The sequence below is a fragment of the Python bivittatus genome, unplaced genomic scaffold (genome assembly GCF_059951505.1).
Source record: "Python bivittatus isolate LINGU-HERP-01145 unplaced genomic scaffold, Pbiv_v1 ctg000330_np1212, whole genome shotgun sequence".
NCBI classification, from domain to species: domain Eukaryota; kingdom Metazoa; phylum Chordata; class Lepidosauria; order Squamata; family Pythonidae; genus Python; species Python bivittatus.
The window spans coordinates 19,431,348-19,712,480 of NW_028277058.1; the positions used below are offsets into that span (position 1 = coordinate 19,431,348).

Genomic DNA, 281,133 nt, shown 5'->3' on the forward strand with positions numbered 1-281,133 from the left:
GGCTTTCACTAACCACGTGGGGCAGAAATCCATGCTACACAAGATGGAACTAACCTCACTATCAACTTCTTCAGGATCTACAGGCTCAGAACAATCCCAGATAACTATACCAGACATTGCCTCTGTCATCTCAGCTGGCTTTCTTCAGCTAGCATCCAATTCTAAGTAAATGTGAATGGTTTTGTCCCCCAGACGCTAAGCAAATTCATCACAATGGCCCATCAGCTAATCTTCTGCTCCAACACTCAACAGGGCCCAGGTAACTTTAAACAGTGTTGCTAAGTAGCAGTCCATGTATATGTGAAGTAATGCTTCTTCACCACTCTTATTACCACTATGTAGATTTAATAGGTGGGGGGTGGGGGAGAGGTGGCATAGCAGAAAAGGTGGTAACAACTTCTCTATCACTTGCTTCCTCTTTCCTTCTACCACTGTAAGGGCTGAAGTAGGTAGGTGGGAGCCCTTAGTTATCAGGCTAGACAGAACCATTATGAGCAGATGTTTCCCAGTCTTAAGACTGGGAAGAGAACAGACATGTTTCTGTAGGCCTAAGTAGTAGGGAGGAAAAGGCCCAGAATTTAAACCATAGAGCAGATATATACTGTGTATATGTGGTTTGCACGTTCTCTACAGAAAAACAACTTTTCTAGTTTCATTGTGTCTGTGAGATTCTGCCATAAGCAATTCCTAAGTACAGGGTTAAGTGTCTGGAAAAAACTTTTTACCATGCCTAGAGCAAAGTCAGTCAGTGCTGCTCCTTCACTATATCTTCTGTTGGGGCCTTGTGCAATCAGGTTTGTTGAAGGCACAGGGGGCTAAAGGGAGCCCATGGAACCCTGTGCCTTTGGGCCCCAAGATGGCCACTCCCCCCTCCTTCACCATGTGTACACTGGAACTGGAAAAGAAGAAGAATTTAAGAAATTTTTTATGCTAACTTACAAACTCATAAACTGGGTAAAATTCAGTCAATCACATGAGTTTCCTGTGTTTTTCATGAGTGAAAAGTGGCACTCAGAGTTTTGGCAATCAGCTCTTTATATAGTAGCTACTTCACTGCCTTGAACTCAATTTTTTTCTTGAGGACACTTTTCCCCCCCAGGAACAAAAGACAAAGATATATACAGTATAAAAAAACAATTATATAACAAGTGCTTAAAAATAAGTGGAAAAAATACAACAGAAAAAAAATAATAAAAAAGAAAATATAAAGTATAATATGCCATTACAACAATAAATAGTTACAGTTCTATATATATTTATCAAATGCAAATAATATGCAAGTATGCGTATGTATATATATGTGTGTGTGTATGTATGTATGTATTAAAATTATATAACTATCGTGCTTTTCCCTAACCTATGTATTTTGTATAAATGAGTCCCATATTTCATTGTACTTGTCCATACAAAGTCTAGGTCTATAGACAATCTGCTCATAAGTGAATTTTAGTGTTTGTTGCACAGTTACATTTATATGGTCTTACTACTTTCTCCCAAAACTTAGTAAGTATAGGACATTGTAAAAACATGTTTTAAAGAAGCATTATCCTTGTTACATCTCCAATAAATGCTGTCTTAGACAGTCCTTTTCTATGCAAATGTTATGGAGTCCAATACATTCTAAATATTTTTTGTCGTATAAGTCATAGTTTAAGGTCCATTGACACTCTTGCTCTAGAAGTTAAGACCCTCTCCCATTGTCTAGGTAATATAGAAACCTCTAGTTCTTTATTCCACTCATTTCTTAACATCTGCATGTCAAATTGATTTATTGAAAACAAATACCTTTAAAACTAAAAATAGTAAGTTTTTTAGTTTTAAAGAATTTAACAAGTTGTTCTTAGTATCTCAGGTGTCTCCGAAGCTGAAAACGCTGCTGGTCCAAACAATGTTAACAAATGTTGTAGCTGTAAATATTGCCATTGGGTTACATCTGGTAGATTATATTTGTCTCTTAACAGAGCATGTTAAAAATTCATCTTCATCATCTGTCAATTGATCCAAAGTCAATATCCCTGCTTCCATCCAATTTTTCCATATCACCATCTTTTCCCCAATTTTTAATGTTTCTTGTGGACACTTGATTTCCATAGCAAAGAGGCCTCCTTTACTTTTGATTTATATTAAGCCATTTCTCTTGTCTATCTCCCACGAACAAATAATCCAAGCTCACTATTTTTGTTTTGTTTTGTTTAATCTGTTCCTAAAGCTCTGCTTATTTGAATTCTTCAGAGCTAATTGGTACTGATCATTAAATGCAATACAAATAAATGCTATTCCTACTTAATACCAAGGCATTTGTTATGAAAGTTAATTTGGCTGGACTAAAGTGTTTTTCTGTGCTTGGGGTATTTGTTATTTTCCCATTCATGGGACTGTGGCAGTGGTGCCTGGCTTTTACAAGACAGACAAATCTTATAAGTAGCCAGAAAGTTGGAACTGAATCATTGATCTCGATGAGGGAAGTGAATAATTCCTGAGGTAAATGTGGCATTCATCCCTTATTCTATACAGCAAACAAGATTACCATATTATCAGTGTAAATAAAGCTTCTCCTGTCATTGCTAGCTGAGGATATTTTTCTTGCCCCTCCTTTTATTTGAATTTAGCAAGCTGTTGTTAAGAAAGGCTAAGGATGCTTGCCAGCAGCCAATTTTCCTCTCTTCTCTTCTCCATGGCTGATTTAGCAAAACATTCCATAGCATAAATCTTACCATTCCCGCCTTCTCCTGTTGGGCCTGTTGCTGCCCAAAGCTGAGTTCAGCTGTCAACTTCAGCCCTGACTAGATCAGACCACCCACGTTACCAGCCAGTGCTTTGAGCTTCTCAGGCCTGAAACTTGACAGTTGATTTGGTGCAAAGGGTGATATCATTATTAGGAGGCGGGAGGTGTTTCATAGCATGCTAATGCTGCCTGAGTGGGGAAGGGGTAGAAGCAGTTTAGGATGCCAGTTTCAGATTACGTTTTATAAGAAGTGGTCTTCAAAACTACTGGTATTATAAACTTTCTTATTTCTACTGCAAGAAATGTAAGGCTTGCACAAAACAATATTTCAAAGGAAGGGAAGGATTTTTAAAGGCTGTCTTTTCCTGAATCTAGTCATTGTTTCAACCCATTTAGTACACTCTGCTTTGATTGGCAGCAGCCGCTGTGCTTCTGTTTGAGGATGTTTAAGTGAAGACATGAGTATTTGAACCTGCAACCAGGCTTCATCCCTGAGTTATGGCTCAACGACTCCTTGTTTGCTCCTGAATAAGCAATAAGACTGTGTAGTCTTTTTGCTTTTGGGGCTGTTGACAATGTGTTGGCATATACACTTCTATCAAATGCTTTTTATTTTTTATTATGCAACCTTTTATTTAAAAAAAATAGAAATGAATGCAACAGAATTGATGGATCAACACAATCACAAAATGAATAAGCATGTAAGAGGATGAAGATTTTTCAGGTCAAAAAGAGGTACAGAAATTGGCAAAAGCAGCAATTCTTTGTAAGGAAGAAAGTCAAATAAAAGGATAAGCCAAAGGGGCAACCAGAAGCAAAAGACAGAAGATATTCTGAACCAATCAGTTTTCAGGACCTCACCTAAGAAACGGATGCTGAGTCTGCAAGGAAGAAAAAGTGACACTGGAGATCATAAGGCAGCAGGTGGATTCCTGAATAGCAGAGGGATTATAGCACTTACAAGAAGACAAAGAGAAAAGTTGTGGTAATTGGTGACTCAGTACTACAAGAAACCAAAATGAATCTGTTCTAACCAGGCTTTGTCTTGTGCAGCCTACCAGGAACACAGATGAGAATAACTTTCCAGACATCTTAAGTCCAGTGAAAATTATCCCTTGGTGTCAACCTACAGTATATCAGGACCTGGTGGCTGGATTATTAGTGCACCTGTCCTTGGACTGTGGCTGTTGAATGCCAGGTCTGTCTGTGATAAGTCCATCTCCATTCATGATTTAGTGATGAATGCATGTATTATTTAAAATGGCTGGACAAGAGTGGTGATATTCCTCTCTTAAGAAATACTGCACTACACAATGTCATTAAAATTGTACATGCTAATTTATGTGCAGAGATGGAAATGTAGAAATAATTACTGCAACTGAAAGCAAAATGTAATGCCTATTGTTATACCAGATAAAATTATAACAAGGAGACTGGTGTAACTGCAGAGTTTGCTATCCAGATGCTCATCACAAGTGGAAAGCTTCCTGGGAGCTTTTCCACCTGTGTCTTATGATTCTTTATCACTGAGCAGATTTGAACTAGACAACCTTCAGGCACAAGATAAAACTTTAGGATAAGAATTTAAAATTACATTTTTAAAGGGAACAAATCAAAACCAAAAGAAAAGATATACGGCCTTAAGAAGTTTAAACCTCCACATTCAGTATTTCTACCAGAATATTAGTGCAGACAAAAGTAGTAATCTATTAGGCAAAAATGTTTTAATATGGTTAAGAAATGTATCCTTAATTGTAGGATTTTTTCATTCAGTATGTTACATGTTCAGTTATACTTTTAAATACTGAAATATGTTTTTAGACTTTCAGTGTTTTTTTTTTAAATAATAGCTGACAATGGGAATTGAATCAATTTCTTATATTATATGTATTTACATGCTTTAAAAAATATAGACAGTAAATTAACAGCAGGATTGTTGGATGATAGTCCTATTTAATTAAAATATTTATTGGGCATTGCAACCAAAGATAGTAGCATCTACCTCTTTGCTTACCACACACCATCAACACCATCCAGAAAGCTTACAATTACATCATGTAATTTTGGAAAAGCAGAGCACCGCTTACTCTATGCCTTAGTACAGCGTTTCTCTGACAAGGAAGTAAATTTTTATTGCGTAAATTACAGCTAGCTGTTGGGTTTAATCTTTTGCATTTTCAGGTTTACCATTCATTGTTTATCCAAGCTTTGTTATTTGCCTGGAATAAGGAATTTCATGGTTTAGCTCCTCTTTGGGTTCAGTTTGAGAATTATTATTGGATCCCATTGAAATACTGGCAAATGTTGGAATCCCTGTTTGTGTAGAGATCAGTTTCAACCTGCACTTAATACTGTAGGACGTGTTTGGAGAATACAGGGCTGCAGATATAACTTACCCATGACAAGCTTACATTGAGGGATAATCCCAGTTTTAGAATAGTGTCCCTGTTTTGGGGTAGACTGGGCCTCTCAGAACATTATTACTTTGGATTAATTTAGCTCTGAGGAAGTGCTTTTTAAAACTTATATAGAAATAAACAAGTTTGATTTACCTTAGAGTACTTCTTGGGAGTTTATTATTGCTATCTGTTTTATTTGATCTAGACATCATTGCTACTCTTGAAGCTTCACAGACATTCTAAAGAGCTATCTGTCACTCATAAGCCAGTAACCCTTCTTTTTAGGGAGTTGAGGAAAGTTGATGAACTTGATATTATTTTTGTGACCTTTAGAATGATGAGCTCAAATGTTCAAATGATAGTTGTCCAATACCTCTGGATCTAGGAAAGGCCCTTCAAGGCCTTGGATGGCATTCTTTATCACAATGGGATGTTAACAATGTCCCTGATCCATGACATTAGCTAGCTCCTAGGTGCCTGAAGGAACCAAGAGGAGCAGGGGTCCAGCCTACAGGTAGCAGAGGACACCTTCAAGAGCACCCTGTCCACTTCACCAGAGGTCACAGATCAAAAGGAATCCCAGGAAACTAAGCAAGGTTTAGTGACTGTTTATTCTCTTGTTCAGTAAAAGAATAAATGGTTATAGAAGTCAATAGTATCTACTTTTCCACAGGATTCCAAAGTGAACATTTTGTACTCTCTGAAAGGAATGCAGAGAATTTCCAAAAATACAAAATAAATGTTGTAAAAACATAAATATTGTAGAGGTGGCCCATTTGTAAGCCTGTTCTAAAATACTACTACAGTATATGTTTTGTTTGTGTGGTAAATGGAAACAACTGCTATTAGTTTTACTATCAGTTTATCAAATAGTCCTTCCTTCCTTCCAACTCTGCAAGTTTGACTGGAACTGTATTTTATCGATATAGCCTATGGTAATAGAATCTCGAAAGCCTGATTGTGTTTTCCCTTCCCTCCCTCTTATCCTTGAAGAAGTTAGGATAAAACCAGTCTGAGTTGCTATTTAATGTTTTCTTTGTTTTCTGGGCTTAAAGCATGCTTTTATACATGTTTTGGTAACCATCTCTACACACTTTCTCTAAGGTCATCTCTGTGGCTTTTTATATTCTTACTTTAAGATTGCATCTCTTATTGAACTTATATTACTTCTAAATTTGTGTCAGCATGTGTATATGCCCACAATAGTTACTCATATCCTTATCACCACATGGCTGGACTACTGCAATTACTGTTAAGGACCACAGGAAGCTTCAATTAATCCACAGTGCAGTAACCTGTTTACTGTCTGGTACTTGCCACCATGAAGATATTACACCTGTGGCTTGCACTGGCTTCCTGTTAGCTTCCAAGAGCAATTCAAGGTGCTGGTATTACCTATAAAGCCCACCATGGCTTGGCACCAAAGTATCTTCAGGATCATTTTTTCCAACCAGAATTTATCTGCTTGACTTGTTTGTCCCAGAAGAACTGCAGATAGTTCCCCATTTCTGTGAAGTACATACCACTGAGTTTTGTAGGTACTGCTTTTCTATGGCTGTGTCTATATTTTGGAATAGCCTGTTGTTTGAATCAAGACTGGACCATACAGTTTTGTTCTTCTGGAAACGTGAAAACAGAACTGTTCCAGGGGGCCTATGGTGATGTCTGATGCCTGGGAGGGATGAATATTCACTCTTTGGATTCTATGTTTTTCTGATTATGTAATTTTATTTCTGGGTTTTATTACTGTGAACAGCTAAAAGTCTTACGATTGTGGTAGATGATAAATTTAATAAATAAGTAAATGTATATATTGCATACTAGTTGGCCCTTTTTGCAATCTCTTTTGGTGATATGTTAATACCCATCTTAATTTAAGCTAACCTGAGGCCCCCTGGTCACATGTAGTCTCTGTGAATCATGTATGCAACTCACTGGGCCTCTCCAAAGGCAAAATAGTAATTTTCAAAGTTTTAAGAAGGTGAATTACTACATACATAGATAATATTCTAAGTTAAAAGAAGGAATCACTAATTACACTGCAATTAAATTCAAATTAAATCAACTTTTATCATGTTCTGGCCCTTGTTTTGTTCTGGTACTATTTTTTTCAGGCCAAGTGTGAATTTTGCAGAAAAAAAAGGTTGTGTATCCCTGTCTTCACAGATTTCTTGGGGAGGGGGCTCAAGTTAAAATGGTAGATGCAACCATATAGTCAAAGCCCCATCCCTTTTTTACATGTATCAAACAGTCAACAACAGCTGCTTTCCTACCTCCCCAACACCACCACCATGAATGCCCTGCCTGACTTAGAGCCAGGTTTTTTTGTTTGTGAACAAAATAGGGATGTAAAGATAACAGTTGAATTTCTGGAAAAAATTTTGGTATATGCAGGGTGGCAAGAGGAGATTCCCAGTAATATTTCTGTGAATCCTTCTTTTCCCCTCTCCCCCCCAATAGTTTAGATAAGAAGCAGCTCCCCCAATATGGTATATTTCAAATAAGATGGGACTAAAACTGCCAGAAATCTGAACTGTTATGAAAGATTGGACTTCTGGGAAGTGTAATGTTGCTATACAGGTAGTCTTCAGTTTACAGTGGCAATTGGGACCGGAATTACCATCACTAAGTGATGCGGTTATAAAGTGAGACGTCACGTGACTGCGATGGCAGTTCTGGTTGCGGTCATTAAGCGAAGACTGCACGGGTCATTAAATGAGGACCTCATGTGACCATGACTTCTGACTTCCTGCTGGCTTCCCCTGATTTTGCTTGTGGGAAGCTGGCAGGGAATGTTGGAAATCATAATCACATAACTACAGGGACTCTGTGACGGCTAGAACCCCAAGGTCCGGTCATAACTACCATTCATTCAATGTCGTCGTAAATTTGAATGGTTGCTTAATGAGTGGTTTTTAAACGAGGACCACCTGTATCTGGATGGCCTCAATTTGGGAATGACCACCATAGTGGATGGGATTCTGTATATGAATAAATTGTATAACACCTGGTTGGAACTGAGCTGAAGGTATAGCTTGTGAGAATTACTAGGTGGGGATCAAGTAAAAAGTTGGGCCTGTATCTTAAGCACTAGTCTCCCATTTTCATATGTAGTTGATAATGCTACTATATCCACAAAACCATTTGGCTTTGGAGATTAGCAAGTCTTCACTAGAACATTGTTGACTTTGATAACATGCTTGCAAGTTTTAAATCAAGTCACATAGACTTTTATAAAAAATAAACAAAAGGCTTTACTTTTCACTATTTCCCCAGGTTCCCTTATTTTTGTGCTGGAAATAACTATAAAACCCCAGGCTAGATTATATTAAAATAATGAAGAGTGAGGATTTCACTGTGTTCCCATTTACTAATCACCTTACAACTTTACTCAGCAATATCTGACCTTAGGATATCCTCTTCCCTGATTACTTTAAGAATAATTAAAAGGAAGCAGGAAAGTCCAAAAATGATATGATTTCCTCAGAAGATCAGTGGCTATCAGACTAATGAATTCTAAATTTAAATAGTGCAGCAGCTGAAGTAAAATCCTTAGCTAGATGTAGCCAGGGTTCAAGGTTCAATTTAGCATTTTCTTGTTAATTAGAATTGCTTAAATAATGAGGAATCTCTTTTTGCATTATATTAATACAATGCTGCCTCATGCTTTGTCAGGAGCTATATATAGGTTCTCTCTAGAGTTAGAACAAACAAAGTCCATTAAGTGGAGAGTGTACATTAAAAATAGAAAGAGAAAGCTGGACAGTGTGTTTGAAAACTCTACTTGACTCTTTAGCATTTACATCGTGGTTCAAAGTCCAGACGTGAAATTAACTGCTGAAGTCATTAAGATGACCATATATGGCAAGTTTCTGGATGTCATTTGTGTGGCAAGAAGTTCAACATTATTGAATGAAATGTGTGGCGGAAAAGGGTGGGTAGAAAAGACAGGGGGAAAGAGACAGATCAGCCAGGCAGTTGTAATATGAAAATTGTAACATTTCCGAGGGCAGCAGGAAAAGAATCATAATGGGTAAAAATAGGAGATGAATTATTAAATAGAATCCTTTCATCAAACAGCCTGATGTTTAAACTGACATATTAAGGGTCAGGGAAGTTAGTGAGAGGGGAAAAAATTACAATCATTATGTACTTTATTCAGGATCAAACCTACTGAGAAATCTAGAGTATTGCTTTAAAGCAGTTCCAAATGTTAGAATTATATTGTTCTCTATAGAATGTTCACTTTTAAGTTCACATGCATAAAATCATTCTCATATGTGCACTTGTTTCAGTGTGGATGAGGACACACTTTGTAGAAAAGGTGAGAAAAAAGAGGGTTTCCTCCTCAGTGTTTGACTTCAGATGAAAAACATACAACGTGTAATCCAACCAAAGTTAAACATTTTTAAGATCCACTGATTTTAATGGAGAAGTTAAACTTGTTCTTCAAGGGACATAAATGACTTTATCATTGATTGGACCATGCCTATAATTCAGCTCTGTTTTTCAAAAACAAATCATCCCATGATGGATTATGTGGTTAGCGTGCTGTGTTTTCTGCCTGTTATTGCAGTCTTAGCAGGGCATGTTAGGAGGCATAGGATAAATCACAGATTCCACTCTAAGTTGGAGAAAGTAGATCTCCTCCCTTCCCCCCTCCCTGGAGAAAGTTCTGTGGCTAATCCTTTTTGATATTAGAACTCTAGAATGGAATGGGGAGGTGACATAGTTGGACTCTGGAAGGACTCTGAATCTATAGAATTTAAAACTGTCTCAACCTTCAGTCATGCTCCCAGGGTTGAGGCTGGTTTAAAAGAATTCTATACAATTGCTCTCAACTGGGGGGGAAAAACTTTAAAAAAAGAAACAGAAAGGACAGTGAATTACTGTCTTTCCTCCTCATTCTGATCTTTTGGAAATAGGATTTTGAATTTTTGCTCTAGTGCCAACTTAAGTTTTTCTTAAGTAAGCTGGTGTGCCACATTAAATTTGTGACATAGACAGTTGCCTTGACAAATAACAGTTTGATTTATTGCAATAATGTTTGGATTTTAGCCTGTTAGACTTTTTTCAATATTATCATTGGTTTGCCAGCTCACCCTTGGACAATTCACACTGCAACTAAAGTAAAGAGAAAATGTATTTGTTTTGTTGGAGGGTAGAAAAAGAGACAGTAACTTTCCAGACACATACACTCTATTCTCCTCTAAATTATAGAGATATTTGTTACGGTGCTTTTAATTCTATGTTTATTTCTAATATATACAATGCCCTTAGCTTAGCAAACTATGAGGCATTTCTTTTCACAGTTTCTTAACATCTCCCTTCCTCCCTCCCGATTCACACAGGTGTTCCTTATCACAACTTTGATATGCTGATTCTGTTAGACAGCTGCAGTACTTTCACTTCTCAAGCTTGCTTTTAGCATAAAGAGAGGAATGGAAAGAAGGAAAAATAACTCTTTCCTGAGTTTCCTGGATTTCCAGCACCTTTGTCAAGCTGCCCTCGCCAACGTCTGGTCTGTCCCAAATGATGCAGTCTTTTTTATCAGCCAATCTTCTCCCCAGATCTCCCTTTCAGACCCTGCTGGGTCCTCAACTGCAGATTCTTTCTCCAGCTGTGCCTGGATTTACACAGCATATCCAGCCCACATAGTACATATACCACATCAGCAATGACCAACAACCTCCTTAACTGTCTAACACTTCTGCCCTTTTAAATATTTCCCTTGAAAGCAGATATGCCTTGGACTTTTGGGTGGAGAAAATGGCAGACTAACACGTCTCCAAATAGCAGAGACACTGCTGAGACAGTGATTGGATCCCAGGCAATGAACCTGGTCCAGCGGAGCCTCTCCAGATAAGGAGAAGCCAGGAGATTGCCCACCTGTGCTTCTAAAGGCAGCTCCTTGCAAGGAAACCAGCAGGATCTGGAGGGACCTGCAGGTGACTCATGAGTAGAGCACTGGGAACCGCAGAAGAAAAATCATACTCACAGCCTCAAGCGGAGCCTGCTAAAGGACACTAGGTTCTCCCAAACTCCATTTTCTAGTGCACATTGGAACAGAAAAATGGTAAATGTTACAGAGATCTTCTAAGCAGCACAGCATCTAAACCACCCAGTGAGTGTTCCTTCATTGTGAGCTGGATTAAAGTAAAAAGTAAAGAAATAATTACATGGACTTTAAAAAGAATTTAAAGCAAAAAGCTTGCCAAGAGTTTGAACTGTGAAAGTTTAAAATGGAATAAGGGGACAGTTGAATTTGGAATATTGTTTATCTTAAAGGACTTTGGAATTAAATAAATAATACATACCTCTGTGGGAATGAGGACTGTTTTAACTTGCTAGGAAGGATGATTGGCTGATTTAGTTAAACAAAGAGACAAGGGAAATTTGTGAAAGATCATGTGACTATAGAACTATGGAGTGCTGAATGGGACTAAAGAGTTAAGGATATGGGGGTGGGGGGGAAGCCTCTCCTTTATTTCTTACTTCTCCTTTCTGGATTACAAATTAAAAAGAGAAATGGCTATGACTAGGAAAGTAGTGAAAATCAGAGAAGGAAGGAGAGAATCATTAACTGAGCAAATAACAGAAAAAGGGATTATGCCAGAGATTTTACAAAGGATGTTGGAAGAACTGGGGGAAAATGTCACAGCATCAGTGACTGAATCTATAACTGCATCTGTGACTGCATCAGTTAATGGCCTACACCTGAAGGGAGAATGGAGGAAAGATTTGCAAATATTGAGAAAAGATGAATAAAAAATTTAAAGAATCTGTAATGCAGATGAGTGGAGAGGTTAAACAAATTAAAGAAAAAGAATAGAAATTTTGGAAAATAAGACAGAAATAATAAACCGAATTAAAAGAGAGAGATTGAGAGCAGTTCCAAAGAAACCTGGCAAAGATATTAGAGAGAGAGTTGTTAAATTCTTAACAAAATTTTTGGGATGAGATGAAGAAGATATGGATGCAGAAGTGGACAAGGTATACAGAATACAACATATACAAAGTTAAGAAAAGTACCAAGAGATACACTTGTGCACTTTGTCAGAAAGAAGATAATGGACCAGGTCCTATAGTAATATTTCAATACTAAGCTAAGGATTAATAATACAGAAGTAATTCTGCTCAAAGAAATACCTATTAGAATATTGCAAAAGGACAGAGATGGGAGGGAGATAGATGGGTGGCGGGAGCTGAAGTGCCCCTGTGGTTGTAAGTGTGGGCAGGCTGCCAAGAGCCTGAATTTCGATCACGTGACCACAGGGGTGCTGCAACAGCCGTAACTTCAGGGACTGATTATAAGTCACTTTTCTCAGCACTGTCGTAATTTCAAACAGTCGCTGAACGAATGGTCATAAGTCGAGGACTACTTGTATACAGCAAATATAACAAGAGTCTGAGGAAGAGACTATTACATTGGGTGCTACAGGTATAGGCTTTTCTAAGTTTACAAAGTAAATATGGATTTTAAATGCCTAATGTGAAATATAAATGGGACAAACACTCTGTAAAAAAGAAAAAAGGTATTTCATTATTTGAAAAAACTAAAACAAGGCATAATTTGTTTACAGGAAACACATGTAAGAAAAAAAAACAAAAAAATTGATTTATAAAAATTTGGGATAAGAATTTATTTCACCAGGGACAAATAAGAAAATTGGAGTTGTTTTTTATATAAACCCATATTTACAACCAAAACTGATATTAACTGATGACCATGGCAGATACATGGGGGTTGAAATTAATTTGAATGAAACCAAGATTATGATATAGGGAATATGTGCCCCAAATGATAACAAAGCTATATTTTTCAAAGGACTTATGGAAAAATTAATAGACTTGCCATATGAAAACTGGTGCCTCTTGGGAGATTGGAATGGAATGGTTTGCCCACAGAAAGATAGAACTTCTGTGAAAGGAATTAAAACAACACAAGGCAAATTGCCAAAAATATTTTTTGAAATGATGGACAACTTTGAGCTTATAGATATATGGTGAGATAAAAATGATGACTCTAAAGAATATATCTATTTCTCTGCAAGACAGATCTTTTTCAAGAATGGATATGTTTTGGATTTCTCAAAATCATGTTACAGTAAAAAATGGAGATATTGCCAAAGACTTTTTCAGATCATAACCCAGTGATTTTAACATATAAGAGGAGAATTAGAACTTATAGATGGAGGCTAAATGGAATTTTGCTACAAAAGGAATCAATAATAGAGGACTATAAAAAGAAATTGAAAGAGTTTTTTGAGAGCAATCTTAATAAAGTCACTGATATAAGGCCAGTCTGGGATGACAGTAAAGCCTTTATGAGAGGGCAATTTATATAGCAAATAGTAAATTGAAAAGACAAAGACATGAGAAGATGCAAAAATTTTGATGGAGTAAAGATGAAAGAGAAGTAATTAAGGACATCTTCAGGAAGGAAAAATGTATCACAGCAAATTAAACTTTTACAACATCAACTTTCCATGTTAAAAATAAGAGAAATGGAAATAAAAACAAACTTTGCAAAACAGAAGAATTTTGAATTAGCAAATAAGCTAGGGAAATGGTTAGCATATAAACTGAAAAAAAAGAGAGAAGAAAATGATATTAAAAGTACAAAATGGGAAAATGATGGTATCAGAAAAGGCAAATATACAAAGAATATTCCATCAGTATTATACAAAATTATATAAAGAGAAGAGATTTCCCTGGCAAAAGTGGATGAATATTTAAAGAAACAAAATTTGCCAAAGATAACATATACAAAAGCAGCTGGAAAATGGACCTATATCAATAAGGGAAGTCTGTAAAGCTATAAAAATGACCAAAATAGGGAAAGTTCCTGGCCCAGATAGATTGCCAGCCTCCTATTATAAACATTTTCAAGATGAGCTGTTACAATCTCTTCAAAAAATGATGAATTCCATTTTAGATAATGGAAGGATACCAGATAGTTGGACAGGAGCAAACATAGCATTAATTCCTAAAGAAGGTAAAGACTAAATAAGGTCAAAAAATTATCAACCAGTATCTTTACTGAACAATGATTATAAAATATTTGCGATGATTTTAATTGAAAGGATGAAAAATGTCTTGCAAGATTTTATCCATGAAGATCAATGTGGCTTTTTACCTAAAAGACAATTAAGAGACACCATTAGAAATATTCCTAGTATATTAGAATATTTGGAGCACTATAATAAAAAAACAAGCTATGTTGATATTCCTTAACGTGGAGAAAGCATTTGATCATTTGAACTGGACTTTTCTGTTTAAAATTTTGGAACATATGGATTTTGGAGAAAATTTTATTAAATGGGTGAAATCAATATATAATTCACAAATGGCACAAATTATAGTTAATGGTGAATTGTCAAAACCCTCTGAAATATAGACAGGAACAAGGCAATGATATCTACTTTCACCACTGCTATTAATTCTGGCCCTTGAAGTTTTGAATAGAGATATAAGACATGATGAGAGAATAGCCAGGATGAAGATTTAAAAAAAAGTATACAAACTAAGGGTATTTGTGGATTATTTGATCTTAATTTTGGAAAATCCTAGTGAAGGAATGGAAATATTACTGGAAAAATTAAAGGAATTTGGTGCATTAGCTGGATTTAAAATCAATAATGAGAAAATGAAGATGTTAACAAAAATATGAAAATGGAAGATCAAAAAGAATTGATTGGAAAAATGGGTTTTCAGACTGAGAAAAAAGTAAAATACCTTGGCATAACTATGATTAATTTGAATCATATGTTATTTCAAGATAATTATGTCAAGGTATGAACTGAAATTAAGAAAGATTTACTAAGATAGGAAAAGTTACAATTATCATTGTTTGAAAGAATTTCTGTGTTAAAAATGAATGTGTTACCTAGAATGATGTTTTTATTTCAAATACTTGTCTTGAAAAATGATGTACCTTTTAAGCAAGGCAAAGACATACATATTCAGATTTATATGGCAGAGGAAGAAAGCAAGGGTTAAATATAAAATTCTTCAAGATGCAAAGGAAAGAGGAAGATTAGGATTGCCTGATTTTAAATTGTATTTTGCAGCCTGCTGTTTGGTTTGAATGAAAGAGTGGGTGCTGTTGAGAAATAAGAGACCAATATTCAGATGAAACCAGAATTAGAAGAACACAACCTGGGATTTGGATGGCATGGCTTTCTACAGTACAACAAAGTTAAAGTTAATGTAGATTTTAAAAATCACTATGTTAGGAGTGCCATAGTGATTTTTAAAATCTACATTAACTTTACTTTATGTAAGAAAAAATGGAATAGATATAAATTCAGGCTGTGCCTGAAAATACCTTTACTGGTTTCAGCACAAGAAGCATTTTATAGAAAAGAAACAGTGAGCAAAGAGAAATGGTTAACACATCAAGATTTGTTAGTACAGGAAAATGGAGAACTTAAGATGAAGTCAAGAGAACAATTGCCTGCGGAGGGATTTAGTTTTCAATGGTTTTCATGTGCACAATTAAGAGAGAGATTTAATATAGATAAAAAGGTAACTGGGACTGAACAATATAAGACAGAGTCTGAAACTGAACTGTGTATAAATGATGAACATGTGATTGCTAAAATGGATAATCTTTTGTTGAGATTTGAAATGGAAGAAGAACAAGTTAAAGAGTGCATGATAAATGGGCTAAGAAATTGGGTATAATATACAAATGGACCAATGGGAGAAATTGTGCTATAATTTAAGAAGGAACTTTTATAAAATGATGTACCGTTGTGTATGACACCAGAGAAATTATCTAAGCTATATAAAGGTACTTGTAGTCAATGTTGGAAATGTGAAAAACGTGAAGGAACATTGTGAAAAACATGAAGGGACATGCATGGTGGACTTGTGAAAAAGCAAAAAAATATTGGATACAAATGCATACAATACAAAGAATGTTAAAGCTCAATATTCAGATGAAACCAGAGCTTTTTTTATTAGAACTTATGGATAACCAATTAGAAAAGACTTATGGAAGACTGGTTTTGCATATGGTAACTGCAGCAAGACTATTACTGAAATACTGAAATACCCACAACGGAGGAATGGATTGTGAATTGGCGGAATTTGCAGAAATGGCAAAATTGACCTGTTTGATCAGGGATAAAACAATAAATACTCAAAGACAGGAAACCTTTTCTGGACTTTTTGCTGAAAATGGGGGAAAAATGAAATGGTGATTTTTGGATTTGCTGATTAAAAAGGGTTGAATATGGGAAGAAGAGAACCATGTAATGTAATCTTAAAGAGGGAGGAGAAATAATAAGTATGTTTGTAATTGCTGCAAAGAAGATCAGAAGTCACTTCTTCAGATATCCTTTTTCTTTTTCTGTCTGTACTGTTTCCTGCAGTTTTTCTCTTTTCTTTTATCTTTTTCTTAACTTTCCTTCATATATTTTCATGTTTATCTTTCACTTATGTAAAACTCTCTAATAAAATTATATCTATAAAAAAAAGCAGATGTGCCTCGTTTTAATTAGACCAGTGTTGTCCAAACTTGGCCACTTTAAGATGAGTGGACTTCAACTCCCAAAATTCCCCAGCCAGCCATGGGGACTTCTGGGAGTTGAAGTCCACTCATCTTAAAGTGGCCAAGTTTGGACAACACTGAATTAGACGAAAGCTTCTAAGTGTCGACAGCTTTGCCTTGTTCTGGCATACAGAAAGCAAATAAAAGCAAACAAAATCCCACCCTTTAACCTTGACCAAATTGCACCATTCCGTGTCCATCAGAGCAACTCACCCTGACACAGTATTATATATGCTTCTATACGATTGTGTTCTGATGTGCTGCTCTTTTGGATTCTTTGGATGATAATCAAATGTTAAGTAATGCATATGTTCATTGGTCCCCTATGACGGGGGCTAGCCCTCCATTCAACAGTAGTTACTTCAGAGGGCAAATGATGGAAACAGGGAATGACAGAGAGCTGTGTATATCATAAAGTTTACCATACAATTCCTAAGAGTGTTTGTTTCTGATGAAGGATGCATTGCTCAGTTACAGAGTCACAATAGAGAGGGCAGGTTAGTGCCTCTTCTTTCTCTCCCTTCTCTGTTCTGCTGGCACTGGGTGGCATGCTCAGAGCCACAGCGGTCCCCCCAACTTCGATGCCCTTCCCAGATCTCCCCCACCCTCTCCAACCCCAATGATGGGACGTGACTGCCAGTGTTGGTTCAAGGACATAGAAGCGAGGGGTGGAAGAAATACATTCTTTGTTTTAGGCTGAAAAATAATTGTGGCATTGAATTAAATCTTACAACATTCTTCAACTGGTAATTTTATCATTTTGGCTTTCAGATAACATTTTGAAGTGATCTGACACATTGATAATGCCACTGCTATGTATAAATATTACCACAGCCTTAAATCAGAAGGCATGTGGTAGCACCTTTTCCAGCTAACACATTTTACCAAAAAGCATAAGTTTTCATGATTTTGTACAGTGTATCTGATGAAATGTGCTGCATTTGCCTTTTAATAAAATATGTTAGTTGGAAAAGATGCTACCATGTTCCTTCTGATTTTTGGTTACCATATATTAGCATGGTTCTCCTCCCTCAAGGACTACAGCCCCAGAATATGATATTTGAGTGATTCAGTGTTTAGATAGCTTTTGTCTTTTCCACATGGGGGCAGTAACATCCCAAAAAAAGTATGAATATAAAATGACATGCAAGTCACTTCATAGTGACCTTATATATCAAATCTGGTCATGGGAATCAAGTTATAATCTAAGTATTGAAGTAGACAGTAAGACTAAAACAGTAAAACATCTTTCACATGTTTAAATTAATGGAAATGGGATTGTCCAAACTTCCTTTGGACAATTTTAACAGGTTTCTACCTGGAATGTTCTCATGTGTGGCAAGGAAAAACTGCCCCTACCACCCTCCCATTACTTCTCCTCCATTTCTTCCCATGCTTTCCATAGTCTACAGCAGCAATGGACCCATTTAAAGTTGCTGCACCTCACCTCCTGGCTTCCCCAGTCAGCATGGCCACTGGTGAAAAATCTTAAGTTGTAGTTCAACCAAGTCTGGAAAATCATAGATTAATAGATATGATGGGTGAATCAGGCATTCTTAAAAGCAATGCCACTTGGCTGTTTCCAAGAACAAATAGGCTTTGTGAGTTTTAAAGGATCCATAATGAGTGATATTAACGAGTGGGAAAAGAAGACGAGAAATGCATTGAACTACAGGTGTACAAAAATTGTCCAGAGAAGCAAATGAGTTTGTCCTATATATAACACTCCAGAAGGTCCAACTAGTGGGAGAGAAAAGACTTGACACAAATGTGGGACCTATAATTAAAAAATAATATATAAATAACATGTACCCAAAAGGTTACATCAAAAATTTCCTGGCTAAGTGATTTCTGGTAGAGGAATCTGCCCTCTCCTGTCATCTGCCACTAGTGTGGGCTGCTACTGAGGTACTTACCTCCTCACTGAAAGTTTAGTGGTAGCTCCTTGGCCTTAGAGTCATTGGCTATGAAGGGAAATGCAGCACTGATGTTCAGCTACTTAAGAGCCATCTTGCAAGGTAAGAAATTGTAGAGTCCCACATTGCAGACTGGGAGGGGAATGGAATGGACTCTGAGGAGGCCTGTCACAGACCATCCAGGGAGCTTGTTGCAGAGGTGAGATTTAAGGGATGTCTCTTTGCCCGGTGCTACCCCAGCTATGAGAAGCCATAGATAGCAAGCAAGCCCTGACTGACCATATGTTTGAAACACTTGAAGCACTTTTCTTGGAACTCTTCCTCCATGTTCTAAAACAATGTTTATGTTATAGAAACAGCTGGGTTTAGTAAGACAGGGTAGAGCTGTCCAATTTGTAAAGCTAAACGTGATTCTGAAAGGGGCGATGCTCATGTTCGGGGGAAACACTTCAAAGAAGGACAAAAATGATTAAAATGGACACAACCATTTGTTTAAACGATGACTCTGAAGAAAAACCAGCCTAATGTAAACGACCCTGGCAAGGTCTGAGCAGCTGCTCCGTGTAGTTTTATCTCTGACCTCCAGTGCATAAAGAGCATAGAGAGAAAAGGGTCACAACAGGGTATTATACCTTTTACAATACATCGTAATTTATATAAAAAACAATGAGTAAGCTGTATCAAAATTCCATAACTTGGTTCCATATCATAAATAATAAATAAATAATAAATAATAAATAATAAATAATGTATTTAATATAATTTAATATTTAATATTTAATTTATTTAATAATAAATAATAAATAAATAATAAATAAAATTCCATATCTTAGTTTTGCAATGTTTTTAATGAAGAGGAAATATTAATTTTTTGTAAAAAAAAGGAAATGAGCAGTGATGAGAACCAGTTAGGTGTAGTAGTTCAGGTGCTGGCCTAGAAACCAGGAGACAGTTTGTGAAAGCCGCTGGGGGACTTGGGGCCAGTCACTCTCTCTCAGCCTTCCCCATCACACAGGGTGGTGGTTGTGGGGAAAACAGGAAGCAGGAAATATATTTGCTGCCCCCCTCCCTAATAAGGCAGGATAAAAAGATAATAAAAACAATAATGTACCTGGAATCAGGAGTAGATTAATTTAAATATTTTTGTATGTACTGGAAAACCATGGAATTGCTTCAACAGTTTTCCTTCCTGGAAAATCTTCTGTGAGCAGGGGAAAAATTCAAGTATACTATCACACTAAAAATACATTTTAACCTAAGAGTTTGCCTTGCTGCAAGTAAATGAATTGAGCAGCTGAGTTTGCCAGAACTGTCTAAACCAAAATCTAGCAATAAATTAAAACCTCACACACCAGACTTCCAGCTAGACTTTATATGGTTAATTGAACATGGATCCAAAGGACTGCATGATCAGTTCAACCAAGCATAGGAAGCTTTGAAATAATGTTTTTTCAATAGTAACCCCTTCAGGCTATTAACCAACTGAGAGGAGTTTCAGAAGCAGCATGCGATTATGGATTATGACTCTGTTGTTTGAAGAAAAAAAAAACTTGAAGAAGCCCAAGATTATAAGGGTGCATAAAATAACTTGTGGAAAACCTGAAGTTTATTTATTTATATACTTATCCGTTTAATCAATTTATATTGCTGCCCATCTCACATACATGACTCTGGACAGTTTACAATAAAAATAGATCAGAACTAAATAAAACACACAGCATCCAGAATCATAAAACCACCATTAACACAGTCAGGAGACGGACTCTGACACACACCGGGGGGGGGGGGGGCAGGCTCTGGCACAAAACCAAGTTTTCAGAGGCTTACAGAAGCTCAGCAGGGTTGGGGCCAATTTGACCTGCAGAGGGAGGATGTTGCAGAGGACGGGTGCCACAGCAGAAAAGGCTCTCCTTTGGGGCCTTTATATTTCTTTTCTTTGGATAATCAAAATTAGTTTCAGCTTAAAATGGTTGTACTGCATTTGTTCAAATACAAGTCCTGCAATTTATTTCCTCAACTGGTGCGTGACATCAATTTGCAAGGGGTTATGTTATGGTTTTGTACTAGTCAAGGACCTATCCTCTTGCAGTGTGTCTTGAATACGGCTAAATATTATTTTAGCAATGTCTATAGCCTTATAGCCTATAGCATGATGTGGAAAATAGGTGATGGACTTCCAATAATCCCGTTTTGTATATAAAAACAATTGCAATAAATCTTATCCTGGTTTGTTACTACTAATAATATCCAATGAATCTTGAAGTGAATAAAGTCCTAGAAGTGTGTACCTCAGGCCTCCAAGAGAGTGTCCTCTGTTACATAGCCCAAAATAGTACCTAGCCAATGTTTTGCCACAAGACCCTGCCAAGTATCTCACCTCCATATCAATCATTAACAATGTATGTAGATTTGGAGGTATGTTACCCAAAATAGTTTCTACCCTCCCAAATTACACCCTATTCCATATATTAAATTGAGAGTCTGCCAGCCCTGGAGGCTTTCTTTGAGCTATTTATTTCCAGCTGTACCAAGAAGTACAAATTATTAAATGTGTCTACTGAAAAAAAGTTTCACAAGGTTCAAAATTAGAACTACAGAAACCCAGGCCTTAGATTCAGTGAACTGTGGACATTAGCTGAGGAAAAGTTGGATGATCACTAATTTAAAGAAGAACATGGGAGACCAGTTATGCTGAGGGCAAACTAATGTAATAAAACACTGAATAATTATTTAGGTTCCTTGTTCAATAGCTATAAATGCTGTCAATATATCCTTGCATAAAATATTGATTTTGATTAAAGCAAGTATATAAATACATATAGAGAATGTTCCATTACAGACAAACATCAGTTAAGCTAGTAATACAGGAATGAGCAACATATGGTTCTCCAGATGTTCCTGAACTACACCTCTGGCTATTCTTCTCTACTGACCATACTGGGAGGCTGCTACTCTGATCCACAACTGCTGATCTGAGGTTCAGCATACAGTATCCGGAAGGCAACACATTGTCCATTCTTGCATTAGTATTTTAACTAATGTTTATAAGACTGAGTCAAATAATATTGTATCCATGGTGTGAAGATATCTACAATTTAAAAAAATGTACAGCAGGAAATTCTAACGGAAAGATTAAAATATGTCTTTAACTCCTGCTAAATTTAACAAGGTACTGTTTTTTCCATCACAATAATCAAACAAGCAGGTTACTTCTTGACAAAATTTCCACTTCCTAAGCTTCATGAGATATTTGTAAACAAGCATTTCACATGCAGAAATTTTAACAAAACAAATGCTTGAGGATGGTTAAGGTTATTACCCACATAACCAGATGTTTGTTGCAGATCAGCTTACCTGGTTGTGTTTTTTAAACTCTTGATATAGAGTCTTTTTAATGTGGTGCTCTCCAGATATGCTGAATTTCAACTCATAGAATTCTCACAGCTGGGCATTCTGGATACTATGGTCCAGCATGGCACTAGAGATGCAGCTTCAGAAGCAATCCACTCTTTGCACTTTTTTTTTTTAACCACTAGGGGTATATTGATTTGTACTTCAGTAGATAGGAGCCAAAGACTTGGTCTCTGTTCCTCTCTTTGTGCTGTGCATTCCCTTGATTGGCAGATTAATACTCTTAGGTTCTCCTCTTCAGCCTGCTTCGTATGGGAAGAACAGAGTAGTTCCTTCTTCACCATTTTTTCTCTTTTATTCAATTATGGTCATAGACCAATATATAGAAAGGGGGAAAAAAAGGAAAAAAAGAAAGGAAAAAACAGGAAGGAATTAGTTTTCTTGCTGGATCAGAATTTGGCTTCTGATCTTAAAGACAGCAAAGCAGAATTTGGCCACTGCCAGAGATGTAAGACTGTACTGATCAGCCAGCAGTAGTTGAATATAAAAAAGGTCTGCACGTCCTGGAAAGTCCACTAGCCTTCTTTACCACGAGAACAGAACATTCAGAGATGGAAGCTTTATTTCAGAGCACGCAAATCTTAATACATTACTTGTCCTTTTGGAGGCTAAATATGTCTCTACATACTCTTGCTGGGCTCGATTCTGCCAATACACAAATGCATGGATAAATCCAGCCCCTTCCCAATGAATGAACTAGAGGATTCCAGCCAGGGTTGTCTCAACATTAACCCTACACTTGGAAGCCACAAAATTAGGAAAACTTGCGTGTAAAAATTTTCATTAATCTTCTTCAGCATATGATTCTCATAGATAACTGGAAATCCCCCCCTCCAGAACATGTATATTCTGTATAAGAGGAAAATGTCATTTCTGAAAAGTGACACTACTCACAGTCAGGATATAATTAATCATGGTATTTGTGGTCAGGGATTAATTAGCAAATGTTAGCCTAAAGAAAACAGGGTTTCAGAACAGAAGGGCATTCCTGTGGCGTGGGGCCCCTTGATCATTTCTGCTCTCTGCAGTTTACAGATGGAAGAAGATTTAGTCCTCTTTATGTTTTATGATTTCCCCTTTTCTTTCTTCTAAATGTCAGTGGGTTCTGGCATGCTCTCTCCCATCAATAGATTATTGCTCCTCTTTATTGTGCTGTAGAACATTCATGTGATTCAGACAAATTGAAAAAAATCTTCTCTACTATCGAATCCAAAATAAATTGAGCTATACTATTATTATCATTATTATTTTCAGAGTAATACAATATATATTTTGTTCAAGGAAATGCATTTATTAAATATTGGACATTAATATTAATGCAGTAATTGCATTGGGTGAAAATTCTGTATATCAGATTGCAGAGTAGTCTAAAGCAGTGTTTTTCAACCTTGGCGACTTTAAGATGCATGGACTTCAACTCCCAGAATTTTCCAGTGAGAATGCTGGCTGGGGAATTCTGGGAGTTGAAATCCACACATCTTAAAGTTGCTAAGGTTGAGAAACAGTGGTCTAAACAACTACAACTGGGAAACAGCCAGCTTTTCTCTAACAATATGAAAGCCCTTATTTGGAAGACAGCCCAGTACTGCAGATTTAAACATTCTTATGGGGATTTATTCTAATTATATTCAATATGCATATGTAAAATTAATTATATTGAATGTGTGTATGTAAAATTAGATTATTTTGGAGACTGACACATATTTTATGAGGTTATGTGCACTACCTTTTGTGGTTGTTAAATTATACTAGTTAAAGAAAATAATAAAAAATACTATTTTACCCATATTAGATATGTATCCATCCATGTTATGGGCCAGCAATGCAAAGAAATAAAAAATATGCAATTTTACAAAAGATCCACCTGATCATTTGTATACCTTCTTGTTTTTTCAATATTTCTTAAAAAAAAATTTTTTCCACAAAATCTATGATGGAAAGATAGAAGAGTTGCATGGTTTGTTTCAGATTGATAATACAAGTTGCTATATAGCTAGAAACACTGAAGTCTCACATTTTTAGTAGTTTGTGATGCATTAATCTTGTTCAGCTTTATGGACTGTAACTGGCCTTATTCAGTTTTATAAACTGGAAATCCAGAAATGCTGTACTCCTTGAGATAACCAAGCAGAGACTACCTTTTCAAGCAAAATAGATGGTACTGCTCTAGAAATGTGAAAAGAGAAACACAACTATGCACTTAATTATAGATGCAAGAATATGTACTTATATGCATTACTTTTCAAAAATATTTTAAGCACAGCTCACACTTTATTCCACTCATTCCTGACAGTGAAGTTTTCAAGTGTATATTCATAGTAGCTTTATCTTGTCCCTTTATCCTCTTGAAGTCCCTTCTCTTCCTTCTTCCATGTGATATATGGCCACCAGATAATTTCAGAAAGCAAGTTGGATAAAGCATCATTTATATGCTGATGAATAACAACTTTCAATTGAACATATAGTAATCCTTGAATCTTGATGCTCTTAAAATGATCTAATATCCAGATAAACTTAATACAATACAGGGTTGGCAGTTCTAGAACCCAGGGCCTTTGCTATGTCCCATTATAGGTGCCCATGACTCCCACTTATCCCTTCTCATCTGCTATAGAATCCATGCAGTGCAGAAACCAAAGCATATGAAGTCATTTCTGTAGTCATCATGTCTTGCAAGAAACAGAACCTTTATAAAAATCAACCTCTTGCTGCAAGAACCATGGATGGAAACTACTATGTGTCCTGGAATGATTCTATGATTGCTGAGCCATCCATAAATAGGACCTTCCAGAAAATGAGCACTGGTTGCAACACTGTTAGATCAGCAGATGGTAAATAGCTCTAACAGGAAATATGTTCCCATCTATTCCTTGCCTAAGTTATGCTGGTGATGTCACTGAAGAGGTAGCAGGTACAGCATGACTGTAGGCAGTGGTAAGCCTTCATACTTAGAGATGTATTTATTTATTTATTTATTGGACATACATAGCCACAAGGGCAGTTTACAGTAGAACATAATCAAAAGCAAACATAAATGATAATCCAAAAGCTGCTTGCTAAAATCATAAACAAACCTATAACATCTGAACAGTAAATCAAAAAGTGAGAAAAATACAATTAAAATACAAGGGATCAGCAGTTAAAATCATTTAAATAGGCTATTATGGAGAAGAGTTAACAAACACATGTTAAGATTCTTTTCAAAACAAAAGATATTTGGCTCAAAAGGTTAGGCGAGCTTTGCTGGTTAATGCTGTTTTTAATAAGTTAGGATTATTGTTTTGACCTCGGATGTTGTGGTTTGGATTGTTAAATTGTTGTTTTAACATTGTATAGTACTGCTGTGGGAGGGGCAGCCATATAAATAATTTAACAAATAAAGTAAAATAAAGTAAAATAAAATGAGGCCAACTGAACTTGGAGGGAATTCCAAAGTGTTGATGCCACCACTGAAAATGTCCTAGTCTTACTTCCAAATGGGCATCTTTTCAGAGCACCACTTGTAGAAGGCTCTTTTTGCAGAAAGTAATTCCCAGGTAGCAACATAGAAGAGAAGCTGTTCCTTCAATTAGGAAAGGCCCGAGCCATATAGGGGCCATATGTGATGACAAGGCTCCTTTGTGAGCTGGGAGACTGATGATGCTGGGTTGAGAACTATAAAGAAACATTTATCTGTGCAGCTCTACACAAAAAACTCTCCTTGTTGCAGACAATCTCTCAGTAATCATGAAGAGCAACTCTTCACTGATGCCATAGAACAAAGCTAGTGAAACAGGTTTGCTTGCAGCAATAATGATGTAATACCTGTTCCCATCGTTAGATGACTATACTTTTTTTTAACAATAACATCCTGGAATACTAGTTTCACAGGAATAAGGTTTGCTTCTCTATGTGTCCAATCACAGAGACTACGGCTACTACAAAATCGAATGAAGTATGCCACGACCCTCTGGGACTTCAGCAACTGTGTGAAATATACTGGATTACTAAATCTTATAGATGACATACTAGCTCCATAACTGCACACTATTAGGATGTTACAACATACTAAAGCTTTACTTTGGGACTTCTTAAACTAACACCCTCCAATGTACTGGGGCTGCACTCCTACAAGTGTCAGTTAGGACAGGCCATTTGGGGGAGACTCCAGGTTGGATAAGCTATTTTATTGGTTGAATTCACATATAATATTAAGCCAAACTGGAACCAACAATATAATGGTTTACTGAACTGCGTGAGCTTCCAAAGAGAAGCAGCAGGGTAGGGCTCTTGGGTCATCCTTAAATAAAGGAAAATTCTTTTGCTTGTATAAGCATTGTGGAACAAAATGGGTAAAATGCTTGTAACAAACTATAGAACCTTTATTTAATAAAAATCCTGGGGATAAATATATTTTCCCTAATGAAAGTCTAGTCTATGCTGGAAACAAATAAAAATGAATGTATGGCAGGGGGTGGGGGGAGGTTGATAATTTTTAACATAGGGTTTAAAAAAAGAAAGAAAGAAAGAAAAGAAAAATCCCCAGAATTGGGGGGGGGAAGTGATTTCAAATGGTTCAGAATGATATTAGTTGTCATGATAAAAGTTAACATAGCAATCTGTTTCTGAAGAGTAAACTCACAAATTAGCTGACTTTTTTATGACAGTGCCTTCTCCAACCTGGTGCCCTCCAGATCTGTTGAACTGCAGGTACTCTCATCCCTAACCAGCATGGCCATTGGCTAAGCAATACTTGCTTAGTTTTGCTGACTATACTATTTTTTCATTCTGGTTTCTTAATGAATTGGGACATTACATGCTAAAATTGCATTTTGTCCACTATCCACGCCAATTTACTGATTTAGAATAATGTAAGATAATCACTCTGGATAAGATAGGAAATGAAGAATGTTTGCAGCACTAGATATCCTGAGGTCTGCAAAATATCTACATACATATTCTATAAGTACAACAATGTTATGGTTACAAGTAAGTCTGATGATTACTATGATTCCTTGGGGTTTAATCTCAGCCTTTTTCTGTACGACTGGTTGAAAACTCTAGCAGGGAAGCTAAGCTCTTTGAAGAATGAAGAGTCCCATTACAGGGTGAGCCCCACTGAATTTGTGAATGAACGAAAAGTTAATTGAAGGAAAGGATATAGCATATTTTAGTCACAGTTAATTTAAACAATGCTGATAAGTCAGTAACTGGAAACAGTATGCTACCAAAGTAGAGTTTTCTGATAGCATCAGTATCTTTTGTTTTCATTTTTTATTAGGGTAATTTGAAAGGTCAGTGTTTGTCATAAACACTTTATTAGCTAAACCTTTGCTAAGCAAAATTGTAACAACACTGCTATTAAAAGTTATCGCAATGTTTATCTACATATGAGTGATGCATTTATGAAAAACACATTAACATATAGCAAATAAGACTGTAGCAAATAAGACATAGACTGTGTTGAATGAAGGGCTCATTAACTTTTTCCACAAAACCTGGCATCATTCTGAACCATATGAAACACATTTATCAATTTTGGAGATTTTTCATTATTAAAACAAAAACAAAAAGATTTTGTGAAGAAAAGTTAAGACTCCTTTGTGACAAAATGATGCATGTCATTTGTGAAAGCAAATATTTTGGTTGTGGAGAAAATAAATGGAATGAATTTAATGGTGAGTGAACATGAAAACAAGTTATGTCAAAGTAGATACAAAACTAAATGGGTTAAAGCGAAACTAACCTAGATGCATATAGGCAATTATATATTTAATGAATTACGTCTAACGTTAGGCAAATGGACTGCGCAGGAGGGCCTTTTAAATTCCAGGGCAGATGTAGGGGCCAAGGAAAGAGCTAGACATGGATGAAATTCATTCCATTTGGCAGAGATAAAATTGGCTTGAAAATTGCACTCAGATGGTGCTAATCAACAGTTTCCCATCAGAGGATGTCAGAAGATGGAGGAAATGCTTATCACATTTGTAGATGACACAGACTTGGGTGAGATAGCTAATACTCAAGAAGACAAAAAAAAAAAAAATCAGAACAATCTTGGTAAGTTAGAGAAAAAGGCTGACATTAACAATGACATTTAACAGAGACAAATATAGAGTTCTTCCCTTAGGAATCAGAAATCAAACGTATAGGCACAGAATGGAAGATACCTGGATTGGTAATGGTACATGGAAAAAAAGAACTTGGAATAATAGTTGAGTATATTGTTGACTTATATTGAGTTTGTAAAGTGGTTGCACAAAAGGACAATTTCTAAATCATATGAAGTAATAGTATGTTTTTATTTTGAGTTGATCATCAGGCCCTATCTTGAGTACTGTGTGCAGCTCTGGGCATTATACTAAAAGAAGAATTCAGACAAACTTGAAAACAGATTCAGATACTGTCAACAAGGATGATCAATGATTAGAAACTAAGTCCTAAGAAAGATCAAAGGAACTGAGAAAGTTTAGCCTTGAGAAGAGAAGAGAGAAGACTAAATGGAGATCAATTGTACTCTTTAAGTGTTAGAAAGAATGTTACACAGAAAGTCAGGAGCCCCAAAATAATGAATGTAAGTTATGGAAAAGCACATTCTGCTTGAATTTAAAATATGAGATAAAATTATTGTCTGCTTTGAAGTCAAATGAGGTTTCATAGAATTATCACAATGACACTAATATAAATTATAATCAGTTTCTAACTAGTTTAAACAAAATGCATGCTTAAACTGAAATGCTGTCTTAATTTCTCCTTGGAAAGATATTTGCCCATTCCTTGCAAAATTTTGAAAATCAAAGCAACTGAGAGAATTGTAATATTTTCCTAAATGCGAGCAAAATTATGTTTCACCCAAGTGCATCAGCATTTTTTGTGCTGCATATGCAAAGATCTTTGTAGAAAGCTACGTACCCAGGGATGTTAGAGACAAAGTACGCATGGGTACACACCCACATGTCACAACCTCATCTGTCTCTATGAATGTGCAAGCAAATGCCTGCATAGAGCTGTAGTCATAGCAATAAGTCAAATAGAATAACTCAACAAATAATTCAAGACAAACTAAACCATGCCCCCCCCAAAAAAGGGGGAAAGAGGAAGGCCAAGCAGACTGAAGCTGCAGCAGGCAGTGTGTTGGGTCCCTACTTAAAAGAAATATAAAGTCTCCTTTGAAGTGAGCTCAACTCTTGATGATTTCATGGACACATCCCTGTAGTTTTCATAGCAACAATATGGGCATAGTTTGCTACCAATATTTTTTCAGGAAAGCTTTTTCAACTTTCCACTCTTGTCCTGGAATACAAGGTCAGCCAGATGTTGGTACCTTCTACAGTCATATTTAAAATAGACTTGTGAAATCTCTGATATATACCTTAATCCTGTTGATTTTTATAGGTCTAGTCCAGGTGTGACCCAATATGTCATACTGGATGCAACTCAGTATGACAGAATAAGAACATGACTGTACCTACTTGATACAATTAAGCTTGATGGAAACTTTCTTTATACTAGTGTAATAGGGCTGCCATTTTATTAAATGACTGGATTTAAGGAGAAAGGAAAACAAACCAAAGACCACACTAAGATGCTGAAGGTGTATGTGCAAAAGACAACAAAAACTAAACTTACTACAGAGAAGAGGAAGAATGGGATAAGGGATGAAAATGTAATTTTATAAGTTTTGAGAAACAGCAAATTGCTCTTGAAGAAGAGCTACTGAAACTATCAAAATTTTTAATTAAGGAAGATAGGCGAAGGACAGAAGAAATTATCATTAGTTGAAATGATGCCTATTAAGAATGAACAATAGACCCTGGTGGGGATATAAACAATAAAAAACAGGGAGTCCCAACACAATACAAACCACCTGTATGGATGGGCACAAGGAACTTGTCCCACCATCCTAATTGCTTGGGTGTGCAATTTGATTCACACATCATGCTCAGTTACAGTGTGTATAACCATGGTTCACTGCATCTTGACAAACGGATGGTTTTTAACAATGCCCTAAGTCATAAAGCCTGGGCTACAAAACTCAACACAATGTGCTAAGTGAAAACCAAATCCCTCCCATTGTGGCTTAGCACCCAACAGAATGTGAGAAAGAATCCTTACAGAGTGCAAGTTGCTGTAAAAAAAGAGGCTTTTTAAGGGAAGGAAAAAGGTATAGCCACCACTGCCTCCACATTGTTTTATCAACAACCTCAACATTACATCATTTTGATAAAATAGCAACAACATCTCTTATTTTTATCCTTTCCAACTCCTTAATTTGCAAATCTGTAATGTAAAGCGGGGTAGGAAGGGACTCCCTATCTGTCAGCATGATAACTCTCAGAAAAGGCAAACTTTGATATTGGAAGACAAGCCAGCAAAAGAAAGACTGAATTTGAAAACTGGCCAAATTAGCTAGAGGCTGCAGGGAAAACAATTCAGGGGGAAAAAACCCCATTGCATTCCTAAGGGAGAGGCATTGAGCAGGGGCTCAAAATGCTGTTGACTGCTCCACTCTTAAGCTCTCCTTCCCCCTCCCTCCTGGTCACATGACCCATGGTGGTGCTATTGCTAAGAAGTTGGAAGAATGTTAAAGTTGCATGTTAAAGTTGTAAACACACAAAACAATCCTACTCTGTCCAGTTTGCAGTGTACAGAATGCACACCGCACCGACTTATAGGAGTGACAAGAGAAATAAAGGAAAGCAAACAAACAGATGGAATCCAAAACTCACTGCTGGCCCATACCTTTATTAAGACTAAAATGCCCCAAGAAAATACAAAAATTTGTGTGTTTTTTTAAGAGAGAAAAAACATTAAACATATTAGCAATCAAGCAATTTGGTTAGTTAGAACACCTATTAAAATATCTTCCAGATCCAATTCTAGATTACATACTGCTTGTCATTTATAAAGTAGCTGGTTTGTTCTTTCAGATTTCAGAATTTATACAGGAAGGGGAGGGGAGGAGAGGAGAGGAGAGGAGAGGAGAGGAGAGAAGTATCAACAGCCTATTGCCTGATGGCAGTCCCTGACCAATTTTCCCTGGGCCTGATTAATTCTTGGATCATTGGGAGACCAGGCAATACCGACACTGGGAAGTTGAAAAAAAAAATCCCTAAAAGCAGTAGTGGCAAATCACTTCCATTTTCTTGCCATGAAAATTCCTGAACAAGTTCATGAAGTCACCACCAGTTGACACCAATTTAAGGGGGGGGAAGTATATTTAACCACAAACTAACTCATGTTTTCTTTTCTTGTTTGTAAGGGAACCTTTGTAGTATCAGAGCTCCCTGGCTTTTCTATCTTTCCCCAGGTACAAAGGTGAAAGAGGTTTATCTTACAAGACACAAAGGGCAGATCGGCAGTTCATGCTTGGCCCGCCGCCAGTATGCACCACGCACTGCTTCCTGAGCACAGGAATGGATGATGTTGTCCCCCTCCCTCCCTCCCTCCCCCTCCCCCGCAAATGCATCCCATGCCCGTGTTTTCCAATTTTGATTCAAAACTGCTGTTTTCTGAGCTGCCTTAAGCCCTTCAGAGCGGCTGGTCCTCAGTGGTTTGCTCTATTCCAGCAGCAACCCAGCTCTGACTGGCTGCAGTGCCCGGCATGCCCTCTTCCCTCTAGCAGCCAATTTCTGCCCAGGGCAGCAACTTCATCCTTGGCTGCTGATGTGCTATGTTCTCTGCAGCTGCTGTCTGTTTTTGTTGTTTACAATGTTATGATCGATGCAACAATAGCTCATTAAGTCAATGAACCCTAGTGTGGTTTCCATTGGCCTCTTGGATTTTTTTCTCTTCTTTCCATTTGTATAGATCTGTTTGTCTTTTTATAAATTTTAATTATGTATTTATTTGTTTTAATTTGATGTAAACCACCCAGAGTCCCCCATTGTGGGGAGATGGGCGGGGATAAGTCCATGTATAAATAAATAAATAAATTCTCCTCCACCCTAGAAGCTCATGCTCCATGGTTTCTGTAAAGGCTGGTTGAAGCATGCTCCCTTTGCTTTTCCATCCTTACCCAGAGTATTGCAAAAATTCACTTTGTTCATTTTGCATCTTTATTGCAACATAGGAGCATTGCCACTTTGTTCTATGAAGATGAACCATCTGTTCTTCTTTGTTGCAAAGTTTCAACAAACAGGTTTGGAGCCATCTGGAACTCTGTGGGGGATGCTGTTCCACAAAACAGCCATGGCCACAGAGAAGGCGTGGTTCTGGGTCTAAAAAGATGGCATTGTTTGATGGAGGGGACCTGGAGATGGCCTCCCTGCTAAACATGATAGAGTGGGTAGAAACAATGGGGGACTGATAGTCCCACAAACAGCTTGGTCACATGCCACATAGGGCTTTATAGATAGTAACCAGCACCTTGAATTTGATTTGGGAGCATACTGAGAGCCAGTGCAGCTCATGGAGCAGTAGTGTTATATGAATGTATTGAGAGATGCCAAAAACTGCCCACACTGCTATGTTCTGGACCAGCCTCTGAATGCTCTTCAAGGGCAGCCTCATGTACAGCACATTGCAGTAATCCAAGGAGAGGTGACTAAGGCATGAGACACCATGACCAATATCCCCCAGTACAGGACTAGGGACAAATGGGACACAAGACAAACCTGTGCAAAACACACACACCCTCTTTGAGTAGGAGCTGTGAGTCCAAGACGACCCCCAAATTACACACCAGCTCTGACTGGGAAAGTGCACTCCTATGCAGAGTAAAAGATAGAAAATGCACAGGTACTCAGTCTTGCCAAGGTTGAGCTGAAGCCTTTTTTCCCTCTTTAAGACCCTCACAACCTCCAGGCACTGGGACAGGACCTTGACAAATCGCTGGGTTGGCCCAGAGCAGAGATGTACAGCTGGGTATTATCAGCATACTGATGACACAACACCCCATGTTGACAGATGGCCTCCCAGTGGCTTCATGTAAATGGTAAATAGAAGCTGGGAGAGAGTACAGCTCTGAGACCCTGCATAAAGCAGAGGCTTCTGCCTTGATCTCCCCCCCCCCCCCCAATCTTATGAAAATCCTAGTGGCAATGTGGACTACCAAGCTGCTATGCCAAGGAAAGAGGTGGAGCTAAGTGTAGACTTGAGAGTTTCTGGGGCAGTAGGTTTAAGACCTCTAACTTTTCACTCTATGGGCTCAGAAATTACATAATAACCTATGTATTTATGCAAATGACATAAATGATGCCAACTGTCTCAACTTCTTCACAAAGAATTGATGTTGTCCGTTGCAGCTAGCATGTCAAAACTCAAAAGCCAGTCTAGTTATTGCAAAACCATGCAATTGAAACCCTGCCCCTTTGTATGTCATGCAATGTTGATGCATGTATGAAAGGAGTGAGGCTTCAATTGTGTAGTCATGACCACCTTTTTTATCTTCCTCCAGATGCTGCTGTCCATTGTTTATGACTGAAGTCTGAAGTCAAATGTTGTCTATTACAAATGAAGTCTGCTGACTGGAGGTCCAGAGAATTGAGATTACTGTACAGCAACATGTGACAAATGCTTTTGGAATTACTTTAGAATGTTTAAGTTTGCATCTTCCTAGATATTTTGCATTGGTACATTGAGCATAATGAATTAGGTATAAAAATTTGAATCATACCCTGTATGATTTCACAAATACTATTGATCAGTACGTTAAATGGAAAACCCACATTTAGAACATGTATGAACGCCTCTGTTCCTATCTGTCAGCATCAGTGGAAAATCCTGCTCCCCTATTAAAAAGGTGTGCACCTGGTTTTTATCTGATGTCGTTCCTAATGATACATTTAGCATCACATGTAGTTATTCTTACTTTCTGATGGATGGTTCTAACTGTTTCTTGTGAAAATATAAGAAGGTGGGAAAAGCAGTGGGAAATCCTGAGGTTTATAAATCAAGGATGATGGTGCCGAGACTCTTGCAAATGGCTGTTAGTTAGGCAGCCTGACTGACAGCCTCCTCTAGAAACATTCCAGAACAGTAGAATTCTTTATGGCTCTTTAAAAAAAATTCCATATCCATGCTCAGTATCAATGTCCTTTATGAGAACAAGCCGAAATGGATGGAGAAATTATCTAACCTGCACTAATGCCATTAGGAAATCATATTTCATGATTTGCACACAAATGCATCCTTCCTTCCTTCTAGAACATCATTCAAATATAAATATTGTAATTTAGGTACTTAATGTGCCCAATTGTTTTCTGTAAAGAAGTATAAAGTCTTAGCACAAACTTGTTCTATAACTTTATAGAAATAATTTTCTTTGCTTTTTTATAGTGTGTTACTGCTATAAATCAATTATTTTATAATTTAACACTAAGGGTTTGTCCCACAACATATGGCCAATCTATTGTATACTGTCCACTATAATACATGTGTGATATTTTGTCTGCTTCTCACCTCATTTTTCTCTAAAGGCAGAGTTGTGATAATTTTCTAAGTTTTAATTTTAAATATAACTTTATTCCTTTTAAAATGTATACATTTTCCCCTTCCTGCTTCCTTTCCACAGATTCCATGGGTGTATTGGTTATACTAAAGTATATATAAAGGATTTGCTCACCTATAAACTAATGAGATGTAAGTGTTAAGAACAAATAGCAGATTAACACCAACATGAAGAAACGGCTCTTGCTTGGTTATAGCTAGCACTTCCTGCTACAATTTGCAGCCAAGGCTTATTGCTCGGATACGATTTGTTCTTCCATTCTGACGCCAAACTGTCTGGAGGACTGGGAAGAAAGAGAAGGGGGCATGGTCACCACTAGTAAGCAAACGGCTAATGGTGGGAAGGGCAGCATCTGCGTTCTGAGCTTTTGGGGGGCTTCGTTTAAACAAATGAGTGGCCCTGTGACAGTTTGGTGCGTCACTTACAAGTGTTACATTTCCTTACAGAGTGAAATAACAAACCTTTCACCTCTCCTAAACCCATCTTCAAGCAAATATCTGGAGAAGAGTGGCTGTCACTGGTTGGAAAAATGTCCCCTGCACTCTAGAGCAGTGTTTCTCAACCTTAACGACTTGAAGATGTGTGGACTTCAACTCCCAGAATTCCCCAGCCAGCTCCTTTCTCCGCTGCTGTCCCTAACTTCCAATTTTCTGTTTAGCCTTTGCCTCTGCTCTGGCAATATGCAGTTGTGATCCCGCTTATAAGAAGTGCTCTCCTGAAAAGGGAGTGTGCACCGCGGAGAAAAGAGACACCATTTGTCTGGGTTTTAAAAGATGTCCCCCCTCTATCCCCAAAGATTGGTACAGTCCCTGTGTGGTTTATCTTTTCCTTAATGCTAGCCAGTGCAAATATATCCAGCTGAACTGAGCCTGCAGTTTGAATCTCTGATTGTTGTAAGCTTGGCTCTTCCGAGCAAAGTTGAGCAAGTAGATCAGAGACTGTGGATCATGTTCCTAACAGTACAATTTACTCATAGTGAAAATATTAGGTATTTTCCTAATCCTCCATCTTCTTGGAAGAAAGGAGAATGAGCACATTGGGCAAGTTAAGATTTGTGAAGCCACTTCAAAAAAGGGATAAAGGAATAAAGTTTAAAAAACAAAGAAAACTCATGCAAGAATGTAAATACAAGGGCAAGGTGGTAAAGCCTTAGAGCAGGGTTCCTCAACCTCAGCAACTTTAAGGTGGGTGGACTTCAACTCCCAGAATTCCCCAACCAGCCATGCTGCCTGGGGAATTCTGGGAGTTGAAGTCCACCCACCTTAAAGTTGCTAAGGTTGAGGAACCCTGCCTTAGAGTACATCAACAAATCTTGCCTTTCAGGCCAGTTCTTTGTTTCAGCAGGCCATGCTTTCAAAGGAGCTCTTTCAAACATTCGAAGTATATGAACATGGGGTGTGCCTTTTCCCAGGCTGCTCCTTTGCCTTGACATTTTCCTAGATTAATAGAAAGGTTCCAGGTGGTGCTGTCCAACAAAAAACAGACAGATGCCTGGCACTAACTGGGAAGGTTTGAGGAGAGGGTGGTTTTACCAAATTTGATTGAATACGGTTATAACTGTTCACTGGACCAAAAGCATACAATCAGGTGAAGGACTTTAATTCAGCAAAAAGTTATTGACTCCATCAAATTAGATCAGCGTTCCCAAGTTACATGAAAGCGACCCCCTCCACAATAAGCACAGACCCCCTCTCAAATGCTTCTATCCACACACCCAAGTGAAAGAGACAGAATCAGCCACTCAAAACTCTAGAGCTTTCCTGATCATCTCCAAATGCTCATAAGCAGGTACCCCAGACAAACATCTCAATCTGCACGTCCCAGCGTAGCATTCCAGCCATGCCACACATCTCATTTGTTCATCGTTGGACTGCCCCCCCCCCATGTCTCTTCCATCCTGCACTCCTTTCCACCTGTTGAGGCAGTGTTGTCCAAACTTGGCCACTTTAAGAAGAGTGGACTTCAACTCCCAGAATTCCCCAGCCAGGATGGCTGGCTGGGGAATTCTGGGAGTTGAAGTCCACTCATCTTAAAGTGGCCAAGTTTGGACAACACTGTGTTGAGGGCTCCTTTTCCTTCTTCTAGACATGTTGATAGCATATGGTTGACAGTTGCAGGATGTAGGTTCTATTTTATTAAAGTGCTTCATTTATTAAACATTTATATCCTGCCCTTTGCTTTGGCAACTGCACTCTCCCATTTTCACACGCCACTTTTTTTAGTGTGGTTTTTGTCACACTCCCTAAGAAAGAATACTGCCATTCTTGTTTTTCTCTTCTCTGTCTTAGGACTACGGCTGTGCATGACACACTGAACCACAAATTAGCTAAGCAAATTTGAGTCTAGCACTTTGCATAAACCCAGGCAGTGTGGTTTATGGTTCCAGTGTGACCTGAATCCAGAAAAATGGATTGAGTAAACCACAGTTAACTACAGCTAATGAACAGTCTAAAGATGACTGGACACAATGCAAAAGCAGCTACTTCCCATTTTAATCCCCCCCCCCAATATCTTTACATCCAAATTGAGTTGAGAGGAACTCGAGAAAGGCAACTAAGATGGTGGATAAATGCAAACCAGCCACTTTGCTTTAAACTGCAATCTACAGCATTAATTAAAACAAACAAATAAAAACGGTAGGGACTCATGGTGTCTTCAGGCATTACATTGGAAACTGCTGGGACCTACGTTTGCAGTCTAAAATAGCGAACTTCCTTTCTGTAACTCAAACCAAATCAATTCTGGATCTCTATTGTAATTTAATTAACTTAAACCTGGCAAGTGGGCCATCAATCATCTGTAAAGTTGTGCTTGGGATCAGGGTGTCTGTTTCTACCTGATGAAATTCCCATCATCTCCATGGGGCAAGGTTTTTGTAGACTTGCTCAGGAAGCAGCCTCACGCTTAATCATTCAGACTCAATCATTCATAATCGGGGGGGGGGGGGGGCGGTAAGGGAGAGAGACAGAGAAGAGCCTGCTGTGAAAGGATTTTCCTGCCTGCGCGTTCCGGTGTGTGTTTTCATTCCGTTCATCTACCCCAACCCCGCCGTTCCTTCTGTAGCCCGTCCAAACACCATTAGCACCATCAAGGCCACAAATGCTGTTCTCGGCAAAAAGGAAAACGGCGTGTCCTGTCCCTGGCCTCCAAGCACGCCCGGACATGCCCTCGCCCTGTGATAAGTCGACCGCCAGTCCTCAACACCGGTTTCCGTCCCCAATCCGATCGGGCGCCAAGAATGAATGAATGAACGAATGAATGAAAGAATGTGTGTGTGCTCTATTACACCCATGTGACCCAGCGCTTTGAGTAGCGCGGCGGAAAGAGGCAGAACCTGTTTGCATTTTAACTTAACTTTGCCTTCTCCGCGCTCTTAAGTAGTGTTGGAGAAGTTGCACATTGATTATCCGGGGCTGGGTTCATAAATTACGCAAATCAATCTTTCTGTGTCTCCATGGCGACCGTTGTTCAACATAATTAGGGCTTTTAAAATAGTAATGATTGATATTTTCCCGCGTCCATTTACATGATTAGACGACTACTAATATATTGATTTGTTAATGGAGGCGAGCTGGGTGGGAACCCGGCGTCCATTTGTTGCTGCCGCGAAGTTGCCTCGCTCTGATCGTGGGAAAGTAGCTTGTAAGGCAGCGGAGTCTTTGTGCCTGTTCTGTAATCGATCTCCCTTCAAGTGGAGGGGCTGAACACTTCAAAGGCCGCGGAGGCTGTTGGGGGTCGAGGCGAGAACCGCCTCAGCTCGCCTCCAGGGCGCTCAGTCAACCCCCTCGGCTTTCCTAGCGCTCCCTCCCCTCGGAGAAAGGGAAAAGGAGGCTCAACGGCCAGGCTCTAAGGAAGCCCACCCTCCCTAGCAGACGAGACTACGCTGCCTCGCTTTAAAGCGTCGTTTTGGAGGCGGCGGCGTCTGCCCCGCGCCCTTCTTTCACAAGGTCTTCCGTGTCAGGCAAGCGCGTAGCAGCCCTTCCTCTCCCCTCCCCTCCCCTCGAGCGTCATCGCAGTGGCCTACTTGGCACTGCCACGCAAAAAGCGCAAAGATGCCTGGCGCCAACTGGAAGCTGTTCCGGGCACTTGACACACAACCGCCGGGAGAGATCGATCGGCTCTGGCGCGGAGCCGGGGTTTTGCCGCGTAGGAGACGGACGATCCCTCCTGGCCTCCCCCCACCCTCCCCCGATGGGACCTCGTAGTCTCGTCGCTGGAAGGCAGTTCTGGTTAGCGGGCAGAGTTCAGCGAGGAGGGACCGCGGGCGCAGCTGGCGAAGTAACCGTTCCCTCAGAGACAAAGTAATATTTGTTCCACAAAACTAGTCGGGATAATGGCGCAGTCTTCAGCGATACTGAATCTCGGCCTCTGTCACTGTTTGAATATTCACCTCCAAGATAAAGGTGTTCCCTCTTAGTGCAGGTACAAAGCAGCCCTGGGTGAAGATGTCAGCAATTGGTGTGGAGAGTTTACTCCTCTTTCCTGTCCATTATGGGAGTTCTTTATGGATGGAAAGTTACGGTTTTTGTAAATAATCAAAACTATATGGATATATCCACAAGTCACTAGGAGTTGGGAGTTAAACTGGAAATATAGATAGGCTGGTCAATTTCAGTAAAAGCATACAAATGCTGCTTTTTAAAACCCCCAGAGTCATTGTTAAACATCAAGCTGGAACTAAGCCAGCATGTTAGGTGCTACTGAGTTGGGTTCAATTATATGAACAGATACTCATCATTTTGACCTGTCTTAAGAACTCATTGCTCTTCTAAGGAAATTCCTGTAATTTATTTGATCTCGTTCATTCATCTTATCTGTTATGTTCCTATTCTATTTTTGAGTTATGGCATTAGAAAGCTTATGCCACCATTGCAGACTTTATGATGCCACATGATTTATTGTTTACATGCAGCAATCTTGGCAAAATTATTAAACTAAGATGAGGTGAGGGCTTCCTCCCTTAGCCACAGTCAGCCAAGCATTGCTACCACCTGTAGAATTAACCTAAATTAAAGATACCTTCAAGTCAAGCCCAATTTCAGGTTACAGGGACCCATCCATACAATTTTTTTGGCAACAATGCAGGAATGATTTTCCACTACTTTATTCTGGGATTGTTTTTTTTTTAACTCTTATTGTTCTCCAGTCTAGCCTACACCCCTGTGATTCATTATTAATCTCCCATGTAAATGAAGTAGGATATTAATTAAAAAATTAAAGATGCTGAACCAATTAAGTACAAATACTCTGGTTTGTTTTAATTTTATTTTGGGCATAATTAAACTAGGCTCCAGTATAATCCTAGTACCTACTTATATCATAATTTCATGTTTCCCTTTATTATGGGGGCATTGTATCATATTCAGGTAAATGTGCTATACCCAGCTTATGGCTGTACCCAGCTTTAGAAGGAATAAAATTGAAAAAAAAATTATTACATCAGCTGTATGAGGTACAAAATTAACTAACATTTAACAGAAATCTGGATATAATTACTAAATGCTGGTCAGCTCAGGCAAATGGACCAGATTAAAGATTTTAAATGCATTTATAAAAAATAATTGTAGCAGGCTGATAATAAAAGTATAGTGGTCAGAACAGGAGAAAGATTTCAATTTGTATATTCTTAGCAATGTTTTAAAATTATTAAAAAACACATTTACTGTTTTTTATAAGCTCTTGTCCAGAATCAGTAGGCGTTCCTTAAGGAATAATGAAATATATATTCCTCTAGGGAGGTATACAGAATTTCTCATAGATTACTGCCAGCACCAATTTTTTTTCCTGATTTGGAACTCTTCTGTTTTTTGTTTTTTTTTAATAATGTGACTTAGTGGAATGTGGGAGAATATAGGTAGGCTCACTCAATAACCTAACATTTAAAAACAAAAATAAAGTAGCATTGTTCAACTTAAGAAAGTCAGCTGAAGTAAGCACGTCACTGTATTAAATAGAATAACAATGTTGATAAACAATGTTTCAACTTGAATTAATTTTTAGAGATCAGCTTCCTACCCAAAGTTGTTATTTTGCTTCTGGTAAATTAATGCTTCTAGGTTATTCTTTTGTCACTAGGTCTAGCCTCCCTTAGCTGAAGTGACTGTTATTTAAACAAGTCACTCTTACTACTGAAAGGCATACTTGGGTGAAGACCCAACGCTTTACTCTCTATCCTCACACTCACAGGTCCAGATCCCATCTCTGGTGACTGTTGGATCCTCAGTTTCTCCCTTTTATAGCCTGCCTCCCTTAGGCATACAGCTGAGATGACCCAGCCCCCGCCCCAGCCCTGAGCTCCTATTCTTCCAGTAGTTATGGGTGCTCAACGCTGACAATTTCAGCAATGCGTTGGCTTAGTCCATGCTGAAACCCTTTACAGTTGCCCTTTGCTTCTCTAGTCCTGATAAGCTAGCACTTGTGAATGTACACCCTGCAAAAGACCTCAAGACAAGGAACTGTCGGTTAGATATGTCATTTCATAGCCCGGGAGATAAAGACAGGGAGAGACATGATGTGGAGCAAATTTCAAAGGCTAATTTTAGTATTTTGAAATTCCAGAATTCCATTGTAAGTATTTTTTTAAAAGGAACATATGCATTGATATGAAACAACTGCACAAATGTCCATGACAAGTAGAATGTTTGGAGAGGTGAATTATGATGGGAAGGACAGACAGTAATTATCAAGATGTCAAAACCACCCATTATTCAGAATGTTTAAGCATTTGGAGAACTTTGCTGATTTTCTGGGTGTTTTGGGTTAAATGGATTATTCCTATTAAGAGAAGTAAATGGAAGATAAAGTATGCTGATGACTCAGATGACATCACTGTCTGGATGCCACATGAAATTACATTTTATTGCAGATAAAATATAAGGCAAATGAATTGATAAAAATATTAAATAATTACCAGATTGCCAAATTCAAGCTAAATATAAAATTTTCCAACAGTAGTTTCTGTTATCAACTAATGACTTTTGAGTTAAGCTAAGGATAAAATGTGTAAACTGATAATAAAAATGCTTAACTATTAAGGTGCTTCAGCTAAGTTTTAATGTCAGCCTTACAAATCTGGATCAGTCTGGTTAATGCCAGAGAGTTCTTGGCATTCTTAAAAAGAGAACTCTTCTCAGAATTTTGATATTCTTGTTAAAAAGCAAAACATCTCTCTTCTGGTAGACTGACCTGATAGCTCTGTTCTTTAACTAAACAAGAGTTTTCTCAATTCCTTTCACCAAACAGCAATTAACTGAATAATGAGAAAGACCTTTATCTTCATCTGACTGCAATAACAAAGGGATAAATCAGGAATGGGCAACTACTTTGGCCTTAAAGGTTATATATGGTGTTCAGAACTGGGCTATAGCTGGACATACATCCATACATCACAGACAATATGCCCTCCTCAGGAACAAGGAACCAACTGAAATTGCCAGGGAACTAGGGCTTCCCTCCCCACTGCTTCTCCCTGCTCACTCAATGGTCCAGCCATTGCAACTTTCTAGAAGACCCTGCTTTTGGAAATGCCAGCAATCATAGTATTTCAATTCAGAATTCAGAAGGATCATAGTTGTGATCAATAAGATTCTGACTTCAGGGCCTTTCAAAAACAGGGTCATTTAAGAAATTGGGGAAGTAGGGAGGAAAATTTCCACTTTTCCCCAACATCTGCCATATGCTTAAATGATTGGGTTTTCCATGGACCAACTAAGTTTGTAGGACATTTTTAGAGCAAAATTGTCAACTGCACTATTTTGAGCAGCATAATACATGCTTGTCTCATACGAATTACAGAATTCACAATTTTTCAAGATGTAAATAATTTGGTATAGGGTTACTGTTTAACAAAAATACTATTCATCGGTATATATCAGAATGTGAACACAGGTAACTGGGATATAAGACTTCTTTAATGACTAGTTTCAAGTTTGCTTTAAAAAGAGTCATTTGGATTCTTTTATTTCTAGTTCTCTTTTCTTCCTCTTGTTCCAATTTGCTGAGATCAAAAGGAATTCCAGCTTTGTAATTCTTGAACTTGCTTCATGCCTATCCCTGCTTTTGGATTCCAGCAAACATGGGCTGCAAGAATTCAGACAAAAATCTAGATGGCAGCAAAGAATTAGAGTCTTCTGTATCTCTTTATTGTCATTTAATGGCCACATGGGTTTTTGTAGTCCAGACTGTTTTGCAAAAAGTAGCATATCCTAGAGCTGCTCATTTATCTCTCCTAGGTACCAGAATGCAGGCTCGCTGCATTGTTCACATCAGCATAAGCCTGCACTCTCTTCAAGTATATAAAGAATCCTAAACTTGTCACTAGCTTTCTTTCCCTCTGGTAGAGTGTTATCTCTCCAGCACATTGTGTTAGGCTGGTGAGGCTGGAACCAGCAGCTTTCCAGTTAGAGAGAAGCATCGTGAAAATACATCCCAGCTGCTTCCCAAGGCTATCAAGAGGCAGGCCAAGTATGTATTGGCTCAGAAAGGCAGGAGGAAAAGCCAAGAGTGAGTGAGTGAGCCTGTGTGTGTGCATGTATGTGTATATATATATATATGTGTGTGTGTGTGTGTGTATATATAGTTATGTGTATGTATGTATATATGTGTATGATGTACGTATATAACAAACCATACATGGACAAGATGAGAACCTGGAATTGATGGAATGCTACTACAACAGTAGACCTAATGAGGGGGGATATATGAAGTGTATGAGGGAACTATGAATGAACAGAAGACCTACATCTACACTAACTGAGAAACAGCTAGTTACTCAACATTTCAACCTAGTGAAGAGGAACCTACTCTCATAACTTGATAGACCAACTACACATTACATCCCAGACTCAAGAAGACCCAGAAGAACTGGATGTCCTGCCAACACCTGAAGCTGGAATGTCACTACCACCCCCTCCATTATGGAGCACAGCAGCTGATATGAGGTATAAGGTCATGGATAAACTAGCTACAGTCAACCCTTGAGGCCAATTACCAAGGCTCAGTGGAGAAGTACCATCAGATAGTATGCTAGAAGATGCCAATAGAGCCCTCATGACAATCCCTACTACCACCATAACTCAAACCAATGAACTGGTATACACTACAGCTGCTGTAATCCTGGTGATGCTTGACTGCATGATCAAAAACCTGGAAAATGAGGTTGGAGGCTAGGTTCAAGGCAACTCAGAGAGAAGTTAGTCAACTGGTGGAACTACAGAAGGGTATGGAGATTAAGGATAAGACTCAGCTACTGAAAAAATACAAGGGCTTGACTCCATCTGAAGCCCTAGAGACTGCTAAACAAAGGCTCATAGCATTGGCTACCAGGCTAAGGAGATAAACTAGAGAACCAGAGGCCAAGAAGATAAATGCCCTGTTCTCCAAAGAACTATCCAAGGTGAACTCCCAACTGCAGAGCAACAACACAGTAACAGCAGAGCCACCAACAGCAGAAACTGAACAGTACTGGAAGAACATATGGGAGAAAGAGAAGACACGTAACACCAGTGCAAAGTGGCTGCAGGACCTGAGAGCAGACCACAGAAATCTCCCAGAATGGGAACCAGTCACCATTACAGTAGCAGACATCCAACAGTGGGTCAAAAACAAGAAGAGCTGGACAGCACCTGGCATGGACACAATCCACACCTACTGGCTAAAGAAACTAACAGCAGTGCATGACTGCCTAGCAGCACAGATGAACCAGCTGCTAGTGGCATGCTCCCACCCAGACTGGCTAACACAGGGAAGGACAGTGCTAATCTTGAAAGACCCCCACAAGGGAACAGTGGTGGTGATGATAGATACAGCAGTGCCAAATGACAGCAACATCAGGAAGGAGTATGAGAAGCTGGAAAAATACCAAGGCCTGAAAGAAGAACTAGAGAGGATGTGGAAAGTAAAGGCTAAAGTGGTTCCAGTGGTGGTAGGAGCACTCGGGGCTGTGACTTCTAAGCTGGGAGAGTGGCTCCAACAGATCCCAGGAACAACATCAGAGCTCTCTGTCCAGAAGACTGTAGTGCTAGGAACAGCTAAGATACTGTGCAGAACCCTCAAACTTCCAGAAGACCCGAGATTGAGGAAGACATGTTTAAATTGGACTGGAACAATGTGATGACTATGCCTGCTTTCAATCCTTTCTTTATGATACAAGACATACTACCAGATTCTCAGAAGATGCCTTATTCCTGTGCTGTGGACAGCTTGTTCATATCACATAAAACAAGCATCCTCTCTGTCAAAGGTTTGGAGAGTATGCACTAAACTCTTTTGCAAGGCAAAGAGTACACTTTGATCTCCTCAAAAAGGAAAGGGTTAATTAAGTGGGCATATTTATTAGACTTCATTCTTGTGACCGAATGCTCCAAACTTGCTTCTTTAATACAGAAAGATCTGTATCTTTAGAATAGTGCTTTCATAGTAAGTTATTAAAAAAAAAAACCCAATAAAACATGGCTTGCATGGTTATTCCTACAGCTGCAGCTATATTCTAAGTTGAAAGGTCTTTATTAAAGTCTTCCCCCAAAAGAGCTGAAGAATGCTACATTTTTAGAACATCATTCATCCTAGAGTAATGTAAAAAAGGCAAGCAAACCAAAATATGTCATTAATTTTGAGGCCGCTACTAATTGGATAAATTTGAGTTGGATGGCCTTGAAATTAGAAAAATAAGGACAGGTAGTCCTCGCTGAATAACTGCCCTGTTTAGCAACTGTTCGAAGTTATGACACTGCTGAAAAAGTAACTTTACAACCGGTCCTCCAACTTATGGCCATTGCAGCATTCCCTGGTCACGTGATCGCCATTTGCACACTTCACAGCTGGCTTCCAACAAGCAGAGTCAATGGAGAATCCAGCAGTGAAATCGCAAGTTGTGGGCACATGATGTCTTGCTTAATGACTGCATTGCTTAGTGACAGAGTTGCCAATCCCAATTGTGGTTGTTAATTGAGAACTACCTGTAAGGATAGGATAGGATAGGATAGGATAGAATGCAGATAATCATTTTTAAAAAACATTAAAAAACCAATGTAACCTGAACATACATCAACACCTGACTTTAGGATGTTCAGGAAAATAAATCAGTGTTGGAATGAACATCATCAGGACCAGGTGAGCTTTCATAAGAACATTCTAAAAGCAGCACAAAACCCACAGAGAGGGAACATTCCCTTGTTTGTCTGGTTACTGTGCTCAGAGAAGAGTCTTTTTTATATATAGAAAGGCACAACTGGTTGGCCTACTGAGTTTGCTATTACATCCTATGTAATAATCTTGTGTAAATTAAGTGATTTTCATAATGAATTTGGCAGGCATATTTAGTTTCCTTCATTTTACAGCATAAAATATGTTGAACCCTATTCTGGGATATCACATGCCTTTAATTTAATAAGCCACATTTGCTTATTTACTAACCTTCCCACCTAGAATCTGGCCCACATAAATATAGCCACCCATTAGGAACCTCTCATCACTCCTACCCAGCCCTCTTAAGTTTTCTGAAATAATTTTCTTCTTCCTGCAAATACAATTACTCCCCATGACATTATAGTCACTTTGTTCCAAGTTATGCAAGTATTTAAAAGTACAAGAATCAGCGTGTGTGTCCATTAGCAAATGTAAGACACTTAAATATCCCATAGTATAACCCTCAATTTACCTGATTCCTACATTCTTGGATTGTTGTTGTTTAGTCGTTAAGTCGTGTCCGACTCTTCGTGACCCCATGAACCATATTGCGCCAGGCCTTCCTGTCCTTCACTGCCTCCCTGAGTTTGCTCAGTTTCATGCTCATTGCTTCAGTGATGCTATCTAACCATCTCATCCTCTGCCGTCCTCTTCTCCTTTTGCCTTCAATCTTTCCCAGCATCAGGGTCTTCTCCAAAGAGATCTCTCTTCGCATTAGGTGACCAAAGTATCTGAGCTTGAGCTTCATTATCGATCCTTCCAATGAGCAATCAGGGTTGATTTCCTTTAAGATTGACTGGTTTGACCTCCTAGCAGTCCAGGGGACTCTCAAGAGTCTTCTCCAGCACCTTAGCATTTGTTAAACTAAACCTATTGTCTGATAGATCTGCAGATTTGAGTAAACCTTTAACTCTTAAGTTATAATATGCAGATTAATGATCATAGAGATTGTTCATGCTTATTGTTGAACCAGTTATATGCACCAATAAACCAGTAAGAAATTGTTCAAAACTAGTTAAGTGGATTGGAAAGCAGGATCATAGCTGTCATATTAGCCTAGGTACTAGTATGTTTCAGAGATCACTTGGCTTCCAATGATAATACTGAATATAGAAGCACCCCAAAACTGTGCTTCCTACTTAGACAACATGAGAGTTATATCCCAAACATAACGAATCTAGCCTCCACAATCAGAACCTTCCATCTTGTCTGTGTTGAGCTTCCCTTTACTGATTGCCATTCATCCAGTCAATAGTCTCAGTATCTCCACTGCATTTGACAAAAGTGACAAATAAAGCTATGTGTATTCATTTTAGGGATGATTTTATTTAGGAAACATTCAAATGATTTCAATTACCTGTTTAAAAGCATGGAAGATAAGATGGAATCCTGCCTTCTCATAGTATAACTATCATAGATCTAATCCAGTCTTCATCTGACTGATACTCACCATATAAAGAAGCCATGCTAGGTGGAATTTTTGGAATCATGGGAAATTCTGGACAGTTTTAGAAAGGGAGAAGTAAGTTGTTCGTAGCCCCCAAATTTGTCTGGAATTGAAATGCAGGGAGAATCAAAATCACCCAACTCAGACTATCCAGAGTGATGCTGTAATCAATGGTATAGAAAGATACTGGTGGAACCAGGAGAATGAACAAGGCAACTTATCCATGGCACAGGTCATTGTCATAACCAAAACTATTTCCATGTCTAAAGTAGATTGGAAGGGATCCAGAAGTTTCTTCCAGTAGTTACTGGAGTTGCACAGCAACACAACCACTGAAATACAATGTTGAAGAAGCACATGGCTAAGATTAGCCTATAGCCATCATAATCATCAAGGTCCAGAAACTGTTGTTAAAGTAGTTTCATAATAAATTCCTTCACATTAGCAAGGACTGCTTTCACTAGCATTACTTTCCTTCTGGAGCAAATCTGTCAGACTCATCCCACCAGAATCAGCGCATTCTTGTTAATAATAGATAGGACTTTTCTCTAACAAGGTAGTCCTGGCATAGACATTTAGATATTTAGAAGTCCTCAATTCCAATTCTTAACAGAATCCACAATTTGTCCGAGTTACTCATAGAATATGAGTGTTGGAAAAGACCTCAAACTTTATCTAGTTCAACCACTTACCCAATGTGTAATAGACAATGTACCAAAATAAGTCTATACAGAAAAGCTGGACAGATAGGTAATATCTTTTCAGAGGCTATAAAGGCACATTGGTAGGGTAATCCACTGCCTTTCCCATGGAGATTATGGATCTGGGGGGTTTGGAATGGTTCATCCGATATATGTTTCCCCAAGTATTATCACTGTTGTGTACTGTACTTCTCTTATAATGATGAGCTATCATAAGATAAGCTATCAAATTAGTAGCAGATGATAAATTGATAAAGTACTAACAAGGAGCTTAACAGCCACAGTTATTTATATGGTGTTGTGATTAAGGTATTGGATTAGAATTCTTAGCTATGGAAATTCACTGGCTGACTTTGGTCAAGTGATTCTCTCTCAGCCCAATTTACCTGGCTGCTGTAGAGATAAAATGTTGGAAGATCCATATGTAAGACACTTTGAGTTCCTGGAGAAAAGATGGGATAGATATCTAACAGTAGAAATGTTACCAGAGATTAAATCAATAAACCCATATAAGCAGTCGCTGTGCAGTAACAGAATAAAATTGTTTCTGAGCAGATGTCTAGAGTTGGTATCAGTTGGTATCTAAAACTGCTGTAATATTATTGTGAAGTGAAGACAAATCCAGTGCCAATTCTTATAGCACCAAGCAAATCAAAGATACGACAACACAAAAGGGGAATATGGAATAAGTATTTGCAACAAACTGAGATTGCACTAAAATGAAGGCATGTGCCCAGTGATGTCAAAATGCAAACTCTGCCCCTACATATTTGCATCCTGATTTCTAGCACAAGTATATAAACTGCAGGTTTTATGTCATGATGCCATGACGTGTATTTCATCGCTTGCCCCCATGCATGGCTAGGAACATGGCACTGCTCATTCAAGACTGAACTACATGTAACATTATTCACACTTTTTAAAAAAAGTTTTAACCTAATCACTTCAGTTGTATCCATAGGGCAGGGGTGAAATAAAGTGAGAATGCAGCAGTCTTGATGGAAGTACCCCCCTTTTTTCCCCTTAACAGTAAAATTTAGACTCAAACCAGAAGAGGAAATTCCCAGGATTATATTGGAATTTAGTGATTGAAGTGTATGTGGCAGAGAAACAATATATTTTCCAAAACAATATTTATACAATGAGCATCTTTCTTGCATAGCTTATTATTGCTGAAACATTTCAGTACTATTCTGAAAGGATGCAGAGTAAGAATATAAGATTTCAAGATACCACCTACCTGAACTTTTTGTGAGGTTCTTCATTCTCTAAACCTCAGTTCAGATTAGACCTGAACTGATGTTTTCTGCTGGGCCCAGTGGGTCAGTTCTGGAGATCTGTACAAGCAACGGCATTCTGTTGGGGTTGCAAATTAACTCATTCAAAAAAGATTTGCACTTTCACAGTAAGAGATACATAGAGCTTACTCATATATTGGACCAAAGGTAAATGAAAGAAGAGAGAACATACTGTATAATCAAGAGAGATGTAACCATAAAGAATCTAAGACATTAAGTAGAGCCTAGATATACAATGCTAAGCACCAACATTTGGTCCTCGTTATTTTTTAGACACAGACTGATTCTACAATTATATTTAACTTTGTGGTTTGTGAACCACCTGTATGTTTTGAAGCCTTCTCACCTTGCCCCTTCCCCCTGACTGTTCACAATATGACATCTTCCCCTTATTTTACCTGCCAGATATGCTGCTTATGCATTTATGTTTGAGAAGGAGGTGCAGACAGTGCCTCCCCAACAATTCTGTGATTGTACTATAAATCTTATTACAGAGGCTCAGATTCCAGAAAAACATCTGTATTTCTGAGCTTTCTGGGCTGTACAATTTTCTATAGTAAATTTGTTTTTAATTTTGCCAGGCTTATCAATTCTTCTCTCACACATTTTACCTAGAAAGGGATTCTCTTTAGGTATGTTTCTGATGTCTTAAAAGTCTTCCTTTTACTCAGACTTTTGCTTTCCAGCCCATTCTCAGCAACTCAGATGTAACTCACCCCATTGTGATTCAAACTGGTATGTCTGATTGTGTCCTCAGGGCAGTTTTTTAAAAATAGTCTCTGCTTTCTTTGTGCCTTTCCAGACACCTTTTGCCAGCAAATAGGATTATGATATTTCTAATAAAGAACTGTTGGTTATAAAGGAGGCTCTTTAATACTGGCACCATTTTCTGGAAAGAACTAAACATTCTGAATTGACCACAAGAATCTGGAATACTTATGGACTTCTCAGAAACTCATTCTGCACCCGGTGAAGTAGGCATAACTATTTTCTTGCTTTAACTTTTGCATCTCCTATATTCCTAGCTTACAGAATAAGCAGGAAGATGGTTTAGTTGGCAAAACAGAAGATTTCATGAGCTATGAATCCCCTCCCATCTGCATGCTGTGGCCAGAAAACTGGAGGGAGGCTGCTTCCCTGACAGGCTGAATCTGTCTACAACAGTAACCTGGGATTGGATGGATTACCTTCTTGAACCCTCCTTTTTTACCTTCGAGTTTTTCTTAGCAAAGGGGAGAATGATACCACAACTATCTTATCAATTCTTCTTATCAAAATTAAGCAGCTATATGTTTTTTGCTGCTATGCCATGACAGCCACCCAGCTGGATATTTGGGGTATTTAAGGCCCCCATATCCTGCTCCATGACTTTTGGTGGTCTTGCACTAGAGAGGATATCAAGATATTATCTGTCTTCTTGCCACATTTATCACCAAGCCTTTAACTACTAAACCAGCTGAGCTATTCCATTCCATGGGACATGGTATTCCTGGATTTCATTACTGACCTACATGTGTCAAGGATGTTTGGAGCTATTTGGGTCAGTGTTTCTCAACCTCAGCAACTTTAAGCTGTGTGGACTTCCAGAATTCCCCAGCCAGCTATGTTGAGGTTGAGAAACACTGATTCGGGTGCTGGTTAATCTTTGTGCAAGGATGGCTCATTTTATCCCTTTCTGGGGCTTCTCCTTGGCCTATCAGACAGCCTGTTTATATTTACAGTATTTTCAATATATTCTAGAACCTGGGCCTTCCATACCTATTACTTCAGACGTAGCATGCAATTTATGGCCCATTCTGGAAGGTCTTTTTTCATCGGTTGAATATTAAGCTGAACTTGTCTTCTCTATATCACCTACAATCCAGTGGGTGAAGCAAATGCTACTTGCTTGCAGCAGAACCTGCCTTGCTGGGTAAATTATCAGAAGACATGTGGCCTATAATCTACCGCATGGCTGAATTCACCTATCATAACTGAGTTAATGTTTCTACTCTGATATCACCATTTCATGCCACATGTAGCCACCATCCATACCTGTTGCTGAGTTATCCTGACCCTCATTTGAGAATTTCTGTTTTCTTCCAGGGTTCCAAGCCACATAGCAATGCCTCAAAAAACAGCCGCATTGTACCAACAGACGCCCTGCCAACCATCATTGTCAGGATAGCCCTACCATTACTGGTGGAGATGACAAGTTTATTGGGCTGGTCACTTACTTTCACAGATCAATCCCAGGGCCTTTTGCCTGCAACTACAATGAATATTAAATAGTTAATAATATTTAACTATTCTCCCCTAATCCTGGACTACCCCCTTTGTGTACCTTTGAAGCTTTCAATGGAAAGGGAAGAGGAGTTCAAGGTGGTATGTGTTTTTGGAATGTCCCTCTTAGCCTGACATCCTTGGACAGGAAGAAGGGGAGAGACAGATGAAATGCAGCATTTTATTGATCTCAACCAACAAACATATGGAAATGGCATGATGAGAAGAGGGTCCTGAGACCTCTAGGTATGTGGGAGGACGAAAGTGGGAAAATTAAGGAAATAATGGGAGGGTAAGACCTAGCTAGCTGGAAACACAGAGTCTGGAATTAGATAGCACTATGCTATAAACACAGGCCAGATGCAGTGTAAGAAATGGACTACAAGCAGTCTGCTACAAAAGACATTCAAGATTCAAACCTTTGGGCATACATACAGTATATATATTGATAGATTCTTAGCTTCTCAGAAGCTGATCTTCACTTTTATCATGTTGCTTGTATATGCAGTAAAGTCTAATTTATTCAGGTTGAGTCCTTGAGTTCCCATGCAACTGCCAAGTTCCAGAGAAAGGATTAATGCTGGGGGCCCATGGGCAATGTCAGGTCAGCAAATATTAATGGCTTACTGTCTAAAGGTAAAGGCGGTGGTTGAAATCTATGGCAGGACTCTGCAAATTAATCAAAAGCAGGTTCTAGGGAAAATACACTCACATATATAAATACAAATACTGCTAAATTGTTGCAGATTTTAGATTCCCCATTGGTTGTGAAAGCACAAAATTAATTCAATATCAAAAGGATAGCATTCCACAACTTGCTTCCTTCAAAGCTCATTAGACTACAATCTTCCTAATTCACATCCAATCTATGGTGCTGGTTTGTGTAATATCTAAAGGCTACCAGGTTAAGGAAAAGTGTAGTAAAAGAAATACCGCTCAAAAAAAGAAAAAAAAAGAATGTTTAATTGAAAAGTTGTGCTTACAGATTTTTTCATATATATAAAAGAATACACTTACTGGATTGGACAACACTTTTGAACTGAATATCTGTGCAATATTTACTGTATATCCATATTCACATTTACTTTCCTGAAACTCACATTAGGAAGTTAATCTTTGACCATCCACCTATTATGTTTGACATTGACATTTATACATTACTCTTAGTGCTTAAAATATATATATCAATACATGTTGAGTAAATAAATTTGTAATTTGTTTTATTTTGTTTGGGCGATACATTTCCTCTGTTTTAGAAATACATCAGAGGCCAGTCAAACAGCATACTCCAGCTGGTTTCCTTGCCCCTGCCTGCGTTATGGAAGAATAGTGCAAATTACACAGAAGAGCATTACAGGCAGTCCTCATTTAGCAACCATAATTGGGACTGGTAACTCAATTGTTAAGCAGTCACTAAGTGAAACTGTACTTATGATCTACTTCAGCTTTCTTTTACTTTACAGACCTGTGAAGGTCGTAAATGTGAGCCTTGGTTGCTAAGTGACTTTTTCATCACTGTCATAACTGTGAACAGTCGCTAAATGAGGCAGTTGCTAAACAAGGACTACCTAAAGTACCTTCACACTTAGCAAGACCAGTGGGTCCAATTAAGGAAAGACTGAGTTGAGTTCCACATGTGCAACAGAACTTTCCTGCTTCCTCCTATCTGTTGCTGCTTTATGCACTTCCTGAAAAATTGCTTTGGAAGATTTGGAGGCCTTCTAGAATGATGATAGGAAGTGTGAAAAGTGCTGCAGTAGGAGTAGGGAACTACTGAAATGCAGGGCTGCCTTGGGCAAGCATATGGGCAAGGCTCAAGCCTTGTCTGGCTTCCAAGCCATGACAGAACCCAACTGTACCTGCTATTTCTTGCTCCTCCAGTTTCAAATTAAACACCAAGCCTGCAATTTGGAATGTAGATGCTGACTTCAGACATCATCATCATCATCATATATTTAAATACCCACTCCAGTAGACTCCTTAAACTTCTAAGCTTTCTCTTTCCTGTAGCCTCAAGGATAGCAAATAGCAGAAGAGAATTATGTTACCATACAATTAACAACTGGACATTGACAAATTTACCTTTGCAAAGCCAATTTTTATCTATCTTTTAAAATTCTCTTTTAAAGCTAAAAGTATAGCTGATAGTAGGAAGTCAGATCAAGCCTATCCAAAAGTGTCCTGGTTGCATCCAATGTTTTTTCCTCTCCCTGTTTCCCCAAACATTATTAAAAGATGCCATTAAACATCATATTTATATATTTTTCTAGGATGTAGACCATTAGAGATACTCTGAGTTTAAGAAGATTTGCAAAAGACTTTAAATATGGCACATCCCGCATATAAAGCAGAATAAGCAATTTGGTATTCTCTGTTTTGGGCCAATCTCTATTCAAAGCATCTGGAGAGCATATTCTAATTTGACAGGTGCCAACTATGTACTCTTTTTGGCACCAGAACAACGTATTTTTATTTGCCAATGCAAAATGGGTTTATTTTGGTCACTCTGCTCTGTTATTTTAGTTGCTATTTATTTAGTAAGTATGCTGCCAAATCCATTCAGACCCACGTTAACTGTTTTATTTTGAGGATGTTGCTTTTTTTATTTTTTATTGTGCATTTGACTTTTACATTATTTGCTTTCATCGTATCTATAGTACAGCCTCAGATCTTTGCAAGAACAAAAAGTGGTTTAGTGCACTTTAATCAAAACTAGTAATAAATATTATATGATTTAAAAGAAAATATAATGCCTGTAGTATAATAATACCATATGTATATATTCTAGGGAATATTTCATTTCTACCCCCAACCTACAGTATTCTTAAAGGATTTTAACTTATTTCTAAGAATTGGGGGTAATTTTAAACCCAAGAGAATATTGCCCTTAATGGAACTGAAGAAAGGTCCTTTAGCAAACGCAAAACTTGTGTTTTCTGCTGATCTTTTTCTTAGTTCAGGTAAATTTCTCAAGAGCAGTAACGAATATATAGATTAATGTTCACTTTACTAAGAGAAATCTTGTCTTAAAGTGTGATGCTTATTCTATATTGAGATAAATTCTGTACTTATTACAGTGGAGTTTAGAAGTAACTGGCCGTATCTGACTTCACCCTTTTCCTTTATTTCTTTTCAGACATTCTTCTCATTTTTCTTATTCTTATTCTTACACGGTGTCATACAGTGATACTGCTGAATTTATGTTTGCCTCCAGACGTTGGCTTTCTAACAAAATCGCTATTCTCCCTATACCTATAGCCTTCTAATTCAAACATTGAAAAAGTAATCAACCACTTCCTCCCCATAAGCATCCTTATGAGATGGCAGTAAAGAGATACAACTCTTAACTCTTTACTGCCATCTCCTGGTTGTTTGGAGTTTTGCAGCTGAGGTCTCTTCCCCCAAAGCCAGTTGTGCTTATCCTCTTGCAGCTCAACATCCTGGCTTGTGCTAAATGTTGCAATTCAGCTGGAGAATCATAGTGCTGCTGAGCTCTAAAACCTCACTGATGCTTTGAGAAGCCTTTGTACATATTCACCTGAAAGCATTAGCAGGAAGTTTATACTTGCAGTGAGCAGATAAAAGAACCAAAAGAAAATAGTAACGACTGATATGCTAAGTATCTGCCAAACAAAGTTCCAGTAATACTATAACTGTTCTAAGAAATAGAAAATAAATAAGCTGGTCAGTTAATTCCTGTCACAACCAGCAGATCGACATTCGGTTGATCTGAAAAAAAGTGGACCGCGCACAGGTGGGAAAAACGCTAGGAAGAAAAAAAAAAAAGGCCAGATTAAAGAAACCTAAAAAAAAATTGTTCTGCTGTGATGCCCTACAACCAAAAGGGCCACGATTGCATAGAAAAAAGGGCTGAGAGAAAATGCATTACCGGGAAAGACAAAAGAAGACAAGAATCTGCAACAAATTTGCCTGTGTGTATAATTAATGTTTTTAGACTTTCATGTAATGTTTTTAGACTTTCATGTACTGCTGCATTCCAAAGCAACTCACTGCAGTTTACAAATACCATAATATAAAACATTATAGAACTTTCAAAAAATTACTACACATGTAAAACAAGTCAATTTTTCCACTGCATATTCAAACTGGGACTTCTGTTGCTAAAATATTCCAGGGTTGGTATGTCCCTTAATCATAATCCATTCATTGGTCTATTTAGTTATACTTGGTCCAACTTGCAAAGTACAAAACAGCAATTGCTATGGGGGGAAAAGCCCACCTTTCTGGGTCAGGTGTTCCTCTATCAGGGCCCTGGATATTAAGAGGCTTCTCCCCAGCAAAAGAGCCTACAGTTCTGAGAAAGGCATACTATGACGCCTTTGCCAGTGGAGGAAGATAACCATTCTTTGCCCTGCAGAGGGAACTTTTCCAAGAGGTTTTCCTGCGTGCTCTGTAATGCAAAGCCTGTGTACTCTTAGTTCCTTGGATATCTGAACATCTTTGCAAAATTATATAGTATTACATGATGATGATGCTATCCGAGCATAACTGCCTTTTCCAGTGAGTTTGATTGCACAACGTGGCCAAAATAAGTAAAGAAGAATTTTGTGATTTTGCCTTCCAGCGATATGTCTGGTTTTATATGCTCCAGAACTTGCTTGGTTGTCACCTTTGCTGTCCAAGGAATGCGCAGGAGCCTACTCCATCACCACAGCTTGAACAAGTTGATTTTCCTCCTGTCTAGTTTTTTCATGGTTCAACTTTTGCAACCGTAGGCAAGCTATGGGAAACACAATAGTGCGAGCTAATCTGCATTTAGTTGCCAGGCTGATGTCTTGCTTTTCCATATTCAATTCATGCTCATCATTGCTGTGTGACCTAGTGCGACTCGACACTTTATTTCTGGACTGCATTCACAGCTTTGATCAATCTGCGATCCTAGGAAAGTAAATTCTTGCATGCATTTAATCTCTTTACTATCAATTGCTATTTTGACATTTCCATTCCTTGCAGTGATCATGAGCTTGGTCTTTTTGATGTTCAAGAAGAGGCCAAATTTCTCGCTTTCTTCTTTGATCCTTTTGATCAGATGATTCAGGTCTTCTTTGGTTTCTGAGGGGAGAGTTGTGTTGTCAGCATATTGAAGATTATTGATGTTCTTTCCTCCAATCTTTCCTCCGATTGTTGATTCTTTAAGTTCTAGCTTCCTCACGACCACTTCAGCATACAGGTTGAATAAGAAAGGTGAAGGAATGCAACCTTGCCACATTCCTATCTCTACCTTGAACCAATCAGTGTCTCCATATGGTGTTCACACAGTGGCTTCCTGATTTGTGTACAGCGACTATACCAACATGACCAGATGAGTTGGTACCCCCAGGTCTTCTAGGGCTCTCCATAGTTTGTCATGATCAACACAATCAAAGGCTTTCTTATAGTCAATAAAGCAGATGTAGTTCTCTTGATATTCTTGAGATTTCCATAATACAGCATAGATTTGCAATATGGTGCCACAAACCTTTCTGAAACCAGCTTGAACATCTGGTAATTCCCTTTCAATGGTCAGTGCCAGATGTTGTTGTATGATCTTAAGGAGAATCCTGCTAGCTGAGAGATGAGGGCCATAAAAATTGTTTAATTTACAGATCTCCCTTGTCCTCTCAGGGTATTCTATTTTCTTTTGGAACACTTAGCTAAATATATTTTCCCTTTCTGTATACTTCATTATTTTGTTACTTGTCCATCCCCAAGAACTCCTTCCCTGGCCCTAAGTTGCTTTGGTTGCTCTACCCCCTCTTTCCTATTTATGTTGGGGGAAAGTGGAATATTTATCTTTGCTTACTGTACATGATATAAACTCCATCACCAGCTCTCTACTGGATAGCATGGGATTTTAGAAAGCATCCTAAAACACATTTAAATTATTTTTACGAATTCTTTTTATCATACACTTCTTGACAGAATATTTTAAACAATTTTTCCAAACAAACCATAGTTTGGGACTGCAGTGATTCAGCCATATTTCATTTGTTTCTTTCAACATTTTCAGTCTTTCTTGCTCATTCAAGAGAATCTCTGCCCCAGATTAATCCTGATTAAGACAAACTGTTTATTTTTTGCTAAAAGAAGAGCACAGTTACTTTCTGGATCTTGTTCTAATTAAACTGTTCACAGCAGGTATCTTGATTATTAATTACTCATTATCTTTACTTTTCTTCCTAATAATTTCTTAATAATGTCAATTGCAAGTTTTGACTATTATTTTTTTTAAAGGGGAGGGGATATATTTTAACATCAATTTTCTCTTACAAATGTTAGTAAATTTTTAAAGTAATGAGTTAAAGAGAGGTCTTTTTTCCTAGTTAAGTTCACTTAAAAGTTCAAAGGGGGGGAGTCACAATGAAACATTTTCATACAATGAAAATAAAAAATGTGTTCTCATTTGTTTGTATTTCACATAATTTGTAAAATGCTCACTTCCACAGAAAATACAGGTGTAAATGATTTTATTAAAAGTAAATGTGTTGATAATCTTAGAAGAAATTTGTTTTTCTTTCAAATAAGTTTATATATATACACACACACACACACACACACACACACACATATATATATTCTGATTTATATTTATTCTTGGTAAAAAGGAGTACTGTATATTCTGTTTTAGAGAAATATATCTTGTTTCTTCATATTTGTTGACTGTATTCACACTAAAAACATTTAAAGATGATTAATACTTTGATTTAACAGCATAAAGTTACAAGTAGAAGTATGAGAAGGCAAAGGAATTTTCCTTGGCACAGAACCAAATACTGAATATACCCTGAAGAATCTACATTATGCCCAAATATTTTTATATCCGTCTATGAGCATCAGAAAAGACTGCTGAGTCTTTGGAAGATCTAGCAGTGTCTGGGAAATGAAAACAAGAAATATATCCCTCTGCTCATTTTTTATCTTACTTCCTTTTTTGTGTATGCATGTGTGGGTGTGTACATATAATTTTTATTAAAGAGATTTTTTTCCACAGAATAAAAACAATACAGATTTTAAGTTAAATATAAGATAGAGAAAAGCAATAGAAAAGTGAAAAATAAATAGATGGAAAAGAAGGAAAAAGAAAAAAAGAAATAATAATAAAGAAGTGGCTTCCAATCTTCTTAACAGCAGTTATAAGTACACTTATATTTTACCATCTCTATTTTTTTATCTTATTTCCTAACTGGAAAATATTATTTCTTCCATGACAGGCCAGGTGAATCACTGACAGTTGTAGAGTGAGGTTGGATAATGATTTTTCTTGATGTGCTCAATTTCAATTCCCATAGTGTATTCTATTTGCAGTTGTGAGAAGTCCAACATGTCTGTGAGAAACCAGTTTGGGAAAGAATGCTTTGGTGTATGTCCAAATGTATGGAGAATGTTTGGTTGGGAGCTTGAGCGGGGGATTCTTTGTGGTTGTGTCCAGGTTTTGGAGCATCATGATAAGCCTTTTCCCCCCAAATTATTATTTTTTGTTTTTACAAGGCTTTTAAACTATGGGTACACAACTGTTAAGTTGCTCAGGCAATATGAAAAAAATGGATTAAAACAGACTATATAGATAGATCCTCTTCGGGATGAGCTGTCCTCAAGCTGGCCTTTCAAGTCTCCCAAAGGTACACCCATTGCCATTGTAATCACGTTCATCCACTGTGTTGCCTGCCATCCTCTTCTCATTCCTACACTTTTTCCAACATTATGGACTTCTCAAGGGAGCTGCATCTTCATATAATGTGTCCAAAATATGATGATTTGAACCTGGTATTTGTGCTTCAGGTACTTGTTCTATGGTCCATTTATCCAGAATCAAAGCAACACTTGGGCGGGGGGGGAAAGTACATTGAATAAAATATGATGTATAAAGAGATTTCTTTAGATGGGAGTCTTTAAATCTTACCTTAGAAGTAGGGCAAACGCTCTCAAAGGATACTTTATATTTTATATGGAATCTTTTCGCTCACATACACACATATACTGTATAAGGAACATGCTTTCAAAAACTCAGTACATTGTTTCATATATTTCTCTAGGGCTATTAGGTTCTGAAGATATCCTGTGGTTATGTGGTTTTTAGTTATTTATAATTTGGTTTTAATCTTTACTTTAAACTGCCCTGATCATCTATTTTCATTGGCTCTTGTGTGCTCCAAGATGGTCACTACATATATTTAGCTAGGGCCTGGTTATTGAAGAGACTGCTTCTCCCATGGAGATTCTTCCCACTAACTTGGAGAATCAGGGACTGTGTGCTGAAAGTTCCCTCTCACTGTGAGTTGTGACATGGGGAACTTTCAGCACACAGTCCCTGATTCTCCAAGTTAGTGGGAAGAATCTCCATGGGGGAAGCAGTCTCTTCAATAACCAGGCCCTAGCTAAATATATGTAGTGACCATCTTGGAGCACACAAGATCCAATGCAGAGCCACCTCCTTTGAAAGAGCATGTTGGAGGTTAGGGTGGGCCATATTCTTTGGTTGCCAAAAGATAGTGAAGACTTGCTCTTTCTGAAGGCCTTCAGAGCTGCTTGTATTCACCAGCCTCAGAATGGTTACATTTGATTGCCATTTATTTATTTATTGGATTTATATCTCATCTTTGTATTGTACAACTTAATGTAGCGTACATCATGCTCCTCTCTTCTGTTTTTCCCATAACCACCACCTGTGATGCAGGTAGGGCTGAGACAGAATGGGCCCAAAGTCACCCAGACTGATCCTGCGCCTAAGGGAGGATCAGAACTCCCAGTCTCCTGATTTCTAGTTCAGATAATAACAACCAACAACATGAACACCCACCACCACCACCTATGCTTTGTATTTTTTTCACCATCTAAAGTCCTTTGGGATTTGGATGATAAATAAACAAATATTTGATGGGCAAGATATGAATATAAATAGAAATGATAAAATGCTTGTTTACATTCATGACAAATAACTATTATTTGGAACTGATTTTAATTTTACACACAAGAGAAGACAATGTTTTCAGTTTGGCAGATTTGCATGCTTTGTTAAGTAACAACCAACTGAAACTGAGTAATAAGCAGTGACAAATTATTTACAGGATGCAGCTGCAGTTCATCTTTTTCAAAAACTTTATTTTGATTTAATTGTTTTCATGTTTATAGAGAACATGATGATGTAGCAGGAGAAAAAAATATATAATTCCAATCTAGCTGCAGGATCCCTGAAAGGCATATTACGAGTAATTCTTTAAAAAATGAATTGTGGCTCTAATAAATTAGTTGATAAAGATTTCTTAACTGTTAACAGGCAAAATAAATGGATATGTAAGACAGGCTAAGGGCCCCTTTTGGTGGACAGCTAACACAGACAACAGGTAGATTAGGCAGTGGTCTCACTATTTGTCTCATATAGGGAGCAGGAGTTGATTTGTAGTTTTATTACACCAAAAATAAATGCATTACACCTGATAAAGGCTGAACACAGCTTTGGGGACTTATTTCAACTTAAAAATGCCAAAAACTGTGGTGTGATAATTACCATTTTGCAGCTGAGTTTTGGTAGCAAAAACTGCTGGAGTTCTTGAGTCTGTAAAAGTACACTGAAGGATGTGTCCCTAGAACTATTGTTGCTTATCTCTATTATAAGTGGCATGTATATATTGTGTAGATGTGCTTCTGAAAGCCTGTTTCCATATTTTGCCTTTTCTTAGGTCACAGCCCTTGCTAGGCACCTTTGTGGCTTTTCTATCATTAGCTCTTCCATTCTAGCCCTCTGAAAAGAGGTCTACATCCATAATGTGACATTCTCCAAACAAGTCCCCTCTAGAAATCTTGCCTTAAACTTTAGCTGCCTGTGTCTGGTAAGCTTAGAACAGGCAAGCAGAAGCCGCTGTTTAGCCCAAATTGGTTTGTTTGTAAGGGCATTAAGTAGGAGAAGCCATGATAAAATAAAAGGAAAATTAACAACTGTGCAGGGCTGTCCTCATTATGTAATTAACGGGGGTGGATAAAGGTACAAAGTGAACCTGAAGCAAAATTTGTACTAGAGCCACACCTCATTGATGTTTTGTTGCTTAAGCCTACGATAATGACGTGTTTATTTGACATCTGTACACTTCGAAGTATGTACAGCTCATATTATTTTAAAATCACAAAGATGATACATTGTGTTGCTGTAGTACAAGATGTACTTTTTAAAGCGGGCATAAGGTAGACAGCATATTTTCCTAATGTATTTTAACAGCTACTAAGTTGTTATAATGTATATGCATCTGCATTACTGTTGCCTCTTTTGTTTACTAGTAGAAAGTAGAAATAATAATCACGAGTGTAAATATTAGAAAAACAATAGGTTGTGTTACTGAATAGCCCAAATGAATCCCATATGCTTACCTCTGCTGGTAGGAGTATTGGGGAGTACAGATAATGAAGAAGCCTCATCATTTTGCATTTGAATTCCCAGGAAGCCTTTGTAGTGATGTGGGGATGCCTCCAAGCTACATTAGAAGTAGAAATGGCATTTTTGGCAGAAGTCTGGAAACCCATCATCGCATTAGAATGCTCTAGCATATTTACTGAGTATTGTCACACAGTCCCCTTGGACACAAACAGGAAATTTTGACATCGTCAAATTTCCAAAGCAACTTAACCACTTCAAAATACAAATCTGGCACCCTGGTAAGGCGCATGTATATTCCAAATGGAAGCCATTCCTCTCTTCCCATCATTCTTTCCAGATTCTTGTTACAATCCAAGCTAAAGAATGAGGGCAGCCGCACCTGCTTACCTGATTTGGGGGGGGGAGCCAGAAGGGAAACGGCAGGGGGAGAGCCTGATTGCCATGCACCCCTGTGCTCTTACATGGTCCAGGGAGACAGCGGAGCAATGAAGACACTGAAAAAGGGTTTCCTTTCTCTTTTCTGCCATGGGTGCCATCAGTGCCTGGCAGTCACAGCCACCAGATAATGGAGGGGTGGGGGTGGGTGGGAACCGGACTACGAACACATTTAGGACTCCAAGGGAAAAAAAAAAGGCTCCAGGACGACACAGCACACCGATGTAACATGCTGCATTAGCCAGCTGTTAAGAGAAAACAATGCCTGCCCTTCCACTTCCACAGGGCCTGCCATTCTTCCTGCCCCCTTCTGGCATTTTCTTACACAGGGAACAAGTACAATTTAAGACTTGCCCAAACTGGCATAGTGCAGATTTCCCCAAGGCATCTAAAATCTTCTCTTCAGCCATATAGCAATAAATCCCTGAACTGACATTTTCAGTGCAATATTGCACAGGGGCGGAAGGTTTCAGGAGATTAGGAAACAAAACAAAACAACAATGCTTTTCCTTCTCCTGAGACCTTCTGTGAGGAATGATTTTTGTTCTAGGCCAGTGTTTCTCAACCTTGGCAAGTTTAAGATGGGTGGACTTCAACTCCCAGAATTCCCCAGCCAGCCAGGAATTCTGGGAGTTGAAGTCCACCCATCTTAAACTTGCCAAGGTTGAGAAAGACTGTTCTAGGCTGATTGAAACTCTGAACTACAGCACTCAGACTGGAGTCTGGAATTCATGGCAATATTTTGTTGTATATTGATAATAGTTAAATAAGCTCTGTGGGATACTGTCTTCTTTCACTGCTACATGCAACAAACCTGAGTGTACAAACCTGGAATGACATACTACTCTGGCCTCAGTTTTAGATAGGAGTTCCTGATTCAAGACCAGATCTGTTCATATTCAGAAATTCCCTTCTGACCAAAGAGTGCCCATTTTCACAGCAAAGAGGAGAAATCAAAATACAGTCATAATTAACACAATAATAGTAGTAATATTAAATATTGCTAAATGAGAATAGCTTAATAAATTAACAATTTAATAATAATGTAACAATTGTGCAGGTAAGAGTTTTCCCTGTGACATTCTACAGAAACAAAAGTTGGACTTTGAACAAGCAATATAGAAAAAATAGTGACACTTTTAAACTTTGGTGTTGGAGAAGACTCTTGGGAATACTATGGGTAGCCAAGAAAACAAACAAATGGATCATCAAAATAATCAATCCAGAGCTCTCATTTGAAGTATAAATGACCAGGCTCAAATTACCATATTTTGAACATATTATGGGAAGACTCCCTTGAGAAGCCCATAACACTGGGAAAAGTAGAAGGAAAGAAAAGGATGACCAGCAGCAAGGTGGATGGACTCAGTTACAATGACAATCTGAAAGGGCCACACTGGGGACAATTCATCAGGAGAAGGTCTGTCTATGTGGCCACTAAGAGTCAAGACTGAATCCATTAATTAAATTATATGATACATAGAAACTTTTCTTAACTCAATTTTTCCCCTATTCCCTGAGTAAGAGTTTTATGTGTTGTGTGAACAGACTTAATGTTCCTTTTTAAATCTGTAGGGGCTGTGAGTTCTTTGGAGTGGAATGCATGCTTCCTTTTTTAAATTTGTACTAAAGTAGCAGTTACATCTTTTCAAAAACAAAATATTTATTAATAACTTAGAGATTTTTTAGGGATGAAGCAAAATTTTATGTAATGGTACTTTTAGGATTACACTTTTAGATAACTAGGCTTCTTTCATTTTCAAGAAGTACATTAACATTTAAGAATATCTGTTGCATAAAACCAGTATGTATATAATCTATTTTTATTAATGTATCTTGCTTATAAGCTCTTCTGACTTAATAGACACCAGACTCACTGTTTTAAACTTAATATTAAAGCATGAATTATTTTCAGTACGTGAGAAGTAGTGTAGTGGTAGTGCATCTGTATTACTTTTTTATACCTGACATAGACTTCTTCAGACTACTTAGTGTAAAAAATAAAATCAAATGTATCCTTGAAAAGTCTCTCAGAACAGATACAGCAAGTCCATCTGAAAAACATTAATCCAGAAGCAGAAAGAAGAGCCAGTTTCATAGCATCAGGTTCATTCTAGAAAGGATGAATGGAAAGTCAAAAAAATTACTCACTAGATAAAGATCAAAACAGACTGTTTCATCAATATTAAGAAGGAAACTACAATAAAGGAATGTGCCAATAATAATATTGGCAAACAGGGACTAGAAAGATGTCTGTTGCACATAATGAAGAAAGATAATGAAGATAATTGCTTTGAAATGAAAGATTCCAGGTTCATATCCTGGAATTTCTTGGAGGGTACAAAATTGCTGGAGAAAAGTGCTCCAAGCAGGCTATTTAGGAAGCACTATCTTCCTATTTCATGGCTTTCCTTTATGCAGGAAGAAGTAAACAATGACTGCTTCTCATCTCTTTCTGCACAGAGAAATTAGTGATATCAGAAGATGGAGCTTTTGAATGAGGCTGGGGACTCTCTGCATTAAGCCTCACCTATGACATCAGTCAACCCGCCCAAGCAATTGGAAGCTGATCTGACTTCTGTATCAGCTCCAGTTCTCCTCTCTGGCACATTTTGTCTAGCGCAATGAATAAAACAACATACTGTATGCACTTAAACTTTGTAATTAGAATTCAACAAAAATACTGAGCTTGGTTTTGCGCAGTATTATTTTAAGCAACAACAACAAAAAAACTTTTTCTGTGATCCAAAGGAGAAGTTACCCATCAGACAAACTTCTTTTCAGAACTACTTTTATAAATCGGGCATTAAGTCTCACCAGATACGGTTGAAAAGAAGACTCTACTATTATCCCCATATTGGTAACTCCTCAATCCAAAACTCTGGAAGATCTCCCTCAATTATTTTTAAACTTATGCATGGGCAGAAAGCAATGTTGAATCACTTCCAAGAAAACTATATAGACATGTCTGTGTAGTCTCCAGCAGTCAAGCTCCACATGAAAGAGCCTTTACCTTTTTATGGGCTGGAGTCTTTGAGTCTGTCAACATCTGTTGATGCTGTAGTCACAGTAGACATCATAGTTTGAAAAATATCTATAAACATCATTGGTTCCAAAATAGAAGTACCAGAATGCTGTGTCTCTCACTCTCAACTTGGATAACCTGTTCAGAATTAATTCCTTCCTTCCTTCCTTCCTTCCTTCCTTCCTTCCTTCCTTCCTTCCTTCCTTCCTTCCTTCCTTCCTTCCTTCCTTCCCCTATCTTTCTTATCACTTGTATATTCAAGGCAGTCCACATTTCATTTAAAAATATCTAAGAAGGTACAACATTAATACTAGAATTGATCAAAAATTAAAAACTTTTTTTTAAAGAAAACTTGCGTTGATTGGCAGCCTAGCTACTGCATTTTGCGCCAGACACTTTTCAAAAATATCCCCATTTAGATCACACCGGAGTATTCAAGACAGGAAGTAACAAAGACATGGACAACTGCCACCATATTTAACTAGTGCAAGAAGAGTTAAAACTGGCTATTGGTCATAATTGTGCAAATGGCATATCTGGCATGTTTTAATTCAGTGACAGTTGATGATCTAAGAAGACTCCCAGATGGTGGCTCTACTTTTTCAGGATGACTGCAATTGATCTAAAATAGGTTGGGCCTCAATTCATGAATCTATCTTCCTGTATATAAAATGTATCTTCTTGTCTAGATATAATTTCAGCTTTTTCTCAATCATTCAGGTAATTATCAAATTTAGACAGCATGCTAAAATACTGATAGCTTCTTTGGAGGCAGATGAACTGGTAAATATCATCATCATGCTAGTGGCATTTCACATTACATGACATCTCCTGAATTTCACGTAGATGTTGAACAGCTGGGTGGGGGGGGCAAGATGGAACATTGTAGATCTAGGTGTCAAACACAGTCCCCCAGCATCACTTTTTGGATATGGTCCAACAAGGACCAGTACCACTTCAAACCAATGTCCCAAGCCTAAGCCCAGAAGGTGATGAAGGCAACTGAGATGTCCAGGAGAACAAGCAGGAACATATTCTGCCCCATCCAGTCTGTGGTGTACTTAAAGTTAGCATCATATCGCAGCAGAATGCCTGTTTGAAATGGACTCAGATAATCAATATCATTCAGATGCATCTGGTGCACTATCACTCTTCTCAGAAACTTAATATTTAAGTCTGGTTTAGAATTGCACAGACCTCCCAAGCTAGGGGAGAGTTTCTTCAATACATACCTTTTAACTGCTTCTTTTAGGCATTTACAGGAAGCAAGAAAGCACTTCCTTGTGAGATGGGCAGTGTCTACATTTGAAATATAAATAAATAAATAAACTATCAACTCCCTTAACCATGGGGTCAATTCCTTCCTGACTGATAATCATCCAGAAGTAGAAAGGGGCAAACAAGTAGATAGTAACTCTCAGTTTTCCTCACCTGTCCACATACTTTGGGTCAACAATCTGGGAAAAAACAAAAACAAAATAAGAGGACAAGTAGTTGCTGAGGTTACATCTCTACAAACAGACTCCAATACTGGAGTCCCACTGATGTGGATTTGATTATTTTATCTGCAGAGAATTATGTATGCTGCTCATAGTGAGCCATCAATTGCTGTGGCTCCCTTCTCACCACATCTGGGTGATTGAGATGTATTACCATACAGAAGAAACAATGCTGGCCTGCTTTGTGTGGCTATATGAAGGCAGACAAGCCTTCTTTCTTGCTCCCATTACCATGGAGAAGGACTTCAATTGGGACTTAATCCCTGTTTGATCTGATGTGTCTTAAGAATTTCTCCATTTGCACTTCAGCTATCATCCCACTTTTTGATTGTTTTCAGCTCCCTTGTAAACTAAGGGACTGATCTGGTTCAGCAAGAAAGAATAATGCACCAATAGTGAAATCACCTGGATTGTCCCTATCTTTTTTATACATAGTCCATAGACAGCACCAATAGTATCACTGACACTACCAGAAGACCCAATTAGTGTCTGTGGTTATTACTCTTTTGGTCCTAAACTCTCCCACTGTAGTCACTGCCAATGCCAGTTATTAGAAATTTGATCAAAAATTTGATGAAAATCAAATTATTTTTACATCAGTTTCTTTCTTTCCTCTAAATAATACATGTTTTATCTAATTCTTTAATCCAAATAGCATATAATTTCCTAAGAATACTGTGTGTAAGATCTTTTTATGTGAAGTGTGTTGGGGGGGTGTCTATCTATCTTGTGCCAGCTGCATTTAGTGCATCATGGGAACACCACATGAGGTGATACTTTATTTTTATCCCTCACTTATAGACTAAGTAGCTGAAAGTCATAATGGTGGAGGCACAGAACTTTTTTTATTTGGTGTGAAAAGCTGGCATTACTGGAGTATATCTCTATGGATGCCAAAGGAGGATAGATTTAGTAGGCATGGTTTATTTAAACTGATCTGGCATCTACACACTAGAGCTCCACACCCCTTTTCATCGGTACTGAAAAGGTGATTTCACAGCCTCTGTATCACACCAAAGTGATGGTTCAATGATGCTAAAAGATGATCTAAATCACTAGTGTGGAAACAGCTTCTTTATTTCTTAATATATTTATTTCTGTGGTGTGAAATAATTGACTAAAATGTTAAGACTGCATCATGTGCCATTTCCTTCAAACTAAATATGGAATTAATACAATTCATACACTGTTATACAAATAACAAGAGACTGTAGAGCCTACATAAAAGGCTTCAAGTTTCCACAGGAACATTAGGATCTATACATAGTAAAAAAAATAGTATAAAAGCTTTTGTGGGAGATGGAACCATAGTTGAGATAATGATCCCGAAATAATGTAGTGTAAATTCAGATACTGAGAGCCAGTTTCATATAGTGGTTAAAGGCACTGGACTAGAAACTGGGAGACCATGAGTTCTTGTTCTACCTTAGGCATGAAGCCAGCTGGGTGACTCTGAGACAGTCACTCTCTCTCAGCCCTAAGAAGAAGGCAATGACAAACCACTTCTGCAAATGTTGCCAAGAAAACTGCATGGACTCGTCTAGGCAATTGGCAGGAGTCAAGACTGACTTGAAGGCAAACAAACAAACAAACAAATTATACTATAAATGTTTGCAGGGAGTGAGGTTATTTTTACATGTCATAAAGAAACTCTTCCTCATCAGAATCTTCTACCTGTATCAAAATGATATTCTACTGCTGGTAGACCACATATGGAAAACACAACAATGGCCATGGAACAGGAAAAGATCTACTTATATTCCAATACTAAAAGAGAGTTGTATTAAACAATGCTTGGACTACTGAACAAGTGGACTTATCTCACATGCTAGTAAAATAATGATCAAAGTTTTGCAATCCAGATTTCAACAATATATGGAATAAGAACTGCCAAAGATACAAACTAGATTGAGAAGAGACAGAGGCTTAAGAGATTACATTGTTAACATTTGATGGACAATGGAAAAGACAAGGGAGTTCCAAAAAAGTATCAATTTCTGTTTAATTGATTATACTAAGGCTTTCAACTATGTAGCCTACAACAAACTGTGAATAGTTCTTCAAAAATGGGTTACTGGGTCATCTCATCTGCCTGCTGAAGAATTCATATGATGATCAGGATGCAACAGAATGGAAAATGGAACTAAATGGTTCAAAATTGAGAAATGAATGTGCCAAGGTTGTACATGGATACCTTATTTATTTAACATAAACAACATATAAGAAATGTCAGCCAGGGAGAAACAATCTCAGATATGTTGATACCACTTTAATGAAGGGAAAGAAGACTTAAGGATTCATTTGTTGAAGGTGAAAGAAGAGAGTGCAAAAGCCAGTGTGTTGTTCAATACTAAAAAAGGGGGGGAAACCCAAGATTAAATAAAAGGCAAAAGAGCACAAGGTTGCTAGATACCATCATTGATGACATGCTGTCATTAATGGCACAAGCATGAGTTTACAAGAATTGAAAGAAGTTGTTATTGACGGACAATCCTGGTAAAAAGGTATCAGTTGGGTCACAGAGAGTTGGAAATCACTGAACAACAGGGATTTTCCCCCACTACTGAGTTAAAATGCTATTAAGTTGGCACAAAACGATGCTGACATACATTTTGCTGTGCCAGTTGCCAATCCTATCCTCATCAAATGGGTCTTTTCTGAGCCACTGCTAAATGGTGGTATCCTGGTTTCCTTTTCTGGATTTGCTGCTCTCCCTTTTCAGTACATCGGCACATAGTAGGGAAAATATCCATCTGTCATGGTGCTGCCACAGAAATGTAGAGGGTCTGACACTGCCTGGACTTCTCGTTAGTTTGTCTGCCTCTCCTTTCATACCTCATTCTGCCACATCTCAAGCTGAAGTATAAAACAAGAAATAGGAAGGTGTATTTTGATAAATTGTGTCACCATAGAGGCTGGGTGCCCTGGCTCTAATATGGCAGAATACAGAGAAAAGAACAAGGGCGCATGGAGGGGGACTGGACAGGTGTCCCAAAAGACCTTTGGCTCAAGGCAACAGTATATTATTCTTTTGGACATAGGAATGTTGGAGAATCGATAAGAATACAAAAGATGTGGTTGAAAGTAGAAATCTGTGAAAACTAAAGGTAATAACTCAAGGCCTGGATTTGAAATAGGATGTGCTAAAAAAGTGGGATAACAATAAAACTGCACGCAGATTTAGAAACAGAGAGGTGAATTATTGACAAGGAAATGGACAGGCAAGGTTAGAGAACTAAGTGGATATATAGTTGTTTTATCTAAATCAAAGGAAATGTTGCTATTGTAGCTCCTGCTATTGCCACGCTAATGGCCAGGAGGGCTCAAAACAGAGTGCTTGTATTTGATTTTTGCAGATTTGAACTGAACTTATTCCACCATTTTTGCTGCATGTTTTTGATGCTTTCAGTGAAGAAACAAGTACTGTACTAGATAAATACAATTGAATGCCATCCTTAGAGGAAAAAATGGATTAACAGAATTAACTAAGGGTAAAGAAAAGATGGTGGCATGTATTTAAATGACATGTCACATTCTATGTGTTAAAGAATTATTTCACATTCAAATTATATTTCTGGAAGTATATACTGTACTTTGTTTCAGTAAAGTTGAGCATTTCTCCCAAGAAAAATGATCCTGGTAGTAATTTTGGTGCAAAAAATCTAGAAAAGCCAGGCGGACTTTTGCAAACCTGATTTCTTTGGCTCAGTCCAACCAATTCAGCTATTTTATGCTTGGATGTTGGGGCAGTACCAACACTGGACAGGTACCATCTTGGATGGGCACATTCTTTGAGGTGTGATGGCTGTCTTTAGGGCTTTATTTGCTCCAGGTCCAGTCCTCGTTTGTTTTCCTCCTTTCTTTGGTTTTGCCTCCTCCTCTTGCTCCTCATGGTGGCCTCCCCCTCCCCTCTTGTTGCCTCCTGTTTTCTTTTCCCACCCATGAAAAAAGGTTTGGTTTTTAAAAACAAAACAAAACCCCACGTTACTTATCGCGGACAGGCATCTCCTAGCGTTTCCATCCTCAGCCGGCTGTTCTCTCTCGGCATATCATTATGGAGGCAAACGCATAACCCTCTCGGAGTCTCCCTCTTTCTCTTTCTCGTACCCGTGAGATCTCCTTCACTCACAACGTGCACGATCCGCTTTCAGACCAGCCGAAAGGCGCGCTGGGTCGTACACTTTGCCGAGCGCCTTCTCCGACTCGGGCTGCCGTTGAACTCACCGACGTCTGTGGAGCCCCCACTTGCTTTGCGCTCGTAAGAGGAACGTTCCCGCCGGCCCGCCCACCCACTCACCCACCCACCCACCGTTCCTGCTCCCTCCTAGCATTTCGACCGCTTCTATCTCAAACAAAAAAGTCAGCTGCTCGGTCTTCCTGCACTTCCATCCCGGCGCTAAATTGCAAAAAGGGGAGATCTCCCCCTCCGCCTCCTTCTGCAACCGACACCGCCAGCACCAACCTCACTAGCCCCGCTACTGCCGCCGCCGCCGCCACCATCATTTCCCTCCTCCTCTCCTTCTCCTCCTCCTCCCCCCTTTCTCCTCTGCTTTTGGCAGCGCCAGGACGTCCGGCGTGGTGGTGGTGGTGGTGGTGGTGGTAGGGGTAGCGGTGCTGCTCTCGCTGCGGGGGTTGCGAGCGAGTAGCGAGCGAGCGGGGTCGCCTTTGAATCCTCCCGTTTTTTCAAGGTGCCTCGCAGAGCGCGAGCGGGAGCGAGCGGAGAGACTGCCGAGAGACGGGAAGGCAGCGAGGAGTCACGATGAGCGCACGAGGTGACGGAGCCGGGCAGCCTTCGACTTCCGCGGCTGCCAAGGAACAACCTGCCACCGCCGAACCGCCGAAGAGGGGACGAGGGAGACCCAGGAAGCAGCCACAAGTCAGTACTCCCGCTAGCTAGCCTAGAATCGAGCCGAGATATGTGGGAATCGGGCGTGCACGTGCCCTGCAAGCTCCTCGGCGTTGGCGGTGTGTGTTTGTAGATGCAAGAAGTGGTGTTGTGGCGGCGACGCGGGTTCCTTTGCTCGCCAGCAGCCGTAACGACGAGGGTCGGGGCTGCAGAGCCCACTGGCAAGGGGAGGAAGCGGAGCGCGCGCGGGTGTGTGTGCGTGTGCGCGCGTGAAAGAGAGAGGGAGAAACGTGCGAGCGCGCGCGCGCGCGCTTCTTTCTTTTTAACAGGCGAAAACTTATCTTGGCCTTTATTGTGTGGTTTGACTCTGTACCGCGGAGCAGCTCCGGTCCCACCAACCAGCGCTCGCTGGCTCGTTCCGAGCAGAGTTTAAATCTGAGCGTGTGAGCGGATTGAAAGGAAGAATGGGACGCGGGCTGTCTTCGCTACGTCTCAATCCTTGGGCCATGTGTCTCGTAGCTGGTCTCGCAGTGGCTACTGCCGCCTCTGGTCCCATCCGACCTTACCCGCTGCTCCCCTCCCATCGTGGCCTGGGGGGCGGTCAGACAGACTCCCCAATTGCGTGATACAAAGGGGGAGCCATTGTTGGCTGCGTGTTTACTCTGCATTTTGTAGGATTGTTTGACTTCCTTGAGGCTTCGTCTTGGTCCCCCCTCCCGCCTCCCCTTCAGGAAACTGGTTGCTCTGTGCGGGAGAGGGTGCTCCTAGGTTTAGAGCTGCGTGAGCACCAAATATAAGCCCAGAGCTGTAGTGCTCGTGGGACGTTGGAGTCCTGGGCATTCCCTTCTTTTCCACGAGGTGAAATCCATAACTACTATGTATTGCATTTGGCAAAGTAAACAGGCTACGGGGATACCCGGGTTTTCCAACAACCTTCAAGTCATGTGGAGAGAGAGAGAGATTCTCTGCGGATGCAACCAATTAAGGTTGTCGTTGTAGCGCTGCATAGCCGCATGGAGAACTTTTTCTGTTGTTGTTTGGATTGGTTTCCATTTCCTCCGAGGCAGCTATTAGCAATAGGAGTTGCCTAGTAAGTGCATTTAAAGCTGACTTCCGCGGGCATAAAAAAAGAACTTCATTCATTAGCATCAAACCACTTCCTTTAGAGCAAATCAGATGGTCGGCAAACTGATCTGAAACCTGAAATGTAAAATACCTCAAAGCTGGGGTTCGGTGTTGGGTGACCATTAGCTAGGACCTCACACTTGCGGTACTTTTCTCTTCACCTCCCCAACCATAAAGCAGTAAATATATTTGGGAAAGGACAGTATAAACAAGACACACACATTCCTTGTGTTACCTTTGTTAAACTATCGTGATTGCAGTGGCCCCCTCCCCCAATCCTAGCAAGATTTCCCATATTCTCCAGTACCAGTTTATTTTGGGCAGAAGTGTGTGGTGGTGGAAGAATCTTGTCTGAAAGTGGAATACTTTATGAAATACTCAGGAAAGAGATGTGCTTTTCTCCCAATCAATGCTGAACATTATTGCTGTTTTTTTGTTTTTTGTTTTTTTGCGGGGTGGGGGGAATATACTGTGTCAGTTATAGTGCAGTGAAATCCTATGCATGCCTGCTCAGAAGTAAGCCCACTGAATGCTAGGCTTTAGTCCTAGGTAAGTGTGTATAGGATTACAGACTTGATTTATTTTGCAACCTAAAGAATTCACTAGAGTTTTAAGATCCATTCACAACTGTACTTAATTAGTCAAACTTCATCCTGTAATCCAAATGAAATGTTTGATATTTGAAAGTGGATGTGGGTTTTTTTTTTCTTTTAGTCCATATGATTCATTGAATAAACATTTGAATTCTGAAACTGGAATCCTATACATTGAAATGAGACTTCTGTTTACTATCAGACGGAAACCATTGGGGGAAATATCTGAACAAAAACTGGTTTTATATAATCTGAATCTCAGTCATGTTATAAACTCTAAACTGTTTTCTCATCAGGCCAGAACATGCAGAGCCCCCACATACAATATATAGATTCCATTAAGTTAGACAAATGGAAGTGGATTGTAAACTACAGAACAAAGCAAAGCTGGCTTTCGTAACTTTCATAACAAGAGAAAAAAAGGTGCCTTAAAGGTTCTTTAAGGTAGGAATCCCAGTCTCAAGTGATTACAAATGTATATTTAATGAACAATTATCAGGTGAGTGCAAAATGCCTCCACTCATTTAGATGACAAAAGTTATTCTTATTAATTGTATTTGGTTGGGAAAAATGTATTTCAACTATAATATCAGACATGCTTTTTCATTGTTTTGCCATGGAGCTCAAGTTGCTATGAAGAAACATTTTAATTAATGTAGATAAACGCATACTGTTATTACCCAGGTTTAACATTTTTTTCACTATTAAACTTGAGTCACTCCTTGACATAATATGTGTGTGTGTGCACTTAAATGTTGTTTGTATTTAGATTTGTGTTGAGTTTCTTGGGACAATAGTGTGTTTTCTGTTTTTAGGAACCTGCAGGGGAGCCATCTCCCAAAAGACCAAGAGGAAGACCTAAAGGAAGCAAAAACAAGAGTCCCTCTAAAGCAGCTCAGAAGGTGAGATTATTCCAGAACAAAAGATTTGCTTTCATTACCTCCCACTTTTTAGCTATCGTCTAAACAGTTTCGCGTTTAACCTCTGAACTGTGCGGAGTTTGGGCCATTTTAATAATATTTCAGGCAGGAATGTTGGAGGAGGATCTTGGACGTATGAGGAGCCATTCCCCACCCCCCTTTTATAGCTTCTACATATGTTTAATTTCCAAATACAAGATTGTACTATAGAAGAAATTTGTGTTCACTACTATAAAATAAGTATCTCCCACTGTTAGTTTCTAACATAAATTGTTCAAATTCTGTAAATTTCTTAATATATCTAAACAAACTGTTACTCTAATATTTTATTAAATATGTAGCTAAGTATAAAATAATCATCAGAATATATGTTTTTTCATACATAATACACACACACACACACACACACAAACATATATACATACATACATACTTGCACGTACACACCATCAGACATTAGAGTTGCATGCCAGGCTGTCTTGTGTTGCTTGCAGTTAAGAGGTGTGTTTTGGGGGGAGAAATACCACATTTTGAACGATTGTTGCATTCTGAGTATTGTCAAGGGAAGGATGCATGAATTCATTAGTTTATTGAAGTAATCTAGTTTGTCCCCAGATAATTTCCTGTCTTAAACTTTACAGATTCCACGGCATGACAGTACAAGAAAAAACTTTTTAAAAAATCAGGGAAAATGCAAGCTATAATGTTATGCCATTAACAGTTTCTTGATAAGAATACTGCTGACCTTACGAATCAATTTTAAGTAATTTTGAACTGCCATGAAGCTTGTCCGGTAGACCAGTCACTACCATCAGTGTTTTTGATTTACTGTACAAATATTATATCATAAACATTCTGTTATTGTTATACTGATGTGGTATTCCTCTAGTTAAAAAGTTTTTTTTAAGTATGGGTTTTTTATATGTGTACACTAGTTTTGTCGCAACTTATGATAAATGTGTGTTTTTTTAAAATTTAGGGGCTGATAATGTTTTTTCTTTCTTTAATTTAGCTCCTTTGAGTTTCAGTACAGAAAACCATACTTTACTTCTTTTACCTTTGCCTAACCCCTTTTCCCCCCCGTTTTTGCAAATGGAATTTAAAAATGCCAAAGATATTTCAGTGATATACCTAATTTAAAAAAGAATATTGTAGAAAGGCTGCATACAAACACAACAAAAATAATCAAGGTACTGGGAGAAACTTTCTTAGGAGAAAAAAATTACAAGTCTGAAACTTTAATTCCCCCCCCAAAAAGGGGGGGCAGGTAAGGTGATACGATAGGGGTATATAAAATCAAACATGGTGTCAAGGAAATGGATGTCTCATAATGCTAGAAGTCATAATCCTGGAGTCATCCCATAAAGTTGATAGTAGGCAATATAAGACAGGTAAAGGTTAGCCAATGACATTTCCTATAACGAGATGTAGCAATGACCACTAATGTGAATAGCTTTAAAGAAAAATTAGAGCAGCCCTCTTTATTCCTTCACAGAATTTCATGACCATTGTCTTGTAGGCTGGGAACAGGGATTCTAAAGCTTATGGAGGGCACTACGTGGGAAAAGACTGAACTTACTTAAGGAGACAGCTGTCCGTGGGTACCAGTCTCAAAGGTGTTAAATCTTTTTCCAGGATCAGAGACTGCTTGATAATTTCTGGAGGGTTCTCATGTCCTGCTATAGGCTTTCCTTAGGTCCCTAGCTGGCCACTGTGGAAACAGAAAATTGGACTACATAGGTTGATACATCCTGCTGAGCCATAATGTTGTGTGTTTGGTTTTGATTCAGTGAGATGTGTGAAATCAATCTCTCTGATTTTGTAAACCATTGTGTATGGTTTAGGGTTATGTGTGAACCCAGATATTAGGCTTATTCAACAAATCACAGGTAATTTAAATAATAGCTTAGCATGATCAGTGAACCCTGTTAGTGAGTCTGCTATTTGCCCCATATCACAAAACTTACACTGCTAGTCTTTGTAGTAAGGAGTTATTGTTATGTTTGTAGCAAATAGCATTTGAGATTTATAAATTTAGATAATAAATCAGCTCTCAGAGTGATCTTAACTATTGATCCTATTGGATTCAGTTGCAGAACAAATATGTTTAGGATTGTGCATAGACATAAAAGTTAATTAACATATTTTTTAGGATTATTTTGTAATATTAAGCTAATTTAGAAAGAATTATGAGTTCTTTCTAAATAGACATGTTCATGAAGGAATAGCCACACTTTTGTTCATAATTCAAATATGTTATTCTTAAAATTGTTGATTGTTTTAAGGATAGAATGATTTTGTTCTGCAAATGATATCAGTTTTGCATTAAAAATATACAATCTACTAGATGCTGTGGATCTTTGAAACACAGGAGTTGTATAACGGTAGTTATAGAAGAGGCAGTTCTACTTTCAAGTTCTGATAATTGAAACAGGTTTGGTGCAAGAAGTTGTAAGTGGATTCTGTCCATGAATATCTTGATTTTCCAAAATCTTCCAAAATATATCTTCCAAAATATATTCTACAATAGTTATTGGATTTACAGTAGATACTGTCAGTTAAGTTTTTCTTTACGTAGATTAAATGTCTACTTTATAAAAGGACTGGTGTTGCCTATTTTTGAAGAATCATAATTTCTAAGAATGTTGAGATGTAGATAATTAATCTGATCTATATATGATTCTCTATCCCAATCATTCCTATTGGGAAAATAGATTTGTTTTTATAGAAGAATATTCATATGAATTCGATTTCTTCACTCAAATGGGAAAACTGGGTATATGTATTGTTTAATTAATTTATACTGTGCCTTTCCATGGATAAAGCAGCTGATAAAAATACAAACTTGTAAAGTCTAATGAACAAATTATAATTGAAATACATAAAGATGTATAAATTATAGAAGTGCTTTGTCCTTTTGAACCTGTAGGAATTATAATCCGCTTTGCAATTCCATTGCATATAAAGTGACGTAGCTTGCACATTCCTTATAACATTGAATTCTTAGGAAAAATATATTCATTATTAACTGTAGCTGTAAACTTTTTATTGGTCTGAGATATGGCTATTACATAATTTTAAAACACATATACATGTTTATTTCCAATCTAGATTTGAAGGCAGGGCTTGTCACTGCTAAAATAATTTTACCATAAAAGTGGAATGTACCATAAGGAAATATTGCCAGAATTTATAGTAAATAATAGGTGGCTTCTTTCTCAAAGTAACTAATTGAAATGTATTATGCTTACAATATGCAAGATAAATGTATACTGGTAGAATTTACAGAGGCAAGTAAAGAAGCCTCTCTTGATTAATTGATAAGGTGTTCTCTTGTGAACTCTACACTTCATAATTAAAAATCTGTATTACAGCTGGCAAGACATTCATATATATATGCATATGTATATGTATATAGGATGTTGATCTTTGTTATATTTTAGAGCAAATTCCATTAAATCTATTGGGATTGTCCAGGAATGCTCAATGATGTATATTTTAAATTTCTTGCTGCATTTTTTTAAAGCTTACACAGCTTCTGGTAGACTTAGAAATTGGGCCTGGGAGGCATTTAAAAACAAATTGAGCTTGTTAGGAAATTAGTAGTGTGAAACTTGACAATACATAAAAATGCTGCAGGACCTAATGAGTAGCTTGTTTCATGTCTGCTGCACAAATTCCAGGGAATAGCCCATAAAAACAGTAATATAAAACCCACAACTAAATGAATGTATCATTAACAGAACTTGCTAAAACAACAGTAGCAATATTAGCTCTTTTTAAGTTTTAAGTCCATGAAGGAATCAAATAAGAGATAAAACATGAAAGATGGGAAACAGGAAAGTACTTTGTACTTGTATGTTTTGCACTGTTCCAATTCAGATGTTTCTTTCACTGAACAAATTCTTATGTTGTTTGAAAATGTATTTTTTAAATATTTGGAAATGAGGAAAATTGTTTAATATAAGGAAAAATTGTTGATAGCTTCTAAAACAAGGATAGATATCTTATAGTTTCTATTCTGGAGATTTAGATTTATAGTTCATATTCTATGTTTGTGCCTCATAAAATACATACAGTTGATTTTTTCTGGAATGAAGATATATATTTGGGGCATAGTGTTACAAATTGTTTGGAAGTGAGTTCTTGTCACATTAATGGGACTTAAGTACATATTAGATGAAATGACAAATCAAATTCATCCTACTTTTAAAAATATAAATCTAGCTTAAATTGTAGTTTGTTGGAAAATAAGTTGTTTATTAACTATTAAAAAATAAAACTGCTTTGAGGAAAGAACGTGGAGATTACATATATCTATTGTCTCTGAAATATCTATATGCCTTTTATTCACCAGTCTGTTAAGATAAACAGCCTAAACTGTGTGAATATCTTGAACGTATTATTGTCTTTTCCATTCTTCAGACAGTATCACCCACAGTACCCACAATGAGACACTGAGGAAGAAGCCTAATTTGCAAGCATAGATCACATCTGTATGTAGACTGCCATTTATTTATACTTGGGACAGGAAAAGAAACCAGTCCCCTCCTTTGTGGTCAAATTTGCAAACATAGAGTGAAAGAAGATGCAGGGTTTTAGCTGCTCTAGCTATCTTTTTATTTAGAACAGTGGTTCCTCCCCCCCCCAGTAAAGCACTTCCTAGAACTGCCTTTGTTAGCATGTTTCCTTTACTTCCAAGAAATGCCTGCAATTTATGGCTTTTTGTAGACTGCTGCCAGATTTGATCTTGAGGGTCTATTAAGATACGAGTTCTTCCTCTGTTACTAATATTTAATCTTGAATGTGCCCTTAAAAATAACTTTTCACACCAGCTATGACCATGTTCGTAAATAGAAAATGGTGGGACTGCAGAGTTTGGCACATGGTGAAACAAGAAATGGGATTAGTTTGGTATGTGCACAGTTCATAACTATATTCACATACTGGTGATAGTTATTAAAGACGTCAGAGATATAATCTAATAAATGCAAAGCAAACCATGTCTGCTAAAGCGGTGATTTGATTACTTTAACATGTGCTGATTTGTATGAATTCATGCAGGCAGCATTCTCTGCATGCCAGCTAGTCTGTGGATTGGTAGACTTTTGGTAGTGCTGTTGTGCTCTGTTGCCTACTCTTTTCTCAGTAACTTAGGTATAGGTTATGAGTAAAAGGCAGATTTTACTTTTGTAGAGAGGAGTGGAATGTAGTATGCTTCCTTATCATAATTCTGAAGCTTGAAGCTGTTTACCTGTGGAACTGACTCACGCAAAATATTTTCATGTGGTCATCCCCCGACTGTGGAGAGTAGTAGAGGGTCTAAAATGGTAAACACACAAATATATTACTCTTCCAGATGTTATAGTATAGATGATCATATATGATTATTGCAGACTCTGGAACCATGTGACTTTTAGTGTTCTTCCCATCTGAACATGGTTAAATGATGGCAGTTATTTTCCTCAGGTGATTCATCTCAAATATTATGAGGATTATGAATTGTTTGAGTATTTCTTTTTTACTTAAAAGTTTTAGATATTTCAGAATTTTCCCTGTAAGGCCATCACCTCCCCATTTACAGAAAATAAACATAGTGTTCGTAAACTTATACCTTATATCTCCAGGAAGGCTAACCTGATTATACAAGCAACTCAGTGCTAGAAAATAGTAATTTAGGGGTTATCAATTGTACTAAAATGTGGAGGATGCAGTGATTAGCTGAATTGACTCTTCAGACAGAAAAACCTAAAATTATGGATGGATGGGTGTAGACTGGTATATGTCCTTGTCACTTTTAGTTTGCCCATATCTCTTTTATGTGATTCTTTAAAGTTGCTGTATAAATGTGTGTGTGTCTGTATTCAAAATGTGTGTATTCAGTACTCAGAAAGAGTATTCAAAATGGATTTAAAGCATTTATTTTGAGCTTAGAATATATATCATGTGAAAAATGGTGAATAGTTAATTGCATATTAGTCTGAAAGATGCCAATTATGTCAATTTATATCAGAATTCAAAGTCTGATCAAACAACCATATGTAAATTTCCTTCAATTTTTTCATACATGAAAGGAATAATAAAGCTTGTTGTGCCTTTAATGAAACAGAATAGAAAAAGAAAAAAAATGGGGGGAAAAGATAAAAAAGAAATGAAAAAAACCCCCCAAAATATTTTATAAATGAGGGCTTCTCCTAGAAATATACAGGAATAATCAAGGATAGTCTAAGATAGGCTATCAAATCTGGGCTGCAAAAATACAGTTGATCACTAGATGGGAGCAATGTTTTTTCTTTCTCTTTGCTACCATCTACTGGTCTTTCAGATTTTTGGAACTATCCTTGAAATTTTGAGGGTGATATCAGATTCTGTATTTAATATCAACTTCCTTATATATATTATTCCCCTCTATATAATATGGAAAAATAGGTAATAATTCAGATTTTGACTAGAAACCGAGAAGTACCATTGAAATGTTTTCAGGATTAATCTTCTGCCTAACTTGATTCTAGACATGTCCAGAAAATTGGATCCCTAGTGAAAGAGTGATTGATGGAATATTTTAAGCAATATCCACTGGATTTCAAGTGATAAACTCTTAATACAGATATGTTTCCTTATGCAGAAAGAGTTGTTTGAACATGGTGTCTTAAGAAAATGGCATTTACACTATAAACTGATATTTATGATTGAATAGGAAGATTTTTTAAAACACATTTTAAATGATATTTTGTCCTTCAATATTGCGAATGTTATATTTTCACGTTTCTTCCCTATAATGGGATATAGATATTTATCTACATTTATCAATGTGTCAAGGAATAGTAGAAACTGCTGCAGTATTTTCTCATGTTATATCAGAATTCCCTTTACAAGGCAGTCATGTACAAGTCATGACTGTCATGTAGTCACGTACAAAGATTTTCAGTCAGGAACTGATAGAATGGAGTGATGAAGTACTAAAGGAAAAACAGAAAAATAGACAATACTCTATTAATTACAGAATACAGTGGAACCTCAGGTTACGAATTTAATTCGTTCCGTGACTCTGGTCACACCCCGAATTGGTCGCAACCCGAAGGAAATTTCCCCATAAGGTTCAATGTAATTACCGTTAATCCGTTCTGGCGTGGAGGACAGGGAGGCGGCTATTGCTTGGAGGGAGAGTCCCCCTCCCTATGACCACGTGTCAGGGGCGGAAAATGGCCGCGGACCATGTGTCGGGCGGAAAAATGGCTGCGGACCATGTGTCAGGGGCGGAAAATGGCCGCGGACCATGTGTCAGGGGCGGAAAAATGGCCGCGGACCACGTGTCAGGGGCGGAAAAATGGCTGCGGACCGTGTCACGGGAGGGAAAATGGCCGCATATCCTGTTTGTACCCCAAGGCGGAGTTCGCAAACTGAGGTAAATTTTTGCGGCCGGAGCTGGTCGTAACCCGAAAAGTTCGTTAGCAGAGGTGTTCGTAACCCGAGGTACCACTGTATAGGCACTACTGGGATTAGATGGGCTTCTTTAAAGCCTAAATTTGTGAGATATGTAATAACTGGTGTTAAGCATAGCTCTGGAGGAGATGGGCGGCATATAAATTTAATAATAAATTTAAAAAGGGGAATAAAATTTTAAATCTCCCACCTATGAAGAAAATAGGTAACTATAGAATGCCTTAGAAAGTTTTAGTAGCTAAAAGAGAAGCAATATAAAGCCTAATACACTCTTTTGCTTTTGAAAATTGTTTAAAAGTGTTTTTAAATATTATTTTAATTTTAAATTTGTTTTTTAGCCTGTGGTTTACTGTAGTGTATCTTTTGCTATACAGATGCAGGTTATACAAAATGGAAAGCTAGCTTTGCCTGTTACTAGTTTGCCTGATTGTTCATATTTAAATAATAATTTTAACTTTGTTCACTTATAATGCAGGTAATAGTAAACCAGGACAGTAAAAAAAACCAAAAAAAACCCGGACTTTCCTCCCATCTAGTGATTGTTCAGATTTTCACCGCCCAGCCTTAAACTAAGAATAGTGTACTATAATGGTTAGGTATTCCTGCCTATGGCTCCATCTGTGGCTTGTTTAACATTATGCTGGGAACTTTGCCTTGTTTCTTTTCTAAGCCTTTGTGGACTGATCTTTCAGAATATATTAGCCATACCTACGAGCAGAATTAGCCAAGCAGCAGTGGTCAAACAACATGCACCAGTATCTGAGTAAATCTGACTTTTTTTTTTTGAAATTACAATTCTGCTTTACCATTTGTGTAATGTTTTTATGCAACTCATTGTTACTTAACTGCATCTTATCACCCTCCTCTTTTTAACACTATAGTTAATATTGTAGTATCAATATTAACTTATAGGGCTGCTGTAAATTTTATTGGAAGTAATGCAGGGGAAGTGCTGCTTAAATCTTAAGGTTGCAGTCTTGTGAACATTTAATGATTCTCATAGTAGTCAGGAGGTGGGTTCACATATTGCTGTAAGCCATGATGTAATTAGTTAGTTTTTGCTTTGGTATGTTTATCAATCCAACCATTGTGATTTATAAAACATGGTTTCTGGCTTAGAATTTATATGAACCCAGCAAATTATTATTTATTTAATTACAGCTAAGCAAGCCATGGCTTAGCATGTTTTATGAACACATCCATTATAGAAGTTAAATCATGGTTGATATGATTGTGTTACGTGTGAACCTAGCTATAAGGGCTTATTCAACAAGTAATAGTTACAGTTTTGCACAATGTGTTAACCTATTCAGGGAAACTTCCTTCTGAGTAATAATATATATTGTTGGGGTATAAATGATGGAAGCGTTCAACATTTTTAATTGTTTTTCATCCAGTTTTGCAAATGGATTGGCAAAGGTAAAGAGAAAACAGGGTGTTCATGCAAGATATATTTATTCAATTAAATTCATTCAAGAATTTAATTTCATATTATTTCTTATATTTGTGTGATGTGAATTATAATTAGTACTTAGCACCAAAAACATGTCTGGAATTGGAGAGGAGGAAGATGGATAAAATGACTTTTTAAATAAACGTATCTTTTGAGTATGCACGGAATAGTCTAGCATTCAATTTATGTATAGAGTCTATGTTTCCTGATCTTCCTACATTCCTCTAGCCCCAGCTTTTTTATGTTAGCAGTCATTGCTAACATTTTGAGTTTGTTTTGGCCCACAAACAAAGAAAAGTTCTTTAAACAGATACATCCAAAGATAGTTTTTTGTCAAGAATGTTGATTTGCTTTCCATACATTCTTATCAATAGTCTAGACACACGAAGATCACAGTGAATGGTCTATCATTTTTTAAAAAGCCATTTCCTTCCTTAAACAATGAACTTTTCATTCTGTTTTATGAAAGGATGGGTGCAGCATTTCTCCATAAGGGAGAAAGGGAGAGAATGGGGGGGGGGGGGAGAAAGAGTAAGAGCAAGAGAGATAATAGCATTTTTTTTTCTTGGTGGCTCCCATCTAATCAGTAGATAAATAAAAAGAACACTGTTGCAGGAAGTATGCAGGAACTAGTTACCCAAACACCAGGGTTGTCCAATAATGTAATTACAAATAATTTGGATCTATAGCATGTATCTTTGTTTTTACAGAAAGCAGAAACCACTGGAGAAAAACGACCAAGAGGCCGGCCCAGGAAATGGGTAAGTACTGTTATATGTTTAAAAGTATCACTACAGAATTAATGAGGATGGTTATCTCATTTTTATTTGTTTAAATTCATTGCTATTTTCTATTTAATTTATCTCCTAGTAGATCCTGATCTGGCATTAATGATTGATATAATTAGTTAATTGCCAGGATTCATACCATAGCCTAGTGCAGTGTTTCTCAACCTTGGCCACTTGAAGATGTGTGGACTTCAATTCCTGTGGCTGGCTGGGGAATTCTGCGAGTTGAAGTCCACACATCTTCAAGTAGCCAAGGTTGAGAAACACTGGCCTAGTAGTACTGTAGGTGGCAGACCCCAGAATGCTGCAGACAGCAAAAATCTGAAATGGAGGGGAGAGTGGTAGCCACACAGCTTGGAGTAATTCGTCTCCTCTCTTCCTGGTGGGCTGTATGCATATACCTTCTCTCTATTTGTAGGGTAACCTTTCCCAGTTTTGCATCTTCTGCGTGTGTTAACATCATAACTGCTAGAAGTCTGTTAATCATACTGGCTGGGAAATCCCAGGATCTGTAATCCAAACACATTTGGGCAGAGCAGGTTAGAAAATATGATTATAGATGGATGTTTTTTCTTGTAGTAAACAAGAACAGCAATTCTGTGCCTGATATTGCGGCACTTTGTGCTCCTGATTACTATCACTTGTTCTCTTCATCACAGTCACCAACCATATCCTTGCTTTCTTGGAGCCTTTGGCCAAAGGTCGCTCATCTTTGTGGCTATGGCATTGGTAATGGGAGGAAAGGACTGGACTTCTTGTTACCTCTTCAGTGAAGAGTACAAGTAGCGTAATGATTTTGCGGTAATAGATACTAGACTTTGTGCATGTCAGTGTATATGTAAATATAGGTACATAAAGTGAGCTGTGGGAGCTGACTAATAGCTTTTTGCCTGGGCCTCTGAAAACTGCAAGCGTTGCTGAATGAAAGTGTTGAAAGAAGGCTCATGAAGAGTGACCACGGCTCCCTACCTTTAGACTCTAGTTTGCTCAGAGACTTTTCTTCTATTTATTGAGTGAGAATAATTGTGTGAGTCTTATCAGCATGAATGAACCTCAGCTCTTGCTTTTCAAAAAAGAGAAAAAAGAAGGGTTACTCTGAGATAGTTCGTTGAGTAATTCAGTTACAAAGGTTAAAGAGGGGTTTATCAGGCATAGGAAAGTGATTATGAAAGAGGATAAAATTCAAACACAGTGCATGTGAAGATAAGGTCAATAAACAAAACTCTTTTGTTTCTTTCCATAATGTCCAGGGATGACTATGCCTCAAAGCTGAGAAACTTACACCAAACAACTCAGTGATTTATGTTATTTATCCTCCTTGGGCTGCCTCAGAAAAGATTGGCTTAGCCAAAGTGAACTTGGGTTTTCAAGTCAGTCTTTGAAACAAGGCCTACATCTTCCACAGCAGAAGAAATCATTGTATAATTTTCAAAGCAGGAATAGGATAGTGTGCCCAGAGCAAATGCATGGAATAAACTTTAGTATGGGTTCATTGTCTCACGTGCATCCTATCAGTAGAGTTCAGAATTTTGCTTTGTGGATGCTTGATTCCAGAGCGTACTAGCCATGTCAGTGCCTTTCCTGTCACTATACCTTCTGTTGCACCACAAACTATTGCCACACTCCAGTGTGAATAGGTGTAAAATAACATCTCAGCAAGCATGTAACAACTCCACTGTTCCCATACTCTATGATAGAATGAAGAGGAGCTTATGGCTCTAAAAGAGGAAGTTTCTTTAGGATACCAGATAAAATGTTGGTGGAACAGGCAATGATGATACACGTGGCTTTTCTCTGCAGAAGCACATACCCAAGTCAGAACTTGATTTACCAAAAAGTAAGAGTCAAAGGGCTATGATTTTTCTTCCATGTTGAACCTGAGAGTTGCAAATCACTGGGTGGAGAAGTAAGAATGTGTATGTTATGGTGTAGACTTCAATCATCGTTAGGCTCTCTGCCAAGACTTCAGCTATTGCTCTTTTTTACTTATTAATCATATTTACCATATGTTTAAAAAAGTACATATCAAACTAATTAAAATTAGGTTAAATCTTATTTAGTTTTGCCCTAGCCAATCTATATTTTTGTTCAGAGTACAGCCCTGGCATGTTGCTCAAAGGGGAAGCACAACTCTCAGCCTGAAAAAACTATGCACTTGTGCTCTAGAGGTTAAGATAATACACATGGAATGGGACTGTTCTTTTCCTTTATTCTCACCTCAACAATCATGTAAAGTACTTTAGTGAACTGGCCCAAATCACCCAAGCGAGGTCCAGGTGGGCACTGGGATCTGCATTTTCCTGGCCTTAGTGCAGTATCTTTATCCTTAGATAGTATAGGCTCACGGTTATGGTAATGTTTGAAAACAGCCTGGTTTTAAAAAGAATGTTAACTATATGTTGCAGTCTTAGATGAGTAAATGTCCTCTCTGGAGAACAAAGGGATAATGTATGAATTCTGTAGTTATTTGTAGTTATCTTGGCTTGTACCAAGAAGATGTGAAGAAATTATGGCATTTACCAAGCTATCCACAGATACAGCCAAACTCTTCTATATGATAATAGTTTATTACATTTATATGCTGCCCAACTCCCAGTGACTTTGGGTAGTTTACAAATTGTTAACAATATTTTAAAAACAACAATACAAAAACACCAAAGCAGCACAAAACAAAAGAACGAGGATGGCACAGAAATAAACCTGGAGGGGAACAAGGAAGAAGGGGTGTCAGTTTTGCTCACCAAAGGTAATAATATAGCCATCAGTAACCTTGGAAATCCTTTGTGAACTACTCAGTTTATAACAGAATTTCCCTACACGACCATGCTGCTGTGGCTTTTTAAAATAAATATTTGAGTGGATTAGCTCTTTGGAATTATTAAAAGCACTGCAGTGTTTTCTTATTACAAGCTCCTCTTTGACATTTGGTGTTAAAGTTAATGGTTTGCCATTGCCTCCCTCCTAGGGCTGAGAGAGAGTGACTGGCCCAAGGACACCCAGCTGGATTTAATATCTCAGGTGGGACTAGAACTCACAATCTCTTGGTTTCTAGCCTGGTGCCTTAACCACTACACCAAACTGGCCGTCTTTGCTATAGAATAGAAATAGCTTATCCTCATGCTAGGCTAGCATGATGTATATCAATTATTGAGGAGCTGTATTCTATCTTTCCATTTTCTTCTTTTTTAAATATTATGATGCAGCCAGAGAATATGGGGATAAAAAAAATTATGCTATAGTATATGCTAGCCTGAATATATAACATGTAATTATTATGACTGAGTAAATCTCATTGATATAGTAATTCTTTATGTACGTCAGAGCTCTGATGAGAAATACGTGCATCTAGAGCTGTTTTTTACTGAAAGAGCTTAGGAAGGGGCTCCGTATTTGCATTTGAGCATACAGAGAGCAAAGTATACGAAGACAAAAATCAGTGAAGCATGCTATCTAAAGCCATATGGCCTTATGCATTGTATAGGCAACTCTGTCATATAAGTTTCATTTAAACGTTAAAATTACATTGAAGTTAATTTTATGTTTAATCAAATATATTTATAACAATTCTCTAAAAATATTTATTTTGTGTAATAGGGTTCATGGAGATTTTTAAAATTATTGTTCAGAAGGGACAGAAGATGCACTTTTTTTTTGTAAGTCCCCAATCCGTTTTTGCAAGTCTAGATTTATGAGTTATATGTTGTTCATCAAACTGTATGAAGTATTATTTCTGCTGTGTCCTTCAGTATGTACATAAAGAGATGCATTAACTAACAGACCTATACTGAACTTTTGGTAGCAAAGTTTTTCTTCTAGTTCAAATGAAATACTTTACATTTCCAAAATCTATAAATCCCCAGATGAATGTTGCAGTGTGTAATGCCTTATCTTAATAATAAGAGTATACAAAAATCATAATTGTATTGTAAAATGTATTATTTTTTCAGCAAAATAATAACTCGGAAAGTATGCTATGGGAATAAATTATTTGTCTGCTGTGCTTGGCTAAAGAACATCTAGACATCTTGCAAAGACTCAAGTATTCATTGATCAGGAAGAGTCAAATATTAACATTTGGATTCAGTACGTTAGTATCAGATACACATATTATTGTATTATTGAAAAGGTAAGCATTTTGGTCATAATTCCAACAAGTTGATACATACTAACCATTGATTTTAGTGAGATCCAGATATATATACTGGATTCTGGTTTCAATATCCAAAATATAATATCCAGAATAACCATGCCTCCTCTCAAAATTATTTACCTCTGATACAGCATTACCAAAGTATTTAGATTTTGTAGACTTTCATACATAAACATTAGATCCTGTTTCATATATAATAAGCATACAGTTTAATTTTGGATAGTAAATGAAAATTTATATGTTATATATAATATAAATAATCATATACAATGATTCGGCTGTATTATCAAGCTTAATTATTGATAGAATTATATAGAAGGCTGGTTTACCTGTCCTAATATAATAATGTCCCTTGTGTTTGATATGTGGTATTATTACCTATGTTTAATGCAGCTGAATTAGTGGCTCAGCTGATTATGAGTTTACACCTTCAGTAATACACAGCCATTGCTAATTTTCATGCGTGATTGGATTGTCTCACAAAACTGAACCTGAACGTATGTTCATACCTACTCAAAGTTTTTTTTAGGAATGGGCTATAGTTCAGAGACCTGTTTCAGTTATATGGTAGTCAAAAAGCTGCTTGCACAAACTCATAGTGAGCTAATTGATAAATCCAAATGTGACATACAACCTATGTTAATAACTTATTGGGAATTACACATTTTAAGCATCATATGTTGAATGCCAGTGTTGGATTTCTTTTATAATTGGTCTTATTGGAGAAAATACCTCCTGTAGGTTAGGCACAAAATTCATGAGAGCCTGAAAGTTTCCAAGTAAAAGTGATATTTACTGAAGTAGATGATGCATGGAGATTCTGGAGTTTTGTTTTTAGTTCAATACAGTATAGGCAAGGTAACTACTATCTTTAGGGCTAAATATACCTTTTGACATGTGGATAATAATTCCATTAAATATGTACTCTGGGAGTGATTCCAATCTCCTTGTGTTTATTCCTGTGGAAAATCTGAGTTTAAATGCAAAGCATGCAAGTGTATGTATAACCCTTTAAATGGTGCCACTTTATATGAAGTTCCAAGATCCATGCAGAAAATGCATGCGTGTTAACTGTATTTTTTTCCCCTCCAAATTAAACTTTTAAAATGAGGCTTCCCAAGCCACATATGTAAGCAGGCTTCTCTTATTACATATTAATGCACATGAAAAGCATATTCCCTGGAAGGTGTTTTCTGCTTTTCTTGAAAGTTTTCTTTTCTTTTGGACGCTAACAATAAAGTATGTGTAAGTAACTTTCCATATTTTTATCCATATCTACACTCCATTCTCTTTCCTTCTAAATTTTGTTGGTATAAATTTTGGGTGGAAAAATGAGCAAAGCTATTCTTGAAATAGTATTATTGTAAATCTCAGTATCTTGTTCTTTAGAATCTATAGAAATAAATATAGAAAAGTCACTGATATGCTTATCATGTTAAATTAGACCATTGATCATAACAGTACAAGACATAGATGTAACTTAAAACAACTTACTCTAATTTGATGTTCCACAGTTCTGTTTGAAATATAATATACAGAATTCCCAGCAAGTGTCTGGATGAACAGCAGGTTGAGGAATGGTCACTTAAAGATTACATAAAGTACAAATGTTTTAGTTTTCATAAGGTATTTTAGTGCGTTAAGATGCATATAATGACAGTCATATAAACTTGTTCTACAACTAAACATGTATAAAATTAAAACACTTTGTAATATTTTATTTGCATAAAATATTCTTTCCTATATGTTGTGTAGAGAAAGCATGATTTTATTTGCTCTATTCAGCTTTTTAAAAATGAAAATGATATACAGTATAAAATGTTATTAATCATTAATATTATCAATACCATAACAGAAGAAATCAAATCCTAAAGCCAGTTTGAATCAGACATTTCAAAGTCTGGTCTAAAGCCCTCAGAATCAAGATTTGAGAGTTGCTGTGCGACACTAAATGTGGTAATCCAGGTATGTGCCTATCAAACTGTCAGTTTAGAAATCAGAAATCAATTATTTACATTTGGACAGTTTCTTATAGGCAAAGGTATTTCAATAAAAAATGCCCAGTATATTTGGTATATACTGTGTAATGCTTTAAAAGTTAATACTAGCATTAATGATCAGTGTTTAGCTAGCATTCTAACTTTTTCATTATTCCCTTGGATTCTTCAGCTGCAGCATAGGATGTGGTAAAAAAATACTTTTGAAATCTTACTGTTATTTTCAGAGCGTGTTAATTTTCAGTCTCTGCTCTCATGTTTGCAGCTAGATTATTTCTGTTAGATTTTGATAGAAAAACTAGGACTGGGTTACTATCTAATCCAGTGTTTCTCCATCTTAGCAACTTTAAGAGATGTGGATTCAACTCCCATGCTGGCTGGGGAATTCTGGGAGTTGAAGTTCACATATCTTAAAGTTGCCCATGTTGAGAAAAACTGATCTAATCACATATCATCCCAGTGACAGAATAGCCTGCTGAACTTACTTTTGTCCAATATTTCTGATACGTGATAGGGAGCAACAAGGTGAAGATAACAAGGGTTTTCTTATACATACCCCTTTTTCCAAACCGATTAGAATAAAAAATGAGAATTCTTTTTTCTCCTTATTACTCTTTTCTCTCCATCTTTGATCTTGATCAACTGAATGAGGGTTTTTTTTCCCCATATTTCTTCCGTAGTGTCAAAATCATCCAAATTCTGGGGAGAGCACATCTGAGAAGGTCCATTGTGTTTGCATTTGAAAGTTGCCTTGATTCTTCTCTGGAAAAATAAGTACAGTAGGAAGACTATGTTTAGAAGTGAGAGGTTGTAGCTTTGGATACATTTAATTATTTTCCTCTAAACAGCTAAATTACAGAATTTACAATCTTTCTGGAGTAGATTCATTTTAGATCTTTAAATGGAATAGCACTGGCATGTACAGTGGGGCAAAAAAGTATTTAGTCAGCCACCAATTGTGCAAGTTCTCCCACTTAAAAAGATGAGAGAGGCTGTAATTTTCATCATAGGTACACCTCAACTATGAGAGACAAAATGGGGGAAAAAATCCAGAAAATCACATTGTCTGATTTTTAAAGAATTTATTTGCAAATCATGATGGAAAATAAGTATTTGGTCAATATCAAAAGTTCATCTCAATACTTTGTTATATATCCTTTGTTGGCAATGACAGAGGTCAAACGTTTTCTGTAAGTCTTCACAAGGTTTTCACACACTGTTGCTGGTATTTTGGCCCATTCCTCCATGCAGATCTCCTCTAGAGCAGTGATGTTTTGGGGCTGTCGCTGGGCAACACGGACTTTCAACTCCCTCCAAAGGTTTTCCATGGGGTTGAGATCTGGAGACTGGCTAGGCCACTCCAGGACCTTGAAATGCTTCTTACGAAGCCACTCCTTCGTTGCCCGGGCGGTGTGTTTGGGATCATTGTCATGCTGAAAGACCCAGCCACGTTTCATCTTCAATGCCCTTGCTGATGGAAGGAGGTGTTCACTCAAAATCTCACGATACAGGGCCCCATTCATTCTTTCCTTTACACGGATCAGTCATCCTGGTCCCTTTGCAGAAAAACAGCCCCAAAGCATGATGTTTCCACCCCCATGCTTCACAGTAGGTATGGTGTTCTTTGGATGCAACTCAGCATTCTCTCTCCTCCAAACACGACGAGTTGAGTTGAGACCAAAACGTTCTACTTTGGTTTCATCTGACCATATGACATTCTCCCAATCCTCTTCTGGATCATCCAAATGCTGTCTAGCAAACTTCAGACGGGCCTGGACATGTACTGGCTTAAGCAGGGCAACACGTCTGGCACTGCAGGATTTGAGTCCCTGGCAGCATAGTGTGTTACTGATGGTAGCCTTTGTTACTTTGGTCCCAGCTCTCTGCAGGTCATTCACTAGGTCCCCCCGTGTGGTTTTGGGATTTTTGCTCACCATTCTTGTGATCATTTTGACCCCACAGGGTGAGATCTTGTGTGGAGCCCCAGATCAAGGGAGATTATCAGTGGTCTTGTATGTCTTCCATTTTCTAATTATTGCTCCCACACCAAGCTGCTTGCCTATTGCAGATTCAGTCTTCCCAGCCTGGTGCAGGTCTACAATTTTGTTTCTGGTGTCCTTCAACAGCTCTTTGGTCTTAGCCATAGTGGAGTTTGGAGTGTGACTGTTTGAGGTTGTGGACAGGTGTCTTTTATACTGATAACAAGGTCAAACAGGTGCCATTACTACAGGTAACGAGTGGAGGACAGAGAAGCCTCTTAAAGAAGTAGTTACAGGTCTGTGAGAGCCAGACACCTTGCTTGTTTGTAGGTGACCAAATACTTATTTTCCACCATGATTTGCAAATAAATTCTTTAAAAATCAGACAATGTGATTTTCTGGATTTTCCCCCCCATTTTGTCTCTCATAGTTGAGGTATACGTATGATGAAAATTACAGGCCTCTCTCATCTTTTTAAGTGGGAGAACTTGCACAATTGGTGGCTGACTAAATACTTTTTTGCCCCACTGTACATATTAATTCCTATTTCACCCAATGAAACTTTTTTCTTTCTTAATTTTAAAAGCATTTAAAATTAGTATGTAACAGACTATATGTCCAGCATGAAAAATATTTATACTCCTGTTTTTACAAGTAAACTGTATTAATTTTTGTAGCCTACCGTGGTACAATCTATTACTTACTAAATAACATGAAACAGCATTCTGTGTTTTAAAATCCATCTTGTATGCATCTTTACTATTTCAGGGTGAAGGTCCCAGTCATTTTTAAAAATCTAGTTCCTTTCAAAGTTAACAGATTATCATACTTCTTGGATGTTCTTTGATAAAATAAATTGTGTAGTAACTGACTGTCTTATATCATGAACATTTATAACCCTTTAAAAGATAGGAATTGCAATACTATAACTGCTAGAGGTATTTCAGTGCTTGTTTGGTGTGGTGGTCTCCTGAAGGATGGTCAAAAACTGTATCAGTTGTCAATCATGTACTGTGATAGTAGAACAGAATATGGAGAGCAAGCCCCCCCCATTGGCCTAATTTATCTGTTCATCTCTTTTCCCTCTCAACTCTTACTAGCAGCCAGATGTTCTTCATGTTATAATAACAGAGGAAATTGTGCTATAGCTGACCAAATGAAGCAGGCTCCTGTCAGTCAGTCTAGCACAGTATTGGCTATGTTGACTGGAGCGGCTGTGGAGTTTCTGACAAGTCTGTCTCAGCTGTACTTGAACGTGTTAGAGCGTGAAATGAATCTCTTGCATGCAAAGTATATGTTCTATCACAAAACTGCAGCCCCATTTCTAAGGAAAGAGGGAGCAAGACCCTTTCCATTGACATACTTTGAAAAACTGTCTCCAGTTCCTCAATTCTGTCTGATTCTTTCAATTGCCAGCTAGTTTTCAACTACCGGTAACTGTGTTAATAGTTCAGACAGAGCATTTTAATTGGGGAGATGATGTTCCCCCCAGCATTATAGTCCCAATTAATAGATGTTGGTACATTTGCTGTAGTGTTACTACTTCTTGCCCCACTGATTACGTTCTCATTCACTACTTGATGTGCAGACTGACTGCTTGATAAAATATAACAATTAAAGGGAGGTCCATTCCAGAATCTTTGACGTTTCATCTAATTTGATCCTGAAAAATGAAATATTAAAATCATTGGCAAATCAACCTATACTTTTGTGTCTGTTAAGTTACATACTTTATACAAACTTGAAAGATAGAACATGTAGACTTAATATGTAGTAAAATGGGTGACTTGATCCAATATTTTTAACTTAATGGAGTTTGACTGGAACATCAGTTAATTTAATCAAGATGAGCTTTTCAAGTTCTAACACAAAATAAATGGAATTTTTGCTTTTATAATTTTAACTAAGTTTCTTTGTGTTAACATCCTTTGAAACTTCATTTGCATTCATTTACAACTCATTCATACTGTATTGTGACACGATGATGATGATAAAATTCATTCTGGGAGGGCTGCTTTTACATATGTCTACTAGGAACTTATGTAAAAAAAATAATAATGCATCAGCTCATTAAATATCCAGAATAAAAGAAGCAGCTAAACTATTTATGGAAGAGTTGAGTACAACAGAGTTCTTTCCATGTATTAAATGCTCTTTATTCTTGTCAAAATTATTTTAAAGATTTCATGCTGAAGTTGTTGACTGGAGTACGTACACTGCGGTTAAGATCTGGCTATATGTATATTCAGAGATAATGCTGCAAAGTGACTGTGATCTCCTCTCTTAAGATAAAGTCAGAGGATTGGTGCAGCAAGTGCCACACTTCATCTCACAAGAAAGGATAACACTGTATCAGATCAAACAACTGAAGCACTACAACAGGATCTGAGAGGAAACAACTGTCCAAAAGGAAAAGAATCAAACAAAGGAGCAAGCTCAGTTGATGAGCGTGACAGCCAGGAACAAGCAGAAGGTATTCTGTCCTGTTGGAATTCAGAATCCACTTTCAGCCCAAGAAACAGACTCTTGAGCATTGGGGAGGAGGAGGAGGAGGAGGAGGAGGAGGATACTACTACTACTACTACTACTACTACTACAGGACAGTGAATTCCTGAAGGGCAAATAGCATGCAGATAGGCTCTGCAAGAAGATAAAGACAACAGTTCTGGCAGTTGACAGGTCACTACTAAAAGCAGAAATAAACATATGCGTACCTCACCCATTGGCTTCTAAAATGTGCTGTTTGCAAGGAGCACAGATGAAGAATGTAACAGAACAACTTCCAAGACTAATGAACTACACTGACAGTTATTCCCCTTTGCTAAACTCTGATGCTGCCAAAAGTTGATACAACTCTATCACCGTACACTTAAGAAGGAAGCTTGAGAATATGGAAGTCTGGGTAGCATTCACATCTATATTTGCAATTCATGAAAGATGATTGTATGAAGGAAAAAGAGTCCTGCAGGTGAACAACTAGCTGTGTAAATTATGTTGATGGGAAAGATTTGGTTTCTGGGACCATGGACTGAGTTATTTGGATGACTTTTGGAAAAAGATACGTTGAACCCAGAAGAAGGTATGAATAATACTTTCCAAAGGAAATTGTAGATCTTTCAAAGAGGCATGAAATAGTGCAATAGGGGACTTTAATTTTCTGTTGTAAGACAAATTCTTTCAAGCAAGATTCTTCTAGGAAATTCCTGACTATAAATTGCTGACAACTTTGTCCTTCAAAGGGTAGAGGGATTATTCTTGCCTTAATGTTTTAGCATTATTCTTGCCTTAATGTTAGGTATTGGAGAATACTTCCTTAAGGAAGTGGAAATAGCAAGAATATTGGGAAAGTGATGGAGTTAATTTTAAAAGAAACTAAAGCTGATTGTAATAAAATTTGAAGCATGAACTTTAAAAAGCATAGATTTGAATAAACTCAGAGCCTTTAAAAGTTGGATTCTAAGGCAGGAGAAGCTAATACAGAAAGAAACTCAGATGGGAACTCCTCCTCTGATAGGGCATACTAAACCACATTGCAAACAATTCCAGTGAAGAAAAAATGGAGAATATCAGAAGAAGCCCATGGTATAACATAGAAAACTTACTGAAGAAGTGAAAACAACAAACAAAAAATATATAGGAAAAGGGAGAGGTCACCAAGAACTTGCTGATTGTCTGACCAAACCTCTGAGAAACTCTGGAAAATGGATAGAAGTGGAAGATTATTAGAGGAAGGCAAATTGTTCCTATCTTCAAAAAAAGAGGGTCCAGTGAACTACATACCAATTTATATGGCACTGATATATGGAAGGATTTTATAGTAGATTGTAAAGTGAATTATCTGTAAGCATCTGAAAACAATGCAGTAATTACCAGAAATCAGCCTGGATTTGCCAAAAAACAAGTTAGGCTAAAATAACCTTATCTCATTTTTTGATGCAGTAATTTCTTTAGTAGTTTGTGGGAATGCTACGGATTTAATATTTCATGATTTCAAATTTGTATGGTGGTCATAGACGAGCTTAAGATGACATAACATTAAGAATTTTGTCCATTCCAATAATATAATCTATGAGATACAAAACATAACATAGGATATAAAAGGTAACATTACTAACATAGTACTATAACTTTATAATACTAAGATTTTTATTATAAACTGATCCATATATAGAAATTCTTTTATACTAAAACTATAAAACCTGTAAATTAGAGTGTGGGGTATTAAATAAAAATAATATAACAACCCATGATGAGTGCGTATGATAAGGGCATGATAAGTGGATGTGTAGTTGGGTTCAAAACTATATTCTAAGATCGCTCAACAATTCTTCATCAGACTGAAGAAAGGTATTGATTGGGGTCCTACAGGATTCAGTCCTGGATCTTTTTGTGGTTATAACAACAACAATAACAAAAGGCAAATACAGTTTTAGGTTGCATCAGAAGTACAATTTCCAAGTCAAGGAAATAATAATATCACTTTATTCTGTTTTGGTAAGATGTCACTTTGATTATTATGAAATATCAGAAAAGGGCAACAAGAATGATCAGAGTGCTAGAAACTAAGCTCTACAGAAGGGAGTGGGAATGTTTAATTCTGAAAAGAGAAGACTGAGGAAAACTCGATAGCATTCTTCTGGTACTGGAAAAGGTGTCAACCAGAAGACTACCTAGATGCTCTCTGTATTGCCCTATAAAATAGAACACATAATAATGAATTTAACTTTCAGGATGGCATATTCTAATGTATTGTTGGGAAGTTTTTCCTAATGGTAAGAGCAATTTGATAATGGAACCAATGATTCAGGGAGGTGGCATGGATCCCCTTCACTGAAGTGTTATGTGGAGGGGCACGTTAATTTGGGTTCCTGAACTGAGTGGGGGGCTGGACTTAATGGGCTAAATTGACCTTTTCAACCCTCCAATTCTTTTATATCTGATTAATATTCCAGGGGATAATCTTCTGAAACGTCTATGTTTGAACACTAATGTTAGACAAAGAAAAAGATTTGTCCAATGATCCTGTGACTAATTCACACATAATCCTAAACCGTAATGTGTTTTTTTGCTTCTGCTTTAGTATTGTGTGAACCCAGACATTGTGTTAATAAACTCTGGTTTTGGCTTGGTGTGATATGTGGGTGCAGGCACTAACTGATCTAGTAAAGTTGCTTTTCTAGGAGCAATGTGGTTGCACTGGATTATTTAATAAGATCTAATGCATGATCTTATTTAATAAGAACTTTTCAGTGATAGAACTGCAGCAGTCTGAAGGGAGAACAGAAGATAAATAAAATCCTCTTACATGAGAGGATTTCCACTAGCATGGTGATGGATTTCACTCTTTATATTCAGTTTATAAGGACCACCTGACCAAACTTGTTTAAACTTGGAAGGCAAGCGGGTTGGGCTGGGGTATGATTTGGAGACACCAAGGAATTCTAGATCTGTAAGCTAGACTGGGAAGTAAAAAAAAAATCTTGGAAAAAGGAAGTGGGAAACTATTTACCGTATTTTTCCATCTATAAGACGTCCCCATGTATAAGACGACCCCCACTTTTGCAACCCCAAATTAAGAAATCAATATTTTAAAGATAAAGCAGAACACATTTTTATTTAGTAATTAGGTAACATTTACATGATACACTCGGTGGGAGGAGGTCCAAACTGTCTCTCTGCAGCTCTATTTCCAGGCTCTTTTGCATAACTGATTACATTCAATCACGAGTGAACCTGCCGATAGCTTGTCTCTGCAAACAGACTTCCTCCAATTGGTTTGTTCAGCATCAGCTGACGTCAGTTACGTAAGGCTCATGATTGGAGGAAGTCTGTTTGGGAGACAAGCTATTTCACTCGTGATTGGAGGAAGCCTGTTTGCAGAGACAAAGTATGGGCAGTTTCGCAACCGCGCGGTTCTCTCCTCGGCTTACTTCCTTGCATAAGATGCCCTTCAATTTTTAGTGTAACAATTTTAGAAAAAAGTATCGTCTTATAGATGGAAAAATATGATATATGTTGTTTCCAAGAAAATGGCATGGGTATGCTTATGAAGTTATCAGCAAGCACATTCATAGTGTTGCTTTCTTTTTAATTGTTCAGTGATTGACAACCTGTTATGATACCATGTTAATTTTTAAAATATAGTCATGAATGATTCTTGTGAAAACAGGAGAAGTAAAGAATGGAAAATGGCTGTTTAAAAATTACTTCTTTTAAAAAATAATTGCATAATTAGCTGAAAAATGTTTTAATTGCCCCATATTGCATTTGTCTCTGGTTTAAATCAATTAACTCAAGGGTGTTCCATCTTGAGTGGATATACAGTATTCTTTTGTGTCTGGAATGCCTTGATGACATTCATGTGAAAGGGAAGTGAATTTATGCTGGAGTCTAATATATTTGAAAAATTTCCCGGCTATGAAAGTCTTCCTATATCTTTGAATTTCCTGGCTTTTATGGATTTATATTAGATCTTTTATTTTATTTCAGTGATGGCTTTTTTGTACGTGCACATGTTTGATGTCCCTTAGACTGTTTTCATTGGCTACATACATGCATAGATAGAATGAAAATAAAAACACATTCATTTGAATATGTTGCAGAAAACTGTGTGGGTTCCAAATGGAAAATCTCAACTTTGAGTTTATTATAGTGGGCATCACAATACCTGGAATGCTTTTTTTTTTTAAAAAAAGGGAACCTCTTAAATAGCTTTCATGAACTGAAATCCTATTATAATTCAATACTGAATTCTTTTTAATTCAGAACTCAGGAAAACGTTACCATGGAATTTACACTCCGTACCATATTGCCACAATGGAACATGTGAAGTCATAATTAAGACGGTATGTTCTGTGGGTCCATTGAGTGGTTTTCTTTCTTTGAATTTTCATGGAAAAATTGAAAAGCACCCCATGTCCCAGATAAATTGTAATTAATATTGATAGAATACTTTTTTTCTCTTCTGTATTTTCAGTACTCTAAGCTATCTAAATAATAGAATGTCAATAATCTTTAATCATATAAACATCACTATATTGAAACAATACAGTGTATCAAGATTTATAACAACATAATTAAAAGGAAAAAATAGAGAATTAAAAAAAAAAGGGTTGATGCCTAAACATTACCTTATACTGAGGGGATGTGTGCTTTTCATATACCTGCTTGCATTTGAATTTTCTAAGAAAAGTGGATATATTGGAAACTTTGTTTTCAATAGAGACTCTTGGAAGCAGCCTCTGGCTTCTCCCACACTCTCCCGCACTCCTAAGCTTAGCAATAGGGATAGATGGTATGGTAAACTTAGGTTATGAGTTTTAATTTTTTTCAAGAAAATATGAGACAAATGATTAGGATAACTTAATTAAATGTAACATTGGCATCTGAGTTTATAACTTAATGATACTGACACTATACCTAAGTCTCTGGATAATTAATATACTGTACCATTGTGTAATTTTTTTTTCTGTTTTATTTTTTCAGTGAAGCAACAAAAGCTGTTGAGCTAAAATCCAAAATTTGAATTAAATTAAATTTCATATTTGATTCTGCCACTTAGAACTGGTTGCAGAATGTTTTTTTGTTCAAAGAAAAGCTAACTGGCAAGTCTTCTGTTCCTCCTTTACATGTATCATATATTTTTATCATTCAAACTTCAAAGTATTCCTTTGCCTGTTCAAGAATTACATGTTTAGCTCAGGTAAAAATCATGGGATGGGGTGGGATAAATGATTCTGTTTTGCTTATACTTCATTAGCAAAGCATTGGCGCATAGGCTTTTTAAGAATATAAAGAGGGCACAACATTGAAATAAGAATGTACGTTACAATAAGTTTGAATGATAATAAAGGGAATTTAACATAATAATAGGCTAAATTCCAGACTTCAGATAAAGAAGCGTTTTATTTTTCATAAAGTAATAAGAAAAATAGGTTCTAATGGAACAATTGTTCACAATGCTGAACTTGTATCATCTTGCATATTGGAATAAATAGAAAATGAGGTTTAAATTTAATAAATTAATAAATAAACATGTTAATCTATTAAATTTTGGAAACATTAGCATTGTCTTCCACAACTGGGTGCCCTTCCAGAATTCTGGAATTGTAGTGCATCACATCTGAGAGCACCAGAGTGAGAAGGCTGCTGTATAGGGATTATTGGTAAATATAGTATTATAATAGATTGTTTTTCTACTTAAGAGAAATGTTTTAACAACTCTGTATGCATCCATATAGCACAGTTGAGAAATAAAATTATATTAGAAACAGTACTTAGATAGTTCTCATATTCATAGTTAATATTTACTTAACCATTTTGTTGCTTATGGAATCTGCCATGTTTTATCATACTTCCTTCAGTTGACTGTTAGGGCCAGGTCAAAATCTGCTATTTAAAGCAAAGCTATTACATTTCCATTAAAATGCTGGGTGATACATTGATTGAATTGCTGAGCTCCCCATTGAAAATAAATAAAAAGTTCAAGGTTCTTCAACTTTTAAGTCCAGTACATGGATCAAACAATGTACCTCACATGAAACCTGTGTGATTGATCACCCTTTCTACCCTCCCCAAATATAGCTGTATGGGCACTGCTTCTTGCGTGTTTAGAATGATAGCTGAAAGGAAAGGATTTAATCCTTTTCTTCTCTACCACTTTATAATAAAAATTGCATATACTTTATGCTTCTGGTTTCCTGTCCCCTACCAAAACTCATAGGAAAAGCATAGGTATCTGAAAAGATCATGTGGTCAAAATGGCTTGTAGACTGAAAAAAAAAGTTAAAGAGAAGTCAGAATTGCACATCAAATTTACTGTAACCATTTTGGTTGTGGGGAAAGTAATATGCTTCCAGTATTACATTCCATTCAAGACCTAATATTATCAAGCAAGGGAATTCTGTGGAATAATATCTCATTTTTGAAGTTTCTGATTTCTTTCACGTATAGAGCAATACCATTTTCAATATGCCTTTCTTCTTTTCAGAATGGTTTTGTCATTCTTTGGTAAAATATATGTGCTTCTTGGAAGAATCTAACATTACTGCCGCTGAGAAACTCAACAGCTGGGCAGGCTGGGTGACCCTTGATATACTGCTTACAGACCAGTCTGTATACATGTAAGGGTTCTGAGTTGATGTTTAGCTATTTACATACTGCACAAGTGATGGACTTCCTGGACAGGTTCAGGTTAGAAACAGCAGGGAAAAGGCTATACATCTCTTGAGATTGGGATAGAATTATGCATACCTTTACCATGTGTCTTTACATATATTAATAGATCTAGTTCAGGATGGTATTTTCTGATATTGTTGAATTGTTCATTCTGCCATCTTTTACTGTTAGCCATGCACCCTGTGACTCATGGAAACTGCCATGTGAGGAGCCATGCCCTTACCTGTAATTTAATTCTAAGGAATGTGTGATTGGTTAATATGCAAACATCTTAGAAAATTGTGCCTTACTTGATGCAATATCCTCTTGAGGTGAGATGACCAGAAATGAACATTGTATTCCTAGTGTGGCTGTCCTAGAGATTTATACAAAGGCATTGTATTCTGGCAGTTGTATTTTTATTCTTTTCCTAATGAATTCCAATACAAAGTTTTCTTCTTCAAAGGGTTTTTTTTTTTTTTTTGGTGCCTTTGAGTCAGTGTTGATTCCTGATGCCTGCTTGAACTAGTCCCTGCAGTTTTCTTGGCAAGGTTTTCAGAAGTGGTTTGCCATTGCCTGCTTCCTAGGGCTGAGAACAGAGTGACTGGCCCAAGGTCACCCAACTGGCTTCATGCCTAAGATGGGGCTAGAACTCACAGTCTCCCGGTTTCTAGCTTGGCGCCTTAACTACTACACCACACTGGCTCAACAATTCTTCAGAGTAGCTGCCTGGATACTGCGCTTTTGTTGTTGTTGTTTTTACTGATTATTTGCCTATAAATCTCTTTCCTGAACTCTCACTGCTAATTTTGATGCTGTCAGATTATTTCTCATGTGAATTGGAAGTGGCAGTTGAAATCACTGTTACAATACTTTCACTTTTGGATGCATCCTGGATTTCATTTTTATTTCAAGATTACTGGGAGCATTTCGGTTAAAGGAAAAATAACCATGGTCTGAGTGTTACATTTATTTTGAAGTCTGATAATATCACTCGCATGGATTATGTGGAATAATTAATAATTTTTTAGTTATTATGGATTATGTTTAGTTTTAGTTTTTTTTAATTATTTAGTTTTTAGTAATTTTAGTTATTAAAGATTATGTGGAATAATTAATAATTTTTTAGTTTCTGGTTTCCTTCACATATAGAGAGATACTACTGTCAATATGCCTTTCTCTTTTTCAGAATTATTTTGCCATTCTTTGATAAAACATGTTAGGGAGAGAGAGAGAATGGAAGTTGCAGAGATAATTTTACTAGTTTAAAAAGTAGGAGGAAGAAGAGGCTAGTTGTTAGATGGGATGTGCCTTTAGAAACAGAACTATCCATTGGTCTCCACTGACTTTTTTGGGGTGAGTATACTGTTTTATACTTTATTTTGCCTTCTTTATTAATTTCTCTGCTAATATATTCTGGAAAACTCAAAGACTTGCAGGTTAGTTTGTGTCCTTTAAATTAGCCTCTGTGTTAGATATTGTCTGAATATAAAATTGTTGAGAGTTGAAGACTTGCTTGTGAATTTACTAAAATATAGTTGCTAAATATTTATTTACTACTAATGCATACATTACCTGCATTAAAGAATTGAGTGAAGATAAAACAGGCTAGTAATGGAAGTGGCATTGAAAACTTATAATCTAATGCTTTCTTATTAAGTGAGGATTCCTCTACCCAAGGAAGTCCATTCTGAATTACAAAATTAATATGTTTATAAATGATTTACTCAACTGTTCTGATCTGTTGGGCAAAATACAAAATAGGGAAGTTTTTACTGAATGCTTCATATACTTGATGAAATAGAATAGCTTCTTCACAGCTGTTTAGGTTTTGTCCAGTACATACAAAAGATCCAATTCTGCTGGTCTTTTACTTTGTCAAACTGAATTCAAGTTAGGAAATGGCCCGTGAAGTGGAACCTTACTAATTTACACTTTTCTTAACACATACTCCAAACCTGCCATCTTCCTTGCTTCCCAGCATCAGAATCTGCTACTTGTCTTAAAGCTACTTGTTTTTGACAGGGTGAATTCACACTTCTAGTTTAGGTTGCATGGTTTGGTAATACATTCATTTTTTTATTGTGATCACAAGGTAGGGGTAATGTATCAATATTGGTGGGTCTCAGGCTGATGAGAGACAATTGGTAAGGTGTTGAGTATAGATAGCAGTGACAAAATGTATTACAGACCAAACCTTGGCCTTTCATATGCGTATCCTGATGTCAGATGTAAGAATAAAAGTTATGTGGTTTACATCATGACATCAGAAGGCACATTTTGTCATTTGTCTCCCCTTGCCCCTTGCAGTTGTCTATAGAGACAATTACTTTAATCACTGTTACTTAGAATTATTGTACATGTTTTGCACAGTAAATGCAAATAATTACAGATTTATACCAGTTAATAAATGCTATCCATATTGGAATTTAAGGCAGTAGTTTTGGATGTATTTATGGAAGAATATATTAATAGGTATTGTTATGGAGCTCCACTAGAGAGTGAGATGAATAAAGGCATAATAAATTGATTTTTGCCATATCCATAGTCCCCATCTTTATGGTTTATCAGCTGCATCTTCTCTTCTGCCTTCCATCCTCCACAGGGATCATGGCCTTGGCGTTTTAAGTAATTGCCAGCAAAGGAAATACAGAATCATTCCTGAAGATATTGTTCAGGAAATTCATAGAATCAGCATTTTTTTGATCAACCATTTATTGAAATGATTATGTCAGCATAAACTATTTCAAGTGAGAGAAATGGCTAAGGTGGTAATAGTTGAGGTCTTCTTCCTGTGGGTTGTTTGGGAATAGCAGAACATGGTGATTGACAATTTGAATAACCTAAAACATCATACTGAGATTTGCTATTTGGCTCACCATCTCTTCACTCAATCCTGGTTTCTTACGTTATGTAGGATATGATAGGATTTGAGATATTCACATAGTTTTGAAGTAGTAGGATACCTAAACTTTCTCTCAGTCACCCACACCATCAGCTACCACCATGTATGGTTACTTCATCACATCAGTAAGCGCTGATGTCTAAACTGTAGTAAATAGGATTAGGAGATAGAAATAGGATTAATATCCAGATGTGGGTATTGTCAATAATGTGCATAGGGTTGAATATTTATTTATTAATATTTCAAATTTGTCACTGCCCATCTCACTGCAGAGCAATCATAATCAAGCTTCTGTCTGTCTGTCTGTCTGTCTGTCTGTCTGTCTGTCTGTCTATCTATCTATCTATCTATCTATCTATCTATCAGACTTAGATGCTGCCAAGCTCCAGTTGACTGTGGTTAACTACCAGAAGCTAACTTCCTGGTTAGCTTGCAGGACACATATACTTCACAGAGGATTGTTTTGTGCACACCAGTAAAATACCTGTATGATTATTATAACATTACTCCTGGAAAGCATATGATCCACCTTCCTTCTAATTTCATGGACCAACATAATGGATACAATCAGTCATGTTTCCTGATTTTGTTCAGTAAGTTTGTAGTCTTCCAGCGTTTAAAGGGAAATAGAAAGCTGGTTTATTTCCTTTGCTTGCCAAAACAGCAGTGAATCTTCTCTCTGTGTAGCTGAAAATAATATACCCTCTCTTCAATATAGTACACACTGAAGCTAACCAGATTTTAAAGCCAAAGATGCAAAATCTGTGTATATGTGTGTGTCTGTGAGTTGGGTGTATATATATATATATGTTTTTGTATGTATGTATGTAGATAGACAAATAGACACACACACACACACACACACACACACACCTACCTATCTGCATACCCTGAATTAACCCGATAGAGGAGTACACTCTGCTCTCTTTCACTGTGCACCTGATTACCAATGCGATATGAGGTCTTCATGGAAAGTCTTAATTTTGTGATCATAGGAGCTGTACCACTTTTAAGGTATATTAGAAAAACCCATTCACTAAGTGAATGAAATCCATCTACTGAGTTTTCCAAAGTGAAATTTGGCGGCAGGGAAGGGGAAATAACTTCATTCCACCCATTCCTCTTTTCCTAGCTACAATAATCCTTTTTCAGTGAATGCAAAAAAGTGAATTAGTGAACAATTTCATTGCATGCTAATAGTCTTTCCTAGAAATCCAACCCATTTTGGAATTTTGTGCACAAGACTTAAATATTTTTTCAATGAGTAATAGAAAATAAAGGCATTCTATAATCTGTCATTTGAGAACTTTCTAATGGATGAATGGTCCTAGTCATTATTTTTTCAGCATTCTATATGATGAGATTCACAATCTGCCGAAGTCACTGCTTGGAAATGAAAGTGATCAGTATAGTATAGCTCAGGAAATCCTTAAATTTATAAAGAATTCATATAACTTTAAATAAACTGCATCACATATTCTGAAACGAAGGTCTTAAAAAGTTCATGAAATATATAAATTTGTTTGTCAAGTTGATCCTAGTGAAAAATCTTTCAGCATCTTCAAAAATAGAAATTTGAAAATTAATCAGTTTTGCTTGACTTAAAACTCATTGCACTCCAGCTATACAGATGTAATTATCATTATTCCTGGGTTTTTTTGGAAGATGGCAGGTGAAAGAAATCTCTAGTGGAGAAACAAAAATGTGGGCTGCAAGTTGCTTGAACTCATTCCTTGCAGTGCTAGATTGAGAAGTGATTTATTAGAGCTGCTACAGCCTATAGACCATACATCACCTTCCTGGTTGGCTTTGTTGGCACCTTGTCACATTCTTGTGGGCTTGAGGAATTCATTGTTCTTGTTTGAACTGATAAGAACAAAAAAAAAAAAAAAAAAGGATTTTCTGCCTGAGACCTTGGGAAAAGTAGAAGGGGTGGAATGTTGACGTGAACAGCAGGGCTGCACTTTCCCAAGCCTTTCAGTGAATTTTTTTAGTAAACAGAAGACCACCTATCTTAGGTGTTTTCAGTGAGGCTGTTCTTTAATAAAAGTGTGTTCACATTGGTGAAAGAACAGGTAAATATGCACAGGTTTATGTAGCATGATAAAACGGTCCTGCTCAAATTGATCTTTTGGTGCAAATGTCTAGAAATACTATATTGAGTTCTTCTCTAGGTCTGGAAATTGTAGGGCAGCCTGAGACTTGCGTTGTTATGGAGACACAAGGGAAAAGGCAGATAAAACTGGCAGCCTAATAAGTAAAACTGGTCAAATAAAGCAAATCTCCAAATCTACACTTGGCTCATTTATCTATCAACTCTTTAACTTATCATTCAAAGTCTAAGGAAAGAGATGCTTCTGGAAATAAATTCAGACCTCATCTTCCAATCATCTAACTGGAATGTTAAAAACGAAGTGTCTTTTGATTTGAGGCAGTGCCTCTAAAATTCATTTTTGTGTGTGTGTGTGTGTGTATGGAAATATACTGGTTCTTTTGTAATCTTGGATAAAATAATGGAGAGGTACATAGATGGCTCTTGGGTTAGACTTTGGGCAAACAGTAAAAGTAATGAAGACATTGCACTGCTTGTGCTGCAAATACAGGGCAATGTTATACTCACATTTTTTAACTCAGTGGTACTCATTGAGTAGATGCAGGATTGTGCTGTTAGACTTGTCATGTGCAGTTTGCTGGATTTGCATTTTGCAAAGGATTGTAGGGCTTTTGCTTACCAATATTCCTCATAACGGTGTAAATCAATTTTCCTCAGCTTGGTGTATTCCAGTTGTTTAAAAACTTTAACAGAGCACCCTTTCCTTCATCAGGTTAAGGAAGACTATTGCTAACAATGTAAAAACAGATGTTGTATTGGATCATTGAGCCTTTCCAATTCTAGCTAGTGAATGTTTGTTTTCTATTTTCTTGGAGAAAAGCTGTTGTATTAGTTTCTATATGTTCTGTGGGCTGTTAGTTTCTAGGATACAGAAATTAAAAGGAAGATTAAAGAGTGCTGTGCTTCCCCAACATAGGATGAAAAAGAAGACATAGTGTTGGCTCATACAGACTATATATTGTCACTATTCTCCAATGTAAAAATAAATAGAACAATATGTCAAATGAGAAGATAGCTTTCTCAACCTGATGCCATCCAAATATGTTGAACTTCGATTTTTGTAAGTCAGAGTCAGCAGCATCTCCTGTAACAAAGCTTTGATAAAATATGTCTACAAATATTTGTTCAGCTTTTAGTTTCTTCTTTGATGTACAAATCATTTACTGAATCAGCTTAGATATCATGCTAAGCCATGGTATGTTTAATTGTGATTTGTTACAGTTATCTTAGTTTATACAGCACACTAAGTATAATCCTGGTTTACATATTACAATAGTGTAAGTTCACATACCATGTTTAGCCAAAACCAAAAAAACCATATGACGCTTATGTGAAGCCAGTCTTCTCTATGTCTCTCATTTTTCATACTGTATACTTTTTAGAAGGCATTTAGGCTTGCCTGTTAGCAAATAAACAGGAAACAAAAACACATTTTAGCAGTGGTAATAGACCAGGGTTATGTTTAGTGTTCTTACAGTACCATCAAGAGAAGGAGTTTATCTCCACTTATAGATTAGTTCTCATGGCTTGAGGTAATCAACATTTAAGATAAGGCTTCTAGACTAGCTGTGTTTTATGTTTAGCCCATAGCAAACTGCAGTAGTTAAACAGTCAACACTTGTCATTGTTACTTATCAGGGCTTAAAGAAGGCTTTACATTTTGACTTCATTAAAGGTAAGAAACAGACCAGAAGGAAAGCAATAAGAATAATAAGGGTCAAAAGGTTACATTAAAGGACAAAGTCTGTCTCTAGGCATGGCTATCTTATATCCAAGAGTTCAGAAATCTACCCAAGTATGTAACAGTAGCATCATAAATTTAACTTTTTACAGGGTTTTTCATTTAAAATTATATTAAAGAGTCAGATGCCATTTTATGTCATGCTAGATGTCAAAATTCTCATCTTGTACTTTATGTTAATTTATGTAAACTTTATTTTAGTAACCTACCATAACCTATTTCTATACTGTACTTAAAATTAGAATCCCAACTTTGTCCACAATCATACCTTAAATATGCTAAGCTCTAACTAATCTGTATGAAATGTTCTTAAGCATGTACCAATATTAAACATGTTGTAGCTTCCTTTTGTGTTTTGTTTTTAATTGTACGCCACCCTGAGTCATTTTAAGCGGACAACTATATAAATCAACTAAATAAATAAATAAATTGGAAAGATTATCAATAGCAATGTTTGTTTCCACAGTCTCAAGCTATCATAATGAGGGGTATTTCTGGAACACTTTATGACCGTAAATGTTGCAAGTCTGCCTACGTAGAGCAGTATTGAATAGATACATTCAAACACAGTACACAGCACCTATTAGTTTCTAAAAATTCAGTATTCATTTATTCAGGAAGGGTTCCCTTTTTGCATGAAGTCTGATGTCTAGTTAGAGAGGCAGAAATTCAACCAGTGAAAATTTATCTGAATGAAATTAGTGACCTCTTTTCACTTCTTGATTTTCTGTGTCTCACAATATGTTCCATGCTTCATCATGGGAAAAATGTTATCTTGCATAACAGCATTAAATGTTATCATACATGGTGAAACCATGCTTCCAAAAATTCTGTTATCTCAAACTGCTGGCAACTGCTTTTGGGGGGAAGGTGGAATTTTAATGTTAATACAATATTGGTAATTTTTCTTCATTTGCCATATTCTAGGCTCATTGGGGAGCACAGGCATTGGAACAGTAATGGGCATTTGCCCTTCTATGGGCTGGCAAGCAGTAGTTTTGTTACTTTTCTGTAAATTGTTTCTAAGTTCTGGTGAGATGATAAAATCAATTGAATTCTGCCATTACCATGAAAAATATTAAGTGTTTTCTAAACTCTCTTCAGATACTCATTGTTGCAGATAAAAAAAAAAAAATGCCCCACAAAAATAGTTCTAGATTGAATTTCATCACATGCGGTATGACAATTCCATCACTGAAGGAGCATGGAAGAGGTGCTATGGGGCTACATAAGACCAGTGGCACCTGCAGGATCCTGCTGCTTTTATCAGAATGAAGAAAGGGTCATGGAGTTCCACCCTTATTGGCTGTGCATGCAACATTGCAATGCACGTAGAAAAGGGGCAAGCCTTGCGTTTTTGCAATCCTGCTTTTGCCAGCTGACCCTCCTTGCTCTCTCTGTGGAAAGCAGTATATAAGAGGCAAGAAACTTAAGCAAGTTCCACAATGGTGAAAGTAAACATGTACAATATGAACCAACTTTAAAATAGAAAGCAGTGGTGGTTGACTGATCGTGTTCCATCAAGTCAGTGTGGACTCTTAGCAGCCACATAGGTAGACCTCCTCAAGGATGATCTGTCCCCAGCCTGTCTCCCAGTGGTGCCCTGATTGCCACTGTAATCAAGTCCATCCACCTTCCTGCTGGTTGTTGTCTTCTTCTGTTTCCTTCAACTTACCCCAGCAGTATTGACTTCTCAAGGAACTGGATCATCATATAATATGTCCAAAATATGATAATTTGAGCCTTGAGTGATTTTTTCCTATGATCTACTTGTTTGCTTTCTTGGCTATCCTTGTATTTTTGAGAATCTTGGGAAAAAAGTGAGGTTTCTCAAAAATATCAATACTTTTTTTATCCTGCTTGTTCCAAGCTCAAATTTCACTTCCACACAGTGTTGCAGGGAAAACTATTTCCTGCATGATTCTGATCTTTGTAAGTATAAACACATCACCATCTTTTCCAAAGCCTTCATTAACACCCTACTAAGTACTAATTTGCAGTGTATTCCTTGACTGCTTGTTCCTTTACAGTTGATATACAATCCTAAAAGGCAGAAACTATCCATCACTTCAATATCTTCATTGTCAGTTCTAAGGCTGGTTGCTGTACTTATTGTCATTAGGTACAGCATTAGTATATTAGTTTGGTCTTCTTTACATAAACTGTAGCCCCGTTTTTCACTGTGCTCCTTGGTTTTTGTTACTAGACCTTCCAGATCATTTGCATTTTCAGCTCTCAGAGTACTGTCATCAGCACAGCATAACTTAATGATTCTTATCTTCTTCAAATTCAGCTTTCTTCAGTATATATTCATCATATAGGTTAATAAATAAGGAGACAGTATACGCCCTTATCTCAGTCCTTTACCAACCTGGAGTCTGTTTTTCCATATTCTATGTGGATTGTGGCTTCCTGAGTTCTGGAGTTCCCATTTTCTTAAGTACATTCCATAGGTCAACACAATCAAAGGCCTTTCTATAATCAGTGAAGCACAAACTGACTTCTTTTTTATATTCTTTGGCTTTCTCAGTATCCAGCATACATCAGCATTGTTCCTTACCGTTCTCTAAAACCAGCCTGAATATCTGGCATTTTTCTTTCCACATAGGGCGCTGATCTGCATTGAATGATCCTAAGCGTTACTTTGCTAGCCTGTGAAATTAAGGATATTGTACAATAGTTTGTACGCTCTCTTAAATCTCCTTTTTTGGTATTGGTACATAAACTGACCTCTTCCAGTGTTTTGGACCACAGTGATGTCCAGATTTGCTAGCTTGGTTAGAACCTCTACAGATGCTTTTTCTGTTGCTTGCCATATTTCCAGCCTTCTGACTTCGTAATACCTGGAGTACTAATCTGACTTCATCTTTTAGTACTAGAGGTTCTTCTAAAGAAGGAATAGCTTCTAATATAACTTCCATCTCTGTTCGATCTTAATTGAATTAACTACTGTTTGTCCCTTGGCATCCTTTAGCATATCAGTTTGAGGTTAGAACCTCCATCTGAGTTCAGAGTTCTTTCAGAAAACTTTTTTTTCTCCATTGCAAAAACAGTGGTACTGGTAGATAAATGACTATTAATATAAAGATGTAATTGTGTTTGTGTTTTTCTACGTACTTGAGAAGCCTAAGCATACTTAAATGTAAGCATGTTTAGGAATAGTTCCCAAAAAACTGCAAGATCATCTTCACATTCCAGCTTTTGTCCTGCTGTTTTTCATACTGCTTCTTGCAAAGAGATTTACCAGTAAAATGTTAGCAAGATTGGCAGTTTGGATGCTCTTGCTTCTTTCTCTCTTCTTCCTCCCCCCCTTTTCTATGAGAGCTGTTTTACTTTGCTTTCTAACATTGAACTTAACTCGCAGTGTATCACTGCACTCTGCTGGAGATACTCTGAGCCAGAGCAGACCTCTGTGGATCTCCTAGTTGGCTTTCACAAGGGCAGGTGTGAAGGCTGAGCTGATAACCTTTTGAGTTGTCAGGAACATGCCTAACTAAATATGACAGACTTTTAAGGTAGTCATAGGCAACAGAATTATGTTGTTCATATTCTTTTTAAAATGCACAGAGAATGAGAGAGTTGTTTCTAATGATTATGGAATTTAGCAGGTTAATTTACTCCAGATTAAGGAATAAAATTTATTAGGTTTTACTTGGAACTTCTCAGTTCAGTTTCATTTGTTCATGCTGAGAAATTTGTCATTGACATTAAGTAACTGAATTTTCAGGGCTCAGAGTGGCTGCTCGTTGGCAAAACAAACTTCCTCTACCTCATCCCCCCAAATTCCACAGATAAGACCATTTCTGCAGATTAAGCACAGATCTAGCTACAGTTTACCTAACATATATACATATATAAAAACCAGGTGCCATGAGCCAAAGCAAGCTCATGGATATAAATTAATTAAAAGGTCAATTTTATAGCAGCAGGCAAAAGCTGTTGTATTTTTCAGCATTTGTTTGAACTAGTTATATGCTGTCAAAGAAAAGCAGAAAGTGCTCAGGAAGGAATGTTTGTTTTATCGTGGTTGACCAAAAGTATTCTAGTGGTTATAAACAATGTAGACAGCTGATGATGGGAGGTGCCACTTACTCAATCTGAAACTCATTCACAAACCTTTGACACTGACTTAAGGTCACTACAGATAAAGAGAGAGGCATTTCCCAGGGAAAAGCACTGTAAATTGTATATTACTTCAGTGGGAAAAAAAGCACGAAAGAAAAAGCAGAGCAACATTTTATATTGACTTTAATTAAAAGTTAAAATCCGTGCAGGACACAATCCACTTGGAGAATTTTTTTTTTTTAACTTTTACAAGAAATAGCAAGGACCTTAAAAATATATCAATTAATATTTTAAAGGATGTGTTTCAGATGGGGGGGTGTTTCTAAGATGCATACAGTGGGGTAAAGTATTTAGTCAGCCACCAATTGTGCAAGTTCTCCCACTTAAAAAGATGAGAGAGGCCTGTAATTTTCACCATAGGTATACCTCAACTATGAGAGACAAAATGGGGGGGAAAATCCAGAAAATCACATTGTCTGATTTTTAAAGAATTTATTTGCAAATCATGGTAGAAAATAAGTATTTGGTCAATATCAAAAGTTCATCTCAGTACTTTGTTATATATCCTTTGTTGGCAATGACAGAGGTCAAACATTTTCTGTAAGTCTTCACAAGGTTTTCGCACACTGTTGCTGGTATTTTGGCCCATTCCTCCATGCAGATCTCCTCTAGAGCAGTGATGTTTTGGGGCTGTCGCTGGGCAACATGGACTTTCAACTCCCTCCAAAGGTTTTCCATGGGGTTGAGATCTGGAGACTGGCTAGACCACTCCAGGACCTTGAAATGCTTCTTACGAAGCCACTCCTTCGTTGCCCGGGCGGTGTGTTTGGGATCATTGTCATGCTGAAAGACCCAGCCACGTTTCATCTTCAATGCCCTTGCTGATGGAAGGAGGTGTTCACTCAAAATCTCACGATACAGGGCCCCATTCATTCTTTCCTTTACACGGATCAGTCGTCCTGGTCCCTTTGCAGAAAAACAGCCCCAAAGCATGATGTTTCCACCCCCATGCTTCACAGTAGGTATGGTGTTCTTTGGATGCAACTCAGCATTCTCTCTCCTCCAAACACAACGAGTTGAGTTGAGTTTAGACCAAAACGTTCTACTTTGGTTTCATCTGACCATATGACATTCTCCCAATCCTCTTCTGGATCATCCAAATGCTGTCTAGCAAACTTCAGACGGGCCTGGACATGTACTGGCTTAAGCAGGGCAACACATCTGGCACTGCAGGATTTGAGTCCCTGGCAGCGTAGTGTGTTACTGATGGTAGCCTTTGTTACTTTGGTCCCAGCTCTCTGCAGGTCATTCACTAGGTCCCCCCGTGTGGTTCTGGGATTTTTGCTCACCATTCTTGTGATCATTTTGACCCCACGGGGTGAGATCTTGCATGGAGCCCCAGATCGACCGAGATTATCAGTGGTCTTGTATGTTTTCTATTTTCTAATTATTGCTCCCACAGTTGATTTCTTCACACCAAGCTGCTTGCCTATTGCAGATGCAGTCTTCCCAGCCTGCTGCAGGTCTACAATTTTGTTTCTGGTGTCCTTCAACAGCTCTTTGGTCTTGGCCATACTGAAGTTTGGAGTGTGACTGTTTGAGGTTGTGGACAGGTGTCTTTTATACTGATAACAAGGTCAAACAGGTGCCATTACTACAGGTAACGAGTGGAGGACAGAGGAGCCTCTTAAAGAAGTAGTTACAGGTCTGTGAGAGCCAGACATCTTGCTCATTTGTAGGTGACCAAATACTTATTTTCCACCATGATTTGCAAATAAATTCTTTAAAAATCAGACAATGTGATTTTCTGGATTTTTTTTCTCATTTTGTCCCTCATAGTTGAGGTATACCTATGGTGAAAATTACAGGCCTCTCTCATCTTTTTAAGTGGGAGAACTTGCACAATTGGTGGCTGACTAAATACTTTTTTGCCCCACTGTATCAGAAGGAGACAGACAAGTTTACTGTGAAATTTGCCTTCAGAAGCGTACATTCTTGTAAAAAGGATGTAAAAGAGTTAACTTTTAAAGGAACCACTTGTAAGGAGATATATAACACCCTCTCCCTCATATGTTGCAGTAATATGGCACAATAAGGTCTGTACCATGTACTTTTGGTAGGTCTAAGTTGGTTCAAAATTTACAGCATTTATTTTGCCTCATTGCCTATGCAGTATAGTCTGAAAGCACTCTTCACTTAAAAGAAGGCAGCATTTCTTGTTATTGTTGCATTTGTGATTATCCTCTTAAAAGAGGCATTTAAATGCCTTTCCTTGGATTAATCATGAATTTAAAAGTCATAAACATTTTTAAATGATAATAATTTATAAAATTTATATGCTGCCCCACTCCCAGCAACTGGGAAGTGCCTGTGCCTGGACCATCTCCTTCATAGGGGTTGCACCCAAAAAGTAAAGGCTTGCAAAATAGCCAATTGCCTTTTAATGAAGGTATTGTGACACAATGTTTCCATTACTAGTTAAAAGCAAATATTTTTATTTTAAAGAAAATTCATTCCAGTTGATCTTCTTTGATGAAAGAGTTGATCTGAACTGAAGGAACAAGTTTCTGGTTCCATGTATTTAGAAATGTGTACATACTTGTATCAACTATTAAAGGTCTGTTTAGGCAAAAAACATAGTAATTCCAGTGATCCTATATTTCATAAATGATTTGCTTTCACTGAGTCTCTCTCTCTCACACACACACACAAACATACACATCCTTTTCTTTCAGCAGAATACTGTTTCCTGTATGTTCATGTAGCATATATTAATCAGATTGGGTAGAGCTGTGCCTGGATCATCTCCTTCATAGGTGTTGCACCCAAAAAGTTAAGAAAGCCAGTTGCCCTTCCTTTATTATTTTGCCATGCCATTGATCTTTGTATTCCTACTTAGTTATATCTTACCTTCTCCGCCCAGGAGGTAATTAGCACAGAAAGGGATAGTGTGTCTGTAAAAGGCAACCTTACTCAGGTAGAGAAAGAGAGGAGTGTGTGTGTGTATTCCTGGCCTTTTAGTTGCTTGTATTAGCGTCATGTACTGCTATTTCTCTTGTTTCTGCCAACTGGCCTGGAGCCACCTTCTCTGTTAATGCTCAAGCAGCCAGCAACTACAGTGAGAGAGGAAGCCCCTACTCAGATATTTGTAGCTGCTCTGCCAGTGTCCGCAAAGGAATCTGTAGTAGGTCCAGCAACAAAAACAAATCAGTCCCATGAATCAGCTGGTCAGAAACAGAACAAAATAAAACCACAGTGAAAATAATAAAAAAAGTTCTAACCAAAGATAAACATTTTTAAGTTTCACTTATATTATTTTATTAGGGAGAATTATGAAAACAGTGCATTGGTTGAAATCAAAACAGTCTGAACCAAGATTTAAACTAGTGTTTAAAGTTCTAGGAAAATAAAAAATGATTTAAATATATTTTCTCTTTTCTAGTTTGTATATTGCTGGACTTTTAAAAGTTTTTCTAACTTCTGGGTCAGACAATAAAATCATCCTCGTTTATAGCTCAATAGATCATTTATAATATATTGAATCATAGTCCAGGTCCTTTAGATATTCAGTGAGCATGTTTTCTGCACTACAGAATTATAACTTTTAACAGTTAAGAGGCAAGTGTTTCCTTGATTAAATTTTAGTTTGGCTTCTTTTATATATCCAGCACACTCTCTGAATAATTAACATGAACATCAATGCCATAATTGAAAAGAAATCCCATGAGTTAAACTTGTGGCTTGTAACACCCAGTTGCAAGCCTTTCCTGTGCCATGCTGCTTGGCAAGTTGCTTTCAAAGCAGAAGTTTTAAAAGGAGTTTCTTATGTATCAGCAGTAGTAGGATCAGGCAATAACAGAAAAAATTTAGTGGACTATCTTAATCCCATTAGAGGAGCAGCTTTTCTCATCTTTGCCTAACTACCCCAAATTTTCCATATGCATGCAGAAGAATGTGTCTGTCTCCCACATTACAGGAAAATTAATAATCTATGGGTTAGGGTGACTCTTTTGAAAACCCAACCAGGGCAGGATACCAAGAGTGGCTTTATTGGGTTTATCAGTCCAATGAGTTTTCATTTTGGTTTCTCACTCCTCAGAACTCCATAGGAATTAAATTGACTAAGCTTTGGAACATGTGGAAACTTGCTGTTCTTGACTTAATCTCAAAGTGTTTCTACTGGCAATCTTCTGGCATAAACCAGAAATCAATCTATTCCCCTCAGTTTGAGAAGGAAAAGAATAAATAAGGAAAAAAGAGGAAAAAAAGAAAGAAGAGAATAACTTTGGTTCAGATGACGCCTTGCCAGTAATAGATGAAATCAAGATAATATATCTCTTGATGGAAAAAAGACGACTAATTTTGGTTCTACACTGAATATCAGAAGGAGATCATCTAACATACCAACTTTCTTGTAATTATAGTAAGTGCAAGGGCACGGTATCCTACCCATGAGAATTTCACAGAGATTTTCTTCTGCTTTGGGAAAGGAAAAAAATACATAAAACTGAATAAGAACGGTTGAAGAAAAATGTGGAAGAAATGTTTGGTGCAGCACGAGAGTTAGTATTAAATTCTGATTGTATTTTAAACCAGGCTGAGTTTAAAAGTATCAAAATAGTTAAAGTGTAGAAAATAAAATTGTTGACATGTAGAAGATATAAACTAAAATGTAAATAATTCTGAATTAGAAAAATACAATTTCAATAAATTCATTGCAATTAATCTTTTTAAAACAAATCTGCAATGCTAAAAACATGTTTTCTCTCTTCCATTGAAATTCATTAAACTTCTGCTTTACAACTTTACAAACACTCATCACAGTATAATAACACTTTGGTTCTCTTCTCTCCAGAGAACCAATAGCAGCCAGAAAATAATTTTGAATTACTTTTTAAAACTAAAAGTATGCATACATTTTTACAGATATGAATAGCTACTTTGTTAAGCCAAAAGAGCTGGAGTGAGGGCTAATCCCAAGACAAAACCCCATCTTTTTGTCAAGTTTTGTTGCAGGCCATGAGTCAGACTGATTCAGGTTTTTTTTGAGACAGGTGAAAAGGACACATTGGTTGCTGTTTCTTGTTAACAGTGGGAAATGCTGAATTCTAACATGTTGAAATAGTCTGAGCCTCCTTTATAGGGGCTGGTCTGTAACAATCAGAGATGAAATGTATTTTTGGAGAATCTGCATGATTGGCTAGATAGCCATTATGAGAGGAAGACTGTTTACATAAACATATAGTGTGCACTGCTGCCAATTGGTTTTAGCATTGCATATTAGTTGTGCTAGTTTTCATAAAATATTTTCAAGAAGGAAGATTACTGATCTAATTTTTTCTAATCATGAATGTTTTATAAGTTTATTTAAACCTGTCATTCTGAAGTCCTGTTTCTCTATCTGTTGCTTCTTTACATGAATTTGCTTGGGCACTAGGTTCAGTTATCAGTGTTTTTTATGTTTCTCTGTCCTTCAGATTCCTAAAGTAATGGTTGATGAAAGCACAAGACAGGTTTCTTTCTACCATTCCTAAAGCGGCAGTGGAGTGGGCAAAATGAGGCTTCAAGCCATTTCTTTTGCTTTTCCCAAAGTTAGGAAAGGCTACCCATGAATGTGAAATATCTTCTCAGATTATTTGTACATCTCCTTTACTACTCACCTTTTCACATGTGGTTAAAGTTTGACCTTTTAAAGGCAGGGTTTGAGTTAATTAAATAGTGTTGCCAAATTCTATTTAGATGATGGTATTTTTTTCTCTTCTTTTGTTATCCACTTTCACCGGAAAGTGTCCTCCTATGATAACTAGATATTGCGTGAACCAAGTTTCCAATATGTGACAAGCTGAAAGATCTATTACAGCAGAGTGATTTCTAAAACATAAAGTGCACTATTGGCCATTATGTTAACTTGTAACTAAAAATACCAGAAGATGGCTGGTTGGGCTTTTGTCAGGTTATCTGTATGTTTTGATAGAGTTGATATGCAGCAGCTGTGAAAAAAAACTATTACACACTAATACTAAATTATGTCTGTTAGGGTTGGAATTGGTAGTCAACTCCCTGCCAGAATTCTAAGTAACTTGGTGTCTGCCATCTATTACTATGAACCTTGTCTTTTTTTTTTCAGCTTTCAAGTTAATTACATTGCAACAAAATACATCTTATAAGATGCATTGTGTGTTGTACAATTGATTGATGTTCCTTATCAATGAGCTTATTTAGAATAATTATTGTTTCTGTGTTTTGCAGTTTAGTTTAGTGAAGGGCAAATGCTACTATTGACCTTTGTATTCTTTACTTTCTTGAAGTCAGCATTAGTATTGACTAAATATACATAAGGATTGTTAATAATTATGCAAACTACAGATTTCTTAGCTACATCAGTGTTTCCCAAACTAAGTAGAGTGATTCTATTTTCTGCATTGCTTTAAATGCTTCTTTGAGTTGTAGATCTTTCTTGCAACTAAATGTGACCTAGAGCAACACTGGAAAGTGTCATTTTCTGTATTTTTTAATTGTATATAAAATGGAAAAAGCAGAAGGGCTACACAAGGTTTATTATGACCCTTTTAAGGAAAACTAAGCATGAAAACACTTGTGATTGATTATTCAAAGAATTAACTTCATCTTGATATTATTATAGTTACAACCTTTGTGCTCTTTCTGGATTTCTTTTTTCTCTAAGTTAATGGTACAGTATTTTCCATCTTTGAAATTAATGGAAAATTTAGGATGGCTCACTCCAGTTTGCGATTTTGTGATGGTCCATGAATATCCCAATGACAGTTACAGACAATGGTCCTACAAGAACAAAGCCAACATCAGCAATAGATTACTTGTGATAAATTTTATTATGGATTGTATTTTGTTCACAGGAAAAAATATTGTATGGGTACTTAAATCAGGTTTGGTATGAAGCTGAGAGAATAAAAAATAAAACAGGCTGGTTGGCCTGTTTGGAAAAGAGGATGTTTTTGAGAACAGTATGTTTTCCATTCATATTTAAAGCAAATTTTGTGGTTCATTTTAATTTATAGGTGGATCTTAAAACATAAAGCTTTGCACTTGTAGCTCTTGTATAATGCCTGTTTGCTTGCAAATGGGCAGGTGGTTCTGCAGAAGGGAAGAGACACCGACCCTACATAATTTTACATGTAGAAATAGAGATAATTTGCCTAAGTTTTAGTTTGATCAAAAACTTCAGATTTGTCTGTGTATTTAGGCGATACTGTTCTCTTTGAGAACATATTAGTAGGTTACACTGAGAGAAAACAAAGGCATCCCGTTTCATTCTTCCTGGAATGCAACCATGACCGGAAGGGGTTATTAAGAGTATTAAATTTCCATATTCCTAGCTTTTCAAAAGGATTGCAAAAGGTAATTTGCAGGAAGTAGCCAAATCTTTTTGTCAGCCTGCAAAGTGAGCTGGATAATCATTCACAGCAACTTCTCCACTTCCTTAACTTTGAATAAGTTGTGCATTAATCTTTACATTCTGTCTCAAACTGATTTAGTGTTCACCAAGTGTGGATATGGTAAATTAAAAATAGTTTTACAATTGTCTCCATCTTTCTTCCTGTACTAACAACAGTGGGATCACCTAACTAGTCTATATCTTACAAATGCTTGTTATATTGCCATAACTAACATAGTCTTCTTTTTTTCCCTTGTGGTATACAGTGAGGCCCTTTTATTGTTGGGGAAGGTTTTCTGTGATACAAGTTATTCAAGAAGCAACTTTGAGAAATGAGAGCTCTATCTACAGATACAAGAGAAAACACTGTAGTCACATTTCTTGATCCCTTGTTTTCTTTGTACAACTGCCACACAATGTCTTTGATATGTACCCTTTCCTTATCTAAGGAAAAGCTTAGAATTTTCTTATAAAGTAAAAGATGCCTCCATCCATGTTTATGAATTTTCTTCTTTCCATTGCTTTCTCCTTGGGAAAAATGTGCAGCAATTCATATGGAAATCATAGTATTAATGAGAGCAGTGTGTATGAATCAGTAATACAGATATATTATCCATAGCTGTATGCACTTGCCAGTAACTAAAAGATTTCTATCACAAAATGGGGACAGAAAGGAATTAGAAGGGGGCTTCCAGTACCTGGGCTGCTAAAATTCAAATAGCCATGAGATGGCAGCAAACAGAATTTTCTTTGCTCCCATCTAGTGGTCAGCTGGACTTTTGCAGCCCAGATAGGGAAATTCTAGTTAGATGACTACCTTAAATAAATTCAAGTCTGGCTGCAAAGAGCTCCATATTATTTTTATTTCTCTCTTCTTTGCTTCATTTTGTTGCCTATAAAACCATGCTTTCATATATAATTGATTAGTAAGTTACATAATTACCATTTTATAGCAAATGCCTTGCTTGTTTTCTACATCAGGGTTAAAGGCAAGCGGGGGAACCCTCCTACTGACACACACACTTGATGGTCTTGGCTGAAGGACATTACAATTGGCAAAGACCTGAGAATAACTTGCACTGGTAGCTGCTGAAAAGAGTATTTGGCAATGAGGTGACCCACATGACTATGATTCATACTGTACTCTTGAAATATGGCAGGAGGCCTAGGAAAGGATTTAGTGCCAACACTGAGAGAGCGGCGACACACTCAAATATCACATTCTTTTTATAGTACAGTCATTTCTCACAGAAAAAATATTGAACTTGGCCTGCCAGCAGAAAGATAGCAGGCCCAATTGTGATTTTATGGCTTGAGTCATTCAGTTAATCAGTTAGTGGTAGAACATAGGAAACCTTCTATTAGGCCAATTTGGAAAAATGGTTTTAAATGAATTAATAGTGACATTGAGCAATTTATTCATTTACTGTATTCTAAACCACTTCAAATCATGGATTCTTAATATGCTGAAATTTAAAAGAGGAGAAGACTTATTTTTTGTTTATGGAAGTAGTGCCATCTCTTTTAATTTGCAACTACTGTTCCTTCCTTGACCAAGACACAGGTAGTCCCTGGGTTAAGAAATGCCCAGTTTACAGATGACCCATAGTTAAGAACAGAGCCTATTGTAGCAAAATTCGAGTTAAATACACAGTGGTTCAAGTTCATTACACAATACTACTTATACAGTATTATACAATAATACTGTTCTGGCTAACATACAAATTTGACTTAAGGACAGACCTTGGGAACGGAACTTGTTCTTAAACTGGGGACTACCTGTAATCCTTGAAGAATTGATGCCTTTGAACTGTGGTGCTGGAGAAGACTCTTAAGAGTCCCCTGGACTGCTAGGAGGTCAAACCAGTCAATCTTAAAGGAAATCAACCCTGATTGCTCATTGGAAGGACTGACAATGAAGCTCAAGCTCAGATACTTTAGTCACCTAATGCGAAGAGAGGAGTCTTTGGAAAAGACCCTGATGCTGGGAAAGATTGAAGGCAAAAGGAGAAGAGGATGGCAGAGGATGAGATGGTTAGATAGCATCACTGAAGCAATGAGCATGAAAGTGAGCAAACTCAGGGAGGCAGTGAAGGACAGGAAGGCCTGGCGCAATATGGTTCATGGGGTCACGAAAAGTCGGACATGACTTAACGACTGGACAACAACAACAACAACAACAACAACCTGTAATCCTTATCTAGTGTATAAAAATATCTTCTGTATTATTTTATGTCAATATATTGGTTCTACTTACAATGGGGCAAAAAAGTATTTAGTCAGCCACCAATTGTGCAAGTTCTCCCACTTAAAAAGATCAGAGAGGCCTGTAATTTTCATCATAGGTATACCTCAACTATCAGAGACAAAATGAGAAAAAAAATCCAGAAAATCACATTGTCTGATTTTTAAAGAATTTATTTGCAAATCATGGTGGAAAATAAGTATTTGGTCACCTACAAACAAGCAAGATGTCTGGCTCTCACAGACCTGTAACTACTTCTTTAAGAGGCTCCTCTGTCCTCCACTCGTTACCTGTAGTAATGGCACCTGTTTGACCTTGTTATCAGTATAAAAGACACCTGTCCACAACCTCAAACAGTCACACTCCAAACTCCACTATGGCCAAGACCAAAGAGCTGTTGAAGGACACCAGAAACAAAATTGTAGACCTGCAGCAGGCTGGGAAGACTGCATCTGCAATAGGCAAGCAGCTTGGTGTGAAGAAATCAACTGTGGGAGCAATAATTAGAAAATAGAAAACATACAAGACCACTGATAATCTCGCTCGATCTGGGGCTCCACGCAAGATCTCAGCCCGTGGGGTCAAAATGATCACAGGAATGGTGAGCAAAAATCCCAGAATCACATGGGGGGACCTAGTGAATGACCTGCAGAGAGCTGGGACCAAAGTAACAAAGGCTACCATCAGTAACACACTATGCCGCCAGGGACTCAAATCCTGCAGTGCCAGATGTGTCCCCCTGCTTAAGCCAGTACATGTCTGGGCCCGTCTGAAGTTTGCTAGAGAGCATTTGGATGATCCAGAAGAGGATTGGGAGAATGTCATATGGTCAGATGAAACCAAAGTAGAACGTTTTGGTCTAAACTCAACTTGTCGTGTTTGGAGGAGAGAGAATGCTGAGTTGCATCCAAAGAACACCATACCTACTGTGAAGCATGGGGGTGGAAACATCATGCTTTGGGGCTCTTTTTCTGCAAAGGGACCAGGACGACTGATCCGTGTAAAGGAAAGAATGAATGGGGCCATGTATCGTGAGATTTTGAGTGAATACCTCCTTCCATCAGCAAGGGCATTGAAGATGAAACGTGGCTGGGTCTTTCAGCATGACAATGATCCCAAACACACTGCCCGGGCAACGAAGGAGTGGCTTCGTAAGAAGCTTTTCAAGGTCCTGGAGTGGGCTAGCCAGTCTCCAGATCTCAACCCCATGGAAAACCTTTGGAGGGAGTTGAAAGTCTGTGTTGCCCAGCGACAGCCCCAAAACATCACTGCTCTAGAGGAAATCTGCATGGAGGAATGGGCCAAAATACCAGCAACAGTGTGTGAAAACCTTGTGAAGACTTACAGAAAATGTTTGACCTCTGTCATTGCCAACAAAGGATATATAACAAAGTATTGAGATGAACTTTTGATATTGACCAAATACTTATTTTCCACCATGATTTGCAAATAAATTCTTTAAAAATCAGACAATGTGATTTTCTGGATTTTTTCCCCCATTTTGTCTCTCATAGTTGAGGTATACCTATGATGAAAATTACAGGCCTCTCTCATCTTTTTAAGTGGGAGAACTTGCACAACTGGTGGCTGACTAAATACTTTTTTGCCCCACTGTAGTTTATTATTTTGCTGAAGTATACAAAATTAATGTTTATCTCTGCTGTGGTCACAAAATAGTTATTTACCTAAGAAAATATGAGAGCTCTTGGTACAGGCTTCAGGTACAGCTTATAGATGGCTGATTTTTTAAAAATCATGATGCCTTATAGGTAGATGTAGTATGTATATGAAACTAGCTGGAAAAGATGTACAAAAAATATCAGTTTATACTAACTAAATGTAAAGGTATATCCTGACCATAGATCATAATGCTTTTACAAAAACTCCAGCTTAATCCTGGTGCCTCCAGTTAAAAACTTCATTGACAGCAGATGTTAGGAAAATGTTTGAAAGAGGCCAGCTGCCAATAAGAATGGGCAGTATTTAGCTAGCTGCCTGATTCAGTTTAAGGCATTTTCATATTGCGTTGGTCATAATGGTGATAATTATTTTAAAAAAGGTACAGTATGTCTGAATTTTTCAAAGTAAAGTGGTATATCCATGATTATGATTCCAAGAGAACGTATTTCACATGTTGCTTTGATGTAGTGAAATAGTCTTTCCTTCAGTAGTTCAACAAGATAATGCATATTTTACATTAAGTGGATACGGTTTCATGTATTGGTAGTGCCCAGACCAAAATAAATATATGCTAAATAAATTTGGGAGACTCTTTTTTCCCAGATGAGGCAGATAAGCTGTGTCTGCCAAGTAAATCAACCATTTGATAAGTTGTAGTGTAATCTTGGCATACCTGAGCCATTTGTGTAGCATACAGGTGAAACTCGAAAAATTAGAATATTGTGCAAATGTTCAGTTATGTCAGTAAGGCAACTCAAAAGGTGAAACCAATATATGAGATAGACACATTATATGCAGAGCGAGATATGTCAAGCCTTACTTTGGTATAATTGTGATGATTATGGCATACAGCTTATGAAAACCCCAAATTCACAATCTCAGAAAATTAGAATAGTGTGAAAAGGTTCAGTATTCTAGGCTCAAAGTGTCCCACTCTAACCAGCTAATGAATCCATAACACCTGCAAAGGGTTCCTGAGCCTTTAAATGGTCTCTCAGGCTGGTTCAGTAGGAATCACAAGCATGGGAAAGACTGCTGACCTGACAGTTGTGCAGAAAACCATCATTGACACCCTCCATAAGGAGGGAAAGCCCCAAAAGGTAATTGCAAAAGAAGTTGGATGTTACCAAAGTGCTGTATCAAAGCACATCAATAGAAGGTTATGTGGAAGGGAAAAGTGTGGTAGAAAAAGGTGCACAAGCAGCAGGGATGACCACAGCCTGGAGAGGATTGTCAGGAAAAGGCCATTCAAAAGTGTTGGGGACTTTCACAAGGAGTGGACTGAGGCTGGAGTTAGTGCATCAAGAGCCACCACACACAGACGGATCCTGGACATGGGCTTCAAATGTCGTATTCCTCTTGTCAAGCCACTCCTGAACAACAAACAACGTCAGAAGCGTCTTACCTGGGCTACAGAAAAAAAGAACTGGTCTGTTACCCAGTGGTCCAAAGTCCGCTTTTCTGATGAGAGCAACTTTTGCATCTCATTTGGGAACCAAGGACCCAGAGTCTGGAGGAAGAATGGAGAGGCACACAATGCATGATGCTTGAAGTCCAGTGTGAAGTTTCCACAGTCAGTTGATTTGGGGAGCCATGTCATCTGCTGGTGTTGGTCCACTGTGCTTCATTAAGTCCAGGGTCAACACAGCCATCTACCAGGAGATTTTGGAGCAATTCATGCTTCCTTCCGCAGACGAGCTTTATGGGGATGCTGACTTCATTTTCCAGCAGGACTTGGCACCTGCCCACACTGCCAAAAGTACCAAAACCTGGTTCAATGACCATGGGATTACTGTGCTTGATTGGCCAGCAAACTCGCCTGACCTGAACCCCATAGAGAATCTATGGGGCATTGCCAAGAGAAAGTTGAGGGACATGAGACCAAACAACGCAGCGGAGCTGAAGGCCGCTATTGAAGCATCCTGGTCTTCCATAACACCTCAGCAGTGCCACAGGTTGGTAGCATCCATGCCACGCCGCATTGCGGCAGTCATTGCTGCAAAAGGGGCCCAAACGAAGTACTGAGTACATATGCATGCTTATACTTTGCAGAGGTCCGATATTGTTCTATTTCCAATCCTTGTGTTATTGATGTCATGTTATATTCTAATTTTCTGAGATTGTGAATTTGGGGTTTTCATAAGCTGTACGCCATAATCATCACAATTATACCAAAGTAAGGCTTGACATATCTCGCTTTGCATGTAATGCGTCTATCTCATATATTGGTTTCACCTTTTGAGTTGCCTTACTGACATAAATGAACATTTGCATGATATTCTAATTTTTCGAGTTTCACCTGTATATTTAGTTGACAAAGTTGACTTTGATACTTGTTTTTATCTGACAAATGCTAGATTTATTTGTTTTGTTTTTGTTTTTGTTTTTTGTTATTGATATATATGGCACCTGAATCACTGGAATAAATCTAGGCAGCTATTAATATTAAAAACTGAATAAAAGTAATACAAACAACAAACACCAAAGAACCGTAATACATACTATGCATCAGGAAAAGATAACAACCCCAGCATTCAAAACAGTAAAAATAGAGAGCAATTAGAACTCCCCACAGTCTGTTATAATATGTAATAGTGTCTTTTAAAATTGTTAAAATTGTTTCCTGGTTTTGCCAGGAAAGCTAATCATGCTGGGCTTAAGAATCTGCTGAGTGTATACAAAAGTTTTACCATCAGCTGTGAATCGTAGTAGTGAAATTGATCAAACAATTTATGCCCCAACATGAATTTTGCAAATACTGACCATCTCTATGGTCATTTGGCTTCAGGTGAAGAACTGTTTTAGGCTGTTTAAAACTCTGTATTTTTAGTGTGATTCGGATTCATACCCTGCGGGTATGCTGTATAAGTTAACTGGTCTAAGTAAAATTCTAGATTTTTTTATGCTGTAACTTGTTATTTTTATGATACTGCAATTTAAAATCAAGTTCCCTAACTAATAACAACGTTGGGTGGTTTTAGTTACTATAGTTACAATATAAATATAGTAAACAAACTAACACATTAGTTCCTCTGGGTATGATTTATTGACCACTCTTTAGCATGGCTGTCAGTGGTTTATTTATTTATTTAATCAATTATATGGCCTCCTATCCCACAATAGTAACTTTAGGCTGCTAACAGTATTGAAATCTCATGTAATTAATGTAATATAACATATTATAAAATACAATATATATAATACGATACAATACAATATATAATTAATGGTAACCAAAGACAACATAAATTATCAGACATGTCAATTTCATGGACTCAGTTAGCTTCTCAATACCCATGCCTGGGAAAACAGCCACATTTTTAAAGCTTTCCGAAATGTCAACAGGGTGCTATGGTGCTCCGAAGGGCGGGCACTATGACAGAAAAGGCCCACTTCCTAGGTCCAACGTTTCAGGTGAGACTGTGAGCATGCCCCTTCTGTTGGACCTAATGGGACGGGCAGAAACAATAGGAGAAAGGCATTCCTGCAAATAAATCTAAAAAGATAATAAAAAATACCAAACAAGTGATCAAACCATAGCAAAGCTGCTTAAAAAAATCCAGTATAAGAGCAAATAATACAAATATAAGAGTCCTGGGCAAATGATGTTTTCAGCTGGTGCTGTTAAAAATAATGATAGCATCAGTCAAACATCTGTAGGCAGGTAGCTTCAGAGAAATACCACAACTGAAAAAGCTCTGTGCTACAATGTTGAAAGGAAATAGCTTAACTTTAAAAGGTACTTTCCCTCCCTCCCTCCCTCCCTCCCTCCCTCCCTTCCTTCCTTCCTTCCTTCCTTCCTTCCTTCCTTCCTTCCTTCCTTCCTTCCTTCCTTCCTTCCTTCCTTCCTTCCTTCCTTCCACATTAAGTATGGCACAAGGAGAACTTCACAAAGGGAATTCCAAGACCATAATTCTCCTAAAACTCCTAACTATTTTAATGCTGTAGTCAGAAATATGGAAAAATAATGTTTTAATCTGTGTCTCTTTTCATGAACAATGAAGTAATTTCATCTTGTAACAGTAGCATGAAACCGTCTATTTTTCTGTTTGAAATCCTTTAATAAGGTATGAGTTATGCTCTCTAATAATGGCAGCCTCTGCACATAGACACGCACAGACACACACACACCCCTTGTATATTTTCAGGGGCAGTGTTGGTTCAAAGGCTTCTTACTTCTCAAAGGCCATAAATCTGTAGCACCACCAGAAATTGTAGGGTCTGTAGCATATGTAAGTTCTTCCTCCAAGAATATGTCTATGACAGATTTATATTGATGGCTGTGCTACCTATACTGCCATCACAGACTTCCATTATATTCAGGGTTCTGCTAGTTCAGTCCCCATTTCCTGTTTAAAGTGAGACAAGGTCCTGCCTGAACAAGGGGTGAAATTACAGTTGAACTTTCTAATTGCTGTTAGCACAGGAAAACCTTTGAGAAATATAGTAGGACCTCTTTGTGTCAGTGTGTGTGTGTGTGTGTGTTTTCAAGGCTACCTTGGCAATCTTTTCACCAGTCTGCGTGAAGCTATGAACATTTTTTAACATGCTGTAGGCTCAGTTTTGTCTAATCCAAGGGTTCTGGGCTGTGTCTAAACTCTTTTCTAAATAAGACCTTGGCTATCTCAAACATGAAGTCAAAGTGGACTCATGCATAAATCTGGCACAATTTTGGATTGGTTTGTTTATCGCCATCGACAGAAATTCCCCATTTCTATGCCAAGGCACATTAGTATGCTGAGGGAAAGAAGTACTCGTGAGCCCAAAGAAACCACACTTTCAGTTGACTGTCTAATGTGCTTCTATATGAATATTTCCTTGGTCTACCCTCTTTCTTAAATTGTCTCATCTTTGAGACAACTCATCTTTGCATTGATTGATGACAGGAGGTTGCCTGATATCAAGTCAGATGGTTTGCCATCAAACTCAGTCCTATCAAGTCTGAATAGCAATAGTTTTTTAGTCTTGCTTTACTCAACCTGACGTCCTGCATATCCTCGCTGAAGATACTGGAAGTTGTAGTCCAGCATACTTGGAGGACACCAGATTGAGGAATGGTGTTCTAAGCTATTACACAAAGATTGTTCCCATCACATACTACTTTACCTTTTTTTTTCTTTAATGGCAGGGATGGTACATAGGATCTTCTGCATTTAAGACTTCTGCTTTGCCACAAAATTCACCAGTTTCTCTTACTCTTTCCAAGAAATCTATCAAACTCAGTTCTGTGCATAATGGGATCATTCAGTAACTTTTTCACCCAGCAACTCATTCTGAAGTGCTGGAAAGCATGTAGAAATGTAAGCAATTGGCTCTTTAGAGGTACGCAGTCCTTAAACCATTAAGGTTCAGTCTTTTTCAGTACAAAAAAAGAGACATTTTTACTGTTCTTTCCTTTATGGAATAAAGGGGCAAAATTTTCTTTCAGTACATCATGAATTTAAGTCTGGTTATCCAAACACATAGATTGTTCTTAAAACAGCCATACAAAGTTTAGTTGTTGTTTTAATAAAAAATGTGTCCTTTAAAATTTATTAAAGTGGTTGATCTGCTGGCTCTTGAATTTTAAAGAAAATGTTGGCACCATGTTTTTTGTCTGATTTCTAAATAATTTATTTGATATTATATGGTTGTATTTATACAGCTTTTAGTATGCTTAGCTACATTAAATGAGACAAGAAAGTGAGATAAGATTAAAAACTCCCTTGAGCTAAGTTCTACTCCTGGTGATTACATGGGTGCCTGCATATAGTTTTCTGGGCAACAGGATATAAGTGGTTTGCTATGGCTTTCTTTTGGTATGTTTTTTTTGTTTAGCCCACAGCCTTGACCCTAATATTTCCTCATCTCCCATCTAAGTGCTAACCAGTCCAGACCCTACTCAGCTTTTCTGGAGATCATAAAGGTTAGCTAAGTGCTGCCACCTACTGAAGCTGCATCCTGCAAGCAGCTAGTCATTCCCCTGGCACTCATCCTTATTAGAATTTTTTTTTCTACCAGTTCCTCTCTTTCGTAAACCATTTTTTCCCCTAACAAAAATAACATTCACTAACTGAAAAATAAGCAATGAAGCCTCCCCAAGGAATTACAGAATCCACCACAACTGGAGAGTCTTACGCCTGCTTAATCAGCACCTGCTTCAGGCATGTTTACCAAAGAATAGTAACAAAATATACTGTACTCCTTTACTACTAGAGGCATCTAGCCAAAACTTTGGCCTGGTATTTCAAATTATATGTGAACTTCACATATCTTTCACCTCTGCATTTTCTGCCCATTTATATCTTTATGTCCCTTCTTTTGCTTGTCAGGTTCTTTTGCTAAGTTGTCTCATCCTCCCATTTCCTACTTTCTGTCTAAACCAGTTCCTGATTCCCTTAGCCTTCTATCATCTTAATCCCCGATCTGTCTTTCTTAGATCCCTAATTTTTCTAATTCTTCTACTAGACTTTCTGCTGCTTCTGTCTGTCTTACTGTGGTTCTACAGAGGGGCAGATTATTAAATAGGTTTGTATGAAACAGGATAACATGCAGCTTTAAGGCAGAACCCCAATGAAGACTTATTGCACTTTCTTCTGGCTCAAAATAAGAGAATGGAAAGAAGTGCGAGAGTCATCCTCAAAATATCTGTATACATCTAATCAAAAGATGGACACTACACCAAAAGTGATATGCTGTGATGTTCTTCACCAGTGGACTCTTCTTAGCCATGAAGGCCATTTGGTACAGAGTACTTTACAGAAGTCACTTACAATTACTCTGCTAAGTTAACTTTCTTTTTAATATCTCTTTGCCATCACAAAGTACATATTTTGCTATATTTTAACAGTGCATAGGTATATTGTAATAATTACATCTCTGCAAGATTTTATGCGTCCTACAAATGGATATATTGCATTTCATGGGACCCATTGTGAAGTCATGTGCATGTATTGGCATATTTTCCAAGAAGCTGGGTGGCACAATGATTCGCAATCTGTGACATAGCGATCCATTTACTGCCAAGGTTTTTCAAGGAATCTTGGAGCATTAAGATTAGGCCTTTCTGTTACTTGTTTGAATAAATCACAGTGGAAGTGGTTATTGTTTGTGCAGTTTGAGATTACTTGTAATCACTGAAGCAGTGGTGATGTTAATAATGGTGAATATGATTGAACAGTAGTATACACCTAAATTTTGGAACTTTCTGGCAATCATCTTACAATCTGTTGCTCGATGTTGGATGGAAGTTGCACTAGCATATAGTAGAAAAATTAATATTTTCTTCCATGATATAGAAGGGTCGAAACAAGAGGCAGCTCTTTTTAGCATGTATCCCCAGCACATGACAACTATGGTTATCATAGGAACATAACAATTTTGAGAGTCCTATGAGTAGAAGGACAGAATGTAAATTTGTAAAAAATAAAATTGTGAGTCCCTGTTGCTTATCTTTAATGGCATCTTTGTGTGGGCTTTTGACTGGAATTATTCTGATATGCATACTGGTTTCTGCTTTGCCAAACCAAATATCAGACTGGGAAAACAGTGGGTCACACTGCATTAAATACCATTCCACACCTGTGGTTGGGTGGTCCAAATACCCACAGCCAGAGCTTGAGTTTGTTTCTCCCCATTCAGACCCCCATAACCTCCAGACGCTGGGACAAGCTTTAGTGGGGATGTAGCAAGGCCAAGGATTACCATCCTGGCCAATTTTATATCCTTTGGACAAGAAGCTACCTTAAGATCTCTGGTCCATCTGGATGGGTACTGAGTGATTATTGACAGGAATCAATTATCTAGGTGTTTCCTAACCTTTCCTGGAAATGCCAAGGATTGCACCTAGAACCTTCTATATGTAGACGATGTGCTGTATGTCTGAGGCATATATTTACATTATTTGAGAAAAAATTCTGTATTTGACCAGTGTCAAAGAAGTTAGGCAATGAGCAAACCATTGTTAAGCAGTCTGCTGGTATGTTTAAAATCACTCTGTTTTTTCACATCCATCTCATCGCTTTATAAATGGAGGTCTACGAGAAACAGCAAAGGGGCCTTTTATATAGCTAGTAAAATGAGTAACACTTGCAGACCATTAAAACACAGTTTGCAACTTCATTATGATTTTGAAAGGCATGAGAACATTAGTCACCAAACCAAATAGCATTTTATTAGGGTTTAGGTAAATGCAAATGCAAAATCAGACTTCCACGGTTTTACTGCTGCTTTGCTCTTGCTTCATTCTAGCCTGGAGGAGGAAAACCAACAATATAAAATAAAATTCTATAGCCAGTTTTATGAGGAAACATATTGTGGTTAAAGCACATTGTGGAGAAAAGCCTTTAAGATCAGTGAAATAAAGGAATTTGAGAGGCATGGGAAGGAAGTCATGTTTACTCAATGCATTTAGATGAGAATTTCATGGACTTCAGGATTTCAGAAGCCTATAATATCTCTTAATTAATCACCTCTACAGTTTGAAACTAATTATGCATAGTAAACAGATAATAGCAAATGGCTTCACTTTGATTTTGAACAAGCAAAATGATGGATTTGAGCTAAATTCTTCTGCAAATGGAAATTAGCAGATGTCTTTTGCAACATGAGAATCTGGCCTCTGATGGAATGAACATTATGTCTGCTCCTCTTTCATCAAACACTCTAGGGCAGGTGATACAGTGTACACTCAGTTTAGAAGATATTCATGTTTTTGCCCTATAGTTTAAAGTTGATTTTAAAATGCTGGGTATTTTAGCTTTTCAAGCTAGTAAATACCCAGTAAATCTTTTCAAGCTAGATTCCTGGTCTTACTCCCAAGGATGACAGCACATTTAGTGACACCTCTCTTTTTCCAAAATGTTTTAAGGTTAATCCTAATCCAAAAGTAGTCCTATATAATTTTAGTCTTTTCCTTTATTTTGATTTTAATATTTCTTTCTGATTTTAGATCATACTAAATTTTTCGGTAATTGAAAATATATAAATGAGAAATTCAGCATGCTGGAAACCAAAGCATCCGTTTCAAACCTAATTCATACTTAAGCTGTAGGCCCAATATAGGCCTTATAAAATTCTTAGGCATTTTAATAATGAGGTGTCTGTAGTCCAGTGTTTTGTTTGGAAATACCTCCCCTTCCTGCTGCCCAGAAACAAACACAAAAAACAAAGACAAGGTAAGATAGTAGAGAACATCCTGGGAACCTAGAAGTGATGCCAAGGTAGAGACCAGCTTCATTAATTTGCTTCAAAAATTTGCAATTTTTTTGTGATTGGCAAAACCCACCTAGCACCATCTTGAGATAGTAATTGCAATATGCTGTTAAAATTCCACACATATTTTATCAGTCCACAAATATTGGGAACCCCTGAAGTAAGAACAAACTTACTTTGTAAAAAACATAAGGGGTTGCTTGTTTTAAAATGCCCCTACAACTGTATTTTTGCTATATGTAATAAACTCGGGATCAAAAATATCAGGAGTCAGTGCTGAATATGAAGCTTGTGTATAGTCTCATCAAATGTTCCTTCATCTTTTCAAAATAATTATTTCTCATTTAAAAATAAAATATGCAAATGAGATTTGCTAATTTTATGCATGTGCAGAAAAAGAGTATTTTGTGGGAGTAATTCAAACATGTATTCTCCTGTTTACAGCAGAAGATATATTCCAAGAAAGCTTTAGGATTATAAGAAACCACCATGTACTGAACCAGACCATTTGTTCACATAGCTCAGAATTGTCTGCTGATTGTCTAATGAATGTAAGATGTTTTGTAGGACTATACAGTACAGCTGCTTTAAGATGTTGGAAGCAGGTGGTACATTCCTGGTTCCCCATGCTCCAAAGCATCTTGTAGAGATTGAAACCAAAAGCACTGCCCAACTCTAATGTTTTGTATGCAAAGTGTATACTCTCGTGTAAAACTGTGGTTCCACCACTGTTTCCAACAGTGCTGACTGAAGAAAGTGGAATCGCTTTGCAGCAACTTTTTCCATTGATATTATTTTTATGGTTACAGCATAAATGCTAGTTTTATTGTATCATAATATATATAGTAGCACGAAGTATTTTAAATAGTTTTAAATAGTTTTAAAATAGTATTTTAAATAGTTAGATAATCATTATCTCATTGCTAGTTACAAATCATATACACAAACAATTTTTTTTTTTTTAAAACAGGTATATTTAAAGAGTAAATAGGAGCAAAGCCATAAGTCACTGTCTAAAATATGATATAAAAATGTTCCTCCATGTAATGTGTATTGAGAATATATGCCAGGAATCTGTTGAAGTAGTATCAGCTGCTTTTTCAGCTCTAGCTTATGTCTGAGCCCTTCTCATATTACATTTTCAAATGAATAAGATAGGAATCACGAAAGGGAAGGAAGGAAGGAAGGAGGGAGGGAGGGAGGGAGGGAGGGAGGGGAGGGAAGGGAAGGGAAGGAAGGAAGGAAGGAAGGAAGGAAGGAAGGAAGGAAGGAAGGAAGGAAGGAAGGAAGGAAGGAAGGAGAAAACTGATATATACAGTATGTACCTGCTCTTTTTTACCTATTGGACTGCATGAAGCTCAGTGTTTCTATTATCAATAGAATGTGTGGAGTTATTCAGAATCAGTAACAAATCAGTCATAGCAACACTTCACTTACTGAAGGTCGGATGCCATAGATTGCAGAATTAATACTAGGATGTTTGTTTGATTTTACATAACTCTGCTCTCCATTTGGTGTACTTCTGATCTGAAAGTGAAAGGTTAATATCTTCTCATATTATGAGACTTCAAAATTGCTCTTAGTTGAGGAGGATTTACAGTTTTCTAGAAATAACATTTCATTTTGAACACTGATACATAGAAGAAGAACATCTAGATGTCTGGAAATACTTTTTAGCAGAGTCATTGGTTCTGGGATTAGCAAAATGGAAATGTTACAAGAGAGCAAAACATTAACTGGAGAACTATCTCTTTCCTCACAACTCTTCCACCAATCACAACTTAGAGTCTTCAATTGTAATCTTACTTGGCCTATCAAAGAGACTTATATAAGAATTTCCTATTATACCTGGAACAAAATTTGTCAGTTGTATAGAATTAAATTGGAAAAAATATTAAGCAACATGAAATTAAAAAATAGACATTTTATGAATCAGTAATAGATTTTTAAAAAAGAGACAAACTAAAGAATAGGAATACATGATTTACTTTCAATCAAACTTGCTTTTAAAAGTATTTAACTGTGTAGTTGATTAAAATACCACATTGTAAACATGCTATCTTTCATATTATTCTGAGAAAGTAAGTGTTGAATTTGTAAATAAATTCAACAATATTATAGATAGTACAACTATAGCAGTTTTATTGCAGAGGTTAATAAAACAAATGACAGTGAAAATCCAGTGCTTTTCTAAGGCTAAGTACTTAGCTGAAATTGAAGTTTTAGTTTGTCTTCAACTTCTGGTTGTGCATGCCTTGTTAGTTATACAATCAGAGTTCTATACTGTTTAGAGACAATAAACTACCCCAATAAAATATTTGTTACATCTGATTGGTGTAAAGAAGTGTCACACATTATTTTAAAGTTATCACTTAACCTGATAAGGCAGCTAGAAAGCAGCGTACATGCAGAAGTAATACATGGCAGACAACTTGTGGTCTGTAGTTAAGTGACTAGACTAATACATTATTTAGCTAATTTAGGCAAATAACAAGAAAAGGAAATATGTTATTTCTGCAAAAGAAACATTTAAATTAATGGATGGTAATTTGAGGAAAACCTTTTCAAACGGGTTCCAAACAAAATAGGTACACTTTTATAAAATAACAAGTTTTAAATAATGCTTTGGACATTTTCTTCAAATGCTCATTGCATCTAAGTTCCTTTTTGTGCGCTTTTATTTGCTTCAGAATAACACCAGACTGCCAACAAAGAAGGGCCTGTGCTCCCAGGAATTTTCTGCATTCCTCTCTGGAGTAGGCATTTTCTCAGCTACAAAGGCCCTTTGGCGAATTTCCTCTAATCATGGATTTGCTCTGGGCTATGATAGGTGCCATTCATGGTCTTGGTTCGCTGTTTGATGGGGCTGAGGCCTTAATGGGATCCTTTCACCATAAACAAAACACAGTAACCTTAGTGAGAGAATCAGATTTGCTGTTGCGGAGAAGGGCCATGTTTTCCTCTTTACTTTTCTGTTTTGTTTTTTACTGAATATATTATTTTAAGTTCACATGGAGTGGCAGATCTTGGGACAACTTATTAAACTTTATGTGACAGTGGTGTCTTCAGTGTGTGCAGAGATTGCATATGGTGATACATGATAAATGTTCTGCTTTCCAGCGGGTCTACATCCCCTCCCCCCCCCCGTTGGATTTATTTCACAGGGGAGGAAGATGATTCAGGCAATTTAGCATCCCAGGTCTTTTGTACAGAGCTAGATTCTAGGCTGGAATTTGATAAATAGGTTTAACTGGCAGGTGTTGGAAGAAGACAAATAATTAAGGAATGCCACATGAACTCTAATTCAACAAAATATGAACTACGGTTTCCACTAGCCTTACCTCTGTTACTGTTTGTGCATGTACCTTCTTTTTCATGTTTAAAGAATACATAGAATATTTATACAGTCCTCCCCCCTAGAAACGGACAAATAAGAATTGCACCATCTTAATAATAGGTATATTGGGGAAAAGAATTTTTCAGTAGGATACTGCACTCATAATTTATAAACTTCTGTATCAGAAACAGAGAGTTTTGAGAGCACTGACCATCTTTAAGAAAAATGAATACTGAAATTATTTACTTGATAATATTGTAGCTTCAGAATTGTTAGTGCATATAGAATTAGATTTGGATGTTTTAAAATGGATGATTTCACTAGCTGACTTCTGGAAAGATAAACGAAGACACTGAATCTGTTACTTGGTTCCCAGGTGGGAGTGGGAAGGAGTACTGTAAGTAATTATTTTTGTTGGGATTAAAGTAGTGCTTCCCAAACTGGGGTAAATTACCTAAAATTGGGTAAAAGTGGTTTTTCTTTGAGTAATGATGCACGAACCCATTCACAACAGAGACATTTAAATTGACTTAAAGATTGCCACATGTACTAAAATATAATCGAAAATCTCTCAGAGTATTCCTATTAAATGAAAATTGATGAAATTACCAATGGTAATTTGTTGAAATGACATAAAGATCATTCAATGATTTTTTTTTATAATACAGGTAGTCCTCGAGTTACGACCATTCGTTCAGCGACCGTTTGAACTTATGATGGTGCTGAAGGAAGGGACTTACGATCGGTCCTCGAAGTTCCGGCCATTGCAGCACCCCTGCGGTCACCTGAACAAAATTTGGGCACTTGGCAACCAGCTCGCACTTATGACCGGTTGCAGCGTCCTATGGTCACATGATCTCCATTTGAAACCTTCCCTGCTGGCTTCTCACAAGCAAAGTTAATGGGGAAGCCAGCACGGGAGGTCACAAGTCACTCAGGTAAGTCTCCCCCACCCCACCCTGGCCTTTCTTCACTCACATGCACCACGCCCTCTTTCCCCTCTTTGCTTGCACGCACGCACTGTGTTGTCCTTTCCCCCTTCACTCGCTCGCACGCACTGCGCCCTCCTTTCCCCCTGAGTTTTGGGTAATGAAAGAAAAAGGTTGGGAGTCACTGAGTTAAAGGGAAGAATATATTTTTCTTCCCTGACACTGTTGGATATTATTAGATGTAGGAAATAAGCTATGACTGGCAACCTGGTTTAATATGTTTCATTATATTTTTAGGTTATACAGAGAATTTATTCTATTTCATTTTAATTATGATTATTAATTAAATTAATACTTTAAATATTCTGTCTTTCTTTCCTTCCTTCCTTCCTTCTCCAAAAATAATACAAATGAAACTTGTCAAAGCCTGGGTAGAGTCCATTTTGGAGCATTTGTCCTTTTTTAGAAGTGGGATTGTGGGTACCTAGTATATTATTTTACACTAGACAATTTTAATTGATTGATTATGTGCTATCAAGTCAGTGTTGACTCTTAGCAACCACATAGATAAATTTTCCCCAGGATGATCTGTCACCAGTCTGCTCCTTCTTATTTTCAACAGTGTACCCATTGCCATCATCCTCTTCTCTTTCCTTCTATCTTTCCCAGCATTATAGATTTCTCCAATGAGCTAAGCCTTCATGTAATGTGTCCCTAGTATGATCATTTGAGCCTGATCATTTTTGCCTCAAGTGAGGATTCTGGGTTGATTTCTTTATGTTAAAAGCATTTGTTTGCTTCCTTGGCTATCCATGGTATTCTCAGGACTCTTCTCCAACACCAGCGTTCAAAAGTGTCAATACTCTTTCTATCCTGCTTCTTCAAAGTCCACTTTGATTTCCATAGAGTGTCTCAGGTAAAGCCACTGCCTACACGATTTTGATCTTTGAAAGCATAGACACATCCTGCTATCTGAATGTCTTTTCCAAGGCCTTCATTACTACTCTATTAAGTGTTTATGACACATTTCTTGATTGCTGGTTCCCTTACTGTTGTTAGTTGATCTTAAAAGGCCGAAGCTATCCACCATTTCAGTATCTTCATTGTCAATTCTAAGACTGTACCTGTTGTCATTTGTGTGGTTGTCTTTATATTTAATCTTACTCCCATTTTTTTCATGGACTTACCTCAATATATATACAGGTAGTCCCCAGTTTAAGAACGAGTTCTGTCCCAAGATCTGTCCTTAAGTCAAATTTGTATGTAATAGTATTGTGTAATGAACTCAAACCATTGTGTATTTAACTCGAATTATTGTGTATTTAACTTGAATTTTGCTACAGTAGGCTCCATTCTTAACTAAGGCTCATCCTTAAACCAGGCGTTGTTAACCCGGGAACTACCTGTACTGGTTATACTCTGAATAAATAAAGGGAGAGTATACAACCTTCTCTCACCCCTTTGCCAACCTGAAGCTAGGCTGTTTCACCATGCTGTATCTGTACTATGGCTTCTTGACCTGTGTATAAGTTTCATTTCGGGACAATGAGATATTCTAGGATTCCCATTCTAATCTCTCTGTTGTTACAATTTTAGTGTATGTGCTAAGTGAGCACGTAGGATTCCAGTTTTTCTGAGCACTTTCAACAGTTTGAAGTGACTGACACAATCAAATGACTTTCTGTAATCAATGAGGCATATAGTGATTTGTTTTTGGTATTCTTTGGCTTTCTCAATTATCCAGCATGCATCAGCAATAATTTCTCATATTCTTTGGCATTTTTTAAAGCCAGATTGAACATCTGGCATCTCCCTTTCCATATAGGGTTCTAATCTGCGCTGAATGATCCTAAGCATTATTTTGCCAGCATGTGAACTTAAGCACATTGTTCAGTAATTTGCACACTCTATTAAGTCTCCTTTATTTAGTAGTGATATGTAGACTTATCCCTTCCAGTGTGTTGGCTATCATGTCATTCTCTAGATTTGCTGGCATAGTTTGATTAGAACCTTTACGTATTCTTCTGTTGCTTGCCATATTTCTGTAGATGCTCCATCAATTCCTGTAGCTTCCAACTTGGTAATGACCAGAGTGCTGATCTAGCTTCATCTTCTAGTATCAGAGGTTATTTAAGTAGGGAATATCTTCTAAGCTATTTGGATATTTACATCTTTACTATACAGAATTTCAGTATAGTCTTTCCATCTTTGTTTGATCTTCTTTGAATCAGTTACTATCTGTCCACTGGTGTCCTTTAGCATACCAATTTGAAGTTGGAACCTCTTTCTGAATTCAGAGATCTTTTGAAACACTTTCCTTGTTTTTTCCATGCCAGCTTCCATCTTCTTTGTCTTTCCAGATGTTGTTGTAATACTGGTTCTTGTCATTTCTAACATCTCTCTGAAATTACTTGTTATATTCCTTCCTGAGGACTTTGTCTTTCTTGATTTTGGTTTCTCTTCTCTTCTTGGCAATTTCCATGGCTTGTTCTAAAATTCAGTTTGCTTTGTTCTGTTTCTTGATCTTTGGTGATCTCTTCACATTCTTACTTAACAACTTCTTTGATTTTATTTCACAGTTCCTCTGTTTCCCTATCAGTGAGGCTCAGGATTTCAGAGCAATTTCTGATGCTCTCCATGAAAATGGTGGGTATTTATTCAAGAGCATATCATGGAAACTGGTTAGTTTTCTTCTTCTGCTTTAACTTAACTTGGAACTTGCATATGAACAGTTCGTGATCTCATCCACACTCAGTCCCTGGCCACATGTTATAACTGAGCTTGTCCCCTTCTTTCTACCAAGTTGATTTGTGTGTACTCCATTTGGCAACGTCCACGTATATAGGCATTATTTTTGTTGTTTTTAAAATGTGTTAGCAATGAAGAAATCATTAGATTGGCAGGAAAATGATGTATCAGTTTCTGCCAATCCAATGATTAATATGTCATTTTCCTGCTTCTTTTTGGTTTCCTAGGCCATACAATCCAACTACATTTTCCTCCTTAATATTTCCGGCTTTGGTGTTCCAGTCTCCAACCACAAAGCAGAATATCTTGTTTGCATGTTCTATCAGTCTCAAATTGAACTTGATCATAAAACTCATCAACCTCCTCTTCTTCTGTGTCAGTGGTTGGAGCATAAACTTGGATGATTGTCATGTTAAACGGCTATCCACCCACTCTAATTGTTTGTTATTCAGTGACTGATTGCACTGTAGCCAAATACTGTTCTTGTTATACCCTTCCTAACTATGAAAGCAGCACTGATCCTTCTTTGTTTTTCATGTTCTGAGTAGTCAATAGTATGTCTTCTGACTGAAAGCATCCAATTCCAGTCCATCTCAATTCACAGATGACTAAGATGCCAGTGTGTAGTTGATTCATTTTGTCTTTCACTACATTGAGCTTTCCCATGTTCATGCTTATGTTACATGCTCCCCACTGTAATTCTGTCCTTGCAGCTTCAGAATTTATTTTCCTGCATGGCATCATCAACAAATCCCAAAGGCTTTAATCTAGGCAATCATAAGCACCATTAGTACTCCAAAGGACCATCAGCTGTTTCTCAGTAGCATGTTGAGTCTGACCTGAGCAGCTTGTCATCCAGGAGTGTATCATCAATAATTTTATATTTGCTATCTGTGTGGTTTTATCGCATCAAGTTGGTAGAAGGAAGAGACCCAGGCTTCAGACTTCAGAACTGCCATAAATAAAGGATGGGATTTCTGGGTGTTGTTAGAAGTATATAGGGGGCTGGAATCCACAAGATTAGAAACAAACAGGTTTTTTAAAATATTCTGTCTCCATCTGGGTAAAATTGGCATTATTTGAGAGCACCCTCAAGTACCTTAATGGATCAGATGTTCTCTCAATTGAGGATTTTATTGTCATGTATTATTTGACCCTTACAAGGCTTTGCCACTGTACAGTAGTACCTGTGTCATCAAGATGATTCATCCTTATGTACTGTAGCAACACAGTGTCATTATACTGATACAACTGTGTCATTGCTCTGACAAAAAACTTCCCTCATCTCTTCACATCATCCTTTTTAACTTGTGAAACAGATCATAGTTGTGCATAGTTCAGGAATTGCACTTTCTACATAAAATGCATTCTGAGGCAGCAAGTGTGCCTGTACAAAAGAAAATTATGTTCCCATCATTATGTAGATTTTCATTTTTATTATTATGTCACAATCTGGTGCTAAAAATAATAGCATGGAAATTGAATCTAGGATTTTTGATTTACTGTTCCCTAGTTAGTGTAAAGCACAATCAAATTAATAGCATTTACAAAATACATTGCTGATTAATTTTTCATTTCATTTAGTCTACCTAATTATTATAACTGGTTAAATCTAGAAATTACAAAGATGCATAAGGACCAATCATAATTCTAATTTTTTATAAGTGAAAAAATGATGTTGGAGACCCAATTTGAGCATAATCAAAATGTGTTTTTAAATATTTCCTAGACATACAAGACCATTATCTTGTTCTAGTATGTAGTCCATAGGTTGGAGGTTAGGATAGTGGGAGAAACAGTATTCTGTCACTTTGATGTAGAACAGAAATGTCCTAAGCTGACTGAGAATTGGGAAGAAATTGAATTATGAATCAAACAGCCCAGCTGCAACTTCAAAGTAATACCAATTAAAATAAATGTGAATGGATTAATGTTTTATGGATGCTTGAAAAAATGCTGAGGTAGAATTAACTGAATCACAGTGCACAGTAACTAGGATGTCTGATCCACTGTATACTTGATTATTCATGACCATGTATTCCCTTCTGCAAGGCCTTTGTTCCCATGATTAACAACTTAGTTTGTTATTGTATGCATGAATAATGGGTGGTATAAATTTAAATCAGATTGTTAAAAGCTCTATTACCATTTGACACTGCAGAATGATTCATGCCAAGTTTAATTGTTTATTTATTTAAAGAATGTGTATGGCCACCCAAATTGAATGATGTGACTCTGGCTGGCTTAAAACAGAAAACAACAAGAGAAAACATAACAATCAGCAGTAAACAATTATAATCAATAATAGACAACCTGGTTTACATTCACATCCTTCCCCAATGGGAACTTACTCAGCCTGGCCCCAATGTCTGGGGGAATAACCAAGTTTTTAAGGCCTTTCTAAAGGCCAGCAGAGTCAGGCTAACCGAACATTGGTGGGGGAGGAGGGGTGATCATCCCAAAGTTCCCAATATGGTAGCCAAACTCATGGAGAAAAAGGCCATAAATGGCTAATAGTGATAACATATACTATTTCCAGAGACAGCATATCTTTCAATACCAGCCACTGGGATATATTAGTGGGATAGAAATATTGCACTTATATTCTGCATGTGGACTTCTCATAAATTTGCAGATGGACTAGGCATGTGATTCTACGATGTGATCCAGCAAGGTCTTCTTAATGTCTTTATCTTGGTCCCTGTGTAGTCAATCAGTGTATTTTCCATTAACAAAGAATGTATACATAATTTAGGGAATCAGATTGTTAACACTTCCAGTCAAATTACCAATTGTCCAATGAGGATTCCATTGTTCCAGTGGATGGCAATTTAGGATAATAAGGGACAGCATAGCATGTACAAATATACTTTAGCTTTAAGGAAGCCTGTTTTCTGTCCATCTCAGTGCTTTATCTGCATTATTTGGATAAGTAGATTGGGCTATTTTATAGAATATTAATTAATTAATTAATCGAATTTGTCACTGCCCATCTCGTTGAATGACTCTGAGTGGTTTACAAAACAATTAATATACTATTAAACTGATTTTATACATGAAACACTTAAACAGTTGAAATATAATCTGATTTTATACGTGAATAAATATTTCAGTCTTACTATGAAAGCTATAATTTTCTTTAAATAGAGTTCAATATGATTGAATTATCATTGATGCATAATGTTTTATCATGGGGCCTTTTTCTATTTATTACATACCACAATGGACTTTTTAAAAAAATAGCTTAAAGTTCAGCAGAAAATCTGTTAATCTTGTGGTAGGTATGTCCTTGTTTCCAATTTCTCCCACAGTGTATTGTCAACGAGATTTCTATAATTATATTCAGCTGATTTATAACTTGTTTGAGATTTAGTGCTCACTTAAAAGAACAATCTTTTTCTGATTATAGTGCCATTAAAAGTAACTCCAGTCTTCTCAAAGGTTTAATGCTATAAAATGCCAATCATCACTTAATTGCTATTTGGCATATTAATTTCAATTGCAGAGAATAGGTCTTTGAAATCTAATTCTTGATTGCATCTAGTAATCTGGTTTTTATAATGTCTGAACATTAAGGTAATAAGCCTGTAGCTAAATCCATATAAGGACCATCACCTATAGGTCACATTTAAATGATTGAAAGTGAAGTCCTTCTGGTGTTCTGTTGGAAACTAGAATGGAATCAAGAGGTCAGAATCCTCAGCAACAAGCTCCATTTTTGAGCTGTACATTTGAATCTTGAAAGAAAAGTAAATGCAATAGTTTAAAATGAAGAGCAGTCAATAAAACACCAATGACCAGATAGCTAAGTGATGGATCAGGGCAACACAGGAACAGGGGAAAGGATGCTGACCTACCTCTGGCCAATTTTAAGTTACTCAGATTGTCTCTAGAGTTTTTTAAATCTAGCGGTTTGTTTCATTTACTGTCTCATCCCATTCATTTTAACTCAAGAATAATAATTCTTTTTTGGCATTCCCTTGTTAAGCATACATAGAATTGTAGTCCTAATGTTGACTGTCTTGTTCTACATGTAAGATATTTTTTTATGTATACCTTACATATGTAAGGTATGTGATTAGGTGGCTTTATTTAGTTTTGCAAACATCTGTGCTAAACTAATTTCTTGAGTATTTTTTGTTGCTTAAAAATGAACAAAAACAGGACTTAGAATATACAGTATGCACATTTATTCCAAAATAGTTATTTATAGTAAAGTAAGCTCCACAGCTTCAGTGAGGCCTTCCACCACGTCAGTTGAAGACTGTTGACAAAGTTAATAATCCAGTTTTTGAATATTAAGAATCTGTCCTGTTGAACTCAGTGAGATATTATTCTGGGTAAATGTGTAAGGCTACAATCTTCAGTGAATTTTCTTTGATTTACTATATGTAAACATGTAGAGAGTTAGTCATCCAGATATCTATACTAGGATTCTTCATCATGTGCATCACAGATACGGGTTTTGTTCATTGCAGAAAATCCATCCAAATCTTTTCTAACCTGATATTTTTGATGGGGAGCCTACTCAACTGCTGTACAGAGTAAAGAGGATGGCCTTGGGAGAGAGAGGGAAGAACTATTACCGGAAGAGGGGAGAAGGAGAAGATAGATTAAGTACGTGACATGTAAGAAGTATGTGCAAATGTCTTAGATACCTCCCTAATTCACATGGTTATAAAAGAGGCAGGAGGAGGAACACAATCAGACTTGCAAGATTATGTTATATAGCCGATCTAAATAAAAGCAGTCTTTATTCTTCCGTAAAGTTTGTTTCTTGCTCTGGTCTGCCTCATAGGGCTGACAACTGCATATACCTTTAGCAGGGCCTTTCTTTTCCCTCAGATTATTTTCAAGGACTGCAGCAGTTGTAATACTGGGAATTTCATACATCAGGAATGAGTGCACTTTTCACCTCTTCCTTTGTCTTTTTTTTTTTTCTTTTCTTGTGAATATTTTTAAAATAGCTATTTGTTCCTTTCTTCCCTTCAATAAGAGAAGCAGCGATTGTGGCATTAGCATTCCCCACCAGGCACTGTTTCACAAATGCACTATGTATGGTTGTTCTACCTTCTCATCCACTGATTCTTCTGAGGTGAGTATGGCGGACTGTTCCTGGAAAATAACTTACATTTTCCTTGTTGAAATTTGTCTAGTTTCTCTACCTTTTTGGTAACAGGAAGAAATGCTGCTTTTGACAGATACTGTCTATGGCTTACCCTGAGCAAGATTATGTCACTGGCATATATACTCTAAAGTGTACTACTTGGAAGATAGGGTCATCAATTGAATCCACAATCTGTTGCATTTGCAGGCCTGAAGTGCAAGCAAATCATAGTTGTTGCTTAGTAGGTGCTGTTGCCTTCCAGTGGTGTGCCTCTGGACTGATCAGCTGATTTGGTGATGATGTAGAAGCTTGTTCTGAAATTACTTGAACCCCTTCATTTCTAAGGAAGAAAATGTTATTGCTTCTGTGATGAGTTGGTTTTTGACTGATCTGGATCACCTCTGTAGAGGGGCTGGGTTCTGTGGGTTCTTAATATTGGGGTAGGTTTTGTGCATACATTGACCTGTTAGTATGAAGTGATGAGAGAGGTCTTGATGGCAGTACTGTTGTGGTAGGTTGGCCTGTGTTGGAGCTTCAACATTGTTAGGTCTGGATTCTGTGCATATTGGGCCCAATTGTCTATAGTGTGGCAATGGAAAATGATTTTATTGACAAATTTAGGCATTTGCGGTTGGATGCCAGTTACACAGATCACTATATGGTTTAGCACTGGAACTCATCAGACAACACTTTGCCAGAACTGAATATGGATGTCCAGACCAAACATCTAAAGATGGCCTGTTGAGGGTGAGTGGACAGGTTTTCTGTGCTTTGGAATATGCTTCTACCAGAGGCATAATTGACGCTATCCTTTCTATCTAAAAGCTCTTATCATGCCTTTGGCCCTGGATGATTGTGGCATCCATCAGATATAGCATTGTTATGTCTAGTTGATATTTCTTATTATTAGTATATTGGTGTTTTTATTCGTACTTTATTATTTATTCCCAGATTGGGGCATTCTACAAATATTCTGAAATAAATAAATAAATGCTGAATTTCTCTTTGGTAGTACATTAAGCCAACATTTTGAAGCATGTGGATTCTGCAAATTATAGTCACCTGTACACTGGATTCTTTGGGAGGAGAATGTGATTGCTTCTGGTCAAAAGTATTATTCAACTGGTACATTCAGGGCAAGCCAATCATGAACTTTTATTCCCACTGTTTAGGTCCCACTGTTTACGAGTTGGACAATGATTTTCGCCCTATCTAGATCTTCAAATCTTCAATGCATCCATCTGGCCGCTGAAATGTCATAACATTCTTCACTTCTGAAAAGAGAAAGTGTTTGCCTTAGTGAATTTGAAGGAAGCATATTTCCAGATCTCATCCTGCTATCATCACAAAAAAAATGCTAAGTTTCAGTTAAAAGTCCTCCCCCTTTGTGCTGTTGACAGCCCTCAAGTCTTCATTAAGTATATGGCTCACATCAGGTTTCAAGGCATCTAGATACACCTGTACTTGGACAACTGGTTTCTGGTTACTGATTACAAGTTATAACTTATCTTCCATGACAGCTTCATCCTCCAACTCTTCAGGATGCTTGGCCTTTAGATCAGCAAGGAAAAGTCTCCCTTACATCTCGCTCAGATCCTTAGGATGTCTTGGCACACTGAATTTTACTGAGACCAAAGTTTTCCTGTTACTGTGATATTCTTGCTAATCAAACAGCTTCAACTCATGGTCTGAAAAGAGGTACAAAATGGCGACCACAGAGGAGGCCTTTGGCCTACCTTTGCAGAGATGGTGAGCTCAGAATTGCAGTGGTGGAGATGAAAGGACTTTGGAAATACTGAAGGTAGCTGCCTGTGTGTCTGCATGGAGGCATCTGAGAGGTTAAGCTGGCTGTGATGGATACAGGGATGAGCTGAGACATTGGTGTCGGCCTCCTTGTGGCTGCAGCTTTCCTCCCCCCATTTCGTCTCGCAGCCATCTTGGCTCCTATGTGATGCGGAGCAAGGAGGGATTTCATGGTGGAGGGTGTAGGGCTTTGGAAAAAGAATCATCACAGCCTGAATGGACTTCGTTGGTAGTTTGGACTAGTGGTTGGTATGAGAACTGTGGACTATGGAGGGTGATTCTCCCCTGGATATAGGGGCTTGCATGCCTTCCTTACAGGTGACAGCCGGGAGGGGGGGTTGAATTACCCTCTGGATTTCTGGTTGTTTGGATAAGTGGGTATCCTGCCATTCTAGTGAGAGGAGAGTGGTGAGGGTATTGAGAATGTATAATGTGAAGGGCCCTGTTTATCTAGGGGTGTTGTCTTGCAGGAGTGCCTTTGGATTTAGTGGGCCCTGGAGGAGGTTGTAGGTGTGTTTGTATGGTTGTGGGGGCTATGAGCTTTGGCATGGATCAATATGGGCAGGGGAGGGTTCTCGGGAGGGTTGGGAGCAAGTTGTACCATCTTGATAGTGATGGGTAAGGGGAGATATGATGGGGGGCAGGCTGCTATCAGGGACCACACCACAGATATGTTGTTCCAGTGGTGCATTCCAGCTCCCCAGTCTCACTCCTGGGTCCCAGTCAGCAGACCTTTAGGGCCATGGGCTTTTGGGTGTTGCTACTGAATGCAAGTTGGTCTGTAATAAGGCTGTCCTTATCTGTGATTTGAGCATGGATGAGTGGGCTGATCTGGAGTGCATTACCAAAATTGGCTGGGATCATGAGAGGGATCCCCTCTTGGAGATGTGCCTAGCCAGGTTTCAGGTATGACATCAACTGAGATCCCAGGGTAGGAGTAGTGGGGTGGCAGTTGTCATCTAAGATATGTGGGAGATTTCCAGGGGTGCTGCTCCATAGATCACTATATGTGAGACCCTGTTCGTTTAAGTTGGGTTCTAAGGTTCAGTTGGGGTTGTTGCTATTGTACCAGCCTCTCTGCTACATAGCAACCTTCCTGCTTGAGCAAGTTGCTGGTGGAGTTCCCTAGGTTTATGGCCTTGGGGAAGTTTAACCTGCTTTTTTTGGGTGTGGGCTCAGAGGTAGCTCAGGAGTTTATAGCCACCATGATAGCCAGGGACCTGTCCCAGGTCATCCAGGACCCAACACATAATAGTGGTCATATGCCTGACCTGTTGTTTTTTTTTTTTTCTATCAGAGCAGTGGCAACATGATATGAATTTGGGAGAGTTAGTGGTTTCTCCCCTATCATGATCAGACCACCCCCAGTAACGCTGCAGTTCTCTGGCATCACTCCGCACCCCCCCCCCCCCCACTGCCAGGAGCCTGGACCCACTGCGGGAGGCTGGTCCACCTCAGGAGACTGATGGACCCAGTTGGGTTTCAGAGGGAGCTTGGGATAGTTCTGGAAGGTCTGCTGCACAGTCTGACCAAAGCCCTTGTAGCCACCTGGAATGAGAGGGCAGCTGGGGCTTTGGATCAGATTGTGTCTGAGCAGCCTCTCCTCTCCTAAGGATCCTGGAACCCCCCCTGATTTACGGAGGAGCTAAAGGAGATGAAGTAGGGGAAGAGACACTTAGTGTTGCTGGTGGACAAGAAGAAGCAAAACTTACTGAACGCAAGCTAGAGCCACTATTAGAGACTACCTTATGGCAGTAAGGGCAGCCACATCAGTATTTCTCCACCCTTCTTGCATCTGTGGATAGCCACCAGCAGCCTTGTTTCAGGTGACTAGAGCCCTCCTGGGAGGGAAGGGAACTGGTGTTCATCTGTAAGGGAGTTGTGAGGAATATGCTAGAGATCTGACAGATAAGGTTGACTGGATCCATTCTAAGTTAGACTCCAGCTTTGGAGCAGGTTCAGTGGAGGCTATAAAGGTTAGATCTGGCTTGGTTATCTTGGGGGAGTTTGATTCTTTGGGGCCCAAGGAAGTGGACAGGGTTCTTGTGGCTGTCAGCTCCCAAGAGGGGACTTGTGACTGGATCCAGGCAGTGATTAATTCCTCTTTTTGGGGAAGGTTGCAGAGAAGATGGTTGTGCTGCAGCTTCAGAGGACCTAGAAGAAGCAGAATATATAGACCCCTTTTAGTCAGGGTTCAGGCCTGGGTATGGGACTGAGACAGCATTTATTGCACTCTTGGATGATCTCTGCAGGAGTGGGATGAGGTGGTGCATCCATTCTTGCTGTTCTTGACTTTTGGCAGTCTTCAATACCATCAACCATGGTATCTTTCTAGATCAGCTCCGGGAGATGGGGATGGGCAGCACGGTGTTGTGCTGGTTCTCCTCCTTCCTCCTGGGTTGGTTCCAGTCAGTGTTGATAGTAGGGGGAGAAGTCCAGCCCCAACCTCTGCTTTGTGGAGTGCTACAGGGTTTGGTACTTTCTCTCCCTCCCCCGCAGTCTAACATCTCCATGAAATTGCTGGGTGAAGTGATCCAACAGTTTGGGGTGAGGTATACTAATGATACCCAGCTTTATATCTCCATCACAGGCTGTCTTAGTGATGCCATGGAAGTCTTATCTCAGCGCCTAGAGGCTGTAGGGGCCTGGACAGGGCACAACAGGTTTTACCTCAACCCAAGCAAAACTGAGTCACTTTGGGTTTTTGGACCTCCTGGTTCTAGGGATGTTCCATTTTTGTTCTGGATGGGGTGGCACTCCCTCAAACAGAACTGATGCACAATCTGGGGGTCCTCCTGCCTTGTGGCTCTGGGTGCAATTCATGGTGATAGTGAATTTAAAGCCCTGCCTGGCTTGGGGCTGGGTTACCTACAGGACCATCTCTTCCCAGTTGTTTCTACCTTTTCTATCCAATCTGTCAGGAGAGGCATCTGTAGGTATTGTCAGCCAAGGAATTTTGGTTGGCGGGGCCCCAAAGAACAACCTTTTTTGCCATGGTGCCTGTACTCTGGAACATCATCCCTCCTGAGATTAAGCCCTGCTGGCCTTACGTAAGGCTTTGAAGACTTGGTTCTGTACCCAAGACTGGGGCCCTGAGTGTGGAATAGAGTCTGCTTCTTGGCTATATTGAGGACTTCTTATGATTCTCCAGTAACTGTGTATGTCTTATTTTATTTTTGTATTGTATACATTTTAATTGTTTTTAATGTTATGAGCTGCCCAGAGTAATTGAATTAAATTAATTAATTAAAAAAACAAACCTTGGTGAATATACCAAATCAAGATATCAGGAGTATCCATGAATGGATGCTCCATTGGAAAGTAATACATTTTAACTGACTACTAAGGAAAGCCAACCATACACCTCATTGTGTCCTCTCATAATACTCAGTGCCAGCACTTCTGCAGTAGAATAGGCCATGTCCTGAGTCATTGGGGAGCATTTCCTTTACAGGTGAATGGGTCACCTCGTCTATCCCTTCCCACTTCTGCTACTCATCACAGTGATACTGATCTCAGAGTTCTGTACCATGAACTCACAATTCTGGCCCAGGGCACCCTGCTTTACCACTCTTCTTAGGATGTGCACGGGAGTTTACCTGCAGTTCCCTTCTATCCAGATTTTGATTCTCTGCATTTAATGGCTTTGGTTCTTTTAGCCCAGTTCTTCCTACAGAGGCAGTGCACCACACATTTGAAAAATGAAACAAAAACTAGACAGAGAACTCTTCCAATTTTGTCACCTTCATCTCCTTGCTTGTTATTAGTCTAAACTTCTGCCATATCCATACTGTTTTTACATTCCTCATTTCCTGAAAGGAAGAATGACTCATTCTTTTCTCAATGAAAATATGTGACAGCAATTTCAGCTTGTACCTGTATCATCCAGTAAAAGCAGCAACCCACAGTGGACCTTTTTAGTCATCATCTGGTTATTGATGAAGCTAGTCTCCATTAATGTCCCTCTGCTTTCCTTCCAAGTCATATTTTTTGTAACAGTCATTCACATGTGCTGAAAGGCAGGTGAACTCTTTCTCTGAATACTTTCCACAAAAGGCTAGTTAAGGTCTTCCCAACATCAGAGTTCTACCTAAACCAGGAGTCCCCAAACTCTGCAGCTCATCAACTTCTTCATGAAGTTTCAGCTTGTTCATCGACCCCGAAACATTTATTATATGAAAATAATATACTACTTTAATTAATAGTACTATGAATAACAACAACACAATATTGATCCCTTGGATAGTCCCATTGACCCTTGGGGGTTGATACTGACCACTTTGGGAAACCCTGACTTAAACCAAACTTTGGTTCTTCATTTTTTTCAGCGCATCATGTACATAATTGGATGTGCACAGAGCACTATTATTTTATGATGAACACAAAATTCTTTCATTGTCCATAGAAGTTATTATTTTGTTATGCAAGTGTAAAATAGGGCACGTCTGTTTTACCCAAATCTTTACTGAGTCAGGGAACCCATTCATTTGGGTTACTAAGTATACTGAAGGAATGAACCTGCCTGACCTTTGTAATGGAGTCATCTGTAGAAATTCACAGTGGTGCTTAAAAGTTTGTGTACCCTTTTGAATTTTCAGTATTTCTGCATAAATATGACTAAAACGTGATCTGTTTTTCATTTTCTTCAATGAATAAATGAATAAGAATACAGGTAGTCCTTGATTAACAACCACAGTAGGGACCAGAAAATTTGTCATTAAGTAGGGTGGTCATTAAGCAAGTCACCATGTGACTGGACCTGATTTTATGACCATTTTTACGATGGTTGTTAAATGAATCATGTTGTTAAGCAAATCCAGCTTCCCCAGTGGATTTTTTTTTGCAAGAATTTGTTTAACAACCATGTGATTTGCTTAATGACCATGTGATTTGCTTAACGATTGTGGTGATTTGCTTAATTACCATCATAAAAAAAGGTCACAAATTGCAATCATGTGACCGCAGGTGGTGGTGCAACGGTTTGTTATGGTCATGTGAGTACAAATCATAAAGCATTTTTCTGAGGCTATCATAACTTTGAACTCTCATTAAACAAATGGCCATTAAGCAAGGACTACCTGTAATGTTTTTGACTCATTTGTTTAATTAGGATCTTTTTATCTAGTTTTAGGACTTGTGTGGAGAATAGATCATGTTTTAGGTCATATTTATGCAAAAATACTGCACTGAAAATTCAAAAGGTTTCACAAACTTTTAAGCACTAGTGTATGCAGTAATACGGACAAACAGATCCTTTCTTTGGTAGAATTGAAAATCTTCTGTCCTCACTTAAAAAGTATCTGCCTCTGTCTTGAAAGTAAAGTTGTTGTTCTACCATATGTATGGTCTCAATGAAGAGTGTAGGACAGTACCTTGGGGGAAGGGGGTCATCAGCACATTCACACAACTTTCCTTCCTCTCTATAAATGCTTACAGTGGTAAGTGCTTTGAATCCTGAATTACTGCTTCAGTCTTGTGAAACTGAGGATAAAGTGTGGACCAAATATTAGCATGTACAAAAGGGTAGATTTCCTTTTAAAAAATAGCTGTAGAACCAGGTACAAAAACAGTGCACAGATGTCCATTCAAAGAACTACTGTTACAGGTAAACATTTTTTTTTCCCAAAGAAATATGGAATTTGGCTCACTTGTGATACCTATATCCTAACCTGTTTTCCTGATATTGTTCCTCTATTTTTCCTGATTTCTTTTATTTTTTCCTTTTTTTTTTTTTTAATTAAAGTTGACTGTAATTGGCTACTGAGTCTAGCCTAGTGGTATTATACTTCTGATGGGAGTATATTCAAAGCTGTAAAAATTATTTTTGAACTTTATCCCAACTTCCCTTTGGTGAAAGGAGAGAAGATGTTTGAGGAATGGTGGCTGTCATTGGTCCTGCTTCCTCCCCTTGGACGGCAAGGGCGAGGAGAGGTTCCGAGTATACCATACTGCTGTGTAGCTGTGAATAACCCCACTTTTAAAATTTAAAAACTGAAATCCTGCATTACAGAAGTGTGAATGCATTTATTTGCTTTAAAAATGTTTTAAGGAATCTGAAATGATCCATATGACCTACTTTTATTGCTATTGCAACATGATACATGTGGCATATGTGCTTTTGTTGTAACATGGATGATAAAGCATGCATAGCCTTCCAAACTCTTCCTCTTTGCAATACATTAAACTGCATTAATGTGCAGTCCTTGATCGCATTACACACAGAGAAAACACTGAACTGCATTAATTAACATGAGACCACAGAGCAGCAATTGCATATTAAAAAAGGTTAGCACAGCAGGGCCTCAGAAATGAAAGGGGCTTTAGTTTCCATATCCTAGAGAGAAAAAATCCTGTTAACCTTTAGAAATGGGAAAATGGAGCTAATCTCAGTACTAAAACTGAAAAGATAGCAGGCTTGGGGTGTGTGCATATGTGTTAAAGTATTACTTCAGTCTGAAAGAGCAAAGTGCAAGGTTTACATTCTGTAAAAAAAAAAAAAAGATTGTTTATTCTTGCTGTTGCATGCTTTTGATACACGGTTATCCATGATTCACTTTAAGAAGAAGTGAAGACTTGTATGTCAAAACCAGAAATAAATTGGATTATAAATACAATAAATAAATACATTTATACATTTAAAGCTGATTAAAAGCAAGGATAGGCAATCCTTTTGCAGACAGAGGCTGTAGTCCCTTCCCTTCCTTGTGGGTGTGCTATTTTTCATGGAGATTCTTATAAATGCATAAGACCAATTTGTTTTAGGGTTTTTTTTTTCTTTTAGGAGATTATAGGAAACTTTTCTTGTTTTAAGTTGGATAAGCCTCTGTAGGCTTAGTGTACTTTTACTGGTTGTATACACATTTTACATCTGTATACATTCACTTTCAGCAGCACAAAGCAGACAGAAATATAGCAGATCTTTAAAAAGGGACACACATGTATGCTGTAGGATGTAAATCCTTAAGTATAGTAGAAGGAATAATGTAATATGAATGTGTTGATACTTATATTTCTACTTTAGCCTGTTTAACTTTGGACTGTTCAAAAGAAGTCATTATTACCTTTTAATAATCTCTTTTTATAGTTACATGGTTGTAAAGTGTGGCATCACATGACCTCATTGCATAGCAATAGCAATTCTAGCAGTCCTGGTTGCCATCATTAAGTGAGGACCTCATGTGACCATGACTTCTGACTTCCTGCAGGCTTCCCCACTGACTTTGCTTGTCAGAAGCCGGTGGGGAATGTTGGAAATTGTGATCACGTGACCACGGCTCACTGCAACATTATAATCTCGAGATGGGTACTGAGCACCTGGATCACAATCACCTGATTGCAGGGATGCTACGATGACTGGAACTATGAGGACCAGTTGTGCATTCGTTCAGTGCTGTTGCAGCTTTGAATGGTTGCTGAACGAATGGTCATAACCTGAGGACTACCTGTAATAAAAAGCAGAATCTATTGCAGATGGAAGCACAAGGATGTCAATGCATAGTCAGCCCTTTAAAACAGAGGGTAAGTGTACTGACAGAACTATGTGTTTCTGCGTGCAAGTCAAATTTGCTGCCTTTAAAGCCTACATAATTCCAGGCCCAAGTATTAAGAGGCTCCCTTTACCAGATGCATTCTGCCTGCCCAGTCTAGATGGCCAAATAATGCTTGCTGAAGATCCTGTCCTGAATCAGGAGGTCTAGTGTGTTCTGTAGAGGGGCTCCTTTCCTTTGGAACTGCTTACCTCCCAAGCTGACAAAGGGTCCCAGGCTCACGATCCTCCAGAAGCTTGTAAAAAATGAGGTGTTCTGGAGGGCCCTTAGGGACCAATTAGTGTGAATTCACCAGCACCAGGGTTATGTTGTTTTGGTTATTATTATTCATAAAGTCAGCCATTTGTTTAGATTGGATCTGGCATTTTTATCCACCTATCAAGTCCTTCCCAAGGACCTGGGATAGTGATGATGTTGTTTGATGGTGTTAAAGTTATTGTCACAGGATGTAAGCTGATCCAAGTAAAGATGCCTTTTGCAATTGAATGATGGTGATTTTGAACGGTGTTCAAGTGGTGCTCCAGATGTTTTGGGATTACACCCAAGGAACCTGTTCAAGCTGCATATCTAATGACTGGAATTGCCCAAGTGTTGATTGCCTTGATGGTATTTCCTCCACTGAGTTTGGACCTTAAGATCTTCTTTACTCTCATGATGTATTCATTGCTAACTTTCTTCTTGACTTCAGTGTGCTTGATGTTGTCAGTTTGAAGGATGCCCAGGTATTTGCAGTGATCTTCATCCATACTCTTGATGTTATTTCCATAGGACATCTTGATTCCTTCAGTTTTCACTATTTCCCCCTGTTGATGGTAAAGGTGGCACATTTGTCCAGTCCAAACTCCATTGCAATATTCTGGCTGTGTATTCAGATAGTGTTGAGCATCAATTCTATTTCAGATGGTGTTTTTCCATACAGCTCATCCATGTAAAGGCGGTGGGATAGCCTGGCAGTTATTTTTGATGTTTGATAGCCATGGCCTGACTTGTTCAGTATTGTTGACAGAGGAATCAAATGCAATGATAAACAGTGGTGATAGTGAATCTCCTTGAAAAATTCCTCCCTTGATATTAACCTCTCCCGGTCTATCAGCAACTGTGTCTTCCATTGTGCCATTGATCTTTGCACAAAGCTTCTGATGTTTCTACTGATTTCTGTGATTTCTAGGCACTTGATTATCCAGTCATGTGGCAGGGAGTTGAATGCCTTCTTGTAATCAGTGCAAGCTACATTCAAGTTGGTCTTCCTTCTCTTGCAGTTTTCCAAAAACTTTTTGTCAATTAAGAGCTGATCTTTTGTTCCTCTGCTGTTTGGGCAGTTTCCTTTTTGCTCAGGTGGAAAGAGCTTGTTTTCAATCAGATGCTGTTGGACTGCATCACCTACAACACCAGTTAGCAATTTGAAAATTGTTGGTAAGCATGTAATTGGCCTGCAGTTGCCTGCTGCTGCCCTTTTTGTTGGATCTTTCATTATCAGGTAGGTTTTACCACACGTTAACCAATCTTCACTTTCACCTCCTTGCAGTATGTTGTTAAACTGCTTGGCAGTGAGCGGGTACAGACCAATCAGATGTTTCAACCAAAAACCATGCAGTTTATCTTCATCTGGTGCTGACCAATTCTTGACCTTCCCTGCCCTTTTCTCCACCATTTCTGCTGTTATTACAAGTTTTTTCATTTCAGCTTCTTTTTAATTTTTATCCACCTCCTTTATCCAAGCAACATTCTTGTTGTATTTCTTTGGGTTGTCCCATAGCTGCACCCAAAACTACACTGTTTCTTCTTTATCAGGTATTGACTGGTTGTTTTGCAGTCTCTCCATTGTTGAATTGGTAGAAACATTTCTGATTCAGCTGAAATTGGAGATTCTACCTATAGTGTGCAATTCAAGCTTTTTATCTGCTGATTTTCTTGGCTATGCCTGTTATTTGCTGTGTTGTTGTTGTTATTTTAATATCTGTACACTGCCTAATATCTGCTAGGATTGAGGTGGCAAATAAACTGCATAAGTAAACATACATATTATTTATTTATTTAAAAGATTTATATGGTGGCCTACCTTGTGGCACACAACTCTGGGCAGTTAGCTAACATCAATGATAAAATCACAAACACTAAAAAGAAGAAAACAACAAATGAAGAAAAACTAGGCACGCAATCCATCATCTACATCTATTCATCTATGCAATCCCTGGGTTCCGACCTTACTATCCCAACACTTTGGGGAAAAGCCAGCTCTTTATGGCTTTCGAAAAGATTAAGGTGGTGGGGGCCTGCTGGATCTCAGGGGGAAGGGTGTTTTCACAGGGCAGGGGCTGCTGTGGAAAATATTGCATTCTAGAGTGATATACTTGCCTTCAGATATTTTTACCTATGGTGTAATAGGTCTTCTAGGGTAGAGAACTGGTGTATACCTGGTTGATGAATCTTCATTTATACTTATACATTATTCTTCCTCCAAAGGACTCAAGAGTTCCTTGCCAGATTTTTTAAAGAGAAAACATACAAGAGTAGAATCTGCTTTGTTGTAATGGTAAAACTATATCTTGCTTCTTTGGACAATTGTTTCTCCAATGAACTGTTAAGAATAAGGAGCTGGCTCATAGGTTAACACCAGAGCAAGATCAGAGCAAGATAATTTTCAGTCCTAATTTGGAGGACAGATACCAACATTTGCTAGTTCCTGTGTGAAGCAGATTAAGGCTTTTTTGAAAGTAGAAGTCACTCATTAAAGTGCCTGGTAAGGAAAGAGAGCTAGCTGAAGAACAGAGCTTCTGAGCACAGGACTCATTTGTATAATATCAACATATTCTTATGTTTACCTAGAAAGTATTCATCATCTAACAATATAGAGAAGACAAAAAAGTAAATAAACTCCTAAAACAAAATCAAGCATAACTGGTACAGACTAAACCTGGAAAAGGAAAAAAAACAAAACCTAAACATAATCACAATGCAGCAAATAGTCGATGCCCACTTTTCCCAAAGACTTTTCAGAAGGCCTCAGACACATTTAAGATGGAAACACATCCTTTTTTTAGGAAGGGCATTCACCCTGCCCTTCCTCGTTGGAGTGTAAAGGTCAGTTCTGAGGCTGTGGTTCCCAGATTATTCATACTGGTTGTTTCTTGCTATTAGGAGACCATGGATACAAATCTGAGCACCTAACTGCATCCTAGTAAATCTGAGTGGCTGATCTGCATCCTTAGATCAGATATCCCCTGAATTAGCCACTGACTTGTGCAATCTGTGCAGCATGTGAGCCATATTTCTTTTGCCTAAAGCAGTGAAAAAAGTTTTTTGGCGTCCACATGGAATGGGAAGTATTGTGAGGCATTGTGTCATCTCCAGACCCATCATTGTTAAGAGGCACAAAGATTTCCAGAGTCCATCTTTAACATTGTTAAGTTGCTCAAGAAGATTCCATCAACTCTCTTTCATAGTGTGCTGTGTTATGTAGCTGGGTTTATTCATTACATGGCTGCTAACTACAGGTTCGTACGCTCTGTTCTCTGGCAGCAGCTGAAATTCCACTGCAATTACCTTTTTATAGCACACAGCTTACTTCTACCTTATGTAATTTGGGTCTGAAGTTCGCCCTCTAGGGAAAGATATATTTGTTTACAACTTTTATAGGAGATGCTAATTAAGGTTTGGAATGTGTAAGAACTCTTTGATTTTTAATTTTTTAGTTTTATTTTTTCCTTTCCTCTTTGCATCTGATTCAGCCCACTAAAACATAACCATCAGCAGGTGATATGCATAGATCATATTGTCAATTTAATGTTAGCAGTGCTGCTTACTAAACCTGATTCCTGTGGAGTGCTTCAGAATAGAACACATCAAAGTGATTGCTACGCTTGGTAGCAGCACAGGCATGTACTGGGTCCTGTCCAATTAAGTAAGAATGCTATAACCTGTGAAATTTGAAAAGATGTAGGATGTTCCATGCTCTACAGGCAGGAAATAAACTAGGACTATGGCTTCAGAGTCTGATTATCTTCCAGGTACTGTCATTCTGGAATAACTAATTTCTATTTAATATTTCGCCAAACCCAGCTTGCAGTTTACCTCCATACCTCCATGTTGTATATCTGTAGTTCCATTACAGGACCAGTAATCACTGCAGTGATGGCAGAATGGAATTAGTAAAACCATGATTAGTTTATGTCCAGGTATGGGTAGTTAATATGTATATAAAAGAAATAATAGAACTTTCCATACAGTAAAGGACAATCTTTCTAAGCCTGTGGTGCTACTTTTCTTGCATTTAGAGTGCTTGCCAGACAGTAAGATTGCAATTTCTAATACATGTTAATTGAATTTACTATGGCAGTCCTTTCTGGGAGTGCTACAGTAGAGGTCCAGTCAGTGTTTCCATTCTTACAAGTTTTATTAGCAGTGCATAACACGACCATAAAATTCTCTCAGATCCAAATGTAGTGTATAGTTCCCAGCTTAAGTCCAAGAACATTTTTCTTTTCCACAAAATTTAAAGGAAATTGGTTTGGCCATGATTTAGTTAGAAAGAATACAAAAATAGAGTTTTGGCCAGGTTTTGACATATTTTGCATTCCTGTTCACTTTTAAAAAAACAAAAAACCAAAGACTTTTGAAACCAGAATGTTCTCTTTAGCTTTTAAGTTTAACAGAATTCATTTTGCTGGGAATAACTAGAATAAAACAATGGAAATAAAAATGGGCAGGATGGAAATAAAACATAATATTTATAGAGGGGACATACATCCTTCTACAGATGTATATGCACATACACACAAACACACAATGTATCCTATTGCATGAGAAAATTATGGGCTATTTAGCCTCATCCAGTATATTTTCTGGCCTTGTACTTCTGCTTATCCTACCTTGAACAAGTACATAAATTAGCAGTTTCTACGTCTCAATTCATCTGCATGGGGGAGGGGGGGAACCTGAACCACATAGGATTTCCCTCTTACACTGAGGGATTTTGTATGTGCATATTTACATAATATGGTCAAACCAGTCAATCTTAAAGGAAATCAACCCTGATTGCTCATTGGAAGGATTGATAATGAAGCTCAAGCTCAGATACTTTGGTCACCTAATGCAAAGAGAGGACTCTTGGAAAAGACCCTGATGCTGGGAAAGATTGAAGGCAAAAGGAGAAGAGGACGGCAGAGGATGAAATGGTTAGATAGCATCACTGAAGCAATGAGCATGAAACTGAGCAAACTCAGGGAGGCAGTGAAGGACAGAAAGGCCTGGCACGATATGGTTCATGGGGTCATGAAGAGTCGGACACGACTTAACGACTGAACAACAACAACAACAATTTACATGATATGCTTTTCAAGTGTGGGAGGAGCGAGTTAAAACTGGCACAGTCAGTGGTTAGTTTCTTATACTTTTCTCCCATGCTTAAAGGCATGGCCATGCTGTATTTGCCTAAACATTTATGATACACTACTGGGCACAGAGTGTGAAGTAGCAATGATGTGTCAGAGGAAAGAAGGAAATAAGCAGATATGTCCTTAGCAGGGCTTACCTCCCACTTACAAAAAATTGTGTCCCTAATTTGGGGTACTTAGATTTAAAATTACCATGCCAGTTACTGCAGATATTTGCATTGTCTCTATGCATCTTACAAGTTATAGGGCACTATTGATATTGTGTATAATTTCTTCTATTGTCCTTTAGATATTCTGGCATGAGTATTCTGCTTTTGAGAAGTAGTAGATTGAAAACTCAAGACAAGTAAAGTTCGCTATTAGTAGTTATGATAGCAGAGCGCAGCTCAAATGCATAATATTTCCTCTGTAAATATAATGGAGTGAATAAATATCACTAAACCATAGAATCTGACCATCATCATTTTTTTACTAAGATCCAAGAATCTAAGAATGTGTGTGTGTGTTTCTAGATAATTATTTGAATGAATTGTAATGGATTATTAGTTTCCTTGCATTTGAAAAACAAACATTTCCAGTTTAAAAAAGACTGTACCATCTTAGAAGAGATATATTCCCTCCCGTAGGGGTTAATGCTTTTTATAAGATAATAGATTATCTAACAGTTTATACAATCCGAATTTTAAACCCCTCTGTGTGTTTTTAGTGATAATTATTTTTTAAAAAAATGATCAGTGAAATTCCTGGAGATTCTGGTACAGAATTATCTGGACAAGATATTTAAATCAAATTCTTTTGTGATTCTTAACTTACATGTAACAAAATTCATTCATGTTTAAGTTTTATATTATGCCCTTCCAAACCAAGCTTTGTCAGGGCAAGTTATAATATGTTAAAATCACAAATGAAAAATTTTGAATAATAAATGCACAATAAAATAAAAAAACCCAGCAACCTAAATAGTTAAAAGTACCTATGGAATATATACATATAAAACAACTTATAGATATATTAAAAGTCTTGAGTGAATAAAAGCATCTTTGGCTTGAAAGACAATCAAGTCAATACCAGGCATGTCAACATGGGGAGGAGCTTCTGGAGTCAAGGGCTAGCACTGAAAGGACTTGTTTTAATATAGTCACTTCAGCATGGGAAGATGCCTGGAGCAGTATCTTCAAAGGTTGTCTTACAGTAGAAGTAGCAGCAGAAAGAAAGAGGCATTCCCTCAGATAACATGGTTCCAAACTATGAAGAACTCTACAGATTAATGCTAGCACCTTGAAATGGGATTGGAAATGAACTGAGAGAATAAAGATAATATAAAATTGGCATATGATGATTATAAGACCCAGTTTCAGTTAATACAAAATGCTACAACAGTACTAAGTGAAGTTTCTAGACAATCTTTAAATGCAGTACTCCTATAACTCATATCTAAAGTAGAAGTTACTAAGGCATGGATAACTGTAGTTACAGTTAAGTCAGAAAGTGGGAGGTCTCAATTTTGTATGCAAAGTGCTTTCATTGCCACTCTTAATCCCTCATCCTGCAAACCCTGAAAATGACACCAAATTTGTGTCCAGATCTATAGCACAATATTTCTGCATGTGTTTTGGGGGGAGGGGTGGGGGAGGGAGAAGATAAGGATGGGAATGAAACTGGTGTGCTCCCAGAGGCTTCCCATTTCCATTCCCAACTTAAGCCCCTCATGTGGAAAAAAAAGTGCCCATTGCAGCCCTCCAGAAAGTTGGGAAGCAGATCTGTGCCCCCCAAATTCACAAACATTGCCTATTCCTGTGTTACAGATAATTATTCTCTCCCAGAACAGGTTCCATGCACTTGCACATATAAAGCACAGCTCTGGATTGTGTGGGTTTGTCTTCAGATTTAGCAGTAAATGATCAAGAGTTTGATTGCCTCATCTGGATCTGATTGCAAGATTGAGCTTCTGTCAATATAACATTCTATTCTAAATCCCTGGAACCACTCCATGCATGTAGCTGTTAAAAATCCAAGGGGGACAAAATGGGACTTTTCAGAACCCAGGGCTGTGCATGCCATGACTTTGGACAGAAATCCTCTATTACTTTCTGTAAATGGCCATCTAAAAGTGAGCAGAAATACTACCAAGTAGTTCCAGCTCATCTAATTTGGGCAGCTTCTCCTGAAAGATACCATTGAGAGTGGAATTGAAAGCCCTGTTTGTCTCCCAGCTGAGATCATCCCACCAAGAGACCAAAGCAATGTCACTTTCAAAACCAGGCCTAAACACTAAAGGGAATCCAGAGTGTCATTTCTTTTCTTTTTTCCAAATACATTTGGATGTGTTCAGCCCTCACTTAAACACCTTGGCACAGACATATAATATTTTCTGGGTCTAATTTGTTTTTATTTTTCTTTTCAGAAATGACTTCATTATGGACCCCTTTAATGAGGCAGGGACCGTATCTTCTGGTAAGGAGGAAGTTATAGCCTCCAGGACCCAGCTGAGCACCTTTCATGCAATAACCCATGAAAGAAAAACGTTGAGCAAACAGAAAAGAGTTGAGCAGAAGAGTTGATAGCATCTTATCTTCAGGCCTTAAAAACTGAAAATCATCCAAAAATTATCAGAGCAGACAGTATTCTGGACATCTTTTTAACAAATCAGCATTTATTTGATGAAAAGCAGATAATTTTTTCTAAATTTACTTTGGAGATTAATAAATATACCTTAAAATCCCAGTGCTGCCAAAATAATACGCTTGAGTTCTTAAATTAAGGTGTGGATTTAAATTGAAGCTCTCTGCTCTCTTAACTGTTCCTTTCCTGGCAGCGTAGTATTTCCCGCGCAGAATCCACTTGGAATAGAATGGCATAGAAATCTTAGCGATAGATAATTAAATAAATTGGGGAGTAAGAGTGGACAGCACATAATTATATTCTATCTCTTTATTCAGAGGACCAGTGGATTATGAATAATTAACACTTTGCTGAATCATAGCTTTGTATGAACAGCTAATATTGTTTCTCTTTAGTACATCAACTAATTCCATGCTTAGTTACAAAAGAATGTTTAATTTGTCTCAAGTGCTAAGAGTGTCCCACTTTTCTTTTGTTTTATTTATACACTCCTGGTTATCTGCTTTTGCTTTGCTTTCTTTTCCCTCATTTTTACTGCATATATTATTCAGCTCTCTTTTTTCTTAACTCTGTATATCTCTGTAAGTTCTCTTTGCTTTCTGCTTGCCTTCTGTATAAGGAAATGGCTAGTTAACTCTATTTGCATTCTATTAGAGCAGCAAAGTTCCGTTTCATCAATGTGGTTGGAACTGCCAAAACTCTGTTTTTCAAACTTGGCAACTGTAAGATTTGTGGACTTCAACCCCCAGAATTCCTGGCTGAGGAATCTTGGGAGTTGAAGTCCACACATCCTAAAATTGTATGGGGGGTGGGGACCACTGCTGTAGAGTAAGTCATGACAAAGCAGTCTTAGCAGAACCACCTGTTGCTGTGCTGTCTGGAACTTTAATAACATCTCTGCCTTGGCTTCTTAGCTTTTCATTGCCATCCCCCCAAGTAGGTACCACTGTGCATTTTTACTACCCTAACTAAATGCTCTACTTTCTGTAATTATGCAAGGCAGATTTGCAGGTGTCCTACATTCAGAATAACTACACCCTTGTAATTTCTGTAGGGTCTGTCAAGTTCTATGGTGTTGTTCCTTTTATATGGTTTCCCAGTATCTACTAATTATACCTCTTTTAAGTAATTTTTGGCGTAAATCAGAAATATTTACATGATTCTCTTGTCTGATTCAAATCCAGACATATATCATGTGGTGAAACTTGTTTCTGGGGCCATGCTTATTAGGAAACAAATGGTATTGCAAGTAAACCATTCTGCTGCCCTATGTTGTATTTTAAATTTAATATTTCTTTTCTCACAGTACATATATTTGTACTGTGTTCTTTTTACATCCTTGATCTTGCCTTATCTATTATGACTAATATGATCGGTTTTGTCTTCATAGTCTCTTGCATGTTCTAGAGACTCGGGCAAGTTACTGAGGAGCCTATGTAATCCTTTGCTGGGTCAGGTCCCAGAAGACTCCAAACTACTCAGAAAAGCTCTGTTGGGCAGCATAGAGAGAGCACATTGATGGAGAAGAAAAATGGCTTTTTTTTTTTTTTGCCTCCGTTATCTCTACAGAGTAGGCTAGATAATAAGTTCTTACTAATGTTCAATCAGATTCAGGTTAATTTTCCTCCTCCTGCATTGTAGTCATCTCCCAATTTGCTTTATTGTTTTAAACTGAAATGTATACCAGGGAGCTGAACAAGCTGCATAGTGGGAGAGAAACTCATGAGTGACTGTGTCAGCTGTGTTTTAGTAGCATGTCTACAGCAATTGGGGGTGGGGGGGAACAGGTGGGGGACAGTATATCTTATCTTTGGATGTAAGTGTGGGAACCAGTGAGTCTTTTGACATTGGGAGAGATGTTTGTCCACCAGCAAACCAAATTGTCTGGAGCTAAGTCAACAAAAGAATTGAATGAGACTTTCTTAATCAAACCCAGCCCTCCCATCATTATCCAGTATAAAATAATAGCTGATAGAGTAGCCTGTATTTTTCACACTAGACTTGGGTAAGAAGACCCCAACTCATGAGCTGCTGGCATCATCTAGAGGCCTCTCAAGGTATGAGTTGGATATTTTTGCCATGCCTGAAGCCAGTTATGGACTGTTTCTTGTAGGAGGAGGAGAAGAAGCCAGTGGAGAAGACAATGAAGTTTTCCCTTTGGTAGAGCCACTTCCAGGGTGAAACAAATAAAAGGTCTTTTTTTTTTAATTTAGGAAAAAAAAATGTGCCTGGGGGAGTTTTCTGCATAGTTAAGGATGAAAGAAAGGATAGCACTGGGGAATTAACATCCTGAGTAAGGAGAAAAGAGGTTAGATATATCTGTCTGCCTCTCTTCTGGTTTATTTCCAGACCTGCAGGTACTGATGTTAAATGGTAGGTCAGGAAATAATAAGATTTCTGCCATTCATGATTTGGTATGTGGGTGAGAAAGCCAACCTGGTGAAGTACAAACAAGACTTGAATCAATAAACTAGAACATATTACTCTGTACCCAGTTTCTTTTCAGACGGCCGTTTATGCCCAACTGTATAAAGATACTTAATGACAGAGCTTTAGTTTCTAGTGTATGAAAACGAGAGAAGATCCCATGCCATCTTTGTTTCCCACTAGGGCTGATTTCTACTAACTAGCATTCTCATCCTCCAATATCTCACTGGGATTCATTCACAGGTAACCACAAAAAAGTAGGTAGGTAGAGCTAGTTATCATATCCCACAAGACATAGTTAAAGAACATTATCTAGCATTCAATAAACTCATGAAAATGATGCACAGATATTTTTAAGAAGTTGTTGGCATCTTTGACTTCACCTCAATAGTTTCCATAAAGTCTAACTTACTAGATGTTTGGCATAAAGCATATATCCTTGAGTGCTTAACTGCTCACATGGCAGAATATATCTGAGGTGTCAAGACTTTCATGGAATGCTTCCACTTCAAAAGAATATTGCTACTGCAAATATGGATATTGGCAGCCCACAGGAAAAGAGTTAATGTCTTTCTAACAATGTGCCTGTGACACAGATTGAGGCTGTAAGATATGTGTGCTCCCAACGCTATAATGCACCCAATATGCAAAGATTCACATTAAAATAGTTCTAAGATTGTAGAGCATTCATCCACATTCCTAGATAATGATAACAAATCCTATTAAAAATTATTGAAGAATTGTTAATTCTTTGCACTTATAATCAAGATTGTGAAGTTGAATGTAATTCTTACCAAAATTCCTGTACAGTCACACACACCCCCAAAATTCATGTGCATTCACCTCTTCATGTCACAAAAGAATGAGGGAGGGGAGGGTGTGGGTGTGCACGTGTGCAGTTTTAGAGAAGACAAGGATTTTAAAAATTATTTTATTGGCATGTAACTTGGCATCGAGCTTGTTTGACGACAACAATTATGCATTTCTGGATTGAAGTAGGGGTATGCATAGTGTGGTCACTTTCAGAGTACATCTTGCAGAGTGCTCTGGACATAATGTCCATTTGGAAAATTTACTTTCCATGGGATATGCCTGTTTTTGCACTTAGCAGTTTTTCCCACATGGAGCACATTATACTTTGTACTGGCTTTAGTGGGTTTCCAGATGCAAGGTGTTAGCTCGAGCCTATAAATCTTGAAATGGTTTGAGATTAGCAACCATGGAGACCACCTCTGTCATTGTGGCACTTTAGTTGAAAATGTACATTAGGAACTTGCTAGCAAGATATTCTCAGGTTGTATTTATATATTCAGTTCATGTGAGGAGTCCCTAGTGTTGAAAACCCACCACTTGTATAGCTGACATGTAATGAAGGTCCCAACTATCAGATAATTCATTAGCTGTTAAAATCATTCTGTGAATACCCACAGCACGAGAAACTGCCTAATGCCTCAGCAGACTACTTGTTCATTTAGCCCAATGTTGTCTACTCTTATTATTAGCAGTTTCCAGGAAAACAGGCAGAAGTTAGGGGAGGGAGTGCAGGCAGGGCATTATGTGATTCATAACCCTGATAACTGGAGCTGTCAAGCATTTGCCACTGATTTCTCCAAAAGCACCCAGCTCTCCTATGGATCTTTAACCAAGTTACACACTGATTCAGAGGGCATTATAAATGCATCTGACATTCACCTTATTGTTTGTTCCTTATTTTTTTCTTTCTTTAGATTATGGGGTAAAGAGTTCGTGAGTAATTGTTCCTCCATCTCTCATAATACTAGATCTTGAGGTCCTAACTGCCAAAGATATATCTAGTTCCAGCATACTGACCTTACACTAGCCAGTCAGATGGCATGGGGAAGCCCAAAAGCAGGACGGGTAACATGCTCCTTCTTATGTTCTTCTCATAACTGATATTGAGAGGCATGCTACATCTGATACAGTTGTCATAACCTTATCTTCTATTAAGCTGCAGAGTAGACAGAAGAAAAACAGGGCTATTCCACTGTGTCCATTGAGAGACTTGTGACCTTCCCTCCACTGTTAACTAGGGTCAACTGTTCATCAGATCACCAGAACTATTTCTCTTAGCTGGTAGTGCCCAAGCTTCCTTTTTTCTCTCTCCTAGCATATCCTTTTTTTGTTTTGTATCACATTTAGAATAAAAGTCTCTCATATTGTTGAGAATATTTTGCTAATGAGTTTGAAATAAATAAGTAGTTTGCCATGATGTCTAAAGAGGACCTTTGCTGTTTAAACCCAAGATCCTGACTCGGTGACTTGTAACATGATATTGTAACAAGTGGGACTCAACATGGTTTAGGTGGGACACAGGGTAAGTCACTGAAATTTTGCTTCAAACTTATCATAAATGATAAATATAATAACAATTTTCTGTAAACAAATCTTTTTTATTTTTTGTTTTGTTGTAAGACTCAGGTTCTTTGCAGAGTACAGGTAGGATTTAAAATATGGAAGGTTGAGAACCACAATTCTAATACATAAGCAACAATATACTAACTTTCCTTGCATAGTGTCCAGGTGCTACTGGCCTCTTTAATCAGCCACTGGCCACCATCTCAAACCTTATGCCTTCCAAATGTTTTGGAAGTACAACTCTGAGATATATCCTATCTAGACAACTATTGACTATGCTGGCCGGAAATTCTGGAAATTGTAGCTGTAATACTCATGAATGTTACCAGACTGAAAAAGGTTATTATACCATAAATTAGTGGCCCGATTTTCTGTTTTACTTTGGTTTTACTTTGTGGCATTGAAACACTTACTTTCATTACTTCAGGAGTGATTATTCCTAAACTAGTTCCTTTTCATCTCCTGATTCTTCAGGGATTGGTTCATATGTCCCTAATTCCTTACAGTTGAGTAATGCTTGGTATTTTCCTTGGGGTGACAAACTATGTTTTGGCTGTATCATAGTTATACATCTATGGGTGGAGGAATAATAGAAACCTAGTTTGTTCAGAATATAGGTTTGTTTACTTTCTCCTATAAAGTAAGATCCTGAAGGGAAAAAATTATGTATAATTATGGTAGCATTCCCACCTCAACTTCATCCTGCTAATAATAACAGCCAGATAAGAGAAAAGGAAGAAGATGAGCTGTGACCATCCCATAAACTTTTCCCAGCCTGTCTCCCCCTCTCCACTCCCTTAAAGTCATTGCTATTAACTGCCTTATGGGCAGCATTCCAACAGTTGTTATTTTTGTTTTTAAATATAATTATAAGTGTTTTTAAATAAAACCTCAGAGTTTTGCAGACAGAATACAGTGGACAAAATCTGAATTCCATCTGCTCTGTCAAACAACAGACTTATTCATTGTTTGGTGAATCAGCCAGGACAATGTTGGTACAGTTTATATACACTTTAATTTATGTAAAAATTATGTGAAATATGTAACATTTATGTATGTTACATAAATTTGAATTTATGGACATTATGCTTCCTTCCCTGGTCCATAAAATCAAGCTTTTACTGCATTTGTTGATGGTATGTATAAACCCCTTGATAGGATTTGTATCCTGAATAAGTGGAAAATAGCAAACCAAACATTTCAATGAAGGCTAAAACCAGAACCATCATATAAATTAAAAGCAAGTTCTGCATAAATAGATTACATTCCTGGCTACTACTGTAAACCTTTCCTGCCTGTCCACTTCCATATGTTATTTTCAGACTTGGGTCCCACGATGAAGTTCCTTTCTTCTGTGTGAGAGTAGCTCAGAGTTTGAATTCAGTATTATTTCTAATCTCTTTTCTGTTTTTCAATCTGTTTTGTTTTGTTACCATCTCTCAAAAACTTTTCAAAGATTTGCAAACAATTCTCAAATTGTAGGAGTTCACACTAAACCAAATTTGGAAGTACCTGCCATTTTTCTTCAGTTACTTTATACTAGCTATTTTTGCTTAGTTTACACTTGTGGGATTAATGGGATTGTTATAATCTTGTTATTACACTGTTAGCATATATCAACTCCCATATTTTAATTAATACAAATAAATATATCTTGATAAATTATATAACTTTTGTTTAGATGATGTGAGGTACCAATTATGTATCGCTTTCTGCCAATTTTTGATAAGATTACTGTAAAATTAATTATTTTATTACGCATACTAGATCTTAAAGTAAGGGAAAAAGATAAGTTCAGACAAAAAGATGAAAAAAATATTGTCCAAATTTTGGTAATCCTAATATAGCAAACAAGAATAGTACAGTCAGTTTAAATCCAAATTAATTTGTGAGGAAATAAGATACCACAAACACTGATTTTTTATAAAGTTAATTAAGAATATCTGATAATATTTTGATCAATATATCAGTCCACATCTAATGTCGTTCCCTCATTTGGATCTCTTTTTCCCAAATTCTTTCACTGGTTTTTTTATAGAACTACAGGATAACATGTTCAGATAATAAACCTTTTTTTTTTTTTAACTGATAATTATTTGTTTAAAGATGGACTTTTTGGTGGAAGAAACTCATGTATTTCATATTTTGAAGCTTTGGCCTATATAACTTGTCCTCATTTTTCACCTTGCAAAAGGCAAGAAGATTAGATGTTTCTGCTTCCGATTAACAGCAAACCTAATTTATTATTTTGCAACTAAGTATGGTATGTGTAAATTAGAACTTGCTTTCAAGCATATTTTTCTTTCTTTGGAATGCTAGCTTGTCCTCAAACTACAATTTGCAGGAAAAATAGTCCCCCACATTTGAGTAAAAATATTTATGATCTTCTCTTAACTGCCCTCGTGCACAAAGATGGGAAGGAAAGAGTAAGAATAAAAGGTATTAAATTTAAAGTAAGCTTATATTAATTCCCTGTTTTGAGAATAATGTAAATAAATGTCTTATTAAGGACATGAGAATATTTTGTATTACATGTTCAGTAAAATTCTGGTCTCTGTCATTCAGTATTTCCTATCAGGATCAATATTTTGTAGATGAGTAAACAAGAATGGATTCTTTGAGGATGATGGTTGAAAGTGTTGACTTCCAGGTATTCAGAATTTCAACCCTTTCAACCCTAACCAGCATGACTAATGGGTAAGGATTATGGGAGCTGTAGTGCATCATCTGGGATCAACCGTCCCCAGTGTTAATATTTTTATTTGCTTCTGGAAGGCCCACTTCCTCTAAATGTGTATAATTGATGAGTATGAAAAGGCAGTGGAACAACTAAGTATTTTGTCTTACATATGTGTTGATTTGCTTTGTGCTGGAATGTTGACATTTTTTATAAATACATACCAGTTTTCTGTGGTTTTAATCATTTTGAAGAACATTTCTCATCCAGTATGGAAAGACATTTAAAAGTTCTCCTTACTGAGTTTCCTGTTACTCAGTTTTCTGGGCATCCTGGAAGTACCTTTAGACTGAATCATGCATTTTTATACATCGAGGAAGAAATATAAAAATGCATCTTTCCCCAAAGGGCTTTTTAAAAATTAGACAATATTTTGAACAATACATGTTCCCAATTTTAGGGAACTTGGTTATTGAAAACTGTATTATTTTAATGCCCATAAGACTGAATCAGTGAGGACTGAACAGCCTAATCTTATATATATAATAATAAATATTCCTCAGAAAAGCACACTTTTCTGTCTCATTTGTATTTTTTTGAAATTTAGATAACATCCTGGGATCTGTTAATGATCAATGTAATTAGATCTGCAAATGATCAGTGTGACTAAATTCATGAAAATGTAATACCTTTAACTTACATGTGAATCTTAATTATATTTTTACTCCTTGTTACTTTATTTTAATTACTAACCTGTCCTTCCATATAAAACAATATAACAATATTCAGAGTCTGGCTTGGCAAAATACAAGAGGAGGTTATGGAAATAATATAACTGAACTTCTGTAAATATAGAAGCTATTTATTACACTAAGCATTATAAGGGATGTTTGTGTGCTGGCAGTAATTCCTCTGATGCCAGTGAGGAAATGATATCCAGCCATTTATGAAAAATGATACTGTGTCAACAGATGTGCTGCGGGTTGGCACATGTGACAGTAATCTTCCATGGCATTAAAAACACTCAAGCCATATACTTGGAAATTTTAGTACAAATATTGAAAAGATGATCCCCTCTCTAGGTGCATCTACACCTGGGGAGGCAGAGGGAGCAGACAAAATTGTGTGGGCTTAACGGTAAAGTTTTAGTTAAAGGCAAATAGCTCACCCTATTTCAGCTGGAGTTTCATCAGGATATGGTATTGAGCCTGTTTTGTTCAGTAAATAAATGTATGCTGGTAATGAGATAGGAGACTACAACCATACTAGTTCTCTTGGACTGCTCAGCGGCTTTTGATACCATCAGCGGTGGTATATTCTGCGCTTTCTGGCAAGGTTGGGCTTCAGGAGCACTATTTGCAGTGATTCTGATCTTTCCTGGTGAGGTGTATTGCTTAATACCTAAGTCATTTATCTAATTGTGTTCCACAGGATTCTACCTTGTTATCTATGCTGTTTAGCAGGTACATGAAACTAGTGAAGGAGGGCATTCAGGACTTCCTACTCTAAAGCCCCAGTGGTTTCATATAAATGTTAAACAGCATAGGCATTATCTCTTAATTCTTAGGAAGCAATGAGTACGCTTGAATGTTGCCTAATTTTGATAGTGGACTAGATCAGGGACAGCAAATTGAAATTAAATCCAGACAAATTTGAGGTACTGTTGGTAAAGAGAAGGCGAGAGTCTGGAACTGAGATGGAGCATGTTCTAGATGGGGTTTCATTCCCTCAGAAAGATCAGCTTCATACTTTGGGATTGCTCCTTGATTCCACCTGCCACTGGATTTGTGAGTAGTAGCTGTGGTGAGATGTTTGCAATCCTCCTAGACCAGAGAGCTTTCCTAACAGTTATCCATGCAGTCAGCACAATCTCTCTCAGTTACTGCAGTGTACTTCATATGGTGCTTACTGTATCCTTGAAATTTCAGTTGGTGAAAAATGTTGGCTGATACAAGGCACAGTGATCATATGATACATGAACTGAAAGATTTACACTGGCTGTCAGTTGTGTAAGGTTGAAGGTGCTAGTATTGACCTTTAAAATCCTAAAGGGCCTGCAAGACAGCACTATGAATTTGTCCAGTTACTTAGATCAGCAGGAGAGGCCCATTTGAAGATGCCCTGATTACCATTTTCATTGTATTAATTTTTGTCTCTTTTATATTTTGTATGTGTAAAAATTATTATTATTGTAAGCTGCATTGAATGGAATAAACAGAAGGTTATAAATTCAGTAACAAGTAAATAGTTGTATGGGCTGAAGGTTGGGGTTTAGTTAGTCAAAAATGGGGCGGAGGGATAGAAGGGAGGAGAGAGGCATAGTGTCCCTTGCCAAATGAGTGAATTAGCCCAATATACCAGAGAAGAAGAAAGGAGGAAAAGACCACTGTATACCCTCAACATCTAAACTGCTTTTGCCTTGTAACTATTTACCACTTCATAAAACTCTGTGGTATAAAGTCAGGAGGTGTACATTCTGAGCAGATGCTGTCCCATCAATCTTAATCTTACTAAGAAGCAATTTCCATTAGTGAATAATAATTATCTACAAAACAGTATAAAAGCACTATCCTGAATACATTTCCTCAGGCTACTGCTGAAATCAAAATGGATTCCATATACAAATATGTACAGCAAAAGTGTTTATTGGTGTAGATGGGTTGATATTTTGTAACTTCATATTTTGTTTCCAAGACACCCAAATGCTTTTAAGGTTATCTCTTTTACACATAGACATCATCCTTTCAAATAAAATAGGATGATATGTTGTTCAAGGGTTCATATATTCTAGGAACAATCCTATTTCTGTAATCTATATATAGAAGTACACCAAGTCTTTGTGTACTGATATGAATAGAAGTTTATATAGAAAGTCAGTTCTGATAAAGTTTTGTTTTTTAATTACCCTGAAAGCTAGTATTTAAGTTTACTTAGGCTGCATTCTTGAACATGCTTTACATTTCCATATGTGTGTATGTATGTCAATTCATATAGCTGCCCATCTCAAATATATGACTAACACCCATCAACAGTAATCAGTACAGCCACTATACATGCTCTGCTATGTCTGGGTCCCCATACTTGATGGCAAAACCACTTCCTTAAGCCCTTACAGAAAGCCAGCAGGGTCAGGGCCAATTTGACCACTGAGGGGAAGATGTTCCAGAGGGTGGGCGCCACAGCAGAAAAGGAGCAGATCCCCTATGTGTGAGTTGTTTGGTATTGGCTTGGTAGTTTTTGGCTGTCACAAGTGTGCATGTTTAAATGTGTGACCGCAGGTAGTGCAAGATGGAACAAAAGGAAATGTACATTATATTAGGATTTACATTTTCATTACAAGTACAGAAAATATACAAGGAACTTCAGTAATGTGTGACAGTGCTGCAGTACATATGAACCACTGTTACTATCAAACAGTATGAGCATAATGTGTTTATGTGTGCTACATGTATGCTCCTTCATTTCCACATTTTAAATTGCCCTTTCTTGCTTGCTTATTCTAAACAAAGCAGACTGCATTTGAAAAAGTACGAAGAGTGTCTTCTCCTGACTTCTTCTGACCAGTGCTCGGAGGCTGTGAGGTGATGGATGGGGAGGACTATCTGAGGTCGAAAAATTGCAAGGCAGAGTTGCTGTTCATTCCAGAACCACCTGGCTTTCTGTCAGTTGCAGTTGTGACTTGGGGTGGGGTGGCACTCACCCAAAGGAGTAAGCCCCCAACTCGGGGCTTCTCCTAAACGTATGGCTCTGCCTAGATAAGCAAGTAGAGTCCATGTCTAGGGGAGCCTCTGCCTAGCTGCTTTTGCAGCCCTTGCTGGAATGAGAGAATTTGGTGACAGTAATTCATGGCCTCGTGAATAAGAAAGACCACCGCATGGGGCTGCCTTTGAATTTTACCCAGAATCTGAAGTTGGTGCCAAATGCAGCTGCTGATTAACTGGAAGATAAGAGCCATTTCGGCCATGTAATACCAGTTTTCCAGCACCACCTGGCTCCCAAATAGTTTTCAAGTACAATTCAAAATGCTGGTTTTAACCTATAAAGCCTTTTATGGTTTGACTCCTATATATCTTCAGGATCATCTCTTTCAATAGTATCAGTGTATCTGGTCTGTTTAACTTAAGTCGGGATGTTGAAAGGTCTGCCCCATAGATGAGATTCAGGGGTGGGGGATGTCAGGAGACAGTGCTTTTCTGTCACTGCTCCATCTCTTTGAAACCTACCCTTGAAGATCTGGATGGTGCTCTCCCTGTTGGTGTTTAGGAATGTCATTAAGATGGAGCTGTTTCCTAGAGCTTTTAATTTTTAAGGGTTGTCATTTTGTGCGTGCTGAGTTGCATCAGTGATTTTTAAAAGTGTTATCAGTTTGCAATACTTTTATTGATATTTTGGCAGTATGTAATGCTAAACAAATAAAATAAATAAAATAAATAAATAAATAAATCGTTTTACAAGCATTCACAGCATATCTGCCAATTATTCATGGATCAGTAATATTCTGCAGAATATATTTTAAGAAATATTTTCATAGATTATTGCAACATGACTACATGGGATGCTTTGAAACATGTTAAGAAACTATATTTAGTTCTGGCTTTAACATTTTGCATTATTAAAATGATTTGAGATTGGCAGTCTCAAAGACCATCCCCACCACATGAAATTGTTTTGTTTGTTTCCAAAGTATACATTTTAATGCAACTCAGTTACTAAAAGTCACATATGCATAAACGCAGATCAACAGATATTCACATTCCCTTTGGAAATTTTTTATTTCTCTAGTGGCGGTGGCTGCTTCATAATGCCATTTTGCCTATACTGCCATTTAATCCAGTTGGTTTTGCTGAAGCATATGATTCACAAATCAAAAAGTCTGTGATGACTTCCTGTCCTATGTAACATCACTGACACAATTTAGCAAGTCGGTATTGAAAAACAAATGGCTATACATTAAGGCAGTAGGAGATTTATGGCTCTGGAACAACACAAATAATTTTCAAACATCTCTGAAAAAAAATTGTAACTTTCCACTTCCTACAAAAAACACCCCTAGAAATTGAGGTGTTAGTTCAGTCTTCTGTCTCTTGCAGGCCTATGTAAATGAAGCAGAATTTTCTTAATTAATAAAAGTAATTTATTGTGATATTGAGGAATGATATATTTTTGTATTATTTCATAATTTGGGCCATATATTAAATTTGATCACATTTTTAAATAGGACTAACTTTGGATATTATAGAAGAAGGAAAAAAGCTTACTCTTGGCTATAGTGAAGCTCTCAGGAAAAACCTATTCATGGAGAACATTAAGGAATGAATAGGCAGGCTTTCCACCATATTTTTAAACAAAATGCTAAAAGCAGTGTTCAGAGCATATACCCATTTCCAATCCACTGTCATCTCCTTCTTAACACTTGATTTGTATAATAATTTAACCATCATTTTTAAAATTTCTTTTTATAATTGTCAAATATTCTGACATGTTCAGGGTCATAATGTGATGTTGCTAATTCAAAATGACAATTGTATAAAAGATAAAAACACAGTATTCCTGAACTATCCTTGAATAGAATGTGATATTTCTTGTTACATTGTTGGCAGCCTTCAGACAAAATGTTCTTTTCAAAAACTTTGGAACCTTGGTGGAACGTCCAAGTTCATGTCTTAGAACTGAGGTGAGGAACCTGTTGCCTTCCAAACATTAGTGCTGAATTCCAGTCAGCCCCAGTCATGCAACCAGTGGTCAGAGGCAGGGAAAGATTAAAGCTAACTGCACTTGGCCCCAGATTCCGCATCCTTGCTTTAGAGAAAAGCAATAAACAATTCTCATATTGCTAGTTTGGAGAGCAAAACAAAGCAAAACAAAAGGACTAGACTTCAGAATTTTTCTTGCCTGCTACAGCTAGCAAAACCAAATCAAATGAACAAAACCCACCAGGCATTGTACCTTTGTTTATATTCAGAATGGTATAGTTAGAAATATGTTGAATCAGTCTAATTAGACAAATTAATATCGAAAATGTTCTTTGCAAGTACATTAATTTCAATAGCTTTTTATAGGCAAAAGATTGGAATAGTTCTATAAAAAGGATACATTTTCATAGTCGTAATCAAAAGCAAAAAAGCTTGCATTAGTTGGATTTCCTTTAGTGAGCACAGAATTACACACTTGATTATGGGCAGATGGCAATTGTAGAAATTATTCACTGTCATTTTTTTAAAAGTATTTATTTATGAAATGGACTCAGTAGTCACTGAATCACTTGATGTTTTCCCCAGTGGTCACTTTACATTCCATATGAGTAAACGCATAAAATACTGGTCTGTTTAAACAGTGCCTCAGCCAGCATATGTTCAAATTACACCCAGAATCTACTTGAAAGCAATCCCTTTTTAACTTCCCTTTCAGGCATGCTGAACATAAAAATAATTAATTGTTTAAAGTTCAGTGTAAGATGGTCCAGTTTCACAAGAGAGTTTTAAATGAAGTCTAAGGCTAGTCCTGGTGGCTGTATTATAGTCAGAATTAGTAGCAATATCTCCCCCTTACCAGATCCAGGGAAACATTAATAGGATGTTATTCATGCACTCAGTTTTCCACTGGGATCTAGCTGGCCACTCTTGGAACCAAATACTGCCCTAGATAACCTTGCGGTTTGACCAAGCACATCTCCTCTTCATTTTTCTGGTTCTGGGATTCAACCGTACGTAAAGATTATCACTACAAGCTACTTATGCAAATATCACAATAGGCAACATAGCTAAGCTCTTCCAAATTTGAAATATGGGTAAGTTTGAAACCTTTAGTTATGTTGATCCATGGTAAATTGTTCCTTTTATTTGTTTAGAAAATGTCTGTCTTGTCCTTCTGACAGTGGTTGTGCAAATAACAGTATGATGGATAACTCATTATAGAGCTGAAACCACAACTGAAAAGGCCCTGTTGTGGATTAACATTCCTGGAAAAGGTATTTGAAGAAAGATTTGAAGAAAGATTTTAGAAGCTTAGGAAATACATCAAAGAATATATGGTCCTTACAGTACTTTAGCTTTACAAGTTTAAAAAACAAAAACCAACTGGAATTATTGCTGACATGGACCATAAGCCACTAACTGCTGTGCTATAAATCAGATACGTTTTTAGCTGAGTCTCAAAGTAGTAGCTCTGCCTTGCACTAAGTGCAATTTCTGAATGATCTTCAGGACAGCCTCATGTAAAATCACCTGCAGTAATTAAAAAAGGTTATTTTCATTGCATGAGTAACTGTAGTTACGCTACGGGCCTACAGTTGGCAAAAAGGCATTCTGTGCCACCAACACTACTTGGATCTGAAATAATGGAGTCAAACAGATCTCTGTTCCATTTTTTTTATTATTATTATTTGTTTCTTAACAAGTTTTATAGAAACATTAGAAAATACAAAAAAAAAAAACCAGGAAAGAAATACATGAAAAACTACAAAATTATAACAAACAATTTTTCACATACTACTTTCTTGTTTTTTCTTTTTAACTTTGAAATTTTTCTGCAAAACTTGTTAAGAAATAAATAAAATGAAATAATTTATTTCAACAATAGATCTCTGGTCCATGAAGGAGAGTACAGAGTCCAATTGTTTGCACTATGTCAGTAGCACAAAAAGAAATTGCTCTGTTCTTTTCAATCCACATTGCTGATTTTGTTCATTTAATTTATTTACCACCAGAATCAGGATCAGCTCCCAGTGATGTACAATGGACAACATGTATAATAACATCAAAAATAAACATTAAAATACTTATGTAATATATTAACTGTGACAAACCATGGCACAATCTCTGTTACTGATAAAATACTGATAAAAGTATTTGGATTTAAATCTCTTATAGAGAAATTTAGTTTTCAGGGCCTTCTACAAATGATAAAACTGTATTTGAAGCTTGTTCATCCTTAGTTGATATTTAAAAGGGTTTTAATTCATGATTGATTATGTGCATCAAGTGATATTGACTCTTAGTGCCACATAGATAGACCTTCTCCAGAATGATCTGTCTTCAGCCTGGCCCTTCAAGTCTTTCAACAGTGTACCCACCACCACTGTAATCGGATACACCTTGCTGCTAGTCATCCTCTTCTCTTTCCTTCCACTTTTCCCACTATCATAGATTTCTCAAGAGAGCTAGCATGATGTGTCCAAAATAAGATAATTTCAATCCAGTCATTTGTGCCTCAAGTGAATGCTCTGAATTGATTTGTTCTATGATCCACTTGTTTGTTTTCTTGAGTCTTATCCAACACTAAAATTCAAAAGCATCAATGCTGTTTCTATCCTGTTTCTTCGGAGTCCAACCTTTGCTTCCATTGAGTGTTACAGGGAAAACTATTGCCTGCACTATTCTGAACTGTGTAGGTATAGACACATAATATCTGAATATCTTTTCCAAGGCCTCCATGCTATTCTCCCAAGTGCTAGTCTGCAGTATATTTATTTACTGCTGGTTTCTAGTCAGTCCTATAAAGCAGAAGCAACCCACCAGTTCAGTATCTACATTGTCAGTTCTAAGGCTAGTTGCTGTATCTTTTGTCATTAGGTTGGTAGTCTTTGTATTTAATTGTAGTTCCATTTTTTTCATTGTGCTTGTTAACTTTGCTTACTAGATCATTTGCATTTTCAGCATAGTGCAGGTTATTAATATTTCTTCCACCAATTTGTCAACCACAGTCACAAACCACAGTCACATTCCAATCTGGCCTCCCTCAATATACATGTAGCATGTAGGTTGAATAAATAAGTAGAGAGCATGCAGCTGTGTCCCACTTTGTCAGCCTGGAACCAGTATGTCTCACCATGTTCCAACTGGACTTTGGCTACCTGTTCCCTGTTTAGAATTCATATGAAGACAGTAAGTTGTTCCTAAGGACATTCCACAGTTTAATTGGTCAACATAATCAAAGGCTTTTTATAATCAGTGAAGTACAAATTGACTTATTTCTGTTATTGGCTTTCTCAGTTATCCAGGGTGCATCAGCAGTAATGTCTCTTGTTCCTTGGGCTTTTCTAAAGCTAGCTTAAACTTCCCACATCTCCTTTTCCATGTAGTACTCTAATCTGTGTTGGATGATCCTAAGCATTATTTTGTTAGCATGTGAAATTAAAAATATTGTACAATATAGTTTGCACACTCTGCTGATTCTCCTTTCTTTGGTATTGGTATATAGACTGATCTCTTCCAATATGTCAGCCACTGTGTTCTCCAGATTTGCTGGCATAGTTTGGTTAGAACCTTTACTGATTCTTTTTCACTTTCTTGCCCCATTTCTGTAGATACTCCATCAATTCCCCTAGCCTTCTGATAGGAGTGCTGATCTAGCTTCATCTTCTAGTATCAAAGTTCTTGTAAGTAGGGAATATCTCCTAAATTATCTTGGGTGTTGACATCTCTATTGTACTTTTAGCACGTTCTTTAGCATACCAATTCAAGGTTGGAACTTCTTACTAAATTCAGAGATTTTTTCAAAGACTTTCCTTGTTTTTCTGTGTCTCTTTCCACCATCAGTGTCTTTATAGATGTGTAATACTGCTTCTTGTTTCTTTTAACAGCTCTCTGAAATTCTTTGTTTAAGTTCCTTTCTGATTTTTTTTGGAGTTTTTTTTGGTCTTTCTTGGCTTTGACCTTTCTTCTTTTCTTGGCAATTTCCATCGTCTGTTCTGATATCCAGGTTACTTTCTTCTGTTTCTTGGTCTCTGGCAGTCTCTTTTACATTCATCCTTACAACGTCTTTGATTTTATTCCACAGTTTCTCTGGTTTCCTATCAATGAAGTTCAGGACTTCAAATTGATTCCTGATGTTGAAAATGATGGGTATATGCTCAAGATCATATTGTGGAAACTAACTGGCTTTGTTCTGCTTTAACTTGACTTGAAATTTGCACATGAGCAGTTCTTGATCTGTTCCACAGTCAGACCCTGACCATATCTTTGCTGTTATAATTGAGCTCTTCTACCTCCTTTTACTACTAATACAGTCCGTTTGATTTATGTGTGCTCCATTTTCTGATGTCCATACATGTAGGCATGGTTTTAGCTGTTTGAAGAATGTGTTAGTAATCACTGGATTGGCAAAAATTGATAAGTCCCTTTCCTTCATTTCTGTTTCTTAGGCCACACAGTTTAATTACATTTTCCTCATTAGAATTTCCAACTTTGGCATTCCAGCTTACAACCACAAACAGAACATCTTGCTTGCATGTTCTGTCAATTTCAAATTTGAACATGACTATAAAATACTTCAACCTCCTCTTCTTCTTCATTAGTCTTTGTTTGTGAAGTCTAATTCATATTTTTTGGTCACTGATTGCATTGTTTCCGAGGACTGTCTTTACCATATCCTTCCTGACTATGTAAGCAATGCCATTCCTTTTTTATTTTTCATATTCTGAAACAGTATGATCTTCTAAATGAAAGTGTCCAGTTCCAGTCCATTTAATTTACTCATGCCTAAGACGTCAATGTGTAGTTGATTCATTTCATCTTTCACAGGGTTGAGCTTTCCCATGTCCATGCTTCTTACATTCCATGTTCCCGCTGTAATTCTGTCTTTGCAGCTTTGGATTTTCTTTTTCTGCATGGCAGCATCAGCAACTAGACATTCCATGGCATAAACACCATAAGCACTCCTAAAAATCCTCAGCTCTTCCTCAGTAGCATATTGAATGCCATCTAATGGAGGCAGATGATCATTTTAGTAACAGTAGCAAAGGCATAATTTCACACTATGTGGGGGGAGACAACGGTAAACCACTCTTGCATTTTACCAAGAAAACCACATGGATAAACTTTCAAAGGTGAAGGTATGTGAATTATGTGAAGACATATGAACAGTTTGAGAAATAAACCCTGACTGAACCCTAGGGTCAGTCCCTGGTAGTTGCTCCAGAGTTCAGCAATATTCATTCTGAAGCTCTGATCTGCTCCTATATCAGCAGCTAATTTGCCATGAAAAATCTGCTTTTTAGCTATTTTAAATAGTATCAATTAAATGGCTGATCTCTCCCTTTTTCATACTACAGAAATAAGGAAATACTGGGATAACCAGGAGTGGATTTTAATTTTTAATACAAAAGGACCAAGAAGAACTCCGGTACTCAAAACAAGTTCTTGGTTGAGAACACTCCTTTCACACCAAGCTCTAACAGATTGATCAACAGATTCTGTAAAAACCTGAAGCTTAGCATTATTCTTATCAAATAAAACAAATTTAAATTGTGACTTGTCAGCATGCAAACATTACATTAAAATATTAATTCAGGAAACTTTACATTTATTTGACAATTGCATTTATCTGCCAACACAATTTTTTCATAATAAAGGGTTAAATAGAAAATGTAAATTACAGCATCCAACTGAGGCATTTGATATTTTAGTTAGAAGTCTTACAATTGTTCAAAGGTTGGCAGAAGAACCTTAAGAAGTTATTTAAATACAGTATTTATTTGCTAGAGAAGGGGGTTCATGGATAGCAGGAAAGAAACTAATCACCTAAGATTTGCCAATGATGTTAATCTATTTTGGTAGGTATATTGGGGCTTCTGACGGCATGTAGGGCAAAAGTTCCATTTTTCACCAGTCACAGCTAGAAAGCCATATCAGGCCTTCTGTAAGTGGCAGAATCATTTATTTCCCACTAGAAGCAATGGAAGGGAAGATTAAGCTATCTCTGGCCCTACCTCCAACCCATAACTGAGCAAGCAACAAGATTATCGATTCACTTGATCCCTCATAGAATCTTTCCCTCCCCTGATTGGATCTAATCAATTAAATTTAAAACAAGTCCCAAGAGGAGAACACCACCAAAATGTTGATGGTGGAGAAAAGATGAAAAGAAAACAAAAAACAATGGGTTAAGAGAGGAAGAAAACAAGAATCACAATTACGGCTAAATGTTCACTTAGGAAATGCAAGGATTATGTATATTTGTTTGTGTGTGTGTGTGTATTTAAAAGTGAAATAAGGAACATACATCGGTATTGGTGTTAAGCGTACCAGAGCTTAAAGGAAAGGGGCATGAGTGATTTTTACCTAAAGAAAAAGATAGTAATGTGAAGATACTTTTTTAAATATGACAAATGCTAAGAAACTGTTGTTCATTAGTTCTATACCTATTTATCAATGCTGGGTCAGGAAAAAATTATATATTCTTTTAATGTTGGCATTAATATAAGGCTTTGACTGCAATGAGACAATAATAGATTAATTAATAAAATAACAGGTTGCTGTAGACTGGCTTAGAATTTGTGTTTAGCCCTTTAAAATAATAATAATTTAAATAGAAAAAGTAAACAAGGTGAAGGGAAGGGAATTCCGTAGCTAAGGGACTGAAAATGCCTGTTTTTTATTGAATTAAGAACAAACAAAGGAACGTTCATGCTTTTTGGATGCAAAAGAAGCTTCATAATTGGTGGGCAGTGCAAGAATATTATTTTCAGTTGGTAGCTAAATGGCAGTTAGCAAAGGAAGAGATAAATATCTAAAGGTAGAAGGAGTTTTCTCCAAGGAAGTATAAAATATCTGTCAGTAGAAGTTTTGGAATAATTTGTTAACATACAGTTATGTCAAGGTCTCTTTGTGCCTGGTGTGTAGCTTCCTGGACTTCCTCTTTTCTCCTTTTTGAAGTTAGGGATAAATTCCTAATATCCTAGAATGTAATGCATTTGGCTCTGGAGATTTAAATCTATTCAAAGTAAAATATTGCTTGACTGTCAGTTTCAAGCTTTAGTGCTTTTCCTTCATCCTGCTCTTTGAAATTAACTGATAGAACACGTGCTCTCTGGTTGGAAGGACATATGTGCAACCAACATAGGAACTGAGTAGCCCTGCCTTTTATTTATAACCTGTTAGCACTTGGCTTTCTTCTACCAGGATCATCTGGCAGCTGGGATGAATCCACAGATAACCTGGGCATTCCAGGATGGCATGTTCAAAGAGAGATTATTAACACGAAGCCACATTCTTTAAGCAATGAAGATTCCAGAGACAGGGCTAGCAGAGAGAAGCAACTCCAACAGTAGGGATGACCTGAGAATGTTATTTGGATTATTCCTGGCAGCGTTGTCGGGCAACCTTTCAACAGGAATTCTGTGATTTTACATCTTCTAACTGTGGGATAAAAGATGTAAAGTAACCCTCCCTGGATTCCTGATAACTAGAACTGACTGGAAATGAGAAAATCCATTATCTGAGTCAGGGATATGTGATATCAGTGCTTCCTGGCATGGAGATAGTAGTATGTTGGCTAAGTAAAGCAGATTTTTGCAGCAACGGGTCCTTTATTCTTGGCCTTACTATACAAGAGAGAACTTAAATGCAACTATATCTGTATTATTTTAATGAAAGCTATGCTTTGCAGTGTTCTCTCTGTGATATTCCATTTATACAGTGGTGCTTTAAAGTTTGTGTGTGTGTGTAATTTTTATCTAAAATTTTGATTATAATAGTAAAATCTAATACAAACTAAACTTAAAGAGAAAAGAATAGAAAGAGTAAAAAGTGCAAGAAAAAAGGAAAAAAGAGAAGAAAGAAAAGTAAGAATAAAGAGAAAAGAAATATATAAAGAAGTGACTTCTAACCTACATCACAACAAATATAAACAAATTTAGTGACTCTTCAACCCCTCAGAGGTTACAAACAATTATCTCTTCATCTCATACCCCATCCCTTAGCTATAGACAAATCCATAAAACATCTTTTCAGTCCTGGGGTCAGCAAAAAGTCCATAAAGGGTTGCCAGAAGTAACAACATATCTTGTTTTAACCTGGATTGGGAGGTTCTGCTCACAGTCCCTCATGCCCTAGTCACCTCCAGATTGTACTGTAATGCACTCTACATGGGGCTGCCCGTGAAGAGTATCAACTGGTGCAGAATGCAGTGGCACAGGCAGTTATGTGTGCTCTAGAAGAGCACATATTATACCTCTGCTCCATGAGCTGCATTGGCTGCAAGTCTGCTTCCAGGTCCAATTCAAGGTGCTGGTTTTAACCTTTAAAGCCCTTCATGACATGGGACCAGGTTATTTGAGGGACCACCTCTTCCCAATTACATATGCCCATCCCATCAGATCCGGCAGAGAACGTAAATCTGGTGTCCCGTCATCTCATTTATTCCTAAAGCCACATGTCCCATACTTTCTGCAAGCGATGCCTGTCCTTCCTTCCCTGGAGCCGGTGTCCCATTCTTGTGAGACCTGGGGAAGACCAGAAAGTTTCCGAAGGATCACAAGATGGGACACCAGGTTTAAGGAGGGAAGGAGAGGCCAGGTTTAAGGAAGGAATGGGAGGACAGGATGCTGGCTCCAGGGAAGTAATGAGAGGCGTGGCTTGGGGAACAGCATGAGGTGGCGAACGCCAGCGGTATGGGGCGTGAGGTAGCATTTCTCAGTGGCAGCAGGGCACTGGGGCTGAAGTCAAGGCCTGGGGGCTGTGGCAGCTGGCTGAGATTGCTGAAGGCTTTGGGCCTCTACTTCAGCCCCAGCCCCGGCACTGCTGCTGAGTGCCACTATGCAGAGCAGCCAGAAGAGCATAGATTGGAGGGAGATAGGTGGGTGGGGAGAGTTGCAGTCCCCCTGCAGTTGTAAGTGCTGCTGGGGTGGCTGAGGCTTCCAGGGGTGGCTGTGGCTTTGTGCTGCACTGCAGCACATACACACCCAACTTGCGAATAGCCTGCAACAGGCCTCCCAGGGCCTCCCCCACCCCCTAAAGCATCTCTGCACTCGTTACCTGGGACTCCGCTTAACGACCCACGATTCTCACTAAACAATGGCAGCTGGGAGTGCTGGGATTGCGGCTGCTAAGCAAAGCAGTCGTGTGATAATTCACTTAGCGACCTAAATTCCAGTCCCAATTGTGGTTGTATAGCAATGACTACCTGTATAAAAATGGATTTAACAGAGGCTACAGAAAAGGAACAGATTTTACTGGACAAAATAGAGACTGAAGCTAACCTGAATGTGGATTTGAAAATGGACTTCAAAATAATGCCAGACTACAAGAGTGATATGAAAAAAAAGATGATGTGGATTTGAAAATGGATTTAAAAATGACAGACTATAAGAGTGGTATAGAAGAAGATGCTACAATGGATTTATAAATGAAACTGGCTGATGTTTTAATAATTCAGGGGACATACAAATAATAAATCAGAAGTGCGACTTGGATAGCCTTATCTTGTATTTACAAAAGGGACATGAAGCTGTTTCTGAGAGGAGACAAAGAGAAAATGATAAGAAATCAACTTGTGGGACATTATTTGAAGGGATTAAAGATCAAGCTTTTTAAAAGTAAATGGAAGGAATACAAGGTGAATCTATTTGATCAGGGATAAAGTATAGAAGTTGTGGTCTTTATTCCTCAGAGAAAGTGATATTGAAATAGAAAATGGATTTATTTGATTACTGTTAAAATACATATTTTATTAATTCTGGTAGCTCTTAATGGACTTTTGCTGAATAGGACTGAATGATCAGTTTTTAGATGACTGAATGATGTTTTAATGTTTTTAAAGACTGAATGATTTTTTTACAATTTGTTTATTGTTAAGAGATGAGGTATGGGAAGATTTTTTTTTATTGAAACAACAGAGAAGGTGTTAAGTTACTGAATTGTTTATACTTGTCTGGAGGGAGGGGGAGTCATTCTTTTATACCGTATATCTCTTTTTCTTATTTTTTTCTTTTTTCTTTTTTTCTCTCTCTTTACACTTTTCTTTCTCTTTTCTTCATGTTTTATATTTTTCTTAATTTGTATCAGTGTTTTATCTTTGTACTTGTAAACTTTAATAAAATTATTACCAAAAAAAAAAAAAAAAGACATGACTAGATTATCTGAGGGACTGCCTCTCCCTGATCACATCAGCCCATCCCATTCGATCTGGCAGAGAGGGCATGTTATGGATACCATCTGCCAGAGATACTTGGTGGGTCCCAGGAGGCAGGCCTTCTCTGCTGTGGCACCCATCTTATGGAACATTCCCACCACCACCACAAAGTTAGATTAGCTCCATCCCTGCTATTGTTTTGGAAGTCCCTTAAGACCTGGTTATGTCACCAGGCCTGGAGGGCCCAGGGGACTGGAGACATTCTGAGATGGCTCCACTGTGGTTGATATTTTGTTCTCTCCATGTAATCGGTATATTTTAATTTTTTATAATATTTTTAATAATAACATTTATATTGTTTTAACAGTTGTTTTTATGTATTTGTGGTTTTATTTGATTGTTGTATGCTACCCAGAGTTGCTTTTAGTGAGTTGGGTGGCTATATAAATGCCATAAATAAGTAAACAAACAAACAAATACATCTTTGATCAGATAAACCAACTTTATATGCCTTCCTTTTACCTTTAACAGTCTTAATCTTTAGTTCATTCAAGTACCATCATAGGATTTGATTTCTCTTCTTTTTTCTTTATTCCATCACACAGAGCTCTTCAAAGCTTTAACAAGCCTGTTCTGTAAATCGAATGAGAAAAAATTATCCAGGTCACTTTCTTGGTTTATCATTTGTATTTTCCTTTTGATTTTTGAAACATCAGCCAGTTTCTTTTGTATATCCAGTGAGGCATCTTTTTTCAAGTTGTTCTTTTGGCCTGTCATTTGTAAATCCACTTTCAGTACCATCTCTGTCTTGTCCAATAAAATTTGTTCCACATCTGTCATGTCTTCATTAATAACATCTTTTACACATAGAGGCAGACATCATTACCAACACTGTTGATACTGTGGCAACTAATGTCTGGCTCCATTCTTCAAAAGTGGCTCTTAGTATTTTCAGTGTTATAACATTTTTCATCATTCTGTAGCTCCCAGTTAATTAAAACAAAAAGTAGGCTTGTATTTTTTTTCCTTTGCCTAAAATCTTTATTGCCCTCTAGCGTCCAGTTTTTAAAATCATAAAATCTCATATCTTTGTTATGTCTTGCAAAAACCAAAACAGATCTATTTTCCATGAGAAGCTATTTGTTGTTTATAATTAATTCCAACATCTTATTGTAAAAGTTTCTATATTCCAAATTTACATGGACACTTAGTCCATTTATAACTTTCTAAGATCAAAATCTTATTTAGCTTTTTGCTGTTTATTTCAAATTATTTAAATTCTTAAGTTTATAATTAAAATTGTCTTTCATTCAGGATTGAAGGTAAACTCACCCAGCGTTTTCAAACTTGTCATTCTGAAAGTCTCTAATAGCTTAAAAATAGTTAATAAGCAATTTCCAAAAGTGATTAAAAGGTGAGGTTAATGAATTTATTGTCCTTTAAAAGGCACCAACGGCGGTTGCGAGCAAGATGGCTATCCCCATTGGCTCTGAACACTCAAACCCATGGGAGACCGCTGTCCTGCAGTCTCCTTGCAAGGAGCAGCCATCCAGAGCACATGGGCAATCTTCCATCCTCTCCTTGACTGGAGAGGTTCTGAAGAGCCAGTCTACTCACCAGTTCTTCATTCTTCGCTGCTGTCGTTGGCCCCGCTTTTGCAGAGACATCTTCAGTCCACCATTCCTACTCTGGAAGCCCCAGTGGTGCTTAAAAGTTTGTGAAGCTTTTTGAAATTTCAATATTTCTGCATAAATATGACCTAAAACATGACCTGTTCTCCACCCAAGTCCTAAAACTAGATAAAGAGAACCCAATTAAACAAATGAGTAAAAAAAATTATACTTGTCCATTTATTTGAGGAAAATGATCCAAAACCTCATATTTCTGTGAGGCAAAAATATGAAAACCTCTAGGATTACCAGTTCATTTGAAGGGGAAATTAGAATCAGGAAGGTCTTGCCTTATTTACAGGTACAAGTCTTGTGGAGATACCTGGGGTATCTGGGAGGTTTGAACCTATTGGACCTGAGAAAGTAGACAGGGTCCTTATGACTGTGAACTTGGCCACCTACTTATTAGAACCATGCCCCTCCTGGCAGATAAGGCTTCCCGGGAGGTGATGTGTGGTAGGTTTTGGCAGTGGTAAATTCTTTGAGAGAAGGGGTAGTTCCTCTGCCCCTTAAAAAGGCATTGGTCTGCCCCCTCCTCAAGTAGCCATTACTAGACCCAACCATACTGGATAATTTTCATCTAGTATCCAATCTTCCCTGTTTAGGGAAGGTTGTTGAGAAGGGGGTCATGTAGCAGCTTCAGAGGATCCTGAATGAAACAAATTATCTGGACTTCTTTCAGAAGGGTTTTAGGCATGGGTATGGGACTGAAATAGCTTTGATTGTGTTTTTAGATAACTTCTGGTGAGAGCAGGATGAGGGTAGTGCATCCATCCTTGCTCTACTTGACCTCACAGCGGCCTTCAATATCGTCAACCATGGTATCCTTCTGGACTGGCTGCAAGGGTTGGGGGTGGGTAACACTGTATTAAGTTGGCTGTCCTTCCTTTGCGGCTGGTTCCAGTTGGTGTTGATTGGGAGTAAAAGGTCCTGCCCTTGGCCCCTACATTGTGTGGTGCCACAGGATTTGATACTTTCTCTGCTCCTGTTCAACATCTACATGAAACTGCTGGGTGAGGACATCCATAGCCATGGGGTAAGATATCATAAGTATGCTGATGATACCCAGCTATATATCTCTGCCCCTGATGATGTAAGCAATGCTGTCAGTGTTCTGTCTTGGTGCCTGGAAGCTGTGGGGGTTTGAATGGGGAACTACAGGGTTCAGCTCAACCCTGGCAAGATCAATTGGGTTTTGGGGCCACCTGGATCTGGAAATTTACTATCTTTAGTTCTGATGGGGTGGTACTGTCCCAGCCAGAACTGTTACACAATCTGGGAGTTCTTCTGGACTTAGGATTCCTGCTCAATGAGCAGGTGGGAGTTCTGGCTAGGAGGATTGCAAGGAGAAGGCCACCAGTCTCCAAAAAAGAACATTGCTGCCAGTCTACAATTTGTGAAAGGCCACGTGGATAAGCCAGAAGACTATTGGAAGAATGTTCTATGGACGGATGAGACCAAACTAGAACTTTTTGGCTTGAATGAAAATGTTACGTTTGGAGAAAGGCAAATACTACATTCCAGCATAAGAACCTTATCCCATCTGAAACATGGTGGTGGCAGTATCATGGTTTGGGCCTGCTTTGCTGCCTCTGGACCAGGACGGCTTGCCATCATTGATGGAACTATGAATTCTGAATTGTACCAGCAAATTCTACAGGAAAATGTCTATCTGTGAACGGAAGCTCAAGAGAAGGTGGTCATGCAACAAGACAGTGACCCAAAACACACTAGTTCTATGACCAAAGAATGGTTAAAGCAGAAGAAAGTTAAACTTTTAGAATGGCCAAGTCAAAGTCCGGACCTTAATCCTATAGAAATGTTGTGGAAGGACCTGAAGCAGGCAGTTCATGCCAGGAAGCCCACCAGTTACCCTGAGTTGAAGCTGTTCTGTAAGAAGGAATGGACTGAAATTCCTCCAAGCCAATATGCAGGACTGATCAATAGTTATCAGAAATGTTTAGTTGCAGTTATTGCTGCCCAAGGAGGGCACACCAGTTACTGAAAGCAAAGGTTCACATACTTTTGCCACACACAAATATGTAGCTTCGGATAATTTTCCTCAATAAATGAACAAGTATTTTTTGACTCATTTGTTTAATTGGGTTGTCTTTATCTAGTTTTAGGGCTTGTGTGGAAAATAGATAATAATTTATGTTATATTTATGCAGAAATATTGAAAATTAAAAAGGGTTCACAAACCTTTAAGCACCACTGTAATGATTTGCAAAGTGTTGTTGACCTACATGTTTCAAAACAGTGTCAAAATATTTAACAAAATTTAATAATATCCCTTTGAATCTAGAGAGCCAAAGCAGTTGAAGAAGATTTGGCATTACATATTTTGTTACAACATGTTTGAGGAAATCCAGGATGCAGTGGGATAAAAATGTGTTTGTTGTATATATTGAAAAGTATATTTAATCAGGAAATAGTTATTTTATTTTTTTTAATTAAAACATATGTATACCACTTCTCATTTTAGAAGTTGATTGAATTTACTTTAAAATATTTTAACTTTTTGTTATAAATGGAAACAGAAGCTGCTGAACTCTAAAAAATGCAGCATTTTCATTTATGCCAGGGGTTTCAAAGGTTTTTATTAAAAACAAAGCAAAAGCAACCTGGGACCCCCGATCCATAAAATGGTGGCTGCGGCACTTTTTTAATGGGAGAACAAATCTTGGGTTTTCTGCTGTATCTTAGAAAAATTGCTGTGGAACCTCCTGGATGCATTTGACTGAACCTTTTTTCCTTTTGTCTTGGTCTCTCATGGTACTCTGTCAAGTTCTCAGGGAACCCTAGGGTTTCATGGAACCCAGTTTGAAAAGCCTATTCCATGCTTCTGGGGTTCCGTAAATACATCGAGATCTCGCTGTTCCAGAAGCTTTTTGGAGTCTGAAGGATAGGATGATGACTCCTCATAGCAGAATGTTATGTGATTTTTCCAATATTAAGTTTTTCTTTTGGTTGGAATATTATTGCTGTTTTGGTATTGTTATTACTGTTTTATATATATTTGTAATTCAGTTGTTGAATGACATATGTGAGCCACTCAGTCTCACTTGTTGATTGGAGTGGGATATAAATGAAGCATGTCAGTAAGCAAATAATGATTTCCTATTTCCTATTTTATCCATTTCTATTTGTTTTGATTTTACTTTGATTTTTATTGTTTTTACTTTTTGTATGTTTTTATTTTGTTGGAATTTGTAACTTCTTTGTTATTCGGTCTCAGACCATAAAGTGATTTTTAATCATTTTACCATTTTCATTGACTTATGAAAACTGAAGTATTGATGATACTAGTATATACTATTGCATGCTAGTTTACATCTTAATTTGGTATGTTATTTCCAGAAACTTTTTTTTCCACATCCTAACCATTTTATGTTGATTTGAACTGAAATTATTAGGCAATATTCATAATACTTTTCCAATCTTTTTTTTCAGGGTGTGGGTGTGAATATTTAAAAATCTTCAGAAACATACAGAAAGAAACATAGAAAAAATGCATTTTTTCCGATAGATAGATAATTTTCATAAGGCTTCATAACTGCAAGTAATAACTCCTTACAGGAGGAAATAACTGCATTTGCTATTGATTAACCTAATGTGAATATATACTGAAAATGAGTCTAAAGAAAGATATTTTCATTTAAAATAACCAAACACCCCACTTTTATGTAACTAAATTTGGTATGGTTTTATTAAAATGTCGAATTTTATTTCAAAAAGTTGAAGTAATGCAATGAAGTGTAAACATGCTAATACATTCTCACTTCTTCATAATTAGGCATACACTTTTTTTTAGTTGCTGGCTTATTGTAAATAATTTTTTTTGCTATATATATTTTATTTGAACTTTTCCTATTATATAGTTGAGATTATGACTGACAATTTTTGGTTAAATTTTATTTTAAATATAAAAATTCAGTAAAGAAATAAAAATGAATATTGCAGGAACTCGTAGTTTTTAAAAGTGTAACGTATATCTTCAGTATTCAAGAGGAGAGACTGAATTGACTTATCGTTAGTAGATGTCTGTAACCTTTGTTTTGTGGATGGAAGGGCCTTACAGCACCTGTTAATTCATAATACCTACCAGTTTATTTGGGCTTAGTAGCTAATGTTAATGCAACAGATTGTACACAGATGACAAAATCTGTTCATTCCCACAGAATCTTAAAACACATGGCTCCAAAAGGTGATGCCCCCAACAAGGAAAATTAAAGCAACGTATAAAAAATTTACTAATGTCCTTCCCTTGAATAACAAATTAGATCCAGCCACAATAAATGTCGTGATTAAATATTACGAACACTAGAAAAAGAGAACAAGACCAGGGTCTCTTGTTACTCAACTATAAATGGGAACAAGCTGAACTTTCTTTTGTATTTCTTCTGTATAACCCGCTAAGTATGTCAATATGCCATCAAAAGGAAACAATAGCTGGGAGTGAAAGATCTCTTCTTCCTGTGAATGCAAACATTTCTTTAGCTTATATCTAACATAAACTCCAAACTTTTTTTACTCATCTGTTCTAAATTGCCTAACAAACAAACAGTTTACCCTGGATATTTTATTTGTGTGCTTGGGAGAAAGGATAAATTACTGTCACCTTAGCAGATTTCTGGTTTATGCTAGAAAACATACTAACCAGGAATTCATTCTTTCTTTTTTTAAGAACCTCTTGTGCTAAATAAACTAGAAAAAGAATGTAAATTTATTATTATTAATTGATTACAGTGTCATTAGTTAAACTAAAGTTAACCCATAAGTCAGGGACCCGCTTAAAATTATTGGTTGGTTTATTTCTCCTCTCAGCTACAAGGGAAGAAAAGAGGAGGAAGGCCTGACGCTTCACGGAGAGATATTGTTGCTCATGCACATAACCCTAAGTGAATCCTGGCTTTGTATTATGTGCACAAAAAAAATATGCATTTTTTAAAGGTGCCACATTCTAGTGCCACAAAGAACACAACAGGTAGGCTATCACATAACTTGAGTTTCGTAATTTAGAAGGCCTTCCTTTTAAATACTACACACCTCTTCTAATTACAGGAGTTTGAAAAGGGGTGGTAGGTAGATGGGGGGAAGCTGATGAAGATCCTGAATCCAGGCACATATACAGGATACCTTGGCTTCATGTAATTAAAGGCTTTCAGTTTAGTATCAGCACTGTGAACTGGGCTCAGAAATTAATTGAAAGCCCATGTATAATGTGATAATAGCTGCTAAAACCCATTAAAAGCATACTATTTATTTTGAACCACCGAAGGTTTCTGGATCTTGTTGAAAGGCTGCCCCATCTATAACGCATGCCAGTAATCCCACAATATTTCATTGCAACTAAAAAGCTCCTCATAAGGTCATAGCTGGGACAACTACAGCCATCTGTGGACCAAATTTAGGCTTGAGACATAGCTAACATTTCCATAATAAGCCCCAAAGTGGTAAGGCAGACAGTGGTAAGGCTGACAAACAGCAGTTTGTAATAGTAGATGAGAAAAAAAAATGTTTAGCCTCATAGGGTTCAAAAAGAAGAGATGTATGTTTTGTTCAGTCTAGGCATACATGCAACAATACATGTAGGTAATTGTTGTAGCTATGTTTCAAAAAGGTAGTGTTTTAACAACATGTGGTTAAATAATATATGAGTTTTGATTTTTTAAAAAAATTTTCTAATCTGCTAAAAGAAGAGGATATATTTCGAATGTCTCAGTTCCAATAAAACTGAGAGTATTAGATATCGTATAGGCTGATCTAAACATTTTTATGTTGGATAGGATCTGTCCACATGGTGCTATGATGCACAACCTTCCCATGAGGGCAGTTGTACATCACAGATGTTCATTTGAGGAAAACGCTTCTAGCCCTTTCTCCCCTGGGAAATCTGCTCAGAAAGTATTTCATTGAACTGGTGGAAATAAAAACACACCATTCTGTAGAGCATTTGTAGTAGTAGCAGCTGATCACTGTCATGGTGCATTTTAGAAAGATTTGATAAAATACCTATTTTCCATTATTATTATTATTATTATTATTATTATTATTATTATTATTATTATACAGTCCTTAGAATCCAAGCAATTAAAAATGGCAGATGAAAAAGGGAAACCATTTTATATTCTCTATTCTGTGTGCATATTTACACACACACACACATACACACACAGATACATATATAATTCTACACATACACACACACAATTTTATCTACCACTGTGAGAGCAATTAAATGTTTCCCTCCCAAATAATTCTGTAACTGAGAAGATTATCTTGTGATAAGACCAAAGAAGCTGTTGAAAACAAAAAAATAGGCAGAGGTATCAATGCATTCAATTAACCTGCAGGATTAGCCTTTGCTCTCTTCGTTTATTTTAATTCTTTCTGCAACACCATAAAGGACATTTTCCTTACTTGTTTCTTCCTTTTACCTCTTTTCATCTAGTTTATTTCCATTTTCTCTTCCCGTCCCAGTGCATCTTCCCCTTCCCCTTATATAAAGTCAGTCCCATTTTTTGCTGTTTCTTCGTGAAGGAGGGAAGGGAATCTGGTTGTGTGACGTTTCTATGTGTGAGAAAGGTTTACATTGAGAGAGAATGTTTGGCATATATAGATATGGGATCAGTTTTATAGTATGGGGCACATTATTTTGCAGCAATTCATTTTAATCAATAGACATTTAATATCATTGTTTGGGAGGGTGACCTATTCCTATACTTTTTTTTTTTTTAATGTAGCTTCTGGCAGGTACATACACGCACGTAAATGTATGCACGCCCAGCTGTGTTGCATACACACATTTACTGGGGAGGGAAAGATCTTCAGGACTGTTGCAGTTGGAACTGGCAATCCTAGGCTGAAATGGTAGGAAAGCTGGGTATTGAAGAGGACTTTTGTCTTTGTTTATAGGGGTCCCCCCCTCATTCTGTGGGATTGGGAGGGTTGTCTTAAATTTAAAGTTGTCTTCTTTCTGGTAAACATGATAATTGCATGAATTTAATTCAGTTTTAATTTTACCAGAAATACCTGTCCAGAAACAGAAATATCTTTTGGGGGGGACATCTTTCTTTTTTAAAAAGGAAGCCTGGAGCAAAGAATGCAAAAGTTTAAGCAAATAAGGAAAGAGAGTGGTAACAAGACACCACCCTTTTCAGCTTAGGTCTCTGAATTCAAATGTGGTTTATATTGCCAGAAAGCAAAAATTATTACCATATGGATACCATTCCATTGTCCTAGAGGGCATTAAGATGGTCAGCTAGGCAACATCCTGAGAGTACCTAAATGAGATTCTAAAAGGTACAAATTCAAGGAGAATCATACTTTTTTTGCGTGAGATGTGAATGGTTTCCTTTGTAACAACTTTTTGGAACAGAAACAGTATTGTCTAGTCTTGGTAGAGTAAAATCCTTGTTGATGATGATTTTATATCTCACTTTTCTTTCAGAAATTCAGGATGGCTTAGACGGGGATTTCCCCTCATTCTGTCCCCTCAACTTTGTGAGGTTTAGCTGGAAGAGAGTGATTGGCCCTACATCACCCTTTGAATTTCCATGACTGAGGGGACTTTTATCTGGGTTAATCTATCACTTTAATCATGATACTACACTGACTCTTAAGAGTTTCTGTGAGGTAATATATTGTCTCTACCAGAGAAGTCAGTCCCCTCCAGAAAGAAAAAAAGTTTTAAAGCAAGCTAGGAAGTTTCTTACATGACAGCGGACATGCCTGTAATTCATTTGACTTCATTTATGTGCTGAAAACTAGAAAATTCTAAATGCTATTTAAAAAATGAAAGTTTAAAAATAAGCCTTTAATTAGAGCAAGAACATTATATGATATGTTTTTCTCTTACCCTCCCACCTCCCAGATAGTAATAGATTGTTCCTACCATTTAAAAGAATTTGCTAAGTCTGTCCAGAATCCTGTTCCTATGCCAACCTAAATTATTAGTGATTCTCTAATATTTTTCCTAGCCCTGAACACTTGGAAATTTGGAGAATTAAGCCTGGCATTATCTTTGTTGTTGTTGTTGTTGTTGTTGTTACAACATGTGCTTTAAACTGGAGATAGCCATAGTCAGGAACTTCCAGTGAGCGCCATGTCAAGCTAGACATCCCTGCTGAAGTGGAGTGGTGTTTATGGCAGAGATCAGCAGCTGGATGCTGGATCCTGGCTGGCAAAAATCTCTCCGGGGAAAGGAGAGATCATGAGATACCCCACATATACTCTGGACAGCCGGTCCTCGTGAGTAGACTGCAGGAACCAAGGTTTTGTGATTGGCTTATGAGCCAAGCAGCTGGGAGTTGAGGGATACCATCTAATCTCACAGTTGTAACACAGCCTTATATGGACAAAAAGCTTGACCAAGCCTCATTTCTTAATCACCTTTGGAATTATTTTTTACTGTCTTGGAAATATTAAGACCCTTTGGAACAGCAAGTCTTTATTGCATTCACTGGGTGAGTCTCCTTCTCCTTAGCAAAAGAAGTTTTAAACACAGTTGTAAGGTTTCGGAAAAATATTATTTTTTGGAATAAACAGCAAAAGGATGTTTAGAGTGTTGATTTTGGAAAGTTAAAAATGGACTAAGGGTCTAAATGGATTTGGAATAAAAATTTTAAATTATAAAAATACTTCCCATGGAAAACTGTGGTTCTTTGGGAAAAAAAACATGATAGGATGGGAAGAAGAACAAGCTATACTGGATAAGACTGAAATTGATTTGAATGTGAATTTAAATATGACAGGTTACAAGAATGATTCAGAAATACATGTTATACTGGACATACAGATGAAATCAGTTGATTCCTAATACTTAAAGGAATGTACTTAATGTACAAGTATCAAACTGAAAGAGTGATTTGGATAACCTTTTCTTACTGGATGTACAAAAGAGTTCTGTTAAAGTCTTGAAGGATTCTCTGAGAAAGGATGAAGAAAATAAATCAAGTTCTAAGACATTATTTGAAGGGATTAAAAACCAGAATTGTTAAAAATACAGGGAAGGAATATAGAGTTGGCTTATTTGATGAAGGTTAAAATAGATACGTAGTTATTTCTGGTAACCTTTAATGGACTTTGGCTGATAAGGAATGAATGACAAGGATTTTGGATTTTGTTTATAGTTTAAGAGATGAGATATGGGATATAGAGAGAATTTGTTGTATTTTAAGAGATGATGATGATAAGTTACTAAAATTGTTTATATGTGTTGTGATAAAGGGGGAAGTTACTTCTTTATATACTTTTTCTTTTTATCCTTTTTATCCTTTTTTCCTTTTCTACGCTTTTTCTTTTTTCTTTTTATTCTTTTTTTGTAGTTTGTATTTTTATTTTTTCTAATTGTAATCTTTAACAAAAATTGTTACCAAAAAAAAAAAAAAGATAGCCATAGCCAAATGCCTTCTCCCAGATGTTTTAGAGTAGTATTTCTGTACACTATCTGTGCTAATTGATTTTTATTTATTAGACATGAGTGTGCACGATGCTGTATTAACAGTTATATTTTAATTATATTTTAACTATATCCTTGGGAGGAATGGGCAGGAAAATCTCCTGCCTGGCTGCTCAGACCATTTTGCTCAGCATTTTGCTAACATTCTGCTAATTGCTCAGGTTCATCAAAACCTTGATTCCTCCTAGGCAGAGTCTGATGAGGTTAGTGAGTCATCATTTATTTCTCTTATTGTGGACTCCTTTTGGCATGAAAATTTTGAGAAGGTGGGATAAAGTGCTGTCTAGGATGAGTCCTGTCTCTGCTGGCTCTTGAGTGCAGCTAGGGGACATTTCCCATTTGGATTAGAAAGGTGGCCAACACATCCCTGCAGAGGTAATGTCAGCAGTCTTGAAGGAAGTTGTGATGTACCACCTCTTATGCGGCCTTTATGGATCCACCATTGTGTGACAAATATTGACCAATATCCAGCCTTCCTTGGGGGGGCACATAATGAGGATCCAATGTCAGAACACCCTAGAGGAAATGGATTATCTAGATCCTTTTCAGTTAGGATTCAGACTTGGGCATGAAACAGGAATGGCATTGCTTGCTGTAGTAGAAAGTTTGTCAGAGCCTTTATGGGAATGGCACACCCCACTTGGTGCTTTCAGACCTCTCAGTGGCTTTTGCTACCATGTACCACAGAATCCTTTGGGACCACTGGCCAGAGTTGGAGATTTGGGCAGCACTGTTTTACAACTGTTCCTCTCCTACCTCAGTGGGCATTTCCTGTTATGGCCATGAGGGATCAGATTCAGCCCAGCAGTCACTCTTGTGGAGCGCTACTGGGATATTAACAACTATATGAAACTGCTGGGAGAATTTATCTGGTGGTTCAGGGCGCAATACTGTCAAGATACTGACAAATGTCAGCTTTATATTAGCAATCCAGACCCAGATGGAAAAGCTGTTGAAAGCCTGTCACAGGGCTTGGAAGCTGTCAAGATCTAGATGGGACAAAACAGGCTAAAGTTGAACCCATACTAATGTTGTCTGAGTAATGAATTTGAGTAATGATTACTGCTGGATGGGCAAGTAGAGGCTGTGGCCAGGAGTGTTTTTGCCCTACCGGTGTGACCAAATTGCATCCTTTTCTGGAATTGGAGAAATGGGCTACCATGACTCATATTCTTATCATTGATAAGAATAGACTTATCTTCTATTCTGCTAGACTTCTGCAGTATACTCTAATTAGGGGTTTGTTTGAAGACTCAAAAGCTACAAATAGAGCAAAATGCAACAACCCACTAGTTGACTGGCACTTGTTGCTATGATCATATTACACCTATCATGAGATCTTGCATTGGTTAATAAGTCTCCAGTCAATTCAAAGTGATGGTTTTCACTTATAAAAGCTTTATATGGCTTAGCACCAAAGTACTTGCAGAACCTCTGCTGAAATCAATGTTAAACCATTCAAAGAGAAACTGCTGGCAGTGCCCCATTTTCATGAGGTGAAGGGGAACTTAGACTAAAAGGCATTGTTTTGTTTTGTTTTGTTTTGTTTTATCATGGTGCTTGTATGTTGGAACAATCCCTGTTTAAACGTAAGAATGGCCTTTTGGATGCTAACGGAGGCTGAAGTCATCCATAAGGATTTGATAATGCTCATAATCAACATTATTGTTTGTAGTTTAAACAATTTATATGCCCCCCCCCCCAGCTCACTCCAGCAATTCTGGATAGCTAATAGCAATAAAATAAAGCAATCCAAAACAAAATAATCAATATACAGTAGAATCAATAACAATCAATATACAGTACTCCAGGTAGCTAAATACATCCTTTCTATTTTAACAACAGATAGACAAGTAATCAGTGGAACTTCAGAGAAAAGCCAGGTCTTTAACAGCAGGGGCAGGGCCATTCAAATTTCACTGGGTTGCTGTTGCACAGGGCAGGCATCATGAGAGAGAAGGCATTTCTCCTGGGTCCTGCAAGATGCTGGTGCTTAATGGAAGGGACCTAGTAATGCCCACTCTGTTAGATCTGTGGTAAACAGAAATAATTGGAGATAGGTGGTCCCACGTAACCTGTCCCTGTGCCCTACTTGGCTTTATAAGCAACAACTAGCACTTTGATTTATACCTGAAAGCTTACCTGGAGCCAGTGCAGTTCTCGGAGCAGTGATATTACATAGGTATATCTTGAACTCCCAGTACTGCCTGGACAGGTTGTAGCTTCTGAGTGCTCTTCATGGGCAGTGCTATGTACAAGGTATAATAGTCCAAATGGGAGGTGCCTAAAGCACAAGCAACCATGAACAGGGCAGTCCAATCCAGAAACAGGAGCAAATGTCACATAAGGTGGCAAAAGTCCTCCTAGCCATGGCTGCCATCAGCCACAACTGCTCTTTAATCAAGAGCTATGAGTCCAGGAGGAGTGCCACCCTCTTCAAAATTAAAGATGGAAAGTCTCCAAATCAGGGAGGCCTCATAATCTACAGCTATTGAGGGTGGAGGGTTGAGCTTAAGCCTATCCAAGCCCCTATGGCCTATAGAAACTGGGAAAAAACCTTGACAATATCACTTGGGTGATCAGGGTCAGAAGTGTACTGTTGGGTTTCATCAGTGTACTGATGATATCTTATACTGTGTCAGCAGGTGCCTTCACTCCTTGGCAGCTTCATGTAGATGTTAAGCAGGAATGGGGACAGAGTACAACCCCCAGTTACCCCAAAAAGCAGGGGTCTGAAGCTAGATCTCTCCCCTTGCTTAATTAAATTAAACAATTTAAAAAAACATGGAAAATATATTATGAAAAGTTATAAAAGCTTTTGATACTAGTTTTGGAGCTATAAAGAACTGAAATATAATGGATCTATTAAAAATAAATTCATCATTATATTAAAAGCCAAGTAAAACAATAAAAAAATAAAGATTTATGGTAGTCCCATGAGAACTTTCAGATATAACTAGGAATTGTTTGGCCATGAAACATATGATGCCATCAAGCAGTTTTCTACAAACTGGTGCCCCATGGATGAACTACAGATCTCATCCATAACCAACATCAAGGAAATGTCCATAAATCATTAAGGGGTATCTACTTTTCCAAAAGATAAAACTGAAGCACAGTTAAATCCATATTTTTCTCAAAATAATTCTTCTGCAATTCCAAAATATTTACTGCATTCAAATCATTGGGCATTTAGTATGAATTATTCGGTTATTTATTCTCTCGCTCTCTCAGGACAAAATAATAACATAAAGAATCCCCAAGAAGTATCTGTTTCTGATAAGTTTGAAACATCAGACTAATCCATTAAACATGTTTAGCAATTTTTTCAATGATTGTTAGTTAGGCAAAAAGAAATGTTCTGTGATGAGGGCACCAGTAAAATATATGCAGACATATATTTTAAACTCTGATACTTTCTCATCATTCCTATTGGAAAACAGTTGAACAGTTCAATTACATTGCGAATGCAGTTGGAAAGACTAATTCTTTCTTGGAAGATTGATTTTTCTGCAGTCAGAATTAATAATATTGGAATTACAGAGGTGCTTAACATTTTGTGAACCCTTTTGAGTTTTCAATATTTCTGCATAAATATGACATAAAATGTTATCTGTTCTCCACACAAGTCCTAAAACTAGATAAAGAGAACCCAGTTAAACATGTGAGTCAAAAACATACACGTTCATTTATTTATGGAGGAAAATGATCCAATGCTACATATCATAACTTAAACGAAAATTGGTACAAAATCTTTTATAGATGGTATACAACTCCATCAATAATAAAGATAGACAAATCTTATAGTAATGAATGTTGGACATACCCTAAAACAGAAGGGACATGTTATCACATGTTACATGTAAAAAACTCAAAAGTACTGGAAAGACATACATAGTATAATGCAGAAAATCTTGGAATTTCAATTTGAAATGAAACCACAACTTTTCTTACTACATATAATGTCAGAAAAAAAATCAACAAAAAATATAATAATTTAATGAGATGTATAGTTATAGCAGCGAGAATAAACTTTGCTTAACACTGGAAGAAAGACAAAATTCCAACAATATCTGACTGGGAACTTAAACTTGAGGAATAGGCAGCAATGGCATAGATTGGCCCCAACTCTGCTGGACTTTTGAAAGATCCTGAAAACATGGTTCTGTCAATAAGCATGGGGACCTGGGAATGTGGTAGAGCCAGTACAGTGGTTGTACTGAGTGTTGTTTAAAGATGGGATTACCTCGGCTATGAATTTTATGAATTTTTATGATCATTTCTTATTTTGTTATGTTTTTGTATTGTATTGTTTTGTATTATTTTAACTGTGTGTATGCTGCCTAGAGTCATATATATGAAATGGGCAGCTACATAAATTGGAATTATAAATAAATAAACATTTATAGGCAGTATTTTCCATGGTCAATTTATTAGTATCTTCTAAATGCCAGTTGTTTGAATGAGCTTTTTATGGAAGTGCACTTGAATTTGTAAAGAGTATCTTTCCAAATCATTTTGAAGTGTACTGTTCTTCATAATGTTATACCCAAAAGTAATAGTATACATGTTACAATATTTATATTGTAATTGACCAAACAATGGCATATTCCCAATGCAAGCTCCAGATATTATGGTGAATTTATATACTATTAAAACTCTCCTGTCTGTTTGTAACCTTCAGTTGGGCAAACAGTGCATCATAGAGTAACAATTTTTGAAGCAAGGTACCTCAAATGGACTAACTTACAGAATGCATCCAAAATCTGGGACCCATTACTTCCGTGGGACTGAAATTTGGCAAAGTTGTGTCCGCTTCAGCACTGCCGTGGTGCCACGGTCATGTGATCGTCATTTCCAGCGCTCCCCGCTAACTTCCCGCAAGCAAAGTCAATGGGAATCCAGCAGGAAGTCAGAAGTCACTCTCACTCCTTTTTTGCCCGCGGTCATTCTGTTTCTCTGTTTAGGTAAGGAAATATCTCTGAAATGCGGACCCAGTGGATTACAGGTTGTCTAGTTTTCTACAAAAATAGGTTGAAGTCATTTAACAAACTCTCAAAGATTATTTGGATGGTCCCTTTTATATCATTTGAATTAAAATCTACAAATAATACAAAGTAGAAGGAAAATATAGAAAAATCTCATTCACAATATAAATGTTATATATTAGGGTGGATTCTGCCCACTTGTGATACTTTGTCTTTCTGAACACTAAGTTGGCTATTTAACTGCAAGAATGGAATGTAGGCAGAAATCACGACCTTCTGTTCCAGAGACCAGGGCATATACTTCTTTAGCAAAAGGAAATAGATAGAAATAAACGTAATTGTGAATTACTAAATGGCTGGAGCACATTCCTTAGCTACCCCTTTCTTTTATACATCTTTTGCCAAGTGCAGTATTATACCCAGCCACTGTAAGCTGAGGTTAAAAAGAGACTGACTACATGTTTAAACTTTTTGGGAATTCTGAATAAAGCTAGTTGGTTTTAATTACAGCAGTGAAGAACACAACTCTGCCATTCCAGAATGATTTGGAAATTGGGAATTCTGACATCCAGTTCCATTTTGATGTAGCTCCTGTTAGAATCTGGTGTAAAACACAAGTGATTTACTTCCTCAGATTAATGACAATAATCAGCAGGAAGATCAGCAACTCAGTCTTTCGGGCAAGAGAATCTGAAGTGGTGGATTGCTTTTTGACCCCCATCATGTATCTTCTTTGAAGTTCCCTATTATATGGATGCTATTGCATGTATACCATTACGTTCATGCCTACGGATTTAAAAAGGGAAGATGAAGGTTAAAGACTGCTGTTTTACAATTTGTAGCTGTTCTGTTTTCTCCTGGAGGAAAAAATACTGCTCTAAAATCCAAACCCAAAACAGATGATTGAGGATTGAGTAATCCCCTCTGATTTGATCATACGTTACCTTTGCCAGTAGTGCTTTTGATTTGCTAGTCCTTAATACGCATATGTAATTAAACTGGTTTGGAGCATGTTGAGAATTTTCTTCTCATTCATCTTATGGACTTTGGCATTCAGGAGATACAGTTCCTTTTTCTAAATGTAATAATAAGAAAGGACTGTTATATGTGAAATGATTTATAAAATACTAAATGGTATTATATACTGGATGTTTATGAGCAGTATGGTATCTGGAAAAGGCCCATTCTCAATTTGGGCTTTCCCCCTTTATCAAAAGTTTACTTTTTTTTTCATTTCTATCTGTATCTCATCCATGTGCCAACTTTTGTCTAGTTTGTTTTCAAATGTCCAGTTTTGGAATTAACTTCACAAGGAACTGGTTTAGCTTTCCCCTTTAAATTACTGAGCATCAATGATTTATTATTTCATACCCGAAAACGCAGTATAGCTATGATGACAACACAGTCCTTCAAAAAATTGGAGTACTTGCTAGCCCAAAATATTTTTCTATCTATTCATAATAGTTTTGCAAGTATAAACAACATATTTGGTAAAAATATATGTTTTATTTCTGAACCCTAATAAATAGCCTCTCTTTAGAATCCAGTTACTCAGTGACGAGCCACATGCAGAACCAGAATCTTTAGTAGTTCTGTCCACAAGTATTTATTGCAAACCATGACTGTGGTCACTTTGAGAGTCCTAAGAGATGCTGTCGGATGAGTCGCTTTTTCTAATGTTCCTGATCATAAGAGTCCATTTGCCTCTTGCCCCTCTCCTACTGATTACACCTGTACACATGTTTACTCCAAAACCATATCAAATTCACAGACATTATTGTAGGCTAACTGGTTTCTACTGCTCAGAAATCCCCTCTTTTTTGGCAGTGTTCCTGGCATTCATATGACTCCTGCACACTGCAACTCAATGAAATCCTCTGAAACAGCTGCCAACTCACGAAATTTTCCATGAATTAGATCCTGACACTTCAATGAGAGGAAAGACAATGTTTGAAACAAGGCCAGCCCTGGCTTACTGCCTAGTATGTGTCACATAATTCTACCAGCTGCCCTTCCACCCAACACTTCATACTTTACAGACCACCAAGCAGATCCTTGAAGACTTAAATGCTGTTTAGGCTTGGAGCTGCCAGTCTGTTTTCTCAGCCTCTGGCACCCACTGGCTCCAGACTGGGCTCAGAAAGTTTTTGTAGGCGTTTGTCTTGATTTGTTTTTATTTTTATGAATGACTGCAGAAGAGGAGTCTGACTGAACTGAGGCACAATACTGCAGCCATTCATGTGCAAAAAGCAAAAGGAAACATTGTACTTTGATTGGATGCAGACCAAAGTTTAGAGGAATCTTACTCATGCAGGGCTTTTCCTATCTAAAACACCGATAACAGCTTTGCCAACTAGATTACTGCTTGTGATTTAGAAAGCATAGAATTGTGATTGGAGATAGTTTGGTTATTCTTCTATACATTCGTTCTGCCTTCTTTTCTCCCCCCCCCATTTACATTTTTATTCCTTCCCTTGCTCATTTCGAGGAAAGTTTACTTGTTTTTACAATTTCATTTTATATTTTCAGCAAGTTGATCCAGTTTTTGTGTATGTGTCGGGGGGGTGGAATAAGATACTAATTTTAGATTACATTATTCTGTCTAGTTTTACAAAGAAAAACAGTATGTGCCAGATAAATCTATTCTAGATTTAAAATTAGGAAGAACTGCTTAGCTGCTGCTGTTGATACACAACAATGGAATTTCTAGCCTTTGATAACATTGTAAGATTGGGAAAAGTGGGATTATATGGACTTTTGTTCCATAATAATTGTTAAAACAAATTAGCCATGAATGAATGAATGCTCTATCCCTTACCCTCAGCAGTTCTCAAGTATCTCCTTTCATGATGGCAGTGAATGCTTATTCCTTGTGTTTATTCCCACACCCTAATTCATTGTTTCCCAAACTTTCCACTAAAAACTTAGACATTCATATAGAAGAAATCAACACACACTTTTATGAGACATGGCAGTATTCAGAGAGATTGTATTGGAAACATTCACTATTTTGATATTCCCCCACATAACTGCATACCTAAAAATACTATTTTTCAGCCCCGAATCCACTTGTACTGTAGTGAACAGTATCAGTTACATCCATACAGAGATCTGTTTCAGCACCTTATGAACTTGACATACACACAACATCTTGCTTGATGCTCAAGCCTGAACCTTAGTCAGTAGTGAGTTAGTCAGAGCCAAACAAAACAAAACAAAATAGAACAACACTTCTCAACCTGGTGCCTTTTATATTATGACTGCAGTCACAGAATTCCCAGCCAGCTGGAAACTACTAAGCTGGGGAAGAGTAGACTAGTTGCTGGGTGAAAACCTTAGCTTCAACAGGAAATAATGTTTAGTCATTCATATCAAAAAGGATGCAATATCTAGCCCATTCCAAAATTAAAGTGCACATCACTGCTGTAGAAGATGCTTCAACCATAGATTTGGTAACCCTCTTACAGAATTGCTGCCCATGAAGCTGAAAGTTGCTGATTCCAGCCCAGATGCTTCTGACATGGGCTTCTGTCCACCCTGAAGTTCCAAGTAGAGTCACACAAATAACTTGAATTTACTTAGACTTGGAATGAAAAGCCACACAAAGATCTACAACTATTCCTGATACTTGATCAAAATCGAAAGGAACAAAATTTGAGATTTTGAATCTGAAATTAAATTGTCTCACATTGCTGGGATATTACCTCTTCAAACTACTGTATCTTTCAGAATTCTAGAAAGAACAATAGAAACAGTTCGGTCTGCTGTTAAGTATGGCTCAGCTGCAGTTTACATATATAGATGGAGTGATGCATTTGCAGATAAATTAGACATATGAATTCGAATATGCAAATTACCTGACATTCCATTTATTGTGTACTGTAAATGTGAACCTTAGTACTGTAAATGCATTAATCAGTTTATCAATATGTAGTTGTAAGCAAGGATAAATATGCCATCTTGCATATTATGCTATAGTTGCATCTCTCTCTCTCTCTCTCTCTCTCTCTCTCTCTCTCTCTCTATATATATATATATATATAACATTAGCCAGAAAGTATAGCTTTACTCACATACATTGTCTAAACTGCATTTTAATATACATGTATATATATGTATATATAATCTGTTTTTTTGTTTTGTTTTGTTTTTTGCAGCCACAGCAAGTGGTCCAGAAGAAGCCAGCTAAGGTAAAAAGTTAATTATTTTGGCATATTTTAAATTCAGCTCCTTGTAATCATTTGTCATGCTTCTCTACTAGTAACAGTACTATATAATGAATGGAATGTTATACAGTACTTACAACAGGATGACCAAATAATGCTATGCATATAAAAAAAACAAACTAGTCTTTTGCAAAGACTAACAATATACCGTGAAATATCAATTCATCAGTTTAGACACCCACTAATTTCTTTTTCCTGCATCATTTAATTAATAAGTTGTTTTATCCCATTTTCAATGAATGTGCAAGAAATGCTCTGATCTATTTAATTGTTTTGAGACACAGAAACAGGTTATGGTTATTCTAATTTGATTACTATAGAGTACAATTGCAGAATTTTTTACATGAATTGGGAAGAGAAGCTCAAAATCAAAAGTGTTATTTCCATTTCCAGTGGCAATGAGGAGAAGTCACAAAGCCCAAAACTGAGATCAGCTCCAAAATAAATATGATTTAATTACCTGTCAGCATGTGAACCTTTTCTGCCCATTTACGAAGATGGTATAATGTCATGAAAGCTTGTACTTTTGGGTGAAAATTTCACTTTATTGAAAATGATAGTACAAAAATATTTGACATGTGAGCACTTGAAGTAAAATTAGTGAGAAGGGTGTAGGACAGAATATGAGTTAGAACACTAGTAATTAATTGTAAGTGAACAACCTCCTTGATAAAGCTTAGCTTGGGGATGGGTGTTGCAATAAAGCTGCTAAAATGAAAAAAAGATAACATTTTGGATGAAAAAACAGTCTGCAAAAGTGATTATCCGATATCCAGTGCAATGTAATGTTAGCTGGTAGGCAGGAAAACAGAACTGATAGCCTTTCCTGTCCCAGCAGTGGTGAAATGCCGAGAAGGCTGAAGTCAGGGTGAGCTCCCAGTGAAATAATTTTATAAAAAGTATTACATATCTAGCTGGTAAATATTAATTAAATCCTGCTAACACCTTCAGTTCCAAGGGAAAAAAAAATATGGAGAATTCAGAATTCAATCTGCTAAGGAATCTAGAAAGCTCTCTCTCGTTGCGTTTGCCAGGTACTTTGTAGATTACTCTATATGATTCCTCCCACCCCAGCAGAATCTAGGTAGGATCTCAGTGGTCTGTTGATTGTCAGTTCACATTTCATCCACATTCTCAGTTTTGGCTAGCTGCTTTGCTGGACCAATTGAGAGTAAGCCTGGATTTTAGGATGTAGTTCTATTGCATTCAATACGTATTTCCATAGTTTAGCACCCCGAGGGATCTCCTCTGGTACACATTCATGGGTCAGTTGCTTGCACTTAGTGGGTGGGTCACTAACCAGGTTGTTTCTTGATCCCACTTCAAACACCAGTATGGCAGAGACCTTGTAGACAAAGAGGTGGGGAGCTGGCTAACAAGTAACAAAAAGCAAACATTGGACTCTCCAACAGTATACAGAACTTGCTGAAGTTTATTCTCCCCAGTCTCTTAAGCATATTCTACTGTTCTAATGTACTCACAAGGAGACTGGAGTTTTTCCTTCACCACAACCTCTTCCCAGGCAAAACATCATTTTCAAAAACTCAAAAATTTCAATTTGTCACAAGCTGTTGTTTTTTTAAAAAATAATTTGCTACAAAAATAATGATGGCATGGCCTAATACATTTGGATTATTGCTTAGTAATGATAGAGCAGTTTTATTGGAAATTGAGCAATTAACTTTTCTCCAAAACAGTTCTAGTTATTAACTTTTATTCTAAAACCAAACACATCCCTTATTTCATTTGAGAACTGAAATGTCATTCCTCATCACAATGACTAGTAGTGTAGAAATAGGAAACCATCTTTTGACAAAATAACAGGCCATAGGATCTAATCCAAAATATCAAGTTTAAAACTTTTTCTCAGGATTTTTAAGAGAAGGATTAATCTCAGAGCAAGGTACCAAAAAGCAAGGGACATTTTCACAATCTCCACCTTTCTTCTGCATTTTTCATTACATATTGTATCTGTAAAAAAGTATAATAGAAAGGAAAACGCTAAGACACATTTTATAAATATTTTGCAAAAATGCCTAGGAAAGAAGGAAAGGAAAACCTTGAGACAAATTGCCAAGATGTTAGACTCTGACAAATGTCTTCTGTTTTTTTAATCTTTTTTTTTAACTGTCTGAATTTCAGGAACAGAACCCCAAAATGGGCAAACCTGTTTTCTGTAGACAAGAAAGGGATGACATACCTAAGAGGGATGTGAATCCTGTCATAATTTACTCTGCATTAAAGTGCTTTACTACTCCCTTTTGTTTCCTACCATCAAAATGCTTTTTAAAGGCAAATACAGTTCATATCCAAAATGAACAAGAATATGAGCTCATGCAGACTTCTTAATCTAAGCTGTCTGAGGAAATAGTGATAAAATGTAAACATAGGACTCCATGGAAGTTCATGGAGGATAATGTAAATCTTCTGCTGCCTTCTGAGGAGTCACTTCCTTTTCAATCTGTTTCCTTCTAATATCCTCACAGATGTTTTTTCCATAAGGCTTTCTGAATTAAGTTAGAAATATATTCATCAATGAGGCTTTGAGGTGTTATACCCAGGTTTCATAGTCTCAGAATGCTTTGTTGCCCTTTGGATGTGGCCTAGAGTAGTCTAGAGCAGAATTCCCACAATTGGTGCCCTTTGAATATGTTGGGCTTCAGTTCCATCTGTGATGGCTATAGGATTATGGGAGCTGAAGTCCAGCATATCTGAAGAACAACAAGTTGGAGAAAGACAGAAATCCAAGAATAGTCTAAACTTGAAAGCATATGATTGAGGAAAAAAGGTTAGTGGAATTAACCAGAGACCAAAGTAGATTTCTGTATTTCTGCAGTTATAAAATACTTATGCATGTTTCTGTACAGTTTGCTTAAACTTGCCCTGAAAGTAGATTTGGCATCTTTTTCTAATGGCTGTTACAAGGATATACATTTTGGCTGCATCCGCACAACATGTCCTTAACATTACTGTTAAGGATGCAATGTATTATGTGAACCTACTAAGTCCATCACTAGTGGGACAAGATTGGGGCAGTTTTGATCCAATTGGTACCAAGGCAATTGTGAGTCAAATTACCTTGTCCCAGACAGCTATGTTGTGCAAACCTTAAAAAAAAAACAATCACCTGTGGGATAGTGAGCCAATTCTGCCCAGTCATTTCTCCAAGAAATTAGAAAGAGATATGATGTGGCTGAAAACACAATGTGCTGTGTTACAATATTCACTGCCAAGATCTGGGTTGCCAGATCCAAAAGAAAGGAACTGTGATAGGGTCAAGCGTATTGCGAATCTAGTCAGCATGCCCTTTCAGGCAAAGGACTTCCACTCAACAAGCATTGCACAGCTGTTTTTAAAAATTTTTAAAAAATACTTTTTATACCAACTATTACAATTGTCTGTATTATTCTACTTTTATTTAATGATTTTTAGCTGTTTTCAGTTATGTATACCTTTTATCTCTGGCCTTTGTCTGTAATAAAGATTCGAGTGAAGTGAACTTCCATTTTTAAATTTGTTTTTCATTTCACTTCATTACATCGGTCTTAAAAAGAATAACAATACAATAATGAGGAGGAGATCTAGGGAATTCGGTAACAAACAAAACAGTCCCAAAAAGTTTGACCAGCTCCAAACTCTTCTGCTTCGCATCTATACTGGCGGGGGGCACCCTAATTCAAACGTTACCCTTGACTGAAGAATGATATACCCCTGTCTAGGATGATTGTTCTCTTCCACCATGCACACAGTTTTGTGAAGGATGAAAGGGGCATCTGATTAGCCAGCCAGATCAGCCAAATCAATCCTAGGCAAATTGGTACAAGCAGATCAGCTTCACATCCTAACTCAAATCTTGACAAATAATAGATGTCAACAATCTGTTGTTGCAAATCAGTGTAGATTTCTCCTTCTAATACTGTATGATATTTTAGTCATTCTCCATGCCCCCAAAATCCACAGTTCTTGATATCTTAATATATTCCAAAGGATATAGCTAATAAGAACATATATATTTTTATCACATAACTATCAGTCATAATAGCAAGTGTTTAATTCAGTCCAAAACGCAGCAATTAATAGGACAAATACAATCCGTACGAGTTAATAATCCACGCCTAAATTGGATTTCCAGTAGCAAGACTGATGTAGCCAACCTGTATTAAACATACTTTGTGATATCTAGTATACATAAAACAGTGGGTATTTAATGTAAATTTCATTTTACAATCATATGCATGTAATTTCATGTTAATTAAGGCAGCCTTTCACTAGTTTACCAAAAAAGGACATTCAGGCTGACTATTTCAGAAGTTATGCAAATAATTAAGATAAATTTCATCAACTCCCTTTAAAAAGCAGGTTACTTATCTGTTAATTCCTCCACAATTTGCAACCACTCTGGAACTGCAGCAGCAGCTATACCAGATAAACTCAGTAACAAATGCTGAGTGCTAAGAAGCACTCTGACTTAAACTCATGTTTTCATTCTACAAATGTTTTTAAAACAGCTTCAGAACTCAGTTAATCCAAAATCGTAATATTGTGAAAGGCCCAGATTACTGTCCCCCCAAGATTTCTCCTATTTTTAGACTGATTTTTAACATTGGGATTATATCATAATAATCAACTTGTTGTAGGTAAAAGAGTCCAAATTATATCTGTAACCTCATTTTTTATGTAGTTTATTATTTTGTGGCATTAAAGCATTAAGTGCAGATATTCAAACTGATCCCCACAGAAATAGGTATCTCAGAACTTGACAAGATTTCAATTAAAGAATAACTCTCAAATTGGGCCTATAAAAATCTTGAATTCTGAAGTTTCTTATTCTACCCAGTGACCAAAGCCTTAGAATTTTATTTTATTTTTTGGGCCTTTGAGTCAGTGACGACTCCTGGCATCTGCTTGGACATGTCCCTGCAGTTTTCTTGGCAAGGTTTTTCAGAAGTGGTTTGCCGTTGCCTCCTTCCTGGTGCTGAGAGAGAGTGACTGGCCCAAGGTCATCCAGTTGGCTTTGTCCCTAAGGCGAGACTAGAACTCACGGTCTCCCAGTTTCTAGGCTGAGAAGTACCAACAAATATGCCAAAACTATTCTGCTCTTGGGAAGTGGAGTTACAGATAATTGATTCTGATATAACTGTTACCATTACAATATTGTTTATAATAAAATTATTAGAAGTATAAATAGATTTATTCCCAGTCTCTTTTTTGTAAGGTTCATTTATTTTAGAGATTCATTCTTTACCCTTAAGTAAAATTCTTGAAATTGCTTAGTGAAAAAAAGGATGTTATGCTTCTCTATATTACTGCTGAAGTCATTCTGTAGGTGTTGATTCCTACATAGCCATAATTGCAGGCTTGGGAAATCTTATGTTGAAGAAGTACAATAAGAACAATTTTAGGATCACAGAGCTGGAGCATTGGTGGGGAGTGATAAGAGAAGCAGAAAATGGAATAGCATCCAGGACATAGGCGTGATTGGAATTTTGAATTCAGTCACTCCAAACTACAGTATTTGTTGTAAGTCTCACTGGTATTATTGAAATAATTTAATTTACCTGGAAAAATGGTTCAGTATTGCACTTGTAGTAATGTTTGCATTTTAAGTGCAGTGCATTTCCAAGTGTGCTCAGATTAGAACTTTTTAAATTATCATTTCATTGTCCTCTAAAAGAAAAGCAACACATTTCTGTGGAAAATATTTCAGAACATAATATAGTCTACCTTTTTATTACAGTTCTATAAATGTCATTATGTTCCAGTTTTCAGACACATAAGGCAAATACATTCATTAAATCCTACTTTAAAGACAGATGCTTTCTTATTTACAGGCACGTAGATATTGCATTAAATTCAGAACTACCTTCAGACAGCTACAGTATCCTGCAGATTTCCCACCTTGCAGCTGGAGAATTCAGTAACAGGTTCTCCTACTTTGTTATATTTAATTAGTATTCGTACAAAATTTTAAATTATGTTATATCCACATGAAAGCTAAGAAGTGATTTAGAATGACAGGAAGAATTGCAGTGAGTTTATGTTAGAAAAAAATACTAGATGATCTTGAAAGCCACTAGTAAGTTTATCCAGATAGAAAAAAGAATCTTACATATTTTGGGTTTTAGAAGATACCCATATCATTGTTCTTTCCGTCACTAAAATTGAACTATCAAGTGAAATCCATGATGATTTCTTAGTTAAGTTACAACAAAGAGAAAATTATGCCAGTTTGCTCAAGCAGCTTACAACAGCTGTATCCTTATGCAAAGTGCCAGACTGGGTGAGTTACATTGTAAAATAATACAAAGGAAATCATGTTGGTGGTTTTTTTAGGGACATATCATGGTGATTGTCAAAGTTATAATTTTTAAAACCCCTCAAGATTAAAAATATGCATCTAAGAATTCTTTAGGATAGTTTGAAGTCCTGTGCAGAAGAATGGCTGAAAGATCTTTAGAATGCCAAGTAGTAATTTTGTGTGTGCATATATTTGTAATATATTTCAATACTAGAATAGACGTAAACATGTCCTTTCTAAACAGGTTGATCCCTAACTCCCCCAAAACTAAACAACAATCCTATTTCCATCTGTGAGTGATTGGTAGAACCATCAAGATACAAAGAGCAACTCAGATGACACCTTATCACATAAAAAGTACTTTAGCTCAGGTGCAAGAAACTTAGTAAGAAACATTTTGAATCATTCAAGGATACTTTGCCTTAATAAACTCAAAATAAAGAGGGTGGGAACTCCTCTTAGTTTTCAAGAATATGTATTTATCCCCAGACCAGCACTAAACTTACATTACTGAAGTCTGGGTAGCTTTTGCTGCCTTGATCTTGACCAGCTGCACGAGGCTTGTCACCATCTTACCAGATACCAGTGAGACTGTAATCCTTTCATTAATCCCCGTTGGCCTTCTGTAACATCTGTGGGTTCTTGCACCATCTTGTCATGATGAAGAACTTGAAATCAACTATGTTAAAACAAAAACGGTCCTATTTATTAACCATTGTGCAAATTCCCAACCTAAGTAGAATATGTACAGTGTACATATATGTACAACTTGTATAGTGAGATATATATATATACACACACACGCATACATACATACACACACACACATATATATGTATATGTATGTATATATGTACAATTTGTACAGTGAGATGGGCAGCATATGTAAATTTGAAAAAAAAAATGAATGAATGGCATGCTAATAGAATAGAGCAGTGTTGTCCAAACTTGGCCACTTTAAGATGAGTGGACTTCAACTCCCATAATTCCCCAGCCAGCATGGCTGGCTGGGGAATTCTGAGAGTTGAAGTCCACTCATCTTAAAGTGGCCAAGTTTGGACAACACTGGAATAGAGCTATTTACTTGGGAAGCTACTTTCAATCTTCACTGTGCAGAGGTGCCAATTTCTACCTGTCAATCTGTTCCCAGAAGGCTTCAAATCTATACTGAGTTTTGCCAGATGAAACAGCAATAATTTTGTTCTAGCTGCTGCCAAGTGCTTTTGAGCAAAGGTGCTGAGCTTTGTTTTATATAAGGGAAAGCTCTGTATCTATAAAGGCTTGAATGCAGTGACAGCAGCGCAGTGAGTCAACATTTTGAAGAATTTTACTCTGTGCCTAGTGCACTTTCCTGCTTTGAGCTTGGTTTTGCCTCTGTTAAGGTTTGCATTAAAATATTGACTACAATTAGTCTTTTGGGGTGGACTCTTGGCTCAGCCTGTTTTGTTGATAAATACATCGTGAAAACAGGTATAGCCAAGGATTTTGCCTGTTGTGGTTTCTCAACTGAATCTCTGATCATGCTTAGCCTGGGAAAAGCCTTTATGGAGGTCAAATAGAGTCCTTGATTTGGACCTGCAGAAAGGCAGATTTAAGGCCTGGAGCCAACTTGCAGGCCTTTCTCTCTCTCTACACACACACACACACACACATCCTACAGGAGTGCCTTTACTACAGCAGTAGTTAATGTCTTCCTCTCTGGGATGCTGGAGGGAAGAAGTAGTAGTGCCCCAGGCTTGGAACATTTATGCCTGTGCCTAGATGAAGCTATGGTAGCAATTTTTCATATATTCCAGCACTATCCTTTTTATGATAGCTGGAGCTCCAAGCTACTATATCCCCTCCTAAGTGTTTAGGTCAATCTAAGGAGAAGGTAGCATATTTTCCATTAGACAGTTGGTTTGCTAATATTTTTATTAGAGTAGCTAAATTCTGTTATAATACAATTGCCTCAGGAATCACTGAGTCTCCATTGGTGACTTCAATTTATTTCATTATGTATTTTTTAATGAATAGTTAACTCTATCACTTGTGTACTGTATGTATTCATTGTTTCGGTATTTGCATGTAAGTAAATGAATATGCTTGATCATCTGGAAGAATAAAATCTTAACAGTTTAGTATACATCAAAACATTTGTGAATACTGATGTTTAGGTGTTTTCAGAACAGTTACAGAAGAAGTCAAAATTCTCTTTCCATTTGTGATAAAAAGCAACTACTACTCTGAGTAGTAATCATCGAACTGAAAACTATCAACCATAGCTGACACAGCTATTTTTACTCTTTCCAACCCAACAAAGTATTGGAAGGAATCATGTAAATGGAGTCAGGACTGTCTTTCTGCCCATCAACAATAATTTAAAGTGAAGAGCGGGTGTATACCTCTGGGAGATTATTTGCTTTGTGGATAAATGGGCCTAAGTTCAATCCCCAGCATCTGCTATCAAAGGATTGTCTAGTAATCACTGGAAAACACCTTAACTTGTTAAAACACTTGCTTAAAAAATAGATAGTACTAGGCTGATGAACCAATGGTGCTACTTAGCACATGTGTATGCTTTGCTATGGTTTACATCAGTATAGGGCGAAAACATACTTTTAGTGGTTCTTCCTACTGGTGCATATGTCTGTAGAAAAAATGACAAAGCTAGCCAGCTATCTTAAAAAACATTCAGGGGTCTGCAGAGGTGGCCAATAACAACATGTGCATAATGATGTCACTCAGATGCAACAGATTATATTCTTGTTTCATTCTTTATGATGGAAATACTTAATTGCAGTGTTTGCATGATGATATCATCTCACATACTTGTCATTATTCTTATATCATTGTGGTTTGTTACAAATGCTGCTGCTGAAGGCATTGTACATGCTTTTTTAACATCAAACACCCCCCCCCCCCCCCCCATTGAATACCACAACACTCTATCCAAGCTCTTCATGAACATATTGCTTGAGGCAGTCTTGGACCTCGGATATATATTTCCCCCGAGCATTCTTCAAACAGTTGTAGCTATGGTCATAATTTATAACATCAAAAGTAAATCCAATATAAAAACAGGAAAAATAGTAGAGTGCTTACTTAAAAACAGAATTTCTCTCATTCAACCAGCAAGAATGTGATGTTAAGCCCGTTGTAGCAGATCTTCATTTTTCTTTGTTAAGTAGACTATGCAATGTTGTGAGCTGTTCAGTATTTGGAAACCTTTCTTGACTAGAGCTCACAATAATGTCACTGTGCACTTCCACTTTGAAAGGCTCTTTTATCTACCTTTCTGAATCCCCCTTTCCAATGGGTAAGCATGCTTGACCAGGAAGGGACAGCTTGGTCTTCACATAACTAGGTCCTAATGAGGTGTGCACAGCTCTTGGCTTTAGATGTTCAATCTCTTAACTTCAAAGCGATTGCTTTAACATTTGACTGGAGGTATGTAGTGAGGGTTTTAGTGAGTAAAATGCGCCTCCCACCTCTTTCAGCAATCTTCAGATCCAATTCTAAGTATATTTACTCCCAAGTAAATAGTTTGGGGTTCAGCAGATCTCTCTCCTATTCATATATACATAGGAGCAGTAACCACCACTGTATCCTAATTCTTTCCATCCAATCTGACCCTTGGTCCCAGAAATATCTTTCCAAAGACCCCATTTTGTTGTATAATCCTGCAGCAGCCATATTGAGAGCAGATGTGGTAAGAACAAATTAGAAACATCTACTTTCCAAAGATAGCTGCAGCAGCTAAGAATTAAAGGGAATCCCACACAGAGATGTTAATCCAGGGTCAAGCTTTATTTTGGGATGGAAGTAAGCTTGGTTGCCCTAGTATTTATGTTGGGGATTAGATAGGCAGAATGCAACTGTTTATTCTTCTTGACCTCAGGGCAACTTTCAGGCATATTGTCCTCCTGAATCATTTATTTGAGTTGGTCTTAGGAATTATGAAGATGTCAAAGAATTGTAGAGTTTGAAAAAGACTGTTTAGGCCATTGAGTCCAAACCCCTGCTTAGTGCATGAATTTAAATTAAAAGCATTTTATATATATATCCCTGCATCCAGTGAAAAGGAGCACTCCATCTCCTTAGGTCAGTGTTGTCCAAACTTGGCCACTTTAAGATGAGTGGACTTCAACTCTCAGAATTCCCCAGCCAGCCATGCTGGCTGGGGAATTCTGGGAGTTGAAGTCCACTCATCTTAAAGTGGCCAAGTTTGGACAACACTACCTTAGGTAATTGTTTCCATCTTTGAATGATGATCATGATGTGCCATCAAGTCATTTTTGACTCCTAGTGACCATATAGATAGATTTCCATCTGAATACTCTTGTTAAAGATTGAAAAGGTTTTGATTTTCCATGCTGGGTTAACTTAGTCATTTATCAACCATGGTTTATGGCTTAGTGAAATCTCTGAATCCTGCCATACTGGCTTATCAATGAACTATGGTTAAAGCAAACTATGGATTACTGCAAAGTGCTATCCCAATAGCATTTATTTCTTAATAGATATACATGGGATTATATAGCAACTGAACTTCATACCTGTATATCAGTGCATTTTTTCCTCTTTTTTACTGCCCATTATTGCTGTTTCCACTGAGGGAAATATACAGTATATGTGGCAAGACTATGAAGGCACAACATAAAGCTGTACTGTATCATTTGACAACATTTGTAAGTGTTTCAAATAAGAATCCTGAACAGTTGCAGAAGAATTTGTGACAGGCAATTTGAATTATAATATTGTATAAAGCTTTAATGAAGTGTTATTAATCCCCTAAAGCCATTCACCCATTTGTAATCAGCAGCCATTTTATTCAAATGAAATATGTTTCTTCCTTTTTTGTTGTTAAATGTCCCTGAGCTGCTCTTAAGTTGTATAATAAGTATAGAAAAATAAGGCTGCTTAAAAAAAGTGAGACCAAATAGAAATGAACATTTATTATTTGCATATAAGAGATGTATTATTTACATATATGTTAGCTTTGTATCACACTTTTTCAACAGCAAAGGGAAAAGGTAATACACTCTTATTATTTTTCTCTCAGACAATCCTCTTGTAGCATAGGATGAGATATGATGAATTGTCCAAGATCACCAAATAAATTTAATGATTAATTAGGAATTTGAACATAGGTCTCTCTTGTTAGTAAGCAGCCTACTTGCCAGACTCAGGGAGGACTCTAGAGCATGTGTGCACCTATTCACTTTGTGTTCCAGGAAGACTTGAATTCCAATATAATAATTCACAGGTGTGTGTGAGAACTACTCACAAGAAATCTAAACATTCCTGATAATCTCAGAGTACAGTACTAAGCACATTTACTTAGAGTCAGTCCCTCTACTGGCTCTGTTTAGTGGAAATGATTCTCTATTAAATATGTTTAGGATTGTAGCTTAAGCCTAACCAACAGCAGAATCATTAATTCTAATGAAAAGTCAAAACAGCAGAATCAAATAGATGATAGCCATTGAAAGTTTTTGAATTTTGTGTAATTAGAAATAATTAAGATTCAGAGGAATTGGCAGTTGTAGTTATGATTTCAGTGAATTGTAAACTCTTGAAGTTTTCTAGATACATGGTTCAGGTGTATTTTTATACCTGTGCAGCATAGGCATGTGCTGCTTAGGAGATGAAGAATGTAGCTTAGGACGTGTTGTGTCCTTGGGACTTTTTATGAGCCAAATTTAGTTATTTCCATCATTGTTAAACAACTCAAACTGTGAGGCTTGAGATTCCCTGTACACCAGTTAAAACATATATTAGTGCTACAATATGACCTCAGAGCTAGTCCATGAACAACCATCTGCTCAGATTTCTGCCACTTGTTAAGGTTTTTTAGATGCTGCACACAAGATAAATAGAGAAATTGGAAGGCTTGTTGTCATGTGTTTGAAAATAGGTAATGGAAAATGCAGTAGGCTTGGATGTTGGTGCCCATTTGTAGGGCTAGGAAATCTGGGCTGCAAAAATCTGGAAGACTACTAAATGGTACCAAAAAGATACAGAAATTTCTAACTCCTTGCTAAATGAGATTTAGCCATGATCTGGGTTTTTTGGGGTTTTTTTTGCAAGCCAGATCCAATAGCAGTAGCCCATTGGCTAAGCATAAGACGTCACTTCCATTGATAATGTCAGGAGGCAATTATAAGGATCAGAGCAGCTGAAACAGAGACGTACAATAGAACTGCTAGCTGTGTCATCAATAGAAGTGAGAGGAAATAATGTGTCAGAGTAATTTAGTTTCAGATGTGATTCGTATTAGATTATACCATGGCAAGTCAAACGTCCCTGACTTAATGATTTAGACAACAAAGACAGTTGCAAAATATTCCTAGTATGATGAAAAGTCTAGGAAAGAAGTTGAAATAATAAACAATAACTTACAAGGACTAGGTAACATTGACCCCAACCAGGGTTTCTCTCTATTCATACATCCTCTGTGATTGTATAACCTGGGAGTATGAAGATGACTGGAAATGGGATTGTGGAAAACGCTGTATTTTTGTGATAGTTGAGTGCCTTTTTGTAATTTAAATATTAATTGAAAAAATAAGGCCAGAGGTTAGCTGACACTTGGCTTCCCTCTCTTTCGCCTGTCCATGGCTTTGATCATGCTACATCTTTCTTTGTGCCTCCTTCTCCAGAGACCATCTCAGGGTCATGGCCTGTTTCCTAGTCAAGAGGTATAAACCTACTGGCTTAAATATTTGAGGCCCACAGTTTAGCAGGGGGGCCTTTTTGCTTCATGCTTTCCCCATTTCCCACATAACCCAGAGCAGACTAAACAAAACCAGTGTGAAATCTCATGACTTGATGCTGCTATGGTTATATTTTTTAAGCTGTCATCCATTCATTTGTACTTGTGTTTATTCCCTGGATTTACAGCTTTTTTCAAGCCTTTTTGGGGGGTGAATGTTTGAAACCTTTTGAAAAAGGATTGCAGAAAGCAGTGGCCTATGATTAAAGCCTACTGTTGTTTTTTTCTCGCCATGCTGCTCTTGTGCAGTGGTGTCACACATGGTAGCATTTAGGATCCCCTTCACAGCTGAAGTGTTTCAAACACTAATGAATGGAAGTTTGGTCACATAATGCAGACAAGCTGTACTGCAGGCTTTGCTGAGTGGTGTACTGCAGTGGCCTGGGAAAGGAAGAGAGTTATAAATTGTGTCAGTTAGCCACCCAGACAAAATGAAGCCATGTGGAAAATCAAATCTATTAAAGTATGAAGACTGTTATAAGCTGGTCATTCTTAAAAGGTCTCAGTTTGCTGTACGGGTAAATGTTTACCTATTCACCCTAGATCTTTTTCACATGCTGTCTTACAAGATGATGTGCAGAATTTGATAAAAATCAACTTCTCGCTAACAGCCCCTTTTATCAGCAGTGTTTATTGTCTCCAGTTTACCACCCATATCCTGGAAGGTACTGCACATTAATTGAATAAGGAGTGTAAAAAGAATGGCGCAGTGGAGCAAGGTCAGAAGATGGCCCTACATATTTTAAGACCAAAGGAGAGGGGGACTGGTGCTGAGAATGAAAGAGACAGCAAAACAGATCTCTGTCCGTTTTTGGTCTTGTGTGGTTAACCTAGATTTTAGACATTGCTTCTCAGCACAGTGTTATGCTTACATGTGTTTTAAGCTTCAGACAGAATGTTAGAGTGGTGTTTGGTTAAAAATCACAGAAATAGCTGAACTGGAAGACTATTGTGCTGTCATGTGTGGTGTGATAGGTTGGGATATGGGAGGCCAAAGTTCAAATCCACACTCAGCTCTGAAGCTTGTTGGGTGGCCTTGGGCGGCTTTCCATTTCCCAGCATAACCTGCTTTCCAGGACTCTAAGCTGAGTGGATAAATGAGATAAGCCCAGTAAAGTACTTTGTACATTGAAAAGTCCCGAAGAGGTGATTAATATCAAGAGAACAATACACATTAGATTCACATGCCTTTTCTCTAACCTGGAAACTCAAGTCGTTTACACAGTCATTTTTGCCACCTACATTTCTCCGTGGGCTTGTTCTTAGTCATATTTACATGTTTGGGATCTTAAATGTCTTAAAAAGGAGCAATACAGGAACGGTATTACCTAATGTTTACAATTGCAGCAGTACCTCTGATAGTTGTGGAAATTAATTGTGAGAGATGTCTCTGAGTTCTGGTACTTGTGGGAAACAGCTAAAGACAGCATAAACTAGTTCCTAATGAGCTAAGTTATTAATGACTTTGCAGCCCTTTTAATTTGTATAACATGAGCAAAGGAATTAAGAATCAAATCATAGTTTCCTTTTTTTGTCCAAGAGGAAATCCATTGTTAGCAGTTCCAACCTAGCCAACACCTTAAAATGTAGCCTCAGTGCATACTCCTTGTTAATCCATAATGCAGTTTGTCAATTTTGATGCAGGCTGTTATGTGAATTCAGCCATCGTGGCTTCTTCAAGAAGCCATAGCTAAGACAAACCATGGCTTCCATGTTGTGTGTGAACTCAGTCACAGTTTGAAACTTAAGTACCAGATTCTGAACAAGTCAGGTTATTAGTAATGGATTCCTGGTTTATTTCTCAGACTGCAAAGCAAGAAGAGAAGCTTTTATGTGAGCATAGGTTCTGAGAATATCTCAGTTTATTAAGATAAAATATAGTTGTTTGAACTGGCTCAGTTACTCATTTCAATTCTTAAAGTATTTTTAATAGTTGTATAATTATTTTACTACTCTGATTGCCCATTCTAGGAGCAGCCTGAAGAGACATCCTCACAAGAATCAGCAGAAGATGATTAGAAAACCACACCTTTCTATTTCTACCTCATCAGCAGTTGGATCTTTTGAAGGGAGAAGACACTGCCATGACCACTTGCTTCTGTTTCCACAGTCTTTGGCCTGGGTGGGAGGAGGGAAGGATTCACATAACCTTAAAAAGGACTTATTAATAATTGTTATTGTAATCCCTTCATTGTCCCAGGTTTTGTGAAACTGCTGTAACACAGGGGGACACAGATTAACGATGCAACATATAATTACTGTTTTCTCTTATTTTTCTTTAACCTACTAATAGTTTGAGCTGCTAAGTAAGGGTGAATGGGTCAGTAAATCTCGGAAGCAGGTTTCAAGTCGTTCACTGCACTGCATATGTATGACTATTGTAAAATATTAATTCTAATGGGCATTTAAATAGGAAGGATTGGTGTTTGACACTAGTTCTTACAACATCTCTGACAACCCACTCCCTAGCTTAGTGAACTCCCTCTTTAGAACACCAAAGATAAGGATTTAGATGCTAGGATTGTGTGTGCTTCAGAATGATTCAGAAGGCCTTCACATCTCAAGCAAGCACAACACCTCTCTGCTGTCCATTAAAGCAGCGTGAAAGAAAAGTGCAGCTGCTTTAATGACTACCAGACTAGTGTTGTGCTTGTCTCACATTAATTTCAGTGAGTCAGCTCCTTAAAGCAGCTGCATAATTTCTTAGGCTGGAGTAGAAGTCTAAAAAAATACAGGTAGCTTTAGTGAACAGCAAAGAATTGTATTCTTGGAAAGTCTGAAGCGCTTCTTTGAAATAATTTTTGAAGCATGCACAGTCCTGTTAGATATTATTTTGATAGCCTTGGACTAGATTTGTGCTTGTTTGTTTGTTTCTCATGTTACTGTTTTTTCAAGACACATCAAAGGCTAATTTCTTTCAATTAATTCAGCTGATAATCAGGAAGCAAAAGTCACAAGAAAAAAAGGTACTTTGCAACAAAAGGGAAAAATGACAAAGATACTTTGTATATTAGTGATACACATATATCTGCTGAAGTAATACCAAATGGAACTCAACAGCACCCTCTCTGGAAACATGTTCATGCACCCTGAGGTAGAATATGCTTTCTAGAGATTATCATGTTGTTTAGAAATGACTTACATCAGATGTCTTTCAAGACTGATATTTAGCAACTAAAATTTGGATTTTAGTGAATTTAAAACAATACCTCAGAATGATTTTAAATCATATCATACTGGAACCAAGGGAAATAATTTAGATACTTAGTTTGATTTATTCCTGTGCTGCCAGAGGAATGGCTTTATCATCTTCACTAATACATCTCCATTCAAGAGCCAATACTATGTACCTCAAGTGGGCTTATTACTTTTAAGCAATATACATTGACATAGGATGTTTATCTGGACAGGTTGGTCCAGTTATATATCCCCATTTTTTATTTTATTTTTTTACTGAAAAGCAGCACTTTTAACAACAACTGCAATACTACCCCACTTTTCAGTACTACCTCTGTTATTTACATTGAACTCAACAGTCACATAAACACTTGCTGCTATGATCATACAATGCAAGAAGTTAGTATGGAATAAGTAATCATAAATTCTGAATCCCCCCATCCTTTTTTTTTACTTTGTCACTTCATTGCAATTAAGAACACAATACTTTTAATGTTTTCCAGCATTACAATGTTTTTTTTCTTTTAAAAATTATACTATGCCTTTTCTCTGCTAAATTTCTATATAATGTACCATTAACTTGAATATATTTTTGTACCGAATTGCTCATAAGGTTTGTAATGATAATTTTCTTCATTGACACTACATGACATAAAAATAATTAACTGCAGTGTTTAAATATTACTGTCCAAGTTTGTACCTCAATTGAATTTTTTAAAAGAAATGGACTAGTTGATTGACAAGACCTACCTCCAGACTATTAATGGAATGAACTTGCTGTTTCTTTCAACATTTGTTTTTGAGAAGACTGAAACATTTAGGACTGCAAAAAAATAAAACAAAAACAAGCAAGAAAAACCCCTAATTAAAACTATTTTTGTAAAAGAGCTTTGTGGGAAATGAACACATATTAATTTCTTTCATATTAAAACCACCCCTCAAAGAAACTTGAATCTTTGTAGGTTGGAGGCAACAAGCTCAGCTTTTTGCATAATGCAATCACAAATAAGTGTGTGTGTTTTTTTAAAAAAAAAAGACTAGTAGATTATATGAGAATACTTGTCAAGTGTTTTCATGTTTTTTTTCACTAATGTGATTTTTTTTTTGTAATATGTGTCAACCAGATTTATTTTAAATGCTTCTTATGTAGAGATTAATACTTTTTGACTTCTTTCCTTTCTCCCTTTCTTATTTCCTCTCTCTCTCTGTCTCACCCTCAGTGAATATACCTGTTGGTAAACATTGTTTTATTACTTGGGCCAGGGGTAGATTCTCAGGAAGACATTCTTCAGTATGACTTTAATGTTAGCCAAATGCAACTAAGGAGAGCTACTTACTGGCTGCTTCACAAGACTGACTGTTAAGAACAAGCACCTGCTCAAGTAACATGAGTACGTTGTGTTAGGGATCAATAAAAAGAGCTTACAAGAGAAAGCCATTTTAGGCATCCTAATGTTACTTAACTTGTAAATAATTATACAATAGCTACATATGGGCCTTAATCATGTCCATTCAAGCCATGGCCTGGAAGACAAACCACAATGGGAGTGCACAGATTTCTCCTTCCTCCTTCCGGGTACAGCCCCCCCAAAAGTCCCTTAGAATAATCATGAGACATAAGGGTTATTATTGAAAAAAAGATGTTAGTAACTATTGAGGACCACTTCATCAAGACTCCAAAAATGTCTTGCTTCTTTAGACTATGAGTTTTAATATGCATAGGTCACACACCCAAACTCCATGACTCCAGTATGTACATAAGCTCCATCCAGGAGAGGGGATGTGTCATTTTCAATCTTAAGGAGTGGTATGTATACAATAGTAAATCCCTATTGTGCACATAGGAATATACCATGAATTACTAAAGGAAATCAAGTAAACTTTGCCTGTATGGAGCTCTATGTGAGCATCAGTATCCTTATACTGGAGTTGCTGGATCAGCTTAACAGTGTGAGATGAACTAAATGTTACTGACAAATGGGGGCAAGCATCAAACTCCAAAGGGCTTACATCTTTGATCAAATTAAATCTTACATTTTCTGTATATTGTAGAACAATCAAAACACATTACTACCTCTCAGGGTCTTCTATACCTCATTTTTCAGACTGAAAATAAACTTGTGGCCACTGAAACAGAAGGAACATCATAAAATTTTTATATATATAGTTTATTTTTATGGGAGATAAATTTTATAGGACTGTTCTTTGCTGTCATTGGTCACTCCTAAATAAGACTGGACATTATTTTTTCTGCCATTTCTGCACAATTGATACGCTTGCAAAAACCCTACAGTTTATTTTTTTCTATTTTCCTTGACTGTTTTCTAGCTCTTTGCTTTGTTATTCATATAGAGTTGCTGTCTATGATTTTGAATTGCTTGCTTGTTGTTCCTTTGCTGGATTATCACAGTTTGTTCAGCACAATAAACAATAGTTTATGTAATCTTCATGTTTAATTGCTAGTATTTTGTCACTACTCCATAATTAAGCAATAGAGTTTGGTTTTGGTGAGTCAAGTTAATAAAAAAAACTTAAAATACTGTACACAAGTCACTATATTCAAACAATATATATGATGCATGAAAATCTGCAACATGGTTTTCAAGGACATATAATGATCATTGTGAAATGGACTGTACCCTTCTTTATACTTGCTGCTCTTTCCAAATTATCTGATGTGGTGTTCAAAGTACAGCAAAGAGTGGAAGCCAACAGTACCATGACACTACCATGTACACATCTTGGCATAGAGATGTATTTATCCTCCATTATTATGAAAAGGAAACTGCTCTGTCCCCGTGTATACATTGGAAGTACCCAATCAGACTGGGAAGCAAGACAATTGGCAAATATACCAAAATAACTGTAGCAATTACATGAATTTGTGGATTCTTCAATCTTAATTCTAGAAGAAATGTTAAGTGATGTATATTGGTTTTCAATAGATTTGGGTAACTTGCTGGCAAAATGTTATATTCCATAGCCATAAACTTAGATTTAATTTTTGCTTTTTTATTTTTTGGCTCATGTCCTATTCTTATCAATATAGAGAAAATAACCAATTTGTTATCCTAGTCTTGCCTTTAATTTAGATGAAAGTAAAGGGCATTAATTATGAAATCTCAAATGAGTAAGTGGTATTTTTTTCAGACTGACTTTCAAAACTGGCAGTAAGGATCTCTAACCTTGGTACAGTATATTAAATAATGGATAACACAGTATATTAAATAATGGACAACACAAAGTTAGCTAAAATGATATGATGGTTAGTATATTGGATAGCAACTATAGACGATTAACTTCAAATATTTACTTAGTAAATTACACTCATTGTCTCAGCCTAACACATCTCACAAGACAGATGTAATGATAAAAATGGGGGAGCAGGATATATGCTTTGCGGAATGGTTTCAAGAAAGAGAAGATAAAATAGTTAAGCAGAAACAGCTTTGATATCAGTAATTCAAGGGCCTTCAATAGTAAAGTCAACTGGAAAATGACTATAACTCACATTCTAATAATGTAATTATGTTTTTGTTTTTCAATTGAAATGTATTTTTTATAAAGAGCTACATTCCCAAATAATGGGTTTATTTTTATTTCAACTGAACTTAAAAAAAAAATATTAAAATTCGGGTAGTGGTTAAAAAAAATACAGATATGCAGATGGATCTGCAAATGTTTGAAATGCATAAACCAATACCAGTAGAATAATCAGAAAAATCCTAGAGATTTTAAAAAGCAAGCTAATGCATAAATGCTACCCACATAACTACCTTTAGCATAGATTGTATCAAGGGCAAAAAGCAACATTCACAAGGGAGATCTTTAAGGCATTTTATCTCTGTAAGTGGCAGCACCTGGCTGACCTTGTCTGGACTTCCAAGCTGGACAGAGCTGGGCCTAGCTAATATTTGAATGGGAGGCTGCCAGGACATCACAGCTGTATACTAGACTGGTATGTTGGTGGGGTGGGGTGGAAAGGAACATCCCAGAAAAAGACAGTGGGAAACCACTTCTATATTGTTGCTAAGAAAACTGAATGGATATATTAATGAAATCACCAAAGCTAGTTCAACTGGATGGAAACTTTACTTAAAGCATTTTAATTTGGATAAGGGCAGAAAAACTATTGTAATTGCTTATTCAGAATCAGAATGGATAAAAATGCCATTTTTATCCATTCTGATACCCAGGAAAGTAACAGTAGTTAGAAGGCGAGCACCATAAAAACACATTAGAATTGCATTCATTTTGTTAAAAAATAAGTTAAAGCTCAGTTATAGCACCTCCAAGCAAAACCTGTGAAGTTTCACACACAAGGATAAGTCAAAGTCAAGAAACCATGTAATACTCCATGGCTTCAGCATGCACAAGGTGAAAGGTGTCCAATCCATAACAGCACAGATATACTAGATGATATCAGTGCAGATACAAGTTTCGTACACATTACCAAGTACTTAAGAAACACATCGTAATAGGCATTTAAGGTTTCAAGCTGCTGCATTCCACAACCTATATTGATGTGGAACTTGGTCACTCAATTGGATGAAACTGAATGGATGCAAGGGTACCACCATCACCACTGCAAAATAAAATTGATGGGGGGGAGGGGGGTTTCCCGAATGGTTGATCATATTCATTAGAAATCTACCAATCTTGCATTCTAATTGCCAATGCTGTCATTTAGTCAGAGACCACAGAACTGTCATAACTTTATAATTAGTCATCAGGGAATGACTCTTTGGGGAGAAAAATTAAACTGCACACATCTGTTGATTCTCATAGATTTTATGGTAGACAATACAAGATCAGAATGTTGGGTTAACCAAGCCATTGGTCTGACATCAAATGGTTATACTTTTATTTTTATGTTTAGAAGCCATTGTGTTGACCTCTTGTTACATGTGAAAACCACAGCATCTTCCAAACTGTCAACTAAGTCTGCAGGAAAATAACAATCCATGGATTCATCAGACACTGGGACAGATATTCAGATTTATGCTCCATTCTATAGCAATGCTTGCTAGCTTGTAGGCTTTCTCAAAAAGTAGTCTAGGATTAATATGAAAGTTTCCAGGAGTACCACTCTTTAAATCCCTAACACCCACATGAGATCACCTTCATCAAGTTAGACAGTCTGTTAGAAAATAAAATCTTACTCTTATCACACATTCTCAGTACTAGGCACAGGAAGTCACAACTATTTTGTGTGCCCAGTTTTAACAAAAAAGTGGGACATAATTGTGATTCTTTAAAATATATGTATGTATGTACTGTATTTTTCCGACAATAAGACGCTCCCATGTACAAGACGACCCCCATTTTTCCAACCCAAAATTAAAAAATCAATATTTTAAAGATAGCGCAGAACACATTTTTATTTAGTAATTAGTTAACATTTACCTGATACACTCGGTGGGAGGAGGTCCAAACCATCTCTCTGCAGCTCTATTTCCAGGCTCTTTTGCATAACTGATTACATTCAAGCACGAGTGAAACTGCAGATAGCTTGTCTCTGCAAACAGCCTTCCTCTAATTGGTTTGTTCAGCATCAGCTGACGTCAGTTACATCAGGCTCGTGATTGGAGGAAGTCTGTTTGGGAGACAAGCTATTTCACTCGTGATTGGAGGCTAGCAATAGGAAGAAGCCTCTCTGCAGAAACAAAGTATGGGCAGTTTTGCAACCGCGCGATTCTCGGCTGACTTCCTTGAATAAGACGCCCTTCAGTTTTTAGGGTAAGGATTTTAGAAAAAAGTATCGTCTTATAGTCGGAAAAATACGGTATGTATATATGTATGTATGTATGTACAGTGGTACCTCTAGTTACGAACGCCCCTACTTACAAATTTTTCGAGATATGACCAGCTCCGGCCCCAAAAATTTACCTTGACTTGCGAACTCGCCTCAACTTACAAACCGGATCCGTGGCCATTTTCTGCCGGTGCCACGTGGTCCGCGGCCATTTTCTGCCCGTTCCATGTGGTTCGCGGCTGTTTTTCCGCCCGTTCCATGTGGTCCCCGGCCATTTTTCTGCCCCTGACACATGGTCTGCGGCCATTTTTCCACCCTGCCGCATGGTCCGCGGCCGTTTTTCCGCCCCTGACGTGTGGTCTGCGGACGCCGGAACGGATTAACGGTAATTACATTGAACCTTATGGGAAAATTTGCCTCGTGTTGCGACCAATTCAAGTTGCAACCAGAGTCACGGAATGGATTAAATTCGTAACTCAAGGTTCCACTGTATATGGCCAAAGGGACAGGCAATTATACCATGTATATGGGTGGGTGATAAGCTTTTTCAAGAAAGAGGCACTGAGTTTTTGAGTTTGACTGTTACTGTTATTTTATTTCCATTAAGTTTTGTTTTGCTTGTTCCTGTTTGAAAGTATGCTTCCAATGTCTGTTCACCCAGTTTGAATTGCATGATCTCACAGGGCTCTGGAGGCTGCAAAAAAGGGGTTTGGGGACTGCCTGTAGACTGTAGCCCATGGACTGTAGGCTGTCCAGGAGTTTTATAGACCAAAACAATTTGCTTTCCCTATTACTTGGGTGAAACTAGGTTCAGCGCAAGATGCCTGTAGGACACATATGAGAGAGGTTACCTCTTCATTTTCCGAATATTTCTTACACAATTTAGATGGTATGCTCTCTCATAACCAAATCAGAAATAATACATGTAATTATTTACTTATTTATTCAGTCTTTCCATTCCATTTCTGTACTGCAGGGGCATATATATGGGGAGTTAAAAAAAAAAAAAAAAACCCAAGATGGAACAATACATGATGAAGCCCACCTCTTTTTTACATGTGTATGCACCTATGTCTAAGCAGCATTCTGAACCAATAGGTTTCTGAATTACAAGGTAGTTGTGGAAAGAGCACACTGTGATTGTCTAGTTGTGAGATTATCCAATGATGCACCTTTATTCTAAGGTTATTTTCATCAAAGAATGGGTGGAGTTTTCATATTAATTACAGATAGCAAAGGTATTTCTGAACATAGCTTGACACACCAGGTGAAAAGGATGATGTTGGGTCTAGGTAAGCTATTTCCTCTAAGACCATTTGAAGCTGATTAGCCAACACCTTATTACCTTTCCTAAAGACAGGAAGTTGGACTGGCTTATAATGATCTAGCATCAAGAGGTACAGGGTAAGCTTCTTAAGAAGAAGCCTAACTATTGCCTCTTTAACACACTGGCATCCTGTCCTCCCTCACTGAGCTATTAATGATGACGATTAGACCAGTTCCAATAGCCACCTTCCACAATAAAACCATCCATTTTTTGGCAAGGCTCCCAAGAAGAAGTGGTGACCATACTGCCCCAAGCAGCTTGTCCACATCCTCGGGAGTTACAAATAACAACTGATCAAAATCATGGCTGGCTAGGGATGATCCAGAAGGGGAAACAGGATGTGAAGTATCTGCATCAGTTTTTCTTCAGTCAATGCTATTGCTTCTCATTGCCATCTGCTCTGCAGTTTATGGTGGTCCCATCTTCCTCTGTTTCCAAATTCCTAAATCTTAGAACAGGCCATACTTAACCAAAGACTAATGCCTGAATCTAAACACAAATCATTCTTAATAACTCTCAGAAAAATGACCATAATGTCTCAGTGATTGCTGTGGGTTGGTTTTTACGGTAGCATCAATATGGGAACATGATGATGAATAATGTTTCAAGTAAAGTTGTTTCATGGCTTCTAAACATTCTGGCTGCTACTGCATTTACTATTGTTAGCTAACACATTGGCTGGACATGCTCTCCATAGCCGGGAACAGATTTCAGTGCCTCCACTGACCTTTTTTTTTTTTTTTAATTCTCATCACAGGCTGAAAACTCTTGACCTTCGTAAAGACATCTATTTTATATATTTGGAGAGGATGGATTACAAAACAAATCCAGTTTAGAGATCCAAATACATCGCAGTATGTCCCCCTAACTGTATTAACAGCCAAACATAATGAGTGGATCGGCTTTTAACTAGCCTGTAAGAAAGTGAATAGCTTACTGTCTTTCATCACTGTCACAGCCTCTTATCTTTGCTTGTCATCAGTCTACTGGAATTTTGGAGCTGTGACAGCGAAGTGGAGCTCTCCTGAAGGCTATACAACCTATCTCACGACAGAGACTTATATAGGACACAAGCATTCTACCAACTAGCCAAAGACCTTCTATTTTTTCCCTATAAAATATTTAGGAGAGGAGAGTACACATAGTGGCCATCCCACAAAGTCAGAGCCAACATTTTAAGTCAGAATCCTTCCCCCATAAATATATTTATTACTTTGAGATATTTTGATAATATTCCAAAGTGGTTAGTAGTAAATTATTATTACCTCTCAGCTATGAGCACAGGATGGGCACTTGGCAGACCTGCTTTGCTATTTAGATGTTCACTGAGTTCACAACCCAAGTCAAAGTAACATTCATCTTCACTGGCAGCTCTCAGTAAGAGTTTTCCAGTTTCTGTATAGCTTGACCTATCCTTACTATCTGATCCAGCTCCCTGGAACCCAAGAGCTGTTTGCTTGATACCTGCTGACTGGTGCCAGATCACTGGCTTCAGCCAAGAATTATTCAAGCCCTGCTCAGCACTCCATAGACTCTCAGCCCAGCTAGTACAGAATAAACTTAAACATTAAGGGGAAAATTCCATTTACAACTATTTAAGCCACAGAGAAATCAATCCATTGTCTAAAAATTGTTCTGAAGTCAAATATGGCCACTTTGTTGCCTAGATCAATTGTAAATTATTTACTGGCATAAAGAAATAGCCAGTTGGCATAAACAAAAAGCCAGTTTTCACATATGCCAGAAATAGAGTTTGGGGGTGATTCCAATAGCACAATTATGTGTGTAGAGGGTTTTTTTTTAACATGAAGCTTTTAAAAAAATATTCTTCCTATAACATTCAATAGTAATAATAATGCTACTCTTCTTCCATCACAGCACTGTACTGTAACTTCTCTACACTCATTTTGTACAGTTCAACTGATTTCATGTTGATCCTAATCAAAGGAGAGGGAGAGAGAGAGAGAGATTGTTAAATTAATATCTCATCCTTCTTGTGTGGAACTTTAAACAATAAACATTAGCTTTCCAGTCAATCTTCCATCTAGGCACTGACAAAAGCAAGGATTACTTAACTTCAGCAGTTACTGCACTACGTGCCTTCAATAACTATTCTAAGCTATTTTGTGAATTTTAAACAACAGGTAGAATTATCTGTCTTTCCAGACTTTCTCATGAGTCAGTTTACAGCACTATACTAATTACTGTATCTGCTCCGATAGAAGAGGAAACCCGACTGCCATCTTCCAGAACACCACAGACAGAACCAGTGATCTGACTGGGCTGAGCACACTATTCTTCAGCAATGGCAACAGCACAGGCCTCATATCCAGAGCAACTATTGCCATGAGTGATTGGTTATCAGAAAATGGTGAGTTTGAATAATCATGCTTCTAGGCACATATTATTCCTATTAAATTGAGATGTTTCCATTTCCCGGCCATTATTATGACGGAGTGTACTCTTTTCTATTAAAGCAAGATAACTGGTTAGATAATTCTTTTTCTATTTTCGTGAGATAAGACTTCACCTTGTGTGCTGATGACTCTACTTAACTTTTTTTTCTATTTTTGATGTTATGTTTACTGTTTCTCCTGAACATTTGATGCTATACTCTGAACTTCCTTCTGTTTAAGCTCTTCATCTGTTTTCATCTCCTAGAATTCTTCTCTTTCCACTCGTTTATGTTCAGCTCTGAACAATTTGTCTTTTACACATATCTAAGCCATAGTTTATTCATCACGGTTTGTTAAACGAGTCACCAAAAAATGACTGGGTTCACACATTGTCATACAAATTTTTATTACAGCCTAGCACGGTGCATGAATGCAGCTTCTATTTCATCCAGGACTATTTGTATTAGGTTTCATGCTTAAATAAAATATTAGAAGTTGCAAACAAAGCCCCATTCATGTGCAATGTCTAGAAAGTGCACAGCACATGCAATCATAAGTACAAATGAACCTTTCATTGAAATCAGAGGATTTTTCTTTCAAGTAAGTGTGTTTAAATTCAGGTTGTGTTAATAACAATATCCTCAAGCAACTACTGAGTTGGGTAGGCTTCCCAAAAGCCGTATTTTTTTTTCCTTAGAAAATAGGTGTAACACAAAATTAGTTGATATGAAGCCAATCCTTTTCCTTTGCAGACACATAAAGTTATATGATGCATCTCCTGAGTTCCAAAGGAAATATGTTTTAAGACATATAGTACTTTTTTTATTTTCTATGGAACACAGGAAACATTCACAATATTCTTTCTATCTGTTTTCCATTAACAACTTCAGAGTTGTTCCCAGTCATTTTAGTAATTATCCTTGACCTGGAAAAAATGACCTTGAGCATTGCATTTTCCTCATTCTCAAAACATTAAGTATCAGTGTATAGTGGCTTGCAGAGTGCAAATGTACTCTTTCCGTCTTCAGAGCTCTAAATTATAAATATATTCATGGTACTATATACACCTCAGGAATGCACAGCCCCAGCGTGTCTTGCTTTGAAAAACAATGGCAATGCCATTTGCACAAATCATCTTGTTCCTGCATATAAAATATGCCAGCAAAGACCTGGAATGACGAGTAACATCCTTTTTTTCTCTCCCAGTCTGGTCTGACAACATTCTCATTTAGTTGATGAGATTCAAAGCACAATAAACCTTCCTAATTAGCCAAACACAATGACCAAGAACAGATTTGCATCGGAAAATTTCCTAGAGATCCCAACAGAAGCAGATCGTATCAATCCTGCCTTCATTATTATAACTTCATCACTGACCTTTTCACTCACTGAGATAAAATGAGATGTACGTAGTTTGTGAAATGACAAGACTAACATCCCAAGCCCATTCATAGACTCTTTAAACATTTGCTGCCTACAAAGTCTTCCATTAAAAATAACATGTTTCCATACCTTGCAGTCATAAAAGAATAATAATTTCAAAGGATTATTTGATAGAAGACTTCTTAATAGATCTTGGAAATATGTGGAAAATCTCCAACGTTAAAATAGCTAATTGACAAGTAACTGTAAAGCTCTTTTAAGGATCACAACCAAACTATGTAGGAAGGGATAATATCATTACACCTGAATATTAAAAGAATGTATAACTATTCATCTTTTGCTTTTGATATTTTAATAATTTTGTTTCATATATTTCCATGTATGCAGAAAAAGACCTAATTATATAGAAATTATTTTTCAAATCAGTGTCTCCAGAATATTTTCAATGAACTTGATGTGGATCTTGGATCTAATATGTGTGCAAATTATAGCTTTAATAGTCAGATGAGGCACCAGAAAGATTGCCACCTCTCACTAACTTTTAGACACCTTTATTTACAAATAGAACAAACTTTGTTTATGGTCAAAGACAAGTTATAAGTTACACACAGTCAGAAAGACAATTAAAAGAAAGAAAAGGGAGAAATTCTCATTTTAGCCAGACTTTTAAATGACAGAACCTCTCATAAGCCTCTAGAGAAGCTAGTTCAGATTCCAAGTGCAATAAAGAATGGAAATATTCCTGGGAACTCAGAAGACTCCTCTTAGAAATTTAGACTATTCCAATTCCAGAGATCTTGAATCTTTGCAACTGCAAGTCTGCAAACCATATGACAAATGGCTGATCACCTTCAAATTAAAGTTATTTATAGCAGCAGGAACATAATTACCACATCTGCTGATAGCAAAATAAAGAATAGCATTAGCGATTTTATGGGCCTGGTCAATAACAGCTTTTATTTGTTTTCTCCAAACAGGAAAAGACTGAAAGTAACTTCAAAATATTTAAATGCCCTAATTTGCTCTAGGCATATGCTATTAATCTTCCAGCAATGTCTACCACTTGCAGGCCTCTTAGTAAGGACCATCACTTTTGTTTCTTTATAACTGTTTCCTCTCCATAATGTGAGATGAAGGCTTGAAGATTCCATTTGGATCTACATATATTGTAGATAGTAGGCATCATTAGCATATAGAATTAGTACAGGTTTATTTGCCAGCTTTGGAGGGTGGAACTTTATTTTTGTCAAATGTTGAAAAGAAGGGGGGCTAGGATGCAACTTGCTTAACTCCTGTTTAAAGAGAATTTGGGGTGAAAAGTATGCTAAAGTACCATATTTAACTTTAATGAAATCTCATAATTAGAAGTCAGCGGTCAGTAGAAGAGGCTGCCAATTTCACAAAGAGTCTGTCTTTAGAGATTGAGTCAAATGTAGTTTTTAAATCAATAAAACTAGCATAAAGAATACTTCTTTTAAGTTCAATATTTTTTCAGATTGGCCTCATGTATCCCCTTATGAGATCTCCAGACTTATCCTACAGAGTACTTTTCAACTAGGGAGATGCAAAATAATACACTGAACAAGTGTTGATCATTCTGCCCAAAACCCAACTTCATCAGCCAATGCATTGTTCTGTAACAGCTAGTCAATACATTTTCAAGAAAGATGTCTGGAGTACAATTTACTGATTATACTTAGGAAACTGGATGAAAATTTGCCAGATCAATTTTGACACTTTCTTATTAATTGGCACTGTAACAAATTGACTCCACTCCTTGGGAATCTGTGGGAAATGATCAATATGAATAAATAAAGATATTAATAGGGGGCCTGTTAATCAGAATTTATCTTGAATAATTCTGCTGGAACCAAATTTCTTCCAGTTGTTTTACCATTTTTCAACTGTAGAATAAGTTTGGAGATTTCATAAGGAGATATATGAGGCCAATCTGAAGCATATTCTGGACTTAACTCGAGGGATATTAAATCACTTGAGCTATCACTCAATAAGTGTAATGGTATATGGGAATGACCTTGGGAGACAGGACAAAGATATGCAGCCAAGGGAACAATCAGATAAAAGGCAACTTAGCACGCAGCAGGAATGTGGATGGGGCAAGTGGCTCAGAAAGGACTATCCCTAGTTTCTTGCAAGATAGACCGGACAGGAAACATGGCCAAAAGACTAATTCTACTTTATTGTAAGGTACAGAATCTTGCAAGGCTGACAATAACACATGAATATTGTCAACCCATACCTCTGGTAGAACTGTTCTATTCAACCCAGAAGTGCTTTTTCTGGCCACAAAGTCACAGAATGCAGTATAATTCTTTTATGTGAGTATTTGGACTAGTGTCTACCAATTGTCCAGTTGGGCTTACTGCTTCTTCTTTTTCAGCAAACAGCATTATCTCTATAGGCTTTATATACTTCAGCTAGTTTAACTTGACATCAGCACATTCCCATTCAAACCAAAGCTTAGATGTCAACTGAGTTCTAGAATTCTTAATTGAAGCTTGAGCCACTAGTATCTCCTGAATATTATCAATTGTTTTGGAGAAAATAAACAATGCTTTCATGCCCTTCTTCCTACAAAAATACATTGCAGTAACTAAGAATCTATTGATGCCCTCTGGTTTCTTAGACTATTTGATTTGATAATCCCTACTTATAGAAATATTAGCCAGACATTTTTGTGCTGGATAACATACCAGAGCATTATAATCACAATAAGAGGGGAGATCACTGTTAGGGTGGTATCAGTTTTAAAGAAGGTAATTTCATTAATTACATGTGGAGATGCTAAAGTAAAATTAGTAATCCTGGTACCACATCTAGTCCAACTTGAATATTTTCCTTTTTCATCCCCTTATACAGAGCCACCTAAGATTGTTAAATCAAATTTAGTGATCATATGAGCCAGCCACCATTTCCCATTATTAATTTACAGGCAGTCCCTGGGTTAAGAACAAGTTCTGTGCCTAAGTCTGTCTTTAACTCAAATTTGTATGTAAGTTGGCACTCATATTTACGAACGTGCTGCTTATTTTTAAAAATGGAAGATGGCGTTCTCCTTCCTTAAGCTGACAGACTGCTGAACCCCTGCAATGTTTTCATGAACCACTGAAAACCACTGAAAATGGCTGAAAACAGGCTATATAGGAAAAATGCGTCCCTTCAACAGTGAATGTTGAACAATGAAAACATTGCAGGGCTTCAGTGGTTTGTCGGCTTGAGGAAGGAGAACGCCATCCACCATTTTTAGAAATAGGCAACTCATTCATCAGTATGAGTTGTCTGTAAGTCAGACATTCTTAACCCGTGCTTATTTTTGGATCAACAAAAATGGAATTGCATTATTCTACCTACAAATTCTGCTTTCTGATCAAAGGGACTCTCTGGATGTTACCCAATTCTGTTATGCTGCCAGTAAGATAAGATTCAAGCTGACTAATCCCCATCCTTCAATATAGTATAACTGTGGCTAACTTTTGAACAATACTAAATAAGGATAGATAGACAGACAGATTTTATTTTAGCTCTATGTCTTAGATAAATGACATGTGGTTTCTTAGTTCTAGAGATGCAACTTACACTGGTAATAATAGTGACAATAATATTCTGTATTATTCCTTTAGTTTATGTGTTATATTCAATCATCCTCTTATACTTTTAAGCAGTTTGTTAATTGTTTTGTTCTATATTAGTCTTTGACCAAAATAAACTTTGATTGACTGACTGAATTTGGATTAAACCATCAGGCAAGGGGGATCACTGTTAAGACACATGTAAAGTGTTTCATCACTTGGACCAAATCTAGCACTGAAGTCACCAGCAATAATCATAGTATATTAATATATGATCCAATATATAATACTTAAGTTATCATTTGTCTCAGTAACTGCTGAGAAGGGAAGCAAACATTCATTACCCCAGAATTGCATCCACTTGCTTTCACATGTATGGCCTTAGCCAATATGGCATACACAATACATTCAGAACAAATTATTCGTTAGTATTTCCATCTCAGATCTGTAATTAATCTGAATTACTGGAAATACTAAGGCCACCATGAGCTGAATCTCCCTTTAGGCTAAGAGTAGAATGGATGAATGTAACATAAAACCAAACAAGTTCCAAAGCCCAAAGCTCCCAGTCTCTAGTAAGAGGATATCAAAGTTGTCTATTAAACTCAATAAATCTTATTCCTTTATTGCACAATCCAGCTATATTTCAGGAAATCATCATGATCTCCTGCTGTTCTCCCAGGAATCACTTAACTGATATTATTTCAGGATCTTCTTCCAGTAATGGGCTGAATATATTACATGCGGTTCCACTAAACCATTAGAGGTTTGGGATATAGGTTCAACTAGGATTTCATCATCTGCCTTAGGGGTCAGCATAAAATCTTTAGGGGCCTTATCTTAACTCACTTTCTTCGATGTCAGTTCTCAGGTGGCATTCACGTTCAGTTTGGAAACATATAGATTATTTTCCAATCTAAGATTTTTCTGGACTTTACCACCTTCTACAATGACTTAATCCAGTCTTCCCTACTACCCTTTGTTAATTAAATAGTGGAGGATTAGATTTGGAATTGACTGTCAACTCACCCAAACAAAGCTCTTGCAGGTGATAAGAAAAAGTCATACAAGCATCTGCTTTCTAATCTTGTGTTTTGCTACTTTTGTCCCTGCAAGTTCCTTGCTTGAGATCTGAAGTACAGCAAGGTTTTGAGAATGGTAGTGACTATGTGTTGAAATGCGAGAGATTATTTTAAACCTTCCAGACTACAAAAAATTCAGCTTCTTTTCCTTCAATGATAAATTAAAAATTCTTTAGCATATCATCTTCAGGAAAAACTTTATATAGAGGCAATTTTAAAGACTGTTTGGAGCTCTCCTGATTTCGTTTCCTCAAGGTCACATTATCTAACTATAATCAGAATTGTTTACCTCTTTTTTTTTAGTTTGGATAAGAATTATCTAACACCAGTACCTTGGAAGACCCAATAATATACAATTAAAAGGGCACCAAGAATATTCTCATCTTAAAAAGCATTAGGGGATAGCTAAACATTTGAACTTCAGTAACATTCTGCTATTATTTGGCCTTGGAAGCCATTCTCTCTTTTCCAAATTAACCTGGAACATTTAGTAAAGGCTGACTTAAGCTGAAAATTATTGCTCTGCAAGGGAACCACCTTTGTTAATGTTATTATACTTGAAAAAAAGCATTAATTGCAGATTGAAGGACACGAAAATGAGATACCCCTTGTATCTGAGTGGCTGGGTGGCCTCTCTCCACTTTATCATCCAAGGGTCTGTTTCTTTGTTGTGATTCAATTTACAATCCTTTCTGTTTATGTCATCTATGTTTATCCCCTCTATTTTGCCTTTTATAATAGCAATTAAAAGAGTGTTGAAGCTTATCTAACTTTTCTGTGATAACACATAGTTTTTGAAAGACTGAAATCACAGTTTCTGCTGTCAAGAGGCACTGTTTTGCCATAAAATCAACTGAAATTATTTCTGTCATGGGCTTCTTGAACATAACTTCATGGGCTGATAAATTTGCCATCTGTTGTGACTCCATTAATGAGGGTTCATCCCCTTGTGTCAGTAAACCTGGCTGCAATGATTGAAGAGGGGTAATGTCCTCAAGCCCAGATGACCCAAGCTGTTTTAATAAATCGTATTTATTGCTTAAAGGGAATGGATCATTGTCACTTACAGTTGTAAACTTTTGGACTGATAAGAAATCCTCAATCTTCAATTGTTTAGGTGCTTTCCAAGGGCTCGCCTGTCCAGATCTTGTTCTTGATCATTTCTATTAAAACCCATTATCAACTCCATTACCGAACAGAATATATTATAAGTTCAGTCTTGCTGCCACTGTAGATAGCAAAACAATAAACTACAAATCACTCTACATAAAAGAGGTATAGATGAAGAGTGATTATCTGAGAGAGCATTGGCATGGTGTTCCATCCAGAAAATTTAAGATGAAATTTCTAACAGCAGAGTTCCACTTTTATTTATTTATCAAACCTGTATGCTGCCCAACTCCCACCAACTCTGGGTAGCTCACAACAACCCAAACAAGGAAATTACAATAAAACCAATTAAAAAGAAGGGGGGCAAAAAAAGATGGTCAGAATGACAGACTGGATAGAAACGAAGCAAGTATCCTTCACTTGTACCTTTTTTGTAGCCTTCACTAACCTGGGACTTTCAAATATATTGAGACTACAATTCTCAGAATTCCCAGCCACAAAAAAATACAGAATTAGCAACCAGAAATTTTCAGTCCTAATATCCTAAAAATTACAAGCAGAAGTATACAACTAATAATATGTTGCCAACTAGTTTGTATTGACTGTAGAGATATATTTAAAATGAAAAAGAAAAACAGATAGGAAAACACGGAGCGTCTTCTTGTATTTCCTCCTTTAGGTCTCCCTGGTAGTTGCAGCTACTCACAGTTTTCTAGCAAAGGTATAGTTGATAAAATAGAGATGCATATAATCCTTCAGATATGTAAGATAGTAGCTTGAAGTCTAAATAAGAATCCAAAAGTTCCACTTTAATCCCACTATCAGCAGACAACTTCCCTGGCCAGCATCCAGCAAATCCCATCCTGCTGATCCCACTAGTCAGACTTTCTCTAGAACTCTAGTGAGTGCCAGGCAGCCGGGACTCTACTTGTCAGCTATGATCTGCAGAAATCCTGTGCTGATACAAGGCTTTGTGCATTATTACAGCAGTGGCCACCTGGCACTCCATGAGAAATGCTGCTCCACCCACCAAAAATCCATCCTTCCTCTCTGAATCCAGACAAAATATTTATGACATCTTCAAATTGCCCCAAAACATAAAATTATCTGGACAGTGAACAATAAACAAACCTTAAAATGATTTAAATACCAAACAAAAAATAAGCCTATGGAATCTGAAATACTGTAGATATCATGCACACATAAACAAATCTCACAGCAGCTTCAAAAATTAAAACACAGTGTTTAAAACTGAGTGGCCCAGACTATATGAATTATTTAAAATTCCTGGGTGGACAGGAGTACAAGGATGCCAGTAGGCAAGACTCTGTGAGGAAGCGATTCCATAATTATGTTATCACTATGAGAAAAGTCCATTCTATAGTAGCCTTTCACTTGGCCAACCTCCCATCCCATACCTTCAAATACTTTGGGACTGTAACTCTCACAGTCTTATATTAACTATGTTGACTATGAGCTGTTGTCCCATAACTTCTGAAGGATGCCATGCCACCTGAGATCCAAGGGATCCCTACCCTTTTTAGGCTTCTAGAGGGCCGTGAAGACCTGACTTCTCCCCCAAGCTTTGGGTTAGGAGGGGGTTGAGCTGGAAGGCTGTTGGTCTAGCTGATCTAGTTGGTCTGAAAGGAAGCAAGCTTTTATTTTTATCTTGTTTTCATTGTTTGTTGTGCACCGCCTAGAATAATTGTATGAGATGGGTAGACATACAAGTTCTGTAAATAAATAAATAAACAAACCATTGTCATAATCATATGCAAATTATATTCTCTGGATCCCGTTAGGTTAAAAAAAAAACTCTTACAAGTAAAGCGAATCAAGATGCCAATGTCACTATTGCACTAAGTCACTATTGGGAGGTCTGTAAAAGGGTCAGAAAAGTCAAGATGGCAGCTGTGACCATGTGATCAAAGCCATGTCTCTTTACATTTCATGTATAAAAGAGGTGTGGTTTTAACTGCATATCACAGTTGCCATCTTGACTTTTCTGACTTTCCCTGTGGATGCGCCTGAACATTGTACTAACCTTCCAATATGAATCTGATATATTCATACAGATTTTGTGACTAAAATTAAAGAACAAACATAGCTTTATTTCAAAAGACATCCAGACAGCTCTAAATCAACACTGTAGCATATAAACTTGTAAACACATTTTCATGAAATGAATTTCAAAGCAATGCACAATTTTAACAAAGAAAACCTAAATGTTCTAAAACATTTGCTTGCAGTCAGGGACAAAATTCCAACAGTCTTTATAGTCCATAAGATCACTTTACAGCAGACTTAGATTTACCATGAAAAGCGGTCTGGAATTTATTATGAAGCAAAAATGCCACCAAACTGGCAATTTTGCATAGGAAAAAAGTGATATTGTTCTTTCAGCCTCATATGCTGGAAATGATGTAATCTAAGTATTATTATTTACAACACATTCATACGTTATGCAGGCAACTAATCCTCAAGGGGTATGTGGTAAGGGGAGAATACCAGTGGCAAATAAAATTTACATCAAAGGAATCCTAGAAACTTCAAGCATCCATTATTCTATTCCTGACCTTTGCTGTTGTGCAAGGGAGTACAACAAAAGATAATAGACGCATTTACTGAAGCTACTTCTATTTAAACGATTGATGAAAAAATGTGTGTAAACAGCGCAATTTATCTTATAATATAGTACACTCCTATCAAATCACAAATCCTGACAGACTAGGATGGCTATTAAAATAATATAAGGAAGGAGACCATGATGTAATGGAGAGGGTTTTTTTGTTTTTGCTAAACACCTAAATGCCCTTCAAACTAAAAAAAAAAAGAAAACTGTAATAGTAAAGAGTAATCCTACACTCACCAAACTTTTACAGTATTAATATTATGTGCTTTCCTGTCACAGTAGGAATTAACCTCAAAACATCTATTTGTTTATTAACAAAGTCAGAGAAAGATACAATAGTGATGTGAAGCTCTGAATATGGAGAAACTGAAAGTGGATTGGGGCAAAAACGGATGTGGAAGAAAAAGAAAGAAGTGAGAGAAACGAGTGAAAATAGAAACTTGTAGGAATGGAAGTGAAAGAGCACGTGGATTAAAAATGTATATAGAAATGCAAAAAATAATAGGACAAAGATAATGTATAATGTGTAGGGAGAGATAAAGACTTACAAAGAATGCAGTCAAAGAATGCAAGGAACAATTAAAATAAAAAGAAGCAGAGAAAATATAGAGAGCTTTTGATGGAAATAAAACTTTAGGTGGAAAAAAAACCGAAACAAGGAACTAATAGGAGAGAATACGTGTACCTCAAGGTTGAACTATAGAGTCCCTGGTGCTCTCTGGGCTTGGTTGTTTTCTTGCAGATGTTTCATTACCTGATTGGGTAACATCATCAAGTGCGAGTGAGTGTGGGGTTTTCTCCCTGTTTATATATAGTAGCTTGTCCTGCCAGTTTTGGTGGGGGTGTAGTTTCCTCCTTGGTGGTTCCTTGATTAGAGTATTGTTTTCTGCCTTAATGTTTGTCTGGGGCTGATCCCCACTTATCTCTATGTGGGCTGCTGGAGGGGATGTGTTAGAGTATTTTTGTTTCCTTCCTAGGTTTTTTATTGTTTCTTTTGAATAGTGTGTACTGATGATATTACCTAGTTGGGTAATGAAACATCTGCAAGTAAACAAAGAATTTCCATCAGTGTAAATAGAATTAATATCTCAGATGAAACTGAAGTTGGGATATGCTAGAAGAGGTTTTCAGAGGTTTCAATGCAATAATCTTAGTGTCCAATAAAAATGAAAAGGAGGTCATACGCATAGCAATGTTGAAAATAGTGAGGTTGTAGGCTTAGACAATATGACTGGAGAAATGTTAAAATATACATGCAGTTTGCTTATAGAATGGCTGTATGATTTGTTTAATATATATATATGAATACTGCATCTGTACCTGATGATTGGAAGAATGCTGTTATTATTACCTTCCAGAAAGGAAGAGGAAGCAAAATCTAGATTGTTATTTTACTTATTCATTTATTTTATTCAATTTATAAGCTGCCTATTACAAAAGCAATTCAAGGAGACATAAAAATAAAACACATAAAACAAAAAACAAACTCCCAATAGTAACAACATAACACCAGTAAGTAACAGTAACAACAGAACACCACACCAGGATAGTACAAAAATATTTAAAATACAGGTAGTCCTTGTTTAGTGACTGCCTCGTACAGCGACCATTCAGTTACAATGGTGATGAAAAAGTAACCTTGCGACCAATCCTCGCATTTACGATTTTCACTGGTCTTTAAGGCAAAGGAAAGCTGAAGTACAATCATAAGCACAGTCATAGTTTCACTTAGTGACCACTTCATTTAGTGACTGAGTTGCCAGTCCAATTGTGGTCACTAAATGAGGACGACCTGTATCACCTTCTAATGTAAGTTCATAAGTCATTCTGCCCCAGGGCCTGCTGAAAAGCTAGGTTTTTAGAGCTTTTCTAAAAGACAGCAGGATCTGGGCTATACAGACTTCAGGGGAAATACTGTCCCAAAGGACAGGATTCTTAACTCTGATTGAAAGGATATTAAAACATGACAATGAGGCAAATTTGGGAAGTACAATGGAGCTTTATGCTGGGCAAGAGTTCTGCAGACCAGATTTTTTTTTCTTCTTCAGAAGGTTGTAGAGAAATGCATGAATGTGTGAGAAAGAAAGTTTATTGTACTTGTGCTGAATAAGTTACAATGAATAGGCTTGAATTAATGGAATGTTCTGCATGAATATGGTGAACAACTGCATGAAGTTGGTTGCTGAATGCAAAAAACAAAACAAAAAACAAAAAACCAACATATGATGAAAATCAAGCATTCATGAGAATTACTGGAATACTTAGCAAATGATTCAACACTGAACCAGGAATATGACAAGGATGTGTAATGTTGTTTACTGTTGATTGTTAAATGCATTTACAGAGAATTGTATAAGGAGTTATTGTGGTGATGTTAATGGTGTGTTAGTTGGGAATGTGAATATACATATGCTTTTGCATTTCAGAGAATGTTGTGTTGTTGGCTGAAAAGTCACATCATTTGAAGAGAATTTAGACAGACTGTATGATGCAACAGGAAGTATAGCCTGAAAAGTAATGTATCACAGACCAATATAGTTATATTTGGCAGGGAAAATGGAATTAATTATTGCATATTATATATAGATAGCAAAAATTAAGCAGATATAAAATGCTTACTGTACTAAAAATGGGAAAATTGAGGAATTTTAAGATGTATCAATGCTAGTAGAAGGGAGTGGGTAGTATGTGTTCTGCTGAGAGAAAGGAATGCTTACTTAAAGAAGTAAAAAAGGTGATGTATAATAGTGTATTCTTGCCCTTTTTGTTACATGGAAGTAAGAATTCAGCATTCAGGAGAAATATAAAAATTAGAGTAGACAAATGCAGAGGAATGAGTTAAGAAATATCTGTGTCAAAAAAGATTGGATCAAGAATGAATGGATGATAAGTGAATATAGTGAGTGACTAGTATGAAGTACCTTGAGGTGGTTTGGTCATAGAGAGAGACTGAATGAGAAGTGAATTGCAGAACAAATACATAAAGGAAGAGAGAATAGGTTGAGAGGAAGGGGAAGGCCAAGAAAATTGTGGTTGGATGAAGGGAACCTCAAAAATGGAGAGCTGATAAGTTTGAAAAGCAAAAGGCAATGTATGAATTGATGGTATTGATGGAATGAAAGCAGTGATGGTTTGCAAGGATAGAGAGGTATGGAAAGCTATAGGGAGTGGCATGGTATTGATTTAGCTAAATTTCCTTTTCTTTTAGTCCGTTCAATTTTCTCTAGTCACAAATTCTTTTTTCTGCATTTTTCATAACCTTGATTTCCTCACAAAGAATGGGTATATATTATGCATGCAAATCTGTGGCACTATCAAATGATATTTTGTGCAAGATAGGTATAAATCAGGGTTGAAGCTGTGAAATAAGCAGATGGAGAGAGGATGGATGGATAGATGATAGATATAGATATATAGATATAAATATAGATAGATTCCAGATCTCAGCACAAAAATACCTAGTGTGTTGTACAAACTCTTTGAGAGTGAATCGGTAGTGACAAAGTGAAGGTGGTTAATTTGCAGTCTTACTACATTTTGATTCTATTACCAGGCACACAATGTATGAGTACCAAAAAACATTTGTATTATGGCCAGTATTGCACCTCACAACAGAGATCAACATACAGTATTGACAACTTCAATACTTAAGAGCCAGGATACCTTTTTAGTTATTTGTGTACCGAAACATTTTCATACTATCTTTTGACCCTGGCAGACTGGTTCACAATAATGCAACTTACTTGGTATTCCTCCTTGTGACATTTTGCAGGAAGACTAAGAGAACTCTATATCCCATCATCTCCATACAATCACAATGTTTTTATGGTAATTTGTTGCATACAGGCTATACAGAATCTGAAAACAACAGTCAAATGGAACAATGTAAAATGAGTTCAAAAATGTGCAAGAGATACAAGTTGGTCAAGGTTAGTGATCTAAAAAAAACCTTAGAAAGTAATAATAATAGCTGAATTTTTAAGAACACTAATTCACCATATTCTAAGACAGCTTTCCTCTATGAAGCTAATGCCTTATAGAGAGCATATTTTTAAATATTTTACTTCCACTGCTGCTAGTGGGCTATTCCAGTCCATGTGGTCAACCCATGGTTGCTTCTCTATGGGGCATTGCAGGGCTTAGCTCTGCCCCCCACTGTTATTTAGTATCTACTTGAAAATATTGGGGGAGGTCATCCATTGGTTTGGGATGAAGTATTAATATGCTAATAATACTCAATTACATTATCACCAGGTTGGACGAAAGATACAGTGGAGGTTTGTACTTGCTGTGGGGCGGGGGGGACTGGATGGGACAAATAAATAAATAAAAGCCCCACCCTAAATTGAATTCCAGCAAGAGAGAGATGCTGCTCATAAATAAACCATCTGGCTACATCCCTGTTCCTAGATTAGCTCTGGACAAGGTTTCACTCTCCCTAAAGGAGTAGGTCCACAACTTGGAGTGCTCCTAGTCTCACAGTTCCTGTTTGAGCAACAGAGAAGGCTATAGCCAGTGAGCCCTTTGCCCAGCTCAGTTGCAGTCCTTTTTGACAGAGAAGCCTTTATTATTATGCAGTCAAATTCTGTAATGCAGGGCTTACTTTGAAGACTACTTGGAAATGCATTTTGGTTCAAATGCACTGATGAGACTGAGCCATCACAGAAAAATACACCTATGCTACAATCAATGGTTGCCAATATGTTTCCAAGTCCAATTCAAGCATTAAGAGTCCCGTGTGGCTCTATTCCTGCATACCTGTATATGCAGGATTGTCTTTTGGGACTACAGTTCTCTTGTTCTATGTGAACACCCTGGGAAAGAATGTTAGGATCCCCAATCAACAAGGGGATGAGGCTTAGAGGCGGACCTTCTTAGTTGTAGCACCTGCATAAGGGAATAGCTTAACCTAAGATATATCTGAAGTATGCTTGGCTCCATCGTGCTGGCATTTCATAACTCTGTAAAAACAATCCAGGTCTTACAGGTATTCAGGTCTAGTGGTTGGGTTTTATTCCAGATTCTGGATACACATTTTAAGTTAATGGGAAGATAATCAATTTCATGGGGATTAGAAGATGTTCCCATTTTTATGTATTTTATTGTTGTAAACTGCATGGAGTCTTTGTGATTGGGCACTACGTAAATGTATGGAAAGAAAGGGAGGGAGGGAAGAAGGGTGGATCTAGAAAGAACAAAAGCAGTAGCCAGGGAATTAGGCCTTCTAGTATAAAGACAAAGGACTAAAAGCAGTTTATATATTTCGCCACTGTAAATAAAGTTGTTATTGTTTAACAGGAAGCCTCAAGCCATTTTGTAAAGAACAAACATCTGGTGCCCTCCAGATATGTTGAACCACAATTCCCAAAATTCCTGGCCAGGAACCCCTTTCAAGAATTTGCCTGAATACACAGAAAATCAAAGTGAGGAAAAATGGTTCTTGCATGGGGCTCTAACCCCATTTCTTTTTTTTTTTAATATAATTTCATTGGAAGTTTTAAAAACAAGAGTAAAAATTAATACAAACTAAAAGAAAGAAAGAAAGAAAAAAGGGAAAGGAAGAAATAAAAGAGAAAAATAAAGTACAAAAAAAGAAAAGAAAAAAAAGTTGAAGAAAAATAGAAAAGAAAGGAAGAAGATATAAAGAAATGGCTTCCGATCTTCTTTACAGCAGTTATAAGTACAATTGTAGATTTACCTTTTTCTCTAAAGTTACATCATGACTCTCTTCTTTCTATAATCTAGCCTATCTAATTGTCAAAACCATAGATCATAAGTTCATTTTTTTCTGTTTTATGCAAAAAGTCCATAAGGGGTTTCCAATCAGCAATAAATACAATACAATTTTCAGGCTGTGCCTGAAAACACCTTCATGGTTCTCAGCACAAGAAGCATTTTATAGATGAGAAATAATAGTCAAACACAAATGGTTAACATACCGTGAGATACTAGAATTCTGTCAAGGGGAATACAAAATAAAATCAAGAGAGCAACTGATGGCAGAGGTACATAATTGTCAATGGTTTTCCTATTTACAGTTATCAGAAAGATTCAAAGTAGACAAAAGAATTTATGATACTGAATATTCTAAACTAACTTTGAAACAGAAGTGTGTACAAATGATGAACATGTGATTGCTAAAATGTATAAACTTTTATTGAAATTTGAAACAGAAGAACAAGTGAAAGAATGTATGATAAAGTGGGCTAAAATTTTTGGCTATAATATACAGATGGAACAATGGGAAAATACGTTGTTGAAAGGATTGAAATTTACACTACATTATAATCTTAAAGAGAACTTTTATAAAATGATGTCCTTTTGGTATATGACACCAGAAAAATTATCTAGAATATATTAACGGTACTTCAAATCTATGTTGGAAATGTGAACAAGAAAGGTCATTTTACCATGTTTGGTAGATGTGCAAAAAAGCTAGAAGATTTTGAGTTCAAATGCATACACTGATTCAGAGGTTTTTAAAGATGAATATACAACTGAAACCAGAACTTTTCCTTTTGGGACTGATGGATAAACAGTTGGAAAAAAGTCATGGAACTTTGTTTTTATAGATGATAACTGCAGCGAGATTATTGTATGCACAAAGATGGAAAGATTTGGCAATGCCTACCACGGAGGAATGGTTGGTGAAGATGATAGAATTTGCTAAGATGGCCAAATTGACCTGTTTGATTAGAGTAAAGACAATATCTATGTTTATTGCTGAATGGGACTCCCTCACATTTCTCTAGCCTCTATACCCCCAGTTGGGATATCTAAAGGAAACCTGTTCTTCCATTCACTTGAACAAAGTACAGCTATCAACATGATCCAAGACCTTGCTTTGTTTGGATCTCAGATAATCCAGAGAACTGTGGTGACATTCCAGCCAATCTGAGTACAATTTCCCTTCAAAATTCCTTTTAGAAAGAACTTAGAAAGAGGTGGATTCAGGGCTCTGTACATGGTCCATTTTTCTCCCCAGTTTGAGCTCTCTGTTGGCTTTTCTAAACAAGATGTGGCTCACATTCATTTATTTCCTATCATGTTTCTACACTGAGCTCTCATCCCTTTCACAAGACTCGAACTTCATTAAGGCATAGCAAAATCAGAGAGCACAACCTGCCCCATTCAGTCATTTACTTAGTGCCTTTTCCCACTTGCACCTAGCCACAATATCAGGATGGCTCAGCAACCTCTTTTTTTTAATTCCATGTCCTCTTGACGTTGCATCCATCTTATCCCAACCCCTCACCAAGGCAGCTGAAAGTCCTCCTTAACGGTTCTGATGTTCAAAAATTGTTTCACCCTTTCTGTAGGCAAAAAATTACAGTGGTTCTGCCATAGGTGCAATCTGACAAGTTTCACTAATCATTCGGTTGGAGCTGCAGTCAGATGATCCCTGGGGGGTTGGATTGGCCTGGCACCTATTGGCCACTTTAGCAGCCCTCTCCCATTACCTCCTGGGCACTGTCTTTCAAGTCTTATTGCTTTGGGTAGTAGGAAAGGCCAATTCTTTCAAACCAACTTCTCCCCTTTTGCTCAACAGTTCTCCAACCCAGTTTCTGGCTCATATATCTGTAAGAGCTTGAATAGCAGTTGACAGTGGTGATGGCAGGACAGTGGGCATGGGGGTGGTGAGGAGGGAAATAGCAGTGTGAAATGGGTTAAAGAGGTGGCGGTTTCTCTGTTGCTTCATAGCATAATTCTCCTCATGATTGTTAGCTGTTCTTTGTGCTGCTTTTAAACATCAATTTAGTGCTCTTCTGAAATAGCACTAAACCCATCTCTTAAAAAAACCCTGACAATCAGCTGTAGTATGGCACAAGTGTTTTGCAGAAAGGCTTTGAAAGGAGTTCAGCTGTCAGTTGATAACAACCAATATCAGGCTTCTTTTGGACACGGGCTTAGCACAATTCCAGAGGAGCATTATTCCCATGTCCAAAAGGAGTCTTACCGACCTGATAGTCAGCAGATAGTTACGCTCCCTTTGAATACACTTGGAAAAATATATGCACCGCCAACCTATCAAAACTTCCCTCTTCACCCAACCTAGTGCCCCATAAAGGAAAGGAGTCAACTGCCAGCTGGTGACATGTAGGGGAGGGCAGCAAAGCTGGGAGAATCTGCCATTTCCTATCCTTAAAGTGTTATGTAAATCAGGACAGCATCATTTGCCAGCATTGTGTGTGTAACAGAACTGGGATTGTTGGTGGGGCCAGCAAATTTTATGCCAATGTAGGTTTTTTCTGGCTCAAGGATTGATGGATAGCACTTTAACTTGGCTGTGAGGAAGAGCCCTTAAACAGTTCCCCTGAGACCAGACTGTTGTTTCCTTTAAAAAGAGCCACAAAGTACCAGTATGATATATTATACTTCACAACATGGCTGCTGTATGACAGAAGGAAATACAAAACTTGCTTACCACAAAACCCAAAGCTAGAACTTGAAAGATCACTAATAAATCAGGATTACTTTTCCCCCCAAAGTCAGGGTTAAAAGGGCAAGAGCAAGGGTGGCTCTTAACATATATTTACAAAGTGCTGATTATCATGTGAATTGGCTCCAAGTGAAGCAATCTCTGAGAGAGAATCTCATTTCCAACTCAGCTGACATATTTTGAGGCTCAAAGATGTTTATGTTGCTGAAAAGGAAACAAAATGTATGACAGGTTTTGAGGATCTGCAATAAAGGAGGATCATTGCCTGAAGCCATTCACTCTCTTGCTTTAGTTTTATTTACCCACTAATTTTCTAGCAGTGTTTTCTAACACCAATTTTACCAGTAACAGGGCATGAACCTTTTGCTTTCAGCTCTGTGCAATTTTTTTTTTAAAAAAAACACTGTGTGAAGTATTATTGCGCAGTGCTAATAGCGCTATCTAGGATACTCCAAACAAAAATATTTAAGATTACACTGATTGTATACAGCAAGGAAAGGATACCAAAACAATGAACTGCATTTAGCACTAATAATGGCTATATTGATAAGCCAAAGGCCAAAATGTTTATTTGAACCTGCCCCACTCCATTTTCTTCTTGTTGGGTCCTCTGTCAATATAATTCCCCCTTTTCCCACTGAAGTCAATGGCACAATAAATAGAAATGTATGGGGAAACCCAGTACATTATTGGGTTTCAATGAAATAACTCCTAGGATTATATTTAATGATTAGTTATACAGCTTTCAATGAAAATGATAGATCCATCTGATTTTCCTACCATGTGTGGGGCCAGAGTAATTGCCATCCCCAAATAAGGTCCTACACACCCATGCCTTTGTTCAGCTGTATTAACAGAAGTTTATTTTGTGAAATTAGAAGATTTGTTTATAAAAAAAACTTGAGAAAATGCTACTGTGACAAATTAAATGTGCTTATGGAAAGGTATCAGATAACACTGCATCAAGACATTTGCTCTTAAAGTAAATTTATGGATCAGATAAAATTTTTTAAGTAAGTTCTACATATTTGTCACCAAATTTTCACCTTTAATATAAAGCTGTTATGCTGCATTTTGAATTTAAAAAATATTATACAAATCATGTAGTACACAAAAAATGTTTGGGCAATTTGGTTGTTCTTTCCATCTCTAAAATTACTTCATTTCTACCTCATGCAATATTTAGTGGCTTGAGCTGTTTGCAAAATTTGGCCTGCATTTATAGAAATTAATTGCAATGTAATTTTTATAATTATATTGTAATTAAGGAGAATGTGGCAGAATGCTAGATTAATTACTTTCCTTATCATAATGATGTATACTGGACACATGGGCAAAGGACATTTATCTAGGCATTTTATTCTCTTTTATAAACCAGTCATGTTTCAGTTAACAGCATTCCAACATATGCTTAGAAATAGGCTCCATTGTATTTCATTTACTTCCATAGACATATGCACAGGATTGCAAGATATATTTTATCCTAATATTTTTATGTTCTTTCATCTCCAGCTACATTCTCTGTTGTCTCTCTTGTTTATTCCTTCCTTCCTATTTTTCCTATAATGTGTAATTATCTTTTTAAAATAAAATGTTTATAAATTAGTTACTTGACAATTGCAAAATTATTTTTTAAAAATGTATTCCTTAATAGACCTCAATCTCATACACACATCATAACTGTAGTTTATTAAATAAGCCATTCAGGTAGATCTTGCTTATCGACTACCTCGTTCAATGACTATTCAAAGTTACTTCGACGGTGCTGAAAAAAATAACTTTACAACCAATGCCAGCATTTACCACCTTTGCATGTCCCTCAGTCATGTGATCGTCATTACAGTCAGTACGCATTGTCCTGTACCTGACCTGTTGTTTTTCTTTTTCCCCCCCATTGCAGAGCAGAGAGACTGGAGAGGAAGAGATTACAAGAGAATAAGCCAGCACACAATGGGGAATACACTGGGTTGTTTGACACTCAGAGTTGCTGGTGCCAACTCATTCCTTTCGATGTGTATTCCCCATTGTGTGCCTGCTTACTCTCTTATAATCCCTTCCTCTTCAAAGAATGTAAATACAAACATCAGTTTCCTTCTTGCTAATTGTCCCAGGGTGAGCATTCCTAAGGGCAGGGGAGTGGGGAAAAGGAAAGCACAGTCATGGTCACATGATTTCCCACTTAGTGACCACTTCACTTAACAACAGAGCTGCCAGTCCCAATTGTGATCGCTAAGTGAGGACTACCTGTATTGTGCACATATTATACTTAGCATGATGTGTAAGCCCATTGATGCAGCTTGCTGTACTCAGGAACTATACTATACTAGCTCTGTGTTGAAACACATACTTGCATGCTGACCACGAAAGACTTCTGCTCAAGATAACAGAGATTACTGTTAGTTAGAAAATAATCAGAGCTAGGTTAGTCTCTATGTAGATTTCTGTTACAGCTGTAAAGAAGTAGCACATGACAGTAACTTATATATCTTAAGGCAGAACTTAAGATCGTGGTTTTCCTTCTGTCTTCGTTTAAAAGGATGATACAATATTCTAGAAGTTGTAGATACAAAACTAAGTCAAATGTACATAGACAGTATCTATTAAATGCAGCCATCAGAGGTAGAAAATGTTATGCAATTTTAAAAAATGTTAGTAGATCTACATATGTCAGCATAAGAGGGTAGAATGTGACTTTTCTACCCAGTCTTCCTTTAAGCTTCTCATCTGTCACAACCCCACCCCCAAAACTCTTCTGAAGGTCAAAGGACCCATTTCAGTGCGATTAATCTGGCATAGGATAGCAAAGGGGGAAGTAGCCAAAATCAGCCTTTTCCAAGAATGGCACTCTTTTGTCTGTTCTCCAGTCAGAAAAGACCATCTTTCCTCTGCAGTTTCATCAATATGCAGAATAGGATCAATATGAAATGTGCATCACCCCCTTTTCTGTATTACCTGCCCTCCCATTCATTACAGATTTCTTCACCATCCCACTGATCTCTGGGTTTGGACATGGAAAAAATATTATTAGAGCTACAAGTGTTTTAATTTTCTTCAAAAGGATGGGCTATCCTTTCTTGACACAAAACTTCAAGAATGCAGAAAAGCAACAGTAAACCTTCCTTCTTATGTAGGCTTAACCTGACACAAGTGCATTTAAAATTGTATTTCTCCCACACATGTACACCAACTGCAGGAGAGAGGCTCAAAAGTGTTTTAGCTGCACATATGAAATTAGTTTTGGCTTATGTAGGAAAAAAAGATTTACAGAATAAGTCAGAACCAAGTTTATCTTCCCACTGACAGGTGGAGACTGACTGAGCCTTACCCCTTCCTTCCACCCATTCTCTCTTTTTACTGGTACAGTATGATGCAAATAGACCACAATTCATTTCATAGCCCAGCTACAATAAATAAATAAATAAATAAATAAATAAAAGAGCTGTTTTTTTTAAATGTTAAAACTCAAGATCAAAGAGACATATGCTTAGCTGGGTAGCCTGAATTGCTACCTTCCTTTTCAAACGTTCACAGGTCTGATTTAAAAATCTCTACTAAACCAGGCTTTTCCTCTCTTTTATTTTTAAAATTAATTGCAGATAAAATGTCACTTCTTCCCCTCCTGTAAATCAAGGTCTCTTTGGAATTAACTCTCTGTCTTTGGTATTAACTCCAAATAGTTGGTCTGGACATGAACTTCACATGTCCAAAACCTCCTCCATTCTGCTGACATATACCCATTAATTTCTTTTTCCCTTTCATCCATTCATTGGCTGATGAGTCTATAAATACCTTTCATCTGCTTTTGCTTTGCTTTCTAAGGACAAACTAGTCCCAAGCATGTTGTCTTGATTACACTCAAAAGTAAAGGCCTGCAACGTTTCTAGGTTTGGGGCGGGGGGGGGGGGGAATAGGCTAAAAAGTAACATTTGGTCTGCTTTGTCAGAGAGGAATTTCAATGGGCAGGTTTATCATAATGTCAACAACATAAATAACCTCATGTTGAAGAAAAGTCCTATGTGTTAAAGTTGTAAATAACCTTGCCAGCAGCCAAACTGAGAGGGGAGGAAGGAACTGGACAGAAAGAAAAATCAGTTATGTAATCTCAGTAGACTATTTTGTATTTACTCTGACCCTTTCAGTCTATGCAGACTTCTGATTTTGTTCATTTTTTTCTCCATTCAGATAACAAATGGCAAGAGCTATTTTTTTCAGGAGTTGCTCAGATTTGAGAATATCTGTATCTCATTGCTGAGCTTTCTTTTTAAAACCCATAATACATTTTAAAAACATTTTCTCTAAGATTTACACAATATATCCTGCACTTATGCTGTTTGTTTCCTTGACCAATTTTTTGTTTTGTTTTCATTAAATGAATACAAAAAACCAACTGGAATGAAAAGCAAATAAGACATAAAGTTATAAAGAAAGAAGAAAAAGGAATAAAAAGGAACACTAAAGAAAAAGAAGAAACAGGAACATACAGGGCAGATATTCACCAACACATATACATATGCAAAGTTCTATTAAACTTCTCAGTGAATGATAGCCATCTCTTATTGTAATAATCCATAGCTAATCTAAGCTGATAAGACTTTCATTCATAAATTTAATATAATCAGTTCTGCAGTTTACTGGAGCCATGTTTTTATCTTTGCAATGCTGAAGAACAAGTCGTTTAGCTATAAGTAAAGCATGGAGAATCTACTTTATTTGTCCAGAAGTCAAGGGTTATATGTGATAGGAATATAATTCAGAAGAATCTGGACATCTGAGAATATTAAAACTCAATTAAAGTTGAGATAAAACATGTGATAACTTCTTTCCAAAATGTTACAATTATAGGATTCTCTACAAACATATATTTCAATGATTCAATTAATCTTACCACATCTCCAACATGATTTACTCAAGCCTTTTCTATATAAATTCAATCAAGTACATTAAGTCCACAATATTATTTTTTGTTGAATAAACTGTAATCTAAGATCTACTGAAGATTTTTGGCATTGATGTTAACAGATCTTCCCATAACCTAAGCAAAATAGGAATCTATTTCTTTATTCCATTTAGCCATTAAAGTCTACATATCAAATTGATTTATCACCAACCAAATTTTATAAAAAGTAGTTGCAGGGGGGTGTTGTGTCATAGGATGTAATGATTGCTTGTTTCCAAAATCGAAAATGCCGGAAGTCCAAATTTGGATGTCAATAGATGTTGTAACTGTAAATACAATTATGTTCTAGGCAGAAAAAGATTTGTCCTTTAAAGTGAAACATGATAAGCTTTCATCATTTTCATTTATTAATTGATCCAGTGTATGAATCCTGGTTTCCACTTAAATGTTCCATATACTAGTTTTACATTAATTCTGAACCAATTATCAGAGCAAAGTCTTGGCTAGGGTTCATTGAATAGATCAAGAACTAACTAAAGACAGTGTAACTAACTAAAGATATGCTATATAATTATATTAAAAGGCCAAAGAAGGAGAATTTCAAAAAAAGGGAGTCATCCAAAATTTGGAACTGACCAATAAATATGCAAAATGGCATAAGTCAAGATTTGGAAAACCAAATCCTCCTTCTTTAATTCAAATTATCTTTTAAAAATATGTCTTTGTAACATTTTTTCAAAACATTATATTACTTGTTTGAAAATACCTTGCAGATATTTTCTATGCAAAACGTAAATTATTCTAGGAAATATGTTCATATTACAAGTATGAAGTCTTTTAACTTTAATCCAAAGGTAAGGTTAAAAGACTGCCATCTCCTGAGATCCAAAGAGATCTTACATGTTTTTATTCATATCTAAACTGATTATCCTCAAAATATCACACAGAATAAAAACTCCAGGATAGTTAATGTATTCATTATAAATGCTAAACTGATAACTGCTTAATTAATTAATGAAGGAATTTTGACAACACTTTTTAAACATTTGGAATGAAGGCATGAGATTCAGACAAAAATAATAAAATGTCATTCATATAACACCAATTTGTATTATGACAATTATATAAATATTATATTATGAATATTATAATCTTGTTGAATAGCATAAGCTGGAGGTTTGAAACAAATATGAAAAATCACAGGGAAAAGTGGGCCTCCTAGCCTTTATAAAGTGAAAAAAATGAATGAAAAATGTATCATTAACTTTCACTTTTGATGTAGGAGCTGAATATAGAATCTAGATCCAATTTATAAATTTTCCAGGAAATCCAAACTTATCTAAAGTAGTAAACATATACTGTTTATAAATTTGGCTGAAGGCTTTTACATCATCCAGTGATATAACTGCAGTTTGCTCCTGTTGATCTTTATTCAGATTAGTCATATAAGTTGAATACTGTCTGATCCATGGCTGCTTTTGTTCATTCTTGAAGATACCATTTTAGGTTTACCCAAATACTGTGTTCATAACTCTTGTGCAACACCTCACGCAAGGAAGCCTTGATCAATCTATTTCCCATCCAGGTAATTTCATGTGCATTCCCTCATAAGTCTGTTCCATCCTGATTTTGCTTCAATCAGCATTATTTTTAAAAAAGCATATTGCATTTTTAATATGTCTCTGTATGAACATTAAATATGCATTTTATATAGGTAATGTAAGACCATATGTGCTGTTCTATACATTTTATTCACAAACACACATGCACACACACACACACACAAAATAATCACAAAATTCAGAAAAATGAATTATTCAAAGCATAATCCTGCTCTCATACATATATTAGCCTAGAAACTGCAAATCAGATCAGAGCCCTTTGAGATGCAGACTAAACGAAGTATTAAAACATTCCTAAGCTCATACATTTTTGTGTGATTTATATAATTATAAATTAATTAAGATTTAAAATAATTAACAAATATATCTGAGATTGAAATATAATAGGACTGACACCAATTCCTATGCACACAAATGGAACTGAGTCACACTAAAATCATTGTGATTTTTCCCCCAGAAAAGCGTAGATGGGATCAGGCTGTAAGATGAGTATTCTCCTGTGAAATAATATCATTACTGATCCATTGCTACAATTCCATATTTGGATAAGCATATTAAACTCCATTGAGCTGAATGGAGAATTCCTGCGTTCAATAAGGTCTAAAAAGCCAAGATTCCAGATGGAGATCTGCAGATGATTTTCAGAGCAGTACTTTAATTCATGAGCCAAAGTCCTAGGGGATCAGAAACATCATTGGTGATGCAATTAAACCACTCAATTGTTCCCTATATTCATAGATAGTAATCTTCTATTGGCTGTTAACAGACTTCCCCAACCTAGTGCTCTCCAGATGTGTTCCCAGGGTGTCTGAGAATTATGACAGTCCAATCCATGTGAAAAACACCTGGTTAGGGAAATCTAGGCTATAAGAAAACAAATGGCACAGTCCACTGGGATATTTTCTACAAGTCCCCACTGAAACAAAAAAACACTATTGCTTATGTGAGGCTTTGTGCATGATAACTTCAGAGGATTAGAACTCTTTTAAGGAAGCATTCATAATAGCTTGTCAACCATCACTTCAGCAAAGCTGTTGAGGACTACTATAATAACAGGATGCAACACATCCTTTTTGGACAGTGCACGTGTCATATCTCTCCTGTGAACTTGGCAATGGGTCCCAGCTGACGGTGAGCCCTTTCCGGTATATCTGTGTTATCAAACGTGAAACTGGATCCAAAGAATTATTTCTAGGAAGCAGGAATAACTGTATCATGTAATAGACAAAGAAAAAAAATCAGTTTTTCAGCTTCTAAAAATATTTCATTGTTATAATTATTTCTGCTTCATGAGCTCAGATTTAAAATTAGCACCAGGAGTTCATCATTTTGAATAAGGAAGTCTAAAAATAACACCAATAACTCAAACAACCTGGTCCAAGAGGTTAATTACTTTTGATGTGGTGAATTTAACCACACGTTGATTTTCTTTCCCCACCCCTGCTTACCTTTTGTGTGATGAAGCCCAGGTGGCAGGACTCAGAAAGAAATACCCATATAGACATAAAAGAAGAAAAAAATAGCCATATAATATTTATCTCATCAGTATGTTTGTTCCAATGCAGAGCCAGGGGCAATAATTCCAGTCAGTTCTTCCATGTTTTTTCTTATTTTGACTTGAAAGAGTAGGACCTTTAAGGAAGTTCCAATTCTGTTTATTCACTTTGGAGGATACACTGTAAAAACTCAATATTTACTTCAGAATAGGTATGTCTCAGTTACTGCTTAAGTTGTTTGTTTAGGTTAAATGATTAGAACAGCTATCTGGGAAATACCCTTAAGCATAGCTATTCAACTGTCCTTGAAATATCTCCATGTGTGACCCTTAGCAATATCTAGGACCTTCAACAATCCTGCTAGCAGGGAGAAGCAAATAGAATGTTGTTGTGGATAGAATTTTCTGTTGGGGAGACCCTGGTTCAAGGTCGCTATCAGCCATAGAAACTCACTCAGTGAATTTCAGTAAATAATTTTCACTTAAACCTACATAATTGTTGTGGGGAAAATGAAGGGATTGCTATATAAATCACCTTAAACTCTTGGAAGATGGAGGGAAGGATATTGTGTTCCTTCTTCCCCTCTAGGCTAACTTTTAAGGGCAAGAAATTCTAGGAATAGTATAAATTTCCATTGGTTTGGGGAAGTTGGGAGTTGGGGAGCTTTTGAAATGTATCTCCTTTTGGCTGTCATATACTAACTTGATTTCAGAATCAGCCAGCCTCAGAGTGGTAAATGTCTGAAAGGCTTTCGATGTCCAGTTTTTTTCCCCAGAGTTGAAGACCCATAAACTAAAGGATTTCAGCTTAAAGAAATTAATTGAAAATCTTTATAAAGATTTTTAAATGTTCACAAAAAGAATAAGAAAGAGCAATAGTGTTTATTGTTTGCAGTATCATGAATCCATTCCATGATATTTCATTAACAGAACTTCCTACAACAGTCACAACTATAATCAGCCAGAGATCCCAAACATGTTTTGCTGTTGGGCACATTTGGAATCTTAGGAACATGCTATGGGCACTCTCAAAATAACTGTCAGATATATACATATTCATTTTATTTATTAAATAAATGGCCTAAAAAGTAAAAAATCAGTGAAATTATACAGTAATCAGAGCAAAGTAAAAAACATACAAGCGACAACATTTAATGTACAGTAAAAGCCAGTATGAGCAGGATGAATGAAACTCAGCAGAATGTAAAGAGTGTTATAGAAGTTGTCAAGGTCCTTTACACAGATTGGTGGAAGAGTCTGGAGGAAGGCAGACAACAACGGGAAAGTGAAAGGATGGAAAAGCAAAATAATGGAGTGATCTGGTTGTAGAGCAAAGCCCCTAGTTTCTAATGGTTTATTACTCTGTTTCCAGCCCAGCAGGGTTGTCACAGGTTCTTTTAGATTTGGATGCAGTGACCACAGGATAAGACTTTATTCCAAGGTAATAAGAAGGGAAATAACATAATAACATAACATGAGACAGCAATCAAAGAATATTCAGGAATACTAAAGAATATAACATAACCCAAGACAGCAATTGAAAATATTCAAAGTACAAGAATACAATTAAACAAAGAAAGAAAGACCTTACGCTCCTTCTGCCAGTCAAGGAACCCCAGAGAGATGACAGCGGGTGGACCTCTTCAAAACCAGCAACATGTAGCACCCTCCCAAGTAGGTCTGCATCGAAGTTCAATAGCATGGGAATTTTGATTAGCTTATATAGACTCTGAACCATAATTAAACACATCCACTTTTCAATGGTCTCATCTCACTGGATTTTACCAAGGACAAGGAGGATAAGCCTTATGCTTTGCTCTTCTGCCAAGAATGAGACCATCAAGGCTGAGGAGTCTTTGTTTATACCAGGTGGTGATGAGACCATCTCAAAGTTAAGGAGTATCTGTTTCTCAAGGTTAATTGGATTGAAGATGAGAAAGATCATCCTACTCTACACAGATGTTTCACCAAGGACAGGATAAAACAAAGTGTAACCTAAGAATGACCCTTTGGTGACTAGTAAGCATTGCTTAATTCTGCACTATAACACTGAACCATTAGGTGAAAATATAAAAGCATATAGAGTTCTGTATACAATGCACATAAGGGAAAGAGATACATACTACTATCCAACTCCTCCTCATCAATGTTCTAGTAAAACCACCAGCACTACAAAGTTAAGGCTAAGAATTTTGTGACTTTCTAAGATGTACATTGATCTTGCAGCAGCTGATCTATAACTGCTGATTGTGATAGATGGGAAAGTTTAATAATAAATGGATCAATGAGATCGAGGTGCCAGATGTGATATAGGAGGCACTCTACTATTTACCAAAAGCCAAACTGGTGAATTGGCTTCCTACTTTTCCTTATAACTATTGAGACTGCTCTCTATATACTTCAGTTTAACTCTGCCTTTTGGGGAGAGAAAAGGAGCACACTTTCAAAAGAAAACACTGAGCTGCAGTCATTACATATTTTATGTTTTAAGAATGCCTCTGGGAACTGTGCGGAGCCAAGAAACATCCTTAGTTATAAAGATTATGCTTGAAACTAGAAGTTTGCTTTGCCACATGCTACTTTCCCATTTATTTATTTGTAATTAAAAGAATGTATAAAATAAATTAAACCAGGTGCAGCAGAGTGCCTGGAAAGTGTCATCTAGCACACCAGTGTTGTTATTTAAACTAATATTGAATGAACGTATTTATTTCACCATAGCTTGATCACTTATATTATTCCAACCAATTAACATATGCATTTGGGCACATACAAGACATAATAAGTGGCACATGATAGAACATGTGACATTGGGCTCATGGCTATGTTAATGTGCTTTCTTCCAGTCCTTGAGGCAGCAGAAAAGTAAGCTGGATTACTTTGCATTGCTCTCATCACTGAGTCCTATTCTGCCCCCAAAAAGCGGTAAGGGAGTGGTGCAGTCCTTATAGTTTTAATGCAGGATACATTAAGGAAAGCAATTGGTAGATTCCCCTGGCTTCATTTGCCTTCCTACCAAACATCATCAGGGGCTGAGGAGGTGGGGAGGGAGGGATTGGCCAATCATTCTCCTTAACAGAGAACGGGGCTGCGGTTGGAAAGGAGGCGTGTTTTAACAGACGGCTAGATTGGCGAGTTTAGCCATCTCTCAAAACTAGCTCTGGTTTTGCACAAGTGTTGAGTTCTTTTCTGACATGGGTTTAGTGCTAATCTGTAACAGCACTCTTCCAGGATACTTATAATCTGAAACAGTAGTAAAACCTATGTTTATAAGAAGCCCCCAAAATTGGCTGACAGGTACAAAGGTGCAGTAGGTGCCAGGTGAAGTGGGAAAGATAATTTTATGGGAAGGGGGAACTCCCTGGTAAATTTCAATGGATGGAAAAGCAAAACCCCCAACTTAGCTGATTGTAGAACAAACCAACTAGTTGCTAATGGTCTTACCTAAGGCTAAAAACGTTGTGACCTTCTTAGGTGTTTTAATATGTAAATCTTACAGTTACTGATCAATATAAGTGGGAAAGTACAGTTGATAGTGATAAACTGTAGACTACTTTTAAGAAATGAGGGGAAAAGAGTGATAAATCACAATATTGGCAAATCATATCAAGAGAACCCGATGTGCATGTGTGTTATTCTCTGTATTTAAACATATTGGCTCTTCCTTTGCCTTTTGGAGCTAAAGATGTAAAGGAAATGTTAACCCCCCCCCCCAAAACAATGCTAGTTCTGATTTTTAAAGACCCGTATATCATCCAACAAGATTTCAGAAAATAGCACTTGGGCATTATGAGGGCAAATACCTCTGAAGAAGCCAGCTGTGCTATTTTTATGGCAGTCCAAGCCACAAAGGGCCACAGAAGAAAGAGCCCAGAAATGGAGGGGAAGGGGCATACGACCCCCTCAGTAAAAGAGCTCCGATTAGCGGGGTCCAGAAGGCGGGCCTTCTCTGCTATAGCCCCCGCCCTTTGGAATATCTCGCCCCTGGAGGTGAGATTGGCCCCCTCACTCCTGGCCTTCTGGAAGGGTTTGAAGACCTGGCTCTGCCATCTGGCCTGGGGTGGGGAGGGAAGACATCAAGTGTGGGGTTGGCTAGCACTTAGAGGCCTAGTGTTTGCTGCTCTGAACCATCGGCCTCCTGGACTCTTTCCTTCTTTTTTAGTAATTGTGTGTATAGGTTTTTAATTGTATATTTATTTTTTGTTTTTAATGAGTTGTGAGCTGCCCAGAGTGGGCGGGGATAAATTTAAGTAGTAGTAGTAGTAGTAGTAGTAGTAGTAGTAATAATAATAATAATAATAATAATACCCACTGCAGCCTGAAGTGACCCATAATGCTGGCCAGGTCCCAGCTCATTCATTCCCATATCATCAAGGAAGTATAGTAGGTTGTGTCCACAGTCAAAATTATATCAAGAAAAGAGGAATAACACTAAAACTGAACAGCTAAAGGTGAATTTAACCTGTCTTCGCTAGTGGGATGAAATGAAGGTAACATCATAAGAACATGTCATTTAAAAATAGCGATCAGGAAATCTTCATGTGGTGGTAAAGGGATGTAAGGATTGTTCCTCTATGGCCCAATGTCACTTCAGAAGGAAATTAATGTTAACTTGCATTGCTTTTATTTAAAAAAAGCTCATATATACATAGATACACATCAGGCTAATCTATTTTGGGGTAAGCGACATTCAAAGCTCAGAAAACAAGTAAGAAGTGGTATATCAAAGAAATTAAAAGAATGAGGTAAGAGAAAAGGAAATAAATCTAGCTCAGACTAACACTGAATGTTTTAGTGTTTGGCGACCACAACTGGGACTGGCAGCTCTGTCATTATGTGAAGCGGTTGCTAAGTGGGAAATCATGTAGCCACAGCTGTGCTTTCCTTTTCCCCACTTGCCACCCTTTGAAATGGTCACCCCAGAACTAAGATAGCCCGCTGGCAGCTCCTGCCTATAATTGACAAGACTAATCTATTTCACACTTTTGGCTTCCTCATTGTGTGCCTGCTTACTCTCTTGTAATACCTTCCTCTCCAAACTCTCTGCTCTGCAATTAGGGGAAAAAAGAAAAACAAGTCAGGCACAGGACAATGCATACTGACTATAATGGTGATCACGTGACTGAGGGACACTGCAAAGGTCGTAAATGTGGGCATTGGTCTCAAAGTTACTTTTTAGCACTGTCGTAACTTCATAAACTGCTTTTTGTTCTTTAAACTTCTCACTTCTCCATTTTTGATGATTTCATCAATACCATCTAGTGAAGACTTTCTCATTCTTCCCCTTCCTTTTAATCCACTTTTTTTTCATATATTTATTTTCTGATTTGATCCTAGTTTATTCTCTTAATATGATCAAACCACCTCAACATATTTCTTTTGTGCTGGTTATTTTTGTATTAAATCTACATTTATTCAGCACCTATTCATTTGTGACCCTATCTGTTTTATCCCACACACATCTTAAGTATCCAGTTCCATTGCATTCACCTTACAGGTAGTCCTCGCTTAACAACCATTCATTTAACAATGGTTCTAAGTTACAAAAGCCTTAGAAAAAGTGCTTTACAACCTGTACTTGCAGTTACAACTGTCACAAACCATCATACCACCTCCCACAGTCATGTGATCATGATTTGTGACCTTTTTTACAAGGGTCATAAAGCGAATCACTGTGGTCATTAAGCAAATCACATGGTCATTAAGTGAATTCCAACAAAAAAGTTCGTTGGAGAAGATTAATGACCACGATTTGCTTAATGACCTCATGATTTGCTTAATGATGTGGTGATTCACTTTATGACCATCATAAAATGGTTGTAAAATTGGGTCTGGTCGCATGGTGACTCACTTAACAACCACTCCACTTAACAACCAATTTTCCAGTGCCTATTGTGGTCGTTAAGCGAGGACTACCTGTACTTTTGTTTTTTGTGGTGGATTGCAGTAGAAACCAAGGCTATCAGGAAGGAGGGGGTGCATTCTAGAAGGGCAAGGAGACAAAAGATAACACAGTCTAGAGATGGAGCGTGGGCAGCATAAGAGCTTCAGGATAGCCACTCCTGAAGTATATCCACTAGCTGCAGTAGTATGGCTTTAGTCTGGCAAGATTCCATCTATAGGTGTAAGCAAATAAAGGAACTGAACTCAACTGGACTGTTTCACCATTGTTCTTGGGCTGAGCCTGACATTTCTCCTGATATGTTCAATGCTCACTTTCAACAAAATAGTCAGGAACACATTCTTGCACATTGCCATTTTCACTATGAGTGTGTCAGTACACTGTATGCACCTCTCCTAGTTGGTGGAATGGGCGCAACATTATGTTGGCTTGCAAGATGGTCTATTTAGATTAGATTAGAGATTCGAACTGAATAGAATTGTGTGAGCATGTTTAGGTAAAAATGTGTTCTGATTGTGGTTGTGCTATACTGGCCAAAATGTGTCAGAACTGACTGGTTCCTTACCATTAGCAAGGAATGCTGCATGTGCCATGATTACGATGAGGGCTGGTAACCTGGTCTCCTTGTTCCCTATCTTAATAAAAAAAGCCATTTTTCTACATGGCTTTTTTATTAAGAAAACCCATGTAGAAAATTTTTTAAAAAATGAGATTGTAAACCAGTTTATTTGACATAACTGTGATTTGCTTGGCTTGAAGTATGTCATCATCTCATTATTATTTTTGCTCTACCATTATGTAATTTGGTATATAAAAATATACTAATAGATTCAACTGCTGTGTCTCCCAGACTTAAATGTTACCACGTTCCAGCTTTGATTTTTAATATTTTTATGCTGAATAATTATTATCCTAGGGCTAAAAATTATGTGTCTAAAGAGGCTAATAGAATGTCTCAAGAAAGTAACAAACATGAAAGAAGGAGGGAGAGAAATAGTGAGTCACAACTGAAAAGTGACCACAGATATTACTGTAGCAATTAAGTGTTTATATGGGCATAATTCTTAGTCATTGTTAAAAAGAAAAAAGAAAAGGGAGTAGAGGTGGGACTTCCACAAACATTTCAGATAGATAACCAAGCTGCAGTGAAATTCTACGGTTCGTCTGTAATTTTTACAGGTATGGTGACAGAAAAACACCCACCTACACACAAGCATACAATTAATAGTAGAGACCTTAAAAAGTGGTGGTGAAGGACTATGTTTTATCCCAGGCTATGCCACGATTTATTGTACGCTAATTAAAAATTAAGCAGAAAGTGTTAGGACTGGTTCTGCAGAAAAGTTTGGGTAGAATTTAGACATTTGGAAAATGTACTTGTATTGGTGATGCTGGTATAGCCACTGCTGCTATCAATCTGAATAAGATTTAACAGACACTTTTAATGAAATGAAGCTGATACCACAGATTACGTTGCACTGAATGAAACATTACTGCCACAGCTGTTTCAGTGGAAATATTTACCAGATATGTGTAGCCAAAGAATTCAGATAAGTTGTCCTAGTGAATCCCAGCTAGTGTCATTCACAAGGGTGTTGTACTAATGTGATACCTCATCACACTGCTATTATTACCCGTTGACTACAGAGCTGTAATGGTCCCAGTTATTGAATAAGAACATGAAATACTGAATCACTGATCTGTGATTATCACCTTTTTATCAGTGCCTTTTTTCTTTGGTCTACTTTTAAAATAAACATAGTTCAATTTCCATATTTAAATTCTCTTCATTTTTTTGCTTTATTTGAAAATTTGGTTTCATAACATGCTATGAACTACCAGGTGACAGAATTTGCTTCTATAATTCAGCATGCCATAATCTTTATTAATCTTTTAATAAGTATGCCTATTCAAATTAAAATATGCATCCATTGATGATAAAAGGAAGATTTGTTTTAATCAAAATTAAACACTTCCTTTAAAAAAAAATAAACCCTACTTTTCAAATCTAGCACTGTTTTCTCCATTTTTAAAATTTTCTTCTAATTACCAACATAATCAACCCATTTTGCTAGAATAGAAAAAGTAGATTTTTGCATTAGAAAAAAAACAAAAAACTTTTGTTCTTTTCCATCCTGAGCTGTTTCATCATACTGTTTGTGGAACATAGATGAATGAACATAGAAAATGATTCCCCCTCTCCTGGGGTTCTGAAAAACCCTTAAAACCTGGCTTTGGCCCCAGGCCTGGGGTTAATGTGTTGTGTGTTGGGGAGGGGCTCATGCTGGGTTTTCATGGTTGTGTTTAGTCTGGACTGTCTTGTTTCATTTTATGTTGTTGATTTTTAAAAATTTTTTAAGGTTTTAATTATTTTAACTACTATAATATTTTGTAAGCTGCCCAGAATCCACTGGACTGGGCAGCTATATTAAATCTAAATCTAAATAATAATAATTATTATAATATGTACCTATCCTCCCTGATTTTTTTTCAGTATGTAGAAATTTGAATTCTACATATAGCACTTAGCAGAACAACAGTGATTGGATACCAAATAAAATGGTTGAATAAGTAAAATTCTTTTTTATCCCCTAGGAATAATATGATAACCAGATTGCCATATGCTCAATACTTCATACGTAAGCTTTTCAGTGCACTTTTTCATGTTGCCGTTACAACACTTTTTAAAGTATATGTATTTATTCATTTAAATTCTGTCCTTCCATTCCTCCAGAACTCACAATCACACGCATAGCACTGTCTCTTCCGGTTTTATCGCACAACAACAATCTCACGAGATGAATTGAATGAGAGATCGTGAGTGGCTGGTTCAAAATCACCCAGTGAGTTTCCGTGGTGAAGCGACTTCAGTTTGGCTCCTCAAGCGTTCTAGCTCTCCTTTAGCTTTTGAGCCTAGATAAGCAGAGGTTCAGCCTAATAAAAGTCAGTGGAACTATTTCTGTGTCATAAACTCAGTAGTTTTGTGCTTGGCCAAAATACAGTGGTAAGTTTTCTGTAACTTAACACAAGCACCCTAGAAGAGAATCTTCTCAGAATTCAGGTAAAAGTCAAAAGCCTGAAGCCAAAAGCCACTTAAAGTTCAATTAAAATATACTTCTAAAATTGATATTCTTACTGGGGTAGTGTGGAAATCCAGTATGGAAATATAACCTGGAAAGCCACTGGAGGTATATGTGATCCTCAGCAATAGACTCTGAAGACTCACAAGCATATTTCTGTCAAATAAATTTAAATTAAGAATGAACAGAACATTAGAGGAAAGAAAAACAACATCTGCTTATTAACCACCCATCATGCCCATTTTTTTCATCAGCTAACCAATTGAGTGGCAATAGAAATATGAAGCATTCAAAGTGCTTAAATTTCACTAAAAGTATATGGAACAGTACCATAATCTGGAAAACATGAGGATTAGTTCAAACATTATTAAATGAACATTAAATAGGCTAAGAGGAAATAACATAAAAGGCTCTGCTGAAAAGTGAACAGTTAAACTGCTGCAAGTTAATCAGCAGTTTCACAGAATTTAGACTGTGAATTTTTTTTCTCACCCATTTTGCAGAAATAACTCTATACTGAATGCTGGCATTATACTTACTAATGACAAATTTGTATCTGTCTAGAGAAGCATAAGAATATTAAAATAAAAACAGGAACCCAGACCCAAGTGTGTTAGTAACTAAAATGATGCCAAAACGACGCAATGTGCATTATGCCAACATGATGCCTCTCATTCTTGAAGAAAGCGGCATTCGTGTTTTTAGGGCAAAACGTTTGGGCTGCCACATCCAAATGCGTATTTCATCACTTACCTCCTCCTGTAGATGCCTATGAATCCAGAACAAAGTTCAAGAATATTAACATAAAGTACCAACATCTTCTATAATTTTGCCATACAGTAATATTCAATTCAGTGAGAGAAACAGAAGACAAATAGTACGAACTGCCTACATAAGTTGTTGATGGTATTTTAATGACATATTTGTAGACAGAACATATTGATCAAACTGCATGTCTTCCTTCCTTCCTTCCTTCCTTCCTTCCTTCCTTCCTTCCTTCCTTCCTTCCTTCCTTCCTTCCTTCCTTCCTTCCTTCCTTCCTTCCTCCCTCCCTCCCTCCCTTTTCTCTTTTCTTTTCTTTTCTTTTCTTTTCTTTTCTTTTCTTTTCTTTTCTTTTCTTTTCTTTTCCTTTCTTTCTTTCTTTCTTTCTTTCTTTCTTTCTTTCTTTCTTTCTTTCTTTCTTTCTTTCTTTCTTTCTTTCTTTCTTTCTTTCTTTCTTTCTTTCTTTCTTTCTTTCTTTCCTGGAACACATTGGATGAAGACTGGAGAGCTGGGGGACCGATGCTTAATTTTCTGCTGCACCCACCAGTTTTTCAATCTACATTAATTGTGATAGCTGCTTCTAACCCCATTCAGGGAATGTGACATGTGACAAGTTGACCCAGGCCACCTTGGCTGAGAAGTCTGGGAACTGCAAGCCCTAACACACCTGGGAATACTAATTTGGAAAAGAAAGATCTAAGCCAACTTGAATTTATTTCTAATCTTGAATGTAAGTGTTCAGAAAGAATAGTTAGAGATATGTAATACAATTTCCTGTTAAATGACTCATTTTGCAAGATCTATCATCTTGATAGATCTAAGAATACTCCAGAAAGACCAGTGCTTTATATTAATGAAACTGAATTTGCTTTTTTTAATTAAACCATTGTGATTTTAATATTTCTGAATCATTTAGCTAAACATATTCTCAGCTTTGTGTACACATACTTAGTTTTTCCTCAAGAGACCACCTACTCTGTAGGCAGGCAGGGAGGTTAAGGAATTAGGGGACAACATCTGGCAACATAGTGAATTAAATTTTTCTCTCACAAGTGAAAAACCATATCCTCCATCAAGTCACAGCAAGATATAATGCTGTCAGAACAGACAAGATTTGTTTTGATCATTTGAGGTAGCATACCTAGCTTTCAGTTCACATTAAGAGTATCTCTCTATCTGGGATATATCCCAATCCAGAATACGTTAATTAAAAATTAGATAAACAATTTGCAGAAGAAAATATACTTATGTTTTTTAAGTTTAAAGAAAACTTTTTGCTTTAATTTTTTTTTTTTTGTCTGCGCTCAGTCATTGCTGACCCTGCAGTGACTGCTTGGATGAGTCCTTGCAGTTTTCAAGGCATCTGTTTTTTCGGAAGTGGTTTGCCAGAGCCTCCTTCCTAGGGCAGAGCCCAGCTGGTGAGCGCAGGAGGCGGGGTTTCCGTTGCTTCGCGCCCTTTTCGGGCGCGCGCGGTTTTTCGCGCTTACCGGCAACTGCTCCCAACTCCTTTTTTGCAAGGCGCCGCCAGCATTTTTCCTCCCACCGGAGTGAGAGTACCCATTTATCTACTCACGTAAGTTTTCGAACTGTTGGGTTGACAGGAACTGGGGAGGAAACAGGAGCTCACCCTGTTTAACGCGAAGGCTGGACTCGAACCGCTGAAGCGTCAACCATTTCTGGCCGGCAACTTTCAGCGTCATTAAGCCGCTGCGCCACCGCGTCCCCTTTAATTTTAAGCCCACCTAAATATTGTATTTTGGCAAAGATCAAGGGTTCTGTATTTTCAGTATATTACAGTATCATACTTTCAAAGTTTTTTAAAAAAATGACAGGCAAATATGAAAATAAGCATTCAACAAGCCATTGTTTTGCTACTTTGCTAATAGTTTTTTAAAATATGCTATTATATAATTCACAGTACATAGTTATATCACATACACATTAAAATTTTACCAATTGAATCAGAAGAATATTCTACACAACACACAATGGAAAGTATATCTGTCTGAAACAGGAAAGAGCTCATTATATGCCAATTTTTGTCTATGTGTATTATATTTATTATACGAAATAAATATATAATATTCATTGCACAGTTTCTGGGCCATGAATCATCTTGGCTCAGGCATATAAATATATTTTCAAAAACTTTGCATATATTGACACTTTGATGTCGCATTGGTTTCTTTTTTTTCTTTTTAAATAATAATAATAAATAATAATAATAATAATAATAATAATAATAATAATAATAATAATAATAAAAAAAATTGGTCCATTCATATCTGGGCAGCAAAAATCTGAGAAACCATTATAGCTAAACTCCCTCTTTGGTGTCATCTTGTGGATGTTCAGATATCTGAACATATATTTGGATATATTCAGAAGCCTGGATATGACAGTCTGACCTTTGAACATTTTTTCCAAAAAGATGAGTTAAAGTGCAATCCACCCATCCCTGAATTGGCAGAAATCTATACTGGCATAACATTTGCTGTTCTCATTGCCAATCCCCCTCCTGCTTCTGTTGCTCTATTGTTTCAAGTCACTGCAGTTATCTGAGTTCCCTGTAGCGCCTGACAAGCCTAACAGATTTTAAGGCTTTTCTTGGACAATGTTAAACTAAAAAAGGAGATACTGTTTTAACACTAGTAGAGCTAAGGATGGTAGAGCCAGTTTGGTGCAGTGGTTAAGGCATCAGGCTAGAAACTGGGAGACCGTGAGTTCTAGTACCACTTTAGGCACAAAGCCAGCTGGGTGACTTCAGGCCAGTCACTCTCTCTCAGCCCTTGGAAGTGGGCAATGGCAAACCACTCCCAAAATCTTGCCAAGAAAACTGCAGGGACTTGTCTAGGCAGTCGCCAGAAGTCAACACTGACTCGAAGGCACATACACACACACGTAAAGCTAAGGATGACTTGACTCTGTTTAATTCATGGGGAGCAGAACAATGTGAAGGCAATGTCATGGAGATAGGGCAGAAAAAAGATATTACCCAGATATGTTTGTGCTGTGGTTAGATGTAAGTAGAGAAAAGCATCTTAGTGGTGTGTAAATGCTGGAGGTGAAATCTCTGATCAATAGCTTGCACTGAAATCAGTTCAAACAGAAGCGCAGTTTTGAGATATTTCAGAATCATGTAGGTACACACTGTTCTCTCTCTGCCCCTGATCAACCTCTTCTCCTGGCATTCTGCTGTTCTTTCCCTAAGAGCTGGACACAGTGTCAAATGAAAGAGCAATACAAATGTTTGGTGCATATTTCTGCCAAGATCACCACATGGTATTATCAGGATTCACATTCCATGCACCCCAAAAAAGAAAGCTGTAGAAAATCCTTGTTAGTTGTCAGTGTTTAAAGAAATTGGGAGGAAAATTTCAAAGCCCAGCTTTGAAACCCTTGAAAACTACCATACTTCAAAAACAGAAACAACCAACAGACTATTACAACCACATGGCGTCATCATAGCACACAAACAAACTAAAGTTGTCCAAAACATCTTAAGCAAACCAAAAGACCCAGTAGCTCAAGAATTAAAAACAGGAGTCATCTACATCATACAGTGTAAGGACTGTAACAGTCACTATGTAGTACAGACAGGCAGAAGACTAACAGAGTGCATCCATGATCACCAACTAGCAGTCAGAAGACAAGATGAAAATTCCTTAATCTCATAACACATAGACAGACTCAACCACAGTTTCAACTGGGAAACTATCAGCATCCTAGACCAAGCTAAATCCAAAAACGCTAGGGAATTTCTGGAAGGCGTTCAGATAAATCAGCCATCAATAGACACATAGAAATAAACCATATTTACAGACCATTCAAAAAAATAAAAAAAGCTAATAATAAAATAATGAAACATTATTGAAACACTAGGAAGGAAACAAAAAGACCAGAACACATCCTCTCCAGCAGCCAAAACCCAGATAAGTAGGGATTAACACCAGACAGACAATTAAGCAGAAAACAAAACAGGTAGTCCTTGCTTAATGGCCGTTCATTTAGCAACCGCTCAAAGTTACAACAGCACTAAAAAAAGTGACTTACGACCAGTGCCTGAAGTTACAACTGTTGCAGCGCCCCCACGGTCACATGATTATGATCCGGGCACTTGGCCATCAGCTCGCACTTACAACAGTTGCAGCATTCCGGGGTCATGTGATCGCCATTTGCAACCTTCCCAGCCGGCTTCCATTAAGCAAAATCAATGGGGAACTGTGTGAGTCACTTAACAACCATGGTGATTTGTTTAAAGATCGCTGCATAAAAGGTCGTAAAATCGGGTCCAGTCATGTGATGATTCGCTTAATGACCGGATTGCTTAGCAACCTAAATTCCTGTCCCAATTGTGGTTGTTAAGTGAGGACTACCTGTACCCTAATCAAGGAATTACCAAGGAGAAAATCACACCTCCACCAAAACTGGCAGGGCAAGCTACTGTATATAAACAGGGAGCAACCCCCCCACCCACTCACTTGCACTAATGATGTTACTTAGTTGGGTAATGAAACATGTGCAAGTAAACAACCAAGCTTAGAGAGCACCAAGGACTGCATAGTACAACCCTGAACTACATATATTCTCTTTTGTCGGTTCATAGTTTATATTTACTCTGGCCAGGCTTGTAAAGGGAGTTTGGTTAGAAGAATTCTTTCTTTTTTAAAAGCAACACTGGCTTGTTACTACCCCCTGCCCTTTTCACACATTTTTAATTTTATTTCTCACTTTCTGATTCCCCAAGAGTTTGGCAGGTGAAGGGAAGAGGTAATGAATCATTTTTCAGCTACTTTTCTCCATGGTCAAAGCTTCTTGCTTGAGAAGTTCCTTCTCCCTGCTTCCTTCTCACCACCTCTCCATTAACTGCCATATTCCATGGAGTGCAGTTTTCAGCTTCCTTCTAAGCCCCTTTCTTGCAGTATGTGAAAGTTTTAAGAACTTTTGAACTGCTTGGCTTGATTGCAACTCCTCCTCTGATTAAAAAAAAAATCTTCCTTGGGTCAGAATAACTTCAATAATTTTTTGCCTCTTCCCTCCTCCAATAGCGTCTTACAATCACTTTATTAAAACACCCTGGGATTTTTGTCATTCTTGGTAGGGTCACTTCCTCAATGGAACAAATTGATGGGAAATGATGTAGATCGGTCAGAAGGTAGAGAAAAGATAGGTCTTTAGATACAAGAAATTGTATTTATTTATTTGTTGAATTTATGTAGTGACCTCAGACTTGTGACTCTAGGTGTCTCACAGAATATCATAAAAATAATATTACAATACAGCCAAGGACCCTAAAAGACAATGCCCAATAAAAATCCAATACATCGGGCTCTACTAACAACCTGGCCCAGTGCCTGAGGGAAAAACAAGATTTTTCTGAAAAGAAGGCTAATGGGTGGGGCCATCCAGACCTCAGGGGGGAGCTGTTCAATTGGGCAGGTGCTCTGACAGAGAAGGCATGCTTTCTGAGTCCCATTAGATGACTGTTTCATGGAGGGGATCCAGCGCATATCCACCCTGTAGGATCTGTTGAGATGGACATACCCAACTGGGGACAGATGGACCCACAAATAAACTAGCCATGTGCCATGTGGGACTTTATAGATGACCATCAGCACCTTAAATTGCATCATGAAACCTACTAGGAGCCAGTGCAGCTCAGAAACCAGTGGTGTTACATGGGCAAAATGAGCTGCATTCAGAACCTTCCGTACCACTGCCTTCTGGCCCAGATGCAGCTTCCAAATGTTCTTCAAGGCAACTGGGAAGTGACTAAGGAGTGGCTGACTGTGAACAGAGCCTCCCATTACAAGAAAGATCACAAACGGCCAACAAGATGGATTTGTGCGAAAGCTCTGCTGGCCATAACTGTCATCTGCTTCACAAGCAGAAACTATAATTTCAGAAAGACCCCCAGATTGTGTACCAACTCTATCTAGGGGACTGGAACCTCAGTCAAAGTCAGAGATAGAAAATCTCCAGACTCAGCGGAGGGGACCTAAACCCCAAAGCCACTTAGTCTTGGTAGGGTTGAGTTGAAGTGATGGGAAAAGGGGAAGGAAAGTCTGATTCAAATAATTTCACTGTTACACTATTTCTGTATCACACAAAACAGATAATCAGAGCAACCCCATCCAACAGTGATCTGAAACAGACATAATAAATGTGAATAGCTACCTGCAATAGGGATAGCAAATTTCATGATATTGTAGTTTTCTGCTGACTCAGGGATGGGTTAATAGCATTTTAAGAGTGAGACAAGGCCTATTCTCTGCAAAATTCAGGCTAGAGAACTAAGATAGTTTTCCCTGAAACCAAATTAGATGATATTAGAATTCTATGATTAGATATCCCAGCTCTTTATATTACTTTAAAAATTAATATAGGAAACTCAATTGGATTGTAACCATTATGTTGTAGATTATGTGTTGACCTATGCCATTTACTTTAAATAAATCCAGATACTCCTTGGAAATTATTTGTCCATTAGGGAAACAATATATTGTTTGCCCACCTTTTCCCCAGTGTATAATGAGAATCTATTTTAGCTTTCCAAAAATTGCTCAAACAGAAAAAGACATCTAGTCACTATTGTCAATAACTCAGCATCTTCATTCTGTTTCACCATTTTGTTGCTGGTGGCATATTGTGTGATCATCTCAGGAACACATTAAGAACGATATGTACATAGATGCATCAGGTGACATCTTTGAATGTATTTACTTGTTGGAGATGTAAAAGAATCCCTGTTTATTCTTAAAGATCTAGGCCAATGACTTAGAAATCACCTTTCCCATGACATTTTGGCAATGGGGTGTGTGTGTGTATTTGTATTTCTCATTCAGTATGGTTATACCTGAAAAGATTTAAATCAGAGACCTTGTAAAGACGATCATGCTTTGGAACTACAGTGGTACCTCTACTTAGGAACGCCCCTACTTATGAAATTTTCAAGATACGATCAGCTCCAGCCCCCAAAATTTACCTCTACTTACGAATTCGCCTCGACTTACGAGCCATTTTCCGCCCATTCCATGTGGTCCGCGGCCATTTTTCTGCCCGTTCCACGTGGTCCGCGGCCATTTTCCGCCCGTTCCACGTGGTCCACGGCCATTTTTCCGCCTGTTCCACGTGGCCCGCGGCCGTTTTTCCGCCCCTGACCCGTGGTCTGCGGCCATTTTTTCCACCCTGACGCGTGGTCAGCGGCCGTTTTTCCACCCCTGACGCATGGTCCGCGGACGCCGGAACGGATTAACGGTAATTACATTGAACCTTATGGGAAAATTTACTTCGACTTGCGACCAACTCGACTTGTGATCAGAGTCACGGAATGGATTAAGTTCGTAAGTAGAGGTACCACTGTACTTCTATCTTTTTTCACAGGTTTGATTTAAAGATGAAAAAATGTCTTATAAAGATGAAAACACAATTTTTACTAAGAAGTCTTATGGAACAAGTTGATATTTTTATTTTGTTGCTGTATTTTCAGTATGTATTTATTATGACAGTTTATACATTTTATGATTCATTGCAGTGAACACCAAGTTGCTGAAAAGGGACTGAAAGTATAAATCAGTTTTAAAAAATCAATAAATTAAGGGAATGATCAAAAAGAATTGAGATCAAAAGAAACACTATGATAATCAGTCTTAATTCATTTTATTATTATGTTTGCTGTTGGAAATAGTACAACAACATAGTAGAAGAAATCTGTGTGTCAGCACAGGTTTCTCAAGAACAAATCTTGCCAGACTAATCTTATATCATCTTTTGATCAGATTACTTCCTCCAGTAATCTGGGGAATGCTATACAGATAATATATCTTAATTTCAGCAAAGCATTCGATAAAATAACTCATGACCTTCTGATTAGCAAGCTAATTAAATGTGGCCAGAATGGCGTGACAACTAAGTGGATACATACCTGGCTTGAAAACTGTGCTCAAAGAGTGTTCATGGGAAGTAACAGTTCCACTTCATTCTGCCTCAAAGAGCCTCCCCCTTGTGTCCTGTGTTTACTTATGGACACTACACTTCAATAAAGATTCAGAAAACTGCAGTGTGTTCTGAGAAGGAAAACAACAACAACAACAAAAGATTAGGGTATTAGAAAGTAAGTCCTATAGGAGAGATTGAAGGAACTGAGAATGTTTGGCCTTGAGAACAGAAGATGTGAGGAGAATATGATAGCATTGTTCAAATAGCTGAAAGGAAGTCAAGCAGAAGAATACCATTCTTGGTCACCCCAGAGACATGGAATAAGGGATTTAAAGTACAGGAAGCCAGATTCCAGTTGAATGTTAGAAAAAAGTAAGAACAATTTTACTGTGGAACAAATTCCTAGAGAAATAGTAGGCTCTGTTTAGCTGGATGAGTTCAAACAGAGACTGAACAGCCATCAGAAGGGGTGCTTCAATTTGGTTTTCTGCACTGAGTTGGGCATTGGCTTAAACATCTCCTTCCACCTCTATGATTCTATGATTCCACTGTTGGGAAAACTTTACACACAGGGCATTCTTTCCAACTCTTCTCTAGCAAGTGATGATTTCCCAGGGCCAGAGCTGAAACATTGAGACTATTGTTCAAAGTTTCCACTATAGCCCTACAGAGTGGAAATCCCACCACAACTGCCTTTTTTCTCTTTTTAATCCCTACACATTTCCTTCCTCGGGATCCTGCATTCACCATTAACTTCATCTACAATAATGCCAAAGGAAACAAAGTATTTTCCCCCCTCTTTTAAAGAAAAAGTACCAGCTTTTACCACAGAAATCACCTGAGGGCTCAGTTTCCACTCTTCATTTAAATCCAGTGGATAATTCATGATAAATAAAAGGTGAAAAAAAATTAACATTGAACCTCAACTAAAATATACAGAGGATGTGGATTTCTTGGATTCACTACAAAGTTCAGTTGGATTTGAGTGTAGGTGTCATTGTTTTGTTACTTGAAGTAACTATACACAAATTTAATCATATTAAATAGCCAATACTTAGGATTTTGATGTGGCAGTGAAAACACTGGGTGGCTGTAATTACAGTTTCTTAAAAAACAAAGTTGGTGGTAAAGGAGCTACATTTTATGTAACTCTGGGGTGTACGTGTGCTCAGTATAAATTTTTACAAGTTACATTTAGAAAAATGGAAATTCTGAAATACAAACTCCTGCTGAAAAATACTCGGTTCCCTTCCCAGATGGATAGACCCCACATAGTGAGGAGGTAAATGCTATTTATGTGATTCATTACTGATTTTAAGAAAACAATAGAAAATCTACAAACAAGAGAAAGAAGAGGAGGAGGAGGACAAAGAAGAAGAAATTAACGTTTGCCTCCTCACATGCCAAGGCAGCAAGTAATGAGACAGCTAGCTAGCCTTTGAAAACCTCCTGTGCATTCATGGTTACCAAAAGAGACTGGAGAGTGGCTGAAGAGCAAAGTATATTGTTTGCAGCAACTTATGAAAATTGCTGGCAGCAACTCAGATCCGGCTGAGTGTGGGAATGAGTAGCATTAAGGGTGTGGGCGACGGAGGAGGCAGTTGAGAGTTACTAATGTTTGCTTAAGGTTGATTATAAGCTGAGTCGCAGGTTATTCAGCATTTTTCTCATTTAGGAGCTCCAGGGATTCCGATGACTAACTGGCCAATCGCTGACTTGGCAGCAAAAAGGTACAAATGTCTCATAGCAAGCAGCTCTTTGAACAATTACTAGTGTTTTTAAAGACGTCAGGCATTGGTTTAATTCTGTCTCCTTCTTTCCTGAGTTCTACCCACAGTTTATGAACTATGTATAAAAATAATAATGAGCAAACTATGTTTTATTTAGGTTTGACTAGGGTTCTGTTTTAAGTTTAAAACTGTTCTGTCAAAAGAGACATAAACCCTTCCCCCTCAGCTGGCTGTTTTCAGCTCTGAAATTTGATTTGGTCATTGGAACAGAATTAAAAACAAGCCAGAATGTTGTGCTGCATGGCTTTTCATGAATCAGATCTCAGTGTGCCATCACCAGAATTCAGAGCCAGACCAGTGTGTACAGCCATAAACAAGAGCATTAATCAGTATGAGGCTCATTGCCCCAAATGCAATCAGGGCTATGAATAAGTCTCTGATAAGGGCATATGCTAACTATACAAAAGTACGCATGAAGCTCCTACAAACCTGTGCAAAGGTGTGGGTACATCCAACAGGCACCAAAGGAAAAACTGTCAAGATACTTTTGTTTGCCATATTCCAAACAAAACTGAAATAGTTTTACTCTTCATTTGTAAATTGTAAAGATGGATTTGTGTTTGGTCTCTCGCCAAGGTTATTGCAATTAACTAGAAAAAGAATACTTGCAAGGGAATCTTCCTGTTCAATTTTTGCCAATCTGAAAGCCTTTCCACAGGTAAGAGCTTCTCTGTGCCCAAGTCCCCACAATGCAGTGGGCTTTGTGGAGGTCTTTGCGAGTTGAAATGATTGATTTCCAGCTCAGCTGAGATCCCAGAGGAAAGGCTGAGAACTTCCCCATTGGTGAGATCTTCCACCTTGACCTCTCTCTCCTGGCTTCTGAGAATTCCTCCTTCCCATTTGAACCAACAGGGCTAAGATGCCTTGGCCCCATTCTGCAAGTGTTTGTGGCTATTTGTGGTGGTGGTGGGGGCTTTGCTGCTCCCCTTCACAGTGACCAGCATTTTTCTTCATATGTTCATCATTTATTACCATGAGAAATAAATGTGAGAGAAAAATGAGTTTGGGGGCAGGCACCATCTGATTCTTGTTTTTTGAATTCCCTTATTGGCCAGTTGGCTGGAACGCAGACCAAATCGAGGGGAGCATGGAGCGCAGGAAGATTGAAAATGACAATCATATGCTTTATCACTGAATTACTTCCAGCCCTACATCCCATCAGTGCATTTTAAAAGGACTTGATTCATTGAAAGGCAAATGAAGGAAATTATAGGCAATAGCTATGTACATTCATATTCAGCCTACTGTACCTGTATACTGTCACTGATAATGTTCATCAACTTGTCAGGCATGACAGATTTATATAATTGAAACAACTGGTTTAAGTCAAGATTCTCCTTCTGAAAATCTTTGTTTTTTGTTTGTTTTTTTGTGATCCAGGCATGCTAAATGAAGGAAACTAGGCTATAAATCTAAACAGCAACACTGGGCATAGTCCAAAAAGTTTGGCTATGTGGAGTACTCTCTTTGTACTAATTCCAGCCAAAATAATGTTTTTGGGGTGTTTTTTTTGTTTTGTTTCATTTTAGGGAGATGGTTCCAGTATGAAACCTATGAGATTAATACAACTAGCAGTTGTAGTAGTTTACTTACTACAACTTATTTATTTTTTAAATTTATATAGCCACCATCTCACTTCTGGGACTCTTGGCAGTTTACAATGTTAAAAACAAAGACAATACAAAAAAATAATAAATAACCAAAAATATAACAACAGAAATCATTAAAAACATTAAAAAAAACTATTTAAAAACCAGAAAAACACAATCTGTAGGAGAACACCACCAATTTCCCTAGCAGTACAACCACTTTGCAGCCTCTACACCACCATCACTGGAACCCCAGGCCAGATGACAAAACCATGTCTTCAGGCCCTTCTGGAAGGCCAACAAGGTTGGGGCCAGTATAACCTCAGGGGGAATGATATTCCAGAGAACAGGTGTTGCGGCAGAAAAGGCTCTCCTCATGGATCCCGTCAGATGACATTCCTTCACGGATGGGATCCGCAACATGCCCTTTCTGCTAGTCTTGATGTGACGGGTAGACGTGACTGGGGAGAGGCAGTCCCTCAAATAACTTGGCCTCATGCCATGAAGGGCTTTATAGGTCATTACCAGCACCTTAAATTGAACCCAGAAGTGACTGGCAATCATGCAGCTCGCGGACCAGAGGTGTAATGTGCACTGATCTAAGTGTGCACATAACTGCCTGCGCCACCGCATTTTGTATCAGCTAAGGCTTCTGGATGCTCTTTAAGGGCAGCCCACAATGAATATAACACAGAGATGGGCAACATATTGGGGATGGGGGCTCCCAAAATTTTCCCCAGGACAGGTGCTATCATTGGCTGGAAAAGCACAAAAGCCAGTGGCACACTGATCATATGTTTAAAAACCCCTGTCATGTAACATGGATGCATTAAGCGAGTTAGGCTTTAAAATCTCTATCCCCATTGTTTTTAAGTCTGAAGAATAGAGGGCCCTACTGAGCTACAGCTGAGAGGCCGAAGTGCCCTATGGGCACAGAAGTAGGATTCAAATCAGACACCAAAGAAAGGGTGGGCAGAGGGGAGGAAAAAATGGGATACTGCCCAATAAAAAGGACTCTGGGCTATGGTTAATGTTAGGAGCACCCAGGATTCAAGAGAACCTCAGCTCCTCTCAGCCTGGCCACCCGACGAGAGGAAGGTTTCTCTGTTTCCTCCCCAAAGTAGCCTTGTCCCTTTCTCCAAACTCAGAGAAGGGAATCCCATAAACCCTGGGGCTCAGGGCCTTCGGTTTTCGGGCCACAGAATGGAAGCCTCACTATATTTTAAAAACATTTTCATTGCATTCAGATTTCCTTTTAGCCTTTTGATTTTAAACAATAATTACCATGTTTTAAAAAACATGGAAATACTCAATTTTTATTTTTGAAAACTCTATCTTTATCCATAATAATGCCAGGTGATCAAAAGCTGATACAATGCGTAGCCAGGCTGCCTAGTTCTATTTTAGCAGCAATCTTATGTTATACAATTGTTTTGCCCAGGGAAATTCAAACATATTTTTATTTCATAAAAGTCCAAGCCCAAACCACAGCAATCTCATACACATGGAAAACCATTGTGGATTAAATGAATTGAAATTTCAATTTATACAATCATGTAGTCCTTTATTTTTTTTCATTTCAACCACAGTCTCAGGAAGGAAGGAAGTTTGTTTGAACTCAGCTTTTATTTTGATAAATCAAAGTGTAGCCTGCTCTTTTCCATGCTGCCTTATCACGGAGTTTGGATTTGCAATACCATTGTGAATGGTAACACACACTTCATTATTTTTTTTAAAAAAAGACTGAATTGTAGTGCTCTAGTATGTAAATATCTAATTATAAAAGCCATTACTAATAGCAGTTATGTGATGAATGCCGTGGAAACAGACCACAATGCTAATTATGGTGTTTTGATTTATAAATAAATAATTATAAAAGCCAGTACTAATTGTGGAATGGATGTTGTGCAAACATACCACTATGCTAATTATGCTGCAATAGCATTAAAATATAACTGGCAATAGCTTACTAGCACAAAGCAAAGGTTTCTTTTATCTGATCATTGTCTTGCTTACAGCTCTTCCCCCTGTCCCTCAAGGCCATTTCCTTAGTCCACTACATCCTCTACTTGGTATATGGGCAAAATTTTCTAATGATGATGGAAAAGGAGAGAATGATGCAACATGCTGCAGAGTATGGATAAGACAAAATGACAAACCTTTGACAAACCAAGTTCTAATTCATGTGAAACTGTAACATTCACTGAAACACTTTTCCCTTTATCCTTCTATGGGTTTCTTCACTCTGGACTAAATACATGGTCTCCACGTCAGAACAGGGCCCTTATCTTAATGCCAATTATAGAAACCTGTTCTTAACATTATATTGGCTTCATCTTTGTCTAGTTTTAGATACCCTGAAAATGTATGTTTTAATTCAGTTATTTTGAAATATATCAGCTTGGAGATTCCTTTGAAAAGAAAAGCAATTTAGGACTTCCAGAGGAGGTATGGCAAATTGAAAACATCTTTGCGAAAGCAGAGCT

General features: G+C 37.3%; 1 protein-coding gene across 2 annotated transcripts; it reads left to right on the forward strand.

Moving 5' to 3' along the window:
• The first annotated feature begins 70,953 nt into the window (after window positions 1–70,953).
• On the forward strand, window positions 70,954–220,836 carry HMGA2 (high mobility group AT-hook 2). Of its 2 annotated transcripts, XR_015796404.1 has the most exons (6): window positions 70,954–71,534; window positions 74,038–74,124; window positions 83,749–83,799; window positions 136,469–136,738; window positions 205,557–205,589; window positions 220,652–220,746. XR_015796404.1 is itself a non-coding variant. In XM_007421354.4 (5 exons), the coding sequence occupies exons 1-5, from the start codon at window positions 71,418–71,420 to the stop codon at window positions 220,697–220,699; spliced, it is 336 nt and encodes a 111-aa protein (XP_007421416.1). In that variant the 5' UTR covers window positions 70,975–71,417; the 3' UTR covers window positions 220,700–220,836. The 2 variants fall into 2 exon arrangements, 1 of the variants encoding a protein (XP_007421416.1); XM_007421354.4 differs by lacking the exon at window positions 136,469–136,738 and having other exon boundaries at window positions 70,975–71,534; window positions 220,652–220,836.
• Window positions 220,837–281,133: the final 60,297 nt, after the last annotated feature.

Bases quoted from the DNA above. Each gene is read 5' to 3' on its own strand.
- HMGA2 (XM_007421354.4), top strand. From the start codon at position 71,418: ATGAGCGCACGAGGTGACGGAGCCGGGCAGCCTTCGACTTCCGCGGCT. The intron at 74,125-83,748 runs GTGAGATTATTC...TTGTTTTTACAG, and splicing joins CCTCTAAAGCAGCTCAGAAG to AAAGCAGAAACCACTGGAGA. The intron at 205,590-220,651 runs GTAAAAAGTTAA...TGCCCATTCTAG, and splicing joins TCCAGAAGAAGCCAGCTAAG to GAGCAGCCTGAAGAGACATC.